General features: G+C 37.6%; 12 protein-coding genes across 18 annotated transcripts; 5 read left to right on the forward strand and 7 right to left on the reverse strand.

Moving 5' to 3' along the window:
* Positions 1–7,648: 7,648 nt before the first annotated feature.
* Positions 7,649–13,669, reverse strand: LOC121315644 (T-box transcription factor T-like). 2 transcript variants are annotated; one of them, XM_041249911.1, is made up of 8 exons: positions 13,009–13,669; positions 12,156–12,420; positions 11,527–11,661; positions 11,317–11,378; positions 10,377–10,438; positions 10,098–10,262; positions 9,210–9,342; positions 7,649–8,642 (listed from the first exon to the last, which is right to left on the reverse strand). In XM_041249911.1, exons 1-8 carry the CDS (start codon positions 13,212–13,214, stop codon positions 8,375–8,377), a joined length of 1,296 nt encoding a protein of 431 aa, XP_041105845.1. In that variant the 5' UTR covers positions 13,215–13,669; the 3' UTR covers positions 7,649–8,374. The 2 variants fall into 2 exon arrangements, with proteins under 2 accessions (XP_041105845.1, XP_041105844.1); XM_041249910.1 differs by having other exon boundaries at positions 10,086–10,262.
* Positions 13,670–18,489: 4,820 nt separating this feature from the next.
* si:ch211-130h14.4 lies at positions 18,490–52,824 on the reverse strand. Of its 2 annotated transcripts, none has more exons than XM_041249913.1 (14): positions 52,540–52,824; positions 52,034–52,153; positions 43,059–43,187; positions 38,981–39,136; positions 34,376–34,462; positions 33,359–33,497; positions 32,678–32,757; positions 27,166–27,261; positions 23,979–24,041; positions 22,843–22,949; positions 21,389–21,449; positions 20,586–20,764; positions 20,095–20,197; positions 18,490–19,857 (listed from the first exon to the last, which is right to left on the reverse strand). In XM_041249913.1, the coding sequence occupies exons 2-14, from the start codon at positions 52,121–52,123 to the stop codon at positions 19,714–19,716; spliced, it is 1,434 nt and encodes a 477-aa protein (XP_041105847.1). In that variant the 5' UTR covers positions 52,124–52,153; positions 52,540–52,824; the 3' UTR covers positions 18,490–19,713. The 2 variants fall into 2 exon arrangements, with proteins under 2 accessions (XP_041105847.1, XP_041105846.1); XM_041249912.1 differs by having other exon boundaries at positions 22,843–22,952.
* Positions 52,825–55,372: 2,548 nt separating this feature from the next.
* prr18 (proline rich 18) lies at positions 55,373–57,586 on the reverse strand. Its single transcript, XM_041249915.1, has one exon. It carries the CDS (start codon positions 56,848–56,850, stop codon positions 56,047–56,049), a length of 804 nt encoding a protein of 267 aa, XP_041105849.1. The 5' UTR covers positions 56,851–57,586; the 3' UTR covers positions 55,373–56,046.
* Positions 57,587–63,978: 6,392 nt separating this feature from the next.
* Positions 63,979–84,499, reverse strand: sft2d1 (SFT2 domain containing 1). Its single transcript, XM_041249916.1, has 8 exons — positions 84,314–84,499; positions 80,237–80,323; positions 77,557–77,639; positions 71,176–71,257; positions 70,309–70,344; positions 69,431–69,489; positions 65,943–65,972; positions 63,979–64,136 (listed from the first exon to the last, which is right to left on the reverse strand). Exons 1-8 carry the CDS (start codon positions 84,374–84,376, stop codon positions 64,097–64,099), a joined length of 480 nt encoding a protein of 159 aa, XP_041105850.1. The 5' UTR covers positions 84,377–84,499; the 3' UTR covers positions 63,979–64,096.
* A 6,548-nt stretch (positions 84,500–91,047) lies between these two features.
* On the forward strand, positions 91,048–123,253 carry mertka (c-mer proto-oncogene tyrosine kinase a). Its single transcript, XM_041249917.1, has 19 exons — positions 91,048–91,408; positions 96,339–96,717; positions 97,014–97,114; positions 99,102–99,275; positions 108,758–108,844; positions 108,950–109,065; positions 109,910–110,102; positions 111,053–111,198; positions 115,989–116,139; positions 117,317–117,467; positions 118,592–118,680; positions 119,014–119,109; positions 119,282–119,362; positions 119,742–119,834; positions 120,045–120,166; positions 120,426–120,535; positions 120,749–120,916; positions 121,378–121,515; positions 121,961–123,253. Exons 1-19 carry the CDS (start codon positions 91,321–91,323, stop codon positions 122,400–122,402), a joined length of 2,925 nt encoding a protein of 974 aa, XP_041105851.1. The 5' UTR covers positions 91,048–91,320; the 3' UTR covers positions 122,403–123,253.
* A 2,747-nt stretch (positions 123,254–126,000) lies between these two features.
* tmem87b (transmembrane protein 87B) lies at positions 126,001–140,331 on the forward strand. 2 transcript variants are annotated; one of them, XM_041249918.1, is made up of 21 exons: positions 126,001–126,233; positions 127,595–127,655; positions 127,760–127,851; positions 128,327–128,461; positions 128,714–128,767; positions 129,092–129,151; positions 129,706–129,762; positions 130,137–130,230; positions 130,479–130,540; positions 130,971–131,154; positions 131,239–131,338; positions 133,734–133,827; positions 134,479–134,550; positions 134,946–135,054; positions 135,163–135,221; positions 135,386–135,489; positions 135,598–135,671; positions 136,080–136,150; positions 136,412–136,464; positions 136,823–136,853; positions 138,511–140,331. In XM_041249918.1, exons 1-21 carry the CDS (start codon positions 126,123–126,125, stop codon positions 138,550–138,552), a joined length of 1,719 nt encoding a protein of 572 aa, XP_041105852.1. In that variant the 5' UTR covers positions 126,001–126,122; the 3' UTR covers positions 138,553–140,331. The 2 variants fall into 2 exon arrangements, with proteins under 2 accessions (XP_041105852.1, XP_041105853.1); XM_041249919.1 differs by having other exon boundaries at positions 130,140–130,230.
* A 6,205-nt stretch (positions 140,332–146,536) lies between these two features.
* On the reverse strand, positions 146,537–168,191 carry LOC121315650 (fibulin-7-like). Of its 4 annotated transcripts, XM_041249920.1 has the most exons (10): positions 167,765–168,191; positions 165,231–165,393; positions 157,243–157,413; positions 153,540–153,587; positions 151,819–151,944; positions 150,386–150,523; positions 149,839–149,910; positions 148,966–149,103; positions 148,444–148,582; positions 146,537–148,013 (listed from the first exon to the last, which is right to left on the reverse strand). In XM_041249920.1, the coding sequence occupies exons 1-10, from the start codon at positions 167,837–167,839 to the stop codon at positions 147,641–147,643; spliced, it is 1,443 nt and encodes a 480-aa protein (XP_041105854.1). In that variant the 5' UTR covers positions 167,840–168,191; the 3' UTR covers positions 146,537–147,640. The 4 variants fall into 4 exon arrangements, with proteins under 4 accessions (XP_041105854.1, XP_041105855.1, XP_041105856.1 ...); XM_041249921.1 differs by lacking the exon at positions 153,540–153,587 and having other exon boundaries at positions 146,538–148,013; positions 167,765–168,190; XM_041249922.1 differs by lacking the exon at positions 149,839–149,910 and having other exon boundaries at positions 146,540–148,013; positions 167,765–168,189.
* Positions 168,192–178,308: 10,117 nt separating this feature from the next.
* On the forward strand, positions 178,309–196,842 carry LOC121315652 (zinc finger CCCH domain-containing protein 6-like). The gene is made up of 12 exons (XM_041249924.1): positions 178,309–178,813; positions 183,743–183,926; positions 184,404–184,526; positions 186,831–187,065; positions 189,380–189,513; positions 189,691–189,819; positions 189,913–190,027; positions 190,379–190,488; positions 190,811–191,049; positions 191,900–192,420; positions 192,590–192,814; positions 193,007–196,842. Exons 1-12 carry the CDS (start codon positions 178,728–178,730, stop codon positions 194,431–194,433), a joined length of 3,528 nt encoding a protein of 1,175 aa, XP_041105858.1. The 5' UTR covers positions 178,309–178,727; the 3' UTR covers positions 194,434–196,842.
* A 2,475-nt stretch (positions 196,843–199,317) lies between these two features.
* LOC121315653 lies at positions 199,318–217,600 on the reverse strand. Its single transcript, XM_041249925.1, has 8 exons — positions 217,526–217,600; positions 215,252–215,464; positions 214,539–214,722; positions 204,431–207,748; positions 203,832–204,023; positions 203,544–203,716; positions 200,364–200,481; positions 199,318–199,758 (listed from the first exon to the last, which is right to left on the reverse strand). The coding sequence occupies exons 2-8, from the start codon at positions 215,452–215,454 to the stop codon at positions 199,561–199,563; spliced, it is 4,386 nt and encodes a 1,461-aa protein (XP_041105859.1). The 5' UTR covers positions 215,455–215,464; positions 217,526–217,600; the 3' UTR covers positions 199,318–199,560.
* Positions 217,601–218,503: 903 nt separating this feature from the next.
* LOC121315654 (tubulin--tyrosine ligase-like) lies at positions 218,504–232,142 on the forward strand. Its single transcript, XM_041249927.1, has 7 exons — positions 218,504–219,226; positions 220,175–220,253; positions 221,582–221,814; positions 222,136–222,271; positions 222,839–223,108; positions 223,374–223,517; positions 227,813–232,142. Exons 1-7 carry the CDS (start codon positions 219,058–219,060, stop codon positions 227,928–227,930), a joined length of 1,149 nt encoding a protein of 382 aa, XP_041105861.1. The 5' UTR covers positions 218,504–219,057; the 3' UTR covers positions 227,931–232,142.
* Positions 232,143–235,357: 3,215 nt separating this feature from the next.
* Positions 235,358–253,779, forward strand: polr1b (RNA polymerase I subunit B). The gene is made up of 15 exons (XM_041249928.1): positions 235,358–235,566; positions 237,138–237,305; positions 237,717–237,863; positions 238,902–239,034; positions 239,357–239,493; positions 239,878–240,101; positions 240,543–240,714; positions 240,852–241,023; positions 241,218–241,499; positions 243,987–244,120; positions 246,570–246,740; positions 248,898–249,054; positions 249,302–249,498; positions 249,809–250,062; positions 250,483–253,779. The coding sequence occupies exons 1-15, from the start codon at positions 235,390–235,392 to the stop codon at positions 251,363–251,365; spliced, it is 3,408 nt and encodes a 1,135-aa protein (XP_041105862.1). The 5' UTR covers positions 235,358–235,389; the 3' UTR covers positions 251,366–253,779.
* Positions 253,780–256,125: 2,346 nt separating this feature from the next.
* Positions 256,126–258,111, reverse strand: LOC121315254 (N-acetylneuraminic acid phosphatase). The gene is made up of 2 exons (XM_041249297.1): positions 257,879–258,111; positions 256,126–257,098 (listed from the first exon to the last, which is right to left on the reverse strand). Exons 1-2 carry the CDS (start codon positions 257,975–257,977, stop codon positions 256,448–256,450), a joined length of 750 nt encoding a protein of 249 aa, XP_041105231.1. The 5' UTR covers positions 257,978–258,111; the 3' UTR covers positions 256,126–256,447.
* Positions 258,112–288,358: the final 30,247 nt, after the last annotated feature.

Raw genomic sequence — 288,358 nt, forward strand, 5'->3', positions numbered from 1 at the left:
TTGTAAGAGCTATTTTTGTAAGCGTCCTGGCATTCCAGTGCATGAAGGACGACATATAAGTAGCATTAGTATGATATGATATTAAATTACTGAAGCTTAATGACATCTATAACAATTAGTGGTACCACCCAGGCCTACAGTTTATTTTCTATATGAAGTACATAGATGTCTTGATGCATTTCAAATCAAAATACAGTTCCAGAATAAATGTAATGCCATGAATCTGTTACAGTGATGGAGTAACTGTGCTACTTGAATGATGTTATTTTTTTAAAGATATTGAACGAGTCTTCGGTATCAGTGCTTTGCCCCCTTTATCCTTCTAGCCCTGAGCTTTTGTTATTTTGAACCACATATCAATAGCTGCTGTACTTGGTTGTAAGCTCAGTGCTTACTGTACACAGCAACTTAAAATTAGTTAATTTCCTTTTGGTTTGCTGTTTGTTTTGGCTTTGGCAGGAATGCACTGCACTCTTAAAGCCTTGAATTAGGTAGAAATACTACAAGGGATTTGAAAGCAATTAGGAGTCAGTTAACAGAGTTGTAAACACCAGGAGATGTGAATAGACTGCAGTGCGGATGTTGGTTTTAGAGCTCTATTCATGAGGCTGGTTTTAATAATAAAATGTGATAGTCATGGCTGTTGCTGGCTTCTTGAACAACAAGTTGACTTTTTTTTTGTTTTAATATGAGCCACAGTAATGACATGTCTGTCATCGCTGAATTTTGTTTTGGATGATGTCAAGAAAAGCACAGCCAATAAAAGGTGTTGAAGTTCCAGGACTGACCAATACAACCAATTTGCTTTTTGAGGTGCTTGGATTGAAATCAGGATATAGGCTGGTATATGGACATGACTTTGTTGCCGCCTGCTGGGTAATTGTCTCATTACAGGTGATGCACAAGACAATTGCTTACTAGCTTGCTATATAAGAATAATCTACATTATTGCTCATGTGATTTGAAGGGCACACATTTCTTTTTTCGCCAAGTTAGCTTAGTGATCTTCCAAAATAACTGAAATACACTGCTTTGACATAGCACATGGGCAGCCAGATTGATGGTATCACAAAGACCCAATACAGTATCAAGATCAATGTAAGTTCCTATCTTTTGTGTTGGTGATGTTAGTAACCCTATGGTCTTTTAAGTTCTACTGGTCCCTCAGTAAACTGGCATCCAAACAGCACAAACAATACTTATTCTAACTTTTCTATAAGGGTTTTCACCCCACCTCTTTCGTATGATTCTTTATGACACACGCATCCACAATGTTTAGAATTTACATCCTAGCCCTAATGTATTATGCCTGCATTTAACGTCTCTGCATTGTTTTTGTACTGTTTGTATTTAATGTACTATTCCCTGTATTTCACTGCATTTAATGTATTATGCATTGTTCCTCATTATCTTGTAAAGTGCTTTGTGATGGTGGTCCACTATGAAAGATACTATATAAAAAATAAAGATTGATTGATTGATAAACCTTTCAGCTACCTCACTTGCTTTTTATTATCACATAAGGCACTCTAAAGGTACATTTTATTGTATTTGAGAAAGGTGGAAGACTAAATCAGTGGTTTTGCATAGAGCATCTGATGTAATGTCAAAAGATATTCCCACCCCTACGATACACACACACACACACACACACACACACACACACACATACCAGTGTACATTCAGTGGTAGCGTGTGGAATCTGAGGGCAGAAACACCACAGCACTGGTTACAGTTTCTAGTATTAGAAATAATATCTGCTTTTAAAAACTGGCTTTTTAGTAAGGCCTTGAACACGTTCCCATTTTCTACAGATTTCATTTCAGCTTCATCCCTGTGTCACACAATGATACAAGCTGTTTTATTCAGGTTTACAAATGGTAGCCTGTCCTTCAACTCATATTCAACTACATCTCCAGCAGTCAGTCAGCAATCCTCATTATAAACCAATTGAACATGCAAAACCCCTGTATTTGCCTATTCACGCCCCTCTGATTTAGTAGGTAATTCTGCACAGCAGCATAGTGATGCAAATGATCAATTATACCTTACATATTGAAGAATTACCCAGGGAAGGGATTAATTACACTGTATGTATGTGTGTGTGTGTGTGTGTGTGTGTGTGTGTGTGTGTGTGTGTGTGTGTGTGTGTGTGTGTATATGCTCTGAAATATATATATGCTCTGAAAGACATTTCACCTTAGAAAATGTGAATAAGTGGACCTTATATAATCCATACTGTATATTTATTTGAGAGCTCATTTTATTCAACACATTTCAATTCACATTACATCATATCTGATTTTAGAACTTTTGTGTGTATTTGGGTGTGTTTAGTTTTGTAAATAAAGTTGTATAGATTTTAACCCCATCCATGCCAAACTTCAATTTAAATCCACACCACATGTACAGGACCAGGGTTGGGGTCAATTTTTGTTTTTCAATTTAATTTCTAATTCCTTTCAAACATCTATTTCTAATTCTAATTCCAATTCCTTCAAAGAAATCGGAAATTGGAATTGATATTTTAAGCAAGGTTTAACTGTATAAAGTCACTAAAGATTAACAAATAGTTTCTGTCACTTTATCATTTGACTTTACATTCAGCGGCTGTGCGGTTACACTATTGTGATGTTTATTCATTATTGCTTCAGCTTTATACACTAATGGCTGATTATAAATAGCAAATGATATATCTATCTAGGCCTCATGTCAATCATCCTGGCCCTGAGATGTCATACTTATAAGGTTATGAAATTCTGTAAATTAAAAACCAAAGAGACACACTGTAAATACACTGATTGCAGATAGAATGGAAGTGTACTTTTTGCACGAAATTTTGCTCAATGTGATTTGTTCCTTCAATGTACCACTACAGACACTAGATGGTGGTAGAGATCCATTGAATTGCATACTGTCTCTTAGGCAGGTTATACCTGTCGGAGGTTCACGTTCAAGGTTTACAGTACAGTACACCCGAACAAATACCACCCCCACCCCCCTAGATTCCTAGACATATCTAAAACAGAACATACTAGAATAATTTGAATGTGATTTTATTAATAATCGAATTTTGGCAGATGAGTAAGGAATGCAAAAAAAGCCCCCTGTATGCAATACGCTTTTTTTTTTTTTTAAGCTAGCACCTAAATGTAACTTTCCGAGCTGCTATGAATAACTTTCTATTTCTTCAGTCTGAAAAACCCCTTCCACTCCTATTTATATCTGCATTCTGCACTGAGCCGTGCTTTCACGCCACGTTTCTGCGCGCTTCCCCTCCACTTATTAATCATAGGCCACCAGCCTGGTGAACATGCATATTAGAGATGATGTTAAAAATACAGGACACTGAATGGACGTTCGTGGTGGTATAAGGGTTTTATTCGTCACAGGAGGGCGTCACAGTTTGGACATCCTCCTAAGGGGAATAAAACCCGTAAATATACTGCAGATGGATTACTGTTTTTTCAGATACAGTATATAACGTCATATAAGCTAACTATACTGTAATATAATCTTCAAACGTATTTCACCCTTGAAGGAGGCAGGATAGGCAACGCCACCTCTCTATAGTAACGTTAGTATCAGTTTCTTTTTAGTGCCTTATTAGTTTTACACGCTGACCCGCTCGAATAGTGTACCAGACTGACCTCACCACTACTTAAATAGCTCTTGCCCAGGCGAACCCCGAGCGTGCCTACTTAATCCTTCCCATATCCCACCCACTTGAGAGACCCTCCTATCACAGCCCAAATAAAACCAGCGAAAAACCCCATAGAACCCTTACCTATCAATCAATAACCCGTAACGTGCTACAGAGACCTGCTTTTCTCTATAAAAATGATAGCACCTTCTGCTGAATATTGGTGGGCAACGACATGAAAATTGTATATATGTATTGTGCACGTATTTCAGTATCGATATTGATAATATCGAAATCTTCCAAAACAGAAAAATATATGAGCGATTGAATGTTTGAAATACATTTGATTACTTCGTTTGTATTTTTAGCAGTGTTAGCAATAAAAAGTATGTGCGAGCCTACGTGATTTTTTTTTTTTTTTTTAATAGCACAATATCGCGATATGGAAATGATTATTGATATTGAACGATACCATATCAAAATATCGATATTCGTACCCACCCCTACTATGTATAGACTGAAGCCTGGTGAGTCCGGGGCAGACTTGAGGCTGACAGGGGAGTGTGTAGCGTGCACAGGGGAAGGCAGCAGCAGGGCTGGTAGATGCTATACGCTCTTTTGTACAGCGGTATCGGCGCTGTGCTTTAGTGCTAAAGGGCAGGGGTTTGCGCCCGCCCTCCCCATATGTGTGGATTGCGTCGCCTGCGGGAACTATGATCGATATATATAGTAGCTATGGACTGAGGAGGACCATAGTGAAAAATTATTGCCCCAAGTGAAGACTATTTTTACAGGCAGGGAGCTATAATGCCTGAAGCCACAGACTGTGGCTTTGCACCCTGGAGGTAACAATAGGCTTCCCAAGGGGCATTTAATTTTTCACCGTGGGCTGAAAAAATGGTAAACATTTTTGGCACAGATATTTTAGTGCTGTATACAGTCGTAGTCAAAAGTTTACACATCCCAATGGAAATGTATAATTTCTAGAAAAGGCTCAAAAACAAGTAAAGGGAACAACTTTTTCAAGTTTTGCTTTTGTGGATGAGGAAGAAAAGTTACAAGTAATAGATGTCTACAATTATTTATTTTAGTTTTTTTTTTTTTTTTTTTTTTTGCAAAACTCAAAAAATACTAATTCAAAAGTAGTCATACCCTGACAAGGAAAATGAAATTAATAGCTAGTTGAGGCACCTTTGGCAATAATAACCTCATTTAAACAATTAAGATATTTGTCAAAGAGCTTTTGGCATTTCCTCTGACAGAATCATCTGCAAAGGTTAATCACAATCATTTTGTTTTTCTATTTGTCTGTGAAGGTTCCAGGCTGGAATTCATAGAGGTTCTCCCAGATTCTGACATTTCTGGCACTTGAGAGGGGTGTAATTCCACACCTATGTAGCAGAATTTGCTCATAAGAAGAAAGTACACAGTGCTCAGGTTATTGAGATAGATCCTGGGATTAACCATGAGGGAAAAACGCAAGCTTGTGAAAGCAAAAGCAATGGGACGGATGCTCCTAAAAGAGTGGCTTCATCCTGTATGACAAACCATCCTGAGTAACTCACAGTGGTCTAAACAGTATAATGGGGAGTTCCCTCTAAAGTGTGTTTATTTATTGACTTAGAAGAACAATCACTGATACATTTTAATAAGATCAATTGTGTTTGTATGTAAGATACACTAGCTTTTGAGACTACAAAGGTCTTCTCTACAGGTGAAGAGTGGAGACTGAAGCTGAACTGTTACAGGTGAGTTCCGTCTTAGAAAAAACAACAACAACAACAACAACAAAACAACCTTTGATTTACCTCTCATACATGAGTCTGCACAGTTTATCTTTAGCTGACGCTGGGAAATGTAATAGCCATTTTTCTACACACTGTCCTCAGCCAAATACCAGTGACTATAACCTATGTGAATCTTGCCCTTTATTCACTCTCTCTAAATATAAACAGGCAAAAAAGAAACGAGGCCAACATCCACTCAGGGAGCCGAGTCAATTACATTTATAAGCAATAGATGACACTGTGAAGTGACGATAACACTTTTCTAGCGTTTTCCTAGAAGGACAATAAGATAATAAATTAATGTAGTAAATCTTGGATTGAATGCTGTGCTATTCACCATGTATGTCTAATAATCTGATTGTACTTTGCCAGTATTGTCTGCTGGTCCACGGGAACAGGAGTAAAGCATTGGTCTTTACACTCTCAAAAGGTTAGCGAGGAAATTCGGCTGGGGTTAGTTCACCTCATAACACTTCAGCGACCTTACTGGTCTGATGCCCCGTGCGTCCAGGTGGAGAAGTTCATACTGGGTCTGAGTCCAGGGTTCATTCAGTAGCTTGCTTATGTTTGTAGGGTGGAATAACAAATGTTTCGACTGAAAGTCTTTCTGAATCTATTAAAATGTTTGTCTTTCAATTTTCAAAGTTGCTTTAAGTATTACTGCAAAAAACAAACTCTGAGTTATGGATGAAGTGTCTGTTTTAGCCCAGTAGCCCGTGTTTTAGACATTATATATTAGATTATTCTGGGATACTCCCTCAGACAACTCAGGACCTGTAGGTAGAATTCAGTCAGACAGCAAGCTGGTAATATTGCTACACCAGTACAAGCAACTGAAAGAAAATACACCTGGACAGAACAAAAAAAAAAAAAAAAAAAACTTAGCTGACTTCACCTTTGTTGCTCGTCTGGCCTTGTTTTTAATCGGACAGCCCATATTTCAGTCCGATTACGGTTCTCCCTGGTTCTGTGTTCTAAATGTGCCTGCTCTGTCTGTCTTTGTCTCTCTCTTTGCTACACAAAGCCTGCTGGTGCCCTGGGAGTTGAAGGTTGATTGGTGGAGATGATGTATGGCACCACACTATTGAAGGGCCTGGAAGTAAGAGCATTCCCTCCAGATGAGTTAAATAAAGTCTGTGTGCTTTCCGTGCCTGCTCAGCTATCCACAAACGAACCAGCTGTGACCCCTCAGCCTCTTCAACAAACACAGCAGCTAATGGCTTCAGACAACACTGTGGCTTTGCACAGCAATTTGGTGGCTCTCTAAGTCAGTGGCACCTTTTCTGCAGGAGTGCATTTCCCAGTGCAGCAGGCTTCTATTCAGTGACCATAAATGTCATAATATTTCATCTCTTCAATGTTTAATGCTCTGATGCTTGGCTGGATTACAACAAAATGCAATCAAAATCATTCGATGTGTATTACAATATTAAATCTATATGATTATTTTTCAATAGTAAACAATGCATTATACTGTCCTGTAGCTAATAGTTCTTAAGTTCCATATGGTGGTGTCCAGGGTGCCATACATCCATTGTGTCATGTCAAGGTGAAGTTCGTTATCTTCTCTGGGGATTCCACAGGGTGCGTTGCAATGGCTCCTTTAGGTATACAGTGTATTTTTTACTGTACTGTGTGTACGCTTTTCATTGACTGCTTTAAGATGTGTGGTCCCTTAGGAACTACTGTAGTAGAAAATTAAGTAGGCACCATTTAAAAAAAAACAACTAAGCACTTGACGTGTTTAATGAGCCAGTGTTTACTATTAAAGACTTAGTACAGTTAACCCTTAGTTGGTTGACCATAACGTGTAGAAGCAACCATTTGAAGAGGTATCATTACTCCAGCTGTAACTGCAACCAGGATATCACAGACCACCCTGTCACATCGGGAGCCAGGATGCTCCTGTGCGAGGGTACCTGAGCTTTTCATCTTGCGTTACGCACAAAGTTTGGCGGCAACCTTCAAATTTAGTAATGTATCTAAAATTTGTAAAAACCAAAAACCTTATTTCAATGAAAAAGATGTAAGGCAATACATACCAGCTATTATACTTTTTTTTTTTTTGGTTATCAAATGGTTGACAGTGAAACTGATGGTTTTAAATGGGAAGGAAATGAAAATGAATGCAGTCTTTTTTTTTACAAAATTGTAATGTTTTTTACTTAACATATTGTGAATACATTAAACACTTTTTAGTTTATTACTTTTTCTACAGAATAGTTGAAGAATTCTCCAAATGTAAAACATTTACACAAGAACCCCAGATATGAGGCAAGAAATAAAATAAACATGATTATATTAATATTTACAATATTGACAAGGGGAGAGAAAGGGGAACTGTACAGACAGCATGCAATGCTGTGCTAAAAAAAAAACAAAAAAAAAACTAGCAAGCTACAAGACACATGATAGAACAGAATAGTCAAGTACAGAGTGTGATGCACCACCCAAACAAGACATCTTACTGTTACACTGTGGCAGTGTACAGTGCTTACTATAACAAACGCTAGAGTATCAATATTAACATTAATCAATGATAAAGTAAATTCCTTACACAATTATCATTAAACTATTATTACATGCTAACTGTTTGAGTTTTCTTTAATAAACAGATTTTAATAATCAACGTTACTAAACCACAAACAGATTGTGCTTATTTATGGTTTAATATATTTTTTTTATAAATATATAGCAATACAAATGTTCATGCAAAGGTGGGCACACTGATATATGTGCTATGTCCTAACCTGACAGGGTTAATAGAATTATTTTAGTGCCTTTGCTACAGTACCAATTTTTATTTGACTTTACATTTACATAAAATGTTGGCAAATACAATTCAAAGTTTCTTGACCTGTTTGGCGAACTCCTTTTGCCACAACAGAATAAATTAGTGGATGCAGCAGACTGTCGAGATGAAAGCTGAGTTTTGTGTATGTCACTACATGGAAGGGGGAGTGACAGGGGTCCACGTGGTGGCTAGCCGGCTGTGTTGGGATGAGGTGTCATACTGTGTGTCATGCAAGTCTGTCGGAGCTCCGGTTTCATACAGCGGCGAACCAGAGGAGGCTGGAACGGAGTGAGAGAGAGACGGGTAGTGCGCCATGGAGCCGCGGAGAAACTGGGAACTCAGTCCATTCGACATGCCTCCAGACTGGGAAACTGGGGTGATGGTGCTGTTACTGACAGACCACAAGCTCGGGTACTGGCTGTAAACAGAGAAAAACAAACAAACAAGAAAAACACTTCAGTTTCCACCCTAATTCATTTAAAACTGGTTTCTACAATGTAATAGCTGTTCTGCCATGTCTGTCATTGCATGATCATTTACTAAAATAATATTTAAATACCAATTGAAGTATAATTTAGGATGGAGTAATTCTACCAGCATCCACCCAAAAAACATCATGTTATTGTAGTCCGAAATGTCCTGATATAATAGATTTTTATGTACCTGCATTACCTTTTTCTTTTAGATTTTGCTCCTTTTGATACACAGCAGTTTTCCTTTTTCAAATTATATATATATATATATATATATATATATATATATATATATATATATATATATATATATATATATATATAATCCTTTAAAAACAAAATTTGCACAAAATTAAAAACTAGTTAAAAAAACAACAAATCATTTCTTGTAAACCTACAGCCTGCTGTTCTTTGCAAAAAAGCTTCAATATAAAGCCTGTAAACAAGGCCTATTAAACAGGCCTGTTCAAATGCAGTGGGGCTCCGAGTGAAGAAGGCTGGGTCAGACGTACCTGGAGCTGGAGACAGTGCCAGTGCTGTGTGACATGGGCAGCATGCTGGAGTGCGTGGGGACCTGCAGACTGGACCAGTTGTCATGGGTCTGCAGCATGGAGAGGCAGGCGGAGGAGTTGTCTGTGTAACCTGCTGCAAAACAACCATATTCACAAATCACTACGAATACAAATAAAATAATGCATCACTTAATACTAATCTTACATTCACTACTTTTTATTTTTACGTTTTTATTTTCAACTTCTGTTTCATATTGGGAGTTACCGGTATCCATTTTACAATTACTGTATGTAATTCAGCTCTTTCAGTAAACAATTTCAGGATTAAAAACCTTTCTTATATTATAAATACAGTAAACAAATGCAATCTCTGTAAAGTTATCCCTATTTTACTTAAAGTAAGGCTTTGCCAAACTAGTCAGAACCCAGTCTCAAATAAAGTTACTAGTAGTGACACACAATGTGATGCTTATCTTGCTCTAAAGCTGAGGAAACACAAACAAAATTTAGGAAAATTGGCTTGAAACTTGATTCCAAGAAACTGGATGACCTACTTATCAAACCCCAAGTCTCCCTGGTGTGCCATGCAGTGGCCTGAAACTAAATTCAGTTCAGTAAATACGTTCTATCTTTTTCAACACTGATTTGCTCATCCATATGAACAAATGTTAATCTACTTGGTGGAGCACATTGATTTCGGAAGAGAGCTTCCATGTCTCCCTGCCTGCTAGGTTCCTGGTTTATGACTTTAGTAAAAGGTACAGGAGTGAATGGCATGCCTGACATTCCTTGAGGCCCTGCTAATCTTTCTGCTAGGCGCTAAAGGCAGAATGTGTCTGTGTTAAACCCTGGACCACAGCCTGCTGTTTGACTTACTTGGGGACTTACTTGGGGAGTGGGTGTAAGGGCTGGGATAGGGGGCCGAACGGTGGTTCCTCAGTGTTGAGTACCTGTCGCAGCCATGTGAGGATGAGAGGGTCAGGGGCCCTCCAAACTGGGGGTGAGGGTTTGCAGGAGGGCACAAGCTACTTGAGCCAGGAATGAACCATGCACCTACCAGAGAGAGAGAGTGGGGAATGTTTAGTACAGTACAGGCTTTTAATGCACAGCATCTTTATGAAACAAATTGCAGTGCTACAGTTTCAACAAGTAGGGTAAGCCACTTACACTGTGAATATCCCGACTGCTGATTGTCTCCTACATCATCCAGGACATCTTTGTGATCACTTCTGCAGGAAGAAAATAACACAGGTTAGAAACAAATCACTTACACACAGGGGCATGCACAGGAATAAAAATGTAACCGCTATTGGAGGGGGCTACATATATATATATATATATATATATATATATATATATATATATATATATATATATATATATATAATGTGTGTGTGTGTGCGTGTGTTGATATGGTTATATAAATAAATAGCATGACATTCGTCATTTCAATGAATGTCCATACGCTGTGGAGCTTTTCAACACATTATGCAGTTGCAACTGTAACAGGCAGCATGGCCAAAAGCACCAGAAGGTCGAATACATCAGGATACAGAAGTCCCAGGTCGTGTTCTTTACAGACCTTCAAGACATGGCATTGTCTGATCCCCGTGTGTTAAAATAGGCTCAATGTGGTGTACAAACAAATCGTACTGCATTTCAGGAACTCTGCATTGAAATTCTTGATTCAGCTTCACAAGCGCTTTCCCTTTAATATATTAACAGTTTGCAGGTTTTCAGTTTAGCATAAAATACTGTAGCATCGTTTTAAAAATGTGTGGTTTTTCCATTAATTGTAGTACATTAAGAGGACAAACACGAGCCAGTCCTTAACTGCACATTATGGGGGAACATGTGCAAAGCGAGTACACAACACATCCATAACTGCACAATATGAGGAAATCCGTTCAGTTTGTGCCAGTGATAGAAAGTGCAGCGCAATACATTGATAAGCAGAAATGAGTATTTTGGAGATGATTATTGGAGGGACCAGTGCTCCTGCTTGGCCCCCTTGTGCATGCTCCTGCTAATGCCAAAAACAAAAAAACAACTGAACAACATAATCACACTTTTGTTTTTATAGATATAAATAGAACAGAAACCATACCTTTCTTTGGCATCAAGGAAGGCTTTTGCAAATGGGTTGTATTTTATTTTGAGAGCTGTAATCTGCAGAAAAACAAAAAAGAGAAAAATGGTCAAAAGTTGTTTTAGTAATTGTGCAGAGATTTCAATAGGATGTGACATTATGAAAGTATATGATGTTTATTGTACATATTTTTTTTAAAGAAAATTGTTTTTTTGGCTCTTACTCTACCTCTTCGTTCTGGTATGCTGTCACTGCGATAAACTGTGTTTCCGGGAAGGGATGGCTGGTAATCATGCGCTGTGGACCTCCAACCCTCACGATGTGGATCCTGGGCTCATACTTGTGAAGAGAGTTCAGCATGATCTGTGGGATTAATGGGGCATGTGTATAGTATAGCATAATGATCTCAGATCTACCTCTACTAAATGTTAACAGATACTTGACAGCAAACTCACTATTAAGATCACCCTCTTTCAGCTCTTTTAAATCTGAATATATTATACCAGCTCTCAGTAAGACCATTATAATGACATACTTAATATCAGTATGTCAGGAACACTTTTACTAAAAAATATCAGGAGCAGCTGACAATGAGGCCTCTGTCTCAATTGGTAAATGTCCTTGTTAAATAAATAAATAAATACAAAATATCAGCACAGTGTTTTAATAATAATAATAATAATAATAATAATAATAATAATAATAATAATAATAATAAATAATAAATATTTGTTATGTTTTTACCACTATTACCATTATAAAATATCAAGAAGTTCAACTAATCACATTTTTGCATGATATATCATAAATAAAAATAAGGTTACTGAATTTCTAGAATAAGAAGAAACGTCGCTGACCTGTCCACCCCCGTTGAGTTTGTTGGTGAGTTTGACTTTGCTGAAGGATACGGGCGCTTTCATCCAGTGGGCTCCGAAGTTGGGAGAGTCAGGGTGAATGTAGACGCAGCTCGGGGCATGTGGTTCAGGTTTACCACCCGGAACCCACTCCCCGTTCACGTACTTCCACCGGTGGTTGTCGGCAGCCACGAAATCCAACAAGAAAGAGTACATGGCATTGGGGTCGAGGCCAGACACGTTCACCTTCAGAACGGGAAACATCCTCCTGTAGAACAGAATCACCAGGCAATGCTCTTTAGTATTACGCGTACAGCAATGTAACGATTACTGGTCGGTCAAATCTAGTGACATATTTTATTTTGAATCAATATGGCGCAAGTATCGTGAAACTTTCCACGCTTTCCATGCTCAACTGAAATCAAAATGTTCACCTAGCGGACACTCATAAATCCAAGATAATATTGGAGTTTTCTAGAAGTCCCCTTTCTCTACTGAAAATCAGTTACTCACTTTTTCTATCCTACACTGCAGTAGTTTCAAAGATTGAATACAAATTACCTTCTTACTGCTAAATTGAAAAGGTTATTATTATTATTATTATTATTATTATTATTATTATTATTATTATTATTATTAAAAACTACACCTATATATCTATCCAAACCAATATTTATTTTCTCCAAATATGAAACTATAGTTTTCCTGTTTGAATTTAGTTAAAATACTGTTTTACTGTGAGTTAAGAAGAAAAAAAAAAACATATAAGTAAATAACTTACAACCTACACACAGTAGCCTACTGTAATGATGTGTGGTACCCAGCCCGCTTATTACCAATGACACGGTGTTCATACCTTCCATTCTTGGTGACAATCATCTCGTTTGTGAGTTCCTTAAACCTGTTCCACAGTTCATTTTCGTCCAGGCTGACTTTAAGTTCTCGCTCAGTGGGGTCTCCCTTTTCGCTGCCAACCTGCAGTTCATTCTCCACTGCACTCAGAAGATGATCCACTCTGTACTGGACACTCTTCCCAGAGTTTTCTGTCGCTGTGGCAGTCATTATGTCAAACTTCTCCAAAGTCCCAATATGCTGCTGTTATTTTCCTTCAAGTCTTTCTGCCTACTTTCGGAGTTCAATGCTTAAGAAAGTGCGTCCAGTAAAATCCCGAGGCACCCAACGGACAATGAAGTTGTTTCTAATGGTCACCTCGATTAGGTGCCAATAAATAGTCCTCGACTTCCCCGATGACATCAGCAAAGATTTTAGGAGGACTCTGGTTGGCTTGAACTTGCTTTGATGTGGAATTCTCAGTCTCTAATTGGTCAGAGGCGGCCATATCAGTCAAGATGAGCGAAGTCTCTGAAGTTAATTGCTTGGCAAGTTGAAATGGAGCGATTTTACGTAAATCTGCAAATGTTTACACCTATATAAAAGCCGGTAGCTGTAATAAGGAAATGGCTTGTCAGAGTTATACAGCCTCAACCTGTTTGTTTACAGGAAAAACCATCACAACATTAAAATACTACCACTACTCCTAATAATAATAATAATAATAATAATAATAAATAATAATAATAATAATAATAATAATAATAATAATAATAATAATAATAATAACGTGTCGTGAAAAATAAAAAATACGCCTAAATGTTTGCTTATTTACAAGCGATTAATACATTCGTTTAAAATTGTTATTATTATTATTATTATTATTATTAGTAGTAGTAGTAGTAGTATTTGTAATAATATTAGTATTGTACATTTTAGGAGATAAGAGGCCTACTAATGTTTAAAAGTAGCTAAGATCTTCGTACTGTATTTTTCTGTGATTTTTCTTGAAGTAGGCCTATATTAGTAACCCAGTAATGAAACTCAACTTGACAAAATTTAGCATATAACTTTTCTTAGAATTAATTTATAAGAAATACATTTATCAAGACGTTGAATCGTTGTGGTTAGTTTTAGATAGGTAGTTTGCAAGATTTCAGAGCAGCATTCTCAATAGCTTACATAAATATGTTTGCAAAGTGCTACCTCATTGTTTAAGCTTTTGATGAGATCACCTTGCAAAATATTCCAGATATTTCAAATGATTTATTAAACATGTGGCTTATTATTTTTAATAATAATAATACTATTTTATGGCGTGGATATTAATTTATTTATCTTTCTGAACATTGTAAATGCACACCACACAACTTTGATGAAACTGCTTTTTTTTAAAAAATTTATGTGTGTGTGTGTGTGTGTGTGTGTGTGTGTGTGTGTGTGTGTGTGTATATATATATATATATATATATATATATATATATATATATATATATATTCTGCATGATTTTTCCATGTATGTTGGTTATATACGCTAAATATGATTCGGTGATTTGATAGCGTAATAAGCTACATTGCTGTAAGGCGTGTGTGGCGTTAGATGCTGACCACATTAAATTAATCCTTAATTGGCATTGTTTTACTATTTGAAAGTCTTGGGTACTTTGTACTGAAAATATTCTGTGCATTTAAGCTTTCTCTAATGGGTTTAAAAATTGGACTGACGGAGAGTCGGGAGACAGTCCGGTTTTTTGTTTATTCACCCTGATACCCCAGGGTGTATATGGAGCCGAGTAAAGGTGTTTATTGAGATTCTTTTCTTTGCGAATCGTCGTATCGGTGAAGAGGTGAGAACAACGAGCAGGAAATCGTTCAGTTCAACCTTCCACTCAAAACAATAACCTGTAAGTTTATTCTTCACTCTGTGTTACTCACAGAAAACATACATTTTACCAAATAAACAGGGTACATTCTAAATACCAAAGGGTCTATGAATACATTTTAATTATTCAACATTTGTTTGAAAGTGTGGAACTCTTAAAACATGACTGAAATAAAATCAAATAAACATTTAAGGCGTGATGTAATCTCAGAACTATGACTTTAAGAACACTGATTATAGATTATAATGGAGCAAAGGTGATATTTACAATACTGAGGTTTTCTTAGTTTTTAATCTAAGCTGTTTGGGAGTACAGTATAATCAATAGACTGGTATAAAACTAGGAATACAATTTGGATTTATATCAAATCAAAAAATGTACACTATATATATATATATATATCTATATATAATATATCATATAATATAGATATATAATATATATATATATATATATAAAATAAACAACAAACACAGAAATATAGATAGAAATATATATATATATATATATATATATATATATATATATATATATATATATATATATATATATATATATATATATGAAAACAAAACAAAAAAACAGATCAAGGGAAGAAGTTTTGTAGCTAACATATAACAGTGATGGAACATCAAAATGTAATGCCCTTTGGGTATATAGCGCTGAGATCGAGCCTCTGAGGAGTAAGGGTAGACAATTAATACTTCTTCCTAATTTAAACGCGTCTTTAATTGCAGCAGGGACCTCAGGGCTGAAAGCTGTTATTGTCAGCAGACGCTTTTCAGTGTGCGTTGCCGTGCATGACCGTTTACTGCCAAAAAGCTTCCTCCAATCCGCAGCTGTAACCCTCTCACTGACAGCTTGTGCAGATGCATGCTTTGGACTTTATATGATTTCCTTTCTCTTAATTGTTGTTTGTCTCACTAGATTGCATCACAGTAATCATGATAAATACTTCTATACTTCTAATTATACTTCAATTATTTTATATCAAATAATATTATTTATCCCAGAATAAATTGTATGAACATTCTTAATAAATAAAACCACGGGTATTTTTTAATTTTTTTGTAACCTATTTTCTTTCGTAGCTGTAGCATCTTGTTTCAATAACGCAATCTTTGTACCGTTATATGCTTTGGAAGATGTTTATACATTTAAAATGTGTTCAGAATGTAAACATTCTTTAGTATCTTGTAAAGACGTACGTGTGACAGGCGAGTTATCTGTGTTGCAAGCCTTCTAATATAATAATATTCTCCAAACACTGCGATTAGAAAATAAACCGTAGCAAAGCAGTATTGGTGGACTGTCAATCAAAACTTATGTGCAAATCACAGCTGACAGATTGTTTATCTGGAGGCGGGACGGTTACTGCTAAAGTCGTGTGATTGCTTTGTTGGGTGATGTGATCCTAAATGCTTAATTTCGTGAGACCGAACAGAACTCTGGTTGGGCGGAACAATGCCACCTTCCGGCCGTGGAACATGCTGTTCGGTCGAACAGCCGGGTCGGCACACGCTGAAACATGGTGGAGTCCCACAGGTACAGCTATGGCCAAAAGGTTTGCATCACCTGCATTTTATTATTGTTGGAACGAGACCATTAAACAAACAAACAAACAAACAAACAAACAAACAAATAAATAAAAAATAAAACTCGATTAACGTCATTTAGATGTTTTATTTAACATAATGTAATCAAATAACCTACATAACGATAGCACAACAGGAGAACTACAGCATTTGCAGGTAGCCTGTCCAAACCAGTGAATATAAAAAAACAGAGTAGAATGGCATATGCATATTTTGACAGGCCTGTGATATATTATTAACAAGATGTTTCAGGGGTTACTTTTGAGACTAAAAAATACTCCATATAAATTATTTATGTTGTAGTTATTGAAAGAGACTCGTAAATATTTCACACTGAATATACAAATAACCTGTAAATTACACGTACTCCGTTTGATTGTTAACTTGTATAAACATTGTTTATTTCGATTTTTAATTATAAGCACTGAATTAGGTTTACCGCTTTAGTGGAGAATAACCAAGTGCTTTTACAAATAACCTACGGTAAATGTTCAAAAAGCATATATTTCTGCATAATTCTAGAGATTTGCCAATAAGCTTCAGTAAATCATAAGATAAATCGGTAAATGTCTGAAAAGCAATTTACTTCTTAATAATTCTGAACTTTTACCACTAGAGAAATGACTGTAAAAATAGACATTTTGGTGCTCTTACGCCATTGTATATAATTGTAAATACAAAATAGTTTGTAAAATTCTTTTAAGTGAAAATGTTTCCTTGTTCAGTGATTTTATGTCCATTAATGTAATAAATGTTGTTCTTTTTCAGTTAACTTGTGTCTTATAGTTTAATTTCTTGTATGTATGCAAAGACCACTGATTTATTAGATTTTTAGAGTGATAGTTTATGCAGGTGTGAATTTAGACAGATTTTACTGAACCAAATCTGGTGTCGCCATGCACTGGCTCTGTTGGACTGGGTCCAGGTCAGCTCTGGCCCCGGGCTGCCTCTATTGGACCCGCTTCCGGTCCGTAATATAATTTGACAATGGGTCGGTTCCGACAGCCGTCACTGGGCCGATACTAGGCCAGAATCAGTGTGCCTTCTGGGGAGTTACTGGTAAGACTTAAGATCGATCAGATTCGGACTTTTAACACGTTTTTGACCCATCTTCTTTGAATAAGGAATAAGGATAGCATTAGGGTGGTGGGGTCCTGACCTAAAACTTACACTATTATTATATTTTACAGCAGGAGCTGCAGGCTCTACAGCAGATTCGTTCATCTTAAAGCTGTGAAAAATATGGTTGATTGTTTTAATCAGGTAACATCTGACTAAAATACAAAACAAGTACACATCTGACTAAAATACAAAATAAAATAACACCCTTTCTAGAATGCACATATAGTGAAGCACAAATGTTACTTTCCGTGAATTAACCATGCATAAAGCACCATGTAATCAACATTATATTTTTCACAAAAAAATAAAAAATGACATTCCCACTCGCGGATCATTTTAATGCGCAGTTAAATAGCCTGGTTAAACGGCAGTCGGGAGTTCCGTTTGAACACAGACAAGCAAACCGAGTGCAAGGAGAGCGGGTCGGGAGAGGGGAAGAGGGAATGGGCTCGCTCCAGGTTCGGCTGCTGGAGAGGGGCTGAAGCGTCTCGTCACCTAGAAAGACGCAGCTCCTCTCACAGCAAAAAAGTAAATGCATTAGGAAAGATAACCACGTAGTAGGTCTAATATTTGTTTAGTTATAAAACGAATGCTGAATAAGATGTCTGTTATAAAGTGCCAGCGCAGCTTTTCTTTAGTTCAGATACTGTATCAAAAGGGAGAGACAGAAACGGAAGTTAGGCTGAGAAGTTGTTCACAATTTGAACATCGGTACTGTATTTACTGTAGAAATACTGCATGAATCACTAGTATAGGGAATTGGGGGACATGCTGTAGGAGCGATATATATATATATATATATATATATATATATATATATATATATATATATATATATATATATATATATTTATATTATATATAGTATATATTTTATAGACTGAGAACCACTCTTGGTGAATGAAAACTTAAAAAAAAAAAAAAAAAAGGGAGACTGCTTTAACATAATTGCTTTAACTATACACATTTTCCAGATAAGCAACACTCCACATCAAGCTAATGGAGCACATTATTTGTACAGCAACACATTCGCCATAGAGCAGTGAAACCTGGCAGAAGGTTATTTTAGTAGCCTATTGTACTGCTTGTTTTTCAGAATCTTCAGCATGCCTTTAAGAACAGCAATAATCTAGCAGGCTGGTATTGGTATTTTATACAGTGCCACGTAATGTTAATGCAGGTAAAGTTCAATATGCATGGCTGACAGTAAGCAACTCTACTTTTAGTTTTTTGTTTTTTCCTTTAGAACTAAACCAGGTCTGGAAGATTTTTTTTTTTTTTTTTTTTTTTTTTTTACAGGGCAGAAGTGAGGTGGAAAGTTTAATAGAATAAGATAAAGAGAACTTTCTTTACTGTTAAAGATTACTGTATGCTGTAGGCAGAAGGCAAAATATGTAGTTTATGTTTGCTTATAACTTATAAGGCCTAGGCAATTTATAAAATGCCCACAACTTTGCATTTGTGCAGATTCAGTCTTATGATTAGTAACTTATTAGCATGTATTAACAAGAAAAATGTTAAGAACTGAAAAATAAGCAGTATGCTTTGGCGTGTTCATTTGTTATAGATGCTATTATATATAAAGTTTTTATTTTTATTTTATTTCCTTTATTCTCATAATAATTAATGCTGTGGGAGGTTTAAATAAAACACAAATTATTTACTTATAGCTCATGTTTATTTTGCATATAAAAAACAGGTTTTATCCATTCTGAAGTTTAGTAATCCTATTTAATTTTAATATTAAGCTATGAACTTATCGTAAGAAACTGTATACAATCTATATGTATCATATATTATATAATAACATTATAAATAAATGCTAAAAAAAAAAAAAATTTAAATGTATATGGCATAATGGTGTCTTCCAGAATTGTACATCAACGCCATAAGGATTAACCACTGCTGTAATCAACCCTAGGACAGCTCCAGATGCTTGCAAAATTTGAAACTTTTGGTTATAAATGAGTAAAAGACATTGCCTATTGATATATTCTGCTGTGGTTCTAAAAGGAATTAGGCTAGGCTAGGCTAGGCTATGCAAACACTGACAATCTGATTTCTGCAAGTGGTACCTGGGAGCCCCTGTCAGCATTTCTTAACTTTTTCTTTTTTGCTTTGAACATCAAACTATTGCTGAACATTCTGGGACACGGCTGCACTGGCTGAGTTTTCAGACACTAGCTCTGGTAATGGACTGGCACATTTTTCTTTGGCTTCACAGGAGCTCATGGTGGTGTAGTTTATCCAAAACCTGCTGGCCTGCTTGGCTTCCTAAAAGAGACAATATAGTTGGTAAAACAAACCAACTTAGATTAAGAACAGTAAGGACCATTTTTGGCCCATGGTTCTCATACAAAGTGAATATTTCATGTTCTTTGGAAATCGCTTTTGTGTTTTTCACTGTTGGTATTGACTTGATTTAAATGAGCCTGCATGTAGCCACATTAGCACTAAAAAGTCCATTAAATGTCAAGAAAATACCAGATAAAACACAACAGTTGCACTTACCAAAACACGATTATTCTGGCAAGTCTCTTCCATGGTTAGAGGGGCAGCAGGCTGGAAAGGGGGTACATCATTTTCCACGAAGATCTTATTACCTACAGAAGAACTTCAAGGATGAAAATAAGAAGACTGGTATTGCCCACAATGTGCTAGACTCTTTCAAACATGGCATTGTTATTTCACATGTCACTATGTAGTGCTTATGGAGATTTTGAAGCCGTTTCAAAAGCAAATTTTCAGAGAGGAACAAAACAAGTATTTTAGATACATCTAACACCTAATCAACATCGACATGCAAAATGTAAGTTTGGCGCACAGACAGATAAAGAGATATATACCTCGATTCTGATGCTATAAGTAATGCTCTCAAGAAAATTGAAAAAGTGGTTCCAGATATATGTGAAGATTTTAATTGTGTGACACAGGCAAGGCAGAATGCTTACAGAACCCCCATATAAATGTAAAATCTTGTCACAATTTACAAAAGCACTTACTGATACAGAAGGGCTGTGCCCTTGCTGATGTCTTGTTTAAAACACTCAACTGTAGGACTGTTGGATTGTGCAGGGTCCGGATGAGGTGGACCACACAGCGGAGGCAGGGAGGGTTCACCAGCTGAACTTTCCTTCAGTGTTCCCATTATTTCATTATCACTGGGAAACAGGTAATGGATCTTGAAATAAAAAGGTCAATATGGCTTCATTCCAATGTAATAACAATGTAAAAAATACAAACTACAACATGAACTAGCACATTCAACTGGAACATTTATGATTAATGAGTGCATCGTTATTTTGTAGTAAGTATTTTCAGTAAATGTACCCACAAATTTAAACCACTGTGTCATAACTGTCTCAACACTTACTGTAGCTGCCGCCTGTGTACTGCATATTGTTGCAAATGTCTTTTTAAACACAATTGTGACTTTGCACAGAAGTTTTGCAATATGTCAGTTAAAACTACATGTGTTTGCTATTAAAATAAAAAAGTTCAAAACAGTCATGACTGTTTTGCTTTTTTGCAACATAACACATATGGAAGCAACTGCACATTTTTTAGAATACTTTAAAAGTTAGTGTTGCATATATTGGAAGAGATACTCAATCAAGTTTTAAACCAGTATTCTAATTAATAAACTGTACAATCAGTTTTATTTTACCAGCAGTTCTATGTATCACATTTGTTCAATTTAATTGGGCAGCATTATTTAATGTGCAGCCTCAACTAAATTCATCCTCCAGTATGGATTCTAAACTTAGCCACACAGATGATTTAAACTAAAGGTCCGATTACTGACCAGATTGTGGACATTGCTCTTCTCTTCAAAGTCTGTAAACTGCCCATTTCTATCCAGCAGTCTGCCCATGGTAGCACCAAACATAGAAAAACAAATTCAGAAGAAAGAAAAAATGGGTAATCATTCACTGAACATTCAGTCTGTAAAGGCTACAAGTAATACAGTCCCACAGAGAAAACACTTTTGCAAAGGATATTATTTTCAATAAAACACTCAAAAACGTTTTACATTCTGTGTATGGAGAATTGACGCCGGAAATGTAATTGTATTTCTTGGTTTTATTATTCTATATACCACTGAAACATTTTGACGATTAACAGTTAATATTACTTGTCTCTGGGCCTCTGAAGTAAAACAATAAAAAAATAAAACAAGTACAGTACTTTTTTTAAAGGAATTATTTACATGGCGGTAGTGATTTTGATTTATAAATCGTACTGGAGCTGTAGACACTGTCAAGGCTGTAGTTCTATTTTAAATTGATCAAACAGACGAGGAGGTTATGCACTTTATATAGTCATACACCTGAAATGCCAAGACGTTTGCCAGGGTAGAAGAAATAAGACATGATTCATAAGATGCTCAGTCAGTGTGTGTACATATACGGAGTATACTAACAGCTAAAGATGATGTCATTCTGACAGAAAAAATGAAATGTTTCAAATCAAATTGAGACTTACAGCTAAATTCAAGAGAAGATGTCCCCATTTGCATTACAGTCAGATGAACACACTTTTCTCTTCAATGTCATTTCCCTTTGTCTGCTTCAGCTGATTAAAGGGACTTGAAAAACTACAAGGGCTCTAATTTTTTGCAACAAAGGGGGGTGCCTGTCCTTTCAGTCAAAACAACAACTAGTCGGCAATTCAAATGCTAAACTGCAGGCCTGAATTGGTCAGTAAAGCGGTCAGCGACTTTCTCCCGCAGTAGGACTTCGCAAATCAAAGTGCATCACAGTTTAACATCCACGTCCCTGTTGCTATACAGTATGTCTCATATAATCTAGAAACATGATTACATCTGAGAATAATTTTTGTGGCGTGGCTTGGGACTCCAAAATAAAACAAAAAGAGACTAACAGCTAGTTTCTCAAAGTTTTAGTATTAATTCATTAGTAGCTTTCTTTTTTTCACCCTGAAATATAAAATAAAAAATACCAATTAAGAAAAAAACATTAGGGTATTTACAAGCCCATTAAATTCAAGTTCTTTGCAGCACAGCGCTGTTCACAAGATGAGTGCTTGGTTTGTAATCACTCTTTGTCAGGTCTTGAGTCACCCTCAACACTAACATGATCACATGATAATTCCACCCACTCGTTCACATTCATATAAAACATTTCACCAGGAAAGAACTGATTGGGCACCAAGAGAAGGAGTTTTGCATCTTTTGCAAATAGCTAGGTTAACTCTTGTGCTGTAATTGTTTTATTGTGGTGTTCTGAATGCTCTTACCTCCTGGATGATGCCATATTGGCAAAGGAAAGGTTGTACATTTGGTGCAGCTTTCTGAGATTTGCTTCTCTTTGGCTAAACTTCTGAACTGGTGCAGAAAGCTTCTTCTGCTGGTAGAGGACAAGAAAAGGCATGTCAGCAATTGGACTGTGACAAAATGATTATGCCAATAAAACAATAAAGCTTACTTCTTAATATATGCTTAACCCGGAAATACTAAAAAAAAATGTTTCAATTAGCAAATCTTTTTTTCAAAAGAAAGCTTTATCTTTTGAAGTGTTTTTTTGAGCGTGTCTGTGTGTGTGTGTGTGTGTGTGTGTGTGTGTGTGTGTGTGTGTATATATATATATATATATATATATATATATATATATATATATATATATATATATATATATATACTATTTTGTATATATATAATACTGTTTGACAAAACTCAATCCTTTCTATAGGTGAATTTTTCAACCCAGTAAACATCTGACCATTTTAAGTTATAACAATTCTGCACAGTAAACCTTGATACACGAGCATGCACATTACCTGTCAGCATTATCTCAAGAACAGCTCACAACAATGCTCTTTACCCCATATATTATAAATAATATTATCATTAATGCAGTTTAGTTCTCATGCATAATGCTGACTATTACATATACAATATTACAAATGAATTAACCAATACTGGTCCTTACTCCTTATCAACTATGCATGCAATTCATACAACATGAGTCCTTGTATAGCTGTGCATTACCAAAATTACAGAAAATAGCTGTTGTATGTTAGATACTTTGGCTATAGGGGTTACAATTGGTAGGGACAGCGCTTATACTTTGATGGTGAGAGACAGCCTTGGCTTTGTAGTTCAGTTAGAGTCAAGCGCAGATCTTTCAAGCAGGAAGCAGTTTATTCTACAGCAGGCAATCCAACCCAGGTTATTGTTCAGATCCTTTCTTTTGGGCCTCATTAGTATTATCATGATAAAAGAAGTTCTCTCTTTTAACCCCTTCATTTTCGTGCCTGAGCTCAGCTTTGACACCTTGGCCACCTCCTGACAGGGATTAAAGGAGCTCCAGTAAACATCTGTAAAACGAAGGGAGGCTGGTTTTATAACTACACAATTTAGTACCAGTACATACCAAGTCCAGTGTCTTGTACTGCTTAAAACTTGGCTGGAGTGTTGAAAATGTTGGGACCTGTAACTGCAATGAAAATAAATAAATAAATAAATATGTAATAGGTAAGGAAGGTATTCTTAAATACACAAAATATGTGTATTTTATTCATCATAGTTTTAGGAGGTGAACAGAAAACACAACACAAATTATATAAAAATGAATCCAGTTTGGATGAGCCACAGCCTTTCATCTTGAGGGGTTTTAATCAATTGTAAACAATACAAATGGTATTTTTTTCACCTCATGATGCATTATTATACAAGGGTCCAATAACTTTTCCTAGAGTTTAAACTTATTGTAAAATGTACTCTAAGAGAATGTTTTTAAGTAGTGGGGTAATTTCTAGATTCAAAGGAATCTTAGAATTGACACTGTTGCAGAAATGTGCAGTGGACTGACCTTCGTCTGATGTTTGATATTAGGACACTGAACTATATTTTCAAAAGCGTTTAATACAGTCTTTCATGAACTCCTGTCTTGTGAATAGAAAAAAAGCTCATTACAAAATATTTTGTTAAATGAACATAATGCCCCATTGCGATTCACAAATTCAAACCCCCTTCCAGTCCTCACACACTTCTGTCTTTCATTATTACTATGAAGAAATTTATGAAGTACAGCACCCTTACACCTCTCTCTCAGGAGGCTGTGTCTGACTATACCTGGATCAGCAGCTAATTAGGTAAAGAGGAAGTAGAGAACAGCCAGGGTTATTGTAGACTTCAAAAGGTGAAGCCATTGCTCCTAATTCTGCTTCCTCCCTCTATTGCTCTCTGCAGCTACCAGCCCGGCCTGTGCTTCATGGTGTAAAACATGGCTGACCATCCCCATAAAGCTACAGTGAGCCATCATGGGAAGGTGTGGACAGCAGAGGTGTGGGATTTCATTTCTGCTGGGGTTTCTACCACCCCCCGGAGAGATTCTTACAATGGAGTTTAAATGACAGGCTATCGTTCAGAAAGGGGACTGGGGGACATTCTTTCAACATGCTTAAGGTGTGATGGATTGCTTTAAAGACTGTGCCCACTTTGTCCAGAATGTTGTTGCTATTATTATTATTATTATTATTATTATTATTAATTATTATTATTATTATTATTATTATTATTATTATTATTATTATTATTATAAATTAATTAATTTTGCTTCAATGAAACCTGCTGAATAATGTTATGCTAACATACTGAATTAGCGCTTTGTAGCTTTCTATATACTTAATGACAAACTGACAAAAATTTGAAAATGTGACATTTTTAAATCTAACATGAAATACTGTACTACTATTATGGCTTCTGGTAGATTTTTGCGTTACCATTTTGTAGCTTCTTTGATCACATGATGTTAAAGATCTAAATTAGGTTCATACAGTTTTTATTTTATTATGTCTCAATCCTAAAATTCTAGGTGATGCAAAACTTTTTTGCCATAGCTGTACACTGCAGCACATAACAGTTCCGTAGTTTTGCACAAAATATTTTAGAATTTAAATAAAGCTACAAATGTTCAACCAGTCCAGAACAAAGCAACATCCCTGTCAAAGTGGCTACCACATAAACTTACCGATGGTGTATTGGCTATTAAACACAGGTCCCCGTTATATAATATAACGTCTATATAAATCCCCCATATATATATATATATATATATATATATATATATATATATATATATATATATATATATATATATATATATATATATAATCTTTAATCTCTTGTTCTCTAATAACTTTCATACTAAAAATGTAATGCTATGCTCCCTCGTCAAAGGCCTGCCCTTTATACCGTGGAACCAGTTATAAGGTGGTATAGTCATTACTAAGACTTGTCTCACAATGCTTGTTATACGGTATACCACAGTCTAGTCGACTATGGAAGCACTCTATATACATTTAGGGGGAGCCATTTGTAATAGTTTCTATATTTAGAAATAAATACATATTCATTACTTTATTTGAAAAGGTAAACAGGTTAAGATGTGCCCATCTAAAAAGAGCTCTACTTTCTTTGCCAATGAAATGATGCTCCAGTAACCCTGGTTTAGCATTGGAGGGCAGTTGTCTTACTTTTTTTTCTCAAAACAGCTCTGCTGGTTTATAACCCGTTAGACAAAGCTAAGTTTTGTGAAAGGTCCTTGGCACCTAAAACATGTCTTGTCAGTGCATGTTTATTTTTTGTTTGGTGTTGTTTTCTACATCTCTTTCCTGAGCAGCTTACTACAAAGATCCTGGAGCTGTCAAAGAAAATGGGCGATAACCTGCCAGCGAGTAATGCCTTCGCCAGCCTCACTGACCAACAGTCTTGCTGGCATTTACCGACCTTGCAGCAGTCTCGAATGTTCCCCTGCTCCTGTTTGCCTAGGTTGACTTTGACAGTGAGGCGTGAGAAAATGAGTCTCCCTTACACCCTCAATCCCAAGATGCCTTTCACACATGCTCTGCCACAAACAGCCCCTTGGGTTTCTTCTCCTTCTCCGCACTTATTTTATTCTGCTTGCTCTTCAGTTTATATGCAATCATGTTATTTCTATAAGATGCTTAGTTAGGTATGCAAGAGTAAGCCTTCAGTTTCCTCTAAGATACAGGTATGGGGTCCATGTACATGCATAAGGGATGAGGGCAAACTATGACCAACTTATCCCCTTGAACCTTTATCCACTGTACGTTAAAACAGCAGAACCAGCAGGACTTGACCACGAAGTGGGGGCTTAATACAATGCAAAACAATATAGACAGTGCTGGAAACAAAACCCCTTCAAGCCACTATACAAAACTTAAACCCTAGTTAAACTTTGTGTGCCATTAATTTGAGCTGAGTTTAGAATATATATTTAGTTTCTAGCTTAAATGGCTGGTGATTGTGCAGTGCATTGTATACCTGTACTATGCAATACAGTCTGCCCAGGATGGAATTAACCCTGTTAATTTAACAGGACGTGCAGTATTATTTTATGTTATTCGTATAGGAAACCTCCTCCTGTGAGCTGTAAAACAGTGGAAAGTGGCTTTCAGACACCTCTCGGCTTAAATTGACACCAGGCAATTAGCCAAGGAGGAAAAGAGGGATTATTCCTAGACCAGGGAGGTGTGTTTGCCACTGAGAAAGCCAGTTAAAAGGAGGGATTGCACCGTCTGTGGTTTGACACTTACCTTGGGAAACATTTGCTCAATTTCGTCTTGTTCCTTCTTGTGTTTGCTCTGATGATGGGTGCTGTGTTCAAAGGCTGCTTCTTCTGAAAGAGCATTCTGTAAAGAGGCCAGAGCAAAATGACAGTAAACAAGACCTTAAAGGAGACGAACAACATGATTTATGATGCAGCTGGTTTACAGAACAGAAAACTGTTCTGTAAGTTTCACTCTCGTTTAACAAACGAACTATTCTACTAAATAAGTTTTAAAAATTAAGATTCACATTCAACCGGTGGACTGAAATAATTAAAACAAAAACAAATATGGCTGAAGAAAAACAAAAACAAAACGTTACTTGGGAGTTTACTTTTTTTTGTTGTTTCTTTTTTACTGAATTTATTTATCATTCAGATTTTACCTGCATAGCATGAATAAGAGAGAATGCTGAACAAAATAGTAATCAATCTATAACATGACTTAGAATCCAACGGCTGCTAAACTTTGTGTGAGAAAAAAAAACGGCAGGCATGTAGAGGTTATAAAGAAAGCTGCACTTTTTTGTCAGGCGTGTTGGTGCTCATGAAAGGTGTTGACTAGGCAGCACTAGCGCCTAAAGTCTTCTCGGTTTACACACAGGACAGCACATGCAGTGGCTTTTCTATATTACCCCACACATGCATGTCCAGGAGGAACTACCCTGTAAGGGGACGAGGAAAAAGTTCAAATCTCACTGCCCATCCCATCTCTGTCCTCCTTTTTTGAGACTGCCTGCAAAGGTGCCAAATGCCAATCATGCCAATTTATGTGGTGGCAAAGATGCAATCCATTATCAAATGCCCAATTCACTTCAGACCTACAAAGGCTACTTTATTATTCCACTGCACAACCCAGCCTGCCGAATCTTTTTATATCAGGTTTTTTTTTTTTTTTTCAGCTGGCAGCTGGCACATTTCCCCTACAATATGTTCCAATGCTTACAAGTCTTTTGAACTGTGGAAAATTGCATAAAACGAAGGCTACAGAGTATACCGGTTTCACCATGAAGATAAGCTAAATAAATATAACACTGTATGTAATATTCTCTAGGCCTGCCTTGTTTGGGATGTGACCTGAAAATAGCACATTTAGTTGCGAATATATTGCTAATGATGTGCTACTTCTCAAAGGTAGCCTATGAGTGCTGCAGCTAACACCTGATAACACTGCCCACCCCAGTGCTGGCACACTTTGGCTTCTGGGTGCAAACTCCCTTCTGAAAGGGATCCGAAGGAGAAGCCGTTTACTCACAGCACCATGCAGCAGGTAACATGAGAATACAAACCCTGTTAGAGAAGGTATATGAGAAAACTAGAAGAGGAGGCTGCTGAGAGTGAAGCACAAATAAACGTAGATTATTAACAGAGTTCTTAAACTGGTGTGTCAGATAAGTCTGCAGTGATTTGTTTCACAATATAAATAGGATATCTTATTTTTAAATGTTTTTAAATGTATTAAGAATTAAAAGCCCTTCATTAACTTCTGCAAAAGACATTACGTGGCTGTGTAAATGTTCCAAATTTGGTGCATGTACAAAACAAAAAATAAAGGAAAATGTTGTCAGCTTAATTATTTTCTTTGTCATAAAAACAAAATACTGACAGCAAAGCTTTCATGTTTATAAAGTTACAGCACTGATTTTCCACTTGAATAGCTTCACAAATAAATATAAAAACACAAGAGCGCTGTTAACAAATTAAGGAACGCTTTTGATTAGCAATACTTTAAAATTTAAACACCCTACTTGAAAAAAATGCTTTAACTGCCTTGTGTTTTATTGCGACATTCTAAAGTGTTTTCCCAAAGTCCTGTGGAATCTGACTTGGCATGGGTGAGGCAGACTGTTATCACCATGCAGCCGTGTTTGTCAGTGTAGCAGTGAGAATTCACACTAATGAAATACATGTCGGCACAAGTCTCTGTTACGCTTCTAACTGGCTTCCTAATGTCTGCTGCCCAGGTACCCGCAGGAGTTACATACCCTTACTAACATCACACATACTCTTACTAAACAGAGTTAAATGCTCATTGACAACGACAACAACAATTAGCTTTGCAGTTTAGACCTATGTACGACACAACAAGTCCCGGGATACTGTATTAACCTTCTGTATTTTTGCTGCTACAGCATTGTAAATGCAAACCTACATTTTAGGCTTTTAAGTATTGTATTCATTTTTGGAGTGCAGATATTTTAAGGAATATTTAATGCATGAATACACATCATGCATATTTTGCTTCCAGTGCTATCTATCTATCTATCTATCTATCTATCTATCTATCTATCTATCTATCTATCTATCTTTCACAGGGTGGGAGCCAGGGCTACAAGAGGAAGGGAGTGTTTTTGCAACTTAGGGTTGGAGGCTCTTCCCCTACAGGGGAGAAAGAAAAGGACGGGCCCGGACTCCAACCACGAAAACCTTCCCTATGGAGTTGAGGCTGGCCCTATCTGCCTCCGGGCCTCTGAAAACACAGAGTCCTCTGACTTCTCTGAGAGTTGTTATAGGCATCGCCTCGCGACTGGGTCCCAGTTACCAACCAGGTTTGACCCTCAGAGGGCGGAACGGCTCATACGAAGTCTTGACGTAAGAAAGAAAAGAGAATCTGAGAGAACACAAATAATTGTTAGTTCTGGGACTCGAGCACTAAGAGTATGAGGACCGCGTCCCAGGAAGATAAAGCAGGAATCAAGACAGAGTCTTTCTCTTGAGGCAAGATATAGCTCATGAGCTGCGAAAGAATAGTGTGGCCGCTGACACAGAGACACGCGGCATATAAAAATTGAGGCGGAGGAGGAGGAAAAAAGCTACAAGAGAAAGAGCAGAGCTGTGACTGGGTTTATATAGGAAGTCTAGAATGATAGGCAGGTGAAATTAGGATGAGCTGAAGCCCTGGCTCCTGCCCCCAAAGCAAACTAAAGTTAACACATATATACGTATGACCTGTAGATGTGGTGTACATGCAGCAGCCCAAAATTGTAATAAATAATCAAGGAATCCTAACTGATTTTCCTAAGGAGTTTTTGTTATTGAATCCCAGAGAAACTTAAGGAGCTAATACTTTATTAAGGGAATACACTTTTAGCATGCTAATCTGTAAAATTGATCACATCCTTCTTGCTTAAGCTCCATCAACAATACAATACACAATCTGCATGGCTTTTTGTGCTGCATTCTAATTCCCTTTTTCAAATAAGCCACTATTTCCGTGAGAGTTTCAAGATTCTTAAGGTATAAAGGGCATTTACAGTAAGGTAATGACCACTGTACTTTGAAACCGATTGGCTGAGACATGAGGGTTTATATTCAAGGTTATTAATAACTGTTTTATAACTGTTTTGTAACTGTATTGCTATCTGTCGTCAGGGCACGTGAAACCTTTTTGTTCAGATTTACCCAATTACAATTACACTAGTATAATACTGAAATACCAATGTCCTATAATTCTCTGGTTTCTCTATATTGCTCAGTATTTGAGTTACATCCCTCATTAAATTTCTGAACTTTAAATTCACTCTCAAAGTGTGCTGGTCTGCTTTTTTTGCTTTTTGTTTTTAAAGTCTTGCAATGTAAGAACAGGCTGTGTTTATTTGTCTCTGGTTAAAAAGTGCTTTCTCATGTTCACTTTCTTTATTTGGTCCTCCTCTCACCACCCTGTGAACTGTAATCTCTTCTGCTCTAGTCGGGGGTGATGGTAGCAGGGGCTGAGTGGAGCTGTGTTTGTGAAGGGGCTGGCAGGGTAAACAGCGGCCCATGTGGTCAGTCTCTGGACAGGGGCAGGATGAAAGCCTGCGTGGGCTCCTCACGGTTTGGCGACAGCCTTGCTAATCCTCCCAGCATTCTGAAGCATTTGTAAAAAAAGTCAGGTGAGAATCACCTTTAAGCAGCTTAGCTGGTAAAAGTTCTGAGGACATCTAAAGCACGGGGCAGTTGTTAAAACGGATATTGAAAAGTCAACATGAGAAACAGAAGCATTGCTTTCTGTGAATGAGATAATGACAGATCACATCCGCACACACACACACACACACACACACACACACAAACAGGGATACACTAAACTAGTCTACACTTTTAGACAACCATTTCAACAACAACTGAATATAGTTGTTACGATATATTATGATTAAGTTCCTTTAAATATATAAAATAATAAAATGAATACATACGTGTTTCCGTTTTATTTTATGCTGGACTGTACAACAGTGAAAGCAACTAATTTCAATATTAAGTTTATTTCCTCACCTATTTCTGTTTACGATTGTCTATTTAAGACACACATCTTACCTTGAAGCAGTTTTGAAACACAAAATGAACATATTTAAAAAATAAGCAAAAAACCTATCACTCTTGGGCTGAACCCTATATTTTGGCGAATGTTTTAGACAAGATTCTAATTTTTTTAAGTTATGGGGCAACTTATTGGAGGATATTACAACAAAAAGGGATAAAAAATAAAGTGCCGGTAATACAAGATCTACTTCTAATAATATACATATATATCAGTGTGACCCTGAACACAGTTCACACACCCTATTCTCATATCTTGTAAAGCGCTCTGTGATGGTGGATGGATATATATATATATATATATATATATATAATATATAAATATATATATATAAAAATATACAAAAACTGAAATTCACTGGAAACTGAAAAAATATAACTTTTACTACAATGGTTTACTAAAAAGAATGGCTTTTTAAAAAATGTAGAAAGAGATCTGTAATTGGGCACAGACTGGCTACACTTGTTTCTTTTTAGCTCAGCTTGGTGATGCTCTGCTATCACTTCCACTCAAGATAAATTGATTCATTAAAATAGATGAACGATGAAGTGGCCGAGTGTCTCAGTATCACAAGATCATCTATGACTTCTCTGCAGAGCATGCGGTACCCAGGGAAAGAATGTGAACTGCAAATTAAAACTTCGGCTGTATTGTGAAATCTGCCGGAGCGGCTGAGGAAATACTGCCACATCGAACAGATTGGGTGAGTGACGTGAGCCTCGCACCCCTGTGTGAAGAACCCAGCCCAGCCCAGCTCAACTCCTGGGACACAGCTGCTGATCTGTACACAGGGCTGAGGTAAACCTGGAGCCACTCCTGCTCTCTGTCACACCACCCACATCTTCCCCACATGAGTAAATCACTTTCCATGCGTACCGTGCTTCAGACCAGCGTGGGGAGCTTACAGCACTTACTGTACTGCAGGAGTTGGACTAATTGGTTCCCATTGCAATATCTTTACTGAGATATTTGTGTCAGTCAAGTAACTGACTCAAACCTGTACAGACTAGATGTCTTGTGTAAGCTGTCCAGATTTGGTCTGTGAATATTGTACACATTGCAAACAATTTAGCACATGCATTTATGCATGAAGTTTTCATTGCTATTTTGTTCTCAATACCAAACAATAAACAATTTTCAAAATGACAAGGTTCAATAATCATTACATGGTATTTAAAGTGTAGTTAACAAAACGCACACTCACATTTTCCCCAGGAGGTTCTTCTCCCTGATATGGATTAACTGTGTCTGGTTGACCATGCAGGCTGGGTGCAGATTTAGTCACTGTCAAAAAGTGATTTCACAAAAAGTTAAAGTATCTATAACATATGCAGTCCTCCAGTGGAGATGCAGATCTGCGTTGTTAAGATCAGTGTACTCATTCCCTTTAGTGCTTAACAGAAGAATAAACAAACTGCATACATTTGTATTACAGTACTGGATATGTTGATACTGAGTTACCGGAATATATGCATTACTAATGTTAAAATGTTTTGTAGTATGTTTACAGAATTCAGAACAAAAAGAGCTATACATTTTAAAAATGAAGTCTTTCATAAATTACTTATTTATTAAATAAAAATAGATTTTTTTTAAATTTCTGTTGAAATATCTCATACTATAAAATATGGAGGTGAATATCTACACCTTGTTTATATTTTGCAATTTTGTAATCCCTATACTATAACTACCTATTGGGGAACCTCAAAAAAACAAAAAACAAAAAAGCGACTATAATAATGGCTGCAAATTCAAATGCATTAGCTGCTATTACTGTGGCATTCCACTTGCATTTATTATGAATTTCTACTGGAGCAGTGAATAACATGTGTTTTCCCCAAACAAACTCCTTTCATATATTATACACCCAGTGCAGATACTCAACTCCTAGATTTGATTTCCTGCAGTTTTTTCTTCAGCTGTGAGGTGTGCTGGCACTGCTGTACCAAATGCCAAAACTCTTCATTGTCTCCTCTGGTCTTCAGCAACCCACACTGAACCAACTGATTCTGCATGTCTATAATCTGAGGAGACACAAGTTCAATTATAAGCACAGCATAACTGAAAACAAACCTCAAAATGACAAGGTACTTTTTTCTAGTGCACTGATTCCTTCCTCATTTTGTCTAATGAATAGCCTCATCAGATAAAACCAAAATCAAATGTAATTCCACCCAAATTTACATACGCATGTTTCAGTTAGATTACAAAATAAAAAATATGTCAAGAGCCACCCCCCAATTCAAACTAAACTCAGACACCAAATGTATTCAAATAAAAGACAAACATTTAAACTACACAATTTACTACTGTTTAAAAATCTTAGTGTATTATGTAGAGCTTCCTTAACCCATTAAGTGCCATTGTCCTCATTGGAGGACAGGCTACTTTATAATTTTGTGGAGCATTTTTAACTGGCATCTAGCTGTTATTTGAATTTTCTCTCTAACTGTATTGCTATGTGATAACTCACTCTAATTTCGTTAACTGCAAAAGTTAAGTAGAAATGTAATGTATGAGATTACATAAATACAGCTATATTGTATTTGGTACTTAATGGGTTAATATGAAACATTGTTTTAGCAGTCTTGAGTTTATTGATTGATAATGATTCCTGGTTGTATACCTAGTGGACAATTTGATCAACCTACAGTATACCCCGCAGGGATAAGCCACCCCTGGGTTTTATTTTAGCCCTTTAGCACACTGGATTGCATCCTGGGATTCACCAGCATTATAAAATGCTCTAATAAAATCCAGCTGTGGCTTATCCCAGAGGCAAAAAGGTTGAGAAAATCAAGCGCTTGGTTCTTACTCTTTGTGATTTTTCTCACAATCAATAAATGTACTAGTTTAAACCGCATCTTTTAGTTCAGGTGGTTTTCCATACTGAATCATTTACCAGGTAATAGCTTGACTTCGGGATGGACTGGAGGTACTTGTCATCATGAGACAGCTTGGAATATGCCTGTTTCTGTCCAGAAACCGTCTGAGAAGCAGAGGAAGAAAAGACAAGAGACGGTCAGTAGAGTTTCAGTAGCTGGGAAACAAAGCACAAAACAAATGACAAGTAAACACTCAGCCACAGGAAGCCATTAACAACAGTGGGGACCAATTAGGACCCAGCAGGTAGTCCCAGCATTGCCTGCTGCTCCTGCTCTACCTCCCTGGCTTTGACAGACCTTCTAGTCCGGGCTGAGGAAACAACAGGCTGTTTCATTTGCCCAGTAATTTGTACCAAAGGATTCCTGCTGATAAGCCCGTAAACTTCTTTATAGTCTTTTTTGTCCCCCTTTTAGTCTATGTAATTAGAAAAAGCAATTACTGGCTGCTGAAGAACTCTACCTTTTTTATAGAAAGTATGAGAAATCAGCATTTGAGTCAACTTATTGTTGTTATTTATTTTTGTAAGCAAGTCTGATATTTTAGAAAGGTCAACTAACATTTTCTTGGACAACCAGTGCTATTTCCATCACATCTTGAGTACGTGTGCAATACCATTTTACGTAAATATACTTGAAAACATATTAGAACTTTAAGTTTTTGGTAGTGGAAAATAATTCACTCAAAACTATACTTAATACAAGAAAAAACACAAATCAGTGTAATTTTTCAGACATATTTTGTGAAACTGTAACTATAGTACTCTTACGCTAAACCGAACCTTGGAAGTGTAAATATAATTTAAACTATGCAATAATAATGCAATGCATGCTAATAGCAGCTATGGAAACCAAACTTAAACATTGTGTGATGATTGTTTAGAGCATTTACAGCTGTCTCTTTATTTTTCTTTCAAAGGGCATTATTTATGTTTAACAAACTATAAGTATGAACATAAAACAACAAAGTCTAGACTGGGCATTTTCAGTTCAAGTTACAATCAGTTCCCTGAAGAAATCAGTTTTAAACACAGTCCCAAATGCATTGGCTAAGAGTCTGCTGGATTCCTACACAGTAAGTAGAACAACTTCAACAGGGTCAAGTAATACAATTAAACCAATACACAACATTTTCCTCAGAAGCTGCACTCAGATGATGTACAAATGAACCCGTGCCCTAACAGCACAGGGATATGCAAGGACTCAGTAGATTAGGTCAGTAATTGTCAGTAAATACGTAACATCCTTGTACAGATCACTTCAGTTAAGCTGCTGGAAAACGTTTCCCTGTTGACAGTTTTCAGATAACACAAAGCCAGGATGAGAGTGAGAGGTGCTAAGAATCCCTGGCTTTGATTGGCCAGCTTGTGTATTTGGACTCAGACGCTATCATGAGCTTTTGCGCATATTGGCAGGATGAAGATACAGCACAGGACCAGCCTCCACCCATTACATTAGCATACATTGGTTAAAACAAGTATCATCTCAGAGTGCAATGGAACTAATGACAAATTTTAAACTTCACACACAATGCTGCACCACAGTACGGAGACATGTTTTAAGGATGTTAATTATAACTATGGCAACCTAAAGTGCTAGATTGCTTACCTGACTTTCCCATAACTGTATTTGCAAAAAATGACTTTCATTAATTTTTATAAGCTCGATTTGATGTCTTTTTTTTTAATTTTAACAATAGTAATCTTATAAAAGCACAATGTTGAAACATTTAATCTAATCCTGATGAAACAAAGTTTTGATTGAATATATAATTAATAAATAAAAAAAAAAACAACACTTCACCCATATTATGCAGGATTTTTTTTTTAATTTATAATACGTTTTAAAAATCTCTGAAGGTGTGATTCTCTTGCTCTCTCTCTGTGCTGCTCAGCGTTCCCCTTTCAGAGCAAAATCTTAACTCTGAGTTAATCACTTATCCCAAAGTTTCTGTAAAGCAGTGTGTGTTAGGTGGGGTTCCAACAGGGAACAAGGACCATGAGGGTTATTAGCTATTAAAGGGTTAGCAGGGGCATACAATTTAAGACCTCAGAGACTATGGGTTGTTTTGCACATGCAAACCGTGTTTATTTGTCATAAAGTGGGACTTCAGCGACCACTAAAAATGCAGTGCATGCAATGAATGGTTTTCAACTGACATTCTGCACCCACTAACAAATTCACACTTTGCCATCATTGATCCATTTAAATGATATTGAAATGTATTCAAATGAAGAACAGAGCATGAACCTGGACAGGGATCTAGAACACTAAGAACATTATAATAAGATGTAAGGATTTTGCCTTGCACTTGCTGACCCTCCAAAAACTTGCAAGGTGAAAACCATTGTAGAAACGAGTAATTATTATTTGTTTATTTAGCAGACACGTTTATCCAAGGTGACTTTCAGAGACTAGGGTGTGTGAACTGTGCATCAGCTGCACCCGAAAGACGGAGCACAAGGAGGTAAAGTGACTTACTCAGGGTCACGCAATGAGTCAGTGGCTGAGCCAGGATTTGAACTGGAGGCCTGGTTACAAGCCCTTTCCTTTAACCACTGGACCACACTGCCTCCTGTGCTGTATAAAACCACACACCTTCAGGAACCTGTCATTGGCCTCATAAAACATGGCTGCTGTGGTACACTTCCTGATGAGACAGGAAAACCTTTGGAGAAGGGCAAGATGGAGAAGGCCCTGAATATTCTAACCCAGGGTCACTTTGTTTGGGATGCCGGAGGATGCAGTGGTAAGGTGTTATCGTCTCACTACGCAGGTCATCCTAGACCTAATAGCTTTTCATCACCTGTTTGACTGTGCTCCTGGTAACACTGGCAGCATTCTTTCTCCACTATAGAGGCTGAATGGCCTCTTTGGTAGCATAACTGATGTTGGCTGAGGCTTTTCCAAATAACTAAAAAATTTCATGCTGAGTGACCTCAGTCATAAAGACTCTCAGCACCTCCTCAGAAAATGTTTATTTTCTTTTCTGTTCACCAAGAGGACTTTGCTGCCCTTCATCTGATATATTTATTTATTTGATTTGATTTTCATGCTCCACAAATCTCAAACAGTGCCTACTGCTCTCTGTCCTCCTTACTCACCTCACCTCTGGGCTGTAAGTGCAGCCGCTAAAAACCCTGATGCACAGGCGGTGCTCATTGCAACCCACATTATCATGACTGCAGCTCATTATTTGCGTGTTGAGTAATTTGCATTGCTCTTAAGTTTACATAGGTTGTAGTGCAAAATAATTGCCTGGCCGTTAGGCAATTTGGATTTTGCAGCTGCAATTGCTTGCACTGCACCTATCCTTACATCAGCCACTAGGCATCATATTCAGTTGTCTATAAACCTCATTGCAGTTTGCATTTTCAGAAAAGTAAAATGAAACAGTTAATATTAAAATAAAATTGTAAGAAACACTTTGACATTTGAGTCAATAAAAACATTTTCTGTGTTAAATCAAGTCCTTTAATTGAAATGAATAAAACATATTTAAATCTACAACTTTTCTGTTCTGTTTGTAAAATACTTGATTGTGTTTTTACAGTTGTTATTCAAAGGTAATTCAAAGACATACAGAATTATAGCCATTTATAAGGCAATATTTAGCATACACACACACACACACACACACACAGTCAGTTCGGTGTGGGACATTCATTTTATTCTATTTAAAACTTTATTTTTCCTGGACATGATTTAAACACATTTTCAAGGAAACCCTAGGATTCAGATTGTATGTGTGGTTTTGTGTAGAAATAAATATATAAAACTATACACTTCCTTTAATGTGATATTAAAACAGCAGCTGGAAAGGGTTAGATGCAGGTAAGTATACAAAGTTCTAAAAACTTTAGAAGACTGCCACCTGGAGGCAAGTCATTAAATAAGCCAAACACTAACCCTAACCATAGCACTAACCCTAGCTACCCTTTATTACTGATGGTCACTTTGGTGCTATTAATTTTGGGTACCACTTTTTGTAACCTTAGCAGTTAGAAAAACACTTATTTGAAGTATGACTCATTGTTAACTGTGAACAGAAACAAGAAACATCTAGCACAAACACTTTTTCACTTTTAAATCTAAAAACTAATATTATGATATTTCAATAATTTTAATGCATTAAAAAAAAAAGTATTAAAACTTACCTGAACTTAGGAAAGGCTGTGAAAGACTCTCTCTGTCAACTATTTGTTTTGACAAAACAAGTTCCGGGCCGGCCAACCATAAACTCTGAATTTTACACTTCTCTTTACAGCCAATATCATATCAATATTATATCACTATGTTTTGTGTATAATATGAATAAACAAAATAGCAAGTTTGCCATCAGCCTAAATTAAGCAAAATATTTATACCTTTTATTTTGCTTAGCACATGGAACCCCCTGCTGGCTATATGTTGTATTTCATGATTTTGTCCCTGATTTACTTTGACTCAGCAGTTCATTTGGGGCAGCTGAGTATTCAGATGTGTTACAGGCAAAAAGAGATAGCCTCCTTCAATTCAGCAGAACGATGGTTGCTAAACAACATGTATCCATATATAAAGCAATTCATTAGAAAGACGTCAAGATAAGATAAGACCGTGAATCCCTCCTGTTTGTTTGTTCTTACCTGCCCTCTTGGTTTCTCAGTCTGTTTCTGTAGCTCCAGGCTTCGTCCTCTAATCTGCTGTCTCTGTTTCTGAACCTTTTTACATAAGAGATCCCTGTAGTGCAAATGCATTGCATCCCTGAGACGGTACATATTCTTACATGCCTCTAGATGGCGCTAGAAAACAAACCAAGAGAGGAGAAATGAGGACCATTCATTATCAGAAACACCAGAAAGTTGTCAAGGCGTTTTAAAACTCCTGAAGTTTTCGGTCTGAAAAGAAACATGGTATACAAGCATTTTAACAAGTAATAAAAAAAACATATACAACACAAGTACCAGTAAAATAAAGATGTCATTTTTGAAGAGCTTGGAAATCAGTTCATATTTACCTACTAAATGGTATATTGGTATAATCTATCGAACAAGAAGTTCATTATCAAACCCCCTACATAACTGCTGGAACATACAATCTTATCATTTAATGTTGGCACAGGGTTTCTTGGGATATTGATATTAAACAGCTCGCTTGAGTGATTTGAACTTCTTTGTTCTCCTTTTACTTTTGCTATCCAGCCGTGCCATAAGGGCACAGTGAACTACAATGATGCGTCGGTCTGTTTCTCAGTCAGCCCTTCCTTCACACTCTGTATCTCACAAACTAACCGAGCCATGGCGTTGTCACTCAGGTAGAAAACATTTGTTTTTCACCTCCAGGTCAAGCTCATGAAGTACCAGACCAACTATATGCACTTTTTCTAGTACTTGGTAATCCAATATGGTTAAACTTTATACAGAGACTGAAAGAGTTTGTAGGGAAAACAGGAGCTGGATTTGTCTTCATTGCTTTTGATTCAATAACCTCGTTCCAGTCCTCCTACAGCTTTTTTTCTGTAGTATAGTGGCAGGACGGGAGACCTTCCCATGAAAAGTGTATGTATTTTTTTATTTTAAATAGTGTTGTGTGCAAACTGTGTTTATGAAGAATTCATGGAGAACCTGTCGCTCCTGGGACATCCAACCTTCTGTGTGTGGTTGCAGGAAATATCAGCCTGTGAATGCCAGCTGCGGATTCCTTACCAGCAGATGGGCACGTTCCAATGGGCATCAAGAATGAAAAGATCCCGATTATACACCTCAGGGCTGCTGCAAGGCCATAACAAGTGCCAGGATTAAGACCATCCACGCTACCGAAACATCAAGCTGAAATCAACCGATTGCTATGTGGGTGAACCGGGATCGGAGCTTTATGAAAAGACAAAGATTGCTGAAGACTGAGTGTATATACGGTGTGCTCTATGAAGAGGAAGTCAAAACCACACCATCACGTGTATATCCAGGGCTGGGGTTTGGTTAACTAGTTTTAAGAACAGGGATTAGTTCAGGGATAGTAGATCCCTTAAAGTATACCAATGGGTATGAGCGGGACTTTTTTTATACCTGACGCCTTGCTGGAACCCGCAGCTGGCATTCACAGGCTGCTCTGTCCTGCAACCACACAGAGAGGGTTGGATCTCCCAGGAGCGTCAGGTACTCCATTAACTATTCATAAACACAGTTTACACACAACATTATTTACAATAAATACACACGAAGGGTTATTGTAAAATAGACAAGAGCAAGATTTTTTCCAATTTTCATTGACTGCTAAGAAATATTAAATGTTCGTGTTATTTTAACATGTTACATTCTTTGTACATGGTCAGTGTCTGTTGTCTTCAGACAGACATAATAAAAGAATATAAACTATTTATGTTTCAGAGAACTCCTGTTCTGACAACAGACCTTGTATTAGACCTTATATAAACAGAGTCGGCTGTGTCCCCAGCCACATTAGGACATTTCAGCAATTTTATTTTGCGATGTTGAATGCCAAGCTCAAAGTAGAACGCCTAATAAAACTTGAAGCGCATCTGTGGGAACAGGAGACACGGGCAATAATACTATCTGCAATTTGCCAAATGACCTTCTTCACACAAAATGAGAATGTATGTTACTTGCCAGTTTTTTTAATGTGTTTAAATGAAAAATGTTACAAGAATCTGCCTGCAAAACAGGACAGCTGTTGCCATTCACAACTGTATGGAACTTGTAGCTGATACTGTAGCTGACTAGAAAAGACTTATGCAGAGCTCGCAAAGCAGTTCACATTTGACCATACTAAGTGGTTGTGACCTGCTGGCGAGTGGATAGAGGCCCAGAGACAGACTGCAGTTCAAAAAAATAATAGTTTTATTACAAATAAACACAAAAAAGGGCACAAGGGCCAAAACAAGGGGATTTAAACACAAATAGAAAGACATAAAACAAGACTTACAAAAATAAAGGTTTCTAGGCTGGGCGATGCCTTCACTGGATGAGAATTAAAAAAAAAAAAAAAAAAAGAAGAAGAAAAAAAACCAAAAAACCAAAAACAGCAAGCACAAACACCAGCTTGCTTCCTCAGCTCCCTCCTCTCCCTAATGGGAAGCTGAGGCCTCCTTTTATGTCAGGTGGCTGGGTGTTGATTGATCGTTAATTATGCTACTCAACCCCAGCCACCTGAACACAATAAACCCAGGCAGGTAAGGGAATTTAACCACATCCCTGCCAATCTTATACAACAAGGAAGTTCATTTTCAATCACTAGGATTAAGCTAATGGGTCTTAAACAACGGTTATCATTTAATGTCAGCATGGGGTTCCCTGGGATAGTGATAGTAAACAAACTCGCTAGAGAGATTTTAACTTCTTAATTTTTTTTTAATTTTATTGCAGCCATGCCAAGTTGGCCACAGTAAACTACAATGATGCCGTCTGTCTGTCTTTCCATCTGTCCTTCCTTCACGCTCTGTATCTCACAAATGAACCAAGTCATGGAGTGCACGACCGTAAGGAGGTGTTCAGGCAAGCAGAGGAACAGCTAACTCAGCCATCAGCAAGAATTACACAACAGCGATATGAAGAGGGCCCTGCTTTTGCAGATGCACTGCTATCTTTATTTTTATAACTCGATGGTGTACTTTTATTTTGTATCTCATTTTAGTTTCATTAGCTTATTTTGTATCTCTTTATGAAATAAGACACAAAAATTCCACACCACAATTTATTTTGAGAGTGGGTTAAACAATGTAAGTGTTGTGCACTGTATCAAGCTGCCTCATCATATCCTCATCTCTTATGAATATTAACACCCGAATCTCTTCATCGCTCCAACGGATGTAAGTGGAGGATGGACACAGGTTTTTCGTCAGACATAAGTAAGTAACTAGGAGAAATTGCATTGGAGTATAGTTATACATATTTAAACATAGTACTTAGTAGTACTTTACAATAAAGGCGTTTTGACAGTTGTTTGGAAAGCTATTTGTATATTCTGAAGTACTGTACAGTAGCTGTAACCACCTGAATTCACAAGCCCACGATGCAGTTTATCAAACATTTTTAGTAATAGTTTTAAACAGAAACTTGGTAAATATAATCTGTATGATACTTTAGATCCGTGTATGATTAGCATTATACAAAGTTCTAGATTGAGAAAAAAGTGGTGTTATCTGCAGCATCAACCCGATTATGCAATTACTGCAAGCAAAACATTAACTTCCCTGCTGCCATCTTTGGATCATGGCAACTTACGTATTCCCATGTGACTTTTATAGCAGCTTTAGGAAAGGACTTGAACGAGCCAATTAACATTTTCACGAGAAACTTGTTTACATGTGTAAATGGGCGTTGATTTTACAAGCATTTCCTAGAATCTCACAAGAAATTGGGACGTTCACGGTAAAATATTGAGAACATTTTTTTGGGACATTTTCACAAGCTTTCCCTGCCAAGTTTCATGCGCACTGTCCATTCAAACATGAAACAAACCACAGTGTAAACTGGCCTATTGTTACAAGATACCTGCGCTGCTGTTATTAGCAATCATATGTCAGATAAGCAAAAAAATGAAGTCGTTTTACAGATTTCAAAGACATGCAGCATAATGTAGCTCAAGAATAAAGGTGCTGCATTTATTCAAAGCAAAAAAAAATATTCAGATAATAGGTAGTAAACATTATTTGTGTTCTAGTTGCTTTAAAAATATATATTAAAAAAAAAAAAACTTTACGTTTACCTGATCTAAGATGGCTTGCTTTGTTCTTTTAATTTCTTCATCCTCATCATCAGCAGCTGATGTTTTTTTGTAAAAATCCTTCCTTTCCTTCATTGGATGTTTCTTCTTTGAAACAATTTTGTTTTCATTCTGTCAAAAAAACACACAGCACAGATATTTAAAAGCCCTTCAATAGATGTATGCAATTCGAAAAACAAATGACCGAAAAGCTGATCAAACCCAAATCCAGAGGTAAAAGAGTCCCACAGTACATTGAAAACAGCAACAGCCAGTGCCGGCAGTATGGGATCTCACACACCTTTGATCTATTTTGTTGCTGGTAGAGCCATGTGGTCTGCCAGTGGCTCTGATAAGACTTCTTTAGAGCTAAAAACTTATTGCAAACTTTATACAACATTGAATGGCAAAACACTGACCACTGTAGAATCTCTTCTGCATTTCTGGTAGCATGCAGTCAGTATTGTGCAAATAGGTGAAACTGATAATATAAGGTTCTGTAATATAAAATCTGTTGAATTTTAGCACGAGCCATCTGTGGGACAATAATCCTATTCAGTAATTGTTGTTTAACTGGGGTCCTGCTGTTTTATTTGCTTAACCTATTCATTAATACAAGGGTATATATTTAGGTTAAAATTAGAGAATGCTATAGAATGTGCTTTTCTTTTCAGGCTATATTATATAGTTTAGATCTAAGGGCTCTTTGCAACAGAGGGTTGTGTGTGTGTGTGTGTGTGTGCGCGCGCGCATGCGTGCGTGCGTGCGTGTGCACTATGCCATGTTTCTACTGCATACGGCTATTACAAAACTTTAATGAAGCCGCCACCTACAGTATGCACTGTGAGTAAAATATAAAACAATTATTGACCTAGAGCTACTGATTGGCTGTGTTATTTGATAGTCTGAAGGTGCTGTTCTTTGCTCTAAATATTATATAACACTTACACAACATCTACCACATAAGACACAGATAAACCATCCTGCACACGCAGTCAACATGCCATGAGGAAATGTATCTACTAAAAGACCCATTCTGCTAGAAAATTAATTCCAAAAGCTTTACAAAAAAGACATATATTATTAGCCTTTCCCTCAGAAAGTACTGCTTTGTTTAATGTGTCTATTTCTACTAATTTCACTTATATTATTCAGAATGTTTTTCTTTTCAGGCTATAATATATGGTGTGTGTCTATGTGCTCTATGCACAGTTCCGACTGCATACCTGCTGTTACAGAAGTGAACCATAATTAAGGCGTCAGCTACAGCATGCAGGAACTGTCAGTAAAATATTTCAACATTCTTGAATTTTAGCCTCGCGCTACAGAGTGGCTGCTCTTTGCTCTACATACGGTATAACACTTATACAGCATCTACCGCTTAAGGCACAGATTTTACCTGTCACATTTTAGTGTAAAAAAACAACAAAAAAAAACTGTTTTGTGTAAAAAAACAAACACTACGGTTTTGCTGGATGTTTAAATCTGTGTTTTTGCTACAGTTACGATTTCCATTTATAGTACTGTTTCAAATACTATCGAACCATAACAATATTGCTTTACTGTGCTGCATCCTTGTATTACTCATCAGATTGAGGGTGCAGACTGCAGGTGTACACATTTATAAAAGACACTGAAAAATAACTTCAGATTTACGAACAACCTCCATTCCCAACACATTTTTAACTCTTTCTTGTGAAAAATGTAAAATATCAATGCAACCTGTTCCTTAAAAAAGGAATAACATGTCAAATGTAATGCCTGCCACACACTCAACTAGATGCAGAGGTTATCTGAACATTAAAATGTCTCTTTGAGACATTAGTACAGAGATCTTTCTTGCTTGCTTCATTTATTACATTAAAACTGTACTCAGACAAGCACACTTCAGCAGTCCCAAAATAGCGAATTATATCAAATGCTTTATCATTATTATTCATGACCTGAATACTTATTTAGGGATGTGTTCATTTTTAAAGAATATGATTAGATTTGAAAGATGAATATTTATATTTAGAAAGAAAGAAATGAGGCATTGATCTGATGTGTTTCTTAACATAAAATAAATCCTTACATGATTAAAATGCTAGTGGTTTCATAATATATACATGCATATTTCACCCTTGAGAAACTCTGACACACACGTTCCTAAACTTGCGTTTTTGGAATGCCTGTTGTCATTAATTACAAAGGGCTGGGTATCCATGTAGCCTTATTCACTATTTCTTAAGAGAGTTGAACCCTCTGAAAACCTATACAAAAAAAATATATCCTTAAATGGAGATAATGGTTTTGGGAACCACAGTTTTGTGTTCAAATGTTATTTCTGACAAATATAATAAAGATGTTTTCTGGAAAGCACCCAGCATACAGTCTGGTGTGCTCCTTGCTCTCGCTAAAAAGAACCCTTCCACGTCACTAATGTTTGGTGCTACCAAGGACACACTGCAAATACTCTGATTCATCTGCAGGGAACAAAAAAGAAATAAATACTCACTTTGCATATAAGTATTCCAACCAGCTAAAAAAAAATGGCAAAATGATTTGTTTGAAAGGTCACAAAATTAATGAAATGGTTTCAGCCTGTGTGTACTCAAAGTGGTTTAACTTGTAGGTAATTTCCCTCAGGTATATAAAGACTTTCAAGCTGCAACTCACATAGTGATCCAGCAAAGCAACCATGAAGACCAAGGAGCTTTCGAAGCAAGTCAGGGGTAGACCATTTCACTGAAATTGACGAGATTTACATTTTCATTTAAAAATTACATTTCTGAATGCAATTCACTTATGATTATCAGCTTATATAAGTACACGTATCATATAATGAAGTATTAAGTGTTTATAGACAAGTTCATACAGTTAAAAGCATAGATAATCATGAAAAACCTGGTTTCAAGCAGGTGTACTCAAACTTTTGACTGGTACTGTGTGTGTGTGTGTGTGTGTGTGTGTGTGTGTGTGTGTGTGTATATATATATATACACACATATATTTACAACTTTAAAACACCAAATAATGGTCTGCATTGATTGCATAAGTATACATTATATAGTTTAGATCTAAGAGCTTAGCAGCAGAGTATATTTTGTGCCTATGTGCTCTATGCACAGTTCCTACTGCATACCTGCTGTTACAAAAGTGAACTTTAATAAAGCTGCCAGCTACAGTAGTCTGAAGGTGCTGTTCTTTGCTCTACTGCTTAAGGCACAGATAATAGTTCAGTGAGCTAAGAAACAATGGTATGTACACACACACACACACATATATATTGCGTATATATATATATATATATATATATATATATATATATATATATATATATATATATATATATATATATATATATATATATATATACACAGTGCCTTGCAAAAGTATTCAGACCCCTGACCAATTCTCTCATATTACTGAATTACAAATGGTACACTGAAATTTTGTTCTGTTCAATATTTTATTTTAAAACACTTAAACTCAGAGTCAATTATTGTAAGGTGACATTGGTTTTATGTTGAGAAATATTTTTAAGAAAAACAAAAAACTGAAATATCTTGCTTGCATAAGTATTCAACCCCCACACATTAGTATCTGGTAGAACCACCATTCACTGCAATAACAGCTTTAAGTCTTTTGGGGTAAGTATGTACCAGCTTTGCACACAGTGTCGGAGTGATTTTAGCCCATTCTTCTTGACAGATTTGCTCCAGGTTGTTCAGGTTGGTTGGACGACGCTTGTGGACCGCAATTTTCAAATAGTGCCACAGATTCTCAATGGGATTGAGATCAGGACTTTGACTGGGCCACTGTAGGACATTCACCTTTTTGTTCTTGAGCCATTCCAATGTTGCTCTGGCCTTGTGCTTGGGATCATTGTCCTGCTGAAAGGTGAATTTCCTGCCAAGCTTCAGTTTTTTAGTGGACTAAAGCAGATTCTCTTGCAGTATTTTTCTGTATTTTGCTCCATCCATTCTTCCTTCAATTGTAATAAGATCCCCACTCCCTGCTGATGAGAAGCATCCCCACAGCATGATGCTGCCACCACCATACTTCACTGTAGGGATGGTGTGTCTTGAGGCATGGGCAGTGTTAGGTTTGCGCCACACATAGCGCTTTGAGTTTTGGCCAAAAAGCTCTATCTTGGTCTCATCTGACCACAAAACCTTTTCCCACATCGCAGCTGGGTCACTCTCATGCTTTCTGGCAAACTCCAGATGCGCTTTCAGATGGTACTTTCTTGCCACCCTCCCATACAGGCCAGTGTTATGCAGAGCTCTTGATATGGTTGACTGGTGCACCATTACTCCACTCCCAGCCACTGAACTCTGTAGCTCCTTCAAAGTGATTGTTGGCCTCTCTGTGGCTTCTCTCACAAGTCTCCTTCTTGTTTGAGTGCTGAGTTTTGAGGGACAGCCTTTTCTTGGCAGTGCCTGGGTGGTGTGAAGCTTCTACTTCCTGATTATTGATCCAACTGTGCTCACTGGGATATCCAAACACTTGGTCTTCATTTTCCTTCAGATTCACAGCCTTACCAATGATTCTTCAACAGTGGGGTTTTTATCAAGAAAATGTGACAGCAACTTTAATGGTTCACAGGTGGAGGCCAATGGCAAGGTAATTGTGTCCTCGTTAGGGCAATTTCTTTCATCGGTGCAAACTGGGAGCTTCCACAGCACAGTGGTTGAATACTTATGCAAGTAAGATATTTCAGTTTTTTATTTTTCTTAAAAATATTTCCCAACATAAAACCAATGTCACCTTACAATAATTGATTCTGAGTTTCAGTGTTTAAAAATAAAATATCAAACAGAACGAAATTTCAATGTACCATTTGTAATTCAGTAATATGAGAGAATTGGTCAGGGGTCTGAATACTTTTGCAAGGCACTGTGTATATATATATATATATATATATATATATATATATATATATATATATATATATATATATATATATATATATATATATATATACACACACACCATTGTTCACTGAACTAATATCTGTGCCTTAAGCAGTAGAGCAAAGAACAGCACCTCCAGACTACTGTAGCTGGCAGCTTTATTAAAGTTCACTTTTGTAACAGCAGGTATGCAGTAGGAACTGTGCATAGAGCACGTAGGCACAAAATATACTCTGCTGCTAAGCTCTTAGATCTAAACTATATAATGTATACTTATGCAATCAATGCAGAGTATATCTAAAATAATGGATCTAATTAACAACTGGAAAACACCAAATAATGGTCTGCACTTATTATATAAATAAGTCTTTTTTATGTGTATTTCTTTAATTTGGAGTAAAATAAAAGTTTAAAAAAAGGATTAACTAAAGTGCTGTAATCTAGCAGTAGTCTGATGGAATTTAAGGACATTGCACTTAACCATAATTTATGGCTTCGTAAGTGTTTGCTGGTTGATACTGAAACGGGTGCTAATTGCCCTCACATCAGGTGGAAAAGGGTCTTGTCCTGACCTTCACAGTGTGTCCCATAGCAGGGAGGTCTATCATTCCACTGCTAATCACTGAGCACCAAGGTACCTCCTTTAAGATTGGACTGCTCTATTTTAGAAGTGTAGGCTTTGTCTATCAGCACAATACCTCTTTCAACAGGGCACTATATATTATCTCTGTTGCCACAGTAATATGGAGTGTAAAGCCCCCCCACGCAGTTATCTTGTCTTTTGCTGAAGCTGGCTGTGAATTACTCTAAGCAGCAGACGGCAGTCTGTTTTGTGAACTTGTGTCATCAATCTGTGGCGGACATGTTGGGACTTCCCTGTGCCAGGCTGAGCGCTGATAGCTCTGTGGTGGAACACTGGCAGGAAAAGGTCTCTCTTTTCTAAATCTCTCTCTGAAATGAAGTACATTTGTCTTCCACTTTAAGTGCAATGCACGCAAATTAGATTGCTCATTAGTCTTTTCTGCTTCAGGACAGAAAAAAAAAACAAGGCTGTGTTGCCAGTTGTAACCAAGACAACCGTACTAGCAATCATTCTTCCCTGCTTTTTTTGGTGGCCAGGCACAGTGCATGGGGGTTCAATTCTGTACACGTAAATGATGATGAAAGCAGATTATTAAATAGAACAGCCCCTCACTTCCAACAATGGTGCCTCTGTGCACTTCGGAGCAACTTGTGATACAGCCCTAAATACCCACATGAAAGGAAAAAGTCCTACGGAAGAAACTGAAATAAATCTCGGACCTTCCATCTAGATGTGCAGTTGGCAAGGCAGCCCTGACAAAAAAAGCTTACAGACCAAAACACCAATTATGTTCCAATCTTAATTTTTTAGAGTTGTATAATCTGAAAAAGTGTTCAAAATTATAATGGCACAATAAAGTATTCTCACATCTCCTTGACACTGGTTTAAATCTTTTTTTGCTTGACTGGCCAAACTGCTAACGAAATGGTGCAACAGAATAAATAAAACCTTTTCTCCTTCCTTTAAAGCTGTAACTAAGGATAACAGCAGATCAAGAACCTTTTTGTTTCCAAAAATCTTACCCAATATTACCAATATTACCATCTTATGTTTTACAATATGAAAGATGCTCACATTATGTTAAAAACCTGTATTTGATTTTGAATGGTATTTTTTTCGACTGCTTTTCCTTCTTGAAGCTGACAGGTACTGTAGAGTGATCAATGCATTGTCTTAACTATTAGCTTCAAATAAAATACTGTTAAAAAATTGAATTACCTTTCCCATTTTGTGTGCGTGTTTCATATAGGAAAATGTGAGACATTGAGAAATGATGGCAATGCATTTTAGATAAGGTTTACGGGAATGTGTTGGATAACTATCTCTGCTTTAAAGTAATTTACCATAGTGTACTTCCATCCCCATATTTTAACATAAGAAAATGTTTTAGTCACTACAGAAGACACAGATGTAATAACAATGCATCAGACTTCTTTTCTACTGCATGAAAGACAACAATAAATAAATTCTCGGTTGTGCATTATATTTTGCTGTTAAACTTACACATCGTCAACTTCGGTCAAAGAAATTCCACTACTGTTTTCTTTTGCTATAGCTGATATAACTCAATTTCTGATTTACAGTAAGCATCAAACCCTGGAATAGACTCTAACGGGAGGGTTTCTTTATCCAAACTACAAACTTGTTGTGGGTCAAAAATCCTTACAGCCTTCAGAAGCTTGTGAGCTAGTTGAATAAAATGTGGTTTATGGTTTTATTCAACATTGATTAGGGTTGTAGTAGTTCATCAATTTTTCATAAACTTTGTGGAAAGTTTTAACATTGTGTTTGTTTATATTGGCATCTGTGCCGTGCAACTCTTATGCCAGTGCTCGGTATGTATTTATTAATTCTGTAACTTTATTATACATTTGAGGAACTCTAACGTTGCAGCTTTCAAACCACTGCATAAGATCCTACATAAGTACCTTACCATGCATTGCAATCAAGTGAGTGTAGAGACACCAGATGGATATTTCTGCGCGCAATCTCTCAAATAAATGTTTTTTGAGTTTGTTGGTGCATCCAGGTGCATCTCGAGGTAAGCTGTTTCTTTAAAAGCATAAATTTTTAGAATGGCAATAACTGTCCCTCATAATTAGGGGGTACTTTCAAATTATTCCGAATGTAATGTGTTGATTTCATATTATTCTTTAGATCAGATTTTGGCTACATGGACATCTGGAGTTTTAGGATGGAATTGCAGGTTAGTTCTATTGTTTTAATTCTGTGGTGAATTTCACAGGGCCCTACAGATAAGTAAAGCATATAATTTGCAGGTACAGTGACCTACAGGGGAAGTGCTTCCAGAGAATAAGGGCATGACATATTCGTGCTAAACCAGCAGTTTTTTCTTATGTACTCCACTTTAACCACTAAGGAGAGCTAAGGAATATTCCACCACATTAAATGAGTTGTGCCCAAGATATAGCTAAAAATGTAAGTGTGCCAGAACCCCCCCCCCCCCCGAAAATGCCTTGGCAGACCGTTAAAGTTTACTACAGTATTATCTTCAGGCCCCGAATGAAATATATTGTTGTTTCATACTAAATTCATACAGGGTGCTCTTTTCAGTGCTGGTAAGAAACTGGATTGATGTCTCTATTTACATGCAGGTCACAGCATACATAAGCACATATGTATAAAGACGATCCAAAGACCAGAATAAATGGAGAAGGTAACACAGTACAATATGTGTTTCTGAAAGGAAAGAAACACATATTGAAATAACTTGGAAAAAAAAAAAAATAACAAAATAAGGTATTGAATCCATGGGTTTTTTGGTATTCATAAGATGTTTGTTTCTAGTTTTGTAACTTCAGTAACACAATGGAGCAAATCATGGTTAAGTGAATTTTCCCCAATATCTGCATTATATATCTCACAATAGTAAATGAAATACGCTATATATTACTGTGGTTATGCCATGCAATTATCATTTTGAGATAATTTAACCAAACCCGAAATATAATTTAAAATGTAGCTTTGTGTTTTATTTTATTTTCATTTTTACTGGCCTTGTGCTTGTTTTATTGCAATTAAAGATCTATTTTTATTGCAATTACTCAAATACTGTGAGTTTGGAAAAGTCTGTGGTAAAGTCCTTACACCTGTGTTCAACTTGAACAGCTCTTCAGTTCTATATGCTTGACATAGATATGTGTAACCTAGGATTGATCAAAATCTTGGAGCCGGCGCTACTTAGTTATCTGTCACACTGGCTCAAGAACCCTTTGCTTTCTCTGGAAATGTGCACTAGATTGTACTGGCTCTTACTGATATTTCCGCACTTTGGTCGATCTAGCCTATATTACATATGTCTATGACAAGCAAATATCACATAAAGGTCAAGAAATAGAAACGTGAAATAGTAATTTGAAGTTACTTGCTATTGTATTGTTTGTAAGATGTGTTTTTTGTTTTCCTTTAACATTGTCCATGCTGTGCTTAATGGATATCAAAAAGTAGTTAATTCTTTCCCTACCCAAACTACATACCTGTACCAGTTTCTTGTGACCAGGTGGCAAGTAGGCATTCAGAATGGAAGGCAATGTGCTTTTTCTGTGGGGTTCTGGACTGTTGGTCATCACGGCCTGATTATGACGTCACCCAGATAGCTGGTCAATAAAAAAAGGGTGGCTTTTAGAGTAGACTGTATGTGTGTTTTTTATTCACAACATTTTATAATTCGTTTTTTTTTTTTTTTAGTCTGTTAAATATTTAAAATATACATAAATAAAATATATTTGTGAAAAACAGTGAAACTACCACATACAAATATGTATTGTTTAAACTTGTAGCAGTAAGACGTCTACAAATGAATAATGAAGAGGTAACTGAATATTTAAAAAATCGACTAAACATAATTAAAAAAAAAAAAAAACACTTTGCACGGTATTGCGAAATCGTAAACGTGTGTAACTACTTTTATTAAAACGGTTCTATAAAGATATCGTTGTTAAATAATGTTTCTATTTTATTATACACAGAAGGAACTACTTACCACATGGAAGTGATATGACCATAAATTAAACTAAATCCTTTATGCAAATAAATGTCCAGTAATTGGCAGCGTTTCTGAAATCTGTGGAACCTTTCACGCCGCCTTGAAGAGGGCTTGTCGTCAAAACAAACTCTGACAACCGCCCACAATGCACTACTCTTGCCTTGACAACCCTATTAGATTGCAAATTTATTTACAGTATGCAGCGGTTTGATTCGTTTTATTATTATGCAAACAATGCTAAATAGTTTGTAGTAGTGTTTTTTTTTTTTCGTTTTTTTTCTGTCAGTAGTTACACTAGTATGAAGTTTGATTCTTCAACCTGTTATATACACTTTCGGTATGCAATGATGACAAACTCAAATTTATACATGGGATTGTGTATTTTTTCATGATTCTTTGATAATTTGACATTAACCTTACACAGAGTCCATAGTTTTTATGTATTTATTTATTTTAATCCTATATAGTTAAACCTAATATGTACCTCAGTATGTCACCAAAACACCACACCATAATACTGGGTGCTACTACTGTATATAAATACAAGGGGTTTAAAGAAAAAAAAAGTTAACATACAAAGTAAGTACTGTACAACATTTTATCCTGAAATAATATATTCTTTATAGACAGATATGGGCAGTTTTATTAAGGTCTGTTTTCCTTCAAAATCAATTTCAACAGATTTGTTGTGAAAAGAAATGTAACTGTAAATGTTACAAAACTATGAAACACAACGCCGAATGTTAATTTAGTACCACAGCAGTGGTTTTCTGGTTGTTTTGTAAAATCAGTTTTGGTGATCTGGCCCTTAGTTTTACCTTGTGGTGATTTGACATTATGAAAAATATAGACTTTAATCACAGTGGTCACTATAGACAGGCCTTTGAAACAGTGTTGACAGTTTAAACACAACAACTTCCAGATAATACATTGATAATAGCACTGGACTAGATGTTGTGATGAGCCATATACCTATCATGTAATAAATTATGTTTAAAAAAAAAAAGCCGGTATTGTTATTGAAAGTTATGTCATACAAAGATTATAAGATAAATCAAAACAGGGCAAGCACTTCATTACATATAACTACATTTAGACACATGCACTACTTAGGGAGTATCTGAAACCATAACCATGGGCTGATACATGGCAGATGAAATTTAATGTGTATAAATGTCTTGCACACAGGGTGAAAAACATTAGCGGCAAGTACAGCATGATTAGTAACACAACAGAGGAGGCTGTGTATGAAAAGGACTTGAGGGTAGTAGTGTATGAATCTCTTAAGCCAACTAGACAATGCAGAGAAGCTATAATAAAGACAAATAGAATGTTAGGTTATATAGCCAAGACAGTTGAATTCAAATCAAGAGAAGGTATATTAAAATTATACAATGCACTGGTACGACCACACCTAGAATATTGTGTCCAGTTCTGGTGCCCATATCACAACAAAGACATTGAGGCACTGGAGAGAGTACAGAGGAGAGCATCATTGTTAATTCCAGGATTGAATTGCATGTCATATGAAGATAGACTGAAAGAGCTGAATCTGTAGAGCCTAGAAAGAAGAGCCAGAGGTGACTTAATAGAGGTATTTCAAATTGCCAAGGGGTTTAACAAAAAGTAATTGCTGAGAATTATTTTTCACAGGTCACAGAGAACAGAACCAGGGGCCACAGGTGGAAGCTGATGAAGGGCATATTCAGAACCAAGGGGAGAAGGAGCTTTTTCACACAAAGGGTGTTTAACCATTGGAACAGACTGTCGGACAGAGTTGTTGAAGCAGAGACTATCGGATCCTTCAAGAATAGACTGGATGCTGTCATGAACAATACTGTATAACCCTCTCTGTGACTATAATACCTTTAGCTAGCCACCTGGAGGAAGAGGAAGGGCGGTCCATTTAGCTACGAACTCCCAGAGGTTTCATTTCCCCTACGAACTAAATGGTTGGGTTTTTTTTTTGTTTGTTTTTCCTCTCCTTTTTAAATTGTTGTCATTTTTTCATTAACTAAATGGAAAACTACAAAACGGTGTGTAATTCAATATGTTAACGTAGCATTATTCAGCAGGTTTCATTCGACTGGATAAGCAAAATTAATTAATTCTATAAGGTGCTGCAAAACTTTTGGCCATAGCTGTATACTGCAAACTGCCATTGTTACAGGGATTTAGCAGTACAGTACTTTAAATAGTTCTGGCTTTTGGCCAGCACTGTAGTTAATTTATTCAGGAATCGTGTGGCGTTTCAAAGGGTTATAAGTTCAGGTCTCATTGGTAGTCCAGTAATCCTACAGGTTTCTGAAGGACGGCTTGTGAAAGTGCATTAACTACGTGCGTGCTTGAAACACAAGAATCTTAGCAGCACTTGCTCAGATAAATGCACTAGTAACAGGATAGACTCGCTAGAGGACGCTCCAAGCTTCTGTGTCACAACAGTTTACACACACACACACACACACACAAACACGAGGATGCGTCTGTGCTTCATGATAATGAATGCTATACCAAAATATGATACATGCAGACTGATAGATCATAGTCTTGTGGGTTTCAGCATAGTAATATATTAGTCTATGCACAATACAAGTAAACATGTAATTGATACAAATATATATATATATATATATATATATATATATATATATATATATATATATATATATATATATATATATATATATATATATATATATATACACACACACATACACACACACACACACACCATTTCTTTTCTAGATAGGTTCTGTGTAACGGTCTTTCAAAGGGGCCTTTTTTGTTTCAATACCTACTTAACGCAAGACAATTTGGACAACGCCAAATGTAGATTTAAAAGCCTTTTATTCTCTATAAATACACTTTTCAAACAGCGTAAAATCGCAAAGGCGCAACTTGAGAAAACATTATTGTATTTAATAATAAATAATATGTACATAACTTAACACTTGAATTATTTACAAACAACGTTATAGATGTACATTTTGAACAATGTAGCGTGTAACACAAAGTCACTGCCTGTGATTTCCCCAAACCATAGTGCTGAACGGGAACGCTGACAGATTGTTCATCAAAAGCCATTTTGTTCTAGGAAGCTTTTCTTTTGTAGATTTTGTTCAAAGGTCCATTGTGATCTGCTACAGGAAAATGTCTTTCCCCGAGGACTCTTCTGGGAGATAGCATTTCCAGGAATCCTCACTCACATTTTCCCACATTGATTACACGTTTATAAAATGGTTTGATAGCAGTTTTAACATTCTATAGTGCCTATATTCATTTGTAAGGGAAACAGTCCACAATAGTCTTACATTTCTCTCTTCACATGCTTTCCCATTATTTCTGCAGAAAGAGATCACAGGGAATATTATTGACGTCATTCTAAGATTTTAATTTGCTAACAGGGTATTTAGGGAAGATACAGCACAATAAAGATTTGCTGAAGAATTGTCGTTTTTTTTTTTCAGACGACAAAAATATTTGTTTAAAGTTTTGTTGGTGTGTTTATAAATGTCTTAGATTAGAAGGCAGCTGATTGCTAGCAACTAGATGAGGCAATGTCTCCAGTTTGTCCACTTTTTTTAAGTCAGCGGTGCTTTCAACTCCTTCAAGCCACTCTCTGCATTTCGTTAACACTGTTTCATCCACATCCCAGTCTTCTTCCTCGTACTCCACGTCATCGTATTTATACTTGTCATTCAGCAAAGAGATTTTTACAATCGTCCTTATGTCATCGGGGTTACTCGATTTTGCGACAGAGGTGTTGCTTTTGAAAACTTGCGTCATTCTGCTCGGAAAGATCCGCTTGTGTCTGAAATCCGAAGAGAATGTGCTTTTTTGCTGCCTTGCTAACAGCTGCTTTTCCAAATTACGCTTCCGGATGACCAGAACGGCTTCAGGAGTCAAACTAAGGGAGAAAGGTATCTCTTCGTCGGCATCTTGCTGTGAGGAATCCTTGCTGCTTTTCTGAGTACCAGCAGACTCGCTGGAAGCAGCCATGCTATCGCAAGAATTCGCCAGGTTCTTGAGCAGAGCGAGCCGGGAGCTCTTCTTCGGCGCTTTCAGTCCCAGATTTGCGTCACCTATTTGGGCAAATTGCAGATTGCTTCTCAGTTGAGGTTTGATACCCAGCTGTTTCAAGTTAGCCGATGGCCAGGAGTTTAAAAAGCATTGCTTTTCCGTGTTCTTCACCGCCTGAGCTTTGATTTGAAATGACTGAGGAAGGTTTATGTTGGGTTTATTTTTCTTAAAAAGCTCCTTTCCCGGAGAAGTCATGCGTTGATGCAGATTAATCGGTGGAAAAGGCATATTTATACTGAGAAAGAAACGATGCTCTTTACTGATGTTGCTGTTTGTTCTGTGCAGTGCAGAAGCAGGCGATGGTAGTTGTTCAGTTTTCCATCAGTCATCCACGCAAGCAAAAACTGAGTTTTCTTTCTCCCTCTCTGAACAACTTGCCTTCACAAATGAAGAGCTGCGAGCCTGCGTCTTTTTATTGGTTTCACGGGAGGCGGGGTCTAACGGATTTGACATACTTGGGATACCACCAGGCACAGAACCTCCTTATATAATCTGGCAGAACAGTTTCACGGACTGTAAGGACAGAGCAGTATATACTTTGATAACGACAAATAAAAGGAAGTTTTCTGGAACGATATCACCTGAAAGACGTGATACGAAAATGGAAACCTTATATTGAAAAAGTGAAAACTGACAGACCTTGGAAATACTTTTTTGTTGTTTTTATACTTTATTTTTATATAAATGAAGTGCTAAAATGAAAGTACTTCAAGGTTTTTTTTTTTACTCTGTTTTGCAACAGCTACAATATATACAATCATCTGGGGGCATTAAAATCAACATTTCAAAGAAGGCTCTTTAAAACAGTGTTTGGAATGGTCATTCGAAATACAGCATTCATCTTTTTTTGTTTTACTTTTGGTCTGAAGTTTCTGTGTTCTACACGCAGTTCTTACCTTGTAATGCGATGTAGATTCTGTCTTTCTAACTAACTAAATAAATAACTTATGCATCTATCTATCTTCTCTAATATAATTCTAACTAACTTATCTAACTTATGTACAGGGATCATAGGAATCTGTTTGCCACGGAAAAAACACGAATTTTAGGACTTTATATCTAATACTTTTTAACTCCTACGTCCTATGCTTCTGTAGATTTTTTAATTTCCCACGTCCTAGAGTTCTTGGCTAAACAGGCGTCGGCGGCCCAGGCCCTTGTCCAGGCCCGTTGCAACCCCAATTGCATTACACCCCCTCTCCCAAGGGAGTTCAGGGTGGATGGGAAGCTGGCACAGGAGGACACGCTCTCCATAGTGGCCTCTGGGAAGGAACCTCCTTCTCCTCTGACATGCAGGTGGGCGAGATCCCTGCTGAGGAAGAACCTGACTTCAAGGTAGCTCCTCTTAAGCCAGTGCCCCCCCCCCCCCCCCACCACCACACCCCCCCACCCCACACCCCCCCCCCCCCCACCCCCCCCCCCACCACACCCCACACCCCACCCCACACCCCACACACACACACACTTTGTCCAGCTGAGTCTCAGCACTCATTGGACGTGCTTCAGCTTTTCTGCAAGTCCCCTGTACGGCAGCAGCAGAACCACGCCGGGTCGTCTTCCGGACGCAGACGATGGCTCCTCGCCCTCAGGGGGCTTCCCCGGAAGGTGCGGATAAGCTTGGCCTAGTGGGGTTCACCCCGGTAGACTCCACCATCTTGGCCCTAGTTAAGGCCCCGCTGGTAGGTGGTTTAGCTAGAGACCCGGCGTGCCTGAATCCTTGATGCAAGGTGACAGAAATGCATCTCAAGCGTGCTTATGCAGCAGAGGCGCAGAAAACTCACCTGTCTAATACAGCAAAAAACAGTACAATCTGTCCTGAATATTAACTGTTTTATGTGAACAAAAAGCAGGGTTCCACTCAGGCAGTTTTGATTACCATGAAATAGCTTTACGACACAGTAGAAAAATAACACCTTACTTGTCCTCTTCTGTAAGCTTTGTTATTTTGTACAAATCTTTTTGCTACATTATTTTAAATCGTAAGTACAAACTGAATTAAATTTGGCAATTATTAAATATTGTGTAATTGTTTAAAATAAAATATAAATATTTAATTGAATTAAATGAAGTCTGCTTTTAAAAACACCTGGGGGAAAAGACAATGCCATGAATCACCCACTTAATTTTATGAATAAACCAGAATAATTACAGGTGCTGGCTGTAATCAGGGGGATTCCTGAGGGCTGTAAAAAATATCTGCCCCCAAACTATGTTTATATTTACACGATTATATTTCAGGGGTGCTGGAACTAGGGGTGCTGGGGTAGCACTCCTTGGCTTTGCATGGCTTCCATCATATACAGGGGTTACGGTTTTGTTCAATGGCTTTCAGCCCACTTTAAAAATGGTTCCAGTGCCACTGCTATCTTTTCATCTACCTGGTTAGATTTTAAACATGCACCAATCACATTTGTACCCACTTACAGGTCAATTACTTTGGATGTGTTAAATTGGCACAGACTAAAAGCAATAGAACAATGAAGATCTGTAATTCCCATCTCCTGTTACAACCCAGTTGTCTCATACCAGTTATCATTTTCCTTCAGGCATGATGTCTATGCATGTTGTTTACATAAATAATAATAAAAAAAACGTTTACCTCTGTGCTTTGTGATGGTAGTCCACTACGAAAGGCACTATATAAAAATAACATGCATGTCAAGTCTCAAGGTTTACCCTTGGAACTCACGGTTTTTCACAATTTTGAGCGTCTCACTGCCGTGCAATGGATTCTCACGTTTGTGCATGAGTTTGTTATTGTTTGCGAGGGTGCGAAACCCTTTACACATGACACAGCGGTAAATCCAATACAACTGTCCAAGCGTATTATTTCATTTGGGGGGGCCAGGCTGGGTGCGGGGTCACCATGAAGAGTTCTTACCATTCTATATTCCTCTAGCTGCTACCTAACCCCCCGTCCCCTTACTTCAATTTCCTTGTTGTCTCTAACTAACGGTTTGTCTGATGTAAGCCGTCTTTGTTTCTGAGAGTCGAAGTTGAGGCTGCCACACTGTGTAGGTGTCTCGTTCACGCAGAAATTACCACAGAAATAAAATACTAAATGGACGTCAATGCGAATGTAATTATTAAAGTCGAAAAATATAATGTTACTTTGTGATGCCAGTTGTTATAAAGACAATAAAAATAAAGACACCGTATTGAAGGAATTAGCAACGTCATATGTTGTCCCGCCGCAATATTGGGGGTCAAAAAGCGCTGCATATCAATGTATGCCAATGGCGGATTATTCATTTTATTATTATTATTATTATTATTATTATTATTATTATTATTACAAGCTTAATTGTATTGCAGATTTTTTCATAAATATACACTTAAACTGGACCACACTTAAGCGGGCTGGAGATTCTCGTCCTTAAAAAAAAAAAAAAATTGACATGTTTCATACACATGCATTTCTACAGCAAAAACGTAACGTGTCGTAGCGTGTACGGGGAATGTACGCTCCTTGCAAAGGAGCCGGCTGTTTTGTGCAGCGGTATCGGCGCTGTGTCTTCGTGCGAGAGGTCCCGGATTTGCGGCCGCCCTCCGCCTGTGTGATGTGTCTGCCTGCGGGAACCGGGATCGCTACAATATTTTAAGTGTGGGACGCTAATAATAATAATAATAATTAATTATTATTTGAATCAGCAGTTATATTGTTCTTAATATATGTTTTTAATAGTGTTGTTTCGAATTTAGCGATTGTAATTACAATACATTACTTGTTTTGTACAGTAAATGTTCTGTGCTGGGGGAAGAGACCTAGAATCAGTCTGTTTATCATTGTAAATTGCTGAGTTTTCATAGCTGAATATCTGCATTGTTTAAATATTAATCTGTATTTCAACTCATTGGGGAAGCTGTGTAGGGAGAGGGGTTCTCAGGTAAATACATCGAAATATTGCCGAAGTCGAGATCGGGGAGTTAGCCGTCTCTAGTGGTGTAATAAGCACCGGCGGTACACAATACGGATCACAAACTCCTAGAATCTGGCATTTGTCGCTACATATTTTCAATTCCCGGCACTAGATGTGAGAAGTGCGTTCTGGGGCAAACAACTCACACTTTAGTGTGGAAGATACCAAATTTGCATTAGCTGCCATCGCCTTTTTGACCGCCGGTACGGCGAGGGTGAAAAACATCAATATTTTAACGAACCTCAGTTCCCGCAGGCAAGCGCCTCACACAGGGCGATGCAATCCAGACACAGGCGGAGTGCGAGCGCAAACCCGGGCTGTCTGGCATTGAAGCAGAGCGCCGATACCGCTGCATAAAAGAGCCGGCTCCTTTGCAAGGAGAGTACATCGGGATTACGTCACCTACCAGCCCTGCGGCTGCATTCCCCGTGCACGCTACAATATTAATAATCACATTCATACACTAATTGAAGATTTTATTAAAACTGAAAAGAGAGTATACTAAACTAATTCTGCGTATTTACCCTTAAGTGTAGGTCAGTGGCTTAGCTGTCAGCCATGTGCAAAAATGTTGCTCTGTCACTAGCACCAGCACCCAGCGCGCGCGCACCCCCACCCCCCGTTTTTCAGCAGGAGTCTCACTGGTATGTACAGTTAGGGGTTGGCATGTATGATAACGATATTATTATTATTATTATTAACCTAATCTAATCAACAGCTAACAAAGGCACCTCTATCACTGGATGTTTTGTTTTCATTATTGTGTGCCTGGTAATGCACTATACTTACTTGTTATTCAGGCTCCATAAAAACTGCAGAGCTTCCTTCTCAAAACTTACAACTGGCAGTACCAAACTGCATACTAACTGGACTAACAAACTCTGGGTTCCGAGTTGGGACCTTCACCGGATTGTAACCCAGGCCACTTCTATTTATAAATCAGAAATAGCATTTTTATTTGGAATTGTGACTTGGAATTTGTTATGATTGTATTGTACTGTAAATCCCAGGTGTAGAAAGAAAATGATTGTTTGATTTATGGAAAATTGTTATGAAATTAGAAATGTCTTGTCGCATCTAACCTTACTGTGCATACTTACAGAATGTGCTTAAGTTTATATGGGAAAAAGTAAATTAAATTTGAAAGAAATTCTAATAGCCACAAAACCACACAAGCATAGTTTCATATTATAGTTACTGCAGTGCATGCAGAACAAACAGCTGTAAAAAGCAAAGATTTGTTTTAAAATAATAATAGAAAAAACAAGTCAGATGTCTCTACTTGAGTACACCACCATGACAACCTACATTTAAAAACAAAACGTTGCAACATGTATCTATGGGGAGTTTTATATTTTGACAAGAAGTTACCAAGGTATAGCATTTAATGGGTCAGCCAATCAGATTTTAGTACTGTGAAAGATAACAGGACACAACACCCTCAGCAACTTCTGGTAAATAATATCCCTTAACATTATAATAGAAATCAGAAATTTGAGAGGTAAAAGACATAGGTTTTAAAAAAGTAATGTATACATATGCATGCTGTAAAACCCAGAGTCTAAAGGATAAAAATGTGATTCCTTTCTAGAACTAGACACTGGAAGGATGTGACCATTTACAATGCTGTACTACTAACATAAGGGTAAATCTAGAAATGTCTGGAAATACTACCAAACCAGAAATAAACAACAAACCAAAAGGTCCACCTAAATCAACCTTCTTAGATATTTATTTGCTACCTCAGGACTATGATTCAATGCTTTAAAACAAAGCCAGCCGTAAGGTTTACATTGCAGCAGCCTCTACATTACAAGTGGCAAGTTTAAAAAAAAGACAGTGAGCTGGTCCCTGGTTTCAAATCGTTTGAGAAACAATGACCCAGACAAACGCAGTGCAGAAACAGTTAAAAGCAGTAGCTGACTTGACAAAAATTATATGTTATTCATTTAAAAAAATAAATAAATAAATAAACCTTGGTGCAACAAGCAAGTGCAGTCTTGTAAAAATGAAAGAAAATGCACGTGAAATTCTACACCGGGGTTAACATTTGAAGCGCGACACTCTGTTTCGCCTGACCCCATTCCTGCCACTGGTAAAACTAACCAAGCTGGAATATGATTAGTGTAATTAAAACACTTTGGAATGCAGTTCTATACAACAAAGTGGGAGGTCTGTTTGTGCCAAAACCACAAGAACATCTTGTTTTTTTTTTTTTTTTCAAAAGACTGTTCAATTAAATTCCCTGAAAGTGAACAAAATCTCTAGGAGAGCCTTTCAGAAAAAAATGGAGGGGATTAATTATAAGACACCATTGTCAACTTTAAGAGGACAAATGCACACTGCTAGTCTTTGTAGTAATTGTAATGCAGCAAGGAATTTATCCTTTGGTCCACACATGTCTATTGTTAAAACAAACAGTTGTCTAAGTTAGTAAAAACTTAATTCTTATCACTGTGTAAATACAGATTAAAAAGGGGCTGTAATGCTTGTTGCTGCTCTGTTATTAGCATCATTAATGACACTTATCAGAACAGAGCTGGTGCAAACTGGTTTTCATGGTGAGGAGGTGTCTAATAATTGATACTGATCATAGTTATTAAATCATCAGAACACAAACTTGTTACATACAAATGTACTGACAGGTTGCATCTGGTCATCTAAAATGGTCTGTTCCCTTCTGATGCTTGAGACTCTTAATTGTATTTTAAGAAGAAACCGTTTGAACAACCACTCAATTCCTTGTGTACCTGAAGGGGTTAAAAAGGCTCTTTTTCAATACATACAGAAGTCACCTATTTAACTTTTAATTAACTTGTTTAACAGACCACAATTAGCACTAATCTTTAAGTACCTAACTGTTAGTTTAGGTGAGCTAGAACAAGACTAGTGCCGATTAGGGTTTGTGAAACCACCTGAAAGAGAGAGCTAGAACAGGTAACACAGGATTTGAAATGTGACTTTTAAACCTGTGCAGAGACGATCCAAAGTATCTCTTACTGCTGTTAACTTAACCTTCAAGTCATCATTATTTTAATTTATACATGGCTTCATTTTTTTTTTTTTTTGGTTTAATATCCTCACTCTTCAAAATCAGATAAAAATATGGATTTCTTAGAAACCAGATATTGAAATGTTTATTTTTTAAATGGAGTTATATTACTGTATATAGTATACATAAAAAATAAGCCGTTCTAGAATAAGGTAGCTGAATGCTAGTTGCAAGTCGGTATTCACATTAACAATTATTATTCTTCCAAACATCCCTCTCTCACCACATTAGTATTCAAAATCTCCAAACTATGCAAATGTAAATATTTATAAAGCAAACTGTTTGCGTAATAATCGATAAACCATTTCATTTCTAATAGCACTACCATTGTGTTAAGATTTGAACTAATCTTAAGAATTCAGATGAGAAAAAAAAAAAAAAACATCTTTTTACATATATATATTGTACACAACAAAAAAAACATTGCGTTATTCTTATCTTGCTGAGCTGTCCAGAAAAGTTTTCATTTTCACTTAAAATAACCTCTTGAAATGTTGCCTTTTTAATTTAGGCATGTAGTGCAGCACTTCATAATAGCATCCCTGAAAAACAAATAAAAAAAAAGAAAGAAAGGATTTGACTGAATTAAAACACATTGGCACAGAGCACAGTTCTTACTTTTGTGTTACACAGCCTGGGCTGCGATTACTACCTCACCTCTTCAGCAATTAAGACAAAACAGTCATGCTTTTGATCAACCTTGAAATACCTAGACTATACAAATCTTAACACAACCACTACTTTTAAATTAAAATGTCCTCCCTCCCTTGTATTTTGAACACTTTTTCAGATATATATAGCTTTTCAATATAGTTTAACATGGTGTTTATCAATTACATGTCAAATTTACTGTTGGAAATGTTGATTCTCATAACCACGTTAAACACAGTGTGAATTTCAAAGGTTCTAACAGCTGCAGATTCTACATGGTCTAGTAAGTAAAATGAAGCAACTTCTATTGCATTTAAATAAATAGCTACTACTCAGTTTTTATGTAACAGGCGAACCATATTTTGATGGTAAACAGTGATGAAATACATGAACAATAAAAAACAATTCAATATTGTGATTCAATATTTGCAGCCACTCCTGCAAGAGCCACACAACAGTTCATTGTTTTAATCTGTTGTGATGCACCAGCTGCAGCTGACCAAGAGACTGGCAATCATGGGAAGAGAACCAAGCAATAAAACTACAGCTATGACCAAAAGTACTGCATCACCTTATAGAACTAATTTTGCTTCATAAAGAAGAGAACAAAACCTGCCGAATAATGTTAACATATTGAATTACATACAGCTTTGTAGTGTTTCATATACTTAATGAAAAATTGACAAATGTAAAAATGTGAATGTGGCAGGCTGGTGAGTGGATAGAGGCCCAGAGACAGTCTGAAGTTCAAAAAAATAACTACTTTATTATAAATAACACAAAATAAAAGTGCACAAGGGCAAAATAAAGGGATTTAAATACAAAAAAAAAAAAAAAAAAAAAACAGTACAAAAAACAAACTTACAAAGTTAAAGGTTTCCAGGCTGGGCAATGCCTTCGCCAGATGTAGAATTTACAAATCACAAAAAACCAACCTGCTTCCTCAGCTCCCTCCTCCTAAATGAGAAGCAGAGGCCTCCTTTTATGTCAGGTGGCTGGGTGCTGATTGATCGTTAATTAACCTAATCAACCCCAGCCACCTGAACATAATAAACCCAGGCAGGTAGGAGAAATTAACCCCATCCCTGCCAATTTAAAAAGGGCAGAGCTTTGCTCTGCCACAGTGACATTTCAAAATCTAACATGAAATGTTGTACTATTATGGCTTCTGGCAGACTTACTATATTATTTTGTAGTTTCTTTGATTACATGATGAATAAAAGATCTAAATTATGTTCATATAGGTTTTTTTTTTTTTTTTTGTGTGTCTTAATCCTAGAATTCTTGGTGATGTAAAACTTTTTACCATAGCTGTAGACTCAGGGAACTCCTTTAGTCTCCTAAAGAGTGAGATTTTATTGGCATGGTAATACAGTGAAATCTCCCTATTATGACCACCAGGGACAGTAAAATTTAATTTAAAGGTTTAATTACTGAGCTGGTCATAATCAAGGGCGATAATCATATTGCCTCCTAAATGATAGGGACTGACAGAGAGAGCGGTCTGAGTAGCGATCTAGTCACAGCGATGAAGTCTGCCGTGTGATGTGTACGATAAAGACAATAGTTGTTCACACCATATTAAAGTTTGGAAAAACACTGCAAAAAACAACCCAAAATAAGCCCAATCAATCAGAAACTTGGTTTTAGTAAACTTGTTCAATGTCTGGTTGTGAACCAGGAAACACTGAACTTACCTTGCAAATGGAATGTAGGAAAGGCTGTACCTATAAAAAGACAAAAATAAGAGTTAGGACTCAACTGGTGCCTGGAGAACAAAGCAATTCTCTTTTACTGTGACCAGGCATTCTTTCTCAATCCAGGAAAACACTAACTGGCACCCTGGTATCTGGGTCCTTTCGTGTCATGTATAGGCCTGGGAAAGATGCAAGAAAACAGGAATTTAAAGTTGTTGTTACCCAAGGAGGCACTAGCCAGTGGTGGAGTTGAACCAGAACACCAACCCTCTCTATTTTCTATGGGCAGCAGTGGTGGAGTTGAGCTGGAACTTGCATAATACATAGAGAAGCCAGGTCATGTGACATCTCCCCCACAACTGTCTAATTCAGTCAGTAGTTCTGAACTTTACAAACTATTTTAAGGCGACTAAAAATGCTGACTAAGACGACAGCAAACGTGCGTCCACTAGGACTGTAGACACAAACACAAAAGAAGCCACTGACACCGACACGTAAATGAAGTAAAGCATTCTAACAGTGGACAGATGTTGTGGAAATGCTTATAGAAATTAGATAAATGCACTGCCTGTTATATGTGTCACTAAAAGTTCAGCATACAAATGAAATGTGAATTTGTATAATCATTTTTGTTTTATAAAATTTATATTTTGGTGGCTCTAGTACCTTCAGATTTAAGACTACACCACTGGCACTAGGTGATACAGTTGAGACAAAGAGACCCTTAGCAAATTTTACTAGTAGTACAGTAAAGAATTTGAGCTAAATTTGATGCAATTAGAAAAGCGCAACCTTTGGACAGTGTTTTATAAGAAACACAACTACAACATTTATTCATGTTCAGAAAGCAAGACTCTACAGCATGATTAATGCATATAAAAAAAAATTAAACATTCTTGGCATTTCTTCTATAGCCATTATTTACCAGGGAAGCAGTTCAGTATGCTTCCACAGTTGCTGCAACTGATTTAAGGGTGGAAAGTTTTAATAGGTGACCTAGAAAACATAACAAGTGTCAGCCTCTCGCAGCCCATGTTTCCATTGAGAGTGGTGCAGGTGGTTGCTACAACACTCCTGGTAGTGCTGCAATGAACCCCATTGGAGTACAGCAGTGACTCACTGAGGAAATGAACTGCTCCCAATAAAAAGACAGCAATTACTTGGGCAATAAATCTGGCGAACAAGCATTTGCCCGTTGTTTTTGTAATATCCTGGAATTTTTGAGGGATATTCAAATCGGAACACAAAGCGGAAAGGTGAAAGTGGTGGTTATGGTACAAGTACATCTAAACATATTCATAATCCAGAACTGTTACACACATTGCTGAATTTAGAAATACTATAAATGTTAGTTCCAAGTTTTAAGACATAAAAAAAACTTGGTCCAAACAGATAATTGTATTTTTTTTTTTTTTTAACAAAAAAAGCACAGTTGAACATTACAGTAACTGAGAATACATGTGACTGAAGGTGTTAGGTGACAGTGGACTGGTAATATGATATGGTGTCTTTCATCTTGTCAATTATATTCTTATAAGTTACTAACATCTGCATTGTTCCATGTAGATGGTTGTAAAAACAGACTGAACTGGTTATAGGTGTCTTACTTTTCAAATTCCAAGGCTAGGCTATTCTCAGATTTTACATGGAAACCTCAGTTGCAGGGTAGATTATTAATAATGAGATAGGGTGAATTGGGAATGGACATTAGCTTAAACTTTATTAAAAGGGTGCTCTATAAAATGTGTGGATCATCTAAATATCTTGTACTTGTACATGCAGATCTTACATTTAATGTACTACGTTTAAGTTTGTTACCAGTCTGAACCTGGCCAACAAACTAAATATACAAGCTTTTTACATCCTGTTAAAAACAAAACACTGAAGACTCAAGTGCTTGACAGAGATGTTTGATTACCACAAACCTGGTAAACAAAGGGCCCTGTTTTTATTTAGATTCACCACTTTGAATCGTCTCTCATTTAATTATTTTTGTTTTATTTTAACAGCTGTGGAGCTGTACTTCTTAATAGTAGTACAAGCAATTAAAAAAAAAAAAAAATCACTGCTGTCCCCTACAATTTCATAACCATGTCTGAGGAAAAAAAACTAAAGAAAAAAACTGTAAAAAGTGAAATATTTAGGGCATCGGTTGGGTAGTTTGGGATGCACCTTCATTTGGAATATCAAAAAAGGGATAGACACATTGAATGTGTACTCAGAGTTGACATCATACATCTTTAACTTAGCACATGTCTTGTACATTATGAGGCTAAGCAGCAATGAGAACTCCTTCAAAATCAGAAACACTTTTCTCCGAGTCGATGGTGAACCCTGAGAACACGGTCTCTTTACACATCCATTCTGGAACTCAAAACACAGCACCCAAAGTTTCTACCCCTGATAAACTACCAACGTTTGCTTTTCTTTTTCAGTGCTGAAGTTCTCTCAGTTCACTTGGCAAGTTGCTAAAGTTTCTCCTCTGGATGTACGTCACAGATCAGGTGATCAGACAACATCTGCTGCCTGCTCTTTGTTTTTGCGCTTGTAAAGGGCCCTTATGTAGGAAGCTGACGGGATTAGCTGTTGCACAGTCTTGCCCTAATCAAAGTACCTTATTTACCATGAACAATTTAAACTGTGGTGTAAAACAGCATCTGTTTATCTCAGTTAATAAAGCAAACACACATTCAAAAGTATCGTGTGTAGTGGTTTGAACTTAAACAATAACAAAAATAAGAGTTTAATTTTTTTTTTTTTTTTTAACATATGCCCAAAAAACAATTAAATTTTTATTTATTGGACTTATTTTTTATTTAGCATCTTCTATAATTGTGTGCTTTGAAAGTCATTAGCAGGATTTTTAGATTGTAAAAACACACCCAGTAAAGTTATCAAAACCAGAAACAAGCGGCTCGATCCTTTGACGTATGGGTTTGCGAGTAGTCAAACTTTCTTACTCATTTTAGAATTGTAATGGGTGCCTTTTCTTTTAAGACATATTAGATAATTATGAGAATGTAGCTTTTTATAACCTAGACCATTTATAGCATTGCAAAGCATTAACTTCGCAGCAGGATTTAACACTTGTCTGATGAGTCACGTTTGAAATTGCTTAAAAACAAAGTGATAAACTGTGTCACTCAGATGCTAAGTGAAATATCAAAGCTGAATGTTCATTACAAGCAGCTGCATCAACTTTAGCTGTTTATCATCAGTTGTTTGACATTCCAGTTGTGAGCACATGTCTTTGACATAGATGTGAACATTGTATCATACACTGAGAATATGATTTACTCCTGAAATCAAATTTCATTTAATTTTGTGTCATTATTTTTGTAACAATTCTTTTTTTTTTTTTTTTTTTTAAACTATATATAAACCGATATATAAAATTTGGCAACTGGGATGAACTGATCATTTATTTATTTTAAATAACTGCTCCCTTACAGAGTGCTTGACATTTATTAAAAAAAAAAAAGTCTTACCATGTCATTGCCAAAAACTGCAATATACAGAAAATAATGGCCAGTCCTTTTTTCTGCCACTAGAAAGAAGGAAAAACATTTATCAAAAGATTGCATACAATTCAAGGGCAGCTCCAAAAAAAGAGGATAATGATTGTTATTTACTCAATTTAAATTTAAAACATATCACCACTGCTGAAGAAAATATAACATGTGAGAAATTAAACTGGATTCACACTGACTTCATTCTTTCTGAGCTGACAGTACTGAATCATTTTTAACACTTAACTGAAGCTCATACTCAGAGCTTTGGGTTTCCCTCGTACTTAAAAGTAAGTTGGTGCAGAAAAGGTGTGAAGATTTTCTAAAATATATATATATATATATAATATATATATATATATATATATATTATATATATATATAAAAGGTTGATATATATATATATATAATATATATATATAGATAGTGTGCGTGGTGTGTGTGTGTGTGTAAAAATAAACTGTTTTTAATTTTTCAATGCACGTGAGATGAATTCATTGGTCGATCTTGATGGAAATTCCTTACATTCGTTATTTAGACGGAAATCTCTACGTCTGATGCTCTCTTACTTTATAATGAGGTTCCAAATATAAAAGAATCAAAACCTGCTGAAACATTCACATTTAAATTCAATGAGAAACATTTGGACAAAGTCATTTTTAAGACATTGAAACGTTTGTTGTTGAATAAAGTTTCTTTTTGTATTTCTAAATTCAGCACTACCGAGTTCTGTAGTTATGAATGACTCGTGTACAGCTGATCAGAAATGCAATACATTGTCACTTTGAAGTCAGTAATTCACAACCTTTTATAATCCAGATAATGATTAATAGGAAGTTATTTAACAATGCACTTACCCAGAATACTGCACACAGTGTCAAGACAAGGCACAGCTAGGTTTAAAAAAAAAAAAAAAAAAAAAAAAAAAAAAAACAGTCTTACTTTGAAAACAAGAACACATTGAAAAAGTAGAAAGTTATGTCGTTCAATCTACATTTCTTTAAGTATATCTGAAAACAAAACACATGCATTTAAGGCACAAAACATATATTGTATAATCCACGGAACCCAATAACCTGGGGAGTTATAGTTAAGCCTTAATATAAGACCTTGAGGCTTGGGGCTTTTTACATTGTTGTCATGTTAAGTGGCTGATGTTTTAACATTGCAGTTTAATTGAAGAGCTATTAATATAAAAAAAAAAAAAAAAAAAAAAAATAGGTCATAAGGTTTTCAGGAAGCAAATTAAAAACCAGGTCTAGTATGCACCTTTACTTGAAGAAAGGAAGTCGGGAAATTACCTCAGGACGGAATGGGTAAATATTTAACTTGTATTTATTCAGACCTTGGATCACTGCAAAAAAAAAAAACTGCAGTATCCTTACAACACACTGAAAGCTAGGTCCTGAAAGTTAGTCTGTTACTGTACTACTTTACCCATTATATTATAAATCCACATATAAGGAACCAACTAATCATCACTACTGAAACAAAATTCTTAGGTGTACATCCCATGCACAGAAGATAGAGCAAAATTCTAACAAACTGTTTTACGTTCAATAGACATTTGAGTATTACAAGAGAGCCACAAACAGTTGTTCTACAATACAATACTGGTAATTTAAAAAGGGGGGATGTATGTGTAAGGTTATTAATTAAGTTTATTACACCTTTCTTCCCCTTTTTAAACCACTACCTCATCGCTAAAAAAGACTTCTATTTACCAGCATGACAATGGTGGCAATCAGTCTGGTTGGCTCAAACATTCTCTTTATTTGTTTAACTGGCCCCATCAGAAAGCAGGTGCTAAAAAAACAGAACAGGGTATGGAAATGTTAACAACTGCAGTGTAGTTTGGGAAAATTTAGGCAAGAAGAAATGTGCATCTTATTACTTTCATACTGTATTTAAATATTAGTTTTAAGGCATGTACATGATTTTAACTTTAAAAGTATGTTTACGGTTTATGTTAACATTTTCAATATATTTAACAGCAATTTTCAACAGATGTCTGCTCTATATGCAATTTTATCAACGTATGCCAAGTCTGGTCAAGCTTATGCTCGTAACACTCCAGAGTCATAATACTAATGTTAATAATTATTTCACATAATAATTATATCACTGTGACATCCTCAGTATCTAGAACACATACAGTATATTATACAATATTACATATTTAACAATATAAATTCCCAACTTTGTTTCAAAATATACCCATCGATATCTCAGTATAAAGTTCACATTCACACACAGTAGGGAACAATTTACAGTGGGGCAAGAAGTTCTGAAGACAGTCTCGATTATCCCAACCAATCAGAAGCCAGAACAGAAAAGCAGGTCACCAAGTTTCTAAATGACCTAGACTGTAATACCTTCACATGGTGGAGCAGTTTTCAATATACACAGCAGGTAAAAACAAAAAGTGTAATATTGCTTTGAAAACTGAATCTCTGTCGATATGGACTGATCCCCTGTAGGAAAGAATGGAACCTCAGCTTGACAACCACGTACCTAAGTGTCCCAACCACCCACCAAAATATTTTGCAGAAATGCAATTATATTTCTTATTCTAGACAGTCAGACTGACCTAAACAGTGACAAGTAAAAGCCCACTCAGTGCTACAGTAAGGACTATGACTCACTTAATGATGTATAAAGTTACATTTAACCCTTTCAGTCCCAAACCATGAAAAAGCTGCAGTAACAATAATCAAAAGGTACTTTTCAAAATGTATTATTTATTTAAAATTGGCTGCATTGGCTTGAAATTCATGAGCCGTTTGCAGCTGTGGCCAACTTTTACTGACAGCAGTTGTCTAGGCTAGCCCTGAGCTGCGAGCTGTGGATCCCATGATCGTTATTCTTGAACAGCTGGAGCGCCATCACATTAAGCGGCCAAATACCCAGTACAATCAGTGGATCGTGTGATTTTTTAAGCGAGTGACATAATACAGACATACGCAATAGAAAATTGCCTTTTCATGCTAGTGTGGAACTTTCCTCTTGGACTGGACGCAGGCCCAACCTTGCCAGGTACTGACAGCACTTTATCTGCACTGATAACAATGAATAAATGTATTTCATCAGTTGAAAATGTGCTTAACACTCTCTCACAAGTAACTGTAATTGCAGAGGTCCTGAAACATTGTCTTCAGCAGCATGAATTGTTCTGAAGTTCCTGTAGCAGGCCCATTGTTACCAGTACTGTTACTTGCAATTAGGGACGTAAATATTGTTTAATAAGAAACAAGTTTAAACTATTTGACTTCTATCGGTTAACCGTAGTTAAACTAAATACCCTTTAAATAAATAAACTTTCCACATATATTTAGTCTTTTTCATGCATTGATATTTGTTTACCAAACATAAAGAGGAATAGCTTAGAGCACCAATCCTCTTTAATTGCATCACATTGATGATATGTGTACCGGTACACCTTTCTAAGTTTCTAGCATTTCCTTCAGAGTTAATCTCGATCCACTACAGGGGACACTGGTTTCACAAATAAAACACCATTTAAAAAAAAAAAAAAAAAAAAAACACACACAAACGTTACCATCCCATAAACTTAGCGTAGCAATCAACAATCGATTTTTCACGATTAAGAATTAATGCTACAAATCAATTTTAAAAGCAAGTACAAAGATTTTTTTCCTGTTTGAAATTACCACAAATAAACTGCAACTTTAACAAACTGTGCCCACAACTACGGAACCAAATCATCTTTGTTTAAAAAAAAAAAAAAAAAAAAAAAAAAAGTAAATCAATTTAAATCACTGTACTCAATGATAAAAATGTCATCCAACATGAACATGAAATGTCTACAGCAACTATTTACACTAGAAAATCCAAGAAAGTGTTTGGTCCTAAAAATCCTAAAAATCAAACGCCCCTCAGAAAACAAAATATCGTCCAATTGTGAAGAAACAAGTAAAATAAAAGCATTCACTTAAAGTATGTTTTGGTTTGTGATTTGCTCCCTGTTACAGATGTCACATAGCTTTTCAGCAAGCAGGTTTCAATGGGGAGGAAATGGATAGAGGTTGCTTGTGTCCAAATACCAATGAAATCTGCACAATACCAGGCAAATTATGTACAGTGCCATCTCTCTACAGAACACCTCCGCCCTCCCTTAGGTACTGCTTTGTTTGTACTTTGTTTGAAACATCGCAAGTCATTTTGCATGACAGTAATATCAATGTGCTGATGCATCAGCAGCGTACCTTTCTCGCATATTTTATTTTGATCTCTCATAACTGATTGAAATGCAACAATAAACAAGTCATACTTCATTACTGAGATTAAAACGCATTGTGTCTATAAAGTCATATACTCCCTGCTGTCAGTGTTTACAGAACACTTTATCCATTCTGCCCCAGCCTCCCCAACCTTATTAGGAGGCTTCAGCTGAACTCAAGCATAGAACCTCTGGGAGAAGAAAGCTATATCCCCAGTATCTGGTAGATCTCTGGACAAGGTCAATATGATTGTCAGCTATTCGGACATTTATCTTTATTAAAATGTGTGCTGAATAAAAATCTGTCCAACGATGATGTGAGAATGTCATTAATACAGCATCTCTGCAGAAAGTATGCACAACTAATACAACCATTTAAAAAATACAGCAAAATAGTGACCTGTGGGAAAATAACTTTACCACTGCAACCAATTATTCTATATTCAGTCTCTCTGCGGTCCCTTTAGCGCACATGACTCTGTTTCTGTTGCTCCTCCAGGTTTGTGTGTGTATTCTTTCAGTTAATAAGCTTTGAAATAATGCACATGTAATTAAGCATTTTTTTTATTTTATTTTATATTTTATATATATATATATAATGTGGTATATTTATTTATTCAGAGAAGAACAGCAGAGAATGCACAGTAATGCAGTTTGTCTGCCCCCCTGCATTACTCCCTCCTCTCTTGCTACATTACAGAAGATTAAAGACAAAATAATACTTCTAGTTCCATGGATGAGTAAAAAAGGAAAATGCATCTGGTTGTCAAATGCAGTGTAAACAGGCTTAAAATACATTTGGGAAAAAACACCAATTTATTTTAAGCAAATTAAATATCTACTTGCAGAAGCGGTTTTTATTTTAGCCAACGAGGCGTTCACGTGTGGCAGCGATGCACTAGCAAAAGTGACGACAGCTTCCCTTAACAAGACTCCTAAAATGGTGTGCAGCTTTTTATATGAAAAATGAGAAAAAGCAGTTGCATAGAGGATTTATACTGATTTATATTGGACCTTGACACCCAAGACATATATCAAGTGGATAGTTGTGACAGAAATACAATGATTCTTGGCTGCAAATCTCCCTCCTGACCTGCGAGGGCGCTAAGCAGCAAGAACAGAGTTCTTTGGACAGGCTGGTCTGACTGTTCTTTCCCAGGGTCCGAAATGCGGCGAGACTCTGTTGCAAGAACGCATTGACCCGGAAGGGAAACATGGCAGACGCAGATTGGAAAGGCGATTGCAATTGTTTACCAAACGGTCACGTATGACAGCATAAAAGGGGATGGAGAATAGTAATTGTTTCTTCGTTTTGGTTATTTATGTGACCTGGAAGGACCTGTATTGTTGTGATTAATCGTGAGTTTTTGTTTTGTTCTGTCTATTTGTTACGGGTTATCACTAGATAGCTAACACGTTCCAGAGCAATCGCCAGAGGCCAGCACAAATCCAGAACAGTAGTCCACTTGTACCACAAATAACTATATTTGCACCACTAGCACTAATTCACGCACTAACAGAGTTGTGTATGTGTTTTTTCAGAATGTGCGCGACAACACTTTAAATTAATTTCTCTTGTTAAATGTTTTTATCTTCATGGCAATGCATGAAGCTCTCCTCACGAAATTCAGAGTTGTTCTTTTCCTACTTAGTAAGCAGACACAGGCATTTAAATATCCCCTCCCTTAAATTAATATGAATTGAGTAATCAGCAATGGTACGGCCAACTACTTTTCCTAAATCAGAACTGCATAGCAATGCATTTACTAAAAAGTATGGCAAACACGTTGTGAGGAAAACTGTCAAGACTTGTACATGTAAAAACCATCAATGTCACCTACGTTCCTTCATGCAAGCTCTTGAACATTTGCAAAGAGCGATCTGTTTTCTCTTCACAGACGAAATAGCCTTTAAAAAAAAAAAAAAGGTTCTAAAGAAAATTACAATTTTAGCCATAATGTATGTGTCTTTCAGAAGTGAAAAATGTGAGACCTACGAATAAAATGTATTGCAGTCTAGTAAGGTTTGTAGGTATCGTTTTGTTTGCTCTAGGCAAGGCACTTCAAAATCTGCAGCTGTTCATATCTTGAAAATAAGATCCTTAAAACCTTTAAGTTGGCAAAATCAATTCACAACAAAAAAAAGCATTTGTGTACATAAAACAATGTAGAAACTACACAAGAAACAAATGCACAAAAGGGAGATATGAGACACAACCCAATTAGCCCTGACTGATGTTACCGAACTGATGAAAACAAAAACAAACTGGTTGTTAGCATAGAGCTTAAACACTTACAAAGTATCCAGAGAAATGCTCACATACCCCAGGCAAGTTGGGTCTGGTTACTAGGATCATTATCCAAGTCTAGTGACCAAACAAACAAAGTCACCAAGAGCCACTCTGTATACAGTAATTGTGACTCATGGCCCATTTGACCTGTAAACATGAAGTTGGATTTGGAACAGGTGAAGGCCCTTAACATATTTTCTGCCTCACCAACCTCCCTTTTATTACTTGATATGTATTGCAACAGTGCAAAATGACTTGGTATGAATGAGAAATCTACACATTTCACTGAGCAACAGCAGTACCGTGACAACTTGAAACAACTGTCAAATATATTTCAAGGCCAAGACAGGTGATTTTACACAACAGTGCGTCATATCTTGCATCACAAAATGTGTCCAAACAAAAACTAGCTCACGATTACCAATATTAAATTGGTCAACACTGTACATTCCCTTATTAATAACAAAGCCATGATGTCTTGATACTTGCATTGATTTTCAAGTGGCACCACAAAGATCGCTGTGTGCGTGTGTGCGTGCGCGCATGCAAATTCAATATCAAGCCAACATGCATTTCGCAAGTTATTGAGGTTTTACAAAAACAAAGCAAACGTCCATTCAGTAAAACAAAAGAACAGCCTGTGTGCTGGAAGCAATCACTACCCAGACTACAGCAAATATAGAGCATGAGATTTTTCTCTATACTGCTTACGACACCTAGCTATTGTCTTCCTACAGTAAACACACTCTGCTACAGTGACCGGTTCCAGCAGCAATTTGTCATGTGGAACACTCAACAGGCCGAGTACACAGCAGAACAGAAATCCCCTGCCAATTTCTCTTTACAAGAGGAGACTCCACCTCTGCCTTCAGGCCAGGTCTAAAATGAAGTGCTGAAATGGATTTGAATGAAGGTAACTTTAATCACTTTAACCAAGACTGCCTTTAGTGAAAGCTCTGCTTTTTCAGTATATTTGATTAAATAATTAAACAGGCATGCAGTTAAAAAATACTAAAACTTTTCCCCAAATGGAAAAAAATAACTTTTACTTATGCTTCTAGTGAGCTTGTACATGATTTCTGTTACTAGAACAGGATACTTGAAAGAAAGGAGAACAGCAGTCACACACACAAACTGATTTCACCACACGTATGTTATCAGTAATTAAAGATAATTTATATATGTTTTCAGAGAGTGTTGTTGTGTATATGCCTAATAACTGAACTAAACTGTATGCACTGACAAAAACATTTCTGACTGCACAGACATTACACTGAAGGAAGAGCATTAAGGTGCATACTAGCACACACCTTTTTTCCTCCTTTTTGCAGCGAGGCAAATCCCACTACAGCAGATAACTTCATTCAGGCATTACAGCAGGTACAGTGGTAAACTACCATTGCTGCTCAAACTAACTCAATGACAGGAGAGCTCAACAAGGAGAGGAAGGGGCTTTAAAAACATGTAAAAACATCATAGGGATATTTACAGATTATATATTTAATAGACAGATGAGTAATTGATACTGTATGCTGAAGGGGAAAATATTGTACTTGTAAACTGGTCAAATCTTACCTAAGCAGAGCGGCAAGATTGCCTATTGTATAAAAAACTGCAAACAGTTTGGGTCCACTGGGAAGAAACAGCAATGCTGTGCCCTGCAAAGAGAAAATTGCACAGTGAAAGAAAGTGAAAGTCCCCAGTCTTGTTAATGAGTCACATCTCTGAAAACTGAAAAAAAACAAAACAAAGCTAACTAAAATTGAAAAAAGCCACCACTGTAATAGAGCTCTTCTATAGTGACATTAAATCACATCAGAGTATGTTTTTATATATAATAAAACTCATGTGTGGATAATACTGAACAGTGATGTGTTCAGAGGTAAACCAGGGTTAGAAACTCACGCTCACCCAAGGCGAATTAAACCTGATGAGGACTACTTGATGTCTGCATATCAGTAGTCCTCTGGGCAAGTACTTAAAACAAATGTACACATATACTCACGTTTAGTCTTGAGTTATATTAAAAAAAAAAAAAAAAAAAAAAAAATGCAGGAGAAGTCAATTTTCTAACGTGATGTAGCAGTGGTGAATAAGCATTCACAAATAATGCTTAGAAAACAGTCACTCGGAACTGAAACCTCCCTTCAACTCCCTTGCAATGCCAACCCCACTTACTGGCGTTTTACGTTTGTGCTCTCCCTCTGTGCGGGATGCGAAGTTTATCGTTTGAATTTACTGAAAGGCGCTGTATCTTTTTAAGTGTAAAGTAGTTTTATAAAAATGGGGAGATTTATATTGGGTTACGACCCTGACTGAAGAGGTCATTAGCAAAGGGGGACGGGTGTACTAATGAGATCAAACAATAGGTCACGTTTTACTAAACATTTTAAAACTAAAACAAACAATTTCCATACAAACATTATCGTAGTATGTTGCTTAAAACATAACAACAAAAGATATTCAACATATTGTAATATGGTCCAATTACAATGAAGCAGCTGTTCCATTTATGCCTGTTGCCATGTTTCGTTACACGTCTGAATTTCACAGTTTACTCTTATTGTTATCTAGTGATGTGTATTTGAGGAGATTTTTGGAATCTGTTCTGAGCCAGGTATTTTAATTCTGGTTCCAAAACTACTTAGAAAAACACGTCCGTATGTCAATGTGTGAGCATTGTGCAATCCAGGAAATCGCCCTGTATAAATTAAAGTTAAAGTAATCTTCAATTTGCACAGTAACAGTTTTATTACAACAGCGAAAGCCATTGTGTGCTTGTATACAAACCTTGTTAATTGCAAATTTCACAAAGCTTACAATTAAAAAAACTCTGTAACCACATGGCATGTGCAAACAGGTCAGTGGATGTTAGGGTCCCAAGCCAAAATACGAACCCATCGGCTTAGGGTTAAATTACTTTAGATGTCTGAAATAGTGGTGTGTTTGGCTTGGGGTTGTCTTGCGAATTATCCCAGCGAGGTGCAGAAGATTCACTTTACCTAAAGCGTTTTCAACACTTCATCTAAAAGTGAGACTGAATTATTCTCCAAGGAAATACATATAATTAAAAAAATAATTAAAACCACTGCTATTGCTGTAATAAATATTTTGCAGATTTTTTTTCTACATGTGAACATGTCAATTATAGTTATCAAATGTATATGACAGAAATTAATGTTTTAATGACCAGTATTACTAAAAACCAGTTCACTGCAACCGGATCCCTGATATTCATATCCAGTTCGTCTGTTCCAAAGCAGGAATCGGGTACCTGATTTTCAAAGGAACCGGTTGGCATATCTCTATTGCTGTCCACAGCATGGCTCAAGCAAAGAAGACATGTTGGCAATATTCCATCACAGTAAGCATTTTATGCATGCATCTACATGTTGATTATACCAGTGACTGGGGTTTAATTATTTTTGTTTTATTAATTACTTCTCTGCTATTCTTGGAACTAATGGAATGACACTGAATTCACAATTGATGTTAATTAAACACCATTGTTAAATTGCCAGTAATTCTTATTTATTTATTTTCTGTGGCAAGGGGGCCATGACTAAACGCTGATTCTTAGGGGGCGTTGTTACAAAAAATGTTTGAGAAACACTGCTGTAGGCATGTAGTGACATTACAGTGCAACCTTGTGGAGAAAAAGGAGGATTATTTCTGAAGCCCCTTCATTATTTTTATTTTTAATGGAGCAGTGCCACCTATTGATTAAAAATGTAATCATTACTGTAATTATCATCAGCAACAATTTATTTATACTTACTTGTTCTCTGTCAAATGTGTATGGTCAAATACACACCTGAAAATAGTGAATTAATGACTTAAAAAGGCACAGTTTTATGCAAAATGTTGTAATGTTTTGCTTGTAATTCATCAATAAAGCAATAGATTTTTCAGTCTACATCAGAGTTTACCAGCCTGTGTCTTGTCCCTTTCTTTCATTAAACCCCCCCCCCCCCCCTTTTTTTTTTTTTTAAACTACACAGACAATAAAGGGAGGCTGTGAAATCAACTGACCCACAATATGACAAGTAAGTGTAAATTACATTGGCATGAAACAGAACTATTATACTGGATAACAAGCCCTGTCATCCTCAAATAACGTAGCCTTTTAATCTTGTGTACATTTAAATATTGTACAGTGTTGTCAGTAGTTCAACAGATTAGAACACTAAAAAAAAAAAAAAAAAAAAAAAAAAATCAAACCACTGATCAAAAACAATAAAACAGATGCACTTACAAGAATGGAACACACAATCCCAACAGCAAAACAAACAGCAAACCACTTCACCCTGGTGCCGAAGCTTAAGGAGGAGGCATCCAGGACCTTTGGAGAAAACACAAAATGATTCACGATGGGGTCTAAAAAGCTCTAAAATCCTACTTTCTCTTCCTGCAAATTAATTCATCTGGTCTTATCCCTTAGGGGTGATTTACTGCCCCCTCCTTACTAACATTAATAAACACAATCTTGTGGTAGAAAAAAGAACTGCCGCTCAAGGTCCCACCTTATCTTGGCACCTTCTAGTAGGAAAGAAACACTGAGAAGCGACCAAGGTTTCTGCATTGCAGTGATAAGACAAGTAAGAAAACTATTATATCAGCTGTACTCATACAAGTGAGGACTAACATGTGCCTTTTATAATTATACAACTTAATTTTGCATTGTTCAGCTGGACAAAAAATTCAGGACTGAAAGGGTAGTGTCAGGAGCTGTCAGTACATCTTGATAAACAATTTTAAGCCTCTTTCTTTCACACTAGGTGTGCACGTGATACTGTTTTAAGTGACTCTTGTCACCCTTTCAACTTTAACAAGCCTACTGATGAACATTTAGCCTGCACAGTGTAATGGGTGTACAGTAGCACACGGTGGCCCAAACAGGTTAAGGACTGCTATTACGGTACAGTGTCTTTTGTGAAAAGTACAAAGTCCATGACCTTATGCCACCAGCAAGTCTAACTGTGGGGCAATATCAGGTCTATCAATGGTCAGCCTGCAGTTTTACTATATTGACTGTGAGCAGCAAATAATGATCACCCAACCAACTCCGTTGTAAGTGTGTCGAATGATCATATTAAAAAAAAAAACTGAAATGTTAGCTTTTTTAAATAGTATTTTTTTTAATTAGGTAAGAACATGTCAAATGTGCAGTTCAAGGGTTTCCACTTACGCACATAACTAATCTCCTCGTTCAATTTAAAAAACACTGATCTGTGTCATACAGTACAGTATAGTACAGTTGCTGTAGACACATGTTGGGCGTGTTCCTTACCTTATCAGTTCCAGAAGCTCCTAATGCAAGCATGAAAGAAGCAATAATGCAAAGAATACATTAGCATACAACACAAATGGAAGGTAGTCACTTTGGGTGCGGTCCTAAACATGGCAGCCAGACAGTGCTGGTACACAATAATTCCTACATGAGTAAATGCACACATCATGAAAAACGCAGTTGAGTATTGTGAGTGTTCATTAATGACTGTGTCCAAATTACTTATTTGTGGTATTTTACTTTTCTTTTTTTAAGGCATGATGACCTGAAAACTAGTTTGTTTATGCATTAGCTACATAAATAAAATCCCTATGGTTTGTTAATTTGAGTTGCTACTTTTGTTCTTAGGAACAAATCTGATGAACTACTATATATCAAAACACTCATCATAGTACAGTATAATATAAGCTACATAAGTTGAAAACTAAACAGATGGCTTGTGTTTTGTTCATACAGAAACAAGCACAGGCTATTGTCAGCATAACGATTGATACATGCGCCGTACCCATCTTTATCCATAATAAATAATTGTTATATTGGTACTTTCGAGGACAATTCAATTTAAGTCATATACAAATGTGGGGCAAAACTGTGCAACGTTTCAAATTAGCACGGGTGATGGTGACAGTTTGTGACAAATTAATGAATCTAAAAAAACTCGTCTGTCTGAATATGTAACTCTTTAACTGAATATTATTATATATACTCCAACGCGCCATTGTCCTGTCCGCTGAATAACACGTAACGGTGGAAAGTGATATACAACTAACACAGAAAGTTTTCCGGATGAACCTTGTGAAAGAACATAAGAACATAAGAAAGTTTACAAACGAGAGGAGGCCATTCGGCCCATCTTGCTCGTTTGGTTGTTAGTAGCTTATTGATCCCAAAATCTCATCAAGCAGCTTCTTGAAGGATCCCAGGGTGTCAGCTTCAACAACATTACTGGGGAGTTGATTCCAGACCCTCACAATTCTCTGTAAAAAAGTGTCTCCTATTTTCTGTTCTGAATGCCCCTTTTTCTAAACTCCATTTGTGACCCCTGGTCCTTGTTTCTTTTTTCAGGCTGAAAAAGTCCCTTGGGTCGACACTGTCAATACCTTTTAGAATTTTGAATGCTTGAATTAGGTCGCCACGTAGTCTTCTTTGTTCAAGACTGAACAGATTCAATTATTTTAGCCTGTCTGCATATGACATGCCTTTTAAGCCCGGAATAATTCTGGTCGCTCTTCTTTGCACTCTTTCTAGAGCAGCAATATCTTTTTTATAGCGAGGTGACCAGAACTGCACACAATATTCAAGATGAGGTCTTACAAGTGCATTGTACAGTTTTAACATTACTTCCCTTGATTTAAATTCAACACTTTTCACAATGTATCCGAGCATCTTGTTAGCCTTTTTTATAGCTTCCCCACATTGTCTAGTTGAAGACATTTCTGAGTCAACAAAAACTCCTAGGTCTTTTTCATAGCTTCCTTCTCCAATTTCAATATCTCCCATATGATATTTATAATGTACATTTTTATTTCCTGCGTGCAGTACCTTACACTTTTCTCTATTAAATGTCATTTGCCATGTGTCTGCCCAGTTCTGAATCTTGTCTAGATCATTTTGAATGACCTTTGCTGCTGCAACAGTGTTTGCCACTCCTCCTACTTTTGTGTCGTCTGCAAATTTAACAAGTTTGCTTACTATACCAGAATCTAAATCATTAATGTAGATTAGGAATAGCAGAGGACCTAATACTGATCCCTGTGGTACACCGCTGGTTACCACACTCCATTCTGAGGTTTTTCCTCTAATCAGTACTTTCTGTTTTCTACATGTTAACCACTCCCTAATCCATGTACATGTGTTTCCTTGAATCCCAACTGCGTTCAGTTTGAGAATTAATCTTTTGTGCGGGACTTTGTCAAAAGCTTTCTGGAAATCTAAATAAACCATGTCATATGCTTTGCAATTATCCATTATCAATGTTGCATCCTCAAAAAAATCAAGCAAGTTAGTTAGGCACGATCTCCCTTTCCTAAAACCATGTTGACTGTCTCCCAGTACCCTGTTACCATATAGGTAATTTTCCATTTTGGATCTTATTATAGTTTCCATAAGTTTGCATATAATAGAAGTCAGGCTTACTGGTCTGTAGTTACCTGGTTCAGTTTTGTTTCCCTTTTTGTGGATCGGTATTACGTTTGCAATTTTCCAGTCTGTCGGTACCACCCCTGTGTCAAGAGACTGCTGCATGATCTTGGTTAGCGGTTTGTAAATTACTTCTTTCATTTCTCTTGAGTACTACTGGGAGGATCTCATCCGGCCCAGGGGATTTGTTTATTTTAAGAGCTCCTAGTCCCTTTAACACTTCTGCCTCAGTTATGCTAAAGTTATTTAAAACTGGATAGGAACTGGATGACATGTGGGGCATGTTGTCAGTATCTTCCTTTGTAAAAACTTGTGAAAAGTAATCATAAGTTTTTACAAAGGAAGATACTGACAACATGCCCCACATGTCATCCAGTTCCTATCCAGTTTTAAATAACTTTAGCATAACTGAGGCAGAAGAGTTAAAGGGACTAGGAGCTCTTAAAATAAACAAATGGGAAGTGCTGTTTCCACAGTGCAAATGGGAAAGGGAAGTGCTGTTTCCACAGTGCAGCGCAGACACTACTAAACCTGAACAGCCGATAGACACGAGTACATAATACGTTCTATAAAAAATAGAAAACATTAACAGCGATAAAAAAAAAACAAAAACAAAAAAAAAACATTTGAACAACAAAAACAAAAGCATGCTTGGTTTCTGTTTCCATTGAAGAGACCAAACATGATTAAACGCTATTGAACATAACAGCAAACTGAAAATAGTCAACTGTACTGGGACGTGTGCAAGCTGTGTTCGCCCATCAACGCATTTTTGTGCACAGGAATATAATTTAATGATTATGCGTGCTGCTTTGCAATTTAAAACTTTGATCGGTCATGAGGAAACACGGGCATACTTACATCATTATGATTAAATCGATGGAACTACAATTTGTATCTTACCTGAGCAGTTAGCCCCTGTTCCTCATCCTCTGCACCGCTTAGGACACGTCGCAGCTTGTCCATGGCGTTTGGCAGTAATTTTTAAAAGTACTTTTTTTCCTTTTTGCTCTTGCTGTTTAAATCTTTACCCTTATCTCTCTACTTCCATTTAGGTGTGTCATGTTGAGCTAAACAGGAAGTCACGAGTGTGTTCTGCACTCTCATTGGTTTATTTTGGCCCCCTAAGGGTTTTGCATTTCTGACCGAATGACGTAGCACGTTGTGGACTTCCGCAACCACAACAAACACGTTTAATATATTTGACCAAAGTACGTCAGTGTTAATGTCTGATTGTGTTACAAAATTCAACGTTGAAGGCCTGTTACTTTAAAAAGTAATGACTAGAGTATTGTTTTATTCGCCAGTCGTTTCCTCATGTTAACTATAAACAAACTGTTAATAAACTCAGCAGGTGGAGCTCAGCAAACACTCGGCCAAATACTCTCGGATCAACTCGCGGGGACTCACCATAGGCAAGGAAACAAGCATGAGTTTCACTGCCAGCATGGCTGCGTCCATATAGAGAACGTGCCGAGTGCGATTAGGCAAGATTTTAGCATGTGGTCGATTCACAGATTCCCCATCTCGTTCAGTTTACTGCATATTTGCAAAACAGGACGTCGTCCATGTCCAAATATATTTAAAAAAGATAAATATATACGTAGAATTAAGATGGGACAGAACCATTACATTTTCTAGGACAGATTAAGCATATGTTACACCGCCATTATGCCATTAAGCCTAATAATGCAGCAAAGGACATACATTGGATGATGTAACGCCAGTAAGTATACATATATGTATGTAACTTTCACGTGTAGAGATTCCAACACTTTCATTTAATACACACTGACTATACTACAGTACACCCATGTTACACTTTATTCTAAAAGTGATGTTGGGATTGTAGGATTAAATGCTAAACTACTAATTACAAATGTTTCTTAAACTGCGCTTGTGTATAAACTAGTATCACGACCAACCACTTCATAAAAAGTACATGTGATACTTTTCCAGTGCAGAATAAGTTTTGAAAATGAAAGAGAAAGAACAATCTGAAAGCTATGAACAGAAACGAAAGAAAATCTCCATTCGGCACACAGCCCTTCGCCCAACTATGTTATTGGTCAGGAGGTAAAAAAAATAAATAGTTCTGTTGCATTTTTGGCAGAGGTGGAGAAAGACTGGCCATGCCGTTTTGTTGCAGAAAGACGGACCGATGTAAAACTATGACATGCAATCATGGTTAGGATTAGGGTTAGGCTGATTTAAATCTTAAAGTCAGTATTTCAACTAGCCCGTCGCTGAAAAGCCTGGCTTGTCTTTCTGCACCGTGGCTGTATTCTTTAATTGTATTTGTATATCGTCTTTTATAAAAATGTCCTAAAATGCAGAAAAAGACTATCTAAGTATCTGAAGTGAATACAGATAGAGAAGAGGACGTTTGGCCTATCAAGGCTGGTATGCACAGTAGCTGGGTATTGCTATGTAGCGGACCTTAACAATGGGGATCACTCATTTTGGCACGTATTTCACCAACCGTATTTCACCGTTTACGCGACCTGTTTTCTTTTTCAGTTGTAATTCAACTGCTAGCCCCTAGATGTCCCTACAGCCATTCCAGTTATAGTAATCGATTTCACAATTAAGAAATCAACATAATACGCTTTGACTAATTAGAACACTAAAAGCTAATTATGATGAGTATAAATAGTAATTGAATACACTGATGCGTTATAAGAAAAATCTAGAGACCTAAACAGGGCATCAAAGACATCGCAATCAAAAAGCATTTCATTGAGCGAACGCACGCAACAATATCCACCTGGTGTACACAGATGGGTATAATTTATTTTGGACAACTTGCAATTTATCTTTGGACCACACTCGAAAGTAAACAATAGACCAACATTTATTATCAGAAAACGAAAGGCTGAGATTGACAGCTATGAGACGGCGTCCTCCAATAAAAAACGTAAGGGGAACGAAAATGATACACTCCGACGAGATGTTATTTTTGATTTGACAGAAGCATTTGTTTGCGCTAATATTTTAAATGCAGGAGCAATTAAACTGAGAAGGTAGGGCAGACCGGGGTTGGTTGTCACAGTGTTCATAGCTATGAAATAAGATGGTGCAGGCAGGTGATACTAACACTGAAATGTGTGTTCTATTGTCGAACTCAACCATTTTGTAATTTGAGGTAAAGTACATCTAACATAAAGCTTAGCACATATTTTATTTTTTTTCATACCCAAAGTAAAAAATGCATATCTTGTTATTTATGTTATAACTCTTAGTAGTATTGGAGTTTGTTTGAACTGGTGGCCCTGTTAATTAGAACCACATACTGGCTAACTATAAAAACAAAACCAGTAGGTTCTCCCAGCAGTACTGAGAGAATTAAATTATCATGTAAAGTCTGGTTGGGCAGGTTGTCACATGTAAATCATATAGGAAGAAGTCTTATATTTTTTCTTTATGCTTTTTTACACCAAAATGTGGGATATGCCACCATATAATGTTTATTTAAATTATTTACTGTTTGTCCTCTGGTTCTGTGGAGGCTGTGGTATTATTTTGTAACATGGGTCAACATTTTAAATATATATAGGTCTGTATTTATCTTCACATAAAAAGTAAAAATACAACTTTCTGTCCTGGTGCACAGCAGAAACTTTGTTATTGCATTATTGTCTACTGTAAAAGCAAGAACATTATGACAACCAACCCCAGTATGGGGCAGGCTGTCACAGATGACTCTACAGTGTGACGCAATAATAATGGTATTATTATTAATTTTTTAACTGCAAGGCAGTAAAGAAAAAATACACACACAACAGCAAATTGTGAGGGTAAAATAAGTCACCACGGCAACGCGGGTAACTGATTTTTTTTTTTTTTTCAGTCTCGATCACAGCAACTGGACAAAGGTGTCTAGCCTGGACTACGTGCAGTCACACAACCGGGGCAGTGCGTAGTCTACAGAGGAGTGGAGCACCGTCTTCAGGCAGAGAAGCATCGAGGCTTCGCGTGCACCGAGCACCCGAGGGCGCTATGGGCACCGAGGTACTAGACACCTGCGTACCGAGAACCGCTTGCACCAGGCACGGCATGCACCGGGTTTACCGCATGCACCGAGGCAGTGCGCACCATGTGTACTGATGCGCTACACGCACCAAAGTACTGTGTGCATCAGGCACTCTGCACCAAGTACCAAGCAGCACTAAACACTGTGCACCGAGCACCTTGTGCAATGTGCACCGTGTGCACTGAGGCACCGAAGAACCAGGGGCTGAGCGTGCACGAAGCACTGGGGGACAGCTAATGCAGAGGTGTCTACCCTGGGGAAAAAAATCACCGGGGTGGGCAGGCCAAGGTAGCTGGCGATGTCTACTCAACAGTGGGGCAGGTCGGAACGCAGCCTGGGTGGAGGAATTACACGGCTGACTGTTTTGTTTGTTTTATATATGGCACTGCAGCTAATTTTCACAGCACAACACAGGCAAAGCGGGGTTGTGTGACAGGGTCGATAGACACGCAACAACAACAGAATAATAATTTAATATGTATTTCACCCATCTGCGCACACAGCAGTTGGCGAATCACTGTGCGGTGGAGTGGCTGAGGCAGAGGCAGGTGGATTGCTTGAGCTCAGTGTTGCTGAGCTGTAGTGGACTATGTTGATCGGATGTCCGCAGTAAGTTTGGTGTTAATATGGTGCTCCCGAGGGAGCTTGGGACCAACGGGTTAACTAGAGGGGTGAACCGGCCCAGGTCTGAAACGGAGCAAGTCAAAACCCCCGTACCACTCAGTCGTGGGATAGTGCCTATGAATAGGCGTTGTAATTCATCCTGAGCAAGATAGCGAGATTCATCCTTGTGCATACAATTATTTCTCCATATAAAAGCTTCAAATATTAACAGTTTAGTTAAAATGTAGTTACAGACAACACACACATATATACAAGTGTAAAATATAAACAGCAAGCTAGTCCTTACAATTATCGTTCACAGTACATAACCTTCAGATTAAAGGGTGCAGTGATGGATATTTCCAGAAGGAGCCGCAGTGTAAACTGACAGTTATGTTACCTGCTGTACACACATAAATCATATATAGTTTTCCACAAAATATCAGTAGACACAGATAACCTATACCATGAACAGGGGCGTTTATACATATTTTGGGAATTAACTCCATAATAAATTATCACAACTATATATTTATGTATTTTATTTAAATTACTACAATGTCTTCAACACAACACCGGGATGGAAAGCCTGAAACTTTTTTTTCTTTAACAGAGCCATGGATCTGTATAGTTTTCATTGAAAACAAAATTGAAAACAAAAACAAATTGGTGTAGTATGATTTAAAGATGACCACTAGATGTCCTCATGAGTCCAAATTGAAACTGGGCATATATACTGTATATATGTTTAATTTGTAAATTCGGAGAATTCAACCATTAAAAGTGGTTGTAGCATATACAGTACTTACCTAAATTGTGTCTACCATGCACCCTCGCAAGTTTACCACAGTAAGTGGCAATGGTCATTTTGCAACGTTCTCATGATTTTCTCATGGTTATACTATGAAATTGCCATACCATGGTTTACCACATTTTTGTATATGCATTACTATGTCTCTGTGGGCAAATGCATTTTCATTTTAAAAATGATATCTGGTACCAAGGTTTACTGTCAGGTAAACAGTTACACTTCCTCATTTCACCTCAGTAATGCCCTTGTGTCAAAGCATGTCGCTGGCTGAAAAGCACGTCAGTCATTAAGGGAAGCAGCTGGCTGGTCATCGACATGAAAAGGCATTGAAGAGGCGGAGGTGAGAATAAAAATACACGCTGTAGCTTGTGGTTCTTTCTAAGCAAACAGTGAAAGGAAGCACGCGACAGGTGCAGTGTCTGGAATTAATGAGTTAGACTTTTAAGTAGCAAAATATTTTGCGCTACATATCAGAATGACTCAGGCAGTGCGTATTATATTGTATTTTTTTTCAGTTGAGGACTATTGTGAAGTACTTCCAGATTGTGGTCCTAGCAGTATTTAGCCTATCACTCACTTTACATTGTCCAACTAGGAAAATAACAATGCTGAGTCACTCATGGTGGTGAAGTAATTAACTCTTTCCCCACACTGTGACTGGATATTAAGAACATAAGAACATAAGAAAGTTTACAAACGAGAGGAGGCCATTCGGCCCATCTTGCTCGTTTGGTTGTTAGTAGCTTATTGATCCCAAAATCTCATCAAGCAGCTTCTTGAAGGATCCCAGGGTGTCAGCTTCAACAACATTACTGGGGAGTTGATTCCAGACCCTCACAATTCTCTGTGTAAAAAAGTGTCTCCTATTTTCTGTTCTGAATGCCCCTTTTTCTAAACTCCATTTGTGACCCCTGGTACTGATTACAGCAATTTTTTGACATTGAAACAGACCAATGTACCTAAGGATCAGCCTGTGCTGGTTTGTGGCGCTGTGGCGTTACCTGATTTACCAAGCTCAGACCACTTGCTTGTATAATTCCTTGTAGTCTCTGAATAGATAAGTCAGCTCTTCATATCCACCAGTCATTTCCAGAGCCAGGAAATAAACAACAAGAGAGATAAGTTTGGTGGAGCTGAGCGAATGGTCTCATTCAGCATTTAATGAATGAACTGACAGACAGAAAATAAACGGTTGCAACAAACAAAAAAAGGACACGGCACATTCGCCAAAATAAACATACAAACAAAACGGACTAAACAAAACATGGTGAGCAGATATTTTACTACTACTACTACGACTATTATTATTATTATTATTATTATTATTATTATTATTATTATTAATATTACCTCCGTCTCCAATCCCTTTCTCCACTCACCGAACACAACCCCGAGTGAGTGAAAACATGCAGCTTTTATGCAGCTGTACCGAGACTCGATTGCTAATCAATCATTCAGTTGGAGTCGCGGTACAACTGCATGTGAATTAATAAAGTGCAATTCCCTGTGCTCATATATTATTACTTTTTACTGCACGTGAAGTACTGTGCAATCCTCGTGCCTAAATACAAATATACATTTTAAACACGTGTTACACAGACCCGTTTATATCCCGTGTACCAATGACTATACACCAACATTAACACACAACATACAACACAAAATACACACGGGCGGGCACTTTGCCACAGTCATTAATCAACAAGCTGTCCACCAGTGCACTGATCCCTGCACATGCCTGGGTGGTGATATTCTTTGGAGGGGTGAAATGAAGAACAAATACAGTATGTCACTCAGTCCTTTTGCATCGAGAGTTAACCGGATAACATTGGGGACACCCCAGAATTTAATCGATATCTTGTTGGTTAAAATGTTCTGCTTATTTTTGTGAAGTGGTGACTATGTTATTATACCTGTTATTCCTGGTGTAGAATGGAATAATATTACTAAAACAGCTTTGTATTTTGTTACAGTTCCAATATAATTTGAAAGCTGTGGGCTGCATAGCCTATACATGGATAACTGTAGAATGTAATATGTTTAAGTCGTGGTGTATTCTTTCACAGTGGAATTCCGTTAGTGTCCGAATGCCCTGTATAAACTGTGGGGGGAGAGCCCGCCTCCCAACTTTGCAGCTTCATTAAAATCCCACAGTGACGTAGAAGCCTACTCTACTTTATTCATGAGAACTGGTACAAAGCGTGAACAGAAATCTGAGTCTGCCACAGAACAAAATATCGAGTTTTCGTGCACTTAAACATCTTCTCCCTGCGCTCTTTACTGGTACAGTTTCAAACAATGTGTTTTTATATATTTGTGCGCGGCGGTGTTTAGTGACGGTCATCAGAAGTGTTTGGTAACTTTTAAGGCGGATTTTTTTTATTATTATTATTGTTTTTTGGAAAACAAAAAAGGCAACAGTTGCGTGGATGCTGTACTTTTAAAGTTCTGCCTGACGTAAACATGGAATACTTCAGCACCACCAAGGCTTGTACAGGAATTTGGACTGCTTCGTTAGTTTTTTACATTGTCTGTGGAATTCTGACAGCGGGTAAGATTGCGTTTTTTAAAATGTATTTCTTCATGTTTTTAATATACTGTTATACTTTGTTTTGTGTTTTGCCAGTTGCGGGCTTCTGGCATTTGCTGACACAGCTGAGCTGGCGGGGAACTGACAAACCCATGTTAGTTCGTTTGTTTATTTTTCAGACTGAGGCGTCTGCAAGTAAAAATAAAGTCAATAGAACATTTACCAGTGCGAAGTGTTTTCAGCGGATTTGAATAATACATCCATGTTTGTCAAACATTGATGGGTATCCACGTGTAAACATTTACTGGGTATATGAATACATTAATGTATGCTATGTAAACCTTTGCATTTTTTTAAAATGTATTTAACTTTTTACTTAGAAAAAACGACCAATTGAAAATAGGCTACATAAAAAAGTGAACAAAAAAGTTACTAGTTGGTTAATAAATGTTACCAACTGTTTATTTAGTTTAATTCACACTGTTGATCAAAGTTATTCAGTGATATTGAAACAATGTTGCAACTTGCTTGACGTTGGGTTGTCTACATTTATTTCATGTCCGATAAGTTACAAGGAACTGTTGATTCTACCATTAAACACATATTGATACGTTCAATTACTTTTTACTATGTGCAGTGACTCACAATTAGTGCAACGTTTGTTATAAATAAAAACACACATTTATCTATCTATCTATCTATCTATCTATCTATCTATATATATATATATATATATATATATATATATATATATATATATATATATATATAATATATATATATATATATTTAGATATATATGTTATATCGTTTAGACATTTATATAGTAGTTAAATGCCAGGTTTGTTGTATGCGTTTGACACTACTGTAACTAAAAGGTGCATGCTGTACTACTGTAGAAGTAATGTGAGAAGCAGAGCTTTCTTTTCAGACAAAAAAGGGGTTTAATTTCCGTGGCGTACTCTGTTACAGCAAAAGGTTACCTGCCACGCCATGCCAGTATTGTCACAGTAGGCTACTGCATGATATTGCAGACTTCTCATCCTTCACGATCCGCTTGTGTCTCATCTCAGTATGTTTTCAAAATGTTTGCACAAGAGGGCAATACATTTAAGACCAGGGACGCCTAGTGGGGAAGTGAGATTCGTTCCATGTTTAATATGAACGTAATTATACACACATCTGTGTTTGTGAGGGCTGGAGCTTTTTTTAAAATTAATCACAGGCCAGATGTGACAGAAGTTCATAGTAAAACAATACATGTGACATACATGTAAACCAGATTAATTTAATTTAAGCAAAATGAACAGTGCATCTCCAAAATTTGCAATATCTGGTGTGTTATCCATTCCAGAAAAGGTAATACAAGACTTGTGCTGTGGTTATGACATAGGAGGCAGTTTGAATTAAAATACAGAAATAAAAAGTCCTTCTTGCCTATATTACGATTTCCACAAAATGTTCTGAATCCAGTTAGTCAGCTATGGGAATTTCAGATATGGCAGCTTTATGAAGCATGTACCAACAGCCGAGCACATCGCAGAGAAAATATACTGTGGACTGCTGGCTGGGGAGGGGGACTGTTTTAGAAGTTTCTATTCACAGAATGGAACAGAACTTTATACAAGTTTATCTGCAGCATTTTAGTGTACTTTTCAATCAATTGTCAATCAAAACTGTTATTTATATAGATAGAACATTTACCTAGATGACCTGGCAGCAGGCTCACAACCACATCAAACATCATAAAGCACAATAAATAAGGAGTAAAAATCATATCACATAATCACCATAAAACATAAAACTCAACAGCAACTTAGCAGGTACAGATGTCAATCAAAAACTGACCCTACCACTTGATGCACCTTTCGATATGAATCGTTTTAATTATAATTTCAAAGTCATGGCTGCTGCAAACTGAAATGAGTGACAATCACCAAAAAGTGCTGATACCCTGATAGATTAACATATAGCAGTGTTTCAGTCTCCCTGCATGTATTCTTGATATTTTAAAGACTAAAGCTTTTTTTTTTTTTAATTCAAAACTGTTTAAAGTGAAATACATATCTGATATCCCCACTGCTGACTTGTAATTCTGCTGTTTCTCAATCATATCCACAAACTTTTTATTTTAAGGCAAGAACACTTTAGAGTTATTGAAAAGACAAACAGGTCAGGCCTCATCAGTGTACTGGCGCTAGTCAAACCTTTATCTGTACTTCAGTGTTTAACCAAGTACTGTATTGATTCAGTATGTATGATTGAAAGATCAATAAATAATATGTATAGTATTGTAACTAGGATAACTGAAAAAGATCACAGTGGTAGCTTATCATGCCCTGTAAATTGCAGTTGTATTTTATTTTGCAACAGCCATGGTTTCTGTGAACAGGCTAGATTTATGTGAAGAGGATTCATATTAGTCTCCCTAAACATGGCTTTGTGAGTGTTGTATGGTACAGGTATAGAAAGACCGTTTTGCTGTACAAGCGGTGTTTCTTAAGAACACTGAAATAAGAGGCTGCCAAAACATCAATTACCATTGTCACAGTTTTTGCTCATTTTGTTATTTGGCAATTCATTAAAGCTGTTGCAATGTCATAATTTAAATTTAGCATTTAAATAAATAATATATATTATTCAAAAGCTCACATTCATCATGGTACTATTGAGCTAAATTTGTGTTTTGTATCTAATTTTGTCTAATTTTACTCTCCCAGCAGTCTATAGAGCAAACACTTCAGCTAATTGAGTCCAGAAGGGGCAAACTAAATTAGTGACCCAGCAGGAATTCTGGTTCTTAAAGTGTCTATCAAACTAGTAAATAAAAAACTGAATACGTGAAACTTATCCCTCTGGACTTTCAGTTCTTCAGGTTTAAAGTATGAACAGATTTCTCAATGTCTGCCAAGGTTTGGCTATATTTTTGTGATGGTCCAGTAATACCACAAATATGACCAGCAAAAGTAAGCTGTGGGTCTGGGTACAGGCTGACACTCGAGCAACTGCAGAAGATTCAGGTCGTTTCATTGCCAAATAAAACTGTAATGAGGAAATCAAATGATCACACATTTCTTTGCTTGGGAATTTAATGATCTTATCAATGTACTTTTGCTTTCTAAAACAAAGCATTTTCAAGGGTGAAAATATGTACAAGGGACATTGATTCCTGCACAAGCAATATGCTTCCTATGATAACAGATTTTATGCTTAAAATAAGAATTTGTAGAATTTCCGTTATGCCCTGTTGTGCATTTCAAGATGACTGTAAAGTGGGAAGGCACTTCATGTGGATGTTCCTTGAATGTTAGTGAGGGTATCGGGGTCCAGGTTATGAGTTGTGGCCTCAGCTTGTTGAACTAGTGAAGACTAAATGTTCAGGACTGGTTTTCCAAGCTCAATGAAACCTTGCATAGACATTGGTTGAGTTATTCCTCATACTGTGACTTTAGATAATGATACAGGCTGGCTGAGCAGTTTAAGGCTGTACAGTAACTTGTGAACCAGCTGTCCAGGAAACCTGAGAAGGGTTATTGTAGTTGTTACAAGATTCTGTGCCTCATGTTCAGGGACTTTCTTTCCTGTAGGGCTATGAATGTCATTGACAGACCTTGTTCTTTTTTTAAGTCCTATTTCTGTACTTCTGCACCTTTGGTAATTACAGGTACTGTATGAACAAAATGTACTGTGAGAGACACAGTTTTTAGCTTATTAACTGCATTACATCTATCCTAAGATTGTATCTAAGATTTTGTTTAGAGTTTATCAGATATTGGTAAAGTGTTACTATGCTGTCCAAACTAAGTTTGTTTCAGATTTATTATTATTATTATTATTATTATTATTATTTATTTATTATTATTATTATTATTATTATTATGGATATATGACAGCAAAAAGCTGTGTTATTTATATTTTATTATTGTTTGGTTGGACAAGTGAGAAGCCGTCCGCCATGGTATTGTTTTATATTATTTATTGTTGAAATACCTCCTGAGAAAGCGTGACTGTCAGCCACTGATTATTTAACTAGCTGACAGTGACACAGACTTGATAAATCCGTGCAGAATGTGACCAATGGATAATAAAATAGGGTTAGCCAGTTAATCCCCCGGTCACCAAAAGACCTGCATCGAGAGGTGGACGAGTCAGGTGGTGAAGGAAAGTAAATCTTTTAAAGTGAATAGAAAACAATTGCTAAAACATGCTGGGTCTACACCAGCAGGGTTATGGCAAGCCAAATTATCATTTAGAGATATCTTGAAATGCGTTTCAAGATATCTTGAATAGAATTGCAGATATCTCAAACTCAGTTCAAGTCAAATTGCTTATAACCTGGAGGTCCCTGATTCAAATCCCAGCTCACTGTGTGACTCTGAGCAAGTCACTTAACCTCCTTATGCTCCGTCTTTCGGGTGAGACGACGTTGTAAGTGACTCTGCAGGTGATGCATAGTTCACACACCCTAGTCTCATATCTTGTAAAGCATTTTGTGATAGTGGTCCACTATGAAAAGGCGCTATATAAAAATAAAAATTATTTTTATATAACGGGGGTGTGTGGGGGGGAATAGACAATTTCCGGAAACGCACCAGGAACTTGAGAACCAAGAGCTGAATTCACAAGAATCAAACTTTCCATTCTTATCATAATGAGTTGATTGGTCTTAGTTAAAATATTCTGACAAGAATTAATGATGGATTAGTTTTATGGATAATAATATTATTTTTTATGATTTAAGTATTTGGATTTTATTTACAGAATATGGTCAGTAACCCACTGTTTACTATTGTAAGTTGGCATTTTAAAAGTTGCATTGCTTTCTCATGCTATCTGCCATGCTTTTGCTTTCCCATGGAATTCCACAGGCAACATGTATAGGGGAATTAAGATAGAATGAAGCGGTGCATGGTAATAATGTCTAAGTTGGTTCGTTTTTTCTTATTTCCAGGTATTGCTGAGAAAACTGATAAACCAGCTGTTTTTCAGGACACTTCCCATGCATCTCGTATCGGGCCACATCACACTACTGATGCCAGTCAACTGGCCACAACCATCGAGTCACTGATGGTGCCCAGAAAGGTCCCAAAAGTTCACCTTAAACAAGAGGATATCGAAAGGCTGAAATTCAAGCCCACTGTGCGAAGCATCCATCTCTCTGAGGGGATGGAAGTAAACTTTAATTGTTCCATCGATCTCCATGATGCTTCCTTGGATCTTTACATCCAGTGGTGGAAGGATGGGCAGGAGCTGGTCGTCAGCCAGCAAACCAAGCTAAATTACCTGCAAGCAACAGACAAAGGGGTGTCAACCACACTGTCAACTTTGAGGTAAGGCAGGAATAGATGTGTATCTGTGTTCACTAAAGCCAAGTCAATGGTCAATTATTGTTATTTTGGCAGCAACAAAAATTTAAATTGTTACAGTTGTTTAAAAAACTAAATCTATAAGAAACTCAGTCCAGTAGACAAATGTTTCTTTTACTTACACTGACAAACACATTATTTGGATAAATCATATGCAGTTTGTTTCAAGCTAATGCTTTATGAACAATATCCTAAGTTTCTCTGTAAGTAAGTGGCTAAAGCTGTTTTTGTTGTTTTTTGAAAATTATATATTTTTTTAGCATTAAGAACGTCCAGCGTACAGACGGTGGGGAGTACCGATGCAGACTAAGCGTCAGCAATACACTTATAGAGTCTGATCCTATCCTGATCAAAGTCGAAGGTATGATGCAGGCTATACACTTCTAACACTGGAAGAATGATTACACCTGGTTGAGCTTACATTGTGGTTGTTTATTGAACGAATTCAGTATCAGACAGTATTTTAGTGATAACATCATTTTTGAATAGACACCCAGTTGCCATAGGTTTGTGTTTTGTTTTTGCTTTTTCTTTCCATCCCAGTTTCTTGTTTTACTATCTGAATGCAAAGTAATGTAATAAACTCCTCTTATAACCAGTCAAAAAGGGCAATAAAGTAATTTTCATACCTCACTTATCACCTCATTTCGTTATTCAGAAAAAACTTTCCGAATTTTTTTTTTTTACTTCCTGTGCAAAGTGATAGGGGTCATACTGTTATTTCTACTGTATAGTGTAGACACATACAGACAAAGTAACAAAGTAAGGGACTAAAGAAAGGAAATATAATAAATATATATATATATATATATATATATATATATATATATATATATATATACACACACACACACACACACACACACACACAATTTTTTTGCAAAACTTCAAAAATGCTCATTCAGAATTATTCATACCCTTTGATGCTATGATAGTATTATCTACAAAATGCTAGCTATTTCAATATGATAATGCAGAATCTAATTCTAGAAAATGCTGGATTGTACAATAGGTGAACATTCGTAGAGAGTATAAAAGGGCTGGGCATAGAATGATTGCTGTCATTACTAACAAGTCAGTATGGGAAAAAGTAAAGCGCTATCTGAAGACCTTAGGCAGAAAGTGATTTATTGTCATAAAGCTGGAGAATAATACAAGAAGATTTACAAGCATTTAAGTATCCCAAATTCAACTACTGTGTTGTTTCTATTATCAAGACGTACAAGACTGTACTGTCACAACGCTCCCTTGGTCTGGAAGAAAGAAGGTTCTTTCACCAAGAACATGTAGAAGAATTGTGAGGAAGGTTAATAACAATATGAGATTAACTGCCAAAGATAATCAAAGTGAATTGGCTGCAAATAGGTCTGGGGTTTCCATGTCAACCACAGGCCGAGTGTTGCATGGTGAAGGTCTCAATGGTCGCAGGCCAAGGAAAAAGTCACAAGAACAACTGCTTAAAGTTTGTAAAACAGTTTTTGAATGATGGCTACAAGCTCTGGTGAAAGGTATTTGGTCACGTTGGTAGTTGTTACATTTGGAGAAAGTCTGGTGAGGCATACAAAGAAAAAAACACCATACCTGCTGTTAAGCACAGAGGTGGTAATATCCTTCGATGGGGCTGTTTTTCCTCTAATGGAACAGGAAATTTAGTTCCAATACATGGTAAAATGAATTCAATAGCATACCAAAAGATATTGGCCAATCATCTGAAACCCTTCGCTACCAAACTTGGTTTAAAGCGCAACTGGACGTTCCAACACAACAACGATCCAAAGCACACATTAAAATCTACCATAGAATGGTTAAAGACGAATAAAATCAAGGTTCTGGAAAGGCCTAGACAAAGTCCTGAGCTAAATCTGATTGAGAATCTTTGGTATGAGTTGAAGAAGGCTGTACACAAGAGAAATCATCAGAATTTGAATGAACTGGAACAATATTTTGCATTGAAGAATGGTCAAAAATCATTACGGAATCATGCCAAAAGCTATTGACAAATATCCTAATCATTTAAAAGCAGTTATTATTGCTAAAGGTGCCTCAACTACCTAGTAATTTAATTTTCCTTGTCAGTGTGAATACTTTTGAATTAGCATTTTTGTAGTCTTGCAAAAAAAAAAAAATGCCGAAATTAATAGTTATTAATCTGTTTCTTTGTAACTTTTTTTTCTTCATCCACAAAAGCAAAACTTTTGCTTCAAAAGATGTTTCCTTTTGGTACACAGCAGTTTTTAACAGCAGAAAAAAGTTTTTTTAAATATATTATATATATCACTATATAATATTTATATATATATATATATATATATATATATATATATATATATTTTGTTATTTGTCTGTAGGGCTCCCAGCATTTATCAAGGAACCAGAGTCCCAGAATGTCACCAGGAACACCCCGTTTAACCTCACTTGCGAGGCAGTTGGTCCTCCTGAACCAGTAACCATCATCTGGCTTCGCAACAACGTGAGGATCGAGCACAATATCTCTACATCTCTCTCATACCTGCCCGTGGAAGGTAAGAATAAACACTAAAGTTATATACAGTACTGTGCAAAATTTTTCGGCTGGTGTGAAAAAATGCTGTAAAGTAAGAATGCTTTCAAAAATAGACATGTTAATAGTTTATATTTATCAATTAACAAAATGCAAAGTGAGTGAACTGAAGAAAAATCTATATCAAATCAATATTTGGTGTGGCCACCCTTTGCCTTCAAATCTACAACAGTCCCTACAGATCTTCAAACACTTAATCATAACTTATAAGATATACAAGCTGATACGATATACAAGCTGATGGAAGAGTTTCAGTGTTTGTTCAACCCAATGTAATTATAAGCAGCAGGAAATCAAAGCATTTCAATATACAATTTGTTTTGATCTGCAAATAGGGTTTTATAAGTCTGTGTGAAGTGCCTTGAATATCTTGGTATGAAAGACGCTAAACAAATAAAGTAGTTATTATTATTATTAATAATAAGAAGAAGAAGAAGAAGAAGAAGAAGAAGAAGAAGAAGAAGAAGAAGAAGAAGAAGAAATTGAAGTCTATACAGGGTTAAATTGTTCCTATGTAATGACTGTGTTGTAGCTTACGCTCTAGTTGCAGTTAAGAATCATGGCTGACCTTGATTGAAATATTGTTAGAGGGGAAAGAGCGTGTTTGGGTTTTCTGAATTTGTTGTTTCCATTCTTCATGTTGTTTTAGTACATTGATTCTTAATTCAGGTTTTCAGTAGTGCAGACGCGGGCACAGCTGCATTATTTCTGAGACTTCCTGCCTTTTAACCTCGTCCTGTGATGAGAAGACGGGATTGGGGCCCTATAAATTTTAACATACGTTTAGGCCTGAGGGATTCAACAATGCTGTGAAGGATCAAGATGCTGCAGATAAGAAGTCTTGTTCTGCCCTTTATGGGACTCTGAATGCTGTTTTTTCAATCTGACCTAAATCTAAAAACCTACTTCAATATTATACATGCAGAGGTTGGCCAAAATATAAGAAATGCCTTCCACAACACTGCAAGTACAGTTTATGACCACCCCGGGCAGACCAGAGTCTGCAAGGCGCTCACATTCTTTCTAGGGGGATACATGACAACTGCTCCATAAAGTTCCTCAGGTAGCATCAGTAATTGCAGTACAATCAAGTGCCTGCTGTCAGCCCTCTATCAGAGTCTCAGATCTACTGTCTACTGATGTAAGAGTTTCTGTATATTGTAACCCCTGTATATTCACACTGTAATTATAAGCAGCAGGAAATCAAAGCATTTCAATATACAATTGGTTTTGTTCTGCAAATAGGTTAATCTATGTACATTCCATACCCCTGACCCACCCACTCCTTACCATAGATGCAGCTTCCTAATACATGTAACTTTTTTCAGCTGTGTGAACTTGCAGTTTATTTCCTCAGCTGTTCCGGGTTTTTGAGGAGGGTTGCAGAGCTTGATTTTGCTGGGAGCTGGGAGCTGGAAGCTTGGAGGTTGGGATCCTGAACTTTGTCTTGCTCACAGCACTGTGCTGTGTGGGAGGGGGAACAGCAGGAGACAAAGACTTCATTCAGGCCACACTGCTGGTTAAGAGACTTCAACAATTACTGTGGCAGGAGTTCTATTCAGTGGAAAATAGGTCTCTGCCGTAGCCAAATACACATATAAAAGCCAAAGGGGTATGTGCTGGAGGATGGTATGATACTCTAGGATTACAGTAATGTAATTATGACACTGTTATATTACACTGCAACTGTTAGACATTACCAAATAACAAAAACTATGATAATTGTGTACAATTTTTTCATCCTCATACTGAGTAACATTCCAAAACCACCAGTTATCCTTCTGTTAGCTGTTTGTTTTGTTATCTAATACTTTTAATAGCTGCTGTAAGGATAGCGGTTCTGTAATTAAAACTGAATCCTTGTACCTGACCAGTTTATCAAGGGCGTAATGCTGAGGAGTCATACAGTAAACATTAAAAGGCTTTCTGCAGCTGGAGGTAATTACTCTGGACACAAAAGGATACATAACCCTTTAACCCCCAGCCATGTGCAGAACAAAGCAACATAGCCAGAAAATGACATCCTTAAAGAGAAACACTTAACAAAGCGCTTTAATCAGTGTTTTCATGTGGGTTCTTCTCAGTGCTTCTATGACCTGTATAACGATAACGCACCATGTTTGACAGAATTAATTACAGTAGTATTTAAAGGACCAGTGTGCAGCTGGGGGAGGATGGGGGGGGGGAGGTGGGAGGGTTGTGTAATGTGATTCTTGATGCAAGGAGGTACACTTGAGGGAAGAGAAATACATAAAAGTCCAAAGGAAATGTGGTTTAATAATGCTGTACTTGGAATGATTCTGTGCTTCCCTGTCTTGGGGTATCCAGTGAAGGATTGGTAATAGATACTGGGACACATTTACTAAGCTTTTTTGTTAGAAAACTGCTAATGTTGAAACAGTATACTAGCTTTTTTATTTCACTCACTTTTTACCATAGCTAAAGTTTAGTAAATCTTGCCCATTGTTGTCTATTCCCTTGTACATACCAAAACTATTTCTGATAGACACAAATCAGGCATGAAGATTGAAATATAAACTTAATTTTATTAATAACACCGTGTAACAACTTTTTTTTTTTTTTTTTTTTGGTTCCTGGGTAGTAAGTGTTATTTCCTAATTGCTTATGCCTCAAAAGTATAGAAAATGGCTATTATTCCCCACAAACTTTGCTTTTGTGACCAGGACAGTGATATTTTGAAATGTACCTATTTTCCAGAACATTCCAGATAGATTCAGTGCTGAGTAAACTTGGAGTAACTTCTAGAACGTTCTAGAACTTTCCAGTAATATAAATAGTAGTATAAATACAGGGGCCTTAAGCCCACCAGTTCAGTTTAGTTCCAGCTGCCTAAGTGGATACATATCTGCATTTTTCTGAGATGGCATCAAGAGGCTGCAAGCATCCGGCAGACGCATTTTGCTATGTCTGTGGCCAATTTATCAAGACAAGAGTGAAAAAGTACTCCGTGGAAGCATCTGCTAAGATGTGTGAGGCCTACGAGGCATATTTCGGCATGCCTGTCGGGGATCAAGACAAACCCTGGGCACCTCATTTCACCTGCGAGAACTGCAAAAAAACTCTGGAAGGTAAGATGGACAATTGTTGCTCGGAACTTTATGTTATAAAATTTGTAAAAAAATTTAAAATTGTAAAAGTTTTTAATTTTAAAATGTTTTACAATTTTCAATGTTATTGAAAAAATATATCATATATGAAAAATGTTGCGAGAATCTCTTACACATTAGTCATGGGTGAAATAAATGTATTTTTGTAGGATGGTACAGAGGGGAAAAGAGAGCCATGAAGTTCGCTATTCCAAGAATTTGGCGGGAACCCACTGACCACTCAAGCAACTGCTACTTCTGCATGGTGGACCCTTCCAAATGTCGGACTGGCAAGAATGCACCTGCTATCACGTATCCGGACCTTCCTTCATCCATCGCCCCGGTGCCACACTGCCATGAGCTCCCCGTACCCACTCCTCCGGAGAGAGAGCAGCCATCTTTAGAAGAGAGCAGCAAGTCAGAGAGCTAGGAAGACGTTGTAGATCCAGATGACAATTTCAGAGGTGGAGCTGAGGAGAGAAACCCATACTACCCCAACCAAAAAGACCTCAACGACTTGATTAGAGATCTTGGTCTCACCAAGTCCAATGCCGAGCTTTTGACGTCTAGGCTCAAGCAGTGGAACTTGTTGGATGAAAGTGTGCAAGTTGCAGATCAGAGGAAGCGTCACCAACCTTTTTCCAGCTTCTTCACCCGTCAAGATGGGCTCTGCTTCTGCCACAATGTGACCAGTCTGTTCGAGGCAATCGGAATCGCCTGTAACCAGAATGAGTGGCGCCTCTTCATTGACAGCTCATCCAGGAGCCTCAAAGCCGTGCTGCTCCATAATGGTAACAAGTACTCGTCTCTTCCCCTGGCTCACTCGGTGCACCTCAAAGAGGATTACAACAGCATGAAGACCTTGCTGGACGCCTTGAAGTATGATGAGTATGGCTGGGAGGTCATAGGAGACTTCAAAATGGTGGCATTCCTGATGGGTCTCCAAGGCGGTTTTACCAAGTTTCCCTGCTGTCTTTGCCTTTGGGACAGCAGGGACACCAAGGCACACTACCACAGGCGGGACTTGCCACAGCGGACCAAATTCTCTGTGGGGAGGAACAACGTCAAGTGGGAGCCACTGGTGGACCCCCGGAAGGTGCTGATGCCACCACTGCACATCAAATTGGGCCTTATGAAACAATTTGTCAGAGCTCTAGATAAGGAGTCGGCAGCCTTCAAGTACCTTCAAGACTTCTTCCCTAAGCTGTCTGAGGCAAAGGTCAAAGCCGGTGTCTTCGTCGGACCACAGATAAAGAAGATCCTGGAGTGCAATGAATTCCCCAAGAAGCTCACTAGTAAGGAGAAAGCGGCTTGGAACAGCTTTGTCGCAGTGGTTCAGGGCTTCCTGGGCAATCACAAGGTCGAAAACTATGTGGAGCTGGTTGAGACTGTGGTGAAGAACTACGGCACAATGGGCTGTAGGATGTCCCTCAAAGTGATGCTCATCTTGATAAATTCAAGGAGAACATGGGAGCGTACTCGGAGGTGCAAGGCGAGCACTTCCACCAGGATATACTGGACTTTGAATGCCGCTACCAAGGACAGTATAACGAGAACATGATGGGAGACTACATTTGGGGGCTGATTCGTGAAAGTGATTTACAGTATAATCGTAAATCTCGAAAAACTACTCACTTCTAAATCTTTTGTAGTCATTTTTGAATTACTTTAGTATAAATACATGTTAATTTGGATTCATATGTTGTTTTTTTCTGACTTTATATGAATGAAAAGACACAAATTCACCAGTTTTCTCATTGGAAATAGGTAAATTTCAAAATATCACTGTCCTGGTCACAAAAGCAAAGTTTGTGGGGAATAATAACCATTTTCTATACTTTTGAGGCATAAGCAATTAGGAAATAACACTTACTACCCAGGAACAAAAATTGTGTTACATAGTGTAATCTAAGAGGATGTAGTTAAGATTTATTGCTGATGAAAGTGACAAATGCTTAAAATAGGTGTATGCAGACTCTTTTTATACCTTTTAGTAGAATTGTAGTATAATTATGTATGTCTGTTTACTTTTGGCTGATTTTATACTGAAAAAGCTTGTGGTTCCTCTGTGTTTGTAGTGCAAATAATTACATTAAAAAAAGCAAAGTTTGTTTGCTAATGTGCTTCCAGAAACCATAGGATGGACTGCTTCCCAACCTCTATTTGAGAGGGAAACTGAAGCCTTGCTTCATACTTTAAAAGATTTGGCTGCCAAGTCTAGTTTATGAGGCCACTAAGTGCACCACTTTGTTGGTGTTTTGTGACCCTGTATATTCACACGGCACTCCAACCGCAGGGAACTCTGTTTACCTAGGCCCGATACAATTCTGAAGTAGAAGCTGCTTTTGATTTTGAGACCAATGTCAGACTCACACTTGCGTTCGTAAGGCTGGGTAACAACCTGGTACAGCCCCTAGTGTTTCAAAGCGTTTCCTCTGTTCTTTAACTCCTATATTCTAAAGAAGAAAAAATCATGTTCATGTTATAAAACGAGAACCAAAACACCCTGAGAGTGCTGAAGAGATCTTGGATTATATTGCTTAGTTGTTTGGTTCTAGTTTTGTAAAGTTAGCAGGTGTTTGACTGCTTTAAAAAAAAATACTGGATTAAATGCATCAAAAGTTTAGCCCCCTTTGTCATTGAATTTTACAAATGTCTTTTTGTATTTTATAGTGATTCAGAGCCCAACACCAATCGTTTTCTACAGTGAAGTGTATGCTGTTTTTTCTTTAAAAGAATAAATAACTCATGAGGTTAATTTGGGCGCTCCTATAATAGATGCACCTTAGGTCTTTCTTACTAGTTAATAATAATAATAATAATAATAATAATAATAATAATAATAATAATAATAATGTTGTTGTTGTTAAGTCAGGTGTTTTCCTAAATGACTGACTTTCTTTTCCCTCTGACATTATTTCCCCCTGATGATTTTTTTTTTTTTTTTTTTTTACAAATAATAATCTGATAACAACCATTGTGGTATTAACATTTTTGTAGTACTGTAAAATTTTTTTATTATATATTTTTGCCGGCAAATTTAAAGATAAATAATTATTTTCCTATTTATTTATAATAATAATATGTTTCTATCAGATTGAACCTTCAAGGCCTTGAGCATTCCATAAGAGGGTCTTTTCAGAGGGGCGAGGTGGGCTTGTTTACGTTGAGATTTAAGTAACGACCAAAGATAAATACAAGGGTTCCCATGCAAATACAGCACCACAAAAGACATGGTTTTTTCTTCATCTGTTTTTTTGAAGGAAAAAGGTGCTGAATTAGAAACATCTAATGAAGAGTCCATATAAAGTTCATAGCTTTAGCTAAGCAAATTTAGTATACCACAATACACACATTTATATGGGCTACATTGCTACTCTTTTCTCCCTATTGCAAAGCCTAAAGTGCATGTATTGTACTGTATAACTGTTGAGGCTCATTAAAGTCATTTATAACATTACATCCTGAATTTAAGATTTTACAATGAAGTTTGCTGTTGCTGTCGTTGATGGAAAGGCTGCCTCATGCAAATGAGAGCTTCCCACGTCGGATAAATTCTGCGTCTGTTTAGGAGCACAGAGGAGGCAATGAGAACAATATGAACTTTATAATCTGCAAATTTTCTTTCTCGGAATTGAGTGTTGCATTCAACCTAAAATGAGCATCACATTGGAATGGAAGCAGCAGTCTGGCATGGTCTGTGCCACCCACAGTGAACTGGATGGGTTTGGATAGCCAGAAGAGGGGCATTCAGAAAAGGGAATCTGCGGCCCAAACTGTAGGAGATACTCAAAAAATCTTGTGCAGCGAATTAATGCACCTAAAATACAAATCATTGATTTCATATTCTGTGGACGTAACTTTTGAAGAGAATGTTAATGGAAGTTTGTATTTGACATTACTAATCACAAATCAACCAATCACAGTGAGGTGTTTGCAAAAATTCCAGTACATCTTGTCCTGTGTACAGATGTCAACCTGTGCCGTGTGTAGAACACCACACTTCAATTCACAATTTAGTCCGCTGTTGTGACCCAACGGTTTTTATAGAAGGTCCAAAACAATGCTGTTCTTATTTGTTTTAGTTCATCCTGCCCTTGTTAGCCAGGAGCTAATCCTCGACTGCAGTGAAAAGCTTTTGTGCTTCTTTGTAACTCCGGCAGTGGTTTTGTGTCACGAACTTTACACTGAAAATAACTGAAATGATTAGAGCAGCCTCTGTTTGGAGCAGACTGAGTCTTGGCAGTTTTAATCAGTTTAAACTCTTATGGAAATGTGGTGCTTAAACATGAATGTGTGCATGGCGTTCTAGGTTAAACGGACTGCAAGGAGGATTAATTTATAAAAATAGGATTTTCCTGTACATCAGACCTGCACACAATTATATAAACTGCGTGCATAATAGAATGTTGTCTGCCCAAATATTTGTTAATTCCACCCACCCGTGCACCCACCCACCCACCTCACCCCCCTACATCCCCAGTAAACGGTTTTACAATTTTGACATGTCGGAAAGGCACAACAGATACAAGACTATACTGGCTATTCTTCTCCTTAATCCCAGACTGGGAGATTTTAAGGTGCAGAGTCATCGCTTTCAAAACTTCATCAAGTTCACAGCTTTGAATGTTTTTTAAAGGTTTTTGAATGCAAGCACTAAATCTTCAGTGTTAGTTTTGCTTACCCTTCCTCACAGAAAAAAACACCCTTGCGAATACCAGTGATTTGTAGAAGTGAAACAACAATTTTTCCCATTGCTTGTTTGCATAGCAGCATATTGATTGTAGAAGTTGCTAATAGGAACTGTTAAAATTAAGAAAAGAAAATGCATGCGGTTAAATTGAACTCATTTATGTTGGCTGACAACTTTCAGATTTAAACTGAGTTTCATTGTGTTTTCTGGTTTATGGTCCTATATTACTTATCCTTTATAAATCTATAATAGTTTATTATATGGCCAACCAGCTTCTACAAGAGTTCACCCTTCTGGTTCATAATTTAAAAAAACAAAACAAAAAAAGACCAAACATTGCTGTAGTCCCATCACATGGGGTATCTAATTTGACCAAAAAATAAATAAAATAATTCTGAGTCTGCTGTAATTTCTTCCAAAGCATTTATTTTCTGAGATTTTTTTTTCTGAGTAGCTGAAGAGGCTCTGGTAAATTATTTGGCTAATAAAGAAACTTTAGTTCCTTAAAGAACAGTGGGGGGATTCGGTCAGCACATTAACAATTTCATTTGCTGCCAGATTTGAGCTTTTCTTGTAAACCACATTCTGAGATTGAAACTCTCTGCAACAGAGGCTACTGGTAAAATTCAGAATTCAGGCAGATAGTATAATCCAATCCAGAAAAATCCTAAAACACTTTTTTTTTTTTTTTTTTATGTGTGGGATCATCTATTAAAGAGAAATGTGTGGCAGTTATTTTTAGCAGGTTTTTTTTGCATAATCCCTAAGCATAAATCGCATGTGCAACTGATGTGTTTTTTTTTGGGGGGGGGGGGGGGGAGGGGGGGATGTTATTTTCAAATGTCATCTAACTAGGTTGTAGGTTAAACGTATAGGATAAATATGTTCTGTGGGCTAAGTTACGTACTGTTAAGTGTTTGTAACTCTGCTTTCATAATTCTTGCGTTTGAATCACAAGCAGTGCTACCGTTTAAATATTCTTAGTAGGAACAAACCTGTTATTTTAAATATAAAAATACATTAAAAGGACTCAGTTAGAGATGTTGGTTTTCTCAAAGTCCTCTTATTTTAGGAATAGACTTCATAATATCATAGTATCTGATAACACTATGTAACACAATTTTTGTTCCTAGGTAGTAAATGTTATTTCCTAATTGCTTATGCCTCAAAAGTATAGAAAATGACTATTATTCCCCACAAACTTTGCTTTTGTGACCAGGACAGAGATATTTCAAAATGTCACTATTGCCAATGGGAAAACGGGCAAATGTGTGTCTTTTCGTTCACATAAAGTCAGAAAAAAACAACATATGAATCCAAATTAACATGTATTTATACTAAAGTAATACAAAAATGACTACAAAAGATTTATACTGTATTTTGATTTTGAAATATCACTGTCCTGGTCACAAGAGCAAAGTTTGTGGGGACTAATAGCCATTTTCTATACTTTTGAGGCATAAGCAATTAGGAAATAACACTTACTACCCAGGAAACAAAAAAAAAAAAAAAAAAAAAAAATTGTTACACAGTGTAATCACCGGGAGAATGTCACGGCCTCCCTGCTCATTTGAAATGTAATTCTGCTTGTTCTTTCTCTGTAAAAGGCAACATCTGATCAAAATCTTTCCTCTCTCTCTTTAGGTATAAACAAGCCTGTGAAGTATAGTTGTGAAGCCCATAATAATAAGGGAGTCTCTACATCCAATGAAGCTCACATTAATGTTAAAGGTTAGTGTGAAACAGCGTCTCTCTTGATGTGATCCACATAATAACTTGTGTTTGTTAGTGATAGATCTATAAAAATGTATAATAAGAGCATGTCATTAAATGCAGAGGCTCCTTCCCCTCCGGCTGAGCTGTACATTACTAACCGATCAGCTCACAGCACATCTCTGATGTGGATTCCTGGACATGATGGTTTCTCTCCTCTCAGAGTCTGCCAGATTTCTGTGAGTAAATGTGTTTGCATTAATAATTAAAAGAAGATATCTATCTTTTGCCTCCAGCTCGGTTTAATAACGTTCTTATCCTTTTTCTTCTTATAGAAAATATTTTAGCTAAGTAGATCCACTGGATCCAGCATCTCAAATGTCCTGCCTCTGTTTGCAGGGATTATATTGACACCTCTGCTGTGTTTCATGGAAGAATGCCAATGGCATCTTTAATATCCACAGAGTGGACAGGACAGTTCCTGCTCCAGCATAGCATAGCACCCCTTTGCTAACACCATGCTGGAATTGTTTGAGCTCCGGTTTGGAGCAATCAGTGACTCCCTAGTTAGCCTCTGTCGTCATTAATTTTCTGTGAAGGTCGCCCATCCAAGTATTAATAATGCCCAACCCTGCTAAGCTACTGAGATAGGACAATATGAGCTTTGTATTTCACTTAAATAGGCAGTAGGCTCTTCTGCTTTGCACAGCTCTATTAAACAGTTCTGATGTCATTTGAAATTATTACATGGAAGAGAAAAAGTTTTCAGTCAAAGCATCTTGATTTGTGTATTAACTTGCAAATTCGATTATTGTTCTTGGTGGTGTTTTTCCAGTTGTATTTTAGATTTTATTATGGCTTAGCATATTGACCAGCAAGCAGAAAGTGAGAGAAACACAACAATTTAACAGTATAAATCTAGCAAAACCACTTGGTTACAGCAAGGAGTAGTTCAGTTATTGTTCTCTTGCTATTTAAACCGTAACAATGGACACTATATAATAATTACAGTTTAAAATTCCAACTAAAATAATAAAAAGAGTTACAAGGATTTAAACCCTGTCAATGCTATTCATGTTCTAGGTAATACAGACTGCGATGGACAAAGCCAACAATGCTAATTCCCTTAGACGTTTCAACGTCACAGTGCCACCTTATCAAAATGAGATCACTCTGCTAAAAGCTATGACATCATACAACATAAGCATATCCTGTATGAATGAAATTGGATGGTCTGGGCCCAGCTACTGGATACAAACTAATACCACTGAAGGAGGTAGGAGTGCTGATCTACTTACTGATGGGTACAGCATGTATTGATAGGGGCAGATGAAAAAGAGAATGATTGGGGTATCTTTTACCTTTTTCTTTGGGCTACTTTGGTAGAATTTCCTGTGGTTATAAATGGTTTGTTTAACTGATATGGCTCTGGATAGAACATTCCTAGAACCAAAAAGGAAATAACACATTGTGTTTAGAGCATGCCTCTTCAGGGTGTGGTGGCCCAATTTCCTTCTTATTCCTAAGGGGCTCGACCTTTTAGTTTCTGTTGTACATGACTGATCATGTTTCTGTAGGTGAAATTTGAACACATGCCTGGTATATTTTGATTTGCTCATTTTTGGAGAATGTTTACCATCATATTACCGCTAAATACTGCAGGTTATTATTCAGAGGTTGCATTTACACAGACTTCGGCATGATTTACCCAGAAAACCTTAATAAAATGCAAATACAGCAATACATTTCCATAAAGGGAACTTTTTGTTTTCCAGATGATAAAGACACTTTGAGAGATGCGCTTTATCCTCACCACGCAACTTTTCACTGATTGCCTAGATCAAGTTCAATCATGGTTATATCGTAAAAGCCTATATCATTAAGACCATTTTCGGTTCATATTTGCTGTTCTAATGACAGCCCTAAACCACAATGGTGATGCCGTTTTTATGCCATTGGCCATACCCTTCTTGGCACCACTTTTAAAGTCTGTCGCCAAATCCTTGCTACTTATTGTAGTACTTTAACTCCATTGTCATTACATATCAGATATTATCAAAAGGGCGTGTGTGTGTGAGAAGATTTTTATTTTTTTTTAAATGACGAATTTCTTGTCATTTCAAATTCTGGAAACAAAATTCCAAATAGAGCTAATTTCCTAATATTGTTTCGTATATACAGTATATATACTGTAACATGCTATAACTCTGTTTTACTCTTTTATAGTCCCTTCTGCAGCCCCAGGGAGTGTTTCAGTTGCTCTTAACGGGTCCAGTCTGGTAGTGAAATGGGAGAGCCCCGCAGAGGAGCAGATGAATGGCATTCTGAGTGAATATGAAGTGCTCATCAGTGAGGAGGGACGTGACCACCCTGTAAGTACTGTACCAAATCTCCAGATTCTTGACTTATATTAATGCCTAACTCTCCTTTTATAATGAATACCAGGTATCCATTGAGGTGGCGGGTGATGGTGATATGCATATATTCACCATTACGATTGTTGGGAAAGGGTTTGCTCACTGTACCTGCCCTATTGTTCACCATTCGTACATCAATATGGGGAGTGATCACCAAGGATACTAATGTAGCCCTTGTATCAATAAAGCTTATTGGAATTGTGTGTGTTTGAGTGTGTTTATACATGAATGTGCCTTCTATTATGAAACACTGTATTTACTGTCTAGTACGCTTCACCTCTGAGTCATTTCGGCTCAAATGGACTAATGAGGATTCTTCAATCTGTTAAGACATTTAGTTATTTTTTTTATTGCAATATGTCAAGGTCAACCACTACATGGGATAAAATGAGGTCAAAGATCATCCAAATGGGCATTTTACACCCTTGCTCAAGATGTGGGGGATGTAAAAGTGGTGGTGGTGGTGTTTGTTTGTTTTTTTGGTAGGCTATTCCTCTGGGCATTTCTATCTTGTGACTGCTATCTTTCTATATGGCTATCTGCAGTGCTGCAAGTGTGGAAATTAGAATTGCTGACTCCCGTGTTCCCCACATGCAGTGTCATAGTTGAACTTCCTCCTTCGTTTATTTGAACAAGTGTGACCAGTGATTGCTTCTGTAAGCACTATGTACATTCTGGGAACAAATGTCTCCAGTTGTTTGCTTTTGGAGTCAGCAGTCTTTGTATAGGATATTAGCTACTGTTTCAGCTATATGATTGACCAATATTTGCTAGTATGCCATTCTCAATACTGCTTAGTAGCGGCTAACATTTTAGCCGCTGCATTTTACAGTTAGGGTCTGTATATTGCTGTGTATATGCAAGGCTGTGGCAGAGCAGACGCTCTGCATGTGTGCATGCAAGTGTGTTTTGTGGCTGACAGCCATCTTGGCTCCGGCATAGAGGTACAGCATGGGACCAAGATGGCCACTTTTGCACAGCCATCCCTGTAAATTGGATTCCCAGGGCAGGGATGTTAATAAGAAAGAAGAAATAAAGAGCTTTTACTGAAAGCCTAATTAGACATGCTTGGGCTTGTGTTATCCACACACAGCGTCTATTGTAAAAACTTGGAATGGATCATAGTGATCTGCAATAGGGTTTTTTTTTTGTCCGTTAGACTGTGCCAGTGCTTGTGCAATGTTCAGGGAAGAACAATCTCGACCAGCGCATGAATGAGGTGTACCACTGGTAATGCCATTGGTAACAGCTGGTAACTCTCTTCTTTGGCAGCTGAGGTTTCTGTATTACTATGTTACTGTATTTCACCTGGACCATCAAGCAGAATGTATCCCATTCAGTATGCAGTCCCCATTCAATTTCATGTTAGTTACATTTTTGGTAAGACAAGAGCAGAAGCATTCCTTTTTTAATAAATCGGCTTATAAATTATTTGAAAATAGTAATTTGAAATACTATTTGATTATAAAAATGAAATAAGATCAATCATTGATTTTTCAAGGATACAGGACCCTGTCTAGTTTTAATATTGAACTTTATAATACCACACACCCTCGCTATAACAAACCTATTTGGGTCCAAGACTTTTGTTCGTTATATCGAGGGGTTCGTTATAGCGAAAGCACAGTCAAAATGAACGATAAACTGTTGGAGTAAGTTAATGAGATGATCTTGTAAATAAAAGTAGAGTTACATGTAGCCTACCTGCCTACATATATCCAGTATTCTGCCTTTGCTTCATCCAATCTGTTAAATAATTAAAACACAGTACAAAAAGCAAAAATCCTGAATTGAAGCTAAACTTTTATTCAAAATCAATCTGACATGAATCATTTCAAAGTGCACCAAATCTTAATCCAACATGCAAGAATCCCAAACTGAGCTTTTATTCCAAATCAACCCGACATGAAAAGTTCAGATGTTGTTTTTGTTGTTGCTTTGCCACATGGTTGCTGAACAAGCCAAAAAACAATGCTTTTTGACAACCTATATATATTCACGACAGAGATATGCCTGCGTTACTCCTTTTTCAAACGATCAATATAGTTTACAGCTTTGTTGCAACATGAAATAATTTTCAGCTGGGAGGCAGTTACACAGCATGCCCTTTTTATTAAGACAAAAGAGCTGACTTCACTGCGGAGGTGGCGTCCCGTGTGCACAGACCGGGATGTTGACAGCGTGCGTTTATTATCTTTTTTTTTTGTTTTTTGTATTTGGTGTCCAGGTTCGTTATAGTGAAGGCCATTATTGCAAGGGTGTACTGTAATACAAGGTACCAGTCCTTGTAAAAGTTTACCATAGTAAAAGCATAGCAAACCATGATAAATGCACAGTGTAACTATGGGAAATACATAGTAAAATGGCAAAAATACCAGGGTAAACTTTTATAAGGGAGTGTCCAAACTAGTGCTGTTTTTCAAATTCTGATGTGGACTGTCTAGTTTATCCACTACTTCAAAACACTCAAAAATATGAGGTAAAAATAAGTCAAGTTGACACGTTTGGTTAGTCTTGTCATCAGTATAGTAGTACGTCTCCCGCTAGAGTGTGTCGATAGCTTGCAGTTGTAGGGTTTAAAGAAACAAATAAACACAGTATGTTGAACTTATGTCAAATTATTATGATTACTAAACTTCATAATGTTGTATTGATACATTTTCACAGTTGGGAGTACAAAAGTTGGGAGTATCCAAAAACTGCCTTGTGCTCAGATTAGCAGTTTTTATACAGCTTTTGTTCTAGGGATTATGGATGCCATTTCATGTTGCGCACTTGTTTTTGTCTGTCACAAAAAGCCTGGTGGGATTTACACTTTGGTTTGTGTTTGTTTCACTAGAATGGCAGCCTTTATGTTCAGGTCATTTCAGAGGCCAGCTGTGAAGTGGGCCCTTAATTGAAATGTTATCCTGCAGGTCTACTGTACTGACTAAATGTAATTCTGTGTGTTTTTGCCTGTCTTTATTATTACATTTTTATTATTATTATTTGTTTATTTAGAAGACACCTTTACCAAAGGCAGCTTACAGAGACTAGGGTGTGTGAGCTATGCATCAGCTGCAGAGTCACTTACAACAACATCTCACCCTAAAGACGAAGCACAAGTAGGTTAAGTAACTTGCTCAGGGTCACACAATTAGTCAGCAGCTGGCGGAATATGTGTTGATCTAAAACAAGTGAATTATGCAGAGATGTCATGCACAACAGTAAAGGCCCGATATTTTCATTTTTCATATGCCAAAGGCTTGGGCTACCCCCTCAGGCAATGACTGTGATAGAGGAGAATGTTGTCCGGTTTCCTCCTGAAGTGGTACATTTCCTTTTGCGGAAGCTGACCCCATCATGACAATTTTTAGACAAACTCAGCTGACTCATATGCGATGGAATGGGAAAAAAAAACAACAAAAAAACAATGGGCCTGATGAACACAGCACCACTCCTAATCCTTAACCTTATCAATTGTTAAATGCACCTGTGACTAACATGCTTTGGAATAACAAAATATCTGGGGGGATATGAATATAGTGATTAGCTCCTTTTTGTAGGTCACTTAGAAGAACTTGGCTGTAAAATTTTTTGCATTGCCCTATAGAACTAACAGATTTTTCTTTATAAAGTCAAATGAAACATGCTGAATAATGTTTCATTAACATATTGAAATACATACTGCTTTGTAGTTTTCCATATACTTAACAAAAATCTAACAATTAAAAAATGAAATGCTGTACTATTATTATGGATTCCGGTAGACTTTTGCATTGTTCTTTAGATGTTGAATAAAATATCTAAATTTATATATATACACACACATACTAGATGATGAAAAACTATTGGCCATAGTTCTATAGCTGTACGATTGACAGCAAATTTTGAAGCAAGTTTTCAGGGAATTTAGTAACTGCACCTTCGTGTGTCTGCACCGTTTGTTGTTTTATGCTAGTGGTATGCCATTGCGATTGTTTTATTCCTTGATTTAAAACAGGGCCCAATATTAAGGAGGGGGGTGGTTAAATTGGTACTTCTGTTAAAATTGTGCTCAGTGATGACGCTTAGCTTTTCAGCATTTCCATGTAGGAATGTGTTTTTTATAACTATGTCATAGTATAGGATGTCTCATATCGGTGTAACAGGTGCCAGTCTTTTACAGCACTCTTCAGAAAGACTACTTAGAGGGCTTGCTCAATACTACATCCCTTTCTTTCTTTCTTTCCTTCCTGTCTGTCTCCAAATCACTTTTTATCTCTTGGTCAGACACTGATGACCAGGTGGTGTTACACAACGGTTAGTTCTGTATCACATGCTCTCCCTTATTGCACACAGGCTTGGTGCTGACATTTTTACCTTCCTCTTTCTGCCTTAATGTTTTTTCAAATGACTAAAACAAACAAAATATTTCAACTATGCTTTTAGCTTTTGACATTAAATAAAAAAAATAAAAAATGTTTTGCCTAAGTTAAATGCTGGGATGTCTATAGCAACATGCAGGTATGTTATGGGGATCTAAAGAGCAGCTGACAATGGCAAGGTTGTGTTAGGGTTTTCATAGCCATGCAAAGAAGACGCCATTTGAATTAATTTAATGGCTGTAGCAGATGGTTTAGAATATTATATATAGTATTTGTTTCTTGAATTTGGCAATCAAAATTAAGTTTCTCCTGTTGAAACCTTAAAATAGACACCTTATCTATTTTGCAGACTCTAGAGAATGCTGATTTTCCTGTTTTTGGTTTTCTTTTTTCTTTTAGCTGATCTTCAAGGAACTTGAGAACATAGCTCGAATCCCCTTACACAAGTTACAAGCTTCTAACGTAACCTACAGAGTTCAAGTGGCAGCCGTCACCAAAGCTGGAAGAGGTCTTCTGAGTAAAGCAGTAGGGGTGTTTGTACCTGGAACTGGTATGTTCATCACACACAATCTATTAAAGTGCTAATCGAGTGCCGTGCCTGGTTCATTAATAAATAGCAGCTCTGAAAAGAACACCGAGAGGCAAATAGAAGTGGGAGGCCATTGATGATGATGATGATGATGATACCATGTTCCTCTGCTAAATTATCACTTTTTTTCCAAATCGCAATATAGCTGTTGTGTGTGTGTGTGTGTGTGGGGCAAAGTGGTGTTCAGTACGTACACAGATACGGTCACGAGTCCAAAGCGAGTGCTGTAGTGCTCGTGGTGCAATACAGTTTTAATCCGTGAACAATGGTGCAGTGCTGTCTGGCTTTGTGCTGGCCTTAAGCAACCGCTCCCGATCATGTTAGCCGTCTAATAAATAAAAAGCAGTACAATTAGACAATACAAACAAACAAAACACTCATGGTTATTTTATACTCGTCCTTCAGCGGTTCTCTTAACCATAAACAAAGGAACAGGTCACCTAGCCATGTCCCCTATTTGTACCTTCAGTCACGCCCCTTGGTTAGCCAGTGCAGCCGCTTCTCCTCCAATCCGCTGTTGCTACATCTTTTCCACTCTGGGCGATGACTTAATGTATCACAGCTGTGCCTCCTTTCTAGATGGCCGACTTCCACCTAACCCTGGGAATTAATTTTCAGTCCAGGGCACTCTGTTCCCTTTACACAGCACCCTCACAGGTCGGCAGAGATATTTATCACCAAGAATCATTCTGTCTCTGTCAGAGTTTGTCATAATAACGTTTATACTATAAATATAATAGATACTATTTTGTTAGTTTAGGGTTTCCCAAGGTCTCTCCTGGTAAAGGCACAACCATGTGGTGTGCAAGGTGAGCCATACAGCCAGGAGACACGATGGAGAGAAATGTTGAAATTAGTTTTTTGAGTTATTGTCTTTTTCCATGACACTTTTTAATAGATTATTGAAGTTGTCTTGATTGTGGCCTCATTACTCTTTTTGTTTTATTAGATGGTGATGATGTATTCCATAAAGTTCAAGTAAAATAACAGTTCTATCAAAAAAACCTAAAAGTGCTCTTTTTAAAAAAAAAAAAAGAATTCAAATACTTTAGATGCAATCTGCTATGCAAATCGTAGAACATGTATGCAAGCTGTTAATAACATGCCATATTCGTTTTATCAATCGTTTACAATTCAGGTATAACATTTGCTCCATCCTCTACCCCTGTGACCCGAAGCCCGGATTCTTTCTATATCGTCATGGGGACCTTGTGCTTCGTCATTGTAATGACACTCCTCGTGTGTATATTTGTGACCGTCAGGAAAAGAATAATGGAGACCCGGTTTGGGTAAGTTCAGCTGCCTTTTTTTTTTGCTGAGCATTGACACCAAATATAACCAAGCACATCACATGGATATCCTTTAACCCTTTACCCCCTTAGAGACCACTGGAAACTGTAAAACAACAGCACTGTGATAGAGTAGTGGAACTCTGCACAGAAACCTGCATTTACAAGGTTTATGCCTGTCCTGCGCCTCAGCTTCCCTGCATGAGAATGCTAAGATTGTAAGGCAAGCTTAGGACTCTGAATGGGTAGGCAATGAATAGGTAGGCTTAGGCAGGGAGATTAAAGGGAAGCCTCTGCCTTGTCAAGGAAGAGGTGAGAAGGAGCTCCTAAATGTTGGCTGTTCGTAATCCGTGAACTGCTAACTGTTGTTTGTCAACCTGATTTTGTTATTATTTCTTTGCCTGTCAATTGAGGCTAATTTTCTTTGTGGTTTATACTGTTTTTTTTTTTTGTTTTTTTTTATTTAAACTTTATTTAGACATGTGCTCCCAAGTTCTGTTTGCTACTGTTTTACTATCATCAAGTGTACCCCTCAACAGCGTCCTCTCACAAGCACACAACTCATGTTGTTGGGAATTCCCTCTTCCAGCTTCTGAAGTAGTGTAATACAGGTCTCTAAAGACAGACCGTTTCCTCAATAGGGGTTGTTATTGCCAAGTGGATGAGTGTAACTAAGTGTTAAAGTAACTGCTGCAGTTTAGACGTGCTGTTAATAATGCCAAGGCTTTTCCTATAATTACAGTGAAGCACCTGCAGCCACAATGATCTCATCTAAGCGTAAAGTTTATTTAGCTGAACTTTATTTATTTATTTTCTTCTGGAACCAGTTAGTTCCAGCTTGGCAAACTGCGTAACAACAATATTCATGATTAGTGATAAAGTTACCTTATGAAGAGTTCTGGTAATCTTACTATGCCAGGAAATTAAAACACAACACCAGATAACAGATTTATCTGTGTGTAAGTTTAATTTGGAACTGATCCTAAGACATGGCTTTTTTAACATTAGGCTGCATAGTATATATGTTTAGTTGTCTTGCTGTTATGTTTTTTTTTTTTGTGTGTGTTTTTTTTTTACACATTATTTGTCAATGGTTTTATGTGACTATCTCTTTATCTTGACAGGTATGCTTTCAGTGTGGGTGAGGAAATGCTACCTGCTGTACAGTACAGAGCCAATAACACCTTCAACAGGAAACCGATTGAAGTTACATGTATGTGTGTGTTTATAGTTCGTACATACATGTTCAATTTCTGATGAAGCTGTATTTCTTTGGAGATTACACATGTAGTGGATGTAGGTCATAGTGACCTGCTTTTTTCGTGGTACTGAATTCTACAATGTGCTGTCATTATTACTTTTACAGGATACAGATTTTATTTGCATACATTTTATAAGCCAAATGGGCATTATATTTAGTTTAGTTAGAATGTTTAGTCATTAGTAAGATATAGTTAGTAGAAAGATTTTTTTTCTCTTTGATATACAAACCTGATATTTAGCTAGTCGTTTAATAGTTTTTTTTTAATTCTTTTTTTCCCTCCAGTAAGCAATTTGGGAATAAGTAAAGCCCTGCAGGCCAAACTACAAGATGTAATGATTGATAAGAAGTTACTTTCAATTGGAAAAGTACTTGGAGAAGGTAAGCATGCGTTGTGCTTTGTGTCGAAATGACTGCTCCTGATTGTGTGCTGCAACTGTTGTCCTCTAATCTCCCTTGGATGTGAGATGCAAACCACAAATAGTCTGGCAAAACAGTAGAGAATTCAATTAAATCAAGATTACAGCTCTGCATAATTCATCTCTGTTAACAGGAGAGTTTGGTTCAGTGATGGAAGGCCATCTGAAGCAGGCAGATGGAAGTAGCCAGAAAGTCGCAGTGAAAACCATGAAATGTGAGCTTTGCTTTTTTCCTTTCAGCTAGACCCTATAGTTTTACCAGGCCAGCACGATGGTCATGCCCTTTTAGCTCTGGGCAGCCAGTTCACTTTCAGCCTAGGCTCAGTTCTGTTGTAACAGAAGCCAGGCCTATTTGTGACTGGTCATGGCAGCAGGTCAACTGCTTTGAGCTGAATCTGTCTGAACAGAAACAGCCTTTTTCAAAAGCTTAAAAGAATGATTTTCAGTGTCTGTTGTAATATTCATGAGACACTGTTGTTTTTATTAATTCAATAAAACATTGTCTATAGCCCTGTTCAGTTGTCAGTTCCATAAGAATTTATATCCCCACAGGATATGTTTGTTTGAAAGTTTTTGTGCAATTTCTTGTTTCAGTGGATAACTTCTCTCAGAGAGAGATTGAAGAATTCCTCAGTGAAGCAGCATGCATGAAGGACTTCTGTCACCCCAACGTCATCAAACTTCTCGGTAGGGGACTGGAATGCGATTAATGTACAAGTCTTAAAAGTATGGTACATACACTTGAAACTAGGCAGTGAAGTCTATCTTCCCATTATATTTGAGATAAGTGTATTTTTAGAACACTTTTTTCTTGTAACGTAACATGATATCCAGACATGGTACTCATTGTATTATATGTTAATTTTACTTTTTTTTTTTTTGTTTTTTGCTCTGTAGGTGTGTGCTTAGAAATTAGTTCCAGGGAGAATTTCCCCAAGCCCATGGTGATTTTACCCTTTATGAAATATGGCGATCTTCATAGCTTTCTACTTTACTCCAGACTCAATGAAAGCCCACAAGTAAGATTTTCATTGTATTTAGATTTCTACATATAATATGTTATATATATTATATGTATTATTATTTGGAAGATTACATTTCTGTGTGAAATGCATCCGTGAGATTTGGTAAACAATCATTTAAGCAAAATGCTATTGAAATCATGTATTTTGTCTATAAATTGTATTTGTAAAACTCATTAAGTAAGAAATTTATATTTGTAGAAAGCTCCATAAACATTTATTGTAAAAGTGTAATGCCTTTTCTGTTTTCTTTCAGTTCTTGCCGCTGCAGACCCTGTTGAGGTTTATGATAGACATTGCATTGGGAATGGAATACCTCAGCAGCAAGAATTTCCTTCACCGGGATTTAGCAGCAAGGAACTGCATGTAAGTGCTTGCCATTGACACGAATATACTGTCTGACCCATGTTTTGATTCTCGCAACATGACAGAATATCATGAGATTTCACCAGCATTGCTGTGTTTTAACATTAATGACATTTTTTTTTTTAATTTAATCCACGATTCAGTTTTGCTAAATTGGGGGGGGGGGGGGGGGGGTATTTTAATTAGTCTCACTGATCTTATGTTATGTTCCAGGTTACGCAATGATATGACTGTCTGTGTAGCAGACTTCGGATTATCAAAGAAGATTTACAGTGGAGATTATTATAGACAAGGAAGGATAGCAAAGATGCCTGTCAAATGGATTGCCATCGAAAGTCTGGCAGACCGAGTCTTCACTATCTTCTCACTACACCATGATTTAAAATTATATATATATAATATATATATATATCTATATATATCTAATATATATATCTATATATTATATATATATATATATATATTGATTGTGCATATATTAATATATTAGTCGTCCCATTCAAATAGTCCTAACACATTGTGTGTATATGTAAATACACTGTATTATATGAACAAGTTGGTCAAGCTTGCTGTACAGACACCCACTGTCACACCCTTTGGAAAGTCAGTGAAGTCCTTCTGCTTTGCCATTATTATTTCTCAATAGTTGCATCATACTCTCGTGCCACTTATACAGTCTAGTCCAATGACTCGCATAACATAAATCTGCATACATTGCAGACTAGTGGATTTTCTCATGTTACATACATTTTACCTTTTTTATTGTACCTATCATAATATATTTAAAAAAAAGAAATATAAAATATGATAATATAATATAATTGGTTTTTCAATGTTTTGCAGTGGGCTTTTGGCGTTACAATGTGGGAAATAGCCACACGAGGCATGAGTCCTTATCCAGGTGTTCAGAATCATGAAATCTACGACTACCTCCTTCAAGGGCACCGGCTAAAACAGCCTGCAGATTGCCTGGATGAGCTGTGAGTGTCTCAATACACAAGACAGTTGAGAATGTGGGGTTTTCAGTACATGCTGAAATGGTAGTTTGCAAAAAAAAAAAAGCGATTCTGTACCTGTTTTCAGTTATTGTATTGTGTTTTATTGTATTTTATTAACTTTCAGCTTTATACAGTAAGCTAGTTTCATGCACATCTAATCTTTGCTGCAGCCATTACCACATGCAGAAGAGCCCTTACAGTGCTGGGACACACAAGTATAGCACAACAATATTTCATATCACTTAATCTAGCCATAAACCTTGCCTAAATTCCAAAAAGTGTTGTTAATGATGTTTATGGAAATTTAAAAATCTGAAACTTGGGAAAGAGAATGTAAACGGAGAATGCATTGTCCATATTATTATTATTATTATAAAATAAATAAACGTAACTTATAATAAAAGTCCCCTTTCTATCTCCTCCCTAGGTATGACATTATGTACTACTGCTGGAGAAGCGATCCTGCAGACCGGCCTGGATTCCTGGAGGTCAGGATGCGACTCGAGAAGCTGGCAGAGAGGTTACCCGAGGTGTCCAGCAAGGAGGACATCATCTACATCAACACCAGCCTGCCTGAGGAGAGCGAGGGGCTGGAACACTGGACAGATGTGCATACAGACCCCCAACACATTCTGGAGCCCTGCTCACAGGCAGCTGGGGCAGACAGGTCTGTCGTAACGGTAGAAATCCACAAATCCACGGACAGAGACGACAGCTACATTTTTGTTATTGGATCCGAGGAGCCGGCTTCAGGAGATGTAAAAATGCCATTGCTAGTTAACGGGGACTCCCAGCATCCCAGCAATGGAATAGCCTGTGATATGCCATATGCAGACCAGTCTTCAGAGGATTCTGTTATCTTGCTATAAGGAAAACTGGAGCGTCTTTGACGCATTTAAACATGCCCTGACTTGGACATGTTATTCTGTGACTGACTGCATTTGTTGTTGTTTTGTTGTTTGTTCATTAACTGCTGTAGTGTGATGTCGATAGATTTTGTGACCTGTCACCATTTTTGGTAAACCAACAGGTGTTATTAATATGTGCTGTTGAAATACTGCATAATCCTGCCCGGGGATTGTTCATAGCTAAGATTCCTAGGTTTCCTTTCTTTTTTTTTTTACTGTTTACACCGGGCATTGGAAAGCACTAGTCTCATCTCATCTTGACACAGTACACCGTGTCTGCTCTCAGAATATTCATGAGCAATCAAATAAATCAGAGACAGTCGGTATACTCTATACATATAACTTCATTTCCCTTACTTGTTTGGAGCACTGTGTTACTGTAGATGTATACAATATTTGATTCCATGAAGGTTTATTTTTAAAGACCTCTCCAGTATAAACATTTTATTGTAATGTCACGTATTCATATCTGGAGGTATTTATTTATTTTAAAGAAATGTTCTTACCTATAAATGGCCAGAGTGGCAATATTTTACAATCCCCCATTGAGTTGTGGTACAGTACATCTAAACTCCTTGCAAACACATCACGCTGATAGTGCTGTGACGAGTATTTACATTTTTAGTCAAATTCTTGCATTACTGCTGATTTGCACTTCTGAAAAACAGTAAACTTTCAATTGAGATTCATGCCAAAAAAGTTTTGCTAAACTAAACCATGACTTGTTTAATTTGCTTTTTGAAGTGGTTCTGTTATTATGAAATTATTTAAATGAAGGATACTAATAACAATGTATGTATTCAATAAATTACTATGTGTAGCAATATATATATATATATATATATATATATACTATAGATCTCTATATATATATATGTGTACACCACGCACACACGCACACACGCACACATATATGGTACGTATCACATTGACTTTGTATAATACATACATACATATAGAGAATTTAAAAACAGAAAATTGATCTATATCCAAGAAGAATCAGAATCTAACCGATTACTCACAGATTACTAGAAATTAATTTTAAAAAATTGACAAACTGTTAACTCACAATTAGTAAAATATTGAGTTATCAGTTCATCTGTTACTTTTTTTTCATTATGCTGTATAATACAGTATACTTTATATCAGTCTGTAAATACAAAGGGGCATATGTTCTGTAGCTAACTATTTCATGGACCCAAATAGTAAAGTACATAAATGTGAAGTAGAAGCTGAACATCACATCAGCAATGACATATTGTAATCTTGGGCTTCTATAGTTCTAGAATCCGTCCATGGTGTTTTTATCTGTGACACCGCTAACTGGTGGGGTGAGGTGGGGCGTGCTGGATACGCTTGACACACTATTGAGCTGTCAGTCTTTCTCAAAGTACGACTGTCAAATCTCACACTGTTTCTCCTTATGAGATAATGTTCATTCAAAGGCTACAATGCTGCAGCAAAGAGCTATAGACATCCGCCAAATTAGTATTTTCTATAAAGGGCATATTTTCAATCACCTGTTTTCAAGAAATGTAATTTTCAAGTCAATAATATTGGTCTGTGGGAAAGCTACTCATGGGTCATACTGTATTTTGCTTCAAAATATATCCATGGCCCCCTGAGGCATCAAAGACTACAAAGAATCATAAGGTTTGATTTCCATTACATGAGAGTAGATGTTAAACTTCATGCTGATTTGAACTCAGCTCTCACCAAGATAAGCACCAACTAAGACATAGCTTTACACTAAACTAACGTGATCCATCTGCATCTCCATCCACTTGCGTTGTTTTCCATCTGATGATGTAGATATCCTTCTGTCTGGTGTTGTTTGCTGAAGTGTAATGCTGGCTCCAGCGATCAGCTCATTTTGCCTCCCCAGCGCATCAGCACACACAACGGCTGCGATGCTGGCTCCGGGGATCGGCCCAGTGCGGTCTCCCCAGTGCATCAGCATGTAGTTTTAATTTGTATATTATTGTACATTAATACAGTCAATATATTGGTCTCATTGACACGTGTGAAATAAGTGTAATTATATTTTTCTGAGAGACTGGATATCCATTTATTTTTTATTAAATGTTTTCCTTGATGTTATATGTTGTAAAGCTACCATTTGTGAGATGCAATTATTTCTCGATGACCATGTTTTTCTTTTGCTCAGTTCCTTTGTCTTTTTGTCTCCTGTCTGTATATACATTTTCCAGGATAGTGTAAAAGTAAAAGAAAAAAAAATCATAACTGCCATTTGCTTTACAAACAGTTATTTGTTGCAGATTTGGTTGAGTTGATCTAACTTTTAAAACCACCTGCTGTTTTTTTCTTCTGTGATAGAGCCAGCTTGTGTATTCATTTAGTAAAATATTTTTTTCCTGTTTTTTTTTTTTTTTTTTTAAAGATCAGAATGTTTGCTTAATTGCTTATTTATGTATAAATGATATGTATTTCTTATAGTTGCGATATACAAATGTATCTGGACATGTCATGTGATCTCTATAAGCTGTGTGCGAGGGTGCAGCCACTCACAATTGTTCATATTATAATTATAGCAAGTTTGTTTTTTTCCCCCCTAGGACCTGCTATTCAGTTTTAGTTGCTAGCCACAAACATGTAATCAGCTAAATTGTCTTTATATTAGTAAGAACCAGACCCATTTTGAACAACAATTGTGCCACCTGCTGGACGAATTTTGCAATGATTTAGACATAGTTGTCAGTGTTTTTACCATATAGTTTACAGTCCACCGAAAGTTAACTCCCTAATAAAAACTAATAACTTTTAACCAAGTTGAAAGGATTACAATGTGACTTTGTTTATTGTGTAAAGTTAGCTAGATACTCAAATCTGTTCATTTTTAGTAATTTGTAGTGTGATCACTTTATGGCTATATCTCGAGACCAGTGCCATGCTGAAACAAAAAGATAACCACTTCACCGTTTTTGGTTGCAAGATTATATTATATATTTTCTCCACAGTTACCTGCCACAGTCTTACCAGTGTTACGGTATTATAAGTTATATGAAAAAATCAAGCAGGGTGGTGGATTCCTTGCATTATCTTTTCACTATTCTTTCTATATTGTTTTGGAGGACTAAAACAAACCAAGTGAAGGGCAATGACAATGTATTTTTGTTTTGTGTTCTGATTTCAAAAAACAGAAAAAGACGCATCTGTAAAGTATATGATTTGGAGTTAAAACTGTTGTTCATATTATCTGTTTTTTAATTGTTTTATTATTATGATTATTGCGAACATAATATACAAGTATTACGTTAGTAATCAGTAATACATGACTTGTATAAGAACATAATCACCTTTTTTTGTCAGTAATTGGTGTTAGATTACGTTCATAACCGCAACCTGTTTTTTTTTTTTTTTTTTTTTATTTATTCCACATTATAACACATTTCAACTAAACCTTTGGGGGAAAAATGAAAATTTCACCAGCAATAAAAAGTTTTGTGTTTTTATCCAAAGCGTAACTTAGGGTTTTCCCCAGAGAGAATACGCTGCTCAATCCCCCCCCCCTCCTTCCCTTAATGCTTCATTTTAGAACTGATCCACTCAGACACATCAGTATGTTTGCAATAGCCTGAGGCAAGTACCATCCCATGTTGCAGGTGAGCTGGTGACATCTCTACAGGTGAGCTGCGTTTGAGGCAGTGCTGGATTGTAAACATGGCTGCTGTGTTGCATTGGCTTTTACCGTTATGGACGCTTTGCTCAAATATTTGTCCCGTAGTTGAAATGGCTCCGGAACCGGGTCAGTGGACATTCACAGTCGTCAATGTAAGTATGTTGGTGGGTTTGTTTCTATAACTGGGTGCGAGGGACCCTGGAAGGGAGTGCAAAGGTAGCTGTGCCGTCTGAGGGACTCTTCTCGGCCTCCGTAAATACTCTACCGCGCTGCTGGAATCTTCCAGACAGGCCTAGCGACACACTTAATAGCAGGGGAGTGACATCCGGCCTGTAGTGTGCTATGCACATTACCAGTAGTACGCTGTTTCATAAATTAAACTATTCTCTGTCCAAAGTTAAATACCTGTTTGTTGATTTGCTTTATTTTTTAAAAAAAAAAAACAGTTAGAATGACTGACTTGCTTTTAAACAGTTAGAATGACTAGGTTGCTTTTTAACATTCCGATTTTGCTAATGCAAACTAGGGCGTTTCTGGAAAAGTAAATACACACGAGACCAGTACAAACACTTACCCTGCCTTCTGTAAATATTAACAACTACGCGAATAAGAGTAACGTCATGCTTAGAGTAGCACAGACAGACAGAAGCCACATTTATTAATTTTCAATTTGACATACTATTGATTTTTTTTCTTCCAAAATTTTAATTCGTGACTCTTGCACATTTTAGCGTCATACACAATGCACAAAATATCAGCAGAGAGCATTGTGATTTTTTTTATTAATACTATGACGATTATTTATTTTATTTATTTATTTATTTATTGCCCAACTAAGTATTCTGAGTTGATGCATACCGGTTTAGTCCTATTTCAGTGTTATTTTCCTTATCAAAAATGGAATTGCACATAAATGGAAGTAAAATTGTTATAACTTTATCTGCAGCCAGACGCAACAATGTTAGGAGATGTGGAGCAAGAAATGTCAGAACTTCACATGAACACTTGTCTATAATGATGATCCCGAAATAGCTGTTAAAGCAGTGGTGCTGGACACAGAGTACATTAGGTGTTTTTTTTGTTGTGTTTTGTTTTTGTTTTTTTTGTTTTTTTTGGGGGGGGGTTGACAGTATTATTTCACCAGAGCTCTGGTCTAGTAAATAATTCAAGCAAGGATACTCTTTCTACTGGGTGATACAGAGGCAAAGTATTCAGTAGCAAATTGTGGAAACAGAGATGCACAGGCTTCAGATATGAAGTAACAGGCTCCACTGTAAACATACCATTTCGGTCTTGCGTTATTATTGTTTTACCAGTATTATAGCAGATTGCATAAAATAAACTGTAGAAAAGAAGGCACTGAGTCATTCCATTCATATCATTTTCTGTCAGAAACCTCCAAAACTCAATGATTTATAGTCTTTATGTTGGCTTACTGAGTAATACCAGAATACCTGTGCTGTTTTATTTTTTTACATTACATACCTGTTTAGTGTAGACCGGTGTTTTTCAGACCTCAAGACCACTGATACTGAGAAAAGCCATGTTCATCAACACAGATATATTTCTTAAAAGTAAGTGCAATTTAAAGAGAACATTACCAGGTTAATTACCCATTAAAATCTAGAAGTATAAATCTGCCACTATAATTCTTAAAACATACTTGTTTTGTTTTAAGTTCAATCATTCAGCTGCCCAGAGCCAGTGACATTGACCATCAAGTGGTATCTAAAATACTACCCCTGTCATAATGAATTTAACAACATTGATGTAAGTAAAGCTTTTTGTTTCCTTTTTTCAAATATCTTTAGATCTACCCAGCTGTATAGTGTATGAATACATTTATTACACTAAAGGGATGAAAATAGATAACCATTGCAAAGCAGTTTGAAAAAGGGGCTATTTAGCTCATATTGAAACCTGAAATGTAAAAAAAAAAAACTGCTATGAAATAGGAGTCTTATTTCCATCCCTGCCCTAACCTGACATCTATTTTTTAATTTAATTTGTTTCAGTATATTTATTTTATGCTTATAAAAGGTGCCATAGTCATTCCCAGCGATTTTCAGATAGAGGCTATGGGTTGTATAAGAGTGTGGCCGTTCATTAAGGATTGAAACGGACTGAATAATGTAATGCACTGTAATCTGCATAATTACAATTGTAATATTTAAAGTAGGTTATTGAGTAAAGCATAACCTGTCAAGTTTCATATTTTGATGAAATTCAATTTTTTTTTGTACAGGAGGTGTATGAAAAAACCTTCTTTAGTCAGGGAGAAAGTCTTGACCCAACCCCTTTAGTTCGAGGAGAGTACATTGAGCACACATATGAAAATGTTGTTTGCCATAAAGACCTTCATACGTTTCCGACATTAAACGTAAGTATGATGATTTAGATTCAGGTATATGGTGCGGTAAGTTACTAATAAAGACATTGCAGAATTGTTCTGGTTAATTCCCACAAGTTCCTGTCCTCCCCTCAAATGGCCTATCATTTTATAGATGTATCATTAGACAGTGAAGTGGCAGAGAGACCTAGCAGGTTATTGGAGAAAAAAGTTTTAAAACATAACATTTTTAGTACATGCTAACAAAATGTTTTTGCTTATTCTATGATGTCTGTGTTTCAGATGAGTAATTCCTTGCCTCGTTCAGTGTTACCTTCTTCAGCAAGTATGGAAGAGGTAAAATAATACATTATATTTTGTATTATATTTTCATCTGTAAGGCTATCATCATGTTAGGAGGTACCAAGCACTGCAAGCTGCCATTTGTTGATTTTGTAATAGAAGAGCCACTAAGAGTAAAGGGATTAATAACAGGCAACCATTTTTTTTCTGTGGGTAGATCAGAGGAGAGAGGAGGTTTAAGGTTAAAAGTTGCATGGTAGAACAGTTAAAAAGGCAAGCTCTTTCGGAGATTAATAGTGCTTAGCTTTTTATTTCATTTAATAAATATGATCACATTACTACTCTCTGAAATTCATTTTTTATTTATTTTTTTGGTAGAAAAAAGAACCTCATGCAATGCAAGATGCTAAGAATACCCAAAGCTCTGTTGGCGTATTGGTATGTTTGAACAAATTACTAAACACCTGTTACTATGTTGTACCCTAGAAATAAGTTAGAGATGTGTCATAAACCAAAGCTTGTCTTTCCTATTTAAAGAAACAGAGAAAGACATGTTCTTTAAAAATAAGTGTGATTTGAAATATTTGAATAACAGTTGTTCCATTTATCCTTATTAGTATAGGATAATAAAACCCAACAGGAATTGACTTTAACAATAATGCTATGTTTTATGGTAAAGCTTAATATCAGCTGTACATGGTTCAGAGAAGCAGATACAAAACCAGTACTTATAATGATTAAAAAAGCAGTACAAATGACTAAGAGTTATATAAAAGGCATGTTTTGTAGTGCTGTGGTTCATGTGCAGTTTTTCATCCAACTTCAGTTATAAAATATGAATATGGTATAAGAAATAAATATTAAGAAACTTGTAAGTCAGCTTTTTTTTTTTTTCCAATGACTTTTTTTTGGAACTTCTGTATGTTAGAAAATGATTAGTTTTACTTGTAGATAATTCTGTTAATCCTGTTTGTTGGTTTTTATTATTTTAGAATAAAAATTCACTGGGGAAGAGAGGAGTTGACAAGGAAACTCAACCTTTTATTCCGGTACAATTTTCAGCATTTTGTATTAAGATTTAGCTGTAAAACACATTCGGTGCATAAGCATTGGTTTGTAAGTATAGTGAGGTGCCACATAGTGGCGTGGTGGTTAGCACTGCTGCCTCACAGCATCAGGGTCCTGGGTTCAATTCCTAGGGGTCTGTGTGTGGAGTTTGCATCTTCTCCCTGTGTCTGCATGGGTTTTCTCCAGGCACTCCAATTTCCTCCCACTGTCCAAAGACATGCTGTTTAGATGGATTTGGTCATTGTAAATTGCCCTGTGTGTCTGTCCAGGGTGTAGTCCTGCCAACAACTTGAGATAGCACCTGCCTGTTTTTTAAATGTATTTATTTTTAACTGATTTTATCTCTTCATTTTAGCAGGATGTTATAGCTAAGACTTGGAGAGATGGGCCATATCTATTAGTCATTTCTTTTAAAACACTTAATTCGAAAGCTTATTGGAATTTGACAGGTATTTGTTATTTTTGTTTGTCAACTGCATGATTTCATATTGCATGTCCTGCCGTTGCTGGATGTTTTTGTTTTGTTTTTTAATTTTAAAATAAGCCAACTGACCTTTGAAATAGTGCATACGTTTATAACTTATATTCCACATTCTAATACGTCTTGTGTCTTTTAAAATGGTCTAATTAAGTACTGTGTCTTTTGTTTCTGTTTAAAAATGACACTCCCAATATTGTTTGTTGTTTTCCTTCTCAGTGCGTGTTGTTACGAAAGACTCTCATGGATATATCTCTGTGACCGAATGGCCTCTGATGATTGTAAGGGTTGAAATTATTTTTTTGTTTGTTTTATATTTTTTATACATGTGTTTTTTTTTTTGTTTTTTTTTTTTCTGGTGCCGTTATTAAATCCTCTAGAAAATGTAAACATTGCAACGCACTCTGAAATTAGATACTGGAAAGGACCGCAGCGAACTGCCGGCCAAGAAGCTATCATCACTTCCAAAAAAATGTGTAGTTTACTTGAGTAAATCATACAAAACTGTAAATTCGAGTTTTACGTTGTGTTTTGTTGATGCATTTTTTTCCCATACCTTTAACATGTGCTGGAAGTAGCAAATATGAAATGAATATACGGTATCATATTAAATAAATAGTGTACAGTCATGTAACATTTTAGTTAGAATTGTTACTATTATGTTACTTTTGTAAAATATTGCCAATGTGTTAACATATTGTTCAATTGCAGTTTTATATGGTAATGTGCATTGTGTACATCCTCTATGGAATGCTTTGGTTTCTGTGGTCAGCATGCTACTGGAAAGACCTGCTCAGAATCCAGTTCTGGATCGCTGGTGTCATATTCCTGGGAATGTTAGAGAAAGCAGTGTTATGCGCAGAATACCAGAATACCAACATCATAGGATCAGCCTGTAAGTTAACCTTTTATTGTGAATTTAAATGTACTGGTCTGTCTTCAACAAAACATTTATTTCAGATTGTATATATTTTTGCAGCTGAAGGATTGCTGATCTTCGGCGAACTTATTTCCGCACTGAAAAGGACGTTAGCACGACTGCTAGTGGTCATTGTTAGTTTGGGATATGGAATAGTCAAGTAAGTAGCTAACTCTCTGTAGTTTCTACATTTTAACCATAGACATTTAATTGAAATAGAAGTAATTATTGACCCTCCCCCACATTTGTGGAGATATTTAAGTGTGTGTGTGTATGTATATATATATATATATATATATATGTGTATATGTATATATATATATACATGTATACATATATATATATATTGATGTATATTTGTATATACAGTGGCTTGCAAAAGTATTCAGACCCCTGACCAATTCTCTCATATTACCGAATTTCAAATGGTACACTAAAATTTTGTTCTATTTTGATATTTTATTTTTAAACATTGAAACTCAGAATCAATTATTGTAAGGTGACATTGGTTTTATGTTGGTTTTATATTTTATAGAAAAATAAACTGAAATATCTTGCTTGCATAAGTATTCAACCCCTGTGCTGTGGAAGCTCCCAGTTTGCACCGATGAAAGCAATTGCCCTAACGAGGACACAATTACCTTACCATTGGCCTCCACCTGTGAACCATTAAAGTTGCTGTCACATTTTCTGGATAAAAACCCCACTGTTGAAGGATCATTGGTAAGGCTGTGAATCTGAAGGAAAATGAAGACCAAAGAGCATTCTACAGAAGTTTGAGATAAAGTAATACAAATGCATAGATTAGGGAAAGGGTACAAAATAAAATCCAAGTGTTTGGATATCCCAGTGAGCACAGTTGGATCAATAATCAGGAAGTGGAAGCTGCATCACACCACCCAGGCACTGCCAAGAAAAGGCCGTCCCTCAAAACTCAGCACTCAAACAAGAAGGAGACTTGTGAGAGAAGCCACAGAGAGGCCAACAATCACTTTGAAGGAGCTACAGAGTTCAGTGGCTGGGAGTGGAGTAATGGTGCACCAGTCAACCATATCAAGAGCTCTGCATAACACTGGCCTGTATGGGAGGGTGGCAAGAAAAAAGCCGTTATTGAAAAAGTACCATCTGAAAGCACGTCTGGAGTTTGTCAGAAAGCATGAGAGTGACCCAGCTGCGATGTGGGAAAAGGTTTTGTGGTCAGATGAGACCAAGATAGAGCTTTTTGGCCAAAACTCAAAGCGCTATGTGTGGCGCAAACCTAACGCTGCCCATGCCTCAAGACACACCATCCCTACAGTGAAGTATGGTGGTGGCAGCATCATGCTGTGGGGATGCTTCTCATCAGCAGGGACTGGGCATCTTGTTACAATTGAAGGAAGAATGGATGGAGCAAAATACAGAAAAATACTGCAAGAGAATCTGCTTCAGTCCGCTAAAAAACTGAAGCTTGGGAGGAAATTCACCTTTCAGCAGGACAATGATCCCAAGCACAAGGCCAAAGCAACATTGGAGTGGCTCAAGAACAAAAAGGTGAATGTCCTACAGTGGCCCAGTCAAAGTCCTGATCTCAATCCCATTGAGAATCTGTGGCACTATTTGAAAATTGCGGTCCACAAGCGTCGTCCAACCAACCTGAACAACCTGGAGCAAATCTGCCAAGAAGAATGGGCCAAAATCACTCCGACACTGTGTGCAAAGCTGGTACATACTTACCCCAAAAGACTTAAAGCTGTTATTGCAGTGAAAGGTGGCTCTACCAAATATTAATGTGTGGGGGTTGAATACTTATGCAAGCAAGATATTTCAGTTTTTTTATTTTTCTTAAAAATATTTCCCAACATAAAACCAATGTCAACTTAGAATAATTGACTTTGAGTTTCAGTGTTTTAAAAATAAAATATCGAACAGAATGAAATTTCAATGTACCATTTGTAATTCAGTAATATGAGAGAATTGGTCAGGGGTCTGAATACTTTTGCAAGCCACTGTATATATATATATATATATATATATATATATATATATATATATATATATATATATATATATATATATATATATATATACTATGTGTGTGTGTGTGTATATAATATCTATATCTATATATATATATCTATCTATCTCTATATATATATATATAATATATATTATATATATATATATATATATATATATACATATACCGATACAATTAACATTGTGTGTGAAAAAACTTTGTTAAAAACACCCGTTTTTAACGATCCCAACAGCAAGAATTGATTTTTTCAATGCAAGTTAGCCCTATTAGAATGATCACATACAGGACCGACCCAGATACAACGATCTCAGTACTGACTGACACTGAACTTTCTCCAGTGTCAAGTGTGTTATTAAGACCATGGTTGACTAATTCATGTTTGTATAGCCATTAAAAAATAAAACTTTGTATCATGACTTTTCTATAATAGTTTGTCATTTTGCCTTTGTTATGAAAGTCTATATGTACGATGGAGTATGTGGACATCGTGTGGCTATGTGTGCGGTAATGATAAAACATAAATGTTTTTCTCCAACAGGCCTCGTTTGGGTACAGTAATGCACAGAGTTGTTGGATTGGGAGTCCTCTATTTTCTGTTTGCAGCTGTAGAAGGCATTTTGAGAATAACTGGGGTAAAATGACTTCCCTTTACTGTTTTAATTTTTTTGTAATTAATTTACAGTACATGATCATTACAGGCCCTCTTGAAGAAATCTACTTAACATGAGTATTTTGACATGCCTCTTTGAAAATCAGGCACGTAGTGTTTGTCAGGCAGTGTTTAAGTGGCATTCAGATTATCTTTAATAAGATCAACTGCCAATTAAAATTATTGTAAACACTTTAATACTATTACTGAAACTACAAATAGAAAAAAAATCAAATTAAATGTAAAGATATTTAGAAAAAACAGAGCATTTTATAAAGGGTGTTTTTTTTATTATTTTTTCTTGTTAATCCTAATTCAAGGGTTATATAAATGTTGCTAATCTAATATTAGAGACGCTATTAGCAATACTTGATTCTTCCTTTTTGTGGTTCATATCATTTTCAAAAATATATTTCCTCCTGAAATATCAGATAATAGACCTAAAATAAATGTAATTAAAATACCTTTAGCAAAACACACAAATAGATGAAGAAATACACAAGGTACTGAGAAGAATAATAGAAAATATTACTGTAGTCAGTTGTTAAACTGCCCTCAGCAGTTTTACAAAAGTGTTGATATTGTTTGGAGTGATCACTTGCATACCTAAACAACTTTTACATTTTATTCCCAGGCAAAATACTCTGATCTTGTACTTCTGGCCAACATTCCATTGGCTTTGCTTGACTCTGGCTTATGCTGGTGGATATCCTTTTTACTGTTCTTCTGTTTTTGTTTTTTTCCTCAACGCTCACATTAATCGCTTAATGGTCTTGTAGTACAAATTACTATAATGAAAGCTATGTTTTATTTACACCTTTTTATGGTACAATTTGTGATATTTATTTGCCTACTTAATTGGTCCTTACTGCATTAAATAATTGAACTAATAGTAATTATTTCACTTGCCTTGCTTGCTTAAATATATGTATGTGTAAGCAAATGAGGACAATGACAACATTTATGAGTAGTGGACAAAGAGAGCAAAACTTTCATGCAAGTATAGTTTACATCATAGTTCAGTAGATTATTTTGATGGTGTGACTTTCTGTATTATTTTTTTTTCAATGTTCGTTATCATTTTTCCTTAATGATTTCTACATTTTTGTCAGTCTGGCACAAACAATTAAGACACTAAAATTAAGGAGAAACCCAGTGAAGTTATCACTTTACAGGCACTTTACAAATACTTTAATAATTGCAATAGTCGGTGAGTGTGTGTATGTATATATATATATAAAAATTGGAATTTTTTTTACAATTACTTAAATGATTATTTATCTTACTTTTGAATCACATACATTTTTTCTAATTCTAGCTTCCATAATATTTATGATATGGACGACAAAGAAGTTCCGATTTGCAGAGTGCCAGTCAGTAAGTATCGTTCATTTTGGGCAGAAGGCAAAGCAAAAAATTACTTGTGCATTTAAAGCGCGTGGGAGAGACGAAACAGGTGTTTATTCAGGGGGTTGAATGCCGTTGTTGGGATGATGTTTCTGGTATTTTCATTCAGCAGCTATAAATTTTATTTTTTCTAGGACTGGATGGAGCTGTGGGTTGATGATGCTTTCTGGAGATTTCTATTCTCTGTTATTCTGCTGGTCATTATGTTTCTATGGAGGCCGTCAGCAAATAATCAGAGGTTAGGAACTACAACTTCAAACTCATTCGAAACTATATCCACTGTTGTGATGATTTAAACAGAGAACTGGGATTTTTAAAATCTATTTCAATTGCTGTCATCTGTCAGGTATGCTTTCACACCTCTAATAGATGACTCGGACGATGAAGAGGTTGAAGAGTTTTTGGTATCAGAAAATTTGGGTAAAAAAGATGGAAACTGCTAATATTTTTACCTACTGGTTCTCTTTTGGTAATGTATGTGATAAATCCACAAAATATCACCACAATACAGTCAAATATTTAAATACAATCATAATTCAATTATTAGTTTATTGGGGTAACTGAATATATTCACCTAACAGTATCTGGTCAAGTACAATTACAATAGTTTGTACATTTATTTTAAGGCATGAAACAAAATGTTCAATGCTGCATACCCTTTTCTGTTGTGTCTGTGTGTAAATGCAACTTATTTTAACAGTCACTTTATAATGAGCCTTAGGTAGCTGCCAGTTATATATTCAATATATATATATATATATATATATATATATATATATATATATATATATATATATATATATATATATATATTTTTTTATATTTAAGCTGATGGCATAAAGTTAAGATCATCTAAGACAGAATCCAATGGGACCTCGAAACCTGCTACTGGCAATCAAGTAAGTTTTGATATGGATTTGTACACTTTGATTTGAACATTAAAAAAAAAAAAAAAAAAAATTCTAGTGATAGACAGTTTTAGTTGGAGGATAAGAAACAATAATGTGTTGTACTTGTTTGAGTAAATACATACAAGCCATAACTATTGTAAAGCATTTAGAAAGTTTCTTTAATGTTCAGTAGTTTTGTGTTGCAAGTGATGGAAGATAAATCAAATGTGTTTCTTTCAGAAGGAAAATGCTTTTGTTTTGCTTTTTCAGGATGAGGATTTGAAATGGGTTGAAGAAAACATTCCATCATCTCTCTCAGACATGTAATTATAAAATGCCCTTTCTAACATTCCAGTGCAGAGATTAATTTGACTATAGTTGCATAGCAGTTTGAGCCATTCCATGATTCTCTGTGAGCCTTATTTGGGGTTTGAATGGATCTAATGATCTTAACAGCAACACATGTTAGTATCGCTTCCCTTATTGTATTTTAACACCAGCTGGATTAATAAAGAGTTGAAGGGTGACTGTAGCTCTGTCACTATTTACATAGATAAAATAGAGCCCATAGCCTTTGAAATATATTAAGCAATACAGGCCAGATGGCTAGTGGTACTGCTTTTGTGAGTTGTGCCATGTTTAAACTAAAGTAATGCCAAATTTGTTTTTCTTGAATTCCAGGGCACTTCCAGTACTTTTGGATTCTGATGAGGTAGTTGAATTGCTTATTGCTTTTAGATGGTATTTTGATATGTTCTTTAAATGTCTAAGTGTCCAAAAGTGTGTTTCCATCTTCTAGGGATGGAAATTTTAAACATATAAACTCTAAAGAAGTGGTTAAATGTTGAATAATATGCTAGACGTGTAACCAGTCACGTGACAAATTTCACCAAACGCATTAATTTTATTAATTAGATATACAGCAGTCTGTCGCATAAACAACTGCTGTTGTGCCATAGTAAGGGCGGATATTATAAACAGAAGTAGTTTGGCAATTTCTTCCAAGTAGTTTTTCTAATTGGTGCAACAGAAAGATTGACACTGGGGCGGGTTTTATTCTCTGTAGATCTGGCGCTTCATTGGTTCAGTCCCCACGTGGAACAGCGTTTTTCTTTCTGACATTTGTCATATATTTTTAATAAAATTGCATTTCTAAACAAAGGAACAAGGCAAGGCCATGTTTGGAATTATTTTGAGAAACCAGGTGAGAAAACTGTGCTATGTAAATAATTATGCCAGACAAAATTACCGTAATTCAGAAACACAAGTTCTCTACTTCATCATTTGAAATGAAAGCATTCAGAATTACTGTGGATGGAGTTACTGAATGCAGTAAAAAACAAACCTAATAAACAGAATGCTCTAGATGGTGAATACGTATAACACCACTTTAAAAGGAAGTTTTTTCTTTCAATATTAATTCAGAGAACGCATAAGTGTAAATTAATTATATTAGCTTCAGTTTACCAGTACACTTTTACACAAGTCCAGTGTTTTTTTAAAAAAAAATCCCTGATGGATTTTCCTTTTGTGGCACCGATCCCTGAACAGTAGCGTTGATAGCAGTGTATTGGAATCTGTGCATTTCGTAGATTTCATGTAACATGTAAGATGTGTGGTGTTTTTATTATTATTATTATTATTATTTTTATTGGTTTTGTTTGAATATAATGTAATGTAAAACAAAAACAAAAAAGGTTTATTTTATTCACTTTGTGCCCACAGGGCCAGCACAGGTACATCTCAGTACAAAGAGAGACATTTACAAAGATAAAAATAATAAAACAAATGCTTTTAAAAAGACCAAATTCCCATTGAGCTTATTTTTTAATTTGATTTGTTTTTTAGATTCTATTGATTTTTTAGTTTTACATACAGGACAGCTGCTATAATATTGTTACCTTTATTAAAAATGTGCACGGATGAATCTGCTGATTTTAATCTACAGGTTAATCAACTGATGCCCTGTGGGCGTGGGTCCACAGAATTAATTCTGGGGGGGGGGGGGGGGGGGGTGTAACGTGTTTTTATATAGCATAATAATTCATCTAAGCCTTATTTACGTTAACAACTCAGACTTAAGCGATGAAAACCAATACTGTAAACACAGACACCTGCATAGCATTTAAACAATCATAAAAATGAACAAAAAGCACATCACTACCATCTTTCTTAGGAAACATAACTATATTACTTTAGGATAGTTCAATTTTGGATGTCCCTCCTATTGCTTCATAAGTTACTTGAACGATTAGGACTGTCATGTTAGCCAAAAAATGCCGCTCATTTGAGTGGTCTCATGTGAAGGCATTTCATTTTATAACTGCATGTAATTGTACAAATAACCACTGTTTTTATGTTCATACTAGGAAATAATGACAACCAAATATGAGATGTCGAAAATGGAGTGACTGACTAAATTTGCTGCCATGAAAACAATTGTGTACTTGGTTTCCTGCTCATAAAAACCAGATCCAGTGGAGCTCTTCAGGGATGGTACAGCAACTGCTTGTTCATTTTGCAGACCATTTTATGTGCATAAACTACATATATTTAAGTCAGTTTCCATTATTTTGGCACAGTGGGAATTCCACATTTGTCAAAGTAAAACCGTGATGAACAGTAAGTCATACAAATCGTTGACACTTGAAAACTAAAGTAGGAACTTTTTTACCCCCAGTATTATGCATACAGAATAATAAAGGAAACATTAATTGTCTGGTTTGCAATTTGCCGTATATGGGTAATCGTTTGATTGCATTTTTAATTTCCATTGTAAAATAAATACAGTATGTATCTTTATGCAGAATTAAGGTCCATTTAGTTCTTGAAAGTCCTTAGACAAGGAGGAGATATGATCCCTTTTATTAGACTAACTAAACAATAATTAATCACAAGTTTCAAGACCTCAAAGATCTCTTCAGGTGAAAGTAGAAAAGAGTGATACCTACACAACTGTACATGAGATAAAACCAGCTAGAGCCTTAAACCATTTTTGTTGTTGTTTAACTTGTATGTAGTTATAATCTCTACTGGAGAAGATTTTGTCATACATGACTTGTGTTTGTTTGTTTGTTGTTTTATGATTTGGCAACTTTAGATGGATATGTACAATCACGTGCAAATTAATGAATATGTGTATACTAAGCTTTGCTTGGGCCATTTGTGACGGGACCTTTATATTGTGGCAATATACCGTCAGTAATGTGCTGTGAGCATTGCTTCAAATTTACTTTTTGAAGTTTACATTCACTTTATTCCTTTACATGTTTTATGTAATTTGAAGTGTACTTACGACATCGAAAGCCTTTGTCTATTTATTTAACACACTTCCATGAAAGAGCAGTGTCGCATTTTCAGGACCTAGTGAGAACTTTGTTTACATTGGAATATACAGTTAGACCATATATGCTGAGCTATTTAGTAAAGAAACTGATCAGCATTGCTGAAAGGTGGGACCGAGGCTGAATGCAAGGTTTCATATTCCAATAGAACGTCCATCACTCTGTCATTTTAAACCTGAAAGAAGACTGTGCTTTTTGCTTTTGCTTTGTCAAGAATTTCATCCTTTCACAATGTGTTAAAAAAAGAGTGCTTTAAAATTAGTATGGAAGTATTGTGGAGTAATGATAATGTAATGTATGGTCACTCTAAAGCACACATTTAATGCTGTAGCACTGTAATATTATTTTTGATTTGTGAGACATTTTATGTGTTTTTAGTGTGAAATGTTTAATACTGAATAAAAGGGCTGGCCTGATGCCTGACTGGAAGTTAAAAACATTACCTAACAAAATTAACATCTAAGACATTCATGCATGTTTAAGACATTAACGTGATTTGTATTAATCTGTTATTCTTTAAGAAAAGTCCTCTTTAAAACTAAAGTATTATTTAAATATATACTTGTATTGAAATTGTTAGCATATTTAAGTGGTCTTCCTCTTCCATGTACTTGTTTCTTGTTAAAAAAAGACACAACATAGCTGTTAAAACATAACAAAAATGAAGTAATTTTTTTAAGAACTGTGAAAGCATTTATGAAGATGTTAATTATTAGACTTTTTGATTCATGGAAGTGTTTTACAATATGGATTAAAAAATAAAGCTGCTTATTTTAATTGATGTGTCTTTCTGGTTGGTAGTTTTAATGTGGTTCTTAGTCACTGATATTCTTCGGGTATTTATGTTGCAGCTATTCTTACATGGCCACAACTGTATAATAACTTGAACCTGTTTTCTAGCATAGTGCAGAACTAATCTTTCTTTAAAAAAAAAAAAAAAAAAAGTGTTAATTTCTGCAAAACCTTAAATAACCTTATTTGTGTTTTGCAATATTTCTTTAAAAAAAAAAAAAAAATCGTCATTGGAGTGCAAGACATAGTGTTTTTTTTTTTAATAGTTTTATTTAGTCAGCTTACTTTCCCTTGGAGATAAAACTGCAAGTATTTTAAATTGTGCACACGATTGGCTCCAAAAGAACACAGTATAGAGATCAGACTGGCATAAATGGAACATTGCAGTCAGGGATCCATGAGATACACTATTTTGATTTATCACCTACTTTGCTGAAAATGGTATTCAGAAGTTTACATTTTCATTGGTTTGTATACTTATGGGTAAGTATTTGCAGTGTGCATCAATGTTTATACATTGCACAATTCTGAATACTTGATATAACAATGTAACCATTCGCTATAGCAATTACTGTCATGTATGGTAGAGTGGAAACGGGTTTATATGGATCACGATGTACTGCTGTACATGTAATAGTTTTATTTCAAATTTTCTTTTAAATGTATGGAGATTGTAGCAAATCTGGCACTTATTTATTGTCTGCCATCTTAAGGTTTGTCCTTTTTTTATATAGCTTATATATTTAAACTAGTAATAACAAGTATTGGCCCAGATATTTACAGTTTGGAGCAGAAAACTACTAAAATAGTATCAAAATAGAAAGCAGAAGATGAGCTGTAAATTAACGACTCAAAACGAGCCTAACTTTTCACAAAATATATTGTCTAGTGTGTCTTCCAAAACCATACTTGTATATGAGGGCATCTTCTATACATGCAAATAAGCACTAGTCCTACAGTTCTATGTCAGCATAAAAACCATTAGAAAGACACAATCACAAAACAAAAAATAAGTCAAAATAAACTCACAGCAGCGATCAGTCAGTAGTCTAAAACAAGGACAACAAAACACAAATACATAGTCTAGTTAAGTGTGTGTTTTTTTGTTTTTATAAGTGTGAATGCGTCAATTATAGTTATCAAATGTATTTTTGACAGAAATTTAAAGTATTTGATCATTTTAATGGTTTTATGTTTTTTAGTAATCAGTTTTATTAAAAACAACAGTACTCACTGGAACCGGATCCTTCATATTTGTATCCGGTTCGTCCGTTCCAAAGCAGGAACCGGTTCGCACATTACAACTTTGGTACATACCGAAGCCCTGAATCACAGATGAAAAAAAATCACAGAGTCTATCTCGTGATAACGACCATTTAAAGATTTTGATGGATACACATTAGTAGTTGTGTCACCAGGATGGGAAAGAGGAAAGTCAGGATACCGCCTGGGACAGCCACCACCATCCAAGGTCATGCATACATTGAACCACTAGAGTAGGATCAAGTGATGCTTTTTGATTCTACGGAGAAGGTGAGATGGTCTGAGGGTGTGGAGGTGAGGGAAGGACTGGTGACTGTAAGCAAAAGGAACCTATGGCAATCATTATCTCAGTAGTGAACACCTCCAAGCATAACGTCACCTTGGGTCAGCATGCCATCTGTTAAAGCTGTTTACCCAGAGCCAGTGAGACTCTTGGAGCACCAGAATGACTATACTGAATTGGAGAGGTCACCCTAACAGATGTGTGAGGACAGGAGTCGTCAAGAGGAATTACGGGGACAACAGCCCAACGGAATATACACGAACAAGGACACGCTTGGGATCCACCTGTCGACTTACACCACTTGTGTATGGAACAGCAAGCAGTGGCTAAGAAAATGCTGGGAGAGGAGTGCCGTGCTTTCTCTCGAGATGACAATGATGTGGGAAATATCCTCTCGTTGCAGATGCACCTCACTCTCCATGACAAAACACTGGTACAGAAGATATACAAATCAGTACCCAAGCCTTTACACCACAATGAATTAATACCTGCAGGACTTAGTAGGTAGATATTTTACGCTGAGCAATCTTTGCACACTGTACTGTACTTTACTGTAAGGGAGGTTCCTTTATTTCTCTCCAGTTTTGAAGCAGCATTGTGTTGTACTGAAATCTGCAATTACAAAGCCTTACAGGGCTGCTGTTAGGGGTGTCATTTCACTGAAACCTAAGACAAGTCCTACAACAACAGCCTGAATGCTATATTATTTAGAAACAAAAGTTCAATAGTGATAAACCTAAACCAGAGTGTGAAATTAAAATACACTACAGTGCCAAGGATTAGTACTTTCAATTCTGTTAATTAAAATGTTTTCTGTCACTTTTAAAACAGTTAATAATTCTAACGGTACTGCATTTAATTATGTTTATAACCTCTATCCCTCTTTCATGAGATTAAGTTAATATTATACAGTACATACCAGCTGCCAGAATTTTCTGTCTTGCGTCAACCAGTGCCAATCTGAAGGTTTCCCCTTTAACTTTGTAAGAAGCATAGTACAGTGCCACCAACTGAAATTAATCTATGCCCAACTAGCCAAACTGAAATTTCTGTACATAAACTGCAGTGGCAAGCAATTTTCTCATCATATTTAGGACACCTTATGCTGCAGGTCTTCAAATGACCAGTTGGTGGGGCTGTGTTCTGTGAAAAATGTATTAAACTGCAGTAAATATCTGGGACATGGTCATTTGTTGCCCACCCTTTGAACTTTCATACAGGGTTCTCAGATTAGAAAAACTCTTATTGAAACATTTAAGGTAATTATTCCTGTGTGTAATTCCTGGATGTCTGCTCTGTGCATTAATTCCTATTAAAATGCTACCTTTAGATTTGTTATCCTAGAATCTGAACAACAACTATTATGGTCCATTGAATTTGAGGTTTATGCTTTTATATGTCATAGATCACAGATTTAGTGACTTCAGTAAATTTACTGAAAAAGTAAAAACATAAAAAATAAAGGCCTTATTAAAAATTAAAATAGGCCCTCCATATTGTCAAACTCATCTGCATGATGTACCCTCATAACTGAGATTAGTGGATCAATGTGGCTTGAACCTGAAATTATGCACACAACAAGGGAGCGTTGTAACCCCTATACAAAAACACGGGCATTCTTACAAGGAGACACTTATACATCAAGGACCAAGGGCTGCAGATCAGTGGATGATAACAGAAGTGTCACTTCCTCCTCAGCATTGCCGCCTCACAGCTGTACAATCTTCATATTGTTCTCATTCAGATTTGCAAATATGCTTTGAAATTTGACAGCAAGTGATCTTGCTTATCCTCTTCTGTTCATCCTTGAAACTGCTTCATAATAATAATATACAAGTCTCAAGATATTGAAATAATTCACTTTTAAACTGGTCATGCTAATCAGCAGTGACAACACAGCATTTAGAAGAGGTTGGAAGAAGATGCATCTCAATGTTACATCATGTGAACAAATGAAACTACAATATGTATCATCAGAAACTTGTTATATTTTCAGGAATGTCTGCTGTAATGTATCTGAATTGTTTATTGTTTTTAATATTATGACAACATGGGTGCATTTACAAAGGATTTGCATCACAATGTTTAGCAGGACCAAGTGGAAGGGCTGGAGTATAATGAATTCCAGAATACAGGAATCATTTATACTGGAGGATATAGATAGATCCAAGTCTTCCTTCTCCTAAAACTAAATATTCCATTTGGAATTTTTCTAAAAAGGTTAATATGTGGGAAATTATACCTCTCTGCCAAACAGTTTAAGCCAAAATCATTGGGGAGTCCAGTATTCAATTCAATTATTATTTTTTTTTGTCTGTGGTAATTACGTTTAGTTAACCAGTTGATGTACTTTTACAGTTCATTTCAGTTCATATCTATATATAGATAAATATATATATATATATATATATATATATATATATATCATTTAGCACTAAACCCAGATTTATTTATCTTTCTTTGACTTTATTTTTAGATAGAACAACATACTCTAGAAAGGAGGTCCTGCAGTCAGTCATGTAGCTGTGTACAACCCCAATATGTAAAACTCTCCCTAAATGTACAATCTTGCTTCCCCCTTAATGTAAAAAAAAACTATATGTAAAATGTATTTATTTATTTGTACAGAAGTTAGTGTTTAAGTTAAAAGTTGTTCATAGTTTTGAATGGTTTTACATTTAGGGGTAATTGTTTTACATTTAGGGTTTTGCACAAACTGGGAAGTGAGTGAACTTTATCCAAGGAATGGAAATTGTGGTAGGAGAAGAATTCAACTAGGACATACCATATGTTCAAATATCTGATAAAATAGACCCAATAAAATACTTATAAGGTAACAAGTTTTAATAATTAGATGGCATCTTAATTAAGGGATCCCATCATTGTGGGTAACTGGGTAACCTTTAATTTTTAGGCTGTGTCTGATAGTTCTGGTGTGAGGTTTTGAAACAATAAGGATCTGGTTATTCCAGTCTTATATTCTCTGCTGGTTGCATTTCATGGGAGTCCACTGTAGACGTCTGCTGCAGACCTGGTCAAGGGGAGTCTCGTGGTAAGGCTGCAAAGAGATCATCAGCACCTTAACAATCAAGGAAAATGGCAGGGTAAGTCATACCTGTATGTTTTGGGGGTTATCCCTTCTCCCTTTTCTAAACTCCATTCATTTTCTGAACTTGATACATCTCTGCCACCTGCACTTGTTAATCACTTTTTATTGCTTCTTATATTAAATAAATTGTGATATCATGACCTTTCAACTCTACTTCATGGTGAATTATAGAAGAACGTGGAATCATCAGAGTTGAAAGGTCACAACATTGCATGATTTCTCAAGTCCGGGAAAGTCCACATAAGAAAACCATTCCGGACTGCAAGCAAGATGGCAGCCAATCAGATTGAATTGGCATTTATAGTGTTAAGGGTATTACAAACCAAAAGCTATTCTAGCCCTGGCTGCGGAATGAACTGCCTTCACATTTACTTTCAGGCACATCCCCCACGATCTGCAGTTTACAATGGATCATTTCATTCCAATACAAGGGCAGACTTTGTATTCTTTCAGTTTCCGAGATAATACCGAATTCACAAGCATGGCTTTGGCATTCCTGCATGCTAAAATTAGCATTATATGTGCATTTGGCTGCAATAAGTAGCATTACTGTTTATCATTGGGTATCCTTAACCAGCGTCCTCACTGGAAGGAAGTTTACCTTGGCTTGGACTCTGCAGATGTTTACTTAGCTTGTTTATCTGTTCTAAAGATTGAATTTGTCATCTTTCTTTAAAAAAAAAAAAACCTTTGGGCTTTAAACTAAAACCAATTACAATTAAAAACTTGGGATAACCTGTTGGCTACTATATGTGGACAAATTAAATATAAGTAGAGACCACCAAAACGGACAGAAAAAATACATTTCGTACAGTAGGCCAATTTGCGGCTGAAGCTTTGGTTGTAAAAATGAAGGCTGGTGTTACAATAAGACTAGGTATGAAGCAGCAATGTCCATCTCCCCAATCAATGGTGTTAATCTCATGACAGCATCCCATAACAAAATTTACATGAATAGCTTGAATGCTTTGAGCCTAAAACATGAGTAGAATGGCCATCTACTAGTAATACCTGTTTAAATAATTTATTAGTAGCTAGAAACTAGAGCTGAAACATATCGGAATGTAAAACTTAAAAGATAATGCTTCTCTTCACTCCCAGGGAGTGGACAACTTGATGTATCCAGGTATCTTGAAAGTCAATCATGGAGGGGAGCGTCAGACGTATATATATATAGACTGGAGTGGAGGGCCGGCAGAAGGCTATAATGCCTGAAGCCACATCGTATATATATATATATATATAATATATAATATATATATATATATAATATATATATATATATATATATATATATATATATATATAAATATATATAATTATAAAATTGGTTGTTTTTTTTTTATATACCTTAATATCTGGACCCTTATAATAATCATACTGTTCTCTTCATAAAATAATATCTATCAAGTTTTTTATTATTATTATTATTATTATTATTATTATTATAATTAAATAAAATTATAATTATATCATATATCAACAACTCATAGCTACTTCACATTGACTTAAAATTGGTGACAATAATATATAGTTTTCAAACATATGCAAGCTCTCTCAGCCATGAAGTGGCAAGCTGCATTTTAACCACTGTACAAAAGAGTCTGACTCCTTTACACAAACAGTTGTAGAGCTTTAGAACTGCAGCACTTGCAGTGACCACCTCTACACTTCAAGTCTCTGAATTTCTACTGTAAGTGTGTTGTACGTATTCAAGTCACAGTATAGAACAATAACGAACATAAAACAGTGTTATTTCAATAAATACATTTTATGTGCAATACATTATGAACACTGGTAGTATTAAGGCACAGTTATAAGTGGTATGATTATGTTTGATATTTTGAATTACCTGCAGGTGCTATTCATTTGCTGTTCTTATGGAGGAATAACAACCCTATAAATAACATCTGATTGGTCTAGTATTTACAGGTAACATTCTCAAAAAACACCTCAAACATCAATTCAATGTATAATGTTGTTATTTAACATTTCCGAGGTCTTTACCAATTCAAATAACTTTTATGATTACCGTTAAAACATTGAGAAAAAATCTAACATATGTTAATAATAACATCCAAGTAGATATGCAAAAAACAAAAAACAATGACCTAATTCAGATAATTTCATGAAAATTGTTTTCAAAGATTCCTTTGGCATCAAGTCCATATAAAAAGAGCAACAACGTGGAATTTCTTACTTTTTCTAATTTTCGTAAATGAAATCTCCTTTACTATAAATCTCCAGCCTGACTGATCCAAGGAAAGCAGAACCATGACACATAGGTTAGGTCAGTAAGAATCATATTGTACCATTCAATGAATGTATATGCAGTTTTCATAGGGTTAGTTGAGTTTATCAATTTAGTGTCCATTAAGTGGCATTCTTGATCTGGAACATTATGAAGATTCTAACTCTAATCACCCTCTAGTATTTCTACAATAGACTCAATACCATCAATAACGGAAGAAAATACTGACATTCAGTACTACACCTCGTTTATATACCCTGTTATCAGTCTTGACAATGGTTTCCATTGCCATTTCTTATAATCCTTATTCTATTAAACTTTTTTTTTTTTTTAAAGAAATGGGCAACCTCTCAATAAATCAACTCAAAAGATACTGAAGGAAGAATGGACTTTAGGAAAAACATGATGGATTCTTCAAGTGAACACTAAAAAGTTCAAGGTAAGAAACCAAGGTCTCTTAAAATTCATTGGTAGACACAAAGACCGTGACCTTTGACACGTGCTTGGCCTGGAACGTGCGGTCCAGGTATTCTGACATGTCCAGGTCCACTTCTATGGTCTGGGGCCCGCACAGGCTCTGAACCAGGATGAGCTCCCCGGTCTGCCGGTCGGAGCGCTGCATCACAAAGTGGCCCTTGTTGTTTCCACCCATGATCCCGAAACGCAGGCTATCAGGGCCGGGCCTGCCTGGGGCCGCCGCCGTCGCCACGCGGAACAGAGTGAGCGGGGTCTTCAGGTTGCAGGGAAGGGAGAGGTAATGGAACGAGACCGTCTTGGGAGCCAGGTGACAGGATCGGCTGTCCATTGGGCAGGGGTTGCGTTCACATTGGCTTTGGAATGAAAGAAACAAGATTTATTTTTAGAAATCAGTACATAAAGATAATAAATGATTCAATTACGACAATGAACTTTCAAGAAGGTAACCTAAAAACTAAAAATAAAACTTGTTCACTATCTAACCTTTAATATGAACTGCTTCTAGATGAATTGAATGTTTGTAACGTGATGATCTCCCTGCCCTTCACTGAATTACTAGACTACAAAAAAAGAAAATTATTCATTTACAAGCAAGTAATTTTGAAATACATTTAATCGGCTAGCCTTACAAGAAACGATTTGTTTTTAATGGCCGTTGGCTTGCGCACAATTGTATACCACTGTATACCACGAAATTAACCAGTGGATGATCACAGACACAACGCTTATGTTTAATGTCATTATAACACAGTTCTACACTGCTAAGTAAAAAGGTGCTCTTACAATGGAGTTGTCTTCACATAGCTGACATTCCCATGAGACTTTGGGCACTCTGGATTGACACACTGAAAGCTTCCCCCTGTGTTAATGCAGGTGGTTCCCCTGGTGCAGTTGTGCTGCAAGGCAAGGCACTCATCTACATCTGCAAAACAAGGAAGGGCAATAGAGGATATTAGGTACAAATCAGGGCTTGACATCAGAACTGATACGCCACCAGCACTTTCATGAGACACACTATGACACATTAGAAATGCACTGGTATTTTACTGAATGACATTAATGTTGGTCAAATGTACCATTTACACTTAGGCAGTGCAAAACTGAAGCATTTATTACTTTAATGCTAGGCAAATTCTAATTAGCACTGCGCTCTTTATTTCAAAGCAGGAGCCCCAACTCATGGGATGATACGAGTCCCATGGTAAATAAATCATAATAAGCTGCTCCAGCTAGAAAGGCAGTAGTCTATGAATAAGGCTTTGTCAGGCACTGTTTTGAGCTGGGCTCAGGGTGCGGAAGACTTACCCTCGCAGCTCCTTCCATCGTCAAGGATCTTGTATCCAGCCGGGCAGGAGCAGCGGTACGAGCCGGGGGTGTTGATACAGGCATGCATGCAGAGTCTGGAAGCTCCATCCAGCTGGTACACCTCACATTCATTCACGTCTGTGTGCAAACAAGCAAAGTTTCAGATATGCCATCTGGCCTGAGGCAGGGATTCATGCCAAGCAGCCTAGAGTTTGAATCTCTGCCTGTGTCCAGTAAGGCAGCGTGTTAAGTGTTTTACTGGAAGTCCAGGAGCTAAAGCATCCCTTCAGTAGTTTAACAGCAAACATACTGTAGCGGTGGGGTGGGTATCAAACACTGATCTGGACTATAGGAGGGGGAGAGGGAGCGAGGGATAAACACATAGTCAGATGCCATGTATTGTGTATTGTATTAGTGTGGTATGATTGGTGTGTGGGTGTAGACTGTGTACAGCTGGGATTGGGTGGGAGTATTGTTAGTTAGGTATTGGGGGGCTAGCATGCTAATTTGGGGAATCCTTAGATGGGCAATGACTGAGCCCGGTTAGGCTACATTAGGGTGAACAGCGCTGCTGCTCAGGTTGAGTTTTTTGGGGTTCATAGAAGAGCAATAAATGGTGCTTTAAGTGCCTTTCAACTTCAAGCTTTGTCTGGCTCATTATTTCACTGTCGCCGCCACTGAATCAACCTGCCGATTGGAACCCACAGCACGTCCAGCGCTACAATACAAACAGCCAACAAGTAGCTTTTTCCATTTGACTTTATTACATGGCTAGCAAATTTCTGTGTTAAACTGCCTCCTGAAAGTAAGTGGCTAATTGTCTTTAATACTCTCTAAATTGTAAAGTATAATAATAAAAAATCAATCAATTACCTGAATCTACCTGCAGATGGTCTGTGTTGTTGATTGTAATGTATTGATTGTCCAGCAGATGGCCTTGGTGTTCTGGCAGAACACAACAAGGGCTTACAGTGAAGGACTACAAACCATTTCAGACTCAAATACCAGCTCATGGTGATATACTCAAATGCAGAGTTTTCATTCTGATGGCTTTAGTTTTGGAAGTCCTAACTGTATAATACAGCACTGGATCTGCCATTGTAGAGACCCCTTTGCCCATTAAGACTTCATTATATGTCTATTATTCCTCTAACAGGACAAAATAGTCAAAGAGAGACTAACAGTTAGGCTGAACACCAGGCCTCCACAGTCAGCTCAAATGGCAGATTCTTTTGCCCTGAACTAACGCAGTATTCAACCAGCAAGCACACTTTACTTACTGAGTTTACATGTGCATTTAGGCATCAAAGCCATGTCCTCCCCATTCAAATGTGTGAGGTTTTGTCTGGTGATGCACCTGTGCCTGTGATGATTACACAGCAGGGCAATAACGGTGCCCACTGACTTAATTTCCTGCTACCTTGACAGATGCTGTTGTCCGAGGTACCGCTCATGTGGAAGCCGGCGTCACAGCTGCAGTGCTGGGTCCGGTCGATCTTGGCACAGCGGGGCTTACGGCTGAAGGCTGGGTCGTTCATGGCGCTCCATTCAGGGGGCGCTGCACAGAAAGGAAACATGTTCACAAGCTGATTAATCAAGTCTCTTGCTGTTCTGGCAATGAGCATGGTGTCTGATCATGTCCACCACTCCCCTACAAACAGGTTCATTTAGGTCTCAGCAGAGAATGGGTAACAGGGCATAATTTAATTGAAGATCAGTTTGTGTCTAGCTATTTTTTTCCCTGTCATTTCTTAGTGTACATATAGCTGTTAAAATGCAACATGTGCCTAATTAAACTCCATACCAGCTTTTTTTCAACCTGCTATGCAACAGTAGTTTTAAATTGAGCCCTGGGTTGTTAAAGCAGTTTGGATGATGCTAACCCCCTTCGAGATGCGCAAGCTTTTTGAGAATGGGGGTAACTGAATCTGAGTTTGAGCATGTATGCACCTAAGCAATGTAACAGCAGTCTGTGCTGAGACCATGCTAAGGTATGCCGGTACATTGTGGATCTATAACAGCATGTTGCTGTATTGCTATTGAACAAATGTGTCTTAGCTCTGTAGAGCAGTGAATGTAAAATACTTTGATAACAAAATAAAACAATTCCTAAAATGCACTTTATAACTTCCAAGGTTAGCCAGGGAAAATTGTGGGGCTCTGAAGCAAAGACAGGACTTGACATTTTAACAAGAAACAACCCTTAAGACCACAGACATGGAATATACAAGGCACCTAAAAACCTCATGCTGCCTTTTCTGCTTTCAAGAAAAACACTGTACAGTAACATTTTAAAATATACCTCTGCAGTATAAATACATTAAATTTGCCTCTAAGAATATGTTACAGGGCTTAAAAACCCTAATATAAGCTCTCAGATATTTCTGGAGTACCCGTTTCCATTTGTAACCCAATTTAATCTTTTATCACATTCTTGAATAGGAGAGTCTCACTTACTGTACAATATATGTGTACTTTTTGGGGAATTTTGCCCTGCTGATACAATAGTCTTATTCACACATTACCCAATTTATACCCAACTACATTCATCTTTTTAAAAAAGTATATTCATGTTTTTTTTTTTTAAGTTATGGGACTGATGTTATGAACAAGGATTTTCTTTTACAGTACTGGTAAATCCAGATTACTTAACCTAATATACCATTACTTTAAGCAACAGGATTACCCTGGAGTAAGCACAGATAGTGGTTGATACAAACCAGGATGGATTCCCCAGTGCTGTATAATTAAAACCTGGGGTGGTTTATCACCGTGGAGTACAGGCTGATAAAATCGACCCCAGGTCAAATCATGCCTGCAAATGCGAGTCTAGGAAACACTGACACTACAGACCTGTCAACACCTGATGTTGGCAGTGACTCCCACTCCAGTTCTGTGGGCATGAACACCTGTGGTGGTTTACACCTTCACTGCATGTTCCTCCATTCTGGCACGGGTTACTGGAGCACTTGCTGATGTCTAGGGAGAGAAAGGTGTCAATCCTCAGCTTTGCTTTTGGAATCAGCTGCCGTTTTGACGTTTTGAGATTGTGTTGGCAAGATCCAATTGTGAGTTGATAAGCGAGTCCAGCTGACCATGCGAGGGAATGGTTTACATTGTTCTACCTCATTAACAGCATCTCTACTGCTCTGATTAAGCAATAGGCTAAAAGGTGCTACTCCAGTACACGTTACTGCTCCAAAACATGTAAATTTATTGTAGCTTAACCTTCACATGAAAGGAGTACCTCCAGCTTGCAATGGAAAGAAAAGCATACTGTATATACATTAACTAGAACTTACTGACTAGAATACTGCCCTAGACAAGAGGTTGTCAACCAGGGGTACATTTGAATAAAAATAATATTGCAGAAAAAAAAGTCAATTTTGTTCCCTATGAGCAAATAGAGGTTGCTGTAGTGCAGTGAGGTGACTCAGTCCCTGCCAGATTTTCCTCTAACTCACAGAGCACCAATGCAACGCTCCCGGTGGAATCCTGAACAAAGATCAACGACTTTACAGAACCAGAACGCAGTAGTGAATGCATAGCTAAATCTTGAGAATCTTTTTTTTTCTGAAATAAAAGTTTGAGCAACAATTGTTTTTAATAAGATAAAAGGAATGACAAAGCACAAATGCAAAAAACAGTTATGGTTAAACGTTTAACAAACATGCAAAACGCTTAGGAAAAGCAAGCTTACAAATAATGCTGGTAGTCGGTATTCCTGCCTGTTTAACTCTTGAATGAATGTATACTGTATTAATTAAACCTTTGAGTGTTACATTTATTGATAATTAGTGATGCATTCCAAGAAACTGATTTTATGACTTACCTCACAGTAACAACATGCTTCCCATATCGTACATCCAAAAAAAAAAAAAAAAAAAAACTTTCCAACAACCTAAAGCATAAGTAATTCAATTGCTTAGTTTCAGTAATTTTCCCCATTAATTACGGATAACTTGTAGATTAGTAATGAGGTTGGGATATTTATTAAATTATTCCTACTTATCACTATATTAACAAATGTTTCTTCCAGACAACATTCCCTTTAATGATATATGTGTATATATATATATATATATATATAATATATATATATATATATATATATATATATATATATATATATATATATATATACACACACTGATGCTGTGAAATCAGTGTAAATACATATTTAAAAAATGTAAGAAAGAGTTTGTTGCCTGAAAACAGTTATTGTCAATATATGGTTTAATATAACAAACAAATAAATTACTAAAAATAATTACCATTATCACAAAGAGTTTTTTGCTGTGTTAACCAAGGTAATAGTGGGAATTGATGTGTGGCGTTGATACTGTTTATTGTACTATCTGTGACACACATGCAAACAAAGAACTCAAGGTGTAAGTGGAAACTTAGATAAACAGATGTTATTAATGACAGACAAGTATAAATGTAAAGAGAAATTCAAAGCCACAGCTGTATTAAAAACACCTTAAAAATCCACATATATCCCCCGATATGTTGTTATTATTATTATGTATTATTATTATTATATTATTATATCAATAATAATAAATACGTACCTTTAATTTTTTTCAAATGTCCAACAGCCTTGTTCTCTTTCTTTTTCCCTGCAGCATGATTTGAATAAAGTGTTTTCAAAAATATATGACAACAAATTTGACTTTATTGTGAAAGCAAAGCTGGGAATCCCAGTGTGTCACAGCAAGTTTGTGGGTAAAATCCTCCCTCACTGACCACACCTCTGCATTTGAAAAGTGAAGGTTAACTGTGTAATGAGGAATAGTCACAAAAACTCGATTATAAAATTGTCAAAATGCCCTAACCATTCAGCGTTCTCTACTCAGTCACAAGCTTTATAATTCATCACCTTGGGTAGTCTTAATTCACATACGACCAAAACATCTGTTGTAAAATAAAATATTGCTACAGCCTATATAGAATCAAGTGATATATTTTATCTAACTGTAAAATGTATTGGAATTGATGATTACCATGTACACAAGGAATCGATACTTTTGTAACTGATTTTTTGGAACCCAAATCTAAATGTGTAGAGCTTACTTGCCAGACTCAAGTCAGGTTTCAGACGAGTCAAAGCTTCACTGGTTTAGAAATAACAGTTCATTTAGAACAGTACTTCCCCATTAGGTTTTCAAGAACCAACACCACACAATGTTATCTGATTGACGATACAACAGCACAGCCAGTGAAAGTATGGTAAAAACCATGGTAAAGCTCAGGGAGATACATGGCATGAACATCGTAAAACCAGGGTAAACTGCAACATTTCTATAAACTTTCATAAGAAAAGATTTGAAAGTATGAATGCCCACTACCAGCACCAAAATGTAAGTACACACTTTCACTATCATACATATTAAATACAATACAATAACTAGGCTGTAATGAATTAGTATTGGTAGGAGACTGTGCAATTTGTATTTCGCCTAATGGCGAGAATGCAAGTGTTTGTGTAAAGGCATTATAGAGCAAATGGAAGCCATGCCCATACCGCCTTATTAACTGCTCCGCAGAATACTGGGCCACCCATTAACGAGAGTACTATATGAAGAAAATAACATATATATTTAAATGACAACAAACGCATCAAAAACATCAAAGCAAAGACAAGGTGGAACAGAAACGTATGTTCGATCTAGTTATGGTCACTTCATGGCATTTAATGACAAATGACTGAACGCTAGCTTCTTAAAACCAAAAATATCTTAACAAGCTAATTATACTTCTTGAAAAAGGTTACAGTCAACTGCTAACCTGATTTTCTGATTTTCAGCACGGGACTTCATCTTGTGCTGTATTCATAAGCACTTCCATTTCCAAATAACATAAGCGCTTTATGATCACGGTCCCTTGTGAATTATTCATATTAAATTATTAATAAAAAAGTACAAAAAAAAAAAATACCATAAAAAGTAATTTATTTAAATGTACTGTCAAATAAACATAGTTGGTGTTGACATAAAAACAAACTCTACAAATGTATTTTTAACGGCTGCATTTATTTGTGTAAATATAAATAGTACACCTATTAAACCTACTTACTCGTGGGATTTTCTCATTGAACCAGCATATATTTTTACACATTGCTCTTGTTTCAATGAGATTTTTGAACACAGCTTTTGAAGTAGACTGGTTCTATGTTTTCACCCCAAGAACCTGAACAGACAGAATACTGTACCCTGTTGAGGCGTAATCATTACGGGAACGCAATCCCATGAAAACTATACCTCTAGGAATTTCTCAGCCCTTGCCATGAACACAGGCACGGGAGCCATCAATAGCATGCTTTGCATACTTCCAGGCCATTAGACCATGAACCTATTCAATGAAATGTACACTGAGTTAACTCATGCGTCCTTGAACTGGCTGTACAGCCTTTCACGTTGAATGCTGGCACATGCGAGCAGAGGCAGCTACTGGAAGGGAGAGATAATTTGTTTCTGTGGATTGGAATGTGGGCTGAATATCACAAAACAGATGTTCTCTTCTCATAAGGATTTAATGCCTCTTTAGCCAGAGCTTCTTTCAATATAGTTTGATGTCATGAAATTGCCAATGAAAGACCCCTTATCTGTGTGAGAACCCCACTGTGCGGTTTTGAACCCCCTACTGACAATCCCACAGCAAGCTGAGTTCTTTTATTCGCTTGGGCATTCAGAGAACATTGTCAAGGTTAGAATGGATAGCCAAGCGGGGTTTCTCCTTGGAATGGATAACAACAAAACAGGATTTATAGTGCATGGATGTCTAGAATATGGGGCCTCAGTCAGTGTTGCTAAAATGGGTGACAGAATATAAAAGGCATTTACCTAAGAAAGGAACCCTGTAAAGCATCTTTTAAAATACCATGACAATGCTATGTATTTAATTAGTTTACTTTTAATTAGTTATTTCTAATTACATTACAATCTTTGTTTGGACATTTGTACTGTCATTTCCCAGGGACTTCTAGAGTCTGCTTAGGGAACTTGAAACTGTTTAGTTAAAAAGGCCCTTGGAAAGGGTAATGGCAAAGATTGAGTTTACTAAGAAAAAAAATGCTGTACATCACTTTAGGTGCAAAAATAACATGCTGCTAGTTTAGGTGATGCGCTTTCTTACACATGCACACCTCATCACATAAGATACTGCTGTACCACACATATATTGGGTTCTCTCAGCTAAGTTCCTATCTAGTCTACATCGCACAAACTGGAGCACAAGTGATAACTGATCAACAAAACATACTGTATATTCCACTTATGAATTATATATGAATACGCAGCCACTATTCTAAGCCTAGTCATAATTATTCAAATAAATGCCAACCTTTTAAATCCTTGTCTCTGTATATTTTACCTATAAGACAAACGATAGAATTTCCTTGTGGCAGCTTGTGACAAAGTGCCCACCCCTGTGTGTACTTTCTGTTATATGTTGCGTGTTGTGTGTTTAATGTTGGTGTATAGTCATTGGTACACAGGAGATAAACGGGTCTGTGTAACACAAGTGTTTAAAATGATTATTTGTATTTAGGCACAAGGATTGCACAGCACTTCACGTGCAAGTAAAACGTATATGTGAGCACGGGGAATTGCACTTTATTAATTGACTGATTAGCAGTCGAGTCTCGGTACAGCTGCATAAAAGCAGCATGTTTTCAAATACTTGGGGTTGTGTGTTCGGTGAGTGGAGAATGGAATTGGAGACGGAGGTAAAAATAATCATAAGAATAATAATAATCATTAAAAAGAAGCTCACCATGTTTTGTCTGTATGGTCCGTTTTGTTTGTCCGTTTATTTTGGCTACCAGTGCCGTGTCCTGTGTTTTTGTAAGCTACAACCTTTTTATTTTGCTGTTCTGTTTATTTATTAAATGCTGAGCGAGACCATTCGCTCAGCTCCAACAAACTCCACCTCTCTCTTGTTCTATTTCCTGGCTCTGGTCTGACACCACCCACTCAGGCCGTCTTTGTGACATAGCTACACTACATTCATACCTTAACCGTGACTTATTAATTACTTCAGAAGCTCACATGAAATCAAGCCAGTGGAAGGGTTAGTTATGTGTAGAAATTAAGAACATGTGCAATTCAGTAAAAAAAAAAAAAAAAAAAAGAAAGAAAAAAGAAACAATAAAAGCAACACTGAACAATCTTCCCTTTTGATAACCATAGATATATATTTTTTCTTTTTAAGTTACGCTCCTTGCTTTTTTAACCTTTTGACTATACACTGAGGAGTTGAATTATAATGTGGTACCTTTGCACACAGGGTTAACCCCAGTCCAGATGCCGTTCTCCTGGCACACTCTGGAGCCGGGGCCAACCAGCTGATATCCGGGACTGCAGGTGAAATGGACTTCGTGGTCGACTAAATACTTGGAACCAAACTTCTGCCCATACTGTGGAGCTTCAAGTGAAGGGCATGTAACTACACAGGATTTAAAAAAAAAGATATTAGTTAGAAAAGGGAAATTCAGAATGTTTACATAACCATTTCCACCAATGGCAGAATAGCCCTGGACCAGAAAAGCCAAGGTAACCTTCTTGAAGAACTTCCTTTAGAAAATGTATTGTTGACAGTCTCACTCCCTTCCAGAACTTACAGTGGCTCTCAAAAGTATTCACTCCCCCTTGGACTTTTCCACACTTTATTGTGTTACAACATGGAATCAAAATTGATTTAATTAGGAGTTTTTGCCACTGATCAACACAAAAAAAGACCATAATGTCAAAGTGACAAATTGAATCTACAGATTGTTCTAAATTAATTACAAATACAAAACAGAAAATGATTGATTGCATAAGTATTCACCCCCTTGAGTCAATATTTGGTAGAGGCACCTTTGGCAGCAATTACAGCCATGAGTCTATTTGGACAAGTCTCTACCAGCTTTGCACATCTGGACACTGCAATTTTTGCCCATTCTTTGCAAAATTGCTCACGCTCCATCAAGTTGGATGGGGACCATTGGTGAACAGCAATTTTCAACTCTTTCCACATATTTTCAATTGGATTGAGGTCCGGGCTTTGACTGGGCCACCCCAGGACATTGACCTTTTTGTTTTTAAGCCACGCCAGTGTGGCTTTGGCTGTATGTTTGGGGTCATTGTCCTGCTGCAAGATGAATCTTCTCCCAATCCCAGGTCTCTTGCAGACTTCAGCAGGTTTTCCTCCAGGATTTCTCTGTACTTTGCAGCATCCATTTTGCCCTCTATCTTCACAAGCTTTCCACGCCCTGATGCAGAGAAGCATCCCCATTGCATGATTCTCAGGATGATGTGCAGTGTTAGGCTTGCACCAAACAGCGTTTAGCGTTGAGGCAAAAAAGCTCTATTTTGGTCTCATCAGACCATAGAATCTTCTTCCACTTGGTCTCAGAGTCTTCCACATGCCTTCTGGTAAACTCTAGCCGAGATTTGATGTGAGTTTTTTTCAACAATGTCTTTCTTTTTGCCACTCTCCCATAAAGGCCAGTTTTGTGAAGCACCCGGGTTATTGTTGCCGTATGCACAGTGTCTCCCAGCTCAGCCGTGGAAGACTGTAACTCCTTTAGAGTTACCATAGGCCTCTTGGTGGCCTCCCTGACTAGTGCCCTTCTCGTCCGGATACTCAGTTTTTGAGGATGGCCTGTTCTAGACGGATTCAAATTTGTGCCATATTCTCTCAATTTCTTAATAATGGACTTTACTGTGCTCCGGGGGATATTCTATGCCTTGGAAATGTTCTTATATCCTACCGGATTGGTGCTTTTGAAAAACCTTATTCCGGATTTGCTTTGAATGTTCCTTTGTCTTCATGATGTAGTTTTTGTTAGGAAATGTACTAACCAACTGTGGGAGCTCCCAGAGACAGGTGCATGTAACCTGAAATCATGTGAAACACCTTAATTGCACACAAGTAGACTCCATTCAACTAATTATGTGACTTCCTGTGGCAAAGCGTAAGCCTTACACATGGAAATATGTAGTTTATTGTATGTTTTTGTGTTAATTGTTAATATTGATTTAAATGTTTAGCTGCTGTGGCGCTCCGCTGGGGACGATTACCCGTCTGTGTGGAGCAGCAGCTGAAAGCAATCAGCTGTTCCAGCAGGCGGGTGGGCGTGTCTCAGCGGAGCGTCAGTATAAAAGCAAGGCGATCGCTGTGATCGGGGCTGCTGCAAGGCCTGACGTTTTCACGGCACATTTTGATTTATAGTTTGTGGTATTGTGTTTTATTTTGCACTTTTTGTACAGTTTGCTGTATTAGTCCTCTATGCATTATCATCGCTGGTAACGTCATATGACCACCTTTATTTTACTTTCGTTTTCTGTTTGTGTGTGAATAAAACCTGCGCGCCTGTGCTGGCGTTTCAACACCGCGTCTGTCTCTCTGTATGCTTGAACATTGGCGACCTACACGCGTGACACGAGGAAGACCCTGTCACACTTCTAAAGACAATTGGTTGCACCAGAGCTTATTTAAGTGTGTTACAGCAAAGGGGGTGAATACTTATGCAATCAATTATTTCCCGTTTTATATTTGTAATTAATTTAGAACAATTTGTAGATTTTATTTTTCACTTTGACATTATGGACTTTTTTTGTGTTGATCAGTGGCAAAAACTCCTAATTAAATCCATTTTGATTCCATGTTGTAACACAGTAAAATGTGGAAAAGTCCAAGGGGGGGTGAATACGTTTGAGAGCCACTGTATGTGATTTCAGAACCTTTCATAACCTCATACTCTTTTTCATGGTTTAACAGCATGGCTTAATCCCCAAAAGTGTAGCAGATGTTATAGGCTGAGTTGAAAGGAACATTATGGAGAGGAATTCACACATGCATTAGGTCTGTGTTATTCAACCTCAGTGCTTCTTTGCAACCTGACTTATAGAAAAGGTAGAAATAACACATGTGGAATTTAATTGGAAGAGTTTTGTGAATTTGTTGGTAATGCTTTATTATGATTCCAAATAAGGTATATAAGCACTTTTGTCATTTCAACTGAAGAATGAAGCTCTTACTTACCAGGGTGTCACAATACTTGTTAAAGGCAGTGTGCACAATGTCACTACTGTAACAGACTCATAGGAAAAACAGGTTGTACCAAGAGCATGGCACCGAGCAGGTGGAGTCTTTATACCAAAAGAATAGGATTCTACAAGCATCGGTCAGTTTCGTCCTATTTCCCTATTAAACGTAGAAGGCAAGATTTTCTTCAGCATTATGGCTCAGAGGTTGTCAACCTACCTATTAAAGAACTGCTTCATTGACACTTCAGTACAAAAAGCAGGCATTCCAGGTTTCCCAGGATGCTTAGAACACATGAGCGTAATCTGGCAACAAATTCAATCAGCAAAAACGGAGAGGAAGGAGCTCCATGTGACATTCCTGGATTTGGCTAATGCATATGGTTCAGTGTCACATGAACTTCTTTGGGCAGCATTTGATTTTTTCAGCGTATTGATGACAATAACAAATTTATGAAAGCCTACTTTGGAGATTTGCAATTTAGTTTTTCAACTACACTACATGGCAATGCCTAAAAGTAATAATGGCAGGATGTACCATTTCTCCACTGGCTTTTACCATGGCAATGGAAGTAATTATAAGGGCATCAAAACTGGTAGTGGGAGGAGAGCGCTTGGCTTCTGAAATGCGACTACCACCAATTCGAGCACACATGGATGACATGACAACAATGACTACAACAATAGCCTGCACTAATCGGTTATTGGGCAAATTAACCAATAACATTGAATGGGCACAAATGCAATTCAAGCCCACTAAATCAAGGAGCATCTCTATAATTAAAGGCGTTCGTGTGGGAGAAGATAGACAACAAGCAGTGGAAGGGTTGAACAGCATAGACAGCAGCGCTTTATCAGGCAAACTGGAACTCTGCTGCTTTCAGTTTGGTCTACTGCCAAGACTGCTGTGGCCACTGACTGTGTACGAGGTTTCTTTCACAACAGTAGGGAAGCTGGAAGCTTTAATCAGTCCATATGTCAGGAAATGGTTGGGAGTTCCATGCTGCCTCAGCTGTCTTCGCTCTAACCAAGGAGGTTAAATGCACCATGGTCCAACTGAAAATGACATTAGTAGAGTCACGTCACAAATGCAGCACCTGTTTTGAAAACTGGAAGAAAGTGGGCAGCAAAGAAAGCCATGGAAGATGCAAAGACTGCTCTTTGAATCAGTGATATTATGGGGCAAGTTCAGCATGGAAAAGGAGGTTTTGGTCTCAGTTCAGCTCCTCCTACATGGCACAAGGCAACCCCGGCTCAACGGAGGAAGCTGGTAGTCAATGAAGTGCAAAAGCAGGAGGAGAGGATCAGGTGTGTAAAGGCCAATTTCCAGGCCAAGCAGGGAGAATGGATGAGATGGGAAAGTGTAGAACAACGCAAGATCGTCTGGCAAGACCTATGGACAATGGAACAGAGCAGGAACAGTTTCCTCATCAGATCAGCATATGATGTTCTCCCATCACCACAGAACCTAAACCTCTGGATGGGTGAGGATCCCTCATGTCCTTTGTGTTCATTACCTGCAACATGAATGCACATTTTGAAAGGAAGTAAGGTGGGTCTTAGCCAATGACGGTTTACTTGGTGCCATGACCAGGTGCTACGATGTTTGGCCTTAGCATTGGAAGACAAGCGTAACCTGACCAATAAGTTGCCACCAGTTCCATCAAGGCATTACACACAAAAGACAATATTCCTCCATCCAGGAGAACAACCACAAAGAAAAGGTGTTAAAATCAAGCCTCGCTCAGGACAACTGGAAGCTGCTAGAGACTGGAAGATGCTGGCAGATGTTGGTCAATGGCTTATATTTCCACCTGAGATTGCCACCACTAACCTTCAACCAGACATTGTCTTGTGGTCTGGATCAGCACGCCTTGTTCATCTGGTAGAGTTAACAGTGCCATGGGAAGATGCTGTGGATGAGGCGTATGACAGGAAGAAACCTTGGTATGCTCAACTAGCTGCTGAAGCGGAACTGCAAGGATGGAGAGTCTGAGTTTACCCAGTGGAGGTGGGTTGTCGAGGATTTGTCGCACACTATACAGCCCGGTTTCTCAGAGATGTTGGGTTCAGTGGCCAAGAGTTGCGTTGCATAGTGAAGAACTTATCTGAAGCAGCAGAAAGGAGCAGCATCTGGCTGTGGTTGAGACGGAAAGATTCTGTATGGGGATCTCAAGCACAATAGAAAGAAAGCAACGCTGATGTACACGTAAGTAAGCTGGGCTGAGCTGAGTGGGGGATGGAGGGGGGTGATGCTGGGACGCCAGAATCACTGTTAAGCCCTATTCAAGTGTTGTGGGCTGGTCAACGAAACACCAAGGATGGAAGGTGCCCACTTGAAGACCCCAGAGATGTACCCTACTTAGCTCAATCCAGACGGTTGTCATGCTGATGCGCTGGGGAGACCGCACTAGCTTGATCCCCAGAGCCAGCATCGCAGCCGTTGTGTGTGCTGATGCGCTGGGGAGGCAAAATGAGCTGATCCCTGGAGCCAGCATTACACTTCAGCAATCAACACCAGACAGAAGGATATCTACATCATCAGATGGAAAGCAACGCAAGTGGATGGAGATGCAGATGGATCACATTGGTTTACTGCAAAGCTACGTCTTAGTTGGTGCTAATCCTTGCGAGAGCCAAGTTCAAATCAGCATGAAGTTAAACATCTACTTTCATGTAATGGAAATCAAATCAACACTAATACTGGCATTAGCTGGTGTAAACTATTTTAAAATAGCTTTACAGTTGATGCAAGACGATATGTATGTGATACAAAGCAAGCATACACAGAGAAGATGGGATTCATAATGCTGACAATGAAAATGTTTGGATAGAGTCTTATGGCTGCACTTTCAGTTCCTTGGTTACTAGTGTGAGGGCCGTTCAACTGCCAGGCATATAAACAATCTCCCAGACAAGCTGACAAGGTGGCCCCATTAAGGACAGATCATAAAAAACACATTCACAGTCCACAAAGCCATTTTCACACAGGTAGTTACAAAATCTCAAAATGATAGGCAAATCACAAACATTAATTCGTTCTCAATGAGTCACTTGAGGTTGCCATTTTCTGTGTGAATATATGGGGATTGCGATATGTGAAAACATATCAAGACTGAGGCTCAGGCAGGTATTGCTGGGTGCTATTAACTAGTGGATTCACCCATAAACAGGCAGTCCCATTTTGCGGCTAACAGACTTTCCTTGGAATTCAAAGTCTTACATAGATTTGCCATATTCTGCATATCATAAACAGACTGCTAAAGTGACCTGCAATATATAACTTAGTTGTTCAGTTCTAGTTTTGTTAAACCAACAGATGTTTTGTCTCCTTAAAAAAGCAAAAGTTAATTCAAGGAGGTAACGCTTTGAAAATGCGACCCAAAAAGAAGTCTCATGTGATGTTTTTCTTTGACAGTTTCTAAAAACGTTACTGACAAAAATGCTTGATATATTAAACTGGATTTACTTAACCCATAAATTGTTTGACATGATTATGTTTCATTGAGTTACATTTTTATTAAAATACATTTACATTATTAATACAAATACTCCGTAGAACGCTCTGCAGATATCTAGTTAAAATGTCTACAGTTTTTTTTTTTTGCATATTTTCCAGCAGATTTGGACTGCCTCTACCCATAACCATAGATGTATAATAAAGATATCTACCAACTCATTTCCTCAAATTGTTTGCAAACCTAAAGAGTAAGCTGCTTTAAATGCCTCCCTACCTTTTAATGATGTTCATGTTGCAATTACTCTACTGAGAAATGTGTTTTTTTTACAATGAGTTTAGGAGCAGCTCTTCAGTTCTAGTTGCCATATGTAACACAGGCTAGATCAGCCAAAGTGTCTTACAAGTAAGCTTGCTACTATTTGATTTAAATTTTTTTGCCAAATCGATGAATAATATCGACGTTTATTTTAGAAACAATTTACCTTTTTTTTCTATCTTTATTTTTCAATTCAAGCAGAGAATGGGTGAAATTGACCTTTATGCTTAAGACTTTTTATGGCATTGAAAATAGTCTCATTTAGCAAAACTCCTTTATCATATTCAAAATGCAACAAAACCATGGTTACCAGCATTCTAATTGAAATAACGTTTCGTCACAGCAGAGCTATACCTTGTGAAGATAAAGATCCTACACAAATTTAAAAATGGTCTCAAATAAGCCACAGAAAACGCAGCATGTAAAAATGTATTAAACAGCATAAATTTATGAGTAAAAATAATATGCACAGCACAAAACATTAGATAGTTTAACAGAAATAACTGCCACTTATTATTCAGAGTCTGAGCCCGCGTCGTCCTGCCGTGGAGACTTCAGCTGTCGGCCAGGGTATTGTGCACAATATTCATTAAGCGTTTTCCCCTTGCGCCCCATTTTCAAATCAAACTAGTAACTGTCAACGTATAACGAAAGCAAAGGTTTACATACACCTTAACATGCTAATTTCAAAGTAGGTGCTTTGAATGACAGATGCTGTAGCTGGCAAATGAAAGTGCACAGTTGGTGCAGGTCTTGATGATTGATAGTCATTTAAACAAATGAGTGCATTCTAGCGCTGCTTCAGTCAACAAGGTCTGTCAGAACAGGGTGAAATGACTGACAGTGAAACTACAGTACTAATGGACCACTGAGATGACTGACAGCGACCCCTAGCCATTCAGAGAGGAACAGAGACGGGACAGACAAGAAGTATAAAAACTACACAAACGAGAGGATTTCTAAATGATTATTTTTGGGAAGAAATTAAAAAGGCAAGTGGTTTTACAGACATTTATCCTATATAAATTTATTTAAAACAAATTCATATCAGTGGTTAATTCGAGGTTTAACAAGCTTTACCGACTAATACTGAAAAGTAGCAAGCGTAGTTATAAGTAAGCGCCAGCACCATCTACAGCTTACATTGTATTACCAGCAAAAAAAAAAAAAAACGTGATCCAGAGTTGCAGATCACTATATGGCACTGTCTCTTACTCCTATGAAGACATGTTTGCTGATTTAGCCAATGATACTTAAATCTATGGCAGGCAGCTATATTTTAGGGTTAGTGGCCCAATACATTTCATTAACATTGAATTGGTTGATAAATCTATGGCAGGCAGCTATATTTTAGGGTTAGTGGCCCAATACATTTCATTAACATTGAATTGGTTGATATATTTTTGTTAGGACTTCAAGCAGCATCGTTGTACAGTACCTTCTGTTAAACACATACCTGTGTATGGCTCTGCAGCTGGCGACTTGGACACAGAGGTCTGTAGAGCAGCCAGTTTGCTTTTCATAATGCGGAGCCCTTCCGTAAATCGTGCTTCCTGCCCTTTCAAGAGCTTTTCCATTTGGCTGACCACAGTCACAATATGTTGTCTATCCAGACAGTTCTGGTAAAAAACAAATAATTTCCATCAATATCACCAATTCAACAAATTACAGTTGTTTTAGTTTTTAACTCTGGAGTTTGTTTGTAGGTAATGTACCATAGAACCTGTATCGACACCAGGATGTATTTAATAATATTACGATATGAATGCTTACTCTAGCCTTCCACACATTGACAACACTAGCAAGACATTTAATATTCATGTTCTTTCTTCAGGTTATTCTGGGTTGACCACAATTGAATGGCTTGACTGTCTTCTGTATAAAGACAGCTGGACTGAAGCTGTTCAACAGATGATGTCGGACCGAAGTCCAAATGCTCATTGTGTATGTCTTGGAAGGCATCCATGCCTTTGTATTCGTCTGGGTGGATTTCAATAACTCAAATGCCATCACTCACTTTAAAAGTGATCTGGAGCACTCTCTTGTTTGAGATTCATGACTTTTAGCTACTATGAGATTACTTACCCAAAAAAACCCTGAGAAACAATTACCTACAGCAGTGAAAATTGATGGACCTTCTGATAACTAACAAAATACATGTATATATAAATAAAAGCTGTACATCTATGTTTAAAAGATTAAATGCTTACACCTTTGATGAAAACACTTGTTTACTATTTAAGCATTCAACATATTGCATTTATAGGCATCTTTACATTGTAGTTTGTACTTATTTTACATTGATTCTCACGTAACGTATCCTATTACAGAGGATCAATGCCTCAAGGTGCAATAAATTAATCAACAATGCAAGATCCTAATAAAACAGTAACATTTTAGTTAAATGTTCAAATAATATGTTGGTTTTAAGATTTTAGTAAATTGTTGGCAGAGTTAAGGATACCATCACATATGTTTATCATAAACTAATATTTATACTGCAGAACAGGTTATAAGGCAGCATGGTAATGGCTCCCATTTGCCCCATAATGCCATTACACAAACACTAGTATTGTCATTGTAAGGTGGAACACAAACAGCATGGTCTCTTCTTCTTAACTATGGCTCCTGACTACAGCGTTATAAAGTGAAAGCCTTGTGATTAGGGTCAGGAATCTCAAGGTTATCAACTGTCCAGAAGATAGTGATTTCATGTTTAGCCAACAATAATAATGTTAGCAAAGCTTATTGACAGAAGATTACTGACAGGGCTCAAGGATACTGTAACAAGTGAGCATTTTTTCATGTTATTGTCACACTGATCTGTGGTGCTACATTTTAGATGTCCCTTTCATTTTGCATGATAAATACAGTTTACATTAATTCACTTCCTCTGCTGTGATGATATGAAAATTAATGAAGGGTTGTGGAGTTGTAATTAAGTGGATCATCTTACAGTACTTTAAATATTAGTCCTCTAGACAGTAAATTCAATACAAGAAGTAACTAACTGTATAACAACGTGGCACAATTTTGAAAGAGCTTCCTTACCCTAGGCTTGGCCATGTATGCTGATAACAATTTTAGTGAAAGTCTCACCTTTCACCATCTGTTCACATTGCATAATATTGCTCTTGTTGTTTTTGATGGTGCATGAATGTGCCATTGTTTTATTTTATAACTGTGTTTTAAACAGTATATCACAAAAGGTAAGAAAGTAAACCCAGGTAGATTAGATGGCAATCAAAAAGATCTACTAATTTACAAACTAAAATAGCTGGAATTTTACAATGTTTGCTAAAATATACATATTTGCATATTCATGCTTCCTGACTGCAGATTTCGTTTAATATTCTTTTCATCACAGGGCTTTTCAGAAGAATATAACTCATTCCTAAACAGCCCATATGACAGATCTTGAGAGCTGCATTATCTATAATACAACAGATTTGCATTCCTAATGGAAAACGCTTCAAAAGAACAGGTCTGGCCTGAGACAGTTCTTTTACTAATCACTCTGGAAATTCCAAGAAGAATTCCATTCCAGCTATCAAGGAGAAGCCTTGTGCTTCTTCAGCATCACTAGCTAACATGAAAACAGGATTTACTGGTGATCCACAGACCCATAAAACACTAGCCTTAGTGTACCGTAGTGTATAGTGTACCGCTATTCATTTGTGAAGCGAATTTCTTATGAAAATACTTTTTTTTCACGTTACTGCATCACAAAATGAGATTGAAATACATTCACTTGCCTGGCAAAGGAATGTATTATGTATTAATATAGCCGTTTACGTTAAATAGTCTACAGCCATAGCCAGTAATTTGACATTTTACTAAAACGTGTAACTGAAAAAGCCACAGTGGGTTCATACATTTCAGTTTCTCTGGTTAATCTGTACAGTTTCTACTTTTCTTTTACTGGCTGGCGTGCAGCGAGTATTAGGCTACGCTAAATCACACAACCAAATGAAAGATGCAAAAACTTACCTGTGCTGCTTGAGAATGAGGAAAAGCTGTAAAAAACAGTATAAATAAACAACCACAGTGAATTCCAGTGGTCATGGTTATACAGAAAAAGAGACCACTTCAAAAGAAATCTGTGGAAATATTGTTTTCCGCAAAGTGCATCAATTGCTTATGTGCAAAAGCAGTTGAAATTATAGTTCAGCCCCCTTGTATATGAACGGTAATTTATAAATGTATTTATTATATTATAAATTATGGTGATCAATTTCTCTGTAGGCCTACTCAGTACATGGTGCAATTGTGGTAAACTAGATGTGTCTTCAGCACACAAAACTAGCGAAATACAGACAAGTTACGTCTCAGAGATGGACTGCAGTAAGCCCTCCCACCAGTTTCCCACAGCTCGCTAAATTACCGACAGTCTTCTAAAGCTAACAAGTCTCCTCTTCAAAGAAAGTTCGAAAGCTCAAGCAATAAATGTTAGCAGTAATAGATATGTCTGCGCCAATATCTATGACGTCAATTTTTGTAATTCCACAAGCGACTATTAAGTGGGTATAAAATATTTTTGCTGCAACGCCATTTATACGTTTTTGTTTGTTTTGTTTTTACATTTTTCCAATATAGAAAAGCCATGCCAGGGGAATATTTAAAAACGTAGCTTTTTTGTAATTCCTAATTGTGAAAGGTACCCAAGTACAAGTGATGTGGACAAGTTACCGTGATGTAAGTAGAATCACGTTCTCCTTCCTAGACGCATGCTGTTGTCTTTAGAAATAAATAGTGTGTAGCAGACTCTTAATTGTTCCCCACTTGCTTCACAAACTTTCCAAGAATGCATTTAAGTGTAGATTGGAAAGAAAATTGTTCCAATGGAAATAATGCTGAAAATATGTTACAGCTTTTGTGCTGCACTTTTGTGCTGCAATGATAACATAAACAAGTGGCACATATATAAAAAAAAAAAAAAAAAAAAAAAAAAAAAAAAAAGGTTTTACAGTCAAGAGCTGAAAGGTCAGGGTCCCACAGGCATTCTGGAATGAGAAAATTAAAGATCATAGTTATGATTCTCCAACTGCATGTTTTTTTTAAATTTATTTTAGTTTTTTTTTTTATTATTATTGTTAGAAGACATTCAGAGACAGTTTGTGCCATTGTGTTGAATAGAATAAAGGACAAAGGAAGCCTGGAACCTGGAAGAAGCCATTTAACAACTGCCTGCATTAAGTGCATTAAGTGGTTTAATGGATGAGACGCACATTAACGTTTTGTTATTCCAACACACACACACACAGCATTAGGACAGCTTTGTTTACCACCAACAAACCAAACTCTGTGAGAAATCAACAGTGGAGTGACCACATGTCTAAACTTCATGGTCAATCTTTGGGACCCATTCTCCTTTGTATTATCCCACAAGTGCAATAGTCTAGTTGTAGCAACACCTGCCAAAAGAGGTCAGGCAGGAGTAAAATTCTCACTGGTGTTCCCGTGGCTGGTTGGTAACATTTGGGTTTGACGGGTTATCTGGGGCTGATTTTGAGGGTGCAGGGCAGGGTGTCGTGGATATCTGTTACATTTGTGTTTTAGAGGTTTTTCAGTTTTAATAAATTGTGAGTTTTCTTTCAGAAAAAGAAAAGCTTTAGCTTTAGGGCAAAAGCTGCGTCCTTTTCTTATGTAGTTATATTCTTAATCTTTTTGAATACCTCATAGACTATACATGCATACTTACCTCAGCCTTTACTAGTGTACCTAGCTTAATGTCGATAAAAAAAATTCCAACGACTTTTTTTAAGGTTCACCTTTAACTCCAACCTGTTAATGTTTTAATGATAACAACATGGGTCACTGTGGCTGATGTAATTGTTGACCATTCACCAGGGTTTATTTTTAATGCTGCTTAGACTGTAACAGTAACCTTTCAAGTTTATGTTTGCGGTGCCAAAGTCAATCCATACCGGGAGGCCTGTTATGAGTTTCTTTTCCAGGGAAAACTAACATCATCAGAGCCAGTCATAACCCCATTTGGAGATGGCAATTAAAAAAAAAAATAAATAAAAATATGTTTCCCATAAGTACAATTCCTATTGCACAGCAGATGTTATTTCAGGCTTGACAGTGAGTTTAATTACGTACACCTCATCCTGCAGCATTTTGAAGAAAGTTTAAGTTGTTATGCAATGGGAGTCTCAGCTATTAAGCAGGGTCCAATGGGGTCTTCTATTCCAACTGCACACTGCATACAATTTGTTCAGTTTGCTGGTGGGATTCTAGCCATTTCTTTGTACAACAATTCTGCTTTTTTTGTTGCTTTTAATGCTATGAAAACCTATTGTATTGGTGTACATATTAGAAAGTCATGAAAATGTTAATTTTCATACATAAACACGCTTTAGGCACATTTAACCCACTGTATGAGTGCAAGCTGTAAACCCCTTGAACCACAATAAACTGTGTTCAGTCCTCTTCCCTCTCAGCTGCTGAGTCTATATTGTTTTGCTGTATAAACGCCAGGTCACACAGGCAACATTTGTCGATGGCAACACCCTGTTCAACACTCCGGCAACATATCCCCCACTTTGGACGATGTTCTACTTTTCACGCAACATGAGGGCAACATTTTCAATACCAGCCAATCAAATTTGATAGTAGTGTCAAATGAGGATAAGGCTCGACCATAACGCCAGACAGACAGTGTATGTGAGTTAGGCCTTGTAGTTTTCGGTTTTTATTTTCCATCTGTCTCCCTCCCTTTAAACATTAATTTATAGTTGTTAAGCCTTAACTGAATACCAGATTGTTTAAATTAGAGACGCATTACTAGAAACTAACGCAGTGGAAATTAATAAGCTGGATTCGGCGATTACAGCCAGAACGAAATGCAGGTTCAAATAGAATCAGGTGAGATCAATGCACATCGTTTGTTAACTCAATCAATATATGAGAGCAAAAAGAAACAAATTCCTTTGGTAATTAGTGTTTGAATAAGAAAGCGAATCGGCTCAAAATATGTTTAAAGGGATGTCACGTGATCAAAATAAAACCCGAAAATCAGAAGCCCTATATATGATGCATTCTGATTCCTTTGCAGTCTATAGATATTATAGCGAAATAGGTTAATGCAGACATCACACAGGCAAAGGGTGGGTGCGAATCAGGGACCTCTCGCACTAAAGCATAGTTCCATATTCGCACAATCTGTGGATTGCCTCGCCCTGTGTAATGCGCCTGCCTGCGTTAACCTAGTTCGCTACATTAGTGTCAGAAGTGGACGCAGGTACCCCGGCACGTACTCGTCGGACTGTAGCCTGATGAGCAAGCCCGGGGCGGGCTTGAGGCTGGCAGGGGAGAGTGTAGCGTGCACGGGGGAAGGCAACAGCAGGGCTGGTAGGTGACGTAATCACATACAGAGACATAAGCACAATATACGCTCCTTGCAAAGGAGCCGGCTCTTTTGTACAGCGGTATCGGCACTATGCTGGAGTGCGGTAGGTCACGGGTTTGCGCCCGCCCTTCATCTGAGTGTGAATTGCCTCGCCCTGTGTGATGCGCCTGCCTGTGGGTACCGGATTCACTACAATATGCAATAGACTAGTGTATGTGGGTATGCAAATTTTAATGTCCACGATTACAATAACATACATGCCAACAGTCCCTATATAGTTGGGAGAGTCTCCATTTCCTAGCAAATGCCTTGCGTCCCGATGCATAGGAAGAAAGTCACGATATTTACCCATAGAAAATATATATATATATATATATATATATATATATATATATATATATATATATATATATATTCTGTAGAGTTAGTGAAAACCACACTCTCTGCTCTTCCTGCGGCTGGCACATCTGCTGCTGGTCACTAATTTATAAAGGTAAGAACGCTTCATTATGTCTATTTTTACTGTCATGCTGGCCGTGTAGTGTTGAGTTGGGGGCAATACGTCTGTCATATGATAATAAGTTTTGTTTATGTCTCCCCCCACCCCTGAAGTACTGCAAGTTTATTTTTATAAATCAAACTAAAAGGTTAAACAAAAACAAGTCGTGCAAACAAAAGTATTCAATAAAGGAGGAGCCACATTCTCACATGCCAACCACCACCAAACACACAGAAACAGCACAATGTTTACATGTAGAGCTCTTTTAGCACCACCGCATAGTAACAAGCAGTAGGAATATATTAGCATCTGAGGCTGAGCGATTCCAATTCAAACTTACATAAATTGGCCCTTTTTTTCAGTTCAGCTACCTTTTGGAAGCAGACTGCGTGCCTCTGGTAACATGAAAGAACAAGAATCTGAACATGACAGAATGTTTTTATAGCTTTCCATACTTCCATCCATACCTCCATCCATACTTCCATCCATACTTCCATCCATACCTCCATCCATAAATCACGTTCAACAAATCAGTTACGGGTTTGCCAGAATTCCAGTGCGTTATGTGCAGATCACATGCTATGCTTGCTTTGTAGTTCTCTCACCCAAACTGCACAAAATCACAACCTTTATAGAGCGGGAGGCTAACTACATATAACACAATAACCTGTCAGGATTTCCATGGGGTATTCTGGGGTATTTTAGCTTTCCTGCAGACACCAGGTATTCCATCAGTAGAACCTATCGCTTCCCACACATTTAAACTCCTGTACAGAAGAGCCAGGATTACAGAAGTTTTAGCTTTCACATTCATTACCACCCAATACCACAGGGGTTAGTCATAAACCCATTTGCGATACAGATGAAATTCCGTTTCTTTACTTTTTAATAGTTTTAAAATATTATCATATATATATATATATATATATATATATATATATATATATATATATATAATTATAATATATATTTTAATTAAATGCCCAATTTAGTAATAAAAAATGGGGGTTAAACCTTACAGGTTAGTAAAAGGGGAGAGGTGTCGTTAAGGAGCAATTCGAGCCCTCTTGACTTCCAAGCCTCTGCATCCTCCGATCCCACGGCCGAGCCAGTTTTCTCTTTTACACCCATGAACGCGAGAGCAGATGTTAGTGAGCTACTGACCTCTGGGGTACAAAGGCCAGACCTGCAGGTGTCCGTCCTTGAGTACACTGGGGTTTGCTGTAGCGCGATGAGTAGAAACAGCCCGCCAGTTTTACCTTCCTAACCCACTGGCGTGCCAGAGCCAATACAACACTCCCTTGGTAGTCCCAAGCTACGACCGACAACTTCGCAGAACCAGGACGTGAACATGTATTGTTTGACTCACCCTGCACACCACACCACTGTGCTTTCACGAGGTGAGCCACTTGGGGACTCCGCAAATCAAAATCTTTGGAACATCCCTTCTAACAACTACCAGCTCTACTGCTTATATACATAATCGTCAATTAAGTGGTGCATCACATGGTTTGTTCAGCTTCATTGCATAGCATGCCTCATGACGTGCCTACTTTTGTTTACTAATAGTGCCTCAGAAAGTGACAGAGTAGTTTGACAATAGTGCTTAATGACATTGTTTTATTTTAAAGCAAGAGCTCCTGTAGCAACATTTCTTTTCATAAAATAAACTATAAAAACCTGTTCTAAAAAGTTATGGGTAATAAATGAACTCAACAGGAAAAAGTTCATAAGTTCAAGATTGTAGCTCTCCCCGAATAATTTCTTGAAGAGACACTTCGAGCCAAAATCTAATTTACGGCTTTTACGACTCCATTGCAGTATGTTTTTGCTAAATGGTAGTGTTGTATTTCATCAGATGACAGTAAGGTAGTACCAAAATAGATGTTTGTATGCTGAAGTTATTTTTCTTTTTGTGTGGGCATTTTACATGCAGTACTGTTCTTAAAGAAGTATACGGAGCTTGGGTCGGTTACAAGTTTATAGGCAAATTATTTTGGGGGATGTGGACTCTGTTGCCAGATAACATCAGTCAGACAACTTGCTCACTAAATATGTTTGTATTCCTGAATAGAAAATGGTTGCATTTAAAAATATGCTAAATATTTTAATGAGCAGTCTGTCCCACAGTTGCTGTGGTTCCCCAAATGCGATACACTTACTACCAATGTTGAATGACTGAGGATAACATTTCTCCTCATTCTACCCACAAAGATAGTTTCTGTCTAAGGACTGCCATGGACAACACTACATTGAATATTGTACCAATCTTGGTAGTCACCCAAAACATTTGTTTTGTGTGTAAAATAATTAACAAATGCTCCACCCAGTCAATTAACATTGCTAGTAAATTAATTATATTTTAAAGTAGGAGGCGATTATCTGTTCAGGTATAGCAAGATACTTCGTAAGGGGTCTGAGTGAGGAAAAATTGGCAATAAATTCACACTTTCCCTTGACAAAGGTATGTAAACCTACTGAAACATTGGGAAGTTGACTCTTTTGAGCAAAAACTTTCTGTAAGATCTTTTACATACTGTACTTGGGTAAATTTACTAATTGATTTTTTTTTTTTTTAAACTTCAACCTTTTTTGTATTATTTGATTAATCCTTCTAAACTTCACTGCACCCCTTCTTGCATTATTATTATTATTATTATTATTATTATTATTATTATTATTATTATTATTATTATTATTATTAAAGCATAACCTAAGTGTACGCACGTTTTGCATTTCAGTAAGAATCATAGTGTGCTACGTCATTTTGCCAGCAAAACATTATTTTGTAATGTGAATTGTTGTTGCCAGATAGTTATCGTGGATATAAAAAGAGATTGTTTACTACCTGACTGTTTTTTTTATTTTTTATGACATGCTCACAAATACACAGAAGAATCCCTGCGTGAAAAAATGTCCTTTTAAATTCATAGAAAGTATGTGAAGAGTGTGAGATTCCAAATGTAACCCATGTTTGAAGCCACTGAAGACACAGTCACAGGCTCCCTTCATGAGAGGGATTTTACTACTTATGGTTTATGTGAAAAATTAAAGTGCTGAGAATTCAATATACGTGCGACTTAAGAGTTGACTATACATCCTTCACATAAAATAATGATTTGATTCTTGTCAACAGCTTGGCCTTGTGGCATAGTTTCAACTGGGACTTATAATGAAGATATAATGATAGTCTTATGCAAAATTCCCAAAAAGCAGATTTTAAGCCTTACTGCTAAAAAAAAACCTGACATGTGGGAGAAAACAAAGGCTGTGAGTTTATTATATTATAAGGGAAATATTGGTTACTCACATTCAGGTGCTTATATTGACATTTAATTACCCTTTCATGAAGATAAGACCTCAATGATTGTATTTTGATTTTGGCTGAATGACAAGAGTTCATCAACTCAAGGTGGTTATTGAGGTGTGGAATTATTGTGAGAAACTGCTGTTTGGTAACTGCAGTACCTGCAGTGTGATGTTTCTCTGATGAGTGATGTAGTGTGCACTGATGACATGCAGAGACGTAGAACGTTTGAAAAAGAAAAGTATTTCCTTAATAATACGTCCACAAACAAGCAGATCACTGCTACTGTTTGGTCAGGTAGATCAACAAATGGCCAGCTTGCCTTCATGGTCTAGAAAAAAGCTACAGTAGTGGCCAAAAATACTATGTAATTTACCAAAGGTGGCCAAATTGCCTCCCAGGCAGTTCAAGCGTGGCTTCCAGTGAAATGCTTGAATGCAGCTCAAATGAACCGAAGAAAGAATAATAAAAACAAAAAACAAAAAGAAGACAGAAAAGGTACAAATAAACAAAACGGGTCAATTGCAGCGTACCAAATTTAGTCCAAGTGTCTAACTAGTGGATTAAGTAGGTTTTATCCACTTGATTGGACTAAAGTTAGTACACCTGATTGCGGCGTACCAAATCAAATTTTTGATGATAACTTAGTACTGTGAAGGATAAGAGTAACTTAGTATGCTTGCTCGTTCTAAGCATTTACTGCTTCCATTTTTTTGCAGACAACTGCATTTTTCCTCCAAAATGACTAGTACATCTGAAAACTTTATTCTGTATATTTCTTATGTCCATCACGTTCAGGCAGTCAGATCCACGAGAATAAAGTCTTATTTCAAGATATTTCAGTTTTTTATTTTTCTTAAAAATATTTACCAACATAAAACCAATGTCACCTTACAGTAATTGATATTGAGTTAAAGTGATTTAAAATAAAATATCGAACAGAACGAAATTTCAATGTACCATTTGTAATTCAGTAATATGAGAGAATTGGTCAGGGGTCTGAATACTTTTGCAAGCCACTGTGTGTGTATATATATATATATATATATATATATATATATATATATATATATATATATATATATATATATATATAGATAGATAGATAGATAGATAGATAGATAGATAGATAGATAGATAGATAGATAGATAGATACACACACACACACACACACACACACACACACACACATATACAGGCCCAATGATACCGTTTTCTGTTTAATGCAATACAATTTCAGTTTATATGCTTTAACTATAAACAACTAACGGTCCAGTATTGCACAAAGACACATTTCTGTGCCTATGCAGCAGTGTCAATGGATTAAATGCAAGTATGATTTGCCAGTTTGAAATGTGCATGAAAAACACAACATTTATTTTTACTTAAATATGTTTGATGTAATAAAAATACATCTTTCTTTTTGTATAGTGATCTCGTTATATATTTATCTGACTTATTTCCAAGTACCGGCTTAGTAAAAAATGGTATGTAATTTAAAATATTAACGTAACATTATTTAGCAGGTTTCATTCAACTTTATGAAGCAAAATGTGTTAATTCTATATGTTGATGCAAAACTTTTGCCCATAGCTGTAAGTTAGTTCCCATTATCTGTCTAACTTGTTCCGATCAGTTAAACCAATTACTGGGATCATCGGTTTGGAACGCTGCAATCAGGATTAAGTTAGTACAGATTTGCAGGATTTTCTAGTCTGCCTTTTAGTCCACTTGATGTGGACTAAACAACTGTTTTTTTGTTTTTTTTAAGAAAATATGACACTTTGTATCGTATTACTAGAAGTTTATTTAGCCCTCCCCAAATTCTACAGTGACTATCTAGCTAGGCCCTAATGTAAGTTTGTCAAGGGCAGCTATAGCACAGTCTTAACTTGTGTTGTAGTTTGACTAAAGAACTGCGTACAATGAAAAATGACAGTTAAAGTTACAGAATTGTAATAAATGAGATTGTTCAATACTAAGTAGCCTAGGTTATTATTATTATTATTATTATTATTATTATTATTATTATTATTAGCTCCAATCATCTCCATGACTGATCTTGGTATTTTAGTCTCCAAGATTAAAATCTTTATACCTTTTGACTTTCTTTCAAAAAAGTAGCATTTAAAACTGTCCCACATCTCGGTTGGATGATGAAAGACTATTAATTCATAGTCACAGTAATGTCACAATGGTAGCACTCAGAAGCTATATTGTTACTTAGTGATTAGATTTTTTATTTTTCTTCCAAATTCAGCACTATGCCTCGAAGGTACATAAGAAAAACCATCAGAGCATCATCATCTATGCAGGAATATGTAAAAATATCTCTGCTTGTTGGTGTTATTTGAATTAAAATGCTGTTAATAAAAGATCATTAAAAATTGTTAAAACGTTTGAGTGAGGTGTGTTTTTGAGTGAACATATATTGGAGTGGCATGAGGGCTTTTTGCCCCTGCCTGTGGGTAAGAGGCCCCTTTCTCAGAAATGTTATTCTTGGTTTTTTATGCATTTATGGTATCAGTAGACTCCTGCTTATACTCTGCTATTGAGGTTGCATATAACTTTATTGAGTACATAAAAAGGGGAAAAATGTACATGTAAATGTAAAAGTGGAGAATTAGTTTATATGACAAACATGGAATTTTCTTCCGGGGGCCCTTATCCCACCCTACCCTACCCTACCCTACCCTACACTACACTGCCCGAATTAAATGAAGTTACATGAAGCGCCATCTATTGATAAAAGTAACATTTAAACCTCTAATTCCCCAAATGCAGTGTATCAGTCATGTCGTTCTCATTCCTTCACTGGCCTCTACTGCCTAAACTCGATATTGCAACCGGTCCTTTTCAAAAACACAAAATAAATAACTTAAAAAATAATTAAAACCAGTAACATGTTCCTAAAAAAAAAAAAAAATAATAAAAATAATTTTAAAAAAATCCAAACAATCGAAATTTAAAATACTGACTTTTTTCTCATAACAAAAATACTAATTCAAGTAACAAAGTGAAATCAAATAAATAAACAATTAACAACAACGACGCTTAATAATATTGCACTGTAAGCATTAAAATGCAATTAATATATTCAGAACTGCTACGCAACTAAAATAAAACTTTTGAAATTGCTAACCAGTCATAGACTACTTTATCCGCTCCAATAACATAAAGTAGGTTTGGATTTCTACATATTACTCCGCCTTCATGACGATATTCTGCTTGGGACTTCCTGCACTACTCTACCAACCTTGATTGATGAATCACGCCCCTTAGTTCAATCGGCAGACCATTTAACCAATGGAAGAAGCATATGAGCGCGCATTCTCCGGAAATATCCCGCCCAGACAAGGAATTGCTGGAATTGGTTTGATTCGGTACGATTTGGGTACTTGGTGGAAGAATACGCACGCTGTTGTTTGGTCAAGCGCAGACATTTTGTGAATGGGTTGTTGTGGGCGCCATGTTTATGTGAAGGAATATAAACCTCCGAAAATAATTCCTTTTCTTGTTATTTCACCCTCCGTCTCCAAAATTTCACCAAGAAAAGTCAGCCGACGGGACACTGACAAAGCGGGGGTATCAAACTGTGTTACAGTTTTATAACATCAACGTCAGTGATTGTTAGACTGGAAAAGTCTGTGTTACTGTCTCTAAAGTAACCGTGAGTTTTACAAACTAATACTGTAATCCTTCATCATCTCTCACAGTCCAACGTCTCCTTTTGAGTGACTGAATTCAACTCACTCTTGTTTCGGGAACAGTGCAGTTTCGCATCAAACCATCATGGCTTTTGCAAGCCTTTTTTCCAATCCCCCAAACCCAGTTCTTGACAAAAACATGACAGGCTCTGAACTTGCGAGGGACGAAAGGTCGAGTAACATTCTTATATGTCTAATCCATTCTTCTAATGTATCAAATAATTTCGTGTTAAAAAACGAGTAAATGCTTGTAATTTTTTCGGTCTCGGTTTATTATACGGTATGTTCAATCAAAAAAAGGATAGCTTGGTAATGCTGGAGTCAGGCCTTCCAGTCCTTGTAGTATTAGTTGGAATTTGCATGCATTTTTGTAAATGCTAGATTAATCTGTTACATAAATTGGCAATTATCATGGTACGTTTTGTTTCACAATTGTCAGTTGCAGTAATATATATATATTTTTTTTTGTTACATGAAAGACGCAACCATTACAGTGTTCCTTGTGTTAACGGACTTCAGATAACTACGCGCCGCATTAAAAAAAAAAAAAAAAGTAGATTACGTCTTGACGTCTTTTCCACCCTAAAATAGCCATGCGCACAAAGAGCTACTTTCTAAACAATTTGGTATCACGCAGTGTGCTGATCTGATTGTACATTTAGTCTGGTGAGCATTTGTGCTTCAGTAATGTTTTCGTCATTCCATTTAGCCCGTTATTTTTATTTATTTATTTTTTGTTTCTCCATAAATCCCTTCATTAGACATGTGCCATTCGTCAGTGATATGTTTATTTTACACAGTTTACGATATGTAGACTTAGTAGTACCATACTTGGGCAGAAATGCTTGCAGTTCACACATAGATTAATTTGGTGTAAAATACGATCGTTAAAAAACATTTTTTTAGTGATTATCTCTTTACAGAACTCATAATTAAATATGGATTCTTCAGTGAAACACATGTTCATAACTCCATTGCTGCATGAAGTAAACACATTACATTGTACAATCAGGGCTGTATTTTATTAAATGTTTCACAGTTAGCTTCAACCCCAGGTAGTGTATTTTGATGACCAATGTATTACAAAAAATAAATACTTTTACGTATTCAACTTTATGAACAGTAGCCAGTAGTAAACTGTGTTTATTATTTTAATGTGTTCTTGGTTTCTCTGACCCTGATTAGCAATAGTCTTGAACTGCCTTTCCTAAGATAACATTAGGTAGTCAAAAAAGCTGTGCTCTTCCCGGGTCTATGAAACCAGACAATGTGAACACCATGATTTATTTGTTATGTATTCATTACATGCATCACTGCAAGACACATTTTTCTAATACTATAATGCTTAAAACCAAAAAATTACAGCTTTTCCAAGCGACTGAGTTGCACCAACACATCTTTTTTTTTTATATTTCCCCCTTTGTGCTAGTTGCATTATGAATGCAAGCATGATAATAAAATACTAAAATACCTGGCCTATGTTCTTGAGGAATAGTTGATGAAAAGTCTAATTTCTACAAGATATAGAAGTCTGCAAGATATAAAACTATGGTACATCCTCAGGGAATTGTGTTGGTTACAATTCTGAATGGAAGGAACATGTCACACATACAAAAAGTATTTGGCAGTCTTTATATTGGAGAGCTGTGGAATAGGGCAAAGTCAAGGATGAAGTACGTTGCCCTGCCTCTATCTCATTGAAAAGAAAATGTTTTCATAATTTGTTGTTTGGTGTTGGATACAGATATTGTCATAGTTTTATTAGCTGTTTATGTATTCCAGACTTGAATCATGATTTGGTGTACTGCTCTGGAAAAGTTGTGACAAATTATTTTTCTTGAAATGTGTACTGGTACTGTAGTTGTATAAATGTGGAGTCAGTAGTTTCTCCCCCTTATTTGTATTTTAGCAAATATCTATGTTTGCCCTGGGGAGAGATCCCTTGCTCCAGCACACAATACTGGATCAATTCTTGTAATCTACCAATTCTGGCCCCAAATCATTTTAGGTGTAAGGATCACATGCACAAAAAGGTTAACTCATTTCTTCACATCCCTATCCCCTATTTTGACAACTAGCTAAGTAGATGGATAGCTTTGGATAGTGTTAATTCTGGACTAATTGAATAAATTAGCAGAATTAAAATGGTAATCATTTTCAGATTAATACTGTTTTGCTTTAAATTAAGAAAGTGCATTTCAAGTGCAGTCATATTGCCAGTGTAAGCTCAGTCAGCCCCCCTCAGTAATAGAGACACAACGATAGAAAAGACACAATAAATATTGGACTAGATACCCCTGCCATACACACATCCAGTTCACAAGAGGGCGCTTTCTCTTAGGGATATGTCCCTAGTCTGAGAAAAATAAGTCCCTGGTAGTTTCACTCTTTAAACATTTAAACATTTAAATTTGCTTCTGCTATATGATGCAATCATATGTAGCCCTTTGTATTGTGTTTACAATCTACCCTCAACAGCCAACATTTTCTGTGCAATACAAGCATGTGATTTCAGACTGATCTTTAACTGTGTTTGGTACAAGAAACGAACTTGTGAGTAAGTAAACAGCTGTTCTCCATATAAATAGACATGGCATTACCAGGTTAAAACATTGAGATCCTCATTAAATGTTTAATTAAGCAAGGTATTTTACAGATGTTTAATTACACTATGATCAAGTAACACAAAAATAATTACATTTAATAGGACAAAGGGAGCTTTGGATTGATAGCTATACTTTTTTGTATACAGTAAGTTACTTGTGCTATCTTTAAAGACATTTAGTTACATGCAGCTCGTGGGACACAGTAAACTACTATATTGTTACCAGGTTATAACTGTGTGCTGAAAGACAGCCTGTTATGTTTGTTTTAGGTCATGTACTGTTGCTAATCTGTTTTTACTATAGTACGTGTTGTCCCTTCAGGGATTCATTTTCAATCCCTCTTGTCAGCTCTACGTATTAAATGTGGATAGCAAGGTACCAAAGTGGTTTCCTCGAGTGTTAAAAATTGCTTTGTGAAGTTGTCCAGTTCTTAAATGCCCATTAAATTATTATGTCCCTTAAATGAACGGCAGTATGCCAACACTTTGTTGCCCAAGTCGAATTCTTGAATGACATCCTCCAGAAGGAAATCAGAGTAATCATTTCTTTGGTATGCGCTATCTCAACAATGTATGCATAATTTTTAAATTGTTTATAATTGTTTAAAAGTGTACTGCAGAGCCATCAGTAATGATCATGCACTGTTCTAGTCTTGTCCAGTCCTGGATTCCAACGAACAATATCATTAACAACACTCGTAAGCTAGCCTATATTATGTGAGTTTGATATAATGAAATAAACTACCGGCTTGTTAAACTTCTAATTGCTATAATTCCTAGTAGGTGGCAATAGAGGGGTTCTTGGCGGCTTACCCAGAGCAATTTTATTTTTTTCTGTTCAGGTAATTGATTGACAGATTTGTCTGACCTGCAGTAGCTCTCCTAATAATGAAACCATTGATATTTTGCAGTAGGTTATGTGGAGTATATGACAACATGTTATTTGTGAACAATTTGGTGCTGCCTGCCATCAAAGATTCCCAGGGAAATGTTCCTCAGTGCGTCTGTTTTTTTTTATTTTAAATGAAATAAATACAATAACCACAAACTGTCTACTATGTTGAACAATGTGCTGCCACACTTTCAACTTGAACTGCTCATCTGTTTGATTCATCTTTGCATGCAAATAGACGCAGAGTGGTGTGAATGTACATGGGGACTTGCTATTTGGTTGTACTGACACATGGTTGGCTACAGATGGGAAGTGGTTGGCTTAAAGTGATATTTGGTGAAAGGATTTGTTACATGAAGTTATTCCACTTTTTATTTTTTAATGTAGATAACAAATTACCTTAGTAAAGACAATTATCTTCATCTACCTTTTCACCTTCTGGATTACTATGTTAATTACAGCAAGATTCATTTTATTAACCATTTACAACATGCATTCCTGCATAGAATAAAGAACCGTGATTAGTCTAATGATGTTGCTAGCAAATTGGGGCCTTTGGATTTGAACTGATTTGCGAGATCTGGTAATTAGTCTGGAAATCTTGTTTACTCTAATTAGACAATTCACAATACAGTTTACAAGCCAGTCAATAATCTGTAGCAGTACATTTTAAACAACTTACTGTACTGCTTTCTTTTCAGCAGTATTTTGCAGGAAAATCTTATATAGTGTTCCATGCAACCCTGTTTCAATCAATTACCCATTTATACACTATTCACCAAACCTATATGATTCATACAACAGGTGATTTAAACAGCTTTTTCACTGCAATCTTGTTTTCTACATGTGTTGTTGACAGCAGTTGATTAAGGTCATCTGAATGCTGTAGCAATAATGTTTTTTGTATTAAAGCACTCTAATGAGATCTCACAAGGTATATATTGTTCGAGGGGGGGATGGCCAAGTTTACTTTGGAGTTCATTTAGGCTTTCTTCTTAATTTATTTTCAGTTTCCCAAGTTTTATGTAACACCATGCAAATCATCTAACACACCCTAACTTAGTTTGATCCATAAACTGCATTTTTAATAAAAGCAAGACACTATCAATTTCCTCTTTCAATTTATATTGTACCAAGTATATTCTACATATGATGGACGCCCCTGTATGCTGGAGGCGCTTCCATCAAAGTTTTATTTTTTTTATTTTATAAAGGATAGAGAATAAGATGAATGAAATTGTGTAGTTTTTGTCACATATTATGGGTACAAGTAGTTCATGTTACTTTGAATTGTTATACCTGCCAAACCTTGCTTATTAAACTGTAATGTGGTAATAGTTGTTATGGTGTGTTGTTTATCTGATTTCTTAGCTGCATTAATTAGTCATTTTTTAAATTCTAATTTAAAAACTTTTATTATTTACTATCAAGGACTTGACTGGCCTGACTTTATAGAAAATATTGTAATAGAGACAATGTATTTGATCGTAGTTAAACATAAAAAAAAAACCAAATGATCTCTTTTTAAAGGGGTAACACTAATAAAAGTAAAGTCAATGCCCATAAGCATTTTAAATCTATTTGTGGTCTATTTTCATGACAGGGAAGACTGTGAGCTTGAAGATGGAGAAATAGATGATGAAGGGATTGGAATTGAAGATGAGGGGAAAGAATTGAAAGAAGAAGATAAAGACAAAGATGAGAAGCCTCACAGAAAGTCTATAAAGAAACACAGAAAAGATAGGGGCAAGAGAAAAGCCAAGAAAAGGAGACGGGACAGGCACAAAGTGAGTCACTGCTGCATTACTGAATGAGTTTCAGAAATTAATTATTTTAACTACAAGTAGGTCTCTGCATTAATTAGGTTTTATTATCAAGTTAAAGCAATGAAATGTTCTTTACTTCACTTAAGACGAATAGTGACATTTATTTTAATGTAGCCATTTTTAATGCACTGTAATTTCAGTCAGTGTTTGTTCTTGGTTGCCTGTCAGAACAATCTCCTTTATTTTTCCAGTGTTCCGTCACAAAATGGCATCTTTTTTTTAATCATCATTGCCTGGCAGCTGCCAACTGCCAAATGCCATTGAAACCTCTATATCGACATTAATGTGGCGTAGAAGCAGTAGATATTAGGGAAGGCAAAACTTAAATTACAGCAGAGAGGGGTAAAAAAAAAAACTTTACATGCAGTGTTTCTTATTCTGTAGAATTTAAGTTTGTTATTGAAATGTTGATTCAGTGTTAGTTTCTTTGTTCCCCAGCATCATTCCCCCTCAAGTGGTGATAGTTCAGACTACAGCTATGAATCTGATTTTGAATACTCTGAACAACAGCGTAAAAAACTCTGTCCAGCATTTAGAGATTACGACACTCCATCCACACAGGTAAATAGAGCCTTTATAAAAATCTACTCATCATGTAAACCTGTTTACAAAATTGTTTTAGATTACAGGTGAAGAAATATTTTTTTTTTTTTTAAAAATGGGTGTCATTTATTGGACAAGAACTAATCTGAATCATAATTTTTCTTAGCACACAATATCTATGTTGGGGCAGGGATGGGATTAAATCTATCCCTGCCAACAATAACTGGTGTGGCCATTACCTAATTAGGTAACTGAGTGCTGATTGGAAAATGTCCACCTGTCTAAAAAGGGAGAGAAAACCCTTTGTTTGGTGGCGGTGTTTAGAGAAGAGAACCCAGTGAAGGCATTGCTCAGTTTAAGACAAAAGGGTAGATGTACCGCAGTTTGCATTTTCGTTATGACAATTCAGAAAGTGCATATTTTGTCGTATGTACTAAGAAACAATATGTTAATGAAGAGAGCCGCAATATACTATATATTAAACTGCCTTTCATTATATATAGTGGGACTTCAACCTTCACCCCCAAAAAAGCTTTTCATAATCATACAGCAGCCTCTCGCTAAACCGGCAGCCCTCGATGTATTTTAAATATAAATCATTGACATGTGTTTTGGGTAGGCTACACATTACATTATTAAAGTTCTCGATCTGTATTTTAAATATACAGTATACAGTACAGTAGTAAAACCAAATTAATACCTAGCGCACTTTGTTTTAGCCTAGGCACAAAATACATCATGCTACATTAAATGATTTTAGGGTTTTTTATTTTATTTTAATTATATTATTTTTAACTTGTACAGTAGACAATTAACACACAATATATAGCTCAGAATGAGCTGGAGGGGTTACATATGTTGTGTGTTAATGTTGGTGTATAGTCATTGGTAAACGGGATATAAATGGGTCTGTGTAACACAAGTGTTTAAAATTATATTTGTATTTAGGCACGAGGATTGCACAGCACTTCACGTGCAAGTAAAATGTAAGCACGGGGAATAATACCATCAGATTTGGTCGATTTCTGAAGCTACTCAAAAATGATGGCTTACCCCTATTAGCCTACTGGTAACACAAAATAAATCATGGGAAACTTCGGAGGGAACCAGCTACTAGACGGTTCGATTAGTCTATCGCCCCTATACCCAGGTCGGACGACCGATTTGCATGTCAGGTCCGCAGCGGTTAAACACAAGTAAGAACTGCTGCTACAAAGCGTTTGTTAAAATGATGGTAACAGTGTTGTGTTTGTTTAGTACTGTACATTTCACACTACTCTTCCGACTGGTTTATTTTAGTACACCAACCCCTAAAACTCTAGTTTAAACATGTTTTCTGAAGGGCTACAATTCAGCTGTGCTTTTCCACTATGTGTATAGTCAAGCAAACAAAAAATATCTGCTTTTTAACTTGGTCTACTTAGAAACCTAGACAGTTAACACACACAATAGATCATGGTCCTATACAGATGCTCAGAATGAGCTGGAGGGGTTAGTGGCTGTGACGAAGTGCCCGCCCCTGTGTGTATTTGCTGTTATATGTTGTGTGTTTTCTGTTGGTGTATAGTCATTGGTACAAATCCCAATATAAATACATGTTTGTGTAACACAAGTGTTTAAAATGTATATTTGTATTTCGGCACGAGGATTGCACAGCACTTCACGTGCAAGTAAAATGTAATATGTGAGCATGGGGAAACTTCGGAGGGAACCAGCTACTAGACGGTTCGATTAGTCTATCGCCCCTATACCCAGGTCGGACGACCGATTTGCATGTCAGGTCCGCAGCGGTTAAACACAAGTAAGAACTGCGGCTACAAAGCGTTTGTTAAAATGATGGTAACAGTGTTGTGTTTGTTTAGTACTGTACATTTCACACTACTCTTCCGACTGGTTTACACTTTAGTACACCAACCCCTAAAACTCTAGTTTAAACATGTTAGATGGTCTGAAGGGCTACAATAGACAGTCAGCTGTGCTTTTCCACTATGTGTATAGTCAAGCAAACAAAAAATATCTGCTTTACCTGTTTTTAATTTTTGGACTCAGTTCTTAATTCACTGTATAAAATGTATCATCACCTTGGCAGTTGGCACTATTAATTGTTTGGCCTTCCACAGCCATCACGTAACCCATAGATACTTCTCCTAATTATAAGAAATATCACTGGTTAAGTACTGTATAACCTGAGAATGTCCTGATGAACTGTAATTAGATGCTGAACTGTTCATTAAGCTTGACCTCTGTTTTCTTATGCCCTAACATGCAAGCCAAGCTACCTAAAAATCCCAATTAAAAATACATGTTTTTGAATATTTTCAGCATGGCCAGTCCAGTGGAGATTACATGAAGTCTCAAAAGCCAGCACACAATAAAAATAACGAGTTTGATACATTCAGCGACTACAGTGAAGAGAAATATGATTATGGAGAGGATGATGATTTTGGTGATGAGCTGAACCAGTACAGACATGCTAAAGAAACCACAGCGTCTGGACCTGACAAAGTGCCACCAATGGGACAGATAAAAAAGCAAAACATGAAGGGTGTAGAAAAAGGTAAGATCATAAAAAAAAACAAGTTACCATTGTCTGTTAATAAATTAACATTCTGTTGATGTACAGTGGCTCTCAAAAGTATTCACCCCCCTTGGACTTTTCCACATTTTATTGTGTTACAACATGGAATCAAAATGGATTTAATTTTTGCCACTGAGCAACACAAAAAAGTCCATAATCTTAAAATGAAAAATAAAATCTACAAATTCTTCTAAATTAATTACAAATACAAAACAGAAAATAATTGATGTGCTTTTACACTTTCCAAGCAAGTACAGTGATCAAAGTTTTGCTTTTTGTGTGATCCTTAGCTTATAGCTGGAATGGCCCTCAGCAGCCAAGCACAGCACCACCAGCTCCCCCTTACCTGAAGGCCCATTTAATTGATTAAGCTTTTTGCCTACATGACCAGCCAATCACCACCAAACCCTCTGTTGTACAGAGGAAGGTCATTGTAAAGCTCCTGCCCCCCTGCAGGTAGCAGCACTCAATACACACCTCAGGACACCAGGGATACAATTTAGCCCAAATGACCTCCCTCCTGAATCAATTAAACAGAGCACAACCAGGCTGACCATGATTCTCTTACCATTTGCATACAACATTTATTTAAAAATCACAAAATTTGGACTGGTAAAATGAAATGCAAAAAGGACTTCCAATCAAACATATTGCACTCTCAAAACTAATATGTTTAGTTCCATTTCATTCTTATTGGTTTTCAAGTTGATTGTATAATTAATTCAAGCACCAGTTTTGTTTTAACACGTTCTAAATTCCTGTACATTATGCATTAGATAACATGCAAACTGCAGTTTCACCGTACAAAGCAGAACATGCAGTGCAATCAGACTAGTTTTGCTGTGGAATCTTTCTCTCAGATTACAGTACAAGATATCAATAAATTGGTATTGCAAATTCATTCTTCCACTTGCTTGTTGGATCCAATTCCAACCAAAGTTCTAAAAGCAGTTTTCAGTGATTTGAGTGAACTGATCTTGGTTATAATAAACAGTTCACTGACATAAGGAGTAGTTCCCTCTGCCTTAAAAATAGCTGTGGTTTAACCTTTGCTTAAGAAGAATTCTCTGTGTAGCCAGAGATTACTGCTTTAAACAATTATAGATCTATTTCAAACCTGCCATTTCTAGCTAAGGTTCTAAAAAAAATAGTAGCAAACCAGCTGAATTCATTTCTTGAGGGTAACAAAGTGCTCTGATAAGACTGTTCTGTTATTAGGTTCTCAGCTGCACCTAGAAGCAACACAATCTCTAAAAATTGATCTGGGAAATTTGACCACAAACATAAAAACGGAAGTGAAAAATCTAGGGGTCTTACTTGACTCTGATTTATCTTTTGAGTTGCATATTCGCAAATTGCAATGTCACCAGAGTGTCCTTTTACCATTTGCGAAACATTGCTAAAATTAGGTCATTTCTCTTTGTCTAATGCTGATAAACTAATTAATGCTTTTGTGTCTTCCCGACTTGATTATTGCAATGCTGTATTCTCTGGGCTTTCGAACCACACCATAAATCATCTGCATCTTATACAGAAAGCAGAACGAAGAAAAAGAGACCGTATAACTCCTGTGCTGGCTTCACTGCACTGGCTCCCAGTGAAGTTTAAAATTGATTTTAAAATGTTCCTTCTGACTTATAAAGTAATTAAAGGGTTTTATACAGAAACTTCTAGTCACATATATACCTTCTCGTGATTTAAGTTCAGCTGATGCAGGCCTTCTGTGCCACTGTGCTCCCAGAAGTGCTACACCAGTTAATGACGTTAAGTCAAAATTGAAAAATTACTTTTTTAGATTAGCTTTTTTTAAACTGTTTCTCTTTAATCTCTTTACAAATGTGTTTATTTAGATCATCAGGTTTTACAGAGATGTAATAAATACATTTGTATATAGATTAAAGAGAAACACAGTTTTTGGATTTTCTTCTGTTTTGTCCTATACAACGCTTTGACATACTTTTTGAATGAAAGGTGCTATAAAAATAAAGTTTGGATTGATTGATTGATGTGCTATATTGTTGCGTTAGATTGACCTCTGACATAATATGGCTGCCATTTTTTGAGACAGTATAATCTGAGTTACTGTTACTTCATGATAAACAGCTGTGTTCTTTGATTGGCTTGAATTCCTGGTGTTCTGCCACATGGCTCAGGGGATGTTTGTAGTTTTTTTTTTCCTATGCTCTGTAAATATCATAATACATGAGTTTTTTTTTTTTTAAATACTTTCAGTATTTCAGATAGTGTGTGAATTGTGTATTTACAATTACAATTTCACGTTTGAACATTTCAGGTGCTAGACAGAAGGGGAAAGGTCGAGGTGTGGGTCGTGGACGTGGCATGCAGAAAAACAAGAAACAAAAAGGAAAAAACTGGGGGAGGGGGCGAGGGAGAGGTGCAGATCAAGGCCAAGATGGTTTTGAAGAGGTGAGGAAATTATAATGTTATGTTCTATTTTTTTAGGTATATGTACTATTTTTTTTACAACTGTAATCAGAATTCTCAGACTTTTGTGAAAAAGATGCTTAGGTCTGTGGTCTTAAGTATGAAATACAATTTTAGCTACAAAACAAATCTTAGTGTGGTAACTCTTTATTTACACAGGATGGAAAAAACCCAGTAAATGCCCAGAAAAAGCGCCCAATTATGAGCCAAGAGTTCATTAACCAACATACGGTTCAACACAATGGAAGATATATTTGCAAGTATTTTCTGGAGGGTCGCTGTATTAAGGTATATTTTATTTTATGTAAGTAATTCAATTTCATAAACAGAAATCAAATCTGAGCAATATGCTGAAGTTAAGTTTTCCATTGTTTCTTGCAGGGGGACCAGTGTAAATTTGAACATGATCTAGTTGTACCTGAGAAAAAGAAGGAGATGTGCAAGTTCTACATTCAAGGTTTCTGTAGTAAAGGGGAGAACTGCATTTATATGCACAATATCCTTTGAATCACTTTTCAATATAGGGTTTCTGTGAGAAAATGAATACACAAATTTTATGTGGATTTAATCCCAGGGCATTTAACAGATACTTACCTGCAAGGCTAGTACTCAGTTTCCTAGTTAGTTTATGCATATGGTAACAGTGAATATCTGTCTGTCTGTTAGGTAAATCTGTGTCATATTTTGGAAGGATACCCTAGGCAAGCCCCACAGTGTTGAAATCCTCTAAAATCAGACTTGGTACTGTTAGTATGTCAGAACAACAAATCATTTTTATAACCTTTGTATTTTATAATAGTGTGGACACTATGAAATAATTCTTACTTTCCTTAACCTGCATATTTACATGAATATCCATGCAAGTTCTTTCACACAGGGGCAAAATGCTACCAAGGGGATAACTGCAAGTTTTCCCATGAACCCCTTACAGATGTTACAAGAGAGCTCCTGGAAAAGGTAAGTTAGCCAGCACTTATATCATTCAGGCCAAAAAACATGAAAAAGCCTAATCATCAAATGTAACACAAATAGTCAGATTCAAGTCTAGGTCAAATATAATGAATGTATTGTCAAAATATAGTTGTTTGTTTAAGAAAACAAATTTTATATTTGAGGATTCTGGGTATTAGTTCTGTAATACATTTACAATCCAGTCAATGTAAAAAATAGATAGCATGTGCTATTCATGCCTATGTATGTTCACATAACTTTATGCTTTGTGAACCACTGCCTTTGTAACACCTTTGTCAACAAGTTCCTTGTTTTTCCTGCATTGTAGGTTTTAAATACTGAGGAAGAAACAATGAATGAAGATAAAATGGAGCTCGAAGACCTGCGGAAGCAGGGAATAGTTCCCCTTCCAAAACCACCCCCAGGAGTGGGACTTCTGCCAACCCCTGGGCCGGTTGGTTGTCCACAGGAAGGCAGTCCTTGTCAAGGGGTGCAGAAGAAAATCCCTTCACTGTTTGAAATTGTCGTAAAGCCGACTGTGGATTTGGCACAAAAAATAGGACTCAGGTATTTTTGCTAACGAGGTTGGCCATTTATTGTGTTGATCACTTGTTCTGGGACAAAAGGTCACAGCATTTAATCTAGTTTAAAAATATTCTAGAAAACAATCTGCCAGTAGGTTCAGTGAGCTGCAGATATTAATGCAGCCACTGGAGATACTGCAAGTCCTTCAAATTCGATGTTTTTTAGGTCTTACATACTACAGAGTTCATAGCCTCTTTCACAGTGGTTCTTCTGGGTCTGGGTTCTGGCTACCCAGGTCATAATCCTGCATAGGGTGAAACCACATACCTGGGTCGTATCCGGATTAACCCGGGACCCAGCGACCCACCTGAGGATGTGGGTTGACGCGCTTTGACCAGGGCTGAGCGAAACAGAATGCATGACTGCCATTTATAAGCCGATGAAATAACAAACAGCCACACCTGTGTGAAGATTTCACTTCCACAAGGAACGTTTTTGTTTATTCTGTTTAGCCATATTTATGTTGCTTGAGAAATACCATGAGCCAGATTGCAGCATGAATGAAGAAACATTTGATCTAATCAACATTTGGGCAGACTGTTCAACCCAGACAAGCTTGGATTGAAGCGTCTATCGCGTAGCCGACCTGCATGATACCGGGTCCTGACCCTGGGTAGGTTCTGACCTGGGTATAGCATGCCAGTGTGAAAGGGATTCATGGCACTTCATAGACAAGAGCATGGGAATTGAGCAAAAGTAGTTCATTACTGCAAATCAAACAGAGGATAATGTCTACTGTCTGATATTGTCTTGATGTCTAACATGATATATATATATATATATATATATATATTATCTATATATAATTATATAACCAAATGTATTCCTTTAGGCCCAACTTTTACAACAGTTCATCACCACCAGGCCCACAGTTCCATGGAAATGCTCCACCTCCTGAGCAGATGTTTGGTGGAGGACAAGATGATATGCCACCTGGACCCAATGGACCTCCAGTCCCTCCAGGATCTCCAGGGTCTTTTAGGCAGCCCCATCACAGTGGTCCACCAGGAGTATATTGTCCACCAATGCCTCAAATTCCACCTGGTCAACCCATGCCGTGTGGTTTTCCAGGGCCACATAATCTTCCACCAATGCATTCACAGTCAACAGGTGCACCTTTAGTTCAACCAGTATTCTCTGGATTTCAAGGGAATGCCCAAGGAAACAGACTGAGAGAAAATCCCCAACAAACCTTGCTCCCAGCACCAGGTCAGGCCTATCAGCAGATGCCAGCAGACCAACAGATGCAACAGAACATTACCTATCAAGCAATACAAAATCCTGCAGATTTCTTTAACAACTATTATTCAAATCAAGCTGTACACAGTTTGGAACCTACAGAATTCACAGAAGGTAAGCATGTCTTAAAAATCAAATCAAATGTTATAGGATTTTTGGGTTGATTGTCCATACGTAGCCACCAATTGAATGTCATTTGGACACAACAGGACACAAATGTGCATCATGTAAATTTCACAGATAAAAAGCTAATACTAAATTTTACTGAATCTTTTTTACACAGAGGAAGCACTTACCATGGACAAACTGGCTTACAGCTCAATGCAAGACTCTCAACAGAGTGGTACTGAATCAGACAGCAGCAGCAGCCAGAAACCTACAGTTCATGTCCCGGACTTCCTTCCTGCCATGCAAAAAGCTCTGTTCCTCAGACTAAGTCAAAAACAGCACGGGGATGAGCACCATAAAAAGGAAAACCGAGCTCAGGAAATGGTCAGAAAAGAAAAAGGTAAGTAAACTAACACACTGTCCCATAAATTCTGTGGTACAGAGAATATTATCCATTTGGACAACTGAATAGAGCCATTGTTTGATAAAGCACTGTGATAAAATTACTTACATATTTAATATGTATTCAATGAAATTTTAGTACAATCAGCCATAATAATGTTACTTATCTATACGTTTTTGTTTCTTTCAGATGAAACAGTGAATTGGTATTCCAGTGATGATGAGGAAGATGGCAGTAGTGTGACAGCTATCCTTAAAACACTTAAAAAACAAAGTGATATTCTGAAAAATCAGCAACAGTCAGTGACAACACAGCAGAGTATTTGTGACCCACGACTTCAGAAGGAAAAGAATGCACCCTCTGATCCACGGATGAAGTGTGACCCAAGGCACAGTGCTTCAAGAGAGATGAGAAAGTCCACAGACTCTGTCTCCTCCGATCCAAGGCTTATCCGAGACCCTAGAAAGATAAAGCCTCAAGGCAGTCCAAGAAATCACTCTCACTCTCACATCAAGCAGCCAGTAGGAGAAGATGATGAAGATGGTGAAAGAGAACTTAGAGAAAAGGCTGCAAATATTCCTCTGGAACCCGTGCCTGGTGTTGCTCTGAGAGATCCTAGATGCCAGCTAAAACAGTTCAGTCACATAAAAGTGGACATTATCTTTTCTAAACCAGTGTTTGCAAAGCATGTTGTATGGGCCCCTGAAGATCTAATACCTCTTCCCTTACCCAAACAAGAACACTCAATCAACTTGCCTCTTCCTCCACTTATTGCTGAAGCAAGGCTGAACAAATGCCACGATGTTTTAAATGACAGTAATCAAAATGTCATGGCCTTAGACCCCCGTAGGGCAAAGGATATAAAAACTAAAGTTTATGGGCATATAAACAAACCCCCAGACGCAAAGGCTTCTCCTGATAAACCAATGGATCCTCGACTCCACAAGGCAGTTGATCCTAGGCTGCACAGATCCTCTAGCATGGACTTGCAGCATTGTGCCACAAAGGATTCTCATCTTGGATCAACTGATCCATGCATTTCTAGGGGAAATGTTGTATCATTGCAGAGTTCAGCGACTGCTCCTGCTAATTTAGAACAGAATAAACTACCCCTATATGCTCCTAAATTGTCATCCACTGGTGGGGGACTTGAGAGCCCAAATACGCTGCTCGGTGGAATCAGCTTGTATGACCCTCGAAACCAAAATCAGTTGTCTTCAAAGGAAGAGGAAGAGCATCCTAAAAAATTAACCACAATGAAACATCCCAGTAAAGAAGAATATGTACAGTCATTAGCAGTGTCCAATGTGGTATCGGCTCCAGAAAGCTTGAGTGTGGACTGTTCTTTGGATGCTCCTGCAGATAAATATAATAGTTATAACAAGCATCGAACAACACCAAGGGCAGCAAACTCTCCTTCTGCTTCCGCTGTACACAATCTGCCCATCGCAGCTTTAGCTGGGTTAATACGACCTCCATACACTGACCCGAGACAAACTAGGCAAACTGGACAAGCAAGTCAGCTGCAGGAAAGTGATTCGAATGGACAGCCAGATGACAAACCTCTGAAAGACATGTTCAAGACTTTCGACCCGACAGCGTCTCCTTTTTGTTAATAAGCACTCTAAAAAAAGTGTAAATACAGTACATCAAACTGTGTAACTTTCGGCTCCCATGAGATTTATTTATTGTTTTTGGAAAACACTTGTTGCTAATATTACACACTGTAGTTTTGACTTTATCTGTTTGATACTGTATGTCTCTAGCTCTAGAGCTGCACAGAAAACTTTTATTTTAAATCTACATGAATAGTCTAAGGAGTCTATGTACTAATATTACTTACATGTTCGTAAATACTGTGAATTTGTGGCCTCCGTTCTTTGTAGAATTTTTGTGATCGATGTACTAAACAGCACTATTTCATGAACAACTACCGTAACATCACCGCAAGTTTATAAACAGCATAAATTACTGCTCATTAAACATAGAGATCGGAATTTGCATCTCATTATAATAGATTTGCAACGGCAGAAGTCAAGATTCAGAACTTCCTTCTGGCAAAGATAAATGAGTGGTATAGTGAACAGAAAGAAGTAGTAGCAAATATAGTAGGATGGAACTATGGCTTCTGCAGACTCCAACCTTGATGCAATTATGGCACCAGCCAAAAAGAAAAGGAAAATAAATTTCCACAAAGACGAAATTGTCCGGTTAGTTAGTGAAATGGAAAAAAATAAAAAATATTATTTAACACTTCGCAGGGCCAAAAAAACATTAAGAAACGAAATATAACTAAAAAAATTAATTCACTGGGACACTGTAAGCGACAGACACTTGACATAAAAAAAAAAAATGCCATGACCTTCTTACAAAAAAGAAAGCAGCAGAAAAAACAAACAGGACAAACGGAATGTGATGTGTTGAATGTAGCGCAGACCCTGGGCACAGCAATAACAAACCAAAAAAAGAAAGGATCCCCAAAAACAGAAATCATAAAGAAAACTAAGCTTGTTTCTATATATGGAAGTTTACCATGGAAAATGTGCACAGTGTTTTTCTCCAGTTTACCATGTTTGTACTCGTCTGTACCCTAACTATGCTTTTCAGTACTTTAATTTAAGAATATCACAGAAAACCTTTGTCTATGTATATTTTAGTTGTGTAAAGGAAAAAGTGGACATAGAGTACATAGAGTAGGTTACGCAAGTAAATACTTTTCGTCTTATTTCAGTTGTCTATGCACTACATAATTAATTACTGAGAAGAAAAGATTTCAGTTTGTGTTTAATTAAATAACTCAACGCAATGATTTGTTTCCGTGTTTCTCTTCCGTTATTAATGTGAAGTTTAAAATAAAGCTCCTTAAAATATAATAGAAAGCAAAACACAATGTATTTATAGTTATTTAATATAGACTATTAATAAATATATTTTTGTTCGTATATTTTATGGTGGTGCATTTTAAAGTAACTAAAAGTCAGTTTAAACAGGTTTCACATGTGAACAGCTGGTTGAATCTGCGCCAGTGAGAGGAATGCGTAGAATAACAGGCACAAACCGAAGTCGTCAATCAGTTAAAAATGATAATACAGCAAGGGTAAGCGCGAACCTTCGATATTGTAATGAGATTCGTACATTTGCATACGAATTTACTTTAATACATCGCGAGTAGGTCTACGAAGTCACAATAACCTGTCAAAAGTCAAGATACAAAAGAAAACTCAAGAGCCCTATATGTGTAAATTCACATAGATGTATAGTGTATGTGATGGATCCAGTAAAATTTATTTTGTCAGTAACTGTATCAAAGATAAATGTATTCTAATGAAGTATTATGTTTTTAAATAATCCTGTTTTTGTTAAAAACAGTAATCTAAAAATGTGAACTGCCACTTTTATATAACTGTAAGGTATTTAGTAAATATGTAGGCATGCTGCCATATACAGTAGTCTCCACGTATAGGAACACCTCCTAAGAGAACATTTCGCCAAGAGAACACCCTTGTGGCGAAACAGATTTTTCCCATTGTAAATGCTCCGGCTAAAGGAACAGGAATTTTGCTTAAAATAACACCCTTTTGGCACTGCTGGCAATTACTTCACAACTGATACAGTACTGTTTTGCAACCTGAAAACTTGTCATTATCAAACTTTTATTAAATATTTTCAAATGGGGCTTGTCATTGCGAGAGTGTCTTGAGGCACACTGATTGGTTTATTAATTATTTCCAGAACCGTCGTCATATTAATGCCTTGTTTGTATTCTGATTTCCAAGAGTGTATCTCTTCGCTATAAAATGGCATGTAAACAAACAGCAAAATGCACTGCTGTTTCTCTTGCTATAAAAAATTTGGAAATTATTCAAGCTCCTGAAAAAAACCTGAATCAAAACCTGAGCAATCTGGTGTTTTCCGTCCTGGTGAGTTGCTTCACCATTTTGTTAAATAATAATGTCTTGAGTATTGCTCCTGTATAGGTATTCATAATTAATCGAGAGCTGCAGCTGCATTTTTTACCATGTGTAGGGGTGCTGTTTTAATTTAGTTTAACAGCTAGTTTTTTAATGTTAGTTTGTCTGTTACTTTTTTATTCTAATTTAATGACATACACTTGCCTATTATCTTTTCTTTTGCTTGTTCCATTAATTTCATATGTTGATGCATGTGCGTCATGACAAGTAATACATATTTATTTATTTATTGACTCATATTGTGTCTGGTGGTCAACCGTCTTAAAGAACACTTCACTTGCTTCCTGAGGGGTGTTCTCTTAACCCGAGACTACTGTGTAACATACCAGTAATCGTGTTAAACAGTAACATGCAAGTTGATTTGCAACCAAGCATTTACTACACATGACCATGAAGAATGTTACAGGAACAATTGAGGAAACAAAATACAAATAATTGTTTTTTTTTCCCCCATCCATTCTTGGAGGAACTTTGTGTATATTTTGCTACCCGTGAACGCCACTCTTACACTGTGATTGAGGCACAGTGTTTATTGCTTTTTTGTAATATAAATGCTGCACTTGTCATCAACTTGTTGCAAGTAAATTTATTTGAAATCTAAAATTATTTCCAAATTGGTGTGTAACTATGTTATAAATTTTATCAGCACATTCTTTAAAATAAACTAGCTTTACAAAGGGCATGAAAAATATTAATATTACAAATTAATATCAGATATGACTGTCTTTCATCTACTGATAATACAAAAACTGATGTTGCATTTTTCATTTCAAGCTAGGTAATAAAAAACACAGATTAATGTTGACACCTCTTCGCTTTTGTAAATGGGTCGTATCCTATGTGCCAGAGGTTCCCAAACCAGAAATGTGAAATGCCTGGTGACACACACTTTACAGATCAAATGAACTGATGCAATAATAATAATAATAAGCAAAAATGAAAAGAGAAAAAGTACAAATAAACACAACAAGTTTATTATGTGTTCTCTATTCATTCATGTTTAGTATTCTTTCTTCTCTCTCCTCTCTTCTGTTTCTTTGAGCCTGCATGTTCACTGCAAGGACATTTCGTCACTTGATGACCTTCGGCACCTCATTCTGGCCCATGCGTATTTCGATGCCATCAAGTGAAATCTAGATGTGCAGTTGAAAGTGAATGTCATAATTTTGAATTTGCTTGTTTGTTTCGTGGAGACAATGGCAAACCATCCATGAGTAATAAACAAAAGTATGAGGCTTAAGCCAGAATGGGAGGAAGTTTTCATCTGAATATCCTCCTGGATCAGATGTGATGAGAAACAAGCTAGCCTCTTTAGAAGCACACCTCAGTAGTTTTGGCATTCAGTATGGAAGCTGATATAATGACTCAAGCAAGTTTTGTATTGCATGGATTGGGCTCTTTGTTTTAGTTTTTTATTTTTGGTCCCGTAATGTCCCTCTAAAGCTATTGAGCCAACTTACACTCTTGGAAAAGCATTGATTGTGAACCAAGATCACTTTTGTTTTTTCTCTCGTAACTTGAATGAGACTATGATTCTGTTTTATTAATAATGTAAAAGATAGTTCACATAGCAATGATTCTGTGCTTTTATGAAGACCGCTTTTATGAAGTATAATGCTTGCACATTATGTATCACAAAATGACATGATCAAAAAAGTCCAAAGCATAAATTTATTTAATCTTATTCACACTCACATGTGCAAAAAAAAAGTGAAAAAAGTTCTAAAATGCAAATGCTTCAGAAGCCTCAGCTGCTATCATCAGTGCATAACACTTAAACACATGTTTACCATTTATATAGTCTCAAATCATTTGTATTAACAATATACATATGAATCCAACTGATAATTAGACTGGCAATAGCAATCAGAAACCTGTTTTGTAAATAATAGTTTCCTCTTAATTGTGATTTAACTAAATCAATTTAACTTCATTTGCTTTGTGTTCGGTTTGAATGAAAAATATTAAAAATTAAAAATAGCTGCACGTGATCAAAAAAAATTAAAAAAGCGAAAACGAAGTGCCCTAGGCATTGAATATTGCTCATGCCAAATCTCCTTATTCAGATTAATCTTTTTTTTAATAAACATTGGAGTGGTGGCGCTAGACTAGAAAATGCATGTTTAAATGTTGTATTGCAGGTCTAAAAGTAACATTATATTTACATATCCTATGTCTCATCATGAGCAGGTACTGTTATCACTTTAAATACAGTGCATTTGCCATCCACAAAGCTCTCAAAAGCATTTCATACACGCAGTAGTCAGATAAAAAAAAACTGTTTTTTTTGTTTTTTTTTTAAACCGAGCATTCAGATCTTCAAGGGATGAGCTTGTCAAAAAGAATCCTTGCAAAAATTGGTGAAATCAGGGCAGTTATTGTATTTTGCTTAATAACTGAATATATATTATATTAAAGTATATTGTACATACAGTATAAGCAGAAATAATGGAAAAACATCAGTGTTACATTTAAAGTTTAATACACTGTAAAGCTATAGTATAATAAAAAAATGACACAAATTGACTCTGCAATGTTCTATCCCTTGTTCTTGTGTATTTTGCTGCCATCAAGCAATAACAACTACTATAATACACATGTGCAAGATTCTGATTTAATGTTCGAGAGAACTAAAATGTCTTGCTCACAAACATTTTATTTTTCATAGTATGTGTCTTGCGGCTCTCGGCCATATCAAAATGTTTGTATGCGGTTCGTAGGGTCAGGAAGTTTGGCCACCCCTGCAATATACACATTAGAGTTACTGGTATTCTAATTGGAGTCTGGTATTTTAATAACAGGTGCCAGACTCGGTATAGCTTGACTTAATCTTGTTTTCCGGAGCCCAAGATCATCCATTTCTGGGTTTAAGGCCTCCCTGACTCTGTGGTGCTGGAGCTTTTTCTTCCATTGGATACACAAGGCAGCTGCTTGAGCTTCATCTGTGTTTGGTGGGGGTTGTCTCAGGCCCTGATTTAAAAAAAAAAACATTGGAAAAAAATATTCTATGAGATTTCTGGAAAGGCAGTAAAGGGCACAAAACAAGATACATATTATTAAAAAATAAGAAAATGCTTTAGAAAACAAAAACCATTTAAATCTAGAAGCTATTTTATTTTTGTGTTAAATATAAAAACGAGTACCTTTGTTCGCTGGCTTGGTAGCATTCGCTCTTACTATCCTTCACTCTCCTCCCAACTCCCAACTCTGCACCTAGAGTGGATCTTTTATACTGTGGCTGGAGCCTTAATTACCCATTAAACAAATGACCTTATTAAGACTCAGCCACATTCCCACAGGCTTTACTGGGGTGGGGATTCAACCCCATATCCCACCAGCAGCTACACTTTATGACAGAGGCTTTTCACCGGTCTCAAACAATAAACAATAATGTCGGACAGCTTTCGTCTGTCCGCACACACACATACAAAAACAAATAATAATAATAATAATAATAATAATAATCATTAATGAATAATAGTAAAATGGTGGACACCTTGCCACAATGACCCAGACTAAAATAGCTTTAATTCCTAAGACAATACCAAAATAAATACATTGTTAGTTTATCTTACCTTAATGCAGGCTGTTTCTGCTGCTTTTATGGATTTCAAGACAATCTGCATCAGGTTTTGGGCATTCTTTACCAGAATCTCATCAGATGACTTATTACCTGGTTTTGCAGCTTTCACACTTCAAAGACAGTAAAAGCAAAATGGGTGATATTTACAAAATCACATCAATCCACTGTACTTTATTTTTGTGTAGTGTTGACTGTTATTTTTCTGATGCCCAGGCAGATTTTATTTCAGTTGTACAATTGTTTTCTCAAACAGTTACTAGTATAATAATAAAATATTTCCTTCAAGATCAATTGTGTACAGTAAATTATCCATACTAATTGGAACCAGGGGGATAATCAAATTATTTGCATAATCGAATTACAACTGTGAAGTTGTATAAATTACTTTCCCAATCAACAAACACAAGGGATTGAGGGCTGAAAAGCACATTTTCTTTGACATCAGAGCAGAAGAGCCTTTCACACTAGTAACCACGGGGCTGTACAGACAATGAAGGTTTTAATATATTTAGCAATCCGTGTTTAAATTCTCAGTAAGCACACTATATGAAAACACGTCAAGAAGATTTGTTGATTGCATGTACACAAAACTTTTGCAGTCTTGCTACATTATCTGATTTGTTAACAAGAAGTGTCTGGAATCAAGGAACACAGGGCAACATTAAACAGCTTGACTGTAATCATGTATGTTGAGATAACAAGTTTTTGTATAAAGGTATTGAATATTCCCCTAGGAATTTTGCCTCAGCTGGTGTTCCAATGTCGTCACAATGACAATCACTACCTCAAGGGAACGGTCAGGATTGCATGCACATTAGAATACTACTATAAGAAAACAGACAGATCATATTGTAATGCATAGCATAAGAAACAATATGGCTCTGTTTTCCTAGTTACACTGAATATAAAATAATTTTAAATATACCTTATTGATTGTGCTTGATTATTGTTACTCATTGGCTCGCTATTGTTCTAGAGCAGTGATTCCCTTTGAAGTATGAAATTATCGAATGGGAATTGTAAGATAGCAGGGAGGGGGTTAAAATTCCTCCCTGCTAAAACCATGTGAAAATGCACTGTGGGTGAATTGGGCTAAGGGTTTTTGTAATTGTTAATTGTTTTCATTGTTTAGTTAATCCCTTGCACCTGGTGCTAATTGTAAATTGGAGCCAGGTGCAGGGTATTTAAGAGAGGCAACCAGTTTGCTCAAGGCTGCTGAGAAGAGTGAGAGCAGTCGTACCAGGGAAAGGTATTGTGTGAGAGCTGTGTAAGTTTTGGTGTGACAGGTAAACGGCTTAGCCGTCCTGTGGGTAGTCAGGAAACTATTGATGTTTAGTCAGAGCTCCAAAGGACAGCTAGGTGTTTTGTTTCCTGACTACCCACAGGACGGCTACGCTGTTTACCTGTCACACCAAAACTTACACAGCTCTCACACAATACCTTTCCCTGGTACGACTGCTCTCACTCTTCTCAGCAGCCTTGAGCAAACTTACAGTATTTACCTCCTAAAGACCTGAAACCTCAATAAAATATATCAAAGCTGCTCGCAGAGCCTGTGATGCAGTCATGGCCCGCCCCAAGGACACAATATGACTGCGCTCACAGACCTCGGCGTCATTTTGCCTTTCAGGATCTAACCTGACAGGAGAGCCTATTCAGATACTTTTTCTGCTATAGATTTTCATATCTATTGCATTTTTACACAAAATCCGTGATAATTTAAATAATTGCTGTATTAGTTTCACTAGTTACGCATATTTGTGCACTACAGCCTGTTTTACGTCTCACTGCGGCCTTGTGTCGTGCGTAAAGCCGGCAGCTTGAGTCGTCCCTTCCCAGGGATCAAACAACGTAAGTCGGCTGACTTTGTGCTTTTTCCCCCCAGGCTGCAATAGCTCTGGCTGGAGTTATTTTATTCTCGTTTTTAAAGTAATTGTTATTATTGTATTTTATATGAGAGAAATATTTTTCTTTTCTCATTGTGTTTTTCTGTTTTAACAAAGACTAAGTGCAGGATTGGCTGTATTGCTTGCTGCATCGCACGAGTAGTGAGAGCAGCTGCTGAGCTCAGCAGCACTGCGCAGGATCAAGAGGCTGCAAGAGATCGCTTGCAATCTCTACCACAGAATCTTGATGCCATTTTGATGACAGCTTTTGCATCACCATTACGAGGGCTATTAGTTCATTCTAACAAGCAGGCTTCCCTCATACAGACAGTGGTTTTGCCAGTAGTTTGCACAGGTAGGCATCCCTGTACAGTGTTACTTGTGGTAACTGCGAACTGGTGGACCCATACCGTACCGGTACCAAGGTTACTGAACCGACCCGGTACATCCCTGTTCCAATCTGCTATCGACCATCGCCTAAATTCCTGGTCCAGTACCAAGCCGGTCTTGTTCGGGTCTTGAACAGCCCCACCGCTGTCTTTAAGCAGACTGAGGCAGCACCTGTACAGTGTTACTGTACACGGCATTGCTACTTGCATAGTGCCTGGGGTTTTATCCCTGAGAGACATGCAAGGCCAATCTGCCTGTTAAGGACAAGCATGGCAGATGCTCTTCCTGCCTGGGGCCAGAGCATGTAAAGGTGGCAGTGGTGAATGTTTTTGAGAGTTTTGTGCATGTTTCTCCAAGCACACAAGATGCTGAAGTGCTTTCACCGTACGTGGGAATCCACAAAGGAGCTGGTGCACTTCCTTCCCAAGCAACCACTCCCAGTGTGCAAACCAGCTGCAAACTGGGGCCCTTGGCCCCAGCAGCATCCAAAACAAGATGGTGCCTGCTGCCAGGTGTTCTGAACCGCCTGCTCGCCACAGACATCATGTCGCATTCATAAATATGGCCAAATGCTGTTAAAGGGACAGCATTTCTGTGCCTAACCCTGAAAAAAACTTTTTTTTGTTGTCGCATGTGCAACCATTTTAGTCGCAGTCTGAGCCCTGCATCACCATTTCTCATTTCTCTGTGATTTAGTGGTGCAAACAGATTGATACATTACAATAGGGTTATTGTGGCTGTGGAATCGTGTCTTCATAAAGAACAACTGCCGGTGTGTACCAGTTGCAAACCCCAGGTTGAAAAAAGTTTATTAAAATAATTTTGTAACTGCTTAACAACTATTCTGTAAGGTATGGTTTGGAGTTTGGACTTGAATTTGATAAGGGATCTCTTACCTGGATATGATATTGAGTTGGTTAGTAAGTGTAAGGATCTGTTCCGCAGCACACAGCAGTTCTTTTGCACATCGACTATCAAGACAATATTCTGCAATTATGTGAGCAAAATTTGTGATCACTTGGCCATTAACAGCAATTTGTTTTGCAGAAATAATGAATTCTTCCTTGGTCTGTTAAAGAAAAAAAAAAGAACAAATTAAGAAGCTGCAATACATGCCTGAGTGCAAAATGTGTTCATTTTAATTGAAGTGTAATGTCAACTTTATCAATATTGTTTCATTATACCTTGATGGGCCCTTTCTTTTTAAGAAACTGGGCCATGTTATACATCTGGTTGGCCATTTCTTTTGTAACCTGGACAATCTGATTTTTTTCATCCTCCCACTTGTCTGTTTCTCTCTTCAAGAAAAGGGCTGCTTCAGCAAGAGTGTATGCAGAGCTGCTATTACAGAACACATTCTGGGTTGCACTACAATCCTGCAGAAACAAAAGTTGCTCAGTAAAAAAAAATTGAAATGGATTTGTGTGCAAAACTATCACTGCGGATTTTCAGAAATGTTTTCTCCACATGAAGTACACATTTTAGAACCAAGAATTAGGTGTAGTTACGTGTGCTTGGTTTTTTTAGACAAGAGATTGATACCATACCACCTTTCCGTTATGTTTTGTTAACTGAGACATGCTTTCCATTGTGTTGTGACCCAGAGCAACTGTAAACAACCACATTGAAACTTTGAAGCTCAACATTGGTAAAAACCCTGAGTGTAACAGTCCTTCCACACTGGGGTCAGGTCCTGTGTGGAAGGGCCTTACCTCACAAAGGTCTTCCGATTCATACAACACATAAGGCATTTGAGCTTAAAAGGTAATGGATCCTACTGTACCTTTAGGGTATCCCATTTAGTGACTGGATGCTGGTGGGTGATCTCTGCATTAACACTTGGTTGTTCTTTCTCCAGATGAGCTGGGCCTATGTTTCTCTTGAAGTTCGGAGCAGTAGCTTTACATTTTGGCTGACCAGACTGTAAAACAATTTTTTCAGCAGATGTATTTTGGCTTCCAATAAAGAGCCTACTTTGTAGGCCCTGTGTGATTAAGTTTTTTACTTCCCCATTAATTTCTTTAACTTTCTGAAGTTGTGTCACAATGTAATGTGCTTTTGCAGACCAGTCCTTTGTCAGGATTTCAAGCCTTGGCACGTCATCAAGGTCTAAATTCTCAGCAATCTTTCTTGCCCTGCTTACAATTTCAGACGTTAGCAAACAGAGATGTTCAGTGTTGAGACTCAAATTGTCTTCAAGTCTCTGATCCCTGATATAATAGAGGCTGTTTTGTATGTTTTCTTGCACAAAATTAACATTTGCTAACAAAGAAGCTACTTCTTTTTCAAAATTATTATGAGATGCTATCTTTTTATCTCCGAGATTAGTGGCTGTCAGAATTGCTAGATGGACAGTATTTTTTACTGCATCTTCATAATCTGCATTAACTCTGCCGACAATACCAGCTAACATCTTTATTTTTATTTGAAGTTCTCTTTGTAGAAGCTCTGAACGGGCAAGTAGGTTTATACTGGGTAGAGGTGACGTGTTGAGGATTTCTGCTGACTGCAAGAAGGTTTCAGTAAGGTCCATAATTTCTCCTTTCAGATCTATAATATTCCTGTTTGTATTCTTGTCTATACAGCAGAGGGCGGACAATGTAGCTGCCTGCTGGATTCTAAGAGAATTTTCTGAAAAAGTCAATAAACATTTCTGATGTGCAAATTCATGCTTCAAAACCTTTCCTGGAGTATCAAATGTGTTGCTTCCTAAGAGTTTATCAATGGAGTTTAGTAGAACTTGGACAGACAGTGACCATAAAATGCAGGGCCCTTCAAGATTGGCAGAACCAAGAGGTAAAGAGATGGCCACTTCATATAAATGTTTAGCATTAGCCTGTACCCTTTTCAGTTTGGTGTGAAGAGTCGCTATGCTCTCCTGAGGTACAGGAAACACTGTGGAGTTTGTGTTTGAAAACTTGGAATTGCCAGCTAATTGTACCAAATCTGAGAAGACACGTGTTATTTCACTGATGCTGTGAAAAGTTTGGGTAATGCTATTTTCAGATTCGTTCTGCGTCATCGAACACACAGCATGATACCAGGATCCCGCTGCAGGCAGCAATATCTGCTTCATTTTAGTAATCGTGTCGGAAAACAAGGCAGCATGTTTGTACAGGCTGTCTTTACCCAGCGTCGGGTTTATTGCTACTTCCTGAGCAGACCTAATAAGGTCAGGTGTCAGTGTTATGAGCCCAGATCTTACAGACTCTAGTATCTCAGTCTCTGCTTCATCAGTGATAGCAATGGCCTCTTTGGCAGCTTGGGCATAACAGTTTGACAGTTCAAGGAGGTTTGTACAAGCAATGTTTAGGCTTGTAATATCTTTTTTCTTTGTTGCACTTAAAACTTCATATAAGACAGGCAGTAAATCTAAACTTTGTGCTATTGTGTCTGTGTTTACTTTGTTGATGATGGGTAATGGCTTGTTGTGAATTGTTTTGTTACTACAAAGTAGCCGAGGTTTGACCAAGTTTCTCTCAAGCAATTCCATACTGTCGTTGTCATCTGGGTTATAAATTTCATTTTTAACGTCCAGGATTGAAAAATCTGGATTCTCTGTGCAGATGGCGACTTTTGAACTCACAAGTGGACGTGCTTGCTCCCGTAGAGGACTAAGGATGTCTGGATGGTTGAAGCCATTCAGGCCATCCCTTAGTATGTGAATTAGTTTGATCATCTTCAGCATTCTCTCAGAAAATGTAACCAAGGATTTTACATCTGATATGCTTTTTGAACATTGATGCACTGCTGAGTTTACTGGGGGAATAGCAGATTCCACTTGTTTCACCAGAACCAGAAGCCCATTTCGGAAGATAGGGTCATCGCTTTTATCTACATGCCTTTTTGCAGCCTGAACTATGATGTTCACATGCCCTACAAGATTCAAGGTATGTTCATAGAAGTGTTCAGCACTCTGGGCTTTAAAAGCTTTTTCACATTTAGCTTTGACATCCACTATTTCTTCAATAGCCAGATCAGTGAACTCATAGATGTTGACGACATCATTGAGAGCTCCCAATAGCTGCTGTGTTTCACTTTCCCATTGCTGACACAGGACCTCTAATTTCTCCAAAGCAGTAGACCGCTGTGAGCTCTTATTTAGGTCCAACAAGATCGGAACCACGTTATCCTTTAAGCGTTTTAAACATTTCATAGATGACTCAATGGCTTGGATATTCTTTATATTGCTGGAGCTTGCTGAAACAAAACTAGCCACCTGTATCATATGATCGGCATGCATGAGGAAGGCAGAGAGAAAAGGCTGAAGCTGGTCTAGCTGGTTGACTCCATGGATGTTTGACGATTGTTCTGCAGCTTTTACAAGCTTCTCCAGAGGTTCTTTGGTTTGTGTAAAGCTATCCAAAATGTGGTACAGAATCACGGTCATCATACTGCTGTCCAGGTTCTGGAGTTCCTTCTTCATTGATGCACAGCTTTCTTCCAAATCCTGTTGCACATGTTTAGCATGGTTTTCCAAGAGCTTAGCCTGACTTGATATTTTGGATCTTAGTTGCAGAAGACGCTGGCAATGTTTTACCACTTTCAGTTGTTTTTTCTCTTGGGAGGCACTGGCCACTGCCATGCAATGAAATACCAGGTCTCGCACTAAGCTGTCAAAGTCACTGTCCTTTATTACTGAACACATCGACCTAGACAACAGCTGAAAAAGGCTATGCAGTTTGTGGGAGTAGGATCCTGCGTTGGCTTGAGGCTTCTCGTTTGAATCGTTTCTCAGCAGTGATATTATGTCCATTATGGTTGTGTCCATTTGATCGGTGATGTACTTTTTGGCAGATTTGGCTTGTTCATTTTGGGGGTGTCTGAGACTAGTGAGCAGGGCTGTGTATAACATGGAGATACAGTTTTTAAGAGTTTTCAAAGAGTGATCCAAAGATTCTTGTTGTGAGTTGTCCCTGAGTTCCTGTATACGGCTTTTTACTAAGCAGTTCAGCAGAAGCAAAGCCTCAGAAAACCCCTGGAAGGACATTAGTAAAGAGGACACATCTTTTGCAGACTCGAGCAGTGTAATGCAGTCCAAGAGCCAATGAGCTGCTGTCACGATCCTCCTCACTACGGCATCGTCTTCTATTAAGAGAATCTGGAATTGAAACAAAGAAGCATACATGTGAGTGTGAAATTAGGGTTAGCTTGCATTTCTTTAAAGACTGTCTAACTTCTATAGACAAGTTTAAACATTACTAAAACAATGAAACAGATTACATTGAGATATACTCTTTGTAAATGTAAGGGATACCACACAACCAGTTAAAAAATAAGTACATTTGATGTGTTTGCTTTAAAAACTAACTTTGACAAAGGGGAAGTCTCTTCTAACTACATAATCTCTGGCTGATTGATAGTTTAATTTACTGAACTCTGCAACCTCTAGCCAATAAAAGGGGACTGTTTAGCAGACAGCAGAGAAGAGAGACAAGATGGAGGATTGAGTGAAAGTTATTAAAAGTGTGCTACAAAGGAAAACCTGCTGCCATTTCAGAAACGTACTTAAAGTTGTTTGTACACTAAACTGGAGTGTGTGGTGTTGTTTTTGTATACTTCTGTTTGAAGAAAAAGTTGCTACAAGTCTAATGTGTGCCGGAGCTGAGTAAACACAAGGCAATGGTGTGGGCCCAATTGGAGATAAAGGGCTGCAGATATACTTTAAGAGAAGGCAGAGTTTCTGGGAGCAGGACTGGGAAAGCTGAAGAGAAAGAGCAAATCTCGGCAACACAGCGAGTCAAGTGTCAGTGAAAGTTACTTCAGGAAAAAAAAAAAAAAGTGTAATTAAACAAACTAACGTGTATTGCACAGTATAAAAGAAAGTAATTGTTTACGTAGTACCATGAATTTAAAAAAAAAAAAAAAAAGGCAAGTGTTATATTAAGTGACATGCCAAAAGAAAAGTTAGTAAAGATTTATTGGACCCAGAACCTGAACTGTGTTTTAAAAGAAACTAAAGTTAAATTCAGGTGAGGTTAATGATGTGTCTAGCTTGATACGTGCAGAAAATTTTTTTTTTTTTTTTTTTAAAAAGTCAATCTAGTCAATTCCAACCATGTATGCATACCGTTCCCTTACAATTTTGTCATTCCAAATCTCTCTCTAGTACATACAGATAAAGGGACAATACTTTTCTTCATTTTTATTGCCAGTTTTAACAGCAATGGTAATTTACATTTATTACAGTATAACGTGCACATCCAAGAAATACAAAAGAAACCAGACAATGTCGTACTGTACTATGTATTGCCTCAAAAAGAAAGTATCAAGTTATGCATACGGGGATAAAGATTATCACCACTTAATTCTGATACACCAGATCATAAGTGATGCAAAATTTGCATCACTTAGGTTGCACTGCTCAGGCCTGAAAACTTTGCCTGCTACACTAGAGTCTTTCTGGAGGTGCAGATTAAGCAGGTATGGCTAGATGCTTACAGGATAGCTGGGCTAAATGGGGGGGGGGGGGGGGGGGGGACGGGGACACGACACTCCATCTGTTTTCCAGTAAGCCAGAGGATCAGAATATTCTGGCAGACACGGTTGGCTCGGGTAGTCTGATATTTCAGAAGAGGCGTCTGTGGTGGAGATAATGCTGCAGATTTGGTCATATGAGAGTTTAAGGATTGTCTTTAGTGGGGGCGATGTAGCCATGTCAGCAGCTCTTGGTAGCAGAGAGGTGACCTTGTTAGTCAGCAGTTCCCTCATGCTGTGCACATATTCATCCTTGCACCAGTCCAATCTGAAGTGAGGATTCAGACTTGCAGCCATCTTGAAAACTCCAAGGATAACTGCACGGTTACCACCATCTTGTTACAGGTTCCACTGATGTGTGCTATCGCATGATGTAGACCTTGGACATATGTGATGACATAGCTAGCAGTGATTATCTTGTCTCCCTGGACCTTCAGTAACCTCTTTAAAAGGGCTCCTATTTCACAGAGTTCCAACAATTTGAAATGTGTATGGGGCATGAAGCTCAGATAGGACCTCTGCAGGAACTTTCAGAATTGACCTCAGCATCTTCAGCTGGCTGTTCCACCTTGTGGCATTTGAAATTTGCCATTTGTAGTGTCCCTTCAGTAACTCTGTTGCTTTGGTGGATTTATGGCAATTAGATAATATTCTGGACACCTTTGCCATCACCAGTCTTACACGGCCAGCCTGCTCCAGGGCATCACAAACAATCAACTATAGAGTGTGAGCAAAACAGGGGCTACACTCGGGTGGAAAATAATCCAGTTTGTCAACAGCCTCATCTTGGTCTTCTTGGGCATCCAGTGGTGGGAATATGGGGAGTCCTTTCACCATGTTGGCAGAATAGCCAGTCACTATGCCTGAAACTGTCAGCCACGTTGTAGACTTCAATAGTCTCCGCATACGTTCTGTAGATGTTCTCTACAGTATGCGCGCCCCTAAAAAAAAAAAAAAGCAGACAAGCCAACATGCCAGTTTTTAGTGTGTAGTCCACAACGAAGTTGCCCATGATGCCAATAAAAGGACCTCATCTTTACTTGACCACAGATCTATGGTGAGGTAGATGTCCTGGGCTTACTGCATTTGACTACTCAGTTGAACTTGGACACTGGAGGTGCATTGAGGAAGTATCTTCTGGCCGAGGCGTTTCGTGCTGGGCATGGTGAACAGTGGTTCAGCTGTGCTAAGCATATTGTGAAAGGCTGTGCCGTCTACAACAGACAGGCATGAGATCATTAGCAATTAATCCAATAATGTTTTTGGTAAGCTTCACTTGGCAAGGATCTGTGGCCTTCCACTTCTTAGGGTCTTAAGTCTGGCCAGATTGATCAGCAAACTCCAGGGATGTCAGGGGGTTTTCTCTGAAAATGCACAGAGAAAAAAAATGATATATATTATATATACACATACACACCATTGAACAACAATGTCTAGCAAAATATGCAGTATTAGATTACCAGGGGAAGCTTAGCATTTAATCTACAATAATGAACCCTAGATTCAAGATAGAATATCCAATTCTCTGTATGTAATCTGGCAAGATAGGGTAGACTACAAATGATAATACTAAAATCACTCAGCGAGACCTGTTTAGCACACAGACACCATAAGGTATGATGCTTGCAACATATGCAAAAAGTGTAATCAGATAAAAGCTACCCAGTGACATACAGCTTTCACTTGAGTGGATACACTTAACCAATTTATTACAAAACTATTAATGCATTATGGAGATTGAGTAGTTTTAGTGAACTTCTATTAGTTCAAATATACAACAAATCTTTTACACAAATGTGTACTAAATATTTTCTACCTGCATCTTAAATTGCAGAAGATTTGACAAACACACCAAACATTAAAATAATAAATGCATCTAAAATGTAGGCATGCAAGATATGGATTGTCACATAATATACTCACTTTGAGGTGCCTTATGAAGTTGGAAATAGATTTTGTTGAACCACAGAAAGATATTCTGCAATGGTTTTCCACTTTGACACCTTCACTTGGCTTAAAGTGATCAAAAACTGAGGTCTTCCTTGACGTTGTGGCACTTAGAGAACAATGTTTAAATCATCAGGCAAAGTTTGTGGATTAAAATGCAACCAAAATGGTCTTTATTTCATTCCTCAGTTCTTCATGCAGTCCAGGGTCAAGCACACGATCAGGGTTCTTAGTTCCGGTCCTGGCCCAAAATCCAAGCAATCCCTCATAAACACTTCAACCTCCCAGTCACCCTCCTTGTCTTTCTAAAAATGTACTCAAGACTAAGTGTAATGTAAGGTTGTTTTTAAATACTGCTGTAGGGAAGGTTAGCTAGTTCCAGTTAATTGAGAACAGGAGTTAACATTCACATCACAATTGTCATACTAATAGACTCACTTGTAAAGATGACAAGCAATGTATCAATAGAAGTGGCTGCTAGTGATCTGCCTCTCTCAGGCTCCTCTCCCTTGTGGAAACTCAAGCTGTAAATCAGCTCATCAGTCATGACACCTGTTGTTCTGATTGTGTGAAATACATACAGGTGTGTTGTCTACTGAGCCAGCCTACCCCGGGAATACTATTCCTCAGAGTTTTTAAAGAAATGTGCAATAGTCTTGTGCAAAAATGGGTGCTGTTCAGTGGAATTGAAATGGAATTGATAATTCCATTCACTAAAAAATGCCAATTCCAATTAAATTCCAATACCAAAGCTTTGGGATTTTTCTCAATTCCAATTCATTACCAATTCCATGCTTGAACTGGAATTGACCTCTGAATTTCAATTAAATTCGGAATTGACCCCAACTCTGGTCAGGATCTTAACTGCACTGAACTTGTTTGTTTTGTTTGTGTTTATATGTCGAAATACTGGTTTAACAATTTGGAAGATTAAATAAATTGAAATCTGAGTTTAATTAAATTAATACAGTGAAGTACTTAACTATAAAGTAAAGAATGGTTATGGTATATGTAGGTTCTATAGACACTGTCATCACAAATATATTGCAAATGTCATGGACTTCCTTATGTTATGTTCTTATGATATTATATTATCAGGAATCTACATTGAATGAACTTTAATCTAATTTGTCTAGCTTTGCCTAGATGTAACGATCAACCTAACACCTTGAATGCACCAGGCACTCAGGAAACAAAAGGCTAATCAAACTCGTCTCTGTGATTTAATTAACCCGTCTAGGGAGAGAGGTGGTTTAGCATAGGAGTCTGAAAAACAGAGAAAAATAGCTTAAAAGATTTAAGACAAATTTCACATCATATTGATTTAATACCACTATGAGTACAAGATGCAAGCGTTTTTATTCTTAAATTGCCTAACAAGTATAGAATAACCCTGGTAATAAATCCCTAAGAGAATTAAACTGTTTGCAATGCCAAACCATAACCAAAACCAAACCATAACCAAAACCAAACCATAACCAAAACCGCAACCAGACATGTTTGGTGTCTAAAGAAATGTAATTTCTTATGGTAAAAATAACGAGAATTCAGAATAAAATCTGAATTATTTAGCAAAAGTTATGCACGTTTTAAAAAGTTTCCCCTTTCCAGATTATGATAATAAACTAAATCAGACAGAGGGAGGGGGGAGCAATCAATCAAGATTGCAAGCCCATTCGCTACAAAATAGCCAATCGGAGCATGCAGCGGGAAATTCAAATAATCTCTGTTTGAAAAGTATAAAACCCCTGCTTTAGCCCCAGCTCCTTGCTGCCCCAGACCTATGATAGTTCCCTCTGCTATCTACTCACTCTATAAAAAAAAAAAAAAAAACTACAAGATTGCACCTGGAGTCCTCAGCTCTCAGTGTTTATCCATCAAGGTTGGGAGCCCTGACACTCTGAGAAACACAAGGTAATGCAATGCTGAAAGTGTCTGCTTTTCAGGCTAGGTAACAATACTCTTGAATAAATATTCAAGTATTGTGCGACCCCTTGTTGTGTCAGTATGTACTAGTATTTCTTTAGTAAATTGTTGTTTTAAACCTTGGTTCTCATTGTAATGCTTTTAATGTGACATTAATTGTGTAACTGTTTTGTGTGATTTTCAAACTTAATTTGGTTGCATGCTTAATAAATACCATCTTTCTAAGAAGAGAGTCCTAGTATTGAATCATTTGCTCATGTTGAACATAACACAATTTATAAACTTTGAACAGTCTGGAATGTGGTCTATTTTTGGCTTGTTGTAACATGTAAATCTGCCATTGTTTTTCAGAGCGATATTAATAAAGGGTTTGTACATTATAATAGGACATAGTTTTTGGAGGTCCCTTTTAATTTATTGCTCTTAAGAATATATAACTGCCTACAGTAGTACTGACATGTTAATATCCAAAAATTAAACTGAGGTTCTGAAAACTACAGCGTCAAGATCAATCATAATTGAGTTGACAATTTAAAATTATATGATAATAAATTCTCACTGCTATTTTTGATTTGTCAAATATTGAGAGTTTTACAGAAACGTATGATTATTGGCGTTAAGTATGAAACTCGGAAGTCTGCCTAACCTTATTTTACTTTTCTGCTCTCCAAATGTATGAATAAACAGTAATTTGAAATGTATAGTTTTGTATAAGAGTATTCATTAATAGGAGTGTTATATGTCTGTAATTATTTGCATCAGAGTAGGGGTGTCTCGCCTGTCCTGTAAGATTTGGGAGGGAAGGATTTCCTAATTCACATTTGTTATTTGCTATCACTGTAAACTCAGGTAGCCACTGCGTAACTGGGTCCTGAGCACTACCTTGCCCAAACAAGGTCAAGTTGTATTGACGTGTTTGCAAGTGTGTACAGAACAAGCACATACCCACGGGTATACAATGAAGCAACTGGTAGGGTAAAGAGGAACAAACGGTGTTGGGGGTGGGGACCAAGATCCGTTTGCCACTCATCGTTCCGAGAAGTTAATTTAAGGAACCCCAACTAATGGCGGGATATTACCTGACCCTATCGCACATAGTATACATCAACTTTTGAATCAACTCAAGTTCTTCATTGAAACATTGATAACCTGTTGAACAACAGGTTTTAACAAAGCTTCCTACTTAATGTAATAAATTTCAATGTATTTTATACACATTGTGTTTTGAGTTCTCAGGACAAATACACATTTAAGGCTTGTATACAAATGCAGCCAAAGGTTGTGAAATATGTTTTTCATCCAGCTTATTTCCTTTCCCATTGTTTGCACAATAGCTTTGTAGTTCTTGACTAGCTAAAGAAGTAATTCAATATGCACAATAACCCAAGCAATGAAGTAAACGGGAAGTTCAGTAAGATGGATTTTTATAAGACATGGCCACTTTTCACGAATACTTCCTGTGGGCCATATAGTTCTGTATTCTAGGCTGTAAACTGTGCTACGATGTGATGTGTTCTTGCTGCTGTCAGTTTTACACTAACCTTTAGAGTTCCCATTAAGACATCTTGAGTAGAGGCAACAAGTTCCTCTCTGTGCTGCGGGTACTGAGGTTGAATGCATAACTTCTGAGCCGCCAACAACACGTTGTTTCCCGAAATAACGACCAGCTCCTTTGCTGGGGCCATTTCCTTTCTCAGGATGTCATCTTCAGACTCTTCAGCTAGTCTGTGAAAGGGGAAGACTGTACTGTAGCAAGTATTTAGTGAGGCAAGGCATTTTTTTTTTTTTAAACAACGTTCTATAGAGAGGATATATTCAATGACTGCTGAATAACCAACACGAGGGCACCCATGATTGAAATAAACACAGTGCTAGGTTGTTTTAAAGTAAAACAACCCTTACCTATACAACAGTATTAATTTTGCAAGAACTGTTCTTATGATAAAAGTAAAATAATGCTATTATAGATCTGATATTGTATAATCATATCTATTTATCTAGTTCCTTTAGGAAGGCAAAGAAATACACTTCCATGTTACCTGCATTCAGTATTCCCACTTCTAGCTATCCATATGGTCTGGGGTGTAGGCCTTCCACTATCATGCCAAACACTGAATCTTTGTTCTTACCCCTTTTATATTTAACTAACAGCCTCGCCGATAACCTCCTGTGATCCTGTACATCATACATGATTTGACCACCTCCTCCTAATACAACGTCCTAATAAAATGGCGACAAAAAATAAAAATCATACCTGGAAGCAACAAGCGCCAGTTGTTTAGTAACTTTTGCCACCTCTTCAGCTTCCTCCTCTAAATGCGCAAATTTGCCATCGGAGTCCCCCCATTCACTTATGATGATTAAATGGCAGACCTGTGCTGCAATGGGAGCAATTACTCTCTCAATAGACTTGGCTTTTATTATGCAGGTCAACCCGCTTTCTAAAAGAGCTGCCATTTCTGCCAACCTAGATGTAAGAGAGAAAAAGTTTGTAACACAGACAGAAGGATCTCCCTCCTGACTAGAAAAGGCGCTGAAGTTACTAACGCGCCAGAGTGCTGTGCTCTTTGCTTTGTTTTTGCAGAGGATTAGGAGCCAGGGAGCCGCAGCCACAGAGCCAGCACGAACACCCAAAAGACTACTACCCCTGCACAGCACAACCCAGCACCACTGTTCCTGGAGCACTTGCTATGTGCACAAATGTGGACGTTTTGGGAATAACATGCTTGTGAATTATTTTTGGGACTGAAACATGCCTTGTTTTACTTCCCCTATAGCTGGTATAGGGACGGATTATTATTATTTGGATTAAATAAACATGGACATTGTTTCACTACCACTCACATCCTGTCACAAAGTTGTACAAAAATTTAAACAGCCTGTCACATTGTTCTGGAGGCTTATGTGATTACCATCTCTCATTGCTTTAGGTAGGAGAGCTGCAGTGAAGTCTGTTCTCCAAAATGGCCCACCAAGTCATCACTTCTGAGACTGTTCCTTGTAATCTGTACTGTCTTAGAGGCAGAAGATATACAGTGTTGTCCATGGTGATTGAAACTGGCTTGCCACATAACTAAGCTTCTCTTGTACTGCATATTAAAGATGAATACCAGAAATGCACTTCAGTTAATCTGTCATACATCCTAATATGTCAACATTATCTATCATGCATCTTATACATGTCTAGTTGCATAAAAGTGTGTGTTACACATGCAGGTGTTTCAAATTTGTGCTTTCAAACTATGTTAAAATAGCTTTGAAAATCTAATTGAATTCAGTCCAAAACAAAAAAACAATGGACCCTTTCTCTTACTTTCAAAAGTTGTACTTAATGCTATTAGGCAGCTTGGCTTTTGATAAGTGGATCCTGGTAGGAATGCTGCTGATAAATAAAGTATTATGCTGTGAAGTAGATTTGGAGTAGATCACAGGATCGCATATTTAAGCCAGACTGCCTGAATTTAAAAAAAAAAAAAAAAAAAAAAAAAGCTCTGTAAATCTGAAAATTGTGCCACTTATCCATAATTATTATGAACACGACAGCGGCGTTATGAAAAAATCAATTCAAATAAAATATGTAATTCTTGATACATTTAGTGCTGATGAAAAATGAAGGACAATGACACAAGTTAGTCAGGCAAAGTGCTGGGAAGCAAGTACAAGGAACGCTTCCTTTCTGAGCTCTTGTGAGTGCACCTTAAGAGCTGAAGGAATAAGAACATAAGAACATAAGAAAGTTTACAAACGAGAGGAGGCCATTCGGCCCATCTTGCTCGTTTGGTTGTTAGTAGCTTATTGATCCCAAAATCTCATCAAGCAGCTTCTTGAAGGATCCCAGGGTGTCAGCTTCAACAACATTACTGGGGAGTTGATTCCAGACCCTCACAATTCTCTGTGTAAAAAAGTGTCTCCTATTTTCTGTTCTGAATGCCCCTTCATGTGCCATTTAGACCTGGGCCTCACCCCAGCAGAGACTGATTCATTCTGTCAAGGAGAGCTGAGTTCTGGACACTAACCTTCACTTCTGACTTTACATAAAAACTCAAACCTAGACCTCCAAAAGTAAAAGACATATAAGACTACTAAACTGGCTGCAGCACCACCTAGCCCTGCTGCTGCACTTTAATCAAATACTATATATATATATATATATATATATATATATATATATATATATATATATATATATATAAATAACTACATAATTCCACAACAACTCTCTGGCATTGCCTTCTTTTGGTAAAGCATTTATCTCAGCCTTTTCTGATCTGCCACTCAGACATAAATATATACAGTACTGTTATTTATATGATTTCCTCCCTGGGTATAATTACTGGTGCAGTGCAATTAAATGCATCATATTTTCATTATTATCATATGATCCCTTTCATTATTGAACCCTTGGGCAGTCAGAGCTGCCCTGTTAGACCAGCAATTGCCTTAGTAGCAAAATATATGTATTCATTAATTTTTTTATAACTATACAATTGGTAACATACATATGCAAATAGTAATGGTTTGTACTTACCTGATGTGCAGAGTTGCTAAGCTGGTGTTAATTGATTCGTTGTGTTCTAAATGTGTATCCTTGCTCCAATGTTTAAGAGGCCTGCAAAGCTAACAGCAAGGTAGCATAGCAACCACATGTCAGCTGATTCAAACAATGACATCATCAGCGCTGTAAAATGTGTGCTATTTGGAAGAGCAGCCTGTCATGAATATACAACGCAAAATGCTTAGGCAGTGTGTATACATGTGCAATAATATTATATAAAACATTACTCTTAACGTATGTAGTTTACATTTACTGGATTTAAAAGTTTTTAAACAACATGCAAATTAACGAACTGTAACACACGATTTGCCATACTAATATACTGTAACGGTGAGTGTGGGCAGCATTTTGCATCCAGGAGTACGGCTGGACTGTTAGCGCTAAAGTCACGCACCAAAGTTCACGTGCAGTACGCATTTCATTTGTAGCAGCAGAGCAAACCTGGCAATATGGGTGACTGGATGTGTTTGGGTGGGATATGTTTAATGTAATACTTTGTATTTACTGTAAAGGTCAATGTTTTATGATTGATTATACTGTTTTACTTGCATCTTTGTATGTCCTTTTATATGAGTATAAATATGACTGTCTGTGGGAATACGAGGGTTGAAAAAGTGACAGCTAGGCTATCTGTCGCGACTGTGATTTGCAGTTATAAACTGAGAATTCGTGAACTGCATTACGGTCTGTGTAGTTTTACGCTCACTGTTCGTTACAATACTATATACCACAGAAAACTACATTTACCAGGATTCAACGCAACAATTAACCACGTTAAGCTAGGTGTCTTGGGAAATTTAGTTCTGCTTTTTTTTTTTTTTCCTGAGAGACTTTACCGTTTGAATGAGTAACTTTTGTTTTTGATATTTTTTTTTCTATAGAGCGGATTTTTAAATGTAGACTCTTTAATAATAAGTATTATTGCGAACTACAGATGAACCGGCTTATAAAGACTAAAAAAACTACAAAGACCAGAAATTTCTGGCGTCTGTTTTTTTTTGTCATGCGCGTAGCCGGTTCATGATGTAAATTGACAGCTGTAATACTGGGAGACTGGAATAAAGGGAAAAGGGGGGTAGACTGGATATTGGAAAGATGCGATTTAAGCGAACAAAAATCTCGCTACAAGAGTAGAAGTTGCTTGTATTTGGCTTGAGATGGTGTATTTGAGAAAAGCGGCGCCTTAGCATTTTGGTTTCTGGAAAATCGAATAACATTAATGAAGAAGAAATTAGGACAGTCACACCCATATCTTCTCGGGACATTCCCGATCAGTGTTATATATTTATGACTGCGTGTTTTTAGGATGCTGATTATTTAATGGGTATTTTTTTTTGCCATTGGAGAAACGGGGGGGTCGCTATAAAATAAAGCTGTATGTATTTCTATTTGTAATGTAAAATGCTTTGCTGATTCAGGACTAGTGTGACGATGACTCATTTGGCGAGTACGTTTGATAAGTGTTACAATTGATTGAGTTCCGCGATACATTAATAGCGTTCAGCATGAATGTAACAATGTATACTTTTGTCGCCCGAGATGAAAACAGCAGTGTTTTTGCCGATGTGGCCAAAAGGCTCGTCTCCACTGGACAATGGAAGCGACTGAAAAGAGACAATCCTAGATTTAACTTAATGCTGGGAGAAAGGAACAGACTGCCGTTTGGAAGACTGGGTAAGTACACGTTCATGACATGAAAGTCTTCAATAACAGAATGCATATCAGTTTCTTTGGAGGTGTTTCGTCAAATATTTGTTTTTCGATGTTTGTGCACTCTTGAAAAGATATTGCATTATTTCCAAGATCTGAAAATAGAAAAGCAGTAAACGATTTTTGTTGAAGGACTGGAATAATACTGTACAGAGAACGGATCCTATGTTGTGGGTATTGTTTACTGTGATTAACTTAGAAACGCACACAACCTAGTAATTATTTTATTTGCATGTGCGTTATGTATCAACTATATTGCACTGGCGTGACCACAGATTTATTTATTTAATTGCTGTGCAGCCTTTGCGGTTTTAATTAAAGAAAGAAAAAAAAGGACTTGGGTTTGAGTGTTCGTAACAATTAGTTTTGCCAGATGTATTGAGGTGATGGCAAACTCGCATCGTTTGTTTAAAATGGAGCGAGCTTTGTCATGCCCCGACAGAATTTGCGATAGGGTCTGCCTTGGCTACATTTGATCTGCCCTTGCGGTAATGCAGACGAATGTTTGAATCTACAATTTGTAGGAGTGCCCCTGTGTTGGCAATGTTGTTAGCTCTGAATCCCCAGTGTACAGTATATTGAATTATGTTTCCAAGTGCCCTTGCGCATGTAACAATATCAAACATAGTACGAACAGTTGTCATTTGAGCACCATATTCATAAAGCAACAGCGAAAGGATTTGAGAATTACATAATTTACATTGTATGTTTTGTGCCCTGGTGTTTTTTTAGTGTCATATTTTCAGATTTAATTTCTGGTATTAGTCCGAAATACGTCTAGTTTTATCGTAGTAGCATTGATTTTTTGTTAGTTATGCATGTTATGTATGGTTGACTTTATCCAGTTAGGTTTGAATAATACAAAAAAACAAAACAAAACAAAAAACCACACCACCTCGTTTTCCTCAACAGGTCACGAACCAGGATTGATGCAGCTTGTGAATTATTACAGAGGAGCTGACAAACTGTGTCGAAAAGCATCATTAGTCAAGTATGTATTCAAACACTACAGTGTCTGTAACCTTTTCCTTTGTTTGTTGTTATTATTAGTGTTATTTGAAAACTCTGTTCCACAATGGTGGGCATGTGCAGTTTGTTTCAGTAGTTTTTTCAGCATTGAGTACAAGAAACGTATCTTGGTTACACCATGTCCAAAACAGCAGAAAGAAGATAATCCCACATTTACCTATGAAGGTGCTCCTATGCTGACAAGCCTACTACAGAATATAAACCGTGCCTGGAGGAAATCTTGTGCCCATCTGACACAATCTTAAATAGCATGCTCGATTACCTGTTGTCATGTTGTATCCTTTAACCCCTCCGTTTGGAGGTAAACTTCCAATATCTGGGCAAGGTGTAGTTTGAATGAGCGGCCATGTCGTGGTCTGATTTCCACCCGCATACATTTGTTCAGTCTTGTTGTCCGTTACACAGTTGTTTCAGCTAACTGACCTGCAGAATCTCCTTTACTTTAGCATAACATACCAACAGAACTTTGAAAAAATGTCACTCTGTTACAATTTGTAAACATTTCCGTTGTTGGCTTTTGCTAAACTGAAAATAACTAAACAGCAAACCAAATGGCCCTTGACAAACTGCTCAATCAAGAGTAGTGCTCGATATTTCCGTCTGCACAACGAGGCATGGAGACTGAGCTGTTTCTTTCCTATAAGGGTAGTCTAGGGCAGAACTGAGGCATGTTCACTAATATTGCCAAAGCTTTATTGCTGTCCTTAAATTGTGACGACTTCAATCTTCAGGGCTGACAATATAATTCAATCCCAAGCTTCAAAATGCATCAAAAAAAGAAAGCGGTGACAAGGGGTCCAGAGTGGCACATCCAGTAAAGGTGCTCCACATGAAGTGCAAGGTGTGCCCTACAGTCTGGGGGTTGCAGGTTTGAGCCCAGGCTATGTCACAGCTGACCATGACCAGGAGTTCCTAGGGGGTGGCACACAATTGGTCGAGCACTGCCCGGTGAGCCAAGGATACAGTATAACAATATATATATATACAATAATTGGGTACACTAAATTGGTGAGAAAACCAGGGTAAAAAATTGGAGATGACTAAATTAAAAAAAAAAAAAAAAGAAAAAGTGATGACAAGTTATTAAATAATATTTGTGAACATATCCTGCTTTATCCTCTTTGCCTTTGCATCACATGTAATAGGTTGCCTTTTTAAACAGATATTGTGTTTCTGTTGTTTGGAAAATGTACATTTTCATAATGAATGTTTCAGATTTGTGTTCAGAAACAGCATAGTCTGGTAAAATATACTACAGTTTAAACTGTGTCACATCCCATTATTCCATAGACTAATCAAGACCACTCCAGAACTGTCCGAATCATGCAGCTGGTTGCCTGAATCCTATGCGATCTACCCCACCAATCTCAAAACCCCTGTTGCTCCAGCCAAGAATGGCATCAACCACATGATGAATAACCCAAAGACAGATGAGCGTGAGGTGTTCCTGGCGTCTTACAGCCAGAAGAAGGAGGCTGGCGAAGGCTCTGTGTGGATAGCCAAATCCTCTGCGGGGGCTAAAGGTGAAATGATCCCTTACCAGACTAACCTTATTCGCAGTACAGAAATGACATAAGAGAAATAAAAAGCTAAACAACTGACATCCAAGGCCTGTTTTTTTTTTTTTTTTTAAATCACATATTACACATTTAAACAAAATATTTGTAAGCTGTAAGAATCCATTCTGTCATTAATATTTCACACAATTGCAGAGAGGATCATGGTGAAGAATGTGTTCAAGGTCCTCCCAAACATTCTGAGTTAACTTGAGATCTGGAGACTCTGGTGGCAATGGAAGATGCTTGAACTCTGTCATGCTAATCTGTACAGTGTATCTATTTCAGGGGCTGGAATTCTCATCTCTTCAGATGCCAATGAGCTTTTAGAGTTCATAGATAATCAAGGCCAAGTTCATGTGATTCAGAAGTACTTGGAAAGACCTCTACTGTTAGAACCTGGCCATCGCAAATTTGATATCAGGTAAGACAATACCATTTATTACCCAGCAAACTCTAAGACTGTTCACGTTTACTGTATAATACTGCACAAATAGTGCTGGTAGTTTGTCTTTTTATTTTGACTGTTATATTTAGGAGGCCAGCTGTCTTTATTTACAACTTTTTTTCCTAGGTCTCGGATACTCTGTATATCACACACCCCAGAGTCAAACTGAACATGGATTTAGTCTTTAATGTTTTATGCTGATACTTCAGTTGGCAACTGTCTCATCATTTGAGACATGTTACCCAAACATTTGAGGTAGAAGAAACTAGACAAACATTTCTATTTATTTAGTTCCTATTTTACCTCATATTGTGTCTTTATAGGATGACCAAGACCCTTTTACGTCACTCAAGGTAGCTTCCTCACATTAAAAATATAGTATAATAGTTTAAAATAAATTTGTACAAAACAGAAAGCTATACGTGATCAACATGAATAAATACGTCCACACAAGGCCAGGATAAGGGAAAAGGAATTCTGTACAAGGTCAAGCCTCTTTTCATGAAGGTGCAAAGCTGACCTCCAGTTGTCTTCCTCTTGCAGAAGCTGGGTGCTGGTGGATCACCAGTACAGCATCTACCTCTATAAGGAGGGTGTGCTGCGGACATCCTCTGAGCCCTACGACAGCTCCGACTTGCAGGACAAAACCAGCCACCTGACAAATCACTGTATCCAAAAGGAGCACTCGAAAAACTATGGCAAATACGAAGAGGGCAACGAGATGTTTTTCGACGAGTTCAGTCAGTATTTATTAAACTCTCACAATACTGCCCTGGATAGCAGCATTTTACCTCAAATCAAACATATAATAAGGTAATTATGTTGATCTACCTAGATAGATAATTTTTCCAGTAATTTGTACTTCTGTTTGCAATGTAAAGTGCCTGTTTTTAGGCATCTACAAATTGGAAACTTGAAACATGCCTAATCTACATTTTTACAAAAATAGCTTGTAGTTTTAAATGATAAAATACTCTGGTACAATACTACTACCTGCAGTGTCTCAGGTATGTGTTTACTGTGAATACTTGTGTCAACCTTTTCTTTACACTGAACAAATATCTATCTTTGCACACAGGAGTTGCCTTCTGTGTATCGAACCTGCAATCAGCACCAAGCACCTGTCTTACCAGAGCTTTCAGCTGTTTGGATTCGACTTCATGGTGGATGAAGATCTGAAAGTCTGGCTGATTGAAATCAATGGAGCACCAGCGTGTGCCCAGTAAGATCAATGCATAGTTTTTCTTTTTCTGTTACAGCAGGTTTTGTCAGCAGTACAGCCATGGTACTTAGAAACTGGATCTTTTGATCCCTTTAGTCAGGATTTGAATTGAACTAAGCTGGCAGTTGAGAAAAAGTGTCTAATTAATATCTGACAATTATGCTCTGTCAGTACAGCATTGATGGAGATTGAAGTGTGGCTTCCCTGGTGCCGTACTCGCACGTTAAAATATGTGATCACACTACTTTAGATGCAATACTGACAGAAGGGACAAATTGCAATCAAGTGGATGAAATGACTAAAAGACACTAGCCAGTTACTCGAGGAAATCAAGTGTTCTCTTAGCCGAAGTGTTCTCTAAGATGGAGTTTATAATGCAGACACAATATGAATCAATAAATCAATAAATATTACTTGTCATGATGCACGTGCATCAACATATGAAATGAGCAGAATAATTAAGAGAAAAGCAATAGGCACTCTTGAATTGCTTTGCTTTGCTTTCGTCTTTGACTCGCTAGGAATACAGCAATGCTCCAGTCGTTTTTATCGGGGCCCCTCATGGATTTCACGTAGTATCTTATTTATTACTTTAATTTAAAGAGGATTATGTTAATAAACTAACTTTTAAACTAAATTAACACAGCATCCCTACACACATTAAAAAATGCAGCTGCAGCTCTAGATTAATTAGGAATATATGTATAGGAGCATTGTTCAAGACACGCACAAAATTATGTAACAGAATGGTGAAGCAACTCGCCAGAACAGAAAATAATAATTTCCTCTGCGACTTGTGCCTGATTCAGATTTTTTTCAAGAGCTTGAAAAATGTCTAACTTTTTGTAGCAAGAGGCGCATTTCGACGTTTATTTTACATGCCATTTTGTAGTGTTGAGGTGCACTCATGGAAATCAGAATACATGAGACAAAGATAAAATGAAAGATTGAATAAAACAATCAGTGTTCCTCTCTCTTGCAATAACAAGTCAGTTTTGAAAAGACTGAATAAAGTATTTGAACTTAAGTCTGATGATGATGACTCAGTTATCCGCTTACAAAACAGTACTTTATCAGATGTGAACGAATCGCTATTGGTGCCAAAAATTCGGTTTTAAGCGACGTTCCTGTTCCTTTAGGCGGAGCATTTACAATGGGGGTGGGTGAGAATCAGTTTCTTCTCTTAGGCGTTCCTACACTTGGAGACTACTAAAGTTCAAACATTCAATTGAAAAATAGTCGGTAACATCAAAAGAACACTAAAATCGGAAACGGTCAATGTAACCTGCTGTACGATAGTTGAAATACTTGTAATTCTATAATATATAGGCAGCCTAAACCACAAGGTTGTTTACTCATTAAAATTTCCATGAATAAATGTGTACCTGTTTTAACCCCACCCCCCAGTGCTGAAAAAAAATGTTTACAGCAACAACAGACTGGTCTGTATTTCATTTCCAGAAGTTGCATTTGTGAATGAGCTTTCCAGTCCAATGTAAATACGGTGTACCTGCTTTTCAGCGTGGAATATGAAGCTGAACCTCCAGTTTGTATCTTGCACAAGTACAGAAACCTGAAAAGGAAACTGTTCTATAGAGAAACAGAAATCCATTCCAAGCTTGATGCCTTGTTGTGTCAGAGCTGAGATACTAGCCTGAGCTCACAATGGCTTGCTAATCTCTAACTCTCACTTTAAAAGTAATTTAGCCAGCTATGTTTTGTATTCTTTTTGTATTAGCCCTGAAACCATCCAACTACCTTGAACCAAGCTGCGCAGGGATTTAATTTGGTCTTACATATGTGTGCTCTGATCAAAGAGAAGATACATTCTTGAAATATTTAAATCCCCTAGGCGAGCAGACTTTGCTTTAATTGTGGTACATGTTTATGTAAAAATGATTCTGGAGCTATTTTCATTTTCTAATGGTGTCCCCACAAGACTGGTTTTATGGTTGGGTGGGCTGTGTAATGGTAAGCATAGCAAATTGCTCTGAATTCAAGATTTGCCAGCTTATTATTTCTTTAGCTGTTTTTTTTTTTTTTTTTTGTCTTGGAAATACAGATATGTGGTGCTTAGGCAGTATTGACTGGTGTCTGCAAAGTGAATGGTTAGATGTGTTGGTCTAAGTGTGCACTGCAACTTTAACTGAGATAATTGTCCTAGGAAGCTAAGGGACATTAGTGATGGTTGGATCAGGACAATGCAGTGAAGTAAGGAACTACTTGTATCATGGCTTAGAACAAAAGGTAAAAATGACTGCAGTTTAAAGTAGAGGAGTAACAATACAATAATCTCACGATACGATATGCATCACAAAATACAGGTGCAATACAATGTGTATCACTATAAATGTGATTATCCTGATTGACTACGTGTATGGTGCAAAATAAAAAATCATTGAAGAATCATTTTAGTAATCTAAAATGGGCTATATTGTGTTTTTTACCTTGTGTTATGATAGATACTTCTACTGTATTACAATACGAGATGTCATGTAAAGAAAGTGTTAAGATTTATCGTTAGACCCCTAATTTTCAGCACCTGTTTTGAGTAATTAAGCTTAGGGTCAATTTTAAATAATATGCAGTAGATTGGTTAAGTCCCATATTCAAATGTATATGTGTGTCATGTAGGGATATTTATCTCAATTCTACTGACCAGAAGTACAGCTCTGGCCAAAAGTTTTGCATCACCCTATAGAATTAACAAATTTTGCTTCATAAAGTCAAATGGCACCTGCTGAATAGTATTACGTTAACATATTGATTTGCATACCGCTTTGTAGTTTTCCATATACTTAATTAAAAACAATGACAAATTGAAAAATGTGACATTTTAAAATCTAAAACGAAATACTACTATTATGGCTTCTGATAGACTTTTGCAACGTTATTTTCTAGTTTCTTTGATTGCGTCATGTTAGATAAAATATCTAAAATATGTTCATATAGTTTTTTTAAATTGTCTCAATCCTAAAATTCTAGGTGATACAAAACGTTTGAACATAGCTGTACTTTTTGGTTTTTCATCAACACCATAAGGTCTCTGATGTATAGTAGTATTACAGCAGTCTCTGTGGGACGTGCCCACATCACTACTCATTATTATAATGTTGTCACCCCAGTGATGGGGGATACCGTACAAGCAGCCATGCATTCACACAATGTATAAAACTGAATAATAGCTTGTCCAAGTTGTGATGAAACTGCCTCAATTCTTTAGCACAAGTTATTAGAATATCATAATCTGGGAATATAATTTAGGTTCTGTCCCCTTGTGCTTTTTGGCTACTCTCCTAATTAACAAACTGATGATAATTTTTCAACAACATATATGGGCAGTGAATTCCTGAGTCTCTGGGACTGTACTATAAAACAAATATAACAAACAAACAAACCAGCATGTACTTACAAATACAGTGCTAAACTGGGAATGTAAGAGAAGAGGAGCTTGTTAAGATATGTCAGGACAAGTCCTTTGCCAGACTCTGAAGCTTATAACAGAATCTCAACAGTCTATTTGTTTAACAGCAACAAGCTTTTAGAAGCTGTGGTTGTTGTTGTTTGTGCAGAGCTGCTGCAATATAATGCCTCATTTCCATCTGACAAATAACAGGATGTTCCTCATCTATTTGCATCACAGTGGCACAGACTACTTGCTGGAAGAGAACAGGGTCAAACAGATCCTGTTTGAATGCCAGCTGTGTGCAGAATAGATGTGTCATAGCGTGCAGTCGGCAGATGTGACATTACATTCACAGCATAGAAACTCACAAAAAAGGCTTTTGGGTCACAGACAGGTGAAGGAAGAATCTTTGGACCGACCCAGTGAAAACCACAACATAGGATCAAGTTTGTCTCTCGCATGAGAATTGCATATTTTAGAAAATAAAAAAAGTGTGCTAAATAGAAAAGTGGAATTTTGTACGTTCAGTGCAGCTGAAGCTATGATTTTACTCTTTTAAAAAGTGTTTAAACTATGTTTCAGTTGTTGAGGATACTCTTAATGTCCATAGTCTACAGCTCAATTTAAAAGAGAGCTTACATCTCAGTTGATTAAAATGCATTAGAGTAAGCAGGGTAAAAGAGAGTAAGCAGCTTCAAATTCAATTAATATATATATATATATATATATATATATATATATATATATATATATATATATATATATATATAACGATATACAAGGAGGTAGACTTATTCTGACCAACAGAAGCGAATAAGACAAAAGCAAAAGGGAGTATTGAAATAAATAAGCATGTTTTATTCTGGTGGACTCTTCTTGTCTCTTTCAGGAAGCTTTACCCTGAGCTCTGCCAAGGAATAGTGGATGTGGCGATCTCCAGCATTTTTCCCTTGAGTGACTCTTCGCAGAAGCCACCCAGCCAGCAGTCCCCATTTATCAAGCTGTAAATAGAAGAGGACCTCTGCTATTTCAAATTCAAGCTGTTATTTTTTTCCCCATACCTCGTGCTTTCCTGATACCATCAGTCGCGCTGGTTTTAATTTGAGTGCCAAGTGAAACGGGAGGAGCAATCTCTTGAGTGCACAGTAGGCAGGGAAGTACAGCGCTAAACAAAAAAATGGAATACACTTCAAAGTAAACCCAAATGCCACCGATACTAGATTGGCACAGAACTTTTTTATTCTTGCAAATTCTTCTCCATTTGGAATATTCCAAAATGTAGCCCACATATTGTTGTTTATTAATCAATGGCTATTTCATTGCAGTAGGAATATGGTATATCATGGAGCGCTGCTGGTCAGAATTTATTAATATCAAAAGGATTGCAAAACATGCAGAAGAGGTGGTCTTTTCACAGTAAGTGACTGTGAGAGGTAGATTTCTGAATTGCTGTATCACCCTCAGTGGTCTTAAGGACGGCAGCATGGTTGTAAGATCTCAATATTTTACTTTTTATCATACAGGACCTTTGACTTGAGTGCCTTACATCATGCCCCCACCCCACCTCCAAGTATAATAACAATCCTATTTTTAAGCTTTGTGCAAAGTAGCGTAAACTAGCAAGTATAGTAACACTGTTCAATATTTACCTTTGACCCTTTACTGTTGACAGAGCTGTCATTATGACTGAACTCTGATTGGATATCTCTTTCAGGAAATCTGCTCACTGACAAAGCAATCGTGATGCAATCAGAGATTCATCATACAGTACATGCATGTTTTACCTGCTTTTTAAATCCCTGTATTAATGACAGGACTTCTCAAACCATACTGATGTCTGCAGGAGAGCGGTGGAACTCCTGTGTCTGTGAGCTCACTCTTAGCCTCTTGCCTGTAGGTTCCTGTTCTAGTGTAATTGATGTGTGTAGCTGACATCTGAAACTCCACTCGTGTCCTCATGTAAATTTTAAATCCCCTGCCAGGATAAAAAGCTGTGCGCTTTGTTCATTTAAGACATTAGCACCTGAGTAATTGCACTGTAGTGCATCCAGAACTGTGGTGTCCATTAGGCTAATAGCTTTTTCGCTGTTCGATTGTCTGCTTCGTGTCTCTACCAGTAATGTAACCACACAACCCATATCTAATGAATAAACTCTGGTCAGCCTATTCTAGTATCCAAGTGCTTAACAATTCACTGTCGCCTCCTGAAACCGGGTTGGCAAAAGTTGTTTTTAAAAAGTTGTATTATAGGCCTAGTGTATCATGTTCTTTTTAAACTGAAGGAAGTTATGCAGTCAGTGGAGCCAGTGTGCATCAGTATTTATTTTGAATCATATATCTAGTCAGTTGGTGACCCTCGAATTATGGCGTTGGGAAGAATGAAGTTCAGTTACTATTTGTGTTTATGGATTTTGATTTGCATCTGTCGTATATGGATCTATCGTTATATTTATGCTGTTCAAAACAAGCCTGCATTTGTATTTTTAGAATGATCTTAATAATAATATAATAAATAATAATAATTTTAGCCTAGAGTTATTGTTTGTATATCTTTAACCAGAGTTCTCCAACCTGCAGGACCAGTACAGTAGCAGCGCAATGACATGTTGAGGACTGAATGATTGAATCATTCTTCAAGTTTAATCCGGTTTAGCTGGATCATTGAAAATGCGACCAATAAAGACCAAGAAATAAAACAGAAAAAAACCTATGGTATTATCCTTCATACTCCGCACAATATAATTGGCTGCTGGTAGGCGGATCAGATTCAGACCACAAGTAAAAAAAGTAAAATGCGGATGAGGAAGATGTATGGAAAAATACTAAATTGAGGTAACCAGGAAAACATACATGGAAAGTTCAAACTATGCTATGCCACTAAAGATGAATATCTATTTTTTTTTTTTTTTATCAATTTAATATTTTCACAATAGAATAACCCTTTGAAGGCTTGGTAAGTTTAGTAGATATTAATTATTTCTTTTGCATGACCCTGTTGACTGGAAATCTAAACAGTGTTTACAGGATGGAACACAGATCTTTGGCACTAATTTGTAGGATTTTAAACTGCCTTGTTTTGCTTAGTATATATACTCGCAGTTTTAAAGGCGATAATGTTATAGCTCTTTACTAATTGTTTTATTTATTTATTTTTATTTATTTAGTGCTGGGACTCAAATAACTTCTGTTTAGGTTCTCTCTGGCACCTAAATGTTCTGTGCCAGTTGTTTCATTACAGGTAATACAGCCTGACTGGTTAATGAAGCAGTTAATAATACAAAGTAGGTCTGAATAATTCATACTTAAAGAATCAGCACTGTGTGTACATTTAGCTTGGAGGAAATAAGTTTTATGCAGACAAATTTGTATATAGCATATTGTTCATCAAAATGCCTTATGTATTTTAGTGTTAGGATCATTTTACTGAAGCGCAGTAATGCGTTTAAAATACAACAGAATAATCAGTGTTGGCTTGAAAAACAGCATAAAGAGATTATGATTTGCTTTTTCCTAAATAGTCCAGTTTGGTTCCAAATGTAATCTAAAAATGACACATAGTACTTAACCTGTAGACTGCAAAATATATGCATTATGAATGCAAAAACCTCTTCAGTGTAGTTATTGATAATACAGTTATTTCCTAAAGGCTGTCTTTCAAGGTCATAGTATTGGCTGTTTAGTTTGCTCGAAGTTATATCGACTGTACTGGTACTTGATACTTGATTGTGTTTCTGATGGAGATGGGTAACAGCCCACTGATCTTGAAAAGGGATACTCTAGACTTCTTACAGATTTTTAGGAAATAAAAGATTACTAAACACAGTTGTAAAGGATATGTCACCCCCTTCCTGGAAAGAATTCACTGTGTATGCAAGTGAATGTAGGTATGAGACAACCGTACAGAGGAATGTTGACGGGAGATTCTTTGTCTAGGAAGAATTGAACGTGCCTGGTAGAATATGTGCAGTTTGAAAAGAATGTTTCAGATTATTTTATTGTTTAGTGTTTAATTAAACTTTTTTTCTTGTATCACTGAACAAGATAGTACCGTTATGTTGCATTAGTTACTGTAGCTTATCTATGTTAGACAAAACAAAATAATAATTGTGTGTGTGAACCAGTAGACTTGTTAGCTTACTGTTCAAAATGTATAAAGTATTTTTACAATGCAGTGTTTGTATTCAGAATGAATAACATTCAATACAAACTATTAGCAACTGTATTTGCTGTAGCTATCCACACCAGGATTTCATGGCTATTCCCCCACCTCTGTTAGATCAACTGTCGCAAATGTGGAACTCCATAGTGAACACTGTTGAACTAGTGACACCTGCAGGAGGAGGTGGGAACTTCGATCAGTTGCAAATCCTGCTTACTGCAGCTCAAACTGCCTAACTGGTTGTTGATAATTTGACTTTCCTCACCACCAAAGATGATGCCCTCAGACCTATCCTGTCTGACTGAAAACAGGGTTATAAGCCCTGCTGGGACTGAAACTCACAGTACACTGTAACAAGACAGAATTGACTGTGTTTCCACTGACCAAACCCAGTTCTAAAAAACGATCTCAATGAGTGCTGTTAGGATTCGCTCCAGGTTCATTTGGGCATTGGAGAGTGGTTAACTGAGCTTGCTAAGTACAGATCTCAATACAGGAAAATATATCATACTACTAACTGGATCTGGATATCAAACCTATTGGTCATCGGTGCCACACACGACTTTCCAATTACGTAGACATCTGCGCCCAACTGTTGGTGGAAAGTATTACCTTTAAATTTGGGAATCAAACAGCACAGCAATTGCTGAGTGAGTTTGTGTGTCCCTTAGTCTTCAAATGATGTGTTAGCAGTGCTGCAGTCACATATGGTTAATTAATATCCCACATCAAGTTATCTACATGCTTACAGAACTGAATGGGAATTTTTATAGCACTTTTCTCTATCAGCAGGGAAGCTCTGTGCAATAATTAATGTATGTATTGCTCATTATACTATGGGGAAAAAATGATGTTATTTATCATGAACCTGGAGTGCAAACTATGTGAGGAGATCAATGCCTCTAGCATATCATCAGTCTGTAAAGTGTCACCTAATGGCATCATATGTGTCAATCAAAAATAGATCCTGTGTGCTACTCTTGTTTAACAGATTTGTGCATGGTACCTTTACATCTGTATTCAGAACACTATCATGAAAAATAAATGTAAATGTGTCTCATTGTCTGAGTCTTTCTGTAATAGGAGATTTATTTATGAATCTAATAAATAAAATATTAACAGGGAGGGACACTGCAGCTTTGAAACAAAGACTGGTGAACTGTTTAGTATTTACGCAGGAGCTGATGTAATCATTTGAAGGGCTGCACAGTGTCACAACTCTGCTCCTCGAAGGCCACATCAGGTTTCAGATTTTTAATTTTTTTTTTTTTTTTTACTAAATTCCTCTGTAGGACAGCCTTAAACAGTGTATTAATCGGAGAATCGGCCCAAAATCTAGTTGGTGTACATTCCACAAAGGTAACAATTGGGACAAGATTACTGCTGTAAATAACCAATGCAAGTTTGTGATATTTGCCTTGGTTCTATATTCATTTGCACTTTTGCAATGCCAATAGTGTCTGTATTAGTTTTCCTTCATAACGTTAGGTTACTTACTGTAACCCTGGTTCCCTGAAAGAGAAGACAACCACCAAAACATTATGTATGGGATATGCCTGCCCACTGGGTAGATAATTGCTGAGCTCTCTATACCAGAGCTGCCAATAGGCCCCTTCCTGGGATGATGCACTCAGTCCCGCCCAACGAGGGATTAAAGCCATCATCCTGAGGAAGCCATTTCTCTTTTTCCATCGAACCGGTGAAGGCAACCAATGTGACCTCACGGTTGGTGGTCATCTTCACTTTCAGGGAACCAGGGTTAAGGTAAGTAACCTAATATTTCCCTTCAATTCAAAGACGACCATCAGTAACATTATGTATGGGATAATATATACCAGAGGTGTTGCGAGGGAGAAGGAACAGCAGCATATGAGGGATGCATCAGAATCGCATAACCCAATGGTTAGCAATGTGAGCTAACACCCTCAAGGACCTTTGTGCCTAATGAAGGTAGAGCAGGATCTACCACATTAAAGCAGTAGAACCTGGAGAGTTAGCGGCGTAGTCCAGCTAGCCGCAGTACAAATATCAGACATCGAGGCCCTTCTGAAGAGGGCTCAAGATGTAGCCAACCCTCTAGTGGAGTGTGCAGCTACCGTCCCAGGTGGGGGCAAGCCAGCACCATCATACACAGTCGAGACTTTCTGCAATCCAGTGTGACAGATGCTGCTTAGAGAGGGGATGTCCTAGGATCTGTAGCCCATGAGAGACCAAGCACTGTCAGAATGACGCAGAGCTGTTGTCCTATCCACATAGCATCTCAATGTCTGCACTGGGCAGAGGAAATTAAATCTCTTGTCCTTCTCTGAATAAAATGGGGGTGGATAGAAGGACCCCAGTTCCACAGACTGATTAATGTGGAAGGCTGTCTGATCACCTTGGAGAGGAAAACAGGGTTTGTACTCAGTGACACCCTGCTGCCATTGTCCCAAATACAGATACAGGAGCTGTGCACTGACAGCGCCTGTAACTCACTGACTTGCTTAGTGTTGGTGATAGTCAAGAGCAAGGCTGTCCTTATAGACAGGTGCTTCAACTCTGTGGAGTGAATAGGCTCAAACGGGACCTTCGTGAGAGCCTTCGTGAGATCCTCCAGTACAACATCAAGGTTCCACTAGGGGAGGACAGTCCTCCTAGGAGGAGTAACCTCCGAGCTCCATTGAGAAACCGGGTCGTCAGAAAATGTGTACCTGAAGATACTGAATCTATGGGGGTATGGCATCCAGAGATAGAGGCTAAACACACTTTCAGTGTGGAAGGTGATCTTCCAGCATCGAGCAATTATTGCAAAAATCGCAATATAACCGTCATGGGGCAAGAAGCGGGTTTTGACTTGTAGTCAGACACAAAATCTGGAAATACTTCCACTTGTATGCATACAGCGACCTAGTGGAGTCTGCCCTAGTGCTCTGTAGAGTAACCACCATTGCATCAGATAGCCTTAGAGCTGTCCAGCGGTCCCTTTTGGGGCCAGGCCTATAACTGGAATCTGGCAGGGTCTGGATGCCAGAGAGTGCCTCCTGCCTGACTGAGGCGATCCAGACGAAGCGGGATCTCCCAGGGCTTGCCTCATAAGAGCTGGCATAGAGTCGAGAACCATGTTAGCTATCCAATGCTTTAAACTAAACTTAACCTCTCTCTGTTTTTTTTACAAAAATCCTGTTCAGGCAAGTTACGAACCATCTGCTTTCTGTTGAGGTCCTTAATAGAAAAGTCTTCTGTAAGCATCTCAGACCTATGGCATAACAAGGTCCTATGCTATGGCTCCCCTCTTGTTTTTACCAGGTATTTCTTATATGCAAAAGATCACTCATTATAGAAACCTTGGATGTCAAACCCCCCAAACATTACCCTCCGCCTGGTACTGAGGGAAAAAGAGAAATGGCTTCCTCAGGATGACAGTTTTAATCTCTCAGTGAGCGGGACCGAGTGCATCATCCCAGGAAGGGGGCTATCGGCAGCTCTGGTATAGACAGCTCATCAGTTAGGCATATCCGATACATAATGTCGTTGGTGGTCGTGTTCGAATTGAAAGGGAACCCACAGTACCGTCTCTACCCTAAAGCTAAAAAATAGAAAAAAAATAAAAATAAAAATAATTTATATGAAATAACAAGCACGTGACAAACTATCGTGAAAAACTAATATGCTATACAGAAAATACTGCTCACATATTTTAGCAAAAAATAAATAAAAAAAGATATTAAAAGATTTATAATAGCGTTTCATGTTGTTTCTGTTTTTCTTGTGAAACCGACACACGTGGAGACGAAGGATTACAACTATGAAGCTAAACTAAGACTAACTATTGTTCTATTGTTGTATTTCTCTTTTTCAGTTTATAGTAATGCTCAATCCTTGCTTACTAAATGTAGGTTATCCCTGCCTATATAAATGACTAATCGATATAAATATTTATTTTTTTAAAGAACAATTCTTCCCTCGAGTGCAGAATATATGTTTTTGATGTAAAATATAATCTTTATTTCTATTACGTATGTCATGTGAACAGAATTTGTTTGAATATATAATCTTATCATATTAACATTAGTTTTCAAAGATGTATCCATTATCCATTAATGTTAGTTTAGTCTAGACCGGGAATATAGCCATAAGATTTGTTTCTGGTCTGTTACACATTTTGAGTTGAACAAACTAACACAAAGAACTCTGGATACGTAGTCCATAAGAAACCTATTCACTTTGCATGTGCGGCAAGACAAACTACAATACCCACAATTCCATCTGTCCCCGTGTGGTGTCACAATAATATCGTTCTTCCTATTGAGCAAAGCGCTATAGCAAGCATGGGATCCACGTCTAAGTGGAGTAATTTACCCTCCTGTCCAAGTCTTAAGAACTTAACCGAACCGGGCTATGGAGTCCCAAAGAAGGAACAGCATCGTGCTGTGCAGGAGCTCACAAGAGTCCACACCGAATCGTTTGATCAGGCGATCAGCGATGGGTTAAGCCGAGCAGTGCAGGTCAGTATATGTCTATGTGCAGTGCTCGATTGCTGAGTGTGTATACACGTGGGTAGCTAAAGTAAAACATGCAGGGTCAGTTACAGCGTACCAGTGTTTTAGTCCACATCGAGTGGAATAAAATGCAAGAATAGAAAATCTTGCATACTTAATCCTGATTGCAGCATACCAAACGGATGATCCCGGTAATTGGTTTATAATTGATCAGAACAAGTTAGACCGAATGGGGAGCCTACTACGGCCAAACGTTTTGCATCCCTCTATGAAGTAAAATGTGTTCCTTCTATAAAGTCGAGTGAAATCTGTTAAGTAATGTTACGTTAATATATTAATGTGTATGCCACTTTGTATCGTTCCTATACTTTGTATAGTACTTAGCAAAAAACGGACAAATTGAAACATGTGACATTTCGAAATCTGAAACACTACTGTTATACGGTAGGCTTCTGCCATATCATTTTGCAATTTCTTTGACTACATGCTATATAATCAAATATCTAATTTTTTTAAACCCCCAATCCTAAAATTATGTCTGTATAACCCCTTCTTTACTAATCCGATATGTGGAATTCAATGTCAGATTAGTATATAATTTGGGGATCTCTGTACAAAAAGAAAGATGCATTTTTTAAAGTAACATATTTAAGTAAAAATAAAAGGCATGTCTTTCTCGTATACATTTTAAACTGGCGGATCTGACTTGGATTTAACCCGCTGACACTGCTGCATAGGCACAGAAAAGTTGAATTGCGTGACAATGAACCATTAGTTGTTTATAGTTAAATAACATTAACTGGATTTGCATTGTGTTAAACCGAAAAGCTACGTGATTAAAACAAGTTTATTTAAAGTGTAGGGCCTATGTATTTCATGATACACTATTCTCACGGATCTGACTTCCCGAATTGAACGGACATAGTTTTCAGATGTACTTTTAGAGGAAAAAATCTCGTACGCTACAATTGACTTAGTGTTTCTTGTTTAATTGTAATGTTACGTGAAGAAAGCAAACACGACAATACCATAAACATTTAAAAAAACGACGTCCTCAGACGTATATTGATTCGGAACGTTTGCACTCTAAAACAATTAGGAGCCGATTTTTTTTCATGTATAGAGTACTACTGTCGGGATGGAAATAAGAATATGGTAAATTGCATTGCAGCTTCCCCCAGTCCGTGTTTTAAAAATGAGCCTGATTAGCCACAGATAAGCACAGGCAACAAGCTCAGGTGTGTTTTATTAAACTCGTAGTAAAACCAGGAATGCATCAAACAGCTATGCAATATTATTTACATAACCCGCACTATCCAATACTTTAATACAATTGTGTACATTTTCGTTTAATCACATGTAGGAGTTCCTGGATGCATTGCTATGCTGTTCCCCTAGTTTTACAGTGAGCTGAATTAACCGTGGTGTATGTGTGTGGTGTGTCTAATAAAGTATACAATGCAAGCTGTAATTGCTTAAATATGTCAGTGTAAACGTAAACCCTTGTATACAGTTTTTAAAAACAGTGATGTGAATGTCTTGTGTTTTTTTTTGTTTTTTTGTTTGCTGTTCTTCAGGCTATTTGTCCTCTGGAGTTCATGTTTAAAAATGAAAGGATCACCATTGCCTTTGTGGATGCTGTCATCAGCCCCCCAATGGTTCCGAAGGGAAGCATCTGCAAATACCTGCAGGTGTTCCCAGCGGAATGTAGGGGGCGCAGGAGTTCCTACAGGGGGAAAATAACAGTAAGTACAGCATCCATGATTGTGAAGAAAAAAAAAAAAAATCATTTCTCAAATAAGGTGTCTGTCTGTATTTTTTTTCTTGTGTATACTTTGGCTGTAAAAGTATTCATAAAATAAGTACAATTTATTTTTTGTGACCCCATTTTAATGTGTGTTTGTGTGTCTATACACACACACACACACACACACTGTAACAGAAGTAGTAAAAGTAAGGTAAAAAAGTTCCTCTTGCAGGTCATTGCCGCCTGGTTTTATTAAGCTATGAAATACTATTATGGCTTTTTATATTTGTGATTAGTTAGTGGTAGCTTGTGTTCCTAATTTGAGTTTGGAACAGTATTGTTTATGTAAGCAACTGATAATACTGCAATATGTCTATTTAAAATACTCAATTTTATATGTGTCCACCAGGCAGATGTCAGCTGGTCAGTCAATGGCATTCCCAAAGGAATTATTAAGCAGTCTCTGGGCTTTGTGCCTATCATGGTGAAGTCCAAGCTGTGTAATTTGTACCGCCTCCCTCCCAAGGATCTCATTAAGCACCATGAAGAAGCAGAGGTAACTCATTTCTGTTTTCTGCTACTGTGTGTAATTCTTTCTATTCAAGAAATTTCAGTGTCGTTTTAACAGCAGTACACATTTAAAATGAAAGGCAATACATTATTTTGACAATCCTATCTTAAAGTAATGGTATTCACTACTCTCAAGTTATTAAAGAACCACACTCATAGTACAGATGTATTAGGTTTTTGTTAGCAGCAGCCTCAGATGTTTTTCTATTTGCTAGAATTATGGGAGTAATGTAACTCGATAGTGATTGGAAGGGAGTATCAAAGACTAGGGAAATCTGTCTGTAAGTAAATTAATTTGATGTCTGCAAATGAGTGCACACAATACCAATTGCTATGTTAGTAATTGATTTCAGTAGTCAAAGTTACACACATAGCTCAGACATTATCATTGGACACAACAATGTAGCACATAGTTATAAGCAGAAGTCAGTGATCAGTTACCAAATTTTATGGAAGAAAGCTCAGGTACGCCGATGGTGTGTAGTCGGGAGAGGATTCAGATAGCTTTTCAAATTCACTCTAAGTGCCTGTCTTATATATTTTACCTGACTGCTTGTGTGTGAAGCTGAACTTTGAACTCTGTTTTCCTAACAATATCTAAACACTGTGTGTCGTCTAATTTTTTTTAACAGTTACATTTTGTGTGCTCAATTAATCAATTGTTATTTGGAGGCTTAACTGACAGCCCTATTTTACACAAGGTCAAATGTACCACACTATCAATTCCTTGTTGTTCTGTACTGGGTTGGTTGCATTAGGAAAGCATCTTCGCACAGCGTTCTCAAGTGTGCTCACAGTATTTGTTTACCTTTTGTTGACCCCTACATATCTTAGTATGATTTGTGCTGGAACCAGCGATGCATTCAATTGAAGGAGTCTAGTATTCCAGTTCTCAGCCCAGTTTAGTTGCAGAGCTACAGTCTGGAACGATTCTGCTATTGGCAACTCAGGAAGCATGCTCTTAACTTTTTATTCTCTTTCTGTTCAAGCACTATTATGAAGTTTACATTTTCTTTTCTAACAGGAGATGGGAGGTTATTTCATAGTGAATGGAATAGAAAAGATTATCCGAATGTTAATTATGCCCAAGAGAAACTACCCTATCGCAATGGTGAGACCTAAATGGAAGGGCAGAGGCCAGGGTTACACTGAATATGGTAAATAACAAGACTGCAAATACTGTGTATTATCTCTTTTTCAACTTTTTACAATTGCCTGATGTTCATAAAGTTTCAGCTAGTATTGACAACCGTGAAACTGCAAGGGACACTTTTTGAAAACGTCAAAATCAAAATTTTATCTAGAGACTTCTTTTTTTTTTTTTAATATCTTGCAACTTAACATTTTTTGCATTTTAATATTACGACGCGTTTATGTATTTATACACTGTCAATTTTCACTCTGCAATTAAAAAAAAATAATCTTGAATGCTTAGTCTTGTTTGTTGTGCTACTGACTTTCCCTCTTTGTTTTCACCAGGTATTTCGATGCACTGCGTGAGAGATGAGCACACAGCCATTAACATGAACCTGCATTACCTTGACAATGGGACAGTGATGCTCAACTTCATTTACCACAGGGAGCTCTTCTTCATTCCTCTGGGCTTTGCCTTGAAGGTGAGGCTGAAATGGCAGTGTAACAGGGGTTTAAAAAACTGGATTCCAAATCCATGTTTTGTAGTTTTTTTGTTATTGAGGCTTCGGAGGAGTTTTTACTGAATTGAGACTTTTATACTGCGTTTTCTAACTGTCTCACGCCAGGTATACTAATAACAGCTGCATGTGGTACACTCTACTCCCACATGGAATTTAACGAGAGAACCCTGAGCAAGCTCATTGTAAGGGAATCCAGAGGTGTCAGCCAAATTGTCTTTCTTGCTTGTTAACAGTGAATTTGGAATTTGGAATTGCTTGTCGGTGTGCTCTGAGCCTGATGAGATGCGAATCCACGTGGGTTGCTGATGGGGTGTGGGGTTTTTGTTTGTTTGTTTGTTTGTCCAGGCCTTGGCTGACGTCACAGATTTCCAGATCTCCCAGGAGTTGATTAAAGGGAGAGAGGACAACTCATTTTACAAGAGCTGTGTGTCGGAGATGCTGCGCATGGTGATGGTGGAAGGATGCACCACCAAGAAGCAGGTCCTGAACTACCTTGGGGAGAGATTCCGGGTGAAGCTGTCTCTGCCAGAGTGGTACACCAACCAGCAGTGTGCAGAGTTTCTGTTAGAGTACGTCCTATTTGAATGCAAAAGGGATATGCGTAATACCAATAGCTTAATACCAATAGCAGGTTTTTCTGATGAGAAGCAATCCAGTCCTGCAATGTACTATGGTTTAATCTCAACCTCAGTATCCAATTGACAATACCCATGACGTTAACTGTTCATTTTTCATTGTGTGTGTTAACCAACTAAATCTTTTTTTTTTTATTAAAAAAAAAAAAAAAGTCCCCAGTGGCAGATTTTTTTAATTGTTTTTATATATACACTCTTAAAGTGAGTCCTGCCTACAGGGTCATTAGTCTGTTACTGGATAAGATAATTAGTTATGGGTGCAATCTTCTTACTAGATCTACTAAATTTGTCCCAATGATTAGCTTTAAACAAACCTAATGGGTAATGTTTTCTTCGTAAAAAAACTACGACTAACTTCTCGTATCATGCCTGTAGACACTGCATCTGTATCCACCTAAAGTCTAATGTAGAGAAGTTTTACCTGCTGTGCCTGATGACTCGGAAGCTGTTCACCTTCGCTAAGGGAGAATGTATGGAGGAAAACCCAGACAGCTTGATGTGCCAGGAGGTGCTCACACCTGGACAGCTTTATTTAATGTTTCTGAAAGTAAGTTTGCAGTCTTTTCAGGCTGTTCCCGTGGTTCCTTTTTTAATGACTTTTTGCATGCCACTGGCTTTTCTGTTGTTGCGTCTGGTTCTTGTAGTGTTCACTGATAATAAATGCTGTTTACTCCTAACCCCCAGGAAAAAATGGAAACCTGGTTGCAGTCTCTGAAAATCGCCCTGGACAAAAAGATGCAGAAATCGAACATTACTATCAATGTGGAAAGTCTTATGAAACTGTTCAACATGGGACTGGACGTGACCAGACCATTTGAATATCTTTTAGCCACAGGAAATCTGCGTTCAAAAACAGGTATCAAGTTATTAGAAAACATTTGTTCCATAGGAGCTATAAGTCAATGGCATGGTCTTTTGTGGGTGTTTTTCAGTATCTAATATTACAGCAAAAAAAAAAGATTTATGTTGACCTACTGAGATGGTATGTTAGTGAGATAATGGTTGTGCTTACAGTGACTGTACTAATAGAGATGGCTGATTTGTTTTCAGGGCTGGGAATGCTGCAGGACTCTGGTCTCTGTGTGGTGGCTGACAAGCTGAACTTCATCCGCTACCTATCTCATTTCCGCTGCGTTCACCGAGGCGCCGCCTTCGCCAAGATGAGGACGACGATGGTGCGCAGGCTGCTACCAGAGTCCTGGGGATTCCTGTGCCCGGTCCATACCCCCGATGGGGAGCCCTGCGGCCTCATGAACCACATGACCGCCATCTGCGAGATTGTCACCCAGTCCTTCCCCACCACCTCCATCCCTGCCCTGCTCTGCTCGCTCGGTGAGTCTGTGGTAGAAATTTGAATGCTAACCCTTTTTATGGCAACAGAGAGATGGAAATAAGACCTAGCAGTTACATCCATTCCAGGTTTTAGTTTGTGCTCAATTAGCCCCAGCATATAGGTAACAAGCTCAGGAGTCTTAATCCTTAGCGGTCTATTTATTTAGCTCTTGTCAGGTGCTTCAGGTCCAATTTATTTTCACACGTGCTGTTTATTTTACACATGCTGTTTTAAATTTTTTTTTTTTTCAGAGTAAAACAGTTTTAAAAGACCCTGCATAGCAAAAGGACACCAGTACTGTATCTCCAGCCAACCCCCACCCCTTGTTCGCTGTATTTTTCACATACCTCTTTATCGACTTGCATACTGATAAATCTTCTCCTGGTCACTCGTTTTATCACCAAACACCTCAATAATGCGATCCACGTCATCATTTTATTACTATAAAATAGTAATATTTGTGACATTCTTTGAGCGCTGGATGCAGAAGCAACTGTCTCCTTTTGTTTATGTTCGTGCTATCTCTGTGGTGCATGGGTCTCTCAGATACGCCCTTTTATTTTCGGCTTCATTTGGCTCCTGTCGGTCTCACTCGGTCATTGAAAGATTTGCTCGTCTTTTTCTGGAGAGAAAAACGACTAGAGACCTGTGCTTTATGTCATTTTGATGATGTTGGACAGGGTCCGACATCGGACTGGAAAGGGAAAATTGTAATGTCGGACCTGGGCCGAGATAGGACCGCAAAGGGTGAATAAACTTCTAGTAAAACCAGCAATGGATTAATCTGCTATGCATGGGAATTTTATTTCCATCCCTGCAACATTAAGTGTTGTAGTACATTAATTTCATGCTTCCTTCTGCCATATGCTCATCGTTCTGGAAACTCCTGAGGCAAACTAACTATGTGCAATGTAAAAAAAATTCAAAGTGCCACTGCCGCACTAGAATTCATCATTTAACTTTAATAGCAGGGCCTGTGACCTTGAAATTGATCACTTATATATATATATAAAATATAATATACAGTACCAGTCAAGAGTTTGAGTACACTTGCTGGAAACAAGGTTTTTTTCATAACAGACAGTGTTTTACGCCGTATACGTTTCTGTAGATACTTGAAAATGAAAACACACGTTACAGTATACAAAACAAAACATAAGAAGTATCAAAGCAATGTTCAAGAAAATTGAAAATTGTCTTTAAATCTTGGATTCCTGAAAATAGCCACCCTTTGCCTTAATAACAGCCTCACAAACACGAGGCATTCGGTTAACGAGTTTCAGCAGGAAATCGCCCGACATGTCTTCCCAGCTCTTCTGCAGCAATTCCCAGAGATGTAGGGCACTTGTGGGGAGCTTTGCTTTGACTCTTTTGTCCAGTTCGTCCCATACAAGTTCAATGAGATTGAGGTCTGGAGACTGGGCAGGCCAGGTAATCATGGACCCTTACCTGTTCACAATAATTGGTGAAAAAGGTTAATTAGGTAACAAGCTAGTTAACTCAGAGAACATCTAACAAAGACACTTTTATATTTGGGCCAGTGTTCTAACAGCGTGTTATACACTTTCAGAATTTTAACTGACTTGGGCTTCAAACTGAAATCCCCTTGCTTTGGGTGACCATTTCATTGAAATTGACAAGATTTACATTTTCATTTAAAAATAAAAGTTTTGAATGCAATTCACTTCTGATTATCAGCTTATATAAGTACATTTATCATATAATGAAATATTAAGTGTTTATAGACAAGTTTATACAGTTAAAAGTATAGATAATCATGAAAAACCTGGTTTCAAGCAGGTGTACTCAAACTTTTGACTGGTACTGTGTGTGTGTGTGTGTGTGTGTGTGTGTGTGTGTGTGTGTGTGTGTGTGTGTGTGTGTGTGTGTGTGTGTATATATATATGTCAAATACATGAAGGCTATATTTTAGCCATTCACAGTACAGAAATGTTCATTTAATGATCAACAAAATGAGAATACGTTTAAAAAAAAAAAAAAAAAAAAAAAAAAAAAAAAGTAAAGCTGATACATTCGTATCTCCGAGAAACGGATAATGACACGGAACGTCTGTACAGCACTGAAACACTATGTTTAAAAAAAACAAACCGTACTGCTGAACCTCGTCTTCTTTAATATTAGCATCATGAGGGTATAATAATAATAGATGGGCCTCTTCAGTGAGTTACAGGAAAACAATTCCATCTCAGGTTTCTGTGACCGTATAAATTACTCGACTTTCGATCTCATTTTTATATCCCAATACATGTCAAAAAATATGAATTCTGATATTTGTCCCAGCACTATTTTTTTATTATTTTTTTTTTTTTTTTTTTTACATGTTTTATCTATCTCTCTAACAAGGATTAATCATTCCTTTTGAATAGTTCAGGTTCTGTTTCTAGGATATTGAAATAGTATTTAGTAACTATGTACATATCTTTAAGTCTTATTTTGTTGTAATGAGTGTGTGTTATGTGTTCCAGGTGTGACCCCAGTGGACGGCATGCCCAGCCAGCCCTACCAAGACTGCTATCCAGTGGTGCTGGACGGAGCCATGGTAGGCTGGGTGGAGCAGGATCTCGCACCCTCTGTTGCTGATTCTTTGCGCAATTTTAAGGTAAACTATTTACATTTTATATACCTTGATTGATACAAATCAAAGAACTGCATTTGTTGGTTTTAATTGTTCAGGTTAAACTAGTCTTGTAACTATAAGGATAATAATTGACGCGTGAAGGGGAACGCAACTGCCTTGTAACACCGTGTATGGCAGGCAGATATAGAAAATTAATTCCCATCTGAAACACTCAATTTTAGCCTTTATTTTAATTGCAGAATAACACTTTTTTTTTGTAAATCAGAGAATTTCATGACATAGCAGAGGTAAGAGTCTCCAGTAATTTACTTGATATGGCTGCAATGTGTGTATCGGAGCGCTTTATTGAAATTGATCGTGTATGATGCATTTAATTTTAAAAAAATCATATGTTTTTCTTGTAAATTTTATTTATTTATTTTTGCTTTTAATACCTTGGCTGTTACTACAGAAATATGAAATGGAAGTTTGTCGCTGTGTGTCTATTGTCATTTTTTTTCTGATTAGTTGTGCAGAAGATCAGATGATCAGATTATTGGCTTTACACTGTTATAGTACAGGTCATTGCATCTTCCCCACAGGGTAAACAGACATCCACAAGCTTTACAAACAAATGTCTTTGATTAATTGTTAGTCCTATTATAAATAATTTTATTTAACAGATCTTGCAAGAGTCTCATCAAGATAACAAAAGCATAAATGACCACATAGCAAAGGATAGGTAGAGGACACTACTGAATCAGAATCTTTCCTCCAGCAGTGTGTAGAGTAGGTGTAGAAAGGTATCAGATAGTAGTCCAAACACCGAAATGGAAAGTGCCTTACAAAAGCGTGGGTAAGAGTACAATTTAACATGGTAGTTGTACTAACATAGTGTAAAGGGACTTTCATAAAAACAAGATACCCTCATATCTCACAATCAGGGAACTTCCTGAGTTGCAGACATAAGTATTGGCACCCCCTGTCTGAACTCAAATAATGTACCTGCAATATTTCCTAGTCCTTCCTAGGATGAATGACTGTTCAATAAACTTCAAAAACCTATTACTGTTAAATAAGTATAGTTTAATTAACAGTTTATTTTTGCAAACACTAACTCCCTGCGTAGCCCTATCTTAATTGGGTTTAAGTGCAGGGTTAAAAGTACACAAAATAGACACTTTTCACAGTGAAGAAAGAATTTCACGGTCCGTGTCACGTTTTTCACGTCGGTGAAGTAGGGCCGTAGTAATGTAATGTATACTATAAGTGAATCCACGTGGGTGAAACACTTCTCTGAGCACTCCAGTATGTGATGCATTTTTGGTTGCGACATGGTATGTAGGTTGATGAGGCCTATACCTGTATGAAAGAGATATTCTACATATCTTAGTTGCGATGTGGGCAATAAGTCAATTAATAATAAATCCACATATACATATGAAAGAGCTATTATACATACTCAAGTATGGAGATGCAAAATAAAAAAAAAGTTCCATTGCAGGAAAGGGTCGGCTACCTCTAATGTACTGTTTGCAAATCTAAGTGGCTATGCAAAGTCATGTAAAGTTTTGATTAAAGTATGACAGCAAAAAGTGAAATGCATCTCTGCAGCCAGTCACACTGGAAGGGACTGCTGCATTCACTAGCAGAAGCTGGGCCAAGTGATTCATAAATTGTAACCAAAAGCAAGCAAGCAAGGAAGCAAATAAATAAATAAATGAGAGATTGAATTATTTCTATGTGAATAAGCGATAATGTAGTTTTCAATCCTTGTTTTTTTTTTTTTTCTTTTTTGGACAGGGGTTGATTTTTATTTTAATTTTTTTCTTAATTTGCTGTTATGTTTACACTGGAAATTTTATACAAAACAAGGCAAAGGCCAGTGACGACATGATTTATGAAATGTGTCTTAAAACATCGGGATTTGTTTTTTATACCGTGCTCTATAAACTGTAACTGTGAGGGAAGTTTTTTTTTTTTTTTTTTTAAAGCAATTTATCTCCAATGATCGATAATCGTTGTTAGAGTTTGCACGATAATGTCAGGGTTTGATTTACAACACTGTTTTAACCCATTAAGTATTATTGCCCTCATTTGAGGAGAGGCTGCCTTGCAATTTTGTGGAGCATTTTTAACTGTCAGCCACCTGTCATTTTAATTCTCTAACTATATTGTTACGATAACTTTTATTTTTATTAACAGCAGAAGTTAAGCCTACATGTAACTGTTAATTCTGCAAATATAGCCCTTCAGGTGCTTGCTTGTTGCCCCAATATAAACTAAGAAACTGAAGCCTAAAAATGATACACTCCATTTTTCTGTGTTGAGCTTCAGCTGGCGTGAAATTTCAGTGATGTGATTACGAGCACGTCTAACTTGACTGGCTTCAAAATAGGAATGCAGCAGTTTCTGGCTAATACAAAGGATTCAATTTTTAATTTGAATACAGGATAATTATTGGATGTTCTTACTTCTTGTCTCGTTGCAGGTATTACAGCAGAAGAGGATCCCTCCATGGACGGAGATAGTTCTCGTTCCAAAGACCGGGAAGGCCAGTATTTACCCTGCACTGCTTATCTTTACCACGCCCTGCCGAATGGTACGGCCTGTCCAGAACCTGGCACTGGGCAAGGAAGAGCTCATTGGAACCTTCGAACAGGTACTGGGCAGAGTCATGCTGGGGTTTAAAATAGGGTTCCTGTTTTAGCCCCTGTTCAGTTAGACACACTACTCTTCTTGATGAGAGGCATCTTCTAATTGTTGGGAGTTAATAGTTTAGTGAACATTTTAATGCTGTCCAAGTGTTCAACATTTAGAATTTTGTTAGCGTAAATCAGGTAGATATCATCAACTTGGGAAGAATTGGGCCCCTGTTAGTACAGTAGATGTAAAATATGAATGCATACGTGAATTTATACACTTTAGGACTCTTAATTTAAACATGCTATATATCTTAATCTGTCTTGGTGTCTGTCTTACCTTACAAGTCCTCCTGCATTTATTTTTCTGATGCATTTCAAATGTATTGAATCATTTGTACAAGAAGTACGTCTTAATACTTTTCATAAGCTTTTTTAATAGCTTCCTGCTTCCATTGCCCTGTCTGCTAACAAAAAGATGTGAACGGCCTGCAATTAAAAAATAATGTAAAAGAGATTGAATTTCAGAGGCTGCATGTTCGCTGCAAGGGAAGCCTTTTCACTTATAAAAGAAGCAGTGAAGCAGGGTTTAATGTGTTTTTTTTTTCTTTTTTTTTCATCCTTCAGACAAATTGGCTGATTTTTGAGATTTACCCTAATTCTGTTTTAAAGTGCTTTTTTAATTTTTATTTTGCCTGAATAATTGGTAATTTAGAGTTTATCTGGGTTGATTATTTCTCTTACTGATATTTAATTGAGGTGTTACAAAGATAGAGAATTTACTAATTTACTATGAACGCACAGTCACACGCTGATAGAGAATTTACTATGAACGCACAGTCACACGCTGATAGAGAATTTACTATGAACGCACAGTCACACGCTGATAGAGAATTTACTATGAACGCACAGTCACACGCTGATAGAGAATTTACTATGAACGCACAGTCACACGCTGATAGAGAATTTACTATGAACGCACAGTCACACGCTGATAGAGAATTTACTATGAACGCACAGTCACACGCTGATAGAGAATTTACTATGAACGCACAGTCACACGCTGGAGACAAGGAATGCTTAATTCAATAGCAGTATTTTATGAAATAGAAATCAGAAAAGTCAGAAAGCACAAAACACAAGTCAACAAATTATATGTAAATGTGTTACAATTAATTTAGTTCTATGAAAAGAAAATGCAACTGGACTTGTACTGAACGGTTCCTTGAAGATTAGACTTTTGGTACGCTGGTTTGGAAACTCAGTCTGTTGAAGTGTCCAGTACAAAAGGTTCTCCTCTCAGCAACAAAGTCTTCAATCCCACATGGGATCAAACTCTGCAACAAAGCTTTCAATTCTCGATAGAATCAACAAACAGCTGCAACAAAGTAATTCCTCAGTATAGGATCCACAACGGCGCCTGTCCGCTCTGTCCTCTTCTTAGAATATTTTAGCTACGCAGGTAGCAGGGCACAGTTTCTTTTGGATACTGTGGTTTTAGGTGTACAGCAGACCCAGGCTGGTTTGTCTGATGACAGTTGCTGTAAGTTTTACGGCAGTCCTGCAGCTGGGCTTCAGTCTCGTTGCATGTGGTTGTTGACTCGCTTGCAGCTTGCTTCCTCCTCTTGGGTCCCTTTTCAGGCAAGAGTCCTGTCTTGGGTCTGTTTTTAGGCAGAGTTGCAGCTTTGCTTAGCAGAGTGACAGCACCGTGTTGAGCATTCGATGTGGAACACAAAATGTGTAGCTTTGCTTGGATATATTTAGTCTTTTCACTCTGCTAAACAGCCGCTTTTATGAGATTAATTGTGTACCTTTTTTTAAACTCCCAGTCCTTTGAATGTCCTTTTCCACTGGGACATTGCTAGTTCTTAAGTCTTCCTTGCGTCAAAAAGATTGTTGTTGCAGTTGTGAATTATCTGTACATATTTCAACTGTCTTTTCGGCCTAATACAGTTCATATGCCACCTAGCCCTGGTCACCTAGTTCAGTATGTCTGCAAGAGAGAGGCCCTTTTCTCAAGACACACAGTTTCATTAATTAATCCAGTTACATTTCTAATACACATTCACATATTAATGTTGTATTCAGGAAATATGTCTCACAACTGCACAAATTATTTTTGAAGTTACCATAAATGGCCTTCAGTGACAGCTATAAGTGAGTTTGTTTTTTTGCAGCTCTTCATTGACGTTGGTATATTAGAAGAGGAAATCGTGCCGGGGGTAACGACTCACCAGGAGCTGTTCCCTCACAGCATGCTCAGCGTGGTGGCAAGCTTCATCCCCTACTCCGACCACAACCAGAGCCCAAGGAACATGTACCAGTGTCAGATGGGTAAGAAACAGCGCCAGCTTGCAGTGAGCCTAGGGCAGGAATTCACATTCACAGTACTGCTCAAGCTTTCTCCAAGAAAAAGAATAACCATGAAAGACAATGACAACGTAGACCTGTTCTTTTGAGTTTAGTTACAATATAGAGCTGGATGGAGTGGGGCCATTGTCTGTAGTTACTTAAAGAATAATAAGGATGTTTCAAAGTGGTGCCTCGTTAATATTTATGTATTCCCCCTGTTTCTGCTCAGGTAAACAAACAATGGGTTTCCCACTGCACACGTACCAGGAACGTTCAGACAACAAGCTGTACCGTATCCAAACTCCACAGAGCCCCCTTGTACGGCCTTCCATGTATGACCACTATAACATGGACAACTACCCCATCGGGACAAATGCCATAGTCGCTGTTATCTCATATACTGGTTATGATATGGAGGATGCCATGGTGAGTTCGGAATGCATTAAGTTAATTTATTCTCCTGTAGTAATGGGTTTTCAGTGTCAGTAAAGCTCCACTGATGATACCATTGTGTTTAAGCAACAGTACAGGAGTAATACAATTTATAAGTGTTTTACTTTGTCATGCAGTACAGTTTTTGGTTTGATTTTACTAATGGTTGGTTTCTGCTGCATGATGTGCCAAAGTGAAGGAAGTAGTTCATTCTCTGGGTTCTGTTGACATTCCTAAACCTATCCTTTGTTATTGCTGTTTGTGACCTCATCTGTCTAAATACTGATCTTCCTTTCTGTTGCAGATAGTGAACAAGGCTTCATGGGAGAGGGGATTCGCTCACGGGAGTGTGTACAAAACAGAGCTAATAGACCTGGACGAGAAGATCAAACAGGGAGACGACAGCCTGGTGTTCGGAATCAAGCCTGGCGATCCCAGGGTGATGCAAAAACTGGATGACGATGGACTGCCTCCCATTGGAACAGTGCTGCAGTACGGAGATCCCTTCTACAGCTACATGAGCCTCAACACCGGGGAGAGCTTCGTTACCTTCTACAAGTGAGGAAACCGTGGGGGAAGCAGCTTAGTCACAGGACATTTTTCGATAGCAAGTGCATTTCTAACTTATGACATGTCACGGTTGCAAATAAGACTCATATGCAGGTTTTGCTTGGAGCTTGATTAGCCACAGTGTCTAGGTAACAAGCTCAGGTGTGTCTTATTAAACTTCATAGTGAAACCAAGAACTGCTGTGCAATCTTATTTCGATCCCTGAAAGTGATGTTTTTGTGTAGCCCTTAAAAGCATTTCTGCAATGACGTATGAGGTACTAAAGGAATTTGTTTCAGTGCTGCTTATTAAATAGATTCCTTTTGTCAACATTCTTGGGGGTATTAAAACCTCTTAAAATGGTTTGGAATTATTTCATAATGAGAAATAATGTTCTTCATGACTCAAATGTTGTTGTCGTCTTCCTAGGAGCAAAGAAAACTGCGTAGTGGACAACATCAAAGTCTGTAGCAACGATAGCGGCATGGGCAAGTTTAAACGCATCTGCATCACCACCAGAATTCCCCGGAACCCCACTATCGGGGACAAGTTTGCCAGCCGCCACGGGCAGAAGGGAATCCTGAGCAGGCTGTGGCCTGCGGAGGACATGCCCTTCACGGAGAGCGGCATGGTGCCCGACATCCTCTTTAACCCCCACGGCTTCCCTTCCCGCATGACAATCGGCATGCTGATCGAGAGCATGGCAGGGAAATCGGCAGCCATGCACGGGCTGTGCCACGACGCCACGCCCTTTACCTTCTCCGAGGACCACTCTGCTCTGGAGCACTTTGGGGAGTTGCTGAAGGCGGCTGGCTACAACTTCTACGGGACAGAGCGTCTGTACAGTGGGATCAGTGGACTGGAGCTGGAGGCTGACATCTTTATCGGTGTGGTTTACTACCAGCGGCTCAGGCACATGGTGTCTGACAAGTTCCAGGTGCGGACCACTGGTGCCAGAGACAAGGTCACCAACCAGCCGGTGGGTGGCAGGAACATCCAGGGAGGCGTCCGTTTTGGGGAGATGGAGCGGGACGCCTTGCTGGCTCACGGGACCTCCTTTCTCCTGCATGACCGGCTCTTTAACTGCTCGGACCGCTCGGTGGCCCACGTGTGTGTGGAGTGTGGCAGCCTGCTCTCCCCGCTGCTGGAGAAACCCCCGCCTTCGTGGTCGACCACCCGGCACCGGAAGAACAACTGCACCGTCTGCAAGAAAAGCGACTCCGTGGACGTGGTGTCTGTACCCTACGTCTTCCGCTACTTCGTTGCTGAGCTGGCTGCCATGAATATTAAGGTCAAGCTTGACGTCAAGTAAACCGACATACCTCTAAAAATGAGCTCTGCATTCGAATGGGCTGACTCGGGTTTATTTTTGGTTTTGGAATCTGTTTTTTGATAGCTCTGCTCAATATGGTGGAACTTGTTTCCGTCAGGGTTTTAAATGTATACTATTAGAATTGAAAATCCAGGAGTTTCAGATGCAGCCTTCAGTTCTTGCTGGCATTAATTCTACTTAGATTATTACCTAGTTCCACTGCTTCCATATGCATGGCAGATTCGTAATTTTATTAGTTCACCAACAAACTGGAAACAAAGATAAATCTTCATTAGACAGGTGCACTAAGTTTTATGGCAGGGCAGGTTTGAGGCACATTGTTATGGCTTGCATTGCTGCTTCCTTGAGCCGTCCCTGCTCTGTGGATACATAGAAGACTGTCTATATTCCATCATAAATATATATTTGGTGTTATAAATATATGCATAGTAAAGGCAGTGTGCAGGGCATACAATATTGGCTAATTGTAAAAGGAGGAGGGGGGGGCATACATATATATCTGTATATATCTATAGATATATAGATATAGATATATGGGGTAAACTGAATCCAAGAGATGTCTGTGTTAGTTATTTTAGGCTATATCCTTTTTTTTTTTTTTATATACCAGTAAGATAATGATTATAAGATGCTGTCTCTGTCACTGATATGTATTAGTTGCACAAGACTGTTTTCAGACATCTTAAAGCTGACTGTAAATATAAAAAGTAGGGTGGGAATGTAACAGTTTAAAGAAAAAAAAAATGTTGCCCCTGTTTTATGTAAACATCACAGGAAGTACAAGAAAACATTCAATACAATGCTAGTTAGGATGCTGTCTTTGGCTAGATTGCATTCTTTTGTATTCAATGCTTTACGGGCATATGATGTTTATGTGCACCTTGTTTCTGTATTTATAGTCCTGATTGACGTTGCAGTGGTACACTTTTCTAAAAAGCATACACTGAAATCATTGACATAAAAATAACCCAAGATTTAGACGATCGGTCTCCTATGTATTAGAATAAACCTGTCTCCACAAACTTGCCATTCGTTTGCGTAATGGCTTTTAAGTGTAACAAACATAGAAATCTCCCAAGTGTAGTATAAGCCAATATAACAGAAAATCACAGAATACTCAACCAAGTGGACAATACACATACCAGTATACAAGATTTTTACATATGTGGTTAGAATTCTCTTGCTAACAAGAATGGTGGAGAAAGAACTGTAAATCTGTTCATGAGATGTGCCTCAGGCGCAATACAAGGAGGTGTTTAGAGTTGAGGTGTGCTCACAAACATGATTCTGCTGACTCTGGGTCTTACTGTAACCTGTGTCATTGTACTCCTTTCAAGACTTCTAAATCCAATAGAAAAATAAAAAGAGATGCCAGTTTTAATTACCTGTGCTGCTTAACCAAGGGATGCCCCAGGATGGCAGTGTGGGGAATAAGTTGACATGATTGCTGTGGCTGAACAATATTAAACACCTGCTTCATAGGTTGCACACACTTTGATGACCTTTTGACCTTATTTTACTTACTCTGAGGGTGTAACCTAGACAAATGTGTTTCGAGGGCTTTCAACAGAATACAAAATAAGTGAACCTTGGTAGAGTTGGTCAAAGACTTCAGGGGTTGAGCAAACCACCTTAGTTCACTGAAGTGGGTCTGACACACACTGCTTTGTCAAATCTCTTGTCTGTTTTAGTTGTGATGGGCAGGACAGCAGATCTGATTTGCTGTAATTGAAGGCAGATGGTAGGTGAATAAATTGGTGGAATGGTCACTTATCACACTCATCTTGCTAAGCTTTTTCTCCAGTACAACGTGATCCTCTGACCTGTTAATAAAAACATTTACCAAAACTAAAAAAAAAAAAAAAGTTATATGCACGAATGAGCTCTATAATTACCAACCTAAGCATTTTTTAAAGCTTGAAATGCTGAGTAAACCGTCCCTTTTGAAATATTAAAGGTTTTCAAATAAGGTCTGTACAGTACGTAACCACCCACCTGCCCACCAAATGCCCAGGCATGTATTCCACCCACCCTTCAGAAGCACTCCAGGTCACCACACTCGCATGACACAGCTGTATCTGGTACACACAGGTTCTGACAGGGTGGTATCTGTACAGAGATTAGCAGAAGTGCATTGCAATTAAAGCTGCCTTGTCCATATAACAGTCTGGATTTTTTTATAACATTTTGTTTGTTTATGGCAGGAAGCAGAGGAGATAAATCCTTAATAGCCAGCATGGCAGAAGCATCAAAGGGGTAGTTAATGTCCTTTTATCCAGCAAAATGTAACTAAAGTAATGTGTTCAACCTGAGTGATGATCATAATGTAAATAGAGGCTCTCAGTTTTAATATACATATGTATATATAGGCACCTCCAAAATTACTGGAACCCTTGATAAATCAAAAAAGCAAAAAGGGCCATATAAAATAAATAACACAGGTAAAGAGCTATATTGTAATTTTCAAACATGGAATATATTGACTTATACTTTATTAATGATTCAAGGGAATCAACCAAAATTACATATTTCTCAAATTATAAATTTATTTCCAAAAAAATTAAGTGTCACAATTATTGGCAACCTTGTTTTCAGTACTTTGTGCACCCTCCCCTTGCAAGGATAACGGCACTAAGCCTTTTTCTACAATTCTTTTTATGAGATTGGAGAACACATTGGAAGGGATCTTAGACCATTCCTCCATACAGAATCTTTCCAGATCCTTGATATCCTTCAGTCTGCGCTTATGGACTGCCCTCTTCAATTCAAACCACAGGTTTTCAATGGGGTTCAAAACCGGAGACTGACCATTGCAAAACGTTGATTTTAGTTTCAGCCTCCTAGCAGAGGCAACCAGGGTTTTGGCTAAAATGTCCTGGTACTTGGTAGAGTTCATGATGCGGGTGACCTTAACAAAGGCCCCAGGACCAGTGGAAGCAAAACAGCCTCATAACATCAAAGATCCACCACCATATTTTACAGTAGGTATGTGGTTCTTTTCTGCATAAGCATCCTTCTTTCGACACCAAACCCACTAGTGTGTGTGGCCAACCAACTCTATTTTTGTCTCATCTGACCATAGCACCCTGTTCCAATCCAAGTGCCAATGACGTTTAGCAAACTCCAGGTGCTTACATTTGTTGGTTTCTCTCAATAAAGGCTTTTTTTCTGGCAACCCTTCCAAATAGGCTATTGGCATGGAGGTGGCGTCTAATTGTAGATTTGGAGACTTGGTGACCCTAAGATGCAACCAAGTTCTGTAATTCCAACAGTGGCTCTTGGATTCTTTGCGTCCCGATCCACCTTCCTCAGTGTGTATGGGGGCAAGATGCACTTGCATTCTCTCTACCAGGCAGATTTACCACTGTTCCACTGGTTTTGAATTTCTTAATTATTGCCCTAATAGTGGTAAGTGGTATATTAACGTTTTTAGCTATTTTGTGTAGCCATTGCCTGATTCATGAAGGTCAACAACCATTTGTCTCTTTTAATTTGTGAGTTATTTGCCTTTCCCCATGGTGATGGATGACAAATGGATTTTACATGTGTGTTACCTCATTTTTATACCCCATTGAAACAGGAAGCCATGGAAGGCCACGATACAGTTCTTTAAGACTGAGATGTACTTAAAGTAGAATGTTAATGCAGATTTAATTTTGTTTGATTTTTTTAATAAGAATCTTTAGGGGTGCCAATAATTTTGACACCTATCTTTTTGAGAAAAAAAATATTGCTTGTTAAAAATAAACATTTTCTCTGAGCAATTGTATTAGTATAAAAGAATATAGCTTTCCCATATTTTTGAGCATAAAATCTAGCTTATTATCTGTGTTGCTTATTTTATACAGCCTTTTTTGCTCATCTTTATCAAGGGTGCCAATAATTTTGGAGGTGCCTGTGTGTGTGTGTAATACACATGGAGCATCACATAATATTCATGGTGATTGTTAACACAAATCTATGATGAAAATATTTGTACATGTGTGTTTCTTGTGAAGGAAGCTTTTTTATTTTCATGGTTATTTAGTTCTGAGCAGCCAGAAAGCTTCAAGGAGGATCAGCCAAAACTATAGGTAACATAAACAAACTGGATTCTGATGTCCACAGAAAGCTAATTTATGGATGAATATGGTTAACATTCAACCAAAAGTAATATTTTAGAATAAAATGTAACATGATTGTAAGACACTTCAACTTTGAGCTGCTGTCTAAACCAGTGGCTCTCAAGTTTCTTAAATAATTTTATATTTGACTTGAAATCTCCAACTCTTTAAAATAAGTAAAAAGCTCTATTTAGTGACATTAAGGGTTCAATTAAGTAATTGAGAGCTCGGTTGGAACAAAAACCAGCAGGATAGTGGGTCCCCAGGGCCAGGGTTGAGAACCACTGGTCTAAACTGTATTTCTGGTTTCAAAACAATGAGTTGAAATCAACAGCTCACAATGATAACAATCAGGTACTCCTTACGGTTCACGGTGTCTGTGGTAGAATAGAACAACCCGTCAAACACCCATTTTTGAATACATATAGAAATGAATACTGTAATTCAACGTTTTGATGCCCTGAATTGAAATAGCGAGCATGATGAATTAATTAATATTATAATATATATATTTATATATATATATATATATATATACGATATAGATATAAATTAAAGGTTTTTGTTTCATATTATACTGCCTGATCCTTGTCAAAAACAGAAACACCAGTAGATGTTAGTCAAGAAACTGGCTCGGAGCACAGAAGTTTGGGATGCTGACAACAGCAAGTAGCATACAAGGATTTCTATTCCACTTCAATGAAGTTTGCGAGTTAACCAAGTCTCCTGCATAAAAACAAAATCAACAAAATTCAGAACAACTATATTTATTTGTTAGATTCAACTAATAAAGAGAAACATTTTTTTCTCAAAAATCCTTCAACAACATTCACAAGTCTTTCAATCTAAAGCTTTAAATCAAGTGTTTTTGTAGCGCAATTGTTGTTTAAAAAAAGTAACCAACAGTCATCCTGGTGTGATCATTGGGCACCAGTAGACCAAGGTATAAAACTCCATTTTATAATAAACAGAGTGGTTCTTGATTCATGTTGTTCAGAATCGTAGTCACATCCAGCACTGTGGGCACCGTATAGTGGGGTCTGGCTGCCTCTGCTGTGACTGCTGTTTTACTTATCCAAACTGTTGCTTTAAAACCCGCATTGATACCACCTTGAATATCAGTGTCGACAGAATCGCCTACCATCACGCAGGACTCGGGCTTCACTCCCAGGATCTCACAGCAGTGCAGGAATATAGAAGCAGCAGGTTTCTCTTCTGCATGTTCCCCTCCAACAATGACAGCGTCAAACAGTTCCTGACATCCCACAGCTCTGATCTTCTCTCTCTGCGTCTGTGTGTCACCGTTGGTGAGTAAAAGCAGCTTATAGGTTTTCCGAAGCTCTGCTAGCATACTCTTTACTGGGTCTGGGATGGCTAAACATTTTAAGCGTGTTGATTTCCATAAGTGATAGCATTCTGAAGCCAAAGTCCTGTTGGGCCCAGTGCCCTTGATTTCCTGTATAGCTTCATCCCAGTGAGATGTTCTTAAATTGTCTATATTCATCTTCAAAGGATCAAAGGATTCCTGACATAGCTTAGTTTTGAACCTTTCACTAACATCTATGATGCCGTCTTCATCGTCAAACTTGGACTTCAGGAAATGGTTAACCTATAACAAACAACATTTAAAATAATAATAATAATAATAAAAATAATAATAATAATAATAATAATAATAATAATAACAATAATAATAATAATAATAATAATAATAATAAAGCGTGCCCATGAAGGGAACAATTTTTAATTGTACATTCACTGCCGAAATGTCATCTCCGAAACCTTTTGAGATACTGACTTCATATTTTCAGTGATATGTAACTCATCAAGCTAAATCTAATGGTACTGTCCCTTTGACCTTCATATTTGTAACACCACTGTATTGTATGATTTTGTTGGGTTAAGTTCAATAACTGGTTTTGTCCAGGAAGAATTAACATTGTTTTAACCACTGGTCAATGCTGTAACTTTTTCAGTCAGGTTCCATTATAATGTGTTGTTAAGTAAAAATAAATAAATAAATAAATAAATGACGATGCGCCATAATAGTGATACAGTTTTACAATAGTTAAACAGTGTAATGTAGGCTAACAGCCCTTGTCTATTAAGTGAGTTCTATCATGTAATTTATCCTTTCTCTTTTACCTATCGTATTTATTAGATTTTAGCGTACCAAACTCAAGATTGCAACTTTCGTATTCATAAAGTATCCGGGGTATTATCAAGCATCAGTTAAATAACCGAAATATAACAACTAAACGAAGACAAGTGACTAAGATTACATTTATTTTAATGACTCGGTTCCAAGAATGATCGAACTGTAAATGTTTCTGATCCCAGACTGAACGTATTATGAGATTGTCTTTGAGTGATGTTGTTTTTACAGTACCTTTTCAATTGCTATTTTACCAGCTCCAGACGTGTCGATCAGAGTGTTGTCCAAATCAAACAAAATAGCTTTTACACTGTTATTATTACTTGGTTCCATATTTAGAAAGAGGATGTTCTTATAGTTTTCTAGATATGTATACAATTTTAAAATAAAGTAAGCCAATGTGCCAGTTTAAGTTCGGAAAACTGAATAAAAAGAGCAACCAAACGCGGAAGCACACCGTTGTCATGTGATCCCCTGTTGCGCCCTCTCCTTGAACAAGGTGTTGTGGGAATTGTAGTCAAAGAACATCCTAATTCGGGTGAGTTGGCAAAACAACAATGCGTATTTGAATGACGCAACCTGGTCGTATGTTCAGTGCGTAGTTTTTCTTCAGGTATATAATTGTACTTGCTTTATTATTTATGTTATATCATGGGGCGAGTATACAAGTAAATAAAATCCTGAGACAGATGTTTTAGTAACACCTGTTTCCAGGGTCGTGCGCAAGAATAAGACCGCTATTGGGGGCACATTAACCATTGTGTGTTGATATGGTTATATAAATAAATAGCATTGCACTCGCCATTTCAATAAACGTCCATACGCTGTGGAGCTTTTCAACACTTTATGCAGCTGCAACTGTAACAGGCAGCGTAGCCAAAAGCACCAGTAGGTCGAATACATCAGGATACAGAAGTCCCAGGTCGTGTTATTTACAGACCTTCAAGACATGGCGTTGTGCCATTCCCGAGCGTTAAAATAGGCTTAATATGGTGTACAAATAAATCGTACTGCATTTCAGGAACTGCATTTAAATTCTTGATTCTGCTTCACAAGTGCTTTCCCTTTAGTATATTAACAGTTTGCAGGTTTTGAGTTAATGGGCTCAACATTAAGCGGACACATGCGCCAGTACTTAACTTCACGTTATGAGAACGTGTGCAAACCCGATTAGACGCGCGTCCATAAAAGCACGTTATTAAGAAAATATGTTCAGTTTGTGAGTGTTAGTGACAGAATGAGTAAATGCAATACATTGATAGGCAGAAATCAATATTTTGTGCACAACCCTGCCTGTTTCAAGTTTGAGGTCAAGAGGGCCATAAATGAGCTGCAGTGCCTAAATACATGCTCCTACAATAATAGTGTATAGAGTTTGTCTTAGTTACAATTAATGTGACTACGTTTTTCTCTTTCAGTCGAATTCACATGTTTATTCCATATAAATGACTTCACCTCGCCTACAATTGTATGTTTTTTTACACCGGTGGTAGTAGTTATTAATGTCTAGCCTTGTATTACTTTAATTTGTTTCAAAATAAAAGGGGGAAGGGGCAATAAAAACGTGTTGCAGTGTGATAACAAAACAGTAATATTTAGGGCCTAATCTTTAGCATGAGTAGTTTTAAAAGTTTCCTTTTTTTAAAAACTGGACTCCCAGTATAGGTTTTTCTTTGTCAATGTGATTTTCTTTGAAACACATTTAAATAATTAACTTCAAAGGTAGCTTGTATTATAAAATGTATGCTTTGTCATTTTATAAAAAAGATTTAAAAAAAGGAAATGTCCTTTTACAGGAATTCCCCCATCCTCCTATTTGTCATTTTTATCTCAAATAAAATGAAGATACAGTACCTGTATATGTGCACATGTACCTTGCTGTGCAAATAACCTGTATGAGCAAATCTCTGAAAGTATGGTCCCTTCTCACAAAAATATCTGATGTCACAGCTGTATGGCAGTCTATTCCACTCATGAATGAGTTGCTACAGCAATCCCCTTGTTGATCCCTACTAGGTGCTGATTACAAATCCAAATGTATAAAAGTATAAAAACTGTATAAAAGGCATCATCATTTAGGAAGTGTGGCATTGTTTAGATTCTGGAGACGGTACATGCTGTAACTGCTTCTGAATGAAGTTAGAGGTTTCGCTATAAATCATGACCTGGCCTCTGTTCAACTTTTACAACTATATCCTCTCCTACAAGTGAAGCCACAGATTGATAGAAAGTGTGCTGATCGTGTCTCCTGAGGCACCAGGATGAATATTTACAGCAGCCGTGCAGTGATTCAGGGCTTCTCTGGGGTTAGGAACGTAGCAGTCAGGCCTGGCTCTTGTTTCAGATAGCAAGATAGCTGGAGGGACAAAAAATCTTAAGATTGATGTGAAACACCTGGAATGAATTAATGAGCGGATGTACTTTCTCTCCTAAGAATGACATCATATTGCCACAAAACATACTGTGGCTTGAGAAGTGCTGTTTTAATTCATAATTCACACTGCACAGCAACCTAGTCTCTCTGGATTATGAATGTGTTCTGTATCTCTGTGTGTGCACATGTTAGGGTGTGGGTTATTGTGTGTTTTTGTAAAAACCATTTCATGAGTATGAGAGATAGAGAGATACTCAACATTGTGATATTTACAGATCATTGCATGACCACTTAAGATGTGCTTTGCGATAACTTCTCAACACAATGGCAAGTTTAATGTAGCAGAAGTAGATGCCTGAAAGCATGAAGTATGCACGTGTATGCGTGCATTTGTGTATGCAGATCACCATGCCAAACAGAATAATATCAAAAACATTTGGTGGAATTTGAGTTGGCAGATATTGCAAAACTGTACATTTTGTTATGAGACTGAAAACACCCAGAACAAAGACATACACACAGGTTCTTAAAAGTCCACTCTGAACTTGATTGTCTTTAGCGTTGTACTAAAAAATGTACATCCTGTTACCTGTAGGTGGAACACTATTGTGTTTTCCAAATACTTTCTACAGTGTGGATTAGAACAGTTAGGTACTTACTGCACATTAAACCAGTATTCGCCACAGCTGTGTGTAGTTTCTTTTCAAATACCAACATGCATCATTTCAGTTTGTTATCGTGAATAACTTTGTACAAACAATGTTGTGTAATGAACTGTGCCTTTAGAACTGTGTCATTCTTTACACATTATTTTTCTCTTTAAAAATGCTGCTGATTATTTGTGTTCAGTGGAAGATAATTAGCTTGTTAATTATTTTTTAATGAGCGCGTACATAGTTAGGCATTCCTTTCATAGCTACAAGTAAGGCAAATCTGCATGCTTGACAGATTTTACATTTTAGTGGGTATATTTAAAAAGCTTTGGTGTGCCAGCCAGTTTATGGTCAGGTGTTCGACTGAATATGGCTGAATTGTGTGGAAGCACTGGAGGCCAAGCTGGCACCACTAAACCTGTTACATCTGTGACTTGAGCTAGATTCAAACCCTGACTAGTGAATAAATACACGGCGCCACCTATCCCAGTTTACTGTATAATAGTGCAAATAGGAGTGTGGTCTTTTAGCTGGGTATATATATATATAGTACTGTTCAAAAGTTTTAGGCAGGTGTGAAAAAATGCTGTAAAGTAAGAATGCTTTCAGAAATAGACATGTTAATAGATTATATTTATCAATTAACAAAATGCAAAGTGAGTGAACAGAAGAAAAATCTACATCAAATCAATATTTGGTGTGACCACCCTTTGCCTTCAAAACAGCATCAATTCTTATATATATATATATATATATATATATATATATATATATATATATATATATATATATATATATATATATATAGTTTTCTAAAAATGCAGTTACTCAATGTGTTTCAAACATTATGCCCCCGTGTCTGCCCACATGAATGAAGATAAATGGCAATGCAGGGCACATGCTTGTGCGTTTTGCATTGCTTGACAACAGGATGGCAAGTTGTGATAGTAAAATTGATAAAGTATTTCATTAAAGCCTTGTAGGTAGATTTCCAAAATGTTCCTTGTACAGTTTTGTGTGTTTATGTTACATATTACCGAATCCTTAAAAAACAAACAAACAAAAAAAACAGCGGGTGGCTAATTGTGCGATTGTACAATCCTAAAATGTGAGGAGAGCTGAATGGCACAGAACAGAATACATCAAAGTATTGTTGAGAGATATTTGCGAACATGACCAGATGGGGGATAATTAATACTTGACCTTTTCCAGGCTCATTTATACTATCCAATTCAGCTACAGTCCTAGGTAAGTGTTAGAATTTAGGCTAATCCCAACAATAATACTTATTTTTCTAACCTCACAGACTCTTGTTCGTTTTCTAGTAGAATTTCCCTAAAGCACACCAGCCTGTTACACTCCGAATGGGCATGAAGTTCTCATGCTGCATTCCTTGCCCTATGAAGCATAGGTGTCATTTAAGATGTGACCTTTTCATTAATCCTGCATGTTTTTCAAATCTGTGCTAGGCAGACTAGATTATTGGGCAATAATTACCATTAAAATGACTGTTGAAAGATAATAGTTGTTATTTTGTAACTAATTATTTGACTTTAACCCAAATTAAAACCGAAGTTCTTTAAAAATATTCATTACAAAATACATGTTTGATTGGGACCAGGTACTGATTGGCTTAATTGCCTATTCGGTTAATAGACTTCCAGAAGACTGAGTGACTCTGCCTGTGAGTTATTGCGTGGTTAATATAAATATACCTGGAAGTATTTCCAATATAAATCCACTGTACAAGAAATTGGGTAGTCATTTCAACCTTTCTATATTTCAGTTTTCCATATACTACTGTATATGTTCAATTAGTTTTGGCTTTGATTTAAGCAAGATGTTATCAGCAAAGACCTGATGTGTTGTCTGCCTCCCTGTTATTTACTCATCGCCTTGCAGCAACCAATTCATTTCCCCAAGTTTTCTCATAGCCTGTGTGTGTAATTCCCAAAATGATCAGTAGGGGTCCCTAGTCCACTAGAAATGATGTGCATGTTGTGTTTTACCTCTTCTGTTATAAATCCTGAAAACTATCTGGAAATGAGAAGCAAAATTCGTCTAATACAATCCCAGGGCAAATTGGTCTATTTTCAATTAAATCCAGTGCACTGATCCAAATGCTAATTGTGTAATGCAATTATCTGGCTTAGCTTTAACAGCTATGAAAAATATTAGTATTCTATTGCCTTGTACAGATATTGTAAGGGATTGGACCGATAAAGTTCACACATATAGAGATCATAATAAGAATACTTTCTTCAGTGGTGTGATGAAATGGGGAGTAAGAGTTGACCCCATAAAGTGGTAGTCAAAGTAGACAGTTAAAAACACCTGAATGAGACAGTTGGATGAAATAACAGCTACTCCAGTACCAACTGATGTGGGGAAATACCAGAACTACTTGGTCTGGTGTGCTTTTTTATGTTACACTACATTATCTGTAGTCCAAAACTATTTGCCATCAAATGATTAAAGCAGCAGTTTATGTGCTATATTTAAATGGTTTACGTGAATTTCTTTAACAGGGACCAACATGATTAGAATACATATTTTGTTTAGACTTTTTAAGACTTAAGTCAGGAGTGCTGGTGAGCTTGGCCCTGTTACTCATTTAAGAAACCCCCTAACTAATCTCTTTGGGAACAAGACAGAGCCTCGCTCAGGCTGCTGTCCTCAGAATCATGCAGGGGATCAGAGAAGTTTCCCCAGCCAACAATATAACTTACTTGTAATGGATGACCAAGGGTTGACATCTGTTAGTTAAGCTGATTAATGAAAAAAAAAACTAAGCAAGATCCCTGTTTCTTCGAGGCTACCTTTTATTTTTGCCTGTTATTGTGTTTTTTGTATAAGTATTTTTTGGCAATTCAGATGTGAATACAATCATGAGTTAAGGACTGCTGCCAGCCCAGAGAAGTAAAATGAAAATTAGCTGGTAGATTTATCCATCCTGATATGTATTTTGTAACATAGTATAATATATAAGCTGCATTTTCTAAAACAATGCAATTACAATTAAATTGTTGCTATTGTACAGGTAGTAAGACAGTTACTACAATAGTGTGTAATTGTAATTGGTACTGTGTACCAATGTCCACAGTGAAAACCCCTGGAAGTGATCAGGATCCACAGTGGCAAGACTGCAGCCTTGGTACGACGATGAGAAACTCTGTTTTGACAAAACACATGTTACAAAAAAGTTGTAACGTATTCCCCATTTTCAAGGTCTAAGTGGCAGAGGATGCAGAGATGTAGAAAGAAAACACATTTTGTTGAAACATTAGTATTTGTTAGCCAAGTTCTCTGCATTGCTTATAGCATTATTGAAATAACTATTTGAACGAGTGAATGAGTCTTGATCAATATGCAATCAACCTGTAATTTTTCCTTTCATCTTTTGGGAGCATGTCAACATTTTTAACTTGAATATCCTGCCTAGAATTCTTTTTGCGGGAACACACCTGTGAATTTGACAAGCATCACATATTTATATATAACTTCCAGGGCTGCCGATTCATTTTACTTTTTGTCTATATAACACTTGCATGACACCTCTATTTTTTTTGGCATGAAAGCTGAGTTTAATTAAGCTGACATTTACAATTTGTGTTTAGGTGTTTTTCAAGAATCTTTTTTAGCCTCTCACCTTTTCATACCTTTTGGCAAACTTTCATACTTTTGCACATTTTGATTGCGTGACTGAATGATTCAATGTCTAAAAGACACATAAACAGGGTGCTGCCTTTATGTTCCCTGTGCACCACATTCAATGCGGTCCACTGCTTTTGACCAGGGGTCTGTGATACTCCTAAATTCCTTCCGTGAGTCAGTGGCCAAACTCGGAGAGGAACCTATGAATTCCCAACTCTTACGCCACAGTGTTATCTATGATACTTCACTGCTTTACCAGAAGCACACTGATCCTCTTCAGTCCTTACTGTGATGCAATAGGTAAGGTCTTGTTGTGGCAGAGAGAGTGAGATGTGAATGTGCATTTTCATTGCGAACTGTGATATAAATTATATATTGACAGCAAGTTTTTTTTTGCTGTGCAGAACATTTTTTTTTTTTTTTTTTGCCATTTTAAATGAACCATTTAGTGGGTGTTGTTTGCAACTGTCAATCAATGATTCCTACCATATGACACAAATAATAACCTTTTATACACAAAGGTATTGACTGTACTTCTCTCAGCCCTCTCTAGATAGCAGCAAACTAGTGAATAAGGGGAGTAACATAACTTTATGTTCTTACTCTATATCACAACTAGTAAGACTCAATCTGTAGTCAAGCAAACACATGCTTCTACACCCTAGGTCTTAATGTATCCGGCAACGGAAATTGTGGCAAAGTAATATAAATTACTGTAATTCTCTTAATGCTGGTCTTCCACAAGCATCTATAAGTTATAACATGTTCAAAATGCAGCTGCAAGATTACTCACTTAATCTCAGTTTCAAGATCATGTCACTCCAATGTTGGATTTTTTGCAGTGGCTTCCCACTAGTTGAACTGATTTGCCTTAACCTAAGTAATTGTTTTTTCTTTCACATGGCCTTACCTTATCTTGCAGCCAAATATTCACATGCAAACTTCTGTATGCATACTGTACACACAATACCCATACTTTTGTGAATTGCAGTCAAACTATGCTTGTCATGTATATGCATTTTTTTCATAATGGCATGTCTATTTTTGGCTTTGTGTAAACTATTTTGTAAACATCAGTTATCTTGACTAAATCACACACACACAAACTAAGAACCAGGAAATGGTGTGACAAACCTGACCTACATTTTAATGCAATTGCATGCAAGCTAAAAAATGCCAGTAATTGTTGAGAGACTGACATTGCTGTACAGTGATACACGTGGAAAATGTCAGGCAGGAGCATCAGATATCTATGTTCTGATATACTGTATACATTGAAATACACAAATAAGGAATGAACCCTGAATTCACCACATCTAAACTCTACACTAATAAGTACAGGTTTCACCTACAGTTGATGCTAGTTAGCTCTAAGTGCATGATAACACTGGATAAAACGTATACACAAAATTTCAAGCAGTCTATGCGATCCAAAATATAACCCAAAAACAGATTTCATACACGTGGTTAGAATAGACATTATTACTTAGTTTACTGTTAAAAAAAAACAACAAAAAAAAGATTTTAAACTTATTTCTTTGAAATACTCCTGGGTTAACATTTTGTAAATAGCTTCTCATACCTTCACTTTTAGGGGATTTCTTTGGATAAAATTAGGACAGTACCATTGTGATACAAAAAGTCCTGGGCATGTATTGTTTTGTACATGCCTATTGAGATAAAAAACAAAACAAAAACAAAACACCAAGAATGAGGATAAACAAAAACACACATGACTTGAACCAGTACGTGAAATTACATGTGGCGTTTGAAGTGAGCGTTCTTCCCAAATTACATTTCATAAAATTCCGAGGGACTTTTTTTTTTTTGTTAATGAAAGTGAGATTGCTTCTATGAATCTAAAATAATATTTTTCAGGGTCTGGAGGTCTGGTCAAGGCAGCATTAGGCAAGTACAAGAGTCTTGAACTGGATGTGAGTGGTGATTGGGAGTGAGTGGAGTGAGTGGAGCAGTGGAGTAGCGTGGGAGAAGCGAGGCAGAGAGAACACCAGGCAAGCAGTAGAGTTGTGGATGAGCTGGAGCGGATGGGTGGCGGACACAGGGAGGCTGGCCAGGAGGCAGTTGCAGTAGTCTAGGCGGGAGAGTACCAGCGCCTGGACGAGCATTTGATGAGGAAGGGTCGAATTCTTTGTATGTTACTCAGGAAGAATTGGCAGGTGCGTGCTAGAGTAGAGATGTGCTGGGAGTAGGAGAGGCAAGGATCCAAAGTTACTCCAAAATTTTTGGCTGAGGAGGAGGGAGAGATCGTGGTAGATTCCAGAGGAATGGAGATAAAGAGATCAGAGAATGGGAAGATGAAGAGGGGAAGAAAAGGAGGTCAGATTTAGAAAGGTTGAGTTTGAGTTGATGTGAGTGCATCCAGGAGGGGATAGCAGACAGACAGGTAGAGATACAGGAAGGGATGGTGGGGTCAGAGGGGGTGGGGGGGAGAAGAGGAAGATCTGAGCATCATCAGCATAGAAATGGTATGAGAAACCATAGGATGCAATGAGGGGGCCCAGGGAGCAGGAGTGGAGAGAGAACAGGAGAGGACCCAAGACTGATCCATGGGGGACTCCTGTTGAGAGAGGGTGAGGTGTGGAGGTTGAGCCATGCCAGGTTACTTGGTAGAAAGGTAGGAGGAGAACCAGGCCAGAGCAGTGCCAGAGATTCCCAGATCAAAGGCAGCAGAGAGATCAAGGAGAATTAGGACAGGAGAGAGAGGCAGCACAGGCAGAGTTTAACGAGATGACAGACAGGGGAGCAGTTTCATTGGAGTGAGCAGAGTGGAAACCAGATTGGAGAGGGTCGAGCAGAGAGCAGGAAAGCAGAGAGCTGGCGGTGTACTGCCCATGAGCTGACGGTGTACTGCCTGCTCAAGGGTTTTAGAGAGGAAGGGTAAGAAGGAGACAAGATGGTAGGATTTTTTCTTTCTACCCCTTGTAGGGGGTGGTGGGGGGGGGGGGGGGGGGGGGGAGGGAGGTGGGGTCAAGGGTAGCATTTTTGAGGAGGGGTGTAATAGAAGGCAGAGGGAAAAAGGTCAGATAGGAGAGGTGTTGAAAAGGGAGCAGATGAAGGGGAGTAGAGCAGGAGCAGCAGCTTGAAAGAGGTGAGTGGGGAGTGGGTGGGGAGGGGGTCCAGGCATATGTGGTGGGTTTGTGGCCCTGGAGGAGGGAAGAGAGGTCAGAGTCTGAGAGGGGAGAGAAGGAGGAGAAGGAGGGTAAGTTAGTAGGCGAGACAGAGGGTGTTGGGGTTGGAGCATGAGGGGGTGGCGGGTAGGGAGAGGTGTTAAAGAGTTTGGGGATATCAGATATCTTAGAGGAGAAGAGGCAAAGACATCAGAGGAGATAGAGGGAGGTGGAGGGGTGGAGGGTTGAGGAGGGAGGAGAAGGAAGAGAATAGTTTCCAGGGGTTGTTTGTGGAGTATTGGATAATAGATTTGAAATAGGAGCATTTAGTAGAGGAGATGGAGGAGAGGAGGGAGCAGTAGAGGTCTTTTCAGCAGAGCAGTTTGGTTCTTGATGAGCAGAGCACAGAGGAGAGCCAGGGTTGGGGAGGGGAAGGACGGGCAGGTCTGGAGGTGAGGGGACAGGGGGTGTCTAAGGAGAAGGTGAGGGTGGAGAAGAGGATGGAGGTAGCAGAGTCTACAGAGTTGGGAGGAGTCAGTAGGAGGGAGGTGAGAGAGCAGTGGAGGCAAAGACTGAGGGGGAGAGAGAGAGCGGAGGTTATGGTGGGAGGTGACTGGGGGTATGTGGAGTAGGGAACATAAGAACATAAGAACATAAGAAAGTTTACAAACGAGAGGAGGCCATTCAGCCCATCTTGCTCGTTTGGTTGTTAGTAGCTTATTGATCCCAAAATCTCATCAAGCAGCTTCTTGAAGGATCCCAGGGTGTCAGCTTCAACAACATTACTGGGGAGTTGATTCCAGACCCTCACAATTCTCTGTGTAAAAAAGTGTCTCCTATTTTCTGTTCTGAATGCCCCTTTTTCTAAACTCCATTTGTGACCCCTGGTCCTTGTTTCTTTTTTCAGGCTGAAAAAGTCCCTTGGGTCGACACTGTCAATACCTTTTAGAATTTTTAATGCTTGAATTAGGTCGCCACGTAGTCTTCTTTGTTCAAGGAGAGAGAGGAGAGACAGAGAAAAAGAGATGAAATAGTATTTAGAGAGGTCTAAAGGGGTGACAGAGAGGGTGAGGAGGCAGCAGGCCCTGGAGAAGGTGAAGTCCAGTTGATGGCCAGCTTTGTGGGTAGGAGGGGATGGAGAGAGAGAGAGAGAGAGAAAGAGAAAAGGAGAGGAAATAATCCAGCAGAGGGGATGGGGTTGGAGAGATGGATATTGAAATCACCTAACAGGACAGGGTAGACAGAGAGGGAAAGGAGGACAGGAGATAGTCGAGTTCATTGAGAAAGTGATTCAGATGTCCAGGGGGATGGTACAGTAAATAGCAGGAGTTGACAGGGAGAGCTTAGTTGCACAGCGTGAAATTCAAAGGTGTTAACAGAGATTGAGGAGAGGTCAGAGGGGACAGAAAAGAACAAGGAGGGAGAGAGGAGAAGACCAGTCCCACCTCCCCGTTCAGAGAAACGTGGAGTATGGGACAGGACGTAGAGAGAGGACAGGGCAGCAGAAGTAACAGTGTTATTAGGAGAGAGCCACATATCAGTGAGAGCAAGAAAATCGAGAGAGAGAGATGGGAGGCAAAGGCAGAGATTAAATCAGCTTTGTTAGCCAGAGAGCACCAGAGATAGTACAGGAGGGGACAGAGTGGGATGCGGGAGAGGCAGAGGGATGAGGTTAGAGGGGTTAGGGGAGCAACGGCGGAGAGAGGACAGAGGAGTGGAGTGAGAGGACAGAATAACAGGGATGTGAAAGACAGTCATAGCAGGACAGGTGAGACAGATAGGTACAGTAGTAGTGGGAACATGATCGGTGGGGGGAGGGTACAGACTTGTCTAGCAGTTGGCATCTTCCAGAGTGCTGCTAGGTTTGGATTTTCTCCAACAGCGTCTCCTCACAGGTCTCTCCTTGCTGGACTCCCACAGCTAGACTCCTGGCTCTTCGGTTGCCTGGCACTTCATGCTGCCGCACAAATAGAAACTGAAACAGAAATATAAACCCAACAATGCCATATGGTTTTTGAACATGCTGAAGTAAAAACACCATGTGTGCTTCCAGTGTATCACATTTTCCTCATTTCAATGCAGAAATTTTAGTAACAGATTTGTATTACAGAGCACTGAGTAAGTTTTAGAAAACAAATGATGTATAACTAACCCACCTATTGCTTACACCGAGTGTTAAAGATTCTAATGGAAGGTGGGGAGGTACCTCTTTTTAGATGACCAATTTGTTTTCATTCCAATTATTTTTTTGTTGTTGTTGCTTGCAGAGTGTAGCCATATTATTATGAACTACTCCTTAAACAAAGTAGCATTACAGCCTAAAACCAACTTTAGACATTTTATTGTGTGGTAATAGATCAATGCATTATTCTGTGTTTCTTATTGTTTTTCTCTATTTCCCTCTATTCCTTGTTTCTTCTTTTGCAGTAGAGTGTCAACACCTGTCATGAAAGGAATTTGTTCATTTTGTCCGACATTTCACTTAACCACTTCACTGCCAAGCTAAGCTCCTGCTGTATCTCAGTCCTTGTATTTTACTATCACATGACTTTAAATCGCTGATATAACCTATGAAAAAAAAAAAAGTACAGATTTCGAAAAGGAAATCAGACACTTCTAGGCCTACATTGCATCTTTAAGAAACAGTGTTGCCAGATGCTCAAAATAGGAATACAATAAATTCTAATTTAAAAAAGATAATTTCTAAAATGGGTTTTTATACCATCATAAATGACGTATGAAGCACACTGCTGAAAAAAATATTTATAGATCAGACATTGCAGTTACCTGATATGCACTGTAAGGTTGCCTCTATTTAATCTGATTTGAAGGAACTTCTATGGAGAGTACAATTCTTTTTTTTATTGCAGAGTATAAACAGTTGCTAAGCATGGATCACAGCAACACTGACTTTCCTGCTTATTTATATGTATCGATATATTTTACTTGGGGTTGACTTGCAATTTCTATCTCTTAGCACTAAAATGATAATTATAAATATTGAATTGGTAACAATTTATAAAAAATTTTTGTTGATTTTGTAAGGGTAAGTAGAATTTAATTAAGTGATTATTTCCTTAGCAGAGACAACAGCTTATTAAAGTGGAACAGTTTTTTTCTTGTGCACTGCTTGGGGCAAAACTGAAGTGATTTCAGCACATATCACTTCACATTGGCTAATCAGTGATGTGTGTGGGCTGAAACACCTCTATTTTAAGAACAATCATTTTAATAGAAGAACAGAAATGTCACAGACCATGTTTTATAAATAGAAGACATTGTTTACAAAGGTGTGGGAAATCAGAAAACTAAACTGCATACTTGATGTTAGAAATAATCAGCTTCCTTGTTGGTCATTCTAGTTAGATGTACAGCTCCTTTGCCTGACATCATTTCATTGTAGCTGTACATATGCATTTTATAATGGGATATTAACCCACACAAAAAATGCTGCGTGTAGCTCTATTATATTGCTTTATTCACTATAATGGTGAAAGCAGTATTAGATTTATTTTTTCATACTTGGCTGAGAGAATCATAATATATGGGTGGACTGACCAGTTTTGATAGCTTAGTGTGATTAGAGAGTATTATTCCCAAATACACTGTGAAGATATGTGTGTGTGTGAAACTGTACCCTCTTGTGGAACATCTATGTAGCTACATGAAGTGTATGAAGTTGAAGAAATTGAAAACCAGACATTGAATTCATGCTTTCAACCAAATGACTGTGTTTTTTTAGGTACATTCATAACGGGAAATAAGTTACTGTGTCTGCAAGAATTAGAATGCAAATGCACACACCACCAGAGTTCATGCAATCCTACATTTCTCCATTCTATTCAAGCTATACATATTTAGTACAGTTGTGGTCCAAGGCAACATTTACATTAACACAACAGTATCAGTAAACTTCATTGTGAATAGTAACCTAATAGGTGACAGGATGCTGTAGCAGTATGTCATTAATGTAGTCAGAGTGTTGTAATGTTATAGTGTGGGGTGATACTTTGGTGGCACTAAGTGCTGGGGCCTGGCACATAGTAAAGCAATGGGTTGCTGAACACCTTTCCATGTGTAAATCAGAACAATCCTGCACATGCCTACCACAGCTGTTTGCAATGGAAAAGAGGAACTGGTGTGATAAGTGCATCATACGGACATGACTTCAGTTGTTTAAACACTAAAATATTTGATTGTATTAAAAAAAAAAAAAAAATTCCCCTGAGGTGATGCCACCCTGTTCTCCAGGGTGTGCTGGGAATTGATCTCAACTGTAACCTGTTAAACAGGAAATATGAAATCAACTTTTGTAAACAGTGTGGGCCAGTGCTGGTAATGGAAACATCGAATCTGGGAAGTTGTGGAAAGAACAGATACGCAAAGCCAAAGTGGGCAAAACTACATTAACAATTGATTTATTCACACACGTTGACTGCCCACAAATCAAAACATGTAAAGAAAACCCACCAGTATGCAATGTAGGGCATGGTATGCGGCCATTTGACATGATCCACTAGATCGATATAAGCCGTGCGAGGGCAACTGTCCAGCACCAATCATGGGAAAACAGGTGGATCTCTGTGGATCTCTCTTGGAGTGATAGCAGGTGCCTGTGACAAAGAGCGAAGGTATTTGAGCTGTAAATCTCTGACCACAAAAGGCGCTGTGTAAGGTTGGTGGTATGTTTCCCCTCGACTGGCGAGCTCAATGGTCAGTGGAAACACGTACCTGCGTGTACGTGGAACTACTCTATTGTGATCAGCTGTGGGTCAGGCAGTGACTGGATAAGCCAGGGTGCTGGGATGATCGTGGGGAGCAGTTCTGGTAGTACAAAGGGGACAGAGATACATGAGTGCAGCCCCTTACCCTGGATATGAAACCTGAGCTGGAGTACTGGGTGTTTGTTGTTTTGTTGTTAAGTGTCATTTGTCTTGCAGAGGAGGATTGAGAGCCAGGAGCTGCAGCCACAGAGCCAGCACCCCACCTTGAGCACTACCCTCACTGCACTGCTCAACACGGACACGCATCACGTCCTGCACTGAAGAGCACAGTTTTCGTGCACAGAGAATTGTGGTTACAGGAATGTTATAATTGTATTTGGAACTGGAATCAACTGTGAAAACTTATTGTTGGTATAGGGTTGGATTATTGTTTATTTTATTTTTTTTTTTTTATAAATTTAGTCTTTGCCAATTATTTTTTGTTATTTTCTCCCAATTTAAAATGGCCAATTATTATTTAGGCTCAGCTCACCGCTATCACCACTGCGCTGACTCGGGAGCGGCGAAGATGAAGACACTCTGTCCTTCAAAGCACGCACCATCAGCCGACTGCTTCTTTACACACTGCGGATTCACCATGCAGTCACCCAAGAGCTACAGCGTCGGAGGACAAAGCAGTTTCCGGGCAACTAACAGGCAAGCTCGCAGGTGCCCGGCCAGACTACAGGGGTCACTGATGTGCGGTGAGCCGAGGACACCCTGGCCTACCTAAACTTCCATTTTACTTGCTATGATAACTTTGGCAACTGAGGATTTCTTATTGCGTGAATTGTGAATTGCAATTACTTCATAAGCTGGGAATGCATGTTGAGACTTTTATGAGTTTGTTTTTGCTGGTTGGCGTTAAATGGTGAATTGTAGTGGCATTGCAACTCCCGTTCTGGATCTCACACCCAGAAAAGTAACAAAGTTTGTGCATACGTTTGCATGTGAGGCTTGCATGTCTGCTTTTGTAAAGTTTTTGCATTGCCATTGAGCAATGACTGACAAAAAGACACTGAAGGAAATATTGGCTTTCCGGATACATGCAACCAGAAGTCGTAGATGTTTTCATCAGAAGAAGCTAGACTAATGAATAGTCTTGCCTGATCTTGGTCAAACAATGGCTAAAAGATTAAGGATTAAGTGAAAACCCTTTATCCTACTTCCAGCACTAGGTGTGTTGACATGTTAAATCTGGGTTTCAAACAAGTAAATCCAAGAACTTAAATATATTTTTTAAACTTGGCAAGTCAACATTTAAATAACATTTTTAAATCTAAATCCGTGTAATCTTTTTTTCTTTTTTTAAACTTGGCATTCAACATTTACCTAACAAATAAATGGGAAAAAACATTATCGTTCAGCAAATAAATCTAAGAAAATAATTCTGAAGAAGTAAATCTATGTTTTCACAAAAAAAAAAAAATCTTTTGCCAGCTACCGGTATGAAGCTAACATGCCACCCCACGCCCATTGACGTGTTTCATTTGGCACTGCAGGAGAGCTGCCTTACACTCAGACTTTTAAGAATGTGTTTGTTAGCATTTATGTGTTTAGCTCAATCTGTACTTTTTTTGGTTAAATCTAGGAAAAAATACACAATTTGCATTAAATCCGGGAAAAAACACCTGTTTAAATATTACTGCATTTTTTTTAACACTTGTCGTCTCATACATGGAAGCCGTCGTTCAGCTTTGTTCACTGCAGTTTTACTGACACTTGCCACTTCAAACATAATTTCTCCCACTGTAGTCCTAGAGTGATCGTCAATGGCTCATTTAAAAGGTAAGAACTTGGACTAATTAGCTGTCATTTATGTATTTATTTAGAATGTTCTATATGTATGGTACTGACCCAGACAACTACAGGCTCAGAAGACTCGCTGCTGTGGGTGTTATGTGTTGTGTGTAGTGTTAAGCTGGTATGCATGCAAGTGTGTATGTGCAGCCGGGAGTGTATGGGAATCGTTATTTTGAGGATGTGGCACACACTTGGTCCAGCACCACATAGATACGGGAACAGCAGCCAGTGAAGTTGAGGCCCTGCCGGCAGTCGTTGGGCTGCCAGGAGGCGACTGAGGAGACGTAAAGGGAGATGCTGGATCCATGCTTAACAGAGCCATCAGACAGCCCCTGGGCGACACGGGTCATCATGGTTTGTAAGAAAGATGGGGAATGGCGGTTGTGTGTCAACTACTAGTGCCTCAATGAAGTTACACTTAAAGATTTGTACCCCTTGTCTTGTATTGATGAGTCCTTGGACCTAGTCGGAGGGTCCCAGTGGTTTTCATCACTGGATCTGTGAAATGAGTACTGGCAAGTTGCCCTCGCCCCAGAAGCCCATGCCAAGACCACCTTCTCCACCAGCTGTGGACTCTGGCAGTTCACGGTGATGCCCTTCAGAATCTGCAATGCACCTGTTACGTTCAAGCGCCTTAAGGAGAAGGTGCTGACTGGAGTGCCCCCAACAGAGTATCTAGTCTACCTAGATGGCCTTCTGATCCACGGTGGTACATTTGACGCCTCTGTAACATCTTTGGACCAGGTACTCCACCGCATCACAGAGGCTGGGCTGAAGCTCTATCCAGACAAGTGTCAGTTTCTGTGGCAAAAGGTTAGCTTCCTAGGGCATCGCGTGGGCGCTGACGGTATTAAGACAGATACAGGCAAGACTGATGCTGTGAAGTACTGGCCAATGCCCACCGACACCTGACAGATACAAGTATTCCTGGGCCTGGAGTCCTATTACAGACAATTCGTCCCCGGGTTTGCCATGACGTTGGCCCCGCTCCACATCCTGCTGAAGAAAGGAACTGTTTGTATGGACGAGGACCAGCAACATGCTTTTGGTGACCTAAAATCAGCCCTCACCCAGTCCCCCATCCTGATACCCCCAGATCCTACGACTCCCTTCCTCCTGGACATAGATGCCAGCAATGACGGTGCTCTCCCAGGTCGGCCCTCATGGGTAGCAGGTCATTGCCTACTAAAGCCGGGCTCAGAGCAAAGCCAAGCGCCAGTACTGTGCAACCCGTAAGGAGCTCTTGGCAGTCATTGAAGCCACCCGGAGATATACTCATATCTAGAAGCCTTGCAGTAGTCTTTCTGACGGCTGTATTAAAAACACTGTAAATAGTATAACAAAAGTCGAAACAGTCGGATGTAATTTTTTGTTTTTTTTATTAAGTACGTTACTGTGAGGCGAGAGTGTATTAAATGGGACGTCCAGACAGTAATTTATGTGTACAGAAATAAAATAATTTATTTTTATTATCTATACACAACAAAATAATTAAATAACAAAAGAAAACAAAATGGTGTGAGGGAAGGAGTGCAGGGGTGAAATCCAAAACAAACCGTGATAACTCGACTTTAATCGTCTTCGTGGCGAACCATACATAAACAAAAAAAAGACAAAAGAAATGTTAGTGTTTTTTTGTTTTTTAAAAAAACCCGCTGCACCAAACTAGTCTCTCCCTCCACCCGTTACTCCTCCTATTTTACTTCCGGACCAACCCCGAACACACTAGTACGTTCCCTTTAGTATGTAATGTCCCGCCTCTGTAGTCAGTGGAACACCAATCCCCAACTGACAAGTGTCCTTATCCTTCACTTGACTCCAGTGGCTGGAATTTACATCCTCGTACTTCTGCCCCTCACCAAGGTGCCGCCCCTCAAAAGATGACTTTTGCCATGGTCACGAGATCTTGGTAAGGGAAGTCCCGAGTTGGTTTGATGCCATCTACTGTCGGGAGGCTGAATCACAGACCGAAATCCCTTTGACTCATCACATATCCCACCCCTCAGAGTGGAGCCGAAGGAACACTCGGAAACCTCTAACCCTTCCCTTTCCCCTCCCTCCCGGGAAAAAAAATCAGCATTTTGATGTAACTTACCCGCACGATACCTTATTTGAAAGGCGAAGGGTTGGAGCGCCAGGTACCACCGCGTAATCCTAGCGTTTGAATCCTTCATCGTGTCTAACCACTTTAATGAAGCGTGATCTGTGATGAGTACAAAGGGTCGTCCCAGAAGATAGTATTTTAAAGATTCCACTGCCCATTTCACTGCCAGGCATTCTTTCTCCACTACCGAATACCTCTGTTCTCTGGGCAGTAAATTCCGACTGATGTATAGTATTGGGTGTTCTATACCATCTCTCTCCTGGGACAGAACCGCCCCCAGACCAGTCTGCGATGCATCTGTCTGCAGGACGAACTCTCGGCTGAAATCCGGGCTTATTAATGCTGGGGCCTGACTCAAATTAGTTTTAATAGATTCAAAGGCTGTCTGACACTCTGCACTCCACTTAATTTTATTTGGAGCGTTCTTTTTAGTGAGATCAGTGAGAGGGGCGGCTATAGTGGAAAAGTGTGGAATAAAGCGGCGGTAATAACCAGCCAACCCTAACAATGATCTCACCTGGGTTTTTGTGGTAGGTACCGGTGAATCCAACAAAGCCTGGACTTTTGAAACCAACGGTTTCACTCTACCCTTACCCATTATGAAACCTAAATATTTAGTTTCTTCTTTTCCAATAGTGCATGAGGTTGTAAAACCTTGTCCATTAGACAAATGTTCTCTCCAGGACGAAATATAAATGACATCATCGATATCTCTGAAAAGTAGCAGGCGCTCCATGAAGTCCGAACGGCATAGTACAAAATTGAAAAAGACCCTCTGGGGTTGAAAATGCCGTTTTCTCACGAGAGGCTTTCGTTAATGGAATTTGCCAATATCCTTTCGTCAGATCCAGAGTTGAAATAAACCGAGCTTGCCCCAGTTTGTCTAAGAGTTCATCTACTCGAGGCATGGGATATGCATCAAACTTGGAGATAGCATTCACCCTCCTAAAATCGATACATAATCGTAGTGACCCATCTGTCTTGTCTATTGGTACTATTGGGCTACACCACTCACTTCGGGAAGGTTCAATTACCCCAAGTTTCAACATACACTCCACCTCCCTTCGAACAGAATCTCTCCGACTCTCTGGAATGCGATACGGTCTCTGTCTAACTCTTAGACCTGGCGGAGTGATAATAGCATGTTCGATCAAATGCGTTCTTCCAGGCACGTTAGAAAACACATCACTGAACATTTTAATTAGATTGCTTACCTCTTCACGCTGATCAGGAGTTAATTGTTCCCCCATCGGGACCTCAATTGCTGACTCTGGCTCAATTGAGGGTCCAAAATCCTCTCCCTCCTGTACAGGAGATATAAAATGGACTTCCCGTTCTTTCCACGGTTTCAGGAGATTAACATGATAAATTTGACTTTCTTTCCGACGCCCAGGCTGTCGGATCTCATAATTGACTTTACCAATTGCTCGAATAACCTGAAAGGGACCCTGCCATTTAGCAAACAACTTAGATTCCGATGAGGGCAACAATAACAACACTTTATCTCCAGGTCGAAAGTTCCGAATTCTTGCATTTTTATTGTAGCTTTGTTGCTGCTTCTGCTGTGCCGCTTTGAGATTGTCATGTGCCAATCGACCGACTAATTCTAAGCGATCGCGTAACTGCAACACATATTTTACTACATTTTTAGACTCCTTTGACTGTTCTTCCCAGCCTTCTCTTATGAGATCCAAGATACCCCGCGGCTGCCGACCGTACAAGAGCTCAAACGGGGAAAACCCCGTTGAGGATTGTGGTACCTCGCGAACTGCAAAGAGCAAGTAGGGAAGCAGTTTAGCCCAATTGCGTTTTTCTTGATCTACAAAGCGGCGCAACATATTTTTCAAAGTCTGATTAAATCGTTCAACAAGCCCATCCGTTTGAGGATGAAAAACTGAGGTTCTAATTGAACGGATTTTCAATAATTTATATAGTTGCTGAATACAGTCTGACATAAAATTAGTGCCCTGATCAGTGAGAATTTCTTTCGGGATTCCCACCCTAGAGAATATTTTTACCAATTCATTCGCTACAGCTACTGCATTCATAGAGCGTAAGGGAACAGCTTCTGGATATCTCGTTGCGTAGTCCACTACTACTAAAATATACCGATATCCTGACTCTGTTCCCTCCAGAGGGCCTACTAAATCTACACCAATCCTTTCAAACGGTACCCCAATAATTGGAAGTGGAACCAGAGGTGCGGGGCGAACTGACTTAGGGGCAGCTAATTGACATTCAGGACACTCCGATACATACTTCCGCACAAGACCATAAACCCCAGGCCAAAAAAACCGGGCCAGAATTCGTTCCTGAGTCTTTTCAGTTCCCAAATGACCTGAAAATGGAATGTCATGCGCCAATCTCATGACTTCTGACTGAAAAGGCCTAGGAACCAATAACTGTTTTACGAGCTGTCCCGTCCCGGGAGCCCGGGTTATTCTATATAATAAGTGCCCAGATACAGAAAAATGCGGAAATACCACCGGTTGTCCTTCCTGCATATCCTTCCCCTCGATATATCTAACCCGTTTCCAAGCATACTGTAACGTGGGATCATTTTGTTGTTCATATCCCAAGTCAATATCTCGGTCCCAATGGTTAGGTACACAGAGAGGAGTGTCTTTTATTACATGACCTTCCACCTCAGTAACCTCGCAGCCCCGGTTACACTGAATACCTACTCCCTTTCCTTGCCGTTTCAGCGATTGGTTTACTTTTGTGTCAGACCCCTCCCCTTGTCGTCTCAGAGTTCCCTCATATTTTTCCACCCGACGCTCTCTTTTTGTTTTTCTTGGGCGGATTTTAGGGTTAAACAGGTCGGATTGCAACGGAAAAATCTCGCCAATTGTTTTCTCCTGTTGCTTTAATTGTCCCCTGGTAGAAACTAAGACCATTTCCCGACCTAAAATACGATCAAAAAACGGCCAGTCTCTTCCCAGGAGAACAGGGTATGGTAAACATTGCGCTACAGCCACTTTAACGTAAGCTGAATAATCACCTACAGTAAGTCTAACTTTAGTGGTGGGATAAACCAGAGATTCTCCATGAATACAGGAGATAGCCACTTCACCCTGTGGCTCCCAGGCTACCCCATCCAAGAGAGCTTGCTGAATCAATGTTTGTGCACACCCAGAGTCCGCAAATGCGTAAGTACTCTTTCCCCCGACCTGTACTCTTAACTGATAAGGGCCCTCCCGACATTCCCCAGTGTTCCTACCTGTTACTGCTGACCAGGATCTTGTCGCCAGGTCTACCTTCATTACTGGACAATTCCTGGCAATGTGTCCAGGCTCATTACATTGGTAGCACACTTGGTTAGGAGGCATCAACGGAGTTAATCTGTCCTGCGAGTCCGCGACCGGCAGGTTAGGGGGATTCTCTCTCACCCAAGATGGGGCTAACCTCGACCTCCATGGTCTGAAGGTCTGGTTACCCCCTCTGGGCTTCATTGGTTGGTTGGTCCGAGTTAGTTTAGGGGCAGGAGTGGGGTCTGATCTGGCGCCTTCGTTTGCGTCTTCGTAGGCCTCCGCCAGGAGGATGGCATCCTCGACATTCCCTGGCGGTAGTATAGACGCGAACTGTTCTATAACTATTTTCTGCACCAGTTCTTGGGGTGTATGTTCTTCTGGCTGCAGCCACCGGGTGCACTGATCTAAAAGATATTGTCCCGCAACCTGGGGCCGCATCCCCTTGGACAGCTGGTATTCCCGAAAACGGCGCCGGTATGTTTCCTCCGTGATCCCAAGGTGTGAGAGAGTGGCTTCTTTTACTTTAACATAGTCCCCTGCATTCGTGGCCGTCAGGGCTCGATACGCTGCCTGAGCTTCCCCTGTCAGGCAGGGTGCCAATTTCATGGCCCAGTGTTCCCTAGGCCACTCTGCAGCCTCTGCCACTCTCTCAAAAGTAATCAAGAAAGCCTCGGGATCATCTTCCGAGGTCATCTTCTGAAGTTTAGGCTGAGCTGCAAACATCCGGGCAACCGCTCTCTCTGATGTTGATATTGATAGTTTTTCCACCAGCTGTCCAAAGAACTGGGCGAGCTGTTCCTGGTGCCGTGTCTCTCTCTCCTCTCGCTTCTCCTCCTGCTCCCTAAACATTGCCAAAACTGTAGCTGGATCCATTTTCACTTCTGATACCACGTGTGAGGCGAGAGTGTATTAAATGGAATGTCCAGACAGTAATTTATATGTACAGAAATAAAATAATTTATTTTTATTATCTATACACAACAAAATAATTAAATAACAAAAGAAAACAAAATGGTGTGAGGGAAGGAGTGCAGGGGTGAAATCCAAAACAAACCGTGATAACTCGTCTTTAATCGTCTTCGTGGCGAACCATACATAAACAAAAAAAAGACAAAAGAAATGTTAGTGTTTTTTTGTTTTAAAAATCCTAAAACAACCTAGTCTCTCCCTCCACCCGTTACTCCTCCTATTTTACTTCCGGACCAACCCCGAACACACTAGTACTTACCCTTTAGTATGTAATGTCCCGCCTCTGTAGTCAGTGGAACACCAATCCCCAACTGACAAGTGTCCTTATCCTTCACTTGACTCCAGTGGCTGGAATTTACATCCTCGTACTTCTGCCCCTCACCAAGGTGCCGCCCCTCAAAAGATGACTTTTGCCATGGTCATGAGATCTTGGTAAGAGAAGTCCCGAGTTGGTTTGATGCCATCTACTGTCGGGAGGCTGAATCACAGACCGAAATCCCTTTGACTCATCACAGTTACATAAACATCTGAACAACCGAAGCATATTATATACATATGAACATTTATTTTACAAATCAAAACAAGAAAATGTAAATAAATAAATATCTGAACAGACATCGGTTTACAACATACATATTTATAAAACTGAAACGATAGCAATACATTTTCAACTTTTCAACAGCAGTGAGTTTATTATCAGATGTGCAAAAGCAACTGAACAATGTGGATAAATAAACTCAGAAGAAAACATTTTTCAGAAGCGCACAGCACAAGAAGTTATAAAAAAAAGTAATTTATTTACCTTGAGTCTAAGGCTGTTCACAATCAATACAGATAATGTGCTTCTCCATGCTACATTTCTGCACAGCTGCCCGAAGTTTTTTTTTTTTACTGCACTTGCCAACTCTTGCGGCTCTCAGCGGGGTTGCCAGCTTCAGCTGTGGGTACACGCTTGGCAGTCTCCCTCTGTTCCAAATACTTTTTGCAATGTTCCCATGCTAACTGTAAAATATATTCTCTCCTTGGCAAATTCTTCTCCGTGCATTCTTTGTAAAGTACCCAGGAGTTGATGGCTGCTAGGTCCAGTACATTGTAAAACACCTGAAAAGGCCACTGTTGGGAGCCAGCTTTCACAGAATACTTCCGAGCCATCTGATCCAAAACATCAACTCCATATTTTGTTGTGTTTTAAAACTTTGCGGTCTCTGGTATTTATTTTCACTACTCCTGATGCTAATTGACCGACCAAGCAGCAAGCAGACGGCAGCCTTTGAAAAGGCTGATTGAAAAAAATAGACTGCCAGTCATTCACTCAGATAGAGAGTAGAGACTAATCTAATTACAGCTAAATACATTACAGAGTGGTAAATAAAAATAATAAAGTAGAATACCATTCTGTATAATCACAATACAATTGTTTTCTGTGTGGCCGTCAATGTGACTGCCCTGGGGCTTTTAGGTGTAATGTAATATATCTCCTTTATTTCTGCACTCCTGCATGCCATGCTTTGTGAGAATATTTAATACATACGGACAGAAAGGTACATACGCTGTTACACGACTGGAGAAAATTACATTTTAAAATCAAAAACTGCCAAAATGACTGCCGCGGGGCTTCTAGTGTTAAGGAGCCAGAGGGACAAGTAGGGAGGTGGATTGAACAATTCCAACACCGCACTGGAGAAGCATGCGAATACGGACACCTTGTCCAGAAGGCCCTGCGAGGCAGATGACTGCGGCCATTGTGCAAGGCAAGAGCAGAGAGAACAGACACTTGTCAACGGGAGGTGGAACTGGACAGCGGATGAGGGGATCCAAGAGCCGGAGAACTGTAGAAGAGAGCAGGAGGCTGACGAGAGCCTGGAGCTGATTCCCCGCTGGCAAAAGCTGCAGCAGCAACCCGTCTGGGCAGATGTCGCTCCCCTCTCCGCCACAACTAAGGGCCTATGGTCGCAATGGGTTGGCCTCGCCATCTGGCACGGAGTCTTGCAGCACTGTTGGGTAGAGCCAGCAACAGGTGAATCAATGTGGGGTGACCAAGACCCTGAATCGTATTTGTCGCAGCTTCTATTTGGTACGCTGCCGCCAGGATGTGGAGAACTACTACAGAACGATCGCCCGTACACCCTCAGAGCGATGGCCTTGTGGAGAGGTTCAATCGAACCCTGGCGACTCAACTCACAGTGACTACTTCTGCACACCAGCTGGACTGGGACCAACACCTGCAGTCCAGGAGTCCAACACCTGCGCCCCGGCCCTGCTAAGTTGATGTACGGAAGGGCTCCAGATGCTCCCGATGCATCCCCAGGCCCAGAGTATGCCCGCTGACTGCAAGACTGGATGGAGATGTCTCATGACTTCGCCCGGCACCATCGCCAAGCTGCTGCTGTATGACAGAAGAGGTACTATGGCCAGAGGACTCAAGGGTGCCACTTCACTGCCAGGGAGGCCGTCATGGTGTTCAGCCCCAAGAAACAGTGCAGGAGGTGCTTGAAGCTGGACAGCAAATGGATGGGGCCGTGTGAGGTGTTGGAACGGGTTGGGGAGGTAGTCTACAGGGCATAGTTGCCATGACGGTCTGGAAGGTCATCATACACTGGAACTGCAGGGCACCGTACTTGGGGACGGAAATTGGGAACATTGGGCCCACCACCATAATTTTGCATCGCTAGAATAGAACCTGTTTCTGTTTTTTTTTTCGTTGCACGACTGGAATGAAACTGACCGATCAGAAGCAAGGTTAACACCTAAATTTAAGATATGGCTTTTAAAAAAAAAAAAAAATTATGATAAATAATGTTTTGTTCACTAAATTGTTCTGAGGGACAAATCCGTGACAAGAAGCAGGTCTTTACATCGTCATAAAGCAAACTTTTGTGGAGATTCACCAAACAAACTAAAATATTACCAAGGTCCTACTATTCTATACATTGTAAAACAAAGCCAGCAACACATTTGTATTCTGTGTGACACATCCCAACATTACCAAGATTATACAGAGTTTAGAAGTGAAGGAACCAAACAGGATAGCAGTATCAACCAACGATCATTTAGGTGCGGTTTTACAATGTTTAGTAAGGAATTTGTGAAAGGAGGGGGGAAGGTTGAAATGTTTCAGTACACCATTTGGTTGGGTCAGATGTCCAGGGGCAGTGGGGGATGGTAGAAGAAGGGCAATGCCTGCTTGCTTGCTAGGTCATAAATTCCAGGTTGAAGTGAACATAACAACCTCAACGGAGGGGGCAATCATGCCCCACAGCTATCCTCTATTGGTTGAGTATATGAGTTTAGGGGGTAGGGATGGATGAATTGTCTGCTGAGTGCCAAATCCTGATAGGAGCAGGGAGTTTTATGTAGAAACTATATAACCCATGTATGTGCTTTACCCTGGCAGAATACATTAGTTACTGATGAAGTGACTGTTATTCTCCGGAGCGCTCTGTATTTTGATGACCACTGCAATAAACCTTTGATGCAACAGTCGGTGTGATCGATTGTCTCTGATCATCTCTGCGCTTCATTTTGCGACCCTACAGAAGATTATGAGCCATATTTATAAAACATTTTCTGTCAAGTTCACCTGACTGTTTTAAAATGAAAAACTCAATAAAAGTAAATAATAATAATGTAAGTGGTGACCTGCGCATAATAACAGATTTGAATAATAATATTAATAATGAAGACGATAATTATGTAGTTCTTAACAACAACAACAACATCATAATAATAATAATAATAATAATAATAATAATAATAATAATAATAATAATATAATAATAACGTAACATTTCTAAAGAAACACAACTGAGATTGCAGTAAGCTGTATATATAAATGTAAGCTGTATATATAAAAATTGCTATAACAATAAAATTATATTGTTGAAAATATCAGTTCAGCTATACTACTATTGTCCAACTGTCTACTGACAAAAAAAAAAAAAAAAAAAAAAGTATTATCATAGGCAGTATGGCTCCGTCACACAAGGTCACCAAAATCAGGTCCCGACATCGGTCTATACCAGTAGCCAAACTTTGGGTGGGGACGGGTGCCGAGTGACAGTGTCACCACTGTCACATTGTGAAACCTTGCAGTTAATTAAATTTGAAGTGCTACATCTGTGGATGACACCTACTCTGAGATGTTTTGAGGTGCTCAATTAATGCACAGTTACAGCTACCTCTGTAGACATTTCTTTACCCTGTTATTATTATTATTATTATTATTATTATTATTATTATTATTATTATTATTATTATTATTATTATGTTGAATACCTGCTGAAAAAAAAAAACATGTACTTTTTAATAAATGCAACATACCGGTAATCGCACTTATTTTGGTTACAGGTAAAACATTACAGGAGGGCCATGATGAGAAAGGAGTTGCTACGCTATTGAAGCTGGGCCACCGAGTTTAGGAGAGATAATGCATTTGAAACATTTTTCGCATTTCCTAAGTTTTTCGCACATGAAAGCCTCTTGTTCAAGAATATTTTGAAAAACTTTACCTGCATTTACCAATCCAGAAGGAAACACATATCATTCTCTTATGGCTGGTTTCACAGATTACCTCAGCAAAGAAACTGAAGTCCAAGAGATATGCTGGGGTTAGTCTGGGGTTTTGAAACCAGCTCTTAGTATATTTGAATTACAGCTTTCCAAATGTCTCCTCAAGAGATCACATACTTAGGCCTGGTTTCTTCATTCTAAATCTGTTCTCAGATTAGACAGAAGCAAAGAATAAGTAAAGTCATGATTACTGTGGTTGTAGTGATGTAGGCAAGTGTCATTTTCATAAATGAAGTGGAGCTTTGTTCTGGAAAGACTGAGATTCAGCACAGAAAAGCACAAAGGAGCTTTTCACTGTGTTTGTAACTGATCCTTCAATCTTTTGAGGAGGAGACTGGCTATATTAAATGTATTTGAATATCTAAAATTACTACGACACCTATTTTTAATCTATTATTTTGGGAACTGTGTTGGTGAACTGTGAAGGTGTGTCCATTTGTTACTAAATGTAGCACAGCTGTTACAGTAATCCATTGCTTATTTAAATATTATTGGAGGAACTGACTGCTGTTTATATACTTAAACACCTGTTTTGGAAGATCAAAGCATCCCATAAATAACAAACAGTGCTGTATTTCCTGTTGCGTCAAAGTGATCAATGATAGTGACAACGATGAGTGAAGAATGAATTTGCTGTAAATGCCTGAGGCTTCATTGCTTTATCCATACAGCCTTCTCTTCTCTGGCATATTTCAATATCTGTAGGAGGTGTTGCACATAACATTAAATAATTACACCGTGTAACAAATTATTATTATTTTTTTGGTTCCGGGGTAGTAAGTGTTATTTCCTAATTGCTTATGCCTCAAAAATATAGAAAATGGCTATTATTCCCCACAAACTTTGCTTTTGTGACCAGGACAGTGATATTTTGAAATTTACCTATTTTCCAGAACATTCCAGATAGATTCAGTGATGAGTAAACTTGAAGTAACTTCTAGAACTTTCTAGAACTTTCCAGTAATGTAAATAGTAATATAAATACAGGGGCCTTAAGCCCACCAGTTCAGTTTAGTTCCAGCTGCCTAAGTGGATTCATATCTGCATTTTTCTGAGATGGCATCAAGAGGCTGCAAGCATCCAGCAGACTCATTTTGCTATGTCTGCGGCCAATTTATTAAGACAAGAACGAAAAAGTACTCCGTGGAAGCATCTGCTAAGATGTGTGAGGCCTACAAGGCATATTTCGGCATGCCTGTCAGGGATCAAGACAAACCCTGGGAACCTAATTTCACCTGTGTGCACTGCAAAAAAATCTCTGGAAGGTAAGATGGACAATTGTTGCTCAGAATTTTATGTTATAAAATTTGTTACAATTTTTAAAATTGTAAAAGTTTTTAATTTTAAAATGTTTTACAATTTTCAATGTTATTGAAAAAATATATCATATATGAAACAAATGTATTTTTATAGGATGGTACAGAGGGGAAAAGTAGTTCGCTATCCCAAGAATTTGGCGGGAACCCACTGACCACTCAAGCAACTGCTACTTCTGCATGGTGGACCCTTCCAAACGTCGGACTGGCAAGAATGCACCTGCTGTCACGTATCCGGACCTTCACCTTCATCCATCGCCCCGGTGCCACACTGCCATGAGCTCCCCGTACCCACTCCTCCGGAGAGAGAGCAGCCGTCTTTAGAAGAGAGCAGCAAGTCAGAGAGCGAGGAAGATGTTGTAGATCCAGATGACAATTTCAGAGGTGGAGCTGAGGAGAGAAACCCATACTAGCCTAACCAAAAAGACCTCAATGACTTGATTAGAGATCTTGGTCTCACCAAGTCCAATGCCGAGCTTTTGACATCTAGGCTCAAGCAGTGGAACTTGTTGGATGAAAGTGTGCAAGTCGCAGATCAGAGGAAGCGTCACCAACCTTTTTCCAGCTTCTTCACCCGTCAAGATGGGCTCTGCTTCTGCCACAATGTGACCAGTCTGTTCGAGGCAATCGGAATCGCCTGTAACCAGAATGAGTGGCGCCTCTTCATTGACCGCTCATCCAGGAGCCTCAAAGCCGTGCTGCTCCATAATGGTAACAAGTACTCGTCTCTTCCCCTGGCTCACTCGGTGCACCTCAAAGAGGATTACAACAGCATCAAGACCTTGCTGGACGCCTTGAAGTATGATGAGTATGGCTGGGAGGTCATAGGAGACTTCAAAATGGTGGCATTCCTTATGGGTCTCCAAGGCGGTTTTACTAAGTTTCCCTGCTATCTTTGCCTTTGGGACAGCAGGGACACCAAGGCACACTACCACAGGCGGGACTGGCCACAGCGGACCGAGTTCTCTGTGGGGAGGAACAACATCAAGTGGGAGCCACTGGTGGACCCCCGGAAGGTGCTGATGCCACCACTGCACATCAAATTGGGCCTTATGAAACAATTTGTCAGAGCTCTAGATAAGGAGTCGGCAGCCTTCAAGTACCTTCAAGACTTCTTCCCTAAGCTGTCTGAGGCAAAGGTCAAAGCCGGTGTTTTCGTTGGACCACAGATAAAGAAGATCCTGGAGTGCAATGAATTCCCCAAGAAGCTTACTAGTAGTAAGGAGAAAGCGGCTTGGAACAGCTTTGTCGCAGTGGTTCGGGGCTTCCTGGGCAATCACAAGGTCGAAAACTATGTGGAGCTGGTTGAGACAAGGCGAGCGCTTCCACCAGGATATACTGGACTTTGAATGCCGCTACCAAGGACAGTATAATGAGAACATGATGGGAGACTACATTTGGGGGCTGATTCGTGAAAGTGATTTACAGTATAACCGTAAATCTCGAAAAACTACTCACTTCTAAATCTTTTGTAGTCATTTTTGTATTACTTTAGTATAAATACATGTTAATTTAGATTCATATGTTGTTTTTTTCTGACTTTATGTGAACAAAAAGACACAAATTCACCAGTTTTCTCATTGGAAATAGGTAAATTTCAAAATATCACTGTCCTGGTCACAAAAGCAATGTTTGTGGGGAATAATAGCCATTTTCTATACTTTTGAGGCATAAGCAATTAGGAAATAACACTTACTACCCAGGAACAAAAATTGTGTTACATAGTATTATTTTTGTGTTGTTTGCTAAGAGGTGCTGGAACATCATTAATGAAAGGTGTGGAAGAGGAAGTTTCATTCTATAAATCTGCTGGAGTAGCCTTACATGGAGTGTTAAGACAAATAAAAATTCCTTACAGAAATGTGTGGAAAATCTGGTTCAAATATATGATCATTCTTGAGATAAAGAATTTTGCGGGCGGTAATTCAGATCACACAATTTTATGACGAAGATTATAGAAATAGATGAAAATAATAAAATATGTTTGCTTGTTTAGATCAATTATGACGCCTTAGTGCTGATATAAACTACAAAATAAGAATTCAGGTGTAATTACAACTACAAGCACTATCTGATCACAGCTCATTTTGGTCTGTAAAGATATTCTTACATGCACGTGCTAAGGTTAAA

This window comes from Polyodon spathula, chromosome 5, assembly GCF_017654505.1.
Source record: "Polyodon spathula isolate WHYD16114869_AA chromosome 5, ASM1765450v1, whole genome shotgun sequence".
Taxonomy (NCBI): domain Eukaryota; kingdom Metazoa; phylum Chordata; class Actinopteri; order Acipenseriformes; family Polyodontidae; genus Polyodon; species Polyodon spathula.

Bases quoted from the DNA above. Each gene is read 5' to 3' on its own strand.
- LOC121315644 (XM_041249910.1), bottom strand. From the start codon at position 13,214: ATGACTGCCACAGCGACAGAAAACTCTGGGAAGAGTGTCCAGTACAGA. The intron at 11,662-12,155 runs GTCAGCGACGTT...TTAATCCCACAG, and splicing joins AACTCAACGGGGGTGGACAG to ATCATGCTGAACTCTCTTCA. The intron at 10,439-11,316 runs GTATGGTTTCTG...TTCTTCCTGCAG, and splicing joins TTCCTTGATGCCAAAGAAAG to AAGTGATCACAAAGATGTCC.
- si:ch211-130h14.4 (XM_041249912.1), bottom strand. From the start codon at position 52,123: ATGACCAACAGTCCAGAACCCCACAGAAAAAGCACATTGCCTTCCATT. The intron at 43,188-52,033 runs GTATGTAGTTTG...TTTTTTTGACAG, and splicing joins GTCACAAGAAACTGGTACAG to AATGAAAACAAAATTGTTTC. The intron at 27,262-32,677 runs GTGAGTGTGCGT...GCCTCTTTACAG, and splicing joins AAGAACCTCCTGGGGAAAAT to AATGCTCTTTCAGAAGAAGC.
- prr18 (XM_041249915.1), bottom strand. From the start codon at position 56,850: ATGCCTTTTCCACCGATTAATCTGCATCAACGCATGACTTCTCCGGGA.
- sft2d1 (XM_041249916.1), bottom strand. From the start codon at position 84,376: ATGGACAAGCTGCGACGTGTCCTAAGCGGTGCAGAGGATGAGGAACAG. The intron at 77,640-80,236 runs GTAAGTGCATCT...TTCTCTTTGCAG, and splicing joins GGATTGTGTGTTCCATTCTT to GGCACAGCATTGCTGTTTCT. The intron at 70,345-71,175 runs GTAAATAGAAGT...TTTTAAACCTAG, and splicing joins TTGCCACCATTGTCATGCTG to CTGTGCCTTGTCTTGACACT.
- mertka (XM_041249917.1), top strand. From the start codon at position 91,321: ATGGAATACTTCAGCACCACCAAGGCTTGTACAGGAATTTGGACTGCT. The intron at 111,199-115,988 runs GTAAGTACTGTA...TTTTTCTTTTAG, and splicing joins AGGAGGGACGTGACCACCCT to CTGATCTTCAAGGAACTTGA. The intron at 119,363-119,741 runs GTGAGCTTTGCT...TTCTTGTTTCAG, and splicing joins CGCAGTGAAAACCATGAAAT to TGGATAACTTCTCTCAGAGA.
- tmem87b (XM_041249918.1), top strand. From the start codon at position 126,123: ATGGCTGCTGTGTTGCATTGGCTTTTACCGTTATGGACGCTTTGCTCA. The intron at 135,222-135,385 runs GTAAGTATCGTT...TATTTTTTCTAG, and splicing joins GATTTGCAGAGTGCCAGTCA to GACTGGATGGAGCTGTGGGT. The intron at 136,854-138,510 runs GTAGTTGAATTG...TGTTCATACTAG, and splicing joins TACTTTTGGATTCTGATGAG to GAAATAATGACAACCAAATA.
- LOC121315650 (XM_041249920.1), bottom strand. From the start codon at position 167,839: ATGACCACTGGAATTCACTGTGGTTGTTTATTTATACTGTTTTTTACA. The intron at 157,414-165,230 runs GTATGTGTTTAA...AATCCTGTGTAG, and splicing joins AGCTGCAGAGCCATACACAG to TTACATGCCCTTCACTTGAA. The intron at 150,524-151,818 runs GTCTGTAGTGTC...CTTTCTGTGCAG, and splicing joins CCAACATCAGGTGTTGACAG to CGCCCCCTGAATGGAGCGCC.
- LOC121315652 (XM_041249924.1), top strand. From the start codon at position 178,728: ATGGCTTTTGCAAGCCTTTTTTCCAATCCCCCAAACCCAGTTCTTGAC. The intron at 178,814-183,742 runs GTCGAGTAACAT...TTTTCATGACAG, and splicing joins GAACTTGCGAGGGACGAAAG to GGAAGACTGTGAGCTTGAAG. The intron at 187,066-189,379 runs GTAAGATCATAA...TGAACATTTCAG, and splicing joins CATGAAGGGTGTAGAAAAAG to GTGCTAGACAGAAGGGGAAA.
- LOC121315653 (XM_041249925.1), bottom strand. From the start codon at position 215,454: ATGGCAGCTCTTTTAGAAAGCGGGTTGACCTGCATAATAAAAGCCAAG. The intron at 207,749-214,538 runs GTTAGTGTAAAA...TTTCAATTCCAG, and splicing joins TCTTAATGGGAACTCTAAAG to ATTCTCTTAATAGAAGACGA. The intron at 204,024-204,430 runs GTACAGTAGGAT...TTGTTTCTGCAG, and splicing joins CTAAATGGGATACCCTAAAG to GATTGTAGTGCAACCCAGAA.
- LOC121315654 (XM_041249927.1), top strand. From the start codon at position 219,058: ATGAATGTAACAATGTATACTTTTGTCGCCCGAGATGAAAACAGCAGT. The intron at 220,254-221,581 runs GTATGTATTCAA...ATTATTCCATAG, and splicing joins CGAAAAGCATCATTAGTCAA to ACTAATCAAGACCACTCCAG. The intron at 221,815-222,135 runs GTGAAATGATCC...TATCTATTTCAG, and splicing joins ATCCTCTGCGGGGGCTAAAG to GGGCTGGAATTCTCATCTCT.
- polr1b (XM_041249928.1), top strand. From the start codon at position 235,390: ATGGGATCCACGTCTAAGTGGAGTAATTTACCCTCCTGTCCAAGTCTT. The intron at 237,864-238,901 runs GTAACTCATTTC...CTTTTCTAACAG, and splicing joins AGCACCATGAAGAAGCAGAG to GAGATGGGAGGTTATTTCAT. The intron at 249,499-249,808 runs GTGAGTTCGGAA...TTTCTGTTGCAG, and splicing joins ATGATATGGAGGATGCCATG to ATAGTGAACAAGGCTTCATG.
- LOC121315254 (XM_041249297.1), bottom strand. From the start codon at position 257,977: ATGGAACCAAGTAATAATAACAGTGTAAAAGCTATTTTGTTTGATTTG. The intron at 257,099-257,878 runs GTACTGTAAAAA...TGTTTGTTATAG, and splicing joins GTAAAATAGCAATTGAAAAG to GTTAACCATTTCCTGAAGTC.